The 212,404-nt window shown below is 47.4% G+C and overlaps 3 protein-coding genes and 2 non-coding genes across 10 annotated transcripts; 3 read left to right on the top strand and 2 right to left on the bottom strand.

The window, feature by feature from the left end:
- Positions 1–7,346: 7,346 nt before the first annotated feature.
- On the bottom strand, positions 7,347–7,484 carry LOC119945345. Its single transcript, XR_005456214.1, has one exon. It is a non-coding gene; the product is annotated as a small nucleolar RNA SNORA7 (small nucleolar RNA).
- A 914-nt stretch (positions 7,485–8,398) lies between these two features.
- Positions 8,399–8,486, top strand: TRNAY-GUA. The gene is given in 2 exon segments: positions 8,399–8,435; positions 8,451–8,486. It is a non-coding gene; the product is annotated as a tRNA-Tyr (tRNA).
- Positions 8,487–21,154: 12,668 nt separating this feature from the next.
- On the top strand, positions 21,155–125,402 carry C24H21orf91 (chromosome 24 C21orf91 homolog). 2 transcript variants are annotated; one of them, XM_038766215.1, is made up of 5 exons: positions 21,155–21,177; positions 105,283–105,413; positions 119,547–120,041; positions 121,282–121,344; positions 123,647–125,402. In XM_038766215.1, the coding sequence occupies exons 2-5, from the start codon at positions 105,290–105,292 to the stop codon at positions 123,814–123,816; spliced, it is 852 nt and encodes a 283-aa protein (XP_038622143.1). In that variant the 5' UTR covers positions 21,155–21,177; positions 105,283–105,289; the 3' UTR covers positions 123,817–125,402. The 2 variants fall into 2 exon arrangements, with proteins under 2 accessions (XP_038622143.1, XP_038622142.1); XM_038766214.1 differs by lacking the exon at positions 21,155–21,177 and adding an exon at positions 100,391–100,468.
- Positions 125,403–136,114: 10,712 nt separating this feature from the next.
- Positions 136,115–144,625, top strand: BTG3 (BTG anti-proliferation factor 3). Of its 4 annotated transcripts, none has more exons than XM_038766318.1 (8): positions 136,115–136,188; positions 137,476–137,550; positions 137,996–138,099; positions 142,294–142,471; positions 143,360–143,497; positions 143,655–143,817; positions 143,929–144,186; positions 144,551–144,625. In XM_038766318.1, the coding sequence occupies exons 4-7, from the start codon at positions 142,299–142,301 to the stop codon at positions 144,160–144,162; spliced, it is 708 nt and encodes a 235-aa protein (XP_038622246.1). In that variant the 5' UTR covers positions 136,115–136,188; positions 137,476–137,550; positions 137,996–138,099; positions 142,294–142,298; the 3' UTR covers positions 144,163–144,186; positions 144,551–144,625. The 4 variants fall into 4 exon arrangements, with proteins under 4 accessions (XP_038622246.1, XP_038622243.1, XP_038622245.1 ...); XM_038766315.1 differs by having other exon boundaries at positions 143,619–143,817; XM_038766317.1 differs by having other exon boundaries at positions 137,993–138,099; positions 143,619–143,817.
- Positions 144,626–147,373: 2,748 nt separating this feature from the next.
- On the bottom strand, positions 147,374–192,907 carry CXADR (CXADR Ig-like cell adhesion molecule). 2 transcript variants are annotated; one of them, XM_038766294.1, is made up of 8 exons: positions 192,793–192,907; positions 174,038–174,207; positions 172,702–172,906; positions 172,194–172,349; positions 169,221–169,343; positions 166,775–166,913; positions 164,471–164,654; positions 147,374–148,029 (listed from the first exon to the last, which is right to left on the bottom strand). In XM_038766294.1, the coding sequence occupies exons 1-8, from the start codon at positions 192,857–192,859 to the stop codon at positions 148,000–148,002; spliced, it is 1,074 nt and encodes a 357-aa protein (XP_038622222.1). In that variant the 5' UTR covers positions 192,860–192,907; the 3' UTR covers positions 147,374–147,999. The 2 variants fall into 2 exon arrangements, with proteins under 2 accessions (XP_038622222.1, XP_038622221.1); XM_038766293.1 differs by lacking the exon at positions 147,374–148,029 and having other exon boundaries at positions 163,326–164,654.
- Positions 192,908–212,404: the final 19,497 nt, after the last annotated feature.

Below are 212,404 nucleotides of genomic sequence, written 5' to 3'. Positions count from 1 at the left end.
ATGATGATGATGATGATGACTCCCAGGCCCGTGCCCCAACCCTATGCAGCAGACAAATGGCAGCAAACCTTGTGACTCCTAGGCCCATGCCCTGTCCCTATGCAGCAGAAACCTTGTGACTATATTTTAGACTATGAGCCCACTGTTGGGTAGGGACCGTCTCTACATGTTGCCAACTTGTACTTCCCAAGCGCTTAGTGCATGCTCTGCACACAGTAAGCGCTCAATAAATACGATTGATGATGATGATGATAACTCCCAGGCCCGTGCCCCAACCCCATGCAGCAGACAAATGGCAGCAAACCTTGTGACTCCTTTTAGACTGTGAGCCCACTTTTGGGTAGGGACTGTCTCTATGTGTTGCCAACTAGTACTTCCCAAGCGCTTAGTGCAGCGCTCTGCACACAGTAAGCGCTCAATACATATGATTGATGATGATGATGATGATGATGATGATGATGATGATGATGATGATGATGATGATGATGACTCCCAGGCCCGTACCCCAACCCCATGCAGCAGATAAATGGCAGCAAACCTTCTGACTCCTTTTATACTGTGAGCCTACTGTTGGGTAGGGACCGTCTCCATGTGTTGCCAACTTGTTCTTCCCAAGCGCTTAGTGCAGCGCTCTGCACACAGTAAGTGCTCAATACATACGATTGATGATGATGATGATGATGACTCCCAGGCCCGCACCCCAACCCCATGCAGCAGACAAATGGCAGCAAACCTTGTGACTCCTTTTAGACTGTGAGCCCACTGTTGGGTAGGGACCATCTCTATGTGTTGCCAACTAGTACTTCCCAAGCGCTTAGTGCAGCGCTCTGCACACAGTAAGTGCTCAATACATACGATTGATGATGATGATGATGATGACTCCCAGGCCCGTGCCCCAACCCCATGCAGCAGACAAATGGCAGCAAACCTTCTGACTCCTTTTATACTGTGAGCCCACTGTTGGGTAGGGACCGTCTCTATGTGTTGCCAACTTGTACTTCCCAGGCGCTTAGTGCAGTGCTCTGCACACAGTAAGCGCTCAATAAATGTGATTGATGATGATGATGATGACTCCCAGGCCCGTGCCCCAACCCCATGCAGCAGACAAATGGCACCAAACCTCGTGACTCCCAGGCCCGTGCCCCAACCCCATGCAGCAGAGAAATGGCAGAAAACCTTGTGACTCCTTTTAGACTGTGAGCCCACTGTTGGGTAGGGACCGTCTCTATGTGTTGCCAACTTGTACTTCCCAAGCGCTTAGTGCAGCGCTCTGCACACAGTAAGTGCTCAATACATACGATTGATGATGATGATGATGATGATGACTCCCTGGCCCGTGCCCCAACCCCATGCAGCAGACAAATGGCAGCAAACCTTGACTCCTTTTAGACTGTGAGCCTACTGTTGGGTAGGGACCGTCTCTATGTGTTGCCAACTTGTACTTCCCAAGCGCTTAGTGCAGTGCTCTGCACACAGTAGGCGCTCAATACATACGATTGATGATGATGATGATGACTCCCAGGCCCGTGCCCCAACCCCATGCAGCAGATAAATGGCAGCAAACCTTCTGACTCCTTTTATACTGTGAGCCTACTGTTGGGTAGGGACCGTCTCTGTGTGTTGCCAACTTGTACTTCCCAAGCGCTTAGTGCAGCGCTCTGCACACAGTAAGTGCTCAATACATACGATTGATGATGATGATGATGATGACTCCCAGGCCCGTGCCCCAACCTCATGCAGCAGACAAATGGCAGCAAACCTTGTGACTCCTTTAAGACTGTGAGCCTACTGTTGGGTAGGGACCGTCTCTATGTGTTGCCAACTTGTACTTCCCAAGCGCTTAGTGCAGTGCTCTGCACACAGTAAACGCTCAATAAATACGATTGATGATGATGACTACCAGGCCCGTGCCCCAACCCCATGCAGCAGGCAAATGGCAGCAAACCTTGTGACTCCTTTTAGACTGTGAGCCCACTGTTGGGTGGGGACCGTCTCTATATGTTGCCAACTTGTACTTCCCAAGCGCCAAGTGCAGTGCTCTGCACACAGTAAGCGCTCAATAAATGCGATTGATGATGATCATGATGACTCCCAGGCCCGTGCCCCAAACCCCATGCAGCAGATAAATGGCAGCAAACCTCATGACTCCCAGGCCCGTGCCCCAACCCCATGCAGCAGACATATGGCAGCAAACCTTGTGACTCCTTTTAGACTGTGAGCCTACTGTTGGGTAGGGACCGTCTCTGTGTGCTGCCAACTTGTACTTCCCAAGCGCTTAGTGCAGTGCTCTGCACACAGTAAGCGCTCAATGAATACGATTGATGATGATGACTACCAGGCCCGTGCCCCAACCCCATGCAGCAGACAAATGGCAGCAAACCTTGTGACTCCTTTTAGACTGTGAGCCCACTGTTGGGTAGGGACCGTCTCTGTGTGTTGCCAACTTGTACTTCCCAAGCGCTTAGTGCAGCGCTCTGCACACAGTAAGTGCTCAATACATACGATTGATGATGATGATGATGACTCCCAGGCCTGTGCCCCAACCCCATGCAGCAGACAAATGGCAGCAAACCTTGTGACTCCCAGGCCCGTGCCCCAACCCCATGCCGCAGACAAATGGCAGCAAACCTTGTGACTCCTTTTAGACTGTGAGCCCACTGTTGGGTAGGGACCGTCTCTATATCTTGCCAACTTGTACTTCCCAAGCGCTTAGTGCAGCGCTCTGCACACAGTAAGCGCTCAATACATACGATTGATGATGATGATGATGATGATGATGATGATGATGATGATGATGATGATGATGACTCCCAGGCCCGTACCCCAACCCCATGTAGCAGATAAATGGCAGCAAACCTTCTGACTCCTTTTATACTGTGAGCCTACTGTTGGGTAGGGACCGTCTCCGTGTGTTGCCAACTTGTTCTTCCCAAGCGCTTAGTGCAGCGCTCTGCACACAGTAAGTGCTCAATACATACGATTGATGATGATGATGATGATGATGATGACTCCCAGGCCTGCACCCCAACCCCATGCAGCAGACAAATGGCAGCAAACCTTGTGACTCCTTTTAGACTGTGAGCCCACTGTTGGGTAGGGACCATCTCTATGTGTTGCCAACTAGTACTTCCCAAGCGCTTAGTGCAGCGCTCTGCACACAGTAAGTGCTCAATACATACGATTGATGATGATGATGATGATGACTCCCAGGCCCGTGCCCCAACCCCATGCAGCAGACAAATGGCAGCAAACCTTGACTCCTTTTAGACTGTGAGCCTACTGTTGGGTAGGGACCGTCTCTATGTGTTGCCAACTTGTACTTCCCAAGCGCTTAGTGCAGTGCTCTGCACACAGTAGGCGCTCAATACATACGATTGATGATGATGATGATGATGACTCCCAGGCCCGTGCCCCAACCCCATGCAGCAGATAAATGGCAGCAAACCTTCTGACTCCTTTTATACTGTGAGCCTACTGTTGGGTAGGGACCATCTCTGTGTGTTGCCAACTTGTACTTCCCAAGCGCTTAGTGCAGTGCTCTGCACACAGTAAGCGCTCAATAAATATGATTGATGATGATGATGATGGCTCCCAGGCCCGTGCCCCAACCCCATGCAGCAGACAAATGGCAGCAAACCTTGTGACTCCTTTTAGACTGTGAGCCTACTGTTGGGTAGGGACCGTCTCTATGTGTTGCCAACTTGTACTTCCCAAGCACTTAGTGCAGTGCTCTGCACACAGTAAGCGCTCAATAAATACGATTGATGATGATGATGATTACCAGGCCCGTGCACCAACCCCATGCAGCAGAATGAGCACTTGGGGTAGATAAGTCATCATCAGGTTGGACGCAGTCTACTTCCCACGTGGGGCTCTCGGTCTTCATCCCCATTTTACAGGTGAGGGAACTGAGGCCCAGAGAAGAGAAGTGACTTGCCCAAGGACCTACAGTAGACATGTGGCCCCCTTTTAGACTGTGAGCCCACTGTTGGGTAGGGACTGTATATGTTGCCAACTTGTACTTCCCAAGCGCTTAGTACAGTGCTCTGCACATAGTAAGCGCTCAATAAACATGATTGATGATGATTGTACTTTCCAATCGATCAGTCCAGTGCTCTGAACACAGTAAGCGCTCAATAAATACTAAGGAATGAATGAATGAATGAATGATAGAGCACGGACCTGGGAGTGGGAAGGACCTGGGTTCTAATCCAGACTCTGCCAAGTATTTGTTGTGTGACCTTGGGCAAGTCACTTCTCTGGGCCTCATGAGAGCTCACCTCCTCCAAGAGGCCTTCCCGGACTGAGCCCCCTTTTTCCTTTCCTCTTCCCCGTCCCCTCCGCCCTACCTCCTTCCTCTCCCCACAGCACCTGTATATATGTTTGTACAGATTTATTGCTCTATTTATTTTACTTGTATATATTTACTATTTGTTAATGATGTGCATCTAGATTTATTTCTATTTATTCTGATGATTTGACACCTGTCCACATGTTTTGTTTTGTTGTCTGTTTCCCCCTTCTAGACTGTGAGCCCACTGTTAAGTAGGGACTGTCTCTATATGTTGCCAACTTGTACTTCCCAAGCACCTAGTACAGTGCTCTGCACATAGTAAGCGCTCAATAAATATGATTGAATGAATGAATGAATGAATGGAAAGTGGGAATTAAGACTGGTAGCCCCATATGCCACAGAGACTGTGTCCAAGTGGATTTGTTTGTAATCACCTCAGTGCCTAGAACAGTGTATGGCACATAGTAAGCCCTTAACAAATATTATTATTATTATTATTATTATTATTATTATTATCTGGGCCTCAGTTACTTCATCTGTACAATGGGGATTAAGCCCCATATGGGACAAGGACTGTGTCCATCCCAATTTGCTTCTATCCACTCCAGTGCTTAGAGCAGTGCCCAGCACATAATGAGCACTTGACAAATACCACTCAAATGTGCTCACACACACACACACACACACACACACACACACACACACACACACACACACACACACACACACACACACACACACACACACACACACACACACACACACACACACACACACACACACACACCCCTTCCCTATATTCCCCATATACCCAAAGTGCAAAATCATACCTGCAAGGACTTTGATAATCATAATTGTGGTATTTGTTATGCGCTTACTGCCTGTCAGATACTGTTCTAAGTGCTGGGATAGATACAAGATAATCAGATTGGACAGAGTCCCCGTCGTCCTGGGGCTCACAGACTTAATCCCCATTTTACAGATGAGGAAACTGAGGCCCAGAGAAGCCAAGCGACAAGTTTACATTGACCCATCCACAAGGTTCAAGAGTAAGGGGCACTTTGGAGGGCTATGTCTATCCACAAGTTTGGGTGTTCAGAGACAAGCCATTACAAAATCTCTCCACCTATCCCATTCCAATCACTGGGGGACAGAATCCTGGGTTTAGAAGGGCCCCGGGGATGGCATGGAGTTGTATTTTCTTACGTGTTAATTCCTGAGACTCCATCATTTATTTTTACAGTGAGCAATTTACTCATTGTTTGTAGAGTGGCTCTTCTCTAAACGACAGGCGTGGTACTGCAGAGATAAGGTGGAAAAATTGCTTAAGTTGCATTTTCTGGGATTTGGACGACTGACAAAGAGTCTTGGGAGTGCTGGCTCCCTCTCCCTCGTGGCGGCATAAAAACCCACGTTAATGCGATCGATCCGCCGTACAGATCAGAGAACCCGGAGTATCATTCCACCATCTGTTTCCGAAGGATTTTATTCTCAGGCGTTCCGCCTCGGGACACTGGGAAAGAAAAACTCGGGGTTTGGAAACGGATTTGGGACTCACTGAACGTATATGTTTAAACCTGGTTAGATTTATCACGGCCTCTTGGAGAGAGCGTGGGCATGGGAGTCAGAAGGACCTGGGTTCTAATCCTGCCTCTGCCACGACTGCTGAGTGACCTGAGGCAAGTCATTCACTTCTCTGGGCCTCATTTACCTCATCTGAAAAATGGGGATGAAGACTGTGAGCCCCATGTGGGACAGGGACTGTGTCCAACCTGATTAGCTTGTGTCCACCCCGGCGCTTAAAGCAGTGCTTGACACATAGTAAGCATTTAACGAATACCATAAAAATCAGTCAATTGAGCACTTTCGCTCCTCAGAGCCCTTGGGTGCTCAGACCGCTCCCTGGAGCACTTAAAATGCAGATCTTTGTTTCCTCCTTTTTGTAATTTTAGTGTCTGTCTCCTCACTAGATTATAAACTCTATTAACTCTTATTGTGCACTCTCAAGCGCTTAGTCCAGGGCGCTGCAGTAGCTAGGCTTAGTGGAAAGAACACAGGCAGGGGAGTTGGAGGACCTGGGTTCTAATCCCGGCTCCTCCTCTTTCCTGCTGTGTGACCTTGGGCCAGTCATTTCCCTGTGCCTCAGTATCTGCCTTTGAGCCCCTTCCTTCCTCTCCCCCTCGACCCCTCTCCATCCCCCCATCTTACCTCCTTCCCTTCCCCACAGCACCTGTATATATGTATATATGTTTGTACATATTTATTACTCTATTTATTTATTTATTTGACTTGTACATATCTATTCTATTTATTTTAATTTGTTAGTATGTTTGGTTTTGTTCTCTGTCTCCCCCTTTTAGACTGTGAGCCCACTGTTGGGTAGGGACTGTCTCTATATGTTGCCAACTTGTACTTCCCAAGCACTTAGTACAGTGCTCTGCACACAGTAAGCGCTCAATAAATATGATTGATTGATTGATTAATACAGAGATCCAATACCTGTCCCCCCTCCTACTAATTCATTAAGCACTTAGTACAGTGCTCTGCGCACAGTAAGCGCTCAACAAATATGATTGAATTCATTCAGTCAATTATGTGTGTTGAGCACTTACTGTGTGCAAAGCAATGCTTGGGAGAGAATAATATAACAATAAACAGACACATTCCCTTCCCACAGTGAGCTTACAGTCTAGTAGATAATAATAGTAATAATAAGAAGGTGATCTTACTTAGATTGTGAGTCCCATATGGGACGGGGGACTGGGTTCAACCTGATTAGCCGTATCTACCCCAGCATTTGGTACAATGCTCAGCTCATAGTAAGCACTTAACGAATGTCTTGTCCTGTGCCATCGAATCGTCTCTGACCCCATGGACTCATCTCTCCCAGAACACCCCACCTCCACCTGCAATCCTTCTAGTAGTGGATCCAGAGTGTTTTCTTGGTAAAATTGTGGAGGTGGTTTACCATTGCCTCCTTCCATGCAGTCAACTTGTGTCTCCGCCCTCGGTTCTCTCCCATGCTGCTGCTGCCCAGCACAGGTGAGTTTTGACTTGTAGCAGATGGTCTTCCACGCGCTAGCCCCTTCCCAAGCTAGGAATGGAATGGATCGGCCTCTGCTTGACTCTCCCTCCCATAGCTGACACTGGTAGAGAACTGGAAACTCTCCAGGTGCGACCCTGAGAGGACTTAACGAATTCCACGTCCGTTATTATTAGGCACTCAAATACTATAGATTGTTTGCTAGGCACCTAGTCAGGGCTGGAGAGAGAACATTAATATTCTGATAATAATAAAAATAATGATGGCATTTGTTAAGCGCTTACTATGTGCAAAACACTGTTGTAAGCTCTGCTGGGGGGGGAGCAAGGTGATCAGGTTGTCCCTCGGGGGGCTCACAGTCTTCGGCCCTACAGAGAGCTCACCTCCTCCAGGAGGCCTTCCCAGACTGAGCCCCTTCCTCTCCCCCTCGTCCCCCTCTCCATCCCCCCATCTTACCTCCTTCCCTTCCCCACAGCACCTGTATATATGTATATATGTTTGTACATATTTATTACTCTATTTATTTATTTATTTTACTTGTACATATCTATTCTATTTATTTTATTTTGTTAGTATGTTTGGTTTTGTTCTCTGTCTCCCCCTTTTAGACTGTGAGCCCACTGTTGGGTAGGGACTGTCTCTATATGTTGCCAATTTGTACTTCCCAAGCGCTTAGTACAGTGCTCTGCACATAGTAAGCGCTCAATAAATACGATTGATGATGATGATGATGATGATCCCCATTTTACAGATGAGGTAACTGAGACACAGAGAAGTTAAGTGGCTTGCCCAAGGTCACCCAGCTGGCAAGTGGCAGAGTTGGAATTCGAACCCATGACCTCCGACTCCCAAGCCCGTGTTCTTTCCATTGAGCCACGCTGCTTCTCTAAGCAGTGCTTCTATGATCGCTGTTATTATTATCTCTGTCCCTTCCACAGATTACAAGGCGTATCCCATCGGCATGATCTTGTTCATCCCCATTACCTGGGAGAAGGGGTGCAGCCTAATGAAGAAGCCTGGGAGTGAAAGGACCTGTGTTCTCATCCTGCCTCCGCCACCTGCCTTCGATAGCTCAGCTGGTAGAGTGTAGGACTGTAGTAGACGTACTTAGACATCCTTAGGTCGCTGGTTCGACTCTGGCTCGAAGGACTCAGTATTTTTCTCCCCCTTCTAGACTGTGAGCCCGTTGTCGGGTAGGGACCATCTCTATATGTTGCCGACTTATGCTTCCCAAGTGTTTAGTACAGTGCTCTGCACACAGTAGGTGCTCAATAAATACGATTGAATGAATGAATGAATGAATGAACGGGTGACCTAGGGCTAGTCATTCATTCAATAATATTTATTGAGCACTTACTGTGTGCAGAGCACTGTACTAAGCGCTTGGGAAGTACAAGTTGGCAACATAGAGAAACGGTACCTACCCAACAGTGGGCTCACAGTCTAGATGCCTCTGGGCCTCAGTTTCCTCCTCTGTAAAATGGGGATTCACACCCCTCCTCCATCCTATTTAGGTCTCCTTAGCCTTGGGACTGTGCCTGTCCCGATTATTACGTTTCTGTTATGGTGATGATGATATTTATTAAGTGCTTACTATGTGCAAAGCACTGTTCTAAGCACTGGGGAGGTTACAAGGTGATCAGGTTGTCCCACGGGGGTGTTCACAGTCTTCATCCCCATTTTACAGATGAGGTAACTGAGACACAAAGAAGTTAAATGATTTGCCCAAAGTCACACAGCTGACACAGTTGATGGAGCTGGGATTTGAACCCATGACCTCTGACTCCAAAGCCCGGGCTTTTTCCACTGAGCACACTGCAGGTGCTTGGGATAGAGTAAGCACATAACCGCTACCAAGGTTCTTATTCTCCGCAGTCAGTGGAGGTTGATTATTGTATTTGTTAAGTGCTTACTATGTGCCAGGCACTGTTCTGAGTGCCGGGTTAGATGCAATTTAATCAGGTTGGATACAGTCCCCATCCCACATGGGACTCACCATCTTAATCCCCATTTTACCGATGAGGTAACTGAGGCTCAGAGAAGTGAAGCGACTTGCCCATGGTCACACAGCAGACAAGAGGAGAGCCATGCTCTATCCTTTATGCCACAGTGCTTCCGCGGGGGTCTGAGGAGTAGCAGCGGCCAATGTGGAATGACGGAGAGAGCTCTCCCTGAGCTTCCTCTAGGGATACATCTCGGAATTGTCTTTCCCGGAGTTAATTCTGCCGAAGTTTCCTTTTCGATTCCCCCCTCAAAGGCTGCTCTCATACTTTCATCTCCCTGTCTTTGTCCAAGCCTGGCTTTGGAGTTAGCTGGCCAGGTCTGTCCTGCTTCTCCCTGGAAAAGTGGCTCAAGTGGCAATGATTTTTGGATTTCCTTTAGAAAAAAGCAGCAGGAGGGACGCTCTTGCTTGATGGAGGGAGCCCCGCCCCTATCCAGCGTGGCTCAGTGGAAAGGGCCCGGGCTTTGGAGTCAGAAGTCATGGGTTCAAGTAATAATAATAATGATGGTATTTGTTAAGTGCTTACTATGTGCAAAGCACTGTTCTAAGCACTGGGGAAGTTACAAGGTGATCAGGTTGTCCCACGGGGTGCTCACAGTTTTAATCCCCATTTTATAGATGAGGTAACTGAGGCACAGGGAAGTTAAGTGACTTGCCTGACAGTGGGCAGAGATGGGATTTGAACCCATGACCTCTGACTCCAAATCCCACGCTCTTTCCACTGAGCCACGCTGCTTCTCCTGCTCCGCCAACTGTCAGCTGTGTGACTTCGGGCAAGTCACTTCACTTCTCTGTGCCTCAGTTACCTCATCTGTAAAATAGGGATTAAGACTCTGAGCCCCCCATGGGACAACCTGATCACCTTGTAAGCACCCCAGCGCTTAGAACAGTGCTTTGCACATAGTAAGCACTTAATAAATGCCATCATGATTATTATCATTATTATCCAAGCTCAACCCCTTTATTCCCTAGAAGCAGCATGCCTTAGTGGATAGTGCAAGGCACTGGGAATCTAGAAGGACCTGAGTTCTAATCCCGGCTCCGCCACTTGTCTGTGGTGGGACCTTGGGCAAGTCGCTTCATTTCTCCGAGCCTCAGTGCCCCCGTCCGTACAATGGGGATGAAGACTGTGATCTCCCTGTGGGACATGGATTATGTCCAACCTAACAGAATTGTATCTATCCCAGTGCTCAGTACAGGGCCTGGTGCATAGTAAGCACTTAACAAATGTCATTAAAGAATAAAATGCTTCCACCATGGCAGAGGGGGATCACTGTTTCAGGACCTCCATCCCCATCCTTAGCAGAGACCCCCTTTCCCTTTGACCCAAAAGCCCCCCTCTCCCCCTCCAGCCTGCCCCCTCTCTCTGTTCCAGCTTCAGCTGATTGATTGAGAGAACTATTTTATCCCCATTTTATGGGGGGGAAACTGAATCACAGAGAAAATAAGCGACTTGCCCAAATCAATCAATCAATCATATTTATTGAGCGCTTACTGGGTGCAGAGCACTGTACTAAGCCCAAAGTCACACAGCAGACAAGGGGCATTGCTGAGATTAGAACCAGCATGGCCTAGTGGATGAGGGATGGACCTAAGAGCCAGAGGACCTGAGTTCTAATCCTGTCTCTATCACTTCCCTGCTGTGTGATCTTGACCAAGTCAGTTGAGGTCTGTGTGCCTCAGTTTCTGCAACTGGGGGTCTGACACCTTCCCTTCTTAGATTGTGAGCCCCATATGGGACAGGGACTGTATGACGAGAAGCAGCGTGGCTCAGTGGAAAGAGCACGGGCTTGGGAGCCAGAGGTCATGGGTTCAAATCTCAGCTCCTCCAACTGTCAGCTGTGTGACTTTGGGCAAGTCACTTAACTTCTTTGTACTTCAGTTACCACATCTGTAAAATGGGGATTAAGATTGTGAGCCCCATATGGGACAACCTGATCACCTTGTATCCTCCCCAGCACTTAGAACAGTGCTTTGCACATAGTAAGTGCTTAACAGATACCAAAATAATAATAATAATTATAATTATTATTATTATTATTATTATTTGGCCTGATGAACTTGTATCTACCACTGGGCTTGACACAGAGTAAGAACTCGCAACTGCCAAATGGGGGTTTGACACCCTCCCTTCTTAGATTGTGAGCCCCATATGGGACAGGGACTGTATTACGAGAAGCAGCGTGGCTCAGTGGAAAGAGCCCGGACTTGGGAGCCAGAGGTCACGGGTTCAAATTCCAGCTCCACCAACTGTCAGCTATGTGACTTTGGGCAAATCACTTCACTTCTCTGTGCCTCAGTTACCACATCTGTAAAATGGGGATTAAGATTGTGAGCCCCACATAGGACAACTTGATCACCTTGTATCCTTTCCAGCACTTAGAACAGTGCTTTACACATAGTAAGCGCTTAACAGATACCAAAATTATTATTATTATTATTATTTATTATTTGGCCTGATTAACTTGTATCTACCACAGGGCTTGATACAGAGTAAGCACTTAACAAATACCATAAAAAAACCCGGTCTCCTGACTGAAAATGCCTTATTCTCTTCACTGAGCCACAGAGAAGCATCTTCTGTAGTCCTGAGAGGGAAACTGAGAGACAAACAGCTTTAATTCACTCTATCCTTCCAGAGGAGAGTATGATTTGGCAAGTCCTCTGAAGCTAATGTAGCTCATCTTAAAGACCTTTGTTATGTCTTCAGGGCTCAGAGAATCCAGCTCTGGGGGCCGTTTAAGCCAATCCCACTGAGCTCATTCCAAATCCAGAGAGCGGGGAGGATCAGGGCAGATTCTACCCTGATCCCAATCCAGGAGAATGGAGCTTCCCGGCCGGCCTCTGACACTCTCCCCTTTCAGCTAACCTCAGCCATCTGACCCCCGCTACTAAATTACTAAGCATGTTGTAGCCAACAGAGCACAGAACTGGGAGTCAGAAGGTCATGGGTTCTAATCCTGGCTCTGCCACTTGTCTGCTGTAAAACCGAGGGCAAGTCACTTCACTTCTATGGGCCTCAGTTACCTCATCTATTAAATGGGGATTGAGACTGTGAGCCCCACGTGGGACAGGGACTGTGTCCAACCCGATTTGCTTGTATTCCCCGGGCCCTTAATACAGTGCCTGGCACATAGTAAACCCTTAACAAATATGTAATTACCATTACTTGTTAAGCATCCACAGCGGGTCAAGCACTGCATTAAGTGCTGGGGGTGAAAAATGCAGGGATGAGAATTAGACACAGTTTCTGGTCTCCAAGGGGCTCATAAGCTAACAGGGAATGCATCTGTTCTATTGTTTTGTTGTCCTTTCCCAAGCGTTTAGTACAGTGCTCTGCACACAGTAAGCGCTGAATAAATACTAGTGATCGATTGAATAAGATTAGCGGTTGGTTGGGGGTGAGGACAGGGGATCCCTATGGAAAGATGAAACAATAAAACATAAGAACAATATTCATTCACTCAATCATATTTATTGAGCGCTTACTGTGTGCAGAGCACTGTACTAAGCGCTTGGAAAGTACAATTCGGCAACATATAGAGACAGCCCCTACCCAACAATGGGCTCATAGTGAAACAAGAACAATGGTCAATGTACAAAGAACAGTAGGGAAGTGGGGCTAGAGGAACAGATCATCAGGCTCCTCCTGGCAAAGAGAAACAGTGTGGTCTAGTGGTTAGAGCACGGGCCCGGGAGTCAGGCAGACCTGGATTCTAATCCCAGCTAGGCCACTTCTCTGCTGTGTGATCATGGGCAAGTCATTTCCCTTCTCTGGGCCTCAGTTACCTCCTCTGTAAAATGGGAAATAAGACTGTGAACCCCATGTAAGACAGGGACCGTGTCCGACCATATTTGCTTGTATCCACTTCAGCAATCAGTACAGTGCTGCTTGACAAATACCACAATTGTTATTGTTATTCTCTGTGCCTCAGTTACCTCATCTGGAAAATGGGGATTAAGACCGTGAGCCCTATGTGGGACAGGGATTGTGTCCAACCTGATTATCTTGTATCCACTCCAGCGTTTAGTAGAGTGTCTGCCATATAATAAGCGCTGAGCAAATACCACAATTATTAATTATTATTAATTTTCTTTTGACCACGTCAGACTCGGGGCGTTCTGCGAGCCAAGCGGTGGAAGCCAGGCCTAGGGCTCGTGGCCCTGGGCCATGAAGCCATTTCTGCTGAATCAGGTTAGAGTTGGAAACCCGGCTCCTGCAGCCAGCAGATCCCAACACCATCAATTTTGGAGTTTCGGGAGAGAAGCCAGAGGGCCTGAGTGGTTCAGAGACAGGGAGGGATGGGGGCCTGCATTCGTCTTGTCAGATTTATTTTTGGGTTCGCGGTGCTCCGTGGAGAGGCTCAGATTGATGCACCCCATTAACCTCTGGGACGGGAAAGACTGTTTCTTCAAACAGGAGATGATGGAGTCGAGAAGAACGGGAAGAACTCTGGGCCTCAGACTCCGGGATCCCACAAGGAAAAGTTGGTCGAAACGCTGAGAGTTCATCAACTGCAATCCACATGCTCTACCACGTGCCTTCTGCCTGACTTGGGTAAGTCACTTCACTTCTCTGGGTCTCAGTTACTTCATCTGTAAAATGGGGATTACAACTGAGAGCCCCACGTGGAACGTGGACCGTGTCCAACCCGATTCGCTTGTATCCACCTCAGCATTTAGTACTGTGCCTGGTGCTTAGTGAACACTTAACAAATACCATTTTAAAAAAAAGGAAGGAAAAGGGAGGGGGCAAAGAAAGTGGAGAATCAGTTATATCGGTTATTCAGGCTTTGACATTCACTCTTTCTCTAGCAGCATGATTGCCAGAAAGAAATTGCTGAATGCTGGTGGATAGCAGTCTTGCATTTATCTTGAGAATAGTAGATCAATAGCAACCTGAATGTCAACTAATAGTTGCTACTGTCCATACAGTGTCCTGGTTAATAACCATCATAATGTCTGCTATTACCACAAAGGGCTTCAGGACTCAATAAATCACTCAGTAGCCCCTTTTGGTTTACAGACAAAATGATTGCAAAGTACAACCCACTAGGAAATGATCCTCCTCGTTTTGGAAGAGTCGAAGATTTAGAGCGATTCTGCAGGACTTTCTTTGGGGCATTTGGGATTGTCTCTGTTGTCGAATTGTACTTTCCAAGCGCTTAGTACAGTGCTCTGCACACAGTAAGCACTCAAGAAATACGACTGAGTGAATGAATTTGGAGGGGAGAGAGTAAAGGAATGTGTTTTTGACTGGGGAGTGTCTGAAGAGATTTAACTTCTACCAAAGAGAGGGTCACTTTGAGATGTTGCGTGTCTCACACAGATCCCCGTTTTGTTGATAAGGAATCTGAAACCCCAAGAAGTGAAGTGACTCACCCCAGGTCACACACAATGATCATCTCATTCATTCATTCAGTCACTCAATCGTATTTATTCATTCATTCAATCGTATTTATTGAGCCCCTACTGTGTGCAGGGCACTGTACTAAGTGCTTGGGAAGTACAAATTGGCAACATATAGAGGCGGCCCCTACCCAACAGCGGGATCACAGTCTAGAAGGGGGAGACAGACAACAAAACAAAACATATTAACAAAATACAATAAATAGAATAGTAAGAAGCCAGTTCCAGTTCTACCACTAGGCTGGCTGTGCAATTGAGAGGAAGTCGCTCAACCTCTCTGGGCTTCCGTTTCCTTCTCTGTAAAATGACACAGTCTGTGGTATTTTTTGAGCGCTTATTGAGTGCCAGGCACTGTATTAAGCACTTGGCAGAGTAAGCAGTTGATCAATCAGTCGTATTTATTGAGCGGTTACTACGTGCAGAGCACTGTACTAAGGGCTTTGGAGAGTACAATATAACTGAGTTGGTAGACCTGTTCCCTGTCTATAACAAGCTTACAGTCAAGAGGTAATAATAATTATGGTATTTATTAAGTGCTTACTATGTGCCTGGCACTGTACTAAGTGCTGGGGTGGCTAGAAGCAAATCAGGTAGGACACAGCAAATCAGGTTGTCCCATTTTGGGGCTCACAGTCTCAATCCCCATTTTACAGAAAAAGTAAGTGAGGTCCAGAGAAGTGAAGTGGCTTGCCCAAGGTAACACAGCAGACAAGTGGCAAAGCCAGGATTAGAATCCAAGACCTTCTGACTCCCAAGCCCGTGCTGTATCCACTATACCATGCTGCTTCTCTGTACAATTCAACAGAGTTGGTAGACTCATTCCCTGTCCACAGTGAACTTACAGTCTAGATGGGAGTGAAAACAAAACGGGGTTGATACCGTGAGGATTAAAATGAAAGTTCTTCTGAAGGAATTAAAGCTCTGGAGAAATTCACAACATGATAGCAATCGCCATTCCAGCATTCTTCATGTTCTTCCACCTGTAATAACAATAACAATGGGAAGAAGAAAAAGAAATATGACAGTTGTTAGGTGTTTACTGTGTGTCCAACAATGTACTAAAGTGTTGGGGTCAAGTCAAGACTATCAGTTTGAACACATTCTCCGTCCTACATGGGGCTCACAGTCTAAAAGAGAATAACTACCTCAGCCCCATTTTTAGAGATGAGAAACTGAAGCCCAGAGAAGTCAAGTGATTTGCCCGAGTCCACACAGCAGACAACTGGCAGAGCCAGGATTAGAACTCAGGTCCCAGTGCCATGTTTATTCCACTAAGCCACCCTGATCGAGAACCGTGACTGATCAGGACCATTCTTGATTTCTGTAGCAATTTTTGGGAAAATTTGAGAAAAATGGATGAAATGCGTCGAATGCTTTGCACGGCTCACTGTTGCCCTTTCTCACTGCCACTCATGGGAGACATCATTTACTGAGCACCTCCTATGTGCAGAGCACTGGACTGAATGCCTGGGTGAGTACATCACAAGTCAGCCACGATTAGAACCCATGACCTCCTGGGAGTCAGAAGGACGCTGACTTGTTCTGATGATTTTGACACCTGTCTACATGCTTTATTTTGTTGTCTGTCTCCCCCTTCTAGACTGTGAGCCCATTGTTGGGTGGGGACCGTCTCTAGATGTTGCCGACTTGTACTTCCCAAGCGCTTAGTCCAGTGCTCTGCACACAGTAAGCACTCAATAAATACGATTGAATGAATGAATGACCAGGGTTCGAATCCCAGCTCCACCACTTAATGTGCTGTGTGACCTCGTGCAAGTCACTTCACTTCTCTGGGCCTCAGTTCCCGCGTCTTCCCTTCCCCGCTGCACCTGTATATATGTATATATGTTTGTACATATTTGTTACTCTATTTATTTATTTATTTCACTTGTGCATATCTATTCTATTTATTTTATTTTGTTAGGATGTTTGGTTCTGTTCTCTCTCTCCCCCTTTTAGACTGTGAGTCCACTGTTGGGTAGGGACTGTCTCTATATGTTGCCAACTTGTACTTCCCAAGCGCTTACTACAGTGCTCTGCACACAGTAAGCGCTCAATAAATACGATTGATGATGATGATGTAAAATGAGGATTGAGACTGTGAGCCCCAAGTGAGACAGGGTCTGTGTCCAATCCTATTTGCTTGTACCCACCCCAGCTCTTAGTACAGTGCCTAGCACATAGTAAGCGCTTAACAAATGTCACAATTATTATGATGATGATCAGAGGGACGCCCAGTTTGGGTCAGAGCATGCTTGGTTTAGGTCCCAAGGCAATCTAGGAACTGTAGGATGAGCTTGCCCGGAAAAGCGGCGGATTTCGAACCCCCGCTTCCACTACCTCCTCCCCTTCCCCCCAACCTCTCTCCCGGTCGCCGAGTTGTCTCGGATTCAACAAAAATAACATGGTTACCTCCATATGGTGAGGGGTGACCTCAGAGTCTGCCCACTCGGAGGCCTTAATGGCATCCAGAACAGACCGGGCCGGTCTGTTTCTGCTTAAGGCCCATCAGCTGTCTGGGCGGGATTCATTTAGCGACATCCACATCTCTTCACGGAGGAACGTAGTCAGTCACCTTGTTCGTTTAGTACGGGGTTTAGGGTCACCAGAATTTCCAAAGCACTAGCAATAACGACAAAAAAAAAAATGGCCTCGTAGACAGAAGGAGGCCTGCAAGAGCAGGAAACATTTTCTTTTTATGCGTTTCTCTTCTAAAGAGAGGGGAGATAGCATCGTTGTTCCTAAGAATCACTTAGGGGGGCTGTTGCTATGGCCTCTGCCATTATTTGTTACAGAAATTGATTTTTTATCATTATCTAGCTGGAACATCTTCTGTTTTCTCTGATCTTCATTTCTTTAGTTAATTTATAGGTTCATTAATATGGTGCCTCTTTAGGATTTAATTTTATTTACTTTGATTTTTTTTCTTAAAAATGAGAAATGCTTCTAAAGTAGAGGGAAAACTGAAAGATGGCACTCGATACTATATAAACATCTCCAGGTTGTCCACCCCAGGCTCGCTTTTAACCCCCTTAGGTCCTCTCCAGGAAGACTTTCTAAACGTCAACGTGACAGCCAATCCTTCCACTGTACTTACTGAGTGCTTACCTTAAACGCTTCTCCTAAATTTTTAGGAAAATGTAATATGCACCACCCTCAACTCCACAGCAATTATAAGACACAACATGAAGTAGTGGATAGAGCACAGGCCTGGGAATCAGAAGGTCCCGGGTTCTAATCCCTGCTCCACCACTTCTCTGCCAAGTTGTCCTGAAGGGGCTTACTACTTGATGGGAGGCAGTATTGGGGGCAGGGAATATAATAATAATAATAATAATGGTATTCGTTAAGCACTTTTCTGTGTCTATTGTTATATTGTATCTCCTAAGCGCTTAGTACAGTGCTCTGCACACAGTAAGTGCTCAATAAATACAACTGAATTGAATGAATGAACGAGCGAATGGATAAATTAGGCCCAGTGACAAAAATGTGGGTCTGGGAGCTGGCTTCTATCAATCAAGCAAGGGGGAGGGAGAACACTTTATGACCCCCCACTTTACAGATGACAAAACTGAGGCTCAGAGAAGTGAAATGACTCGCCCAAGGTCAAGCAGCAGGGAAGCGGTGGAGCCAGGATTAGAACCCGGGTCCTCTGCCCCCTAGGTCTGTGCTCTTTCCGCTAAGCCTGCCTGCCTCATCAAGCTTTGTTCAAAACCGATGCTAATTCACGGGGTGGGGAAATTCAGGGATGGAAATCACAGTGCTCAGCACAAAGTAAGTGCTCAGTAAATACGATTGAATGGAAGAAGAGACACCACCGGGTCTGTTGTGAAGGTTGAAAGGAAAATTAGGTTCAGAGAGACAGCCTACAACTTGCACGCCTCTCAACGTACACGTTGAGAGCGGCTTTGGGAATCGAAACGGAAAAGCTGAAATGCTGAACGACGCTCCTGAGAGATCAAAATGATAGTAATTTCTGCATAATTTGGGTCTTTATTGGCCTGGGATTCTCTTTCATGCAAATCACTCTTTCCCGCAGACTGCTGGAGAAAGGACGAATTGATTCCTCGGAAGCTGTGTGAGGAGCTGGATTTGGGTGATTATCCATTCCCTCCCATCGCAGTGTCACTGAAGAAAAAGATGTTCTGACCTTTCTAGTGGACACAGTGACATCTGGGAAGCGGGGTGGTCGGTTTGATCGATCCCGGAACTGGGAGTCTGAGGACCCGGGTTCTCCTCCGGGTTCACCTGTGCCTCAGTTCCCTCATAAAGTCATTTCACTTCTCTATGCCTCTGATCCCTCAATAAATGTGATTGAATGAATCATTCCATCATTCTTTCGGTTGTATTTATTGAGCTCTTACTGTGATGATGATTATGGCATTCGTTAAGCACTTACTATGTGCCAAGCAGTTTTCTAAGAGAAGCAGCGTGGCTCAGTGGAAAGAGCCCGGGCTTTGGAGTCAGAGGTCATGGGTTCAAATTCTGGCTCCACCACTTGTCTGCTGTGTGACCTTGGGCAAGTCACTTCACTTCTCTGGGCCTCAGTTCCCTCATCTGTAAAATGGGTATTAAGACTGTGGGCCCCACATAGGACACCTGATTACCCTGTATCCCCCCAGCACTTAGAACAGTGCTTGGCAAATAGTAAGTGCTTAACAAATGCCATCGTTATTATTATAAGCACTGGGGTGGACAAAAGGTAATCAGGTTGTCCCACATGGGGCTCACAGACTTGATCCCCATTTTACAGATGAGGGAACTGAGGCACAGAGAAGTGAAGTGGCTTACCCAAGGTCACACAGCAGTCATATGGTGGAGTGAGAATTAGAACCCACATCCTCTGACTCCTGAACCCAAGCTCTTTCCACTAAGCCACTCTGCTATTGTGTGCAGAGCACTGTATTAAGCACTTGGGAGAATACATTATAACAATAAGCAAATGCATTCCATGCCCACAACTAAACTCAAGTCTAGAGACCAGCTTACTGTCTAGATTCAAAACCCATGCTCTCTCCCCATAAGAATAATAATAATAATTTTGGTATTTGTTAAGCACTTACTATGTGCCGAGCACTGTTCTAAGTGCTGGAGGAGATACAAGGTACTCAGGTTGTCCCACATGGGGCTCAAAGTCTTAATCCCCATTTTACAGATGAGGGAACTGAGGCACAGAGAAGTTAAGTGATTTGCCCAAAGTCACACAGCTGACAAGTGGCGGAATCAGAATTAGAACCCATGACCTCTGACTTTCCATTGAGCCACTCTGCTTCTCTAGGGGGCCTGATTATCTTGTATCTACCCCAGCGCTTAATACAGTGCCTGGCACATAATAAGCACTTAACAAATGCCATTAAAATAAATTTAAAAAAATCCTTAGAGGACTAGTGTACAAACCCTCCAAATTGTAAGCTTGTTATGGGCAGCAGATGTGTCTGCAAATTCTGTTGTTTCCAAGTGCTCTGCACACAGTAAGCACTCACTAAATACAATTGAATGAATGAATGAATGAGCACCTCTATAGTGTCTTGACTGCTAAGTTATTGTTGGCAAGGGACGTATTGTTTTATTGAACTCTCCCAAGCTCCTAGTACAAGTGCTCTGCACCTAGTAAGTGCTCAGTAAATGCCACTGAGAACTCAACAGTGGCTTCTTCCTGCCTCTCCCTCCAGGTGGGGAGTGATTAAGCCCCACTGGGTTAGCCCGTACTCAGGTGTTTTCCGTTGGTTGCCATCTGCCTAAAAGCTCACAGCTGGGCCTTTAGCTGGGCAGTCCCTGTTTCTCTCTGAGGAGAAAGGAGTTAGCTCTCTTTCTGTAGAGTTCCCGGTGGGTACCTCCACTTTATTGGGGATAGAGGGGTTCTAGGGTGGGGGCAGAGGAAGTAGGGAGAGGAGCAGAAGAAATAGGAAGAGAAAGGGAGAAGTAGTAGAAAGGAGAGAGTGAGGGCAGAGGCAGCAGAAAGAGGGAGAGAGAAGAGCAGCAAAGCAGTAGAGAAGGGCAGAGAAGCCACAGAAAGAGGGAAAGAAGGGCAGAGGTGGGAGAGAGAAGGGCAGAAGCAGGAGAGAGAAAAGGGCAGAAGTGGTAGAAAGGAAAAAGGACTTGCCAGGGATGTGTCTAGAGGGTCCTCCGATCCGCAGTTAGCAAAGCTGACTCAAGACCCATTGGGAATGTTTGAGCTCTCACTGCCACCAGTAGCCTCAGGGGAGAGAACAGGGGGAAAATCATTATTCTTACATGCAAGAATCCCTGCTCACCTGCTGGACACTATCTCATTAATTTTCAGGCCTCTGGGGAGAGTGTGGAGCGGCTAGAGGCCCACAGTCCACCGACTTCATGCTTGAGTTCTCAAGGCCAGCATTCAGAACCTGCACAGGCCTGCTGTCCAGCAGCAGGCAATGCCAGTCATCGTGTTGGAACAATAAAAAGTGGGTGAGTCAGTGGCACTGTTGGCGGTGCCCTGGATCTTCCCAAAATGGTCGCGTTTTCTTTGCGGGTGGGGTCAAAGACTTCTATTTCACCCTGAAATGCTGGTTCAACTTGTTTCATGGCAGACTCCTGAAGTTGTTGGTCTGAATCTCCTGACACTTGTATGTGGGTGTGTATAGAAGAATATAGCTCCAGGTTTTTACCAATTCGCTGAACTTTTTCAAAGGTCATTTTCCTGCTTGGTTTGGTATTCAGGATGTTGACTTCCTCCCTGTGTTTCAACTTGAATCTCTGAATCAAACCTTAAGCGCATTCCAAGAAATGAAGTTTCTTTGAAAAAAAGATGGTGTCGTTTAAAGCCCTTGGTTGTGGGCTGGATTGTCTTCTACCTCCCAGGCTTTAGGAAGAAACAGGGTAGTGGAATTAGAAAGGCTCGAGGGAGGAGTATTTTCTTCAAAGAATTAATGGGATGTAAGGAAGGCCTACTGTGCGAGGAGCACTGTGCTGGATGATTGGGAGATCAGACCATCAAAAGTCATTTGTGTTTCCACTCTTCGTAGCAGGGTGCTTTTTTTTTTTTGTTTAAATCTGGGCGTTCAAAGAGAGGAAAATAAAGTGTCAATATGATATACCCTCTTGAGTTTGCTTACCAAATGCTGTAGCTGCATGTTGTTGAAAAATGCGTATTGTAATATGTGGGCAGGGAAAATGTTTTTTAATTTCACTTAAGCTGGTGTGTCGTTTGAAAATGAAACTCAGGCCATTTGAACACTCTGGATGGGCTTATAAAACTCAATTAAAATAATGTGATGTGCGGGAACAATCAGAGACCGGAGTTAAATTTTAATTTAAAGCTCCCTTTTGGTGGAGTCTAATTTGAATATTCTTTAAAGGGAGAGATTTAGGATACAACTATTGGGGCAGATGACACTGTAATTCCTACCCCAGCAGATGTTTATCAAAACAACAGAAGGTAAGCATTTGATTGACCGCTGGAAGGCCTTTGGAGGAGGAGAGTTGTGGTCATTTGGATGGCAGGATTGGACTGTTTCAGTCAGTGGGAGATCAACATCTGTTTCCTCACTCAGAGGCGGCGCAGCCTAGTTGCGTTTACTAGTAACCGCTTACTAAGTGTTCAGCGCTGTACTAAGTGATGGATTAGTCAAGCAAATCAGGTTGGACGTGGCCCCTGTCCCACATGGGAAACGGGGGTAAGCGGAATGACTCTAGACTGTAAGCTTGTTGTGGACAGGGAGTGTCTGTTTATTGTTGTGTTGTCCTTTTCCACAGGACGCTCTCAAATATGATTGATTCACTTTAGTGTATAAAAAATGAACCGTGCCTGCTTCCATTTCACCATCTCCTAGTTCTATCGAGTTGCTCATGTTTTAAAATGGGTGACTAAGTGCTCCATATATTCGCATTTTTCATGATGGCCTTCCCTCTTCAATGTTTGAAGAGAAGTGCTGACAGTGAGTGATGAGCTCTCTTTGGGGAAGGCAGACAAAGGGAATATTTACTGCCTATTTGGAATGAGACAGGATATTATTCCTCCTGAGCAGAGATGGAGGCCTCCCCTTACCTTTTATTGAAGGCGAAATGATATCCCAATTAAGATTCACTTCCCCTGTTGGAGGATGGAAGATATACTGCCTAACAGCCTCTTTTGTGCTTCCAAGGTGTTAGGGTATGACTCCCCAGTCTGCTGCTTAGTTTTTTTATTTTGGGGGGGGGCCGGGGGGTGTCCTCTGGAAGTCACCGCTGCCCATCTCTTTGCTTATTCGTGAGAGAGCCAGTGACATCTTGCAAACCACCAGCACTAGAGTGAATAAATCATATTTATTGACCTCTTACTGTATGTACAGCACAGTACAAAGTTCTTGTAAGAGTACAGTAGCAATGAGCTTGTGGTCTGGTGGGAGACAGACATTAATATAAATAAATTACAGGGCTTGGCACAAGAGTGTTAACAAATACCATAATTATTAATATGGAGGTATTTGATGTCCTGGTTAGATCACGTTTCTGGTCCTAGCTCTTCCCCTGGTTTGGGAACAAGGGATTAGGATCAGGCTTCCCAAGTGCTCAGTACAGTGCTCTGCACACAGTAAGCGCTCAAAATATATATATATATATATGATTGAATGAATCAGGGTCTTGATCCTAAAGATCTGGGACTTGAATTTATCTATCAATCAATGGTGCTTACTATGTGCAGAGCACTATACTGAATGCTTGGGGAAAGTACCATACAACAGAGCACGATTCTTGCCCACAAAGAGCATACAGTCCACAGCGGGAGATAGACATTAAAGTGGACTAGGGGTAGGGGAAATTCATTCTGCTTCTTGGAAAACTCCATCTCCCATTGAGAGAAGAACTTTCTAGCTCTCTTAGGCCATTTTGATGTGGAAGTGATCTTTGTGACAAGCGTTCAGCCTGTTTTCACCCTCTGGCTCAGAAAATTTCTATCAATCGAGAGCGCCTATCAAGAGATTTCTGTGCAGAGCACGATACTGCATCCTTGTTTTCTGGGCAACTTTGGGTTAGTCGCTTAAATGTCTCTGGACCTTAATTTCCTCATCTGTAAAATGGGGATTCAATACCTGTTCTCCCCCCTACATAAGCTGTGAACTCCAGGAAAGGACAGAGACTGTATCCTGCCTGATGATTTTGTATCTACCACAGACCTAAATACAGTGCTTGGCACCTAGTCTTCATTCATTCAATTGTGTTTACTGTGTGCAGAGCACTGTACTAAGCACTTGGAACAGTACAATACTACAATAAACAGATAAGCATTTAGCAAGTATTACCATTATTAGAGTTAGTAGACATGGTCCTTGCCCTCAAGGAGCTTGCAATGTAACAGGGAAGACAACACTATATCAATTATAGTGGGGAGAAATAGCATATACAAGCAGCTCCATAAGTGCTCTTCTCTGGGGGCAGACAGCCTCTGGTATAAAAGAAAGATTACTTGTGTTTTGGTTGAGTTAATAGCAACATCGAGCAGAGTTAATAGACTTTCTGCGGTTGAGTGAGTGTAATAATGCAGTTTTTTAAGCATTTCCACATTTTTGAGGCCTGGGACTGCCTGCCCTAGAGGTCTGTGTGGGGAAATCATCTGGTCATTCAAGGCTTCTCATTTAATTATTTTAAACACTTGAAATAAATTTTGGGCTAATATGTAATGGCCCAAATGGATCGGGATGAAGTTAATAACACTAATAATTGTGGTATTTAAGCGCTTACTGTACTAAGCACTGGGGGTTGGCGAGATATAAGCAAATTGGGCTGGACATAGTCTCTGTCCCACATAGGGCTCACAGTCTTAATCCCTATTTTACAGATGAGGCAGCTGAGACCCAGTGAAGTGACTTACCCAAGATCACACCGTAGACAAATGTCAGAGGCAGCATTAGAATCTGCTTCTCTTGGGAGTGAGGATCGTGGGTCTTTTTCCCCTCAAAATCAAAGGCTTTATTGCAGAAGCAGCGAGGCTGAAGAAGCAGTGCGACTTAGTGGAAAGAACACGGGCTTTGGAGTCAGAGGTCATGTGTTCAAACAGACTCCACCACTTGTCAGGCATGTGACTTTGGGCAAGTCACCTTCTCTGGGCCTCAGTTACCTCATCTGTAAAATGGGGATTAAGACTGTGAGCCTGCCATGGGACAACCTGATCACCTTGTAACCTCCCAGAGTTTAAAACAGTGTTTTGCACATAGTAAGCGCTTAATAAATGCCATCATTATTATTATTGTATCTACCCCAGTGCTTAGAACAGTGCTTGGCACATAGTAAGAGCCTAATGTTCCATTATTATTATTATATGGGGCAGGGACTGTCCAACCTGATTAACTTGTATCTACTCCATTGCTTAGAACAGTGCTTGGCACATAATAAATGCTTGACAAATACTATTATTATTATTATTATTATTATTATTAGAGTCCTGGTTCAATTTCTGTAATCCTCCATCTTCCCAGCATTTATAAAGTCTGGGTGAGAGAGAGGTCAGTTGATGAGAATTCATTTGTCCCGGGGTTCCTATTCAGGAACAGAGACTGAATGAACTCTGTAAGAGGGTGAACCTATCTCAGATGGGTATTCCAAGAGTTGTGAATGAAATCTCCTTGAAAGCAGGAGTTTTGGCAGTTTCTCCCTTACTATGGTACTTAGTTCACAGAAGGCCCTCAGACACTGTGAGCTTGTTGTGGGCAGGGAATGCGTCTGATGTTGTATTTTACTCTCCCAAGCATTTATTACAGTGCATTGCACACTAAGCGCTCAATACAATGGAATGAATTTTGGCCCTGGGTTAACCAATCACCTGAGCTGGAGCTCAAGGGGAAACTGTAGCTGTGAAAAGTGGAAGGTCACCTTCTTCGTGACTCTCCCAAGAACTTAGCACAGTGCTCTGCATACAGTAAGTGCTCAGTGAATCCCACTGATTCATTAGAGGCCTAGCAAACTCTTTTTTTTTTTTTTCTTCAGGGATGATTGGGTATTGTACAGAGCATCACAACAGCCTTTGATTCCAGCTTCTCATTCATTCATTCAATTGTACTTATTGAGCACTTACTGTGTGCAGAGCACTGTACTAAGCACTTGGGAAGTACAAGTTGGCAACATATAGAAATGGTCCCTACCCAACAACCGGCTCACCCACTGAATGAGGGTGAGGAAACTGAGACCAACTGAGGTCTAGTGGAAAGAGCACGGGCCCAGACTCAGAGGACCAGCTGTGTGACCTCGGGAGAGTCACTTAAAGTCTCCTGTTAAATAGGGATCCTCTACCTAGTCTCCCTCCTTTTTTGGAGTGCAAATCCTATGTCAGGCAGTCATATTTGCTGAGCGCTTACTGCCAGAGCACTGTACTAAGCACTTGGGAGTACAATATAATGAAGACACATTCCCTGCCTACATTAAGCTTCCAGTTTAGAGGGGAAGACCAACGTTAATAGAAATAAATGACATATATGGACACAAGTGGTGTGGGGCTGGGGATGAATAAATGGAGCAAGTCAGGATGAAGCAGAGGGGAGTGGGAGAAGAGGAAAGGAGGGCTTAGGGAAGGCCTCTTGGAGGAGATGTCTTCAATAAGGTTTTGAAAGATTGAGGGAGTTTGTCTGCAGATAGGAGGAAGAAAGGCACTCCAGGCCAGAGTCAGAACACAGGTGAGGGGTCAGCAGTGAGAGATGAGATCAAGGTACGGTGAGGTTGGTGTTAGAGTGAAACATGCAAGCAAAGTGTGGGACAGAGACTGTATCTCACCTGACAAACTTGTAGCTACCCCAGGGCTTAGTACTGCACTTGGCACCTAAGCACTTAAAAAAACAACATTATCATTGTAATCTGAGCAAGGAGTGGCCTTTATTGGCCGTGAGACCCTCGGAATGAAGGTATCCTCAAGCCAAACTGGGCCAAAAAGTCTCACACAAGTTCTCTTCTTGCTCTTTTGACCCCAAGGGGCCCCTACGTTTATTAATTGCCCACCGCTTTTGAAGCAGCCAGCTTAACCTAGCACATGCTGGGCGGTTAGAGCTGGACTCAAACGTTAAATGCAGAGCACTAAATCGAGGCCCCGACTCCAGAACTCAATCACTGCACGTAAATGTATTAGCATTTTAGGTTTTCTCTCCACCAGGAAATGACTTAATCCATTTATTTTCATTGTCTTGCCTGCAGGCCATCTCTCTCTCTTGGTCTGAAATGACTTTTGACAGCCCCTGGGATTCTCATTTTAGCGACCAGGATTACATCTGTTTCCCTGCATCCGCTAGGCCATAGTCCTACAGACTGTACAACACACTCAACCCTCCTGCTTCCCCAAATCTGACAGATTCTGATTCATTAAATCATATTTATCGAGCGATTACTGCGTACAAAGCACTGTACTAAGCCCTTGGGAGAGTTCGATATAACAACACATTCCTGCCCACAACGCATGACTCAGTGGAAAGAGCCCGGGCTTGGGAGTCAGAGGTCTTGGTTTCGAATTCCAGCTCTGACAGTTGTCAGCTGTGTGACCTTGGGCAAGCCACTTAATAATAATGGCATTAAGCGCTTACTATGTGCAAAGCACTGTTCTAAGTGCTGGGGAGGTTACAAGGTGATCAGGTTGTCCCTCGGGGGGCTCACAGTCTTCATCCCCATATTACAGATGAGGGTACTGAGGCCCAGAGAAGTTGTGACTTGCCCAGAGTCACATAGCTGACAAGTGGCAGAGCCGGGATTTGAACCCATGTCCTCTGACTCCAAAGCCTGGGCTTTTTCCACTGAGCCACTTAACTTCTCTGAGGCTCAGTCACCTCATCTGTAAAATGGAGATTGAGTATGAGCCCCACGTGGGACAACCTGATCACCTTGTATTCCCCTCCAGCACTTAGAACAGTGTTTGCACATAGTAAAGGCTTAATAAATGTCATTATTATTATTATTATTATTAAGCTCAAAGGCTAGAGGGGGAGATGGACATTAATATGAATAAGTAGATAAATTACAGACGTGCTGTGGGGATGGGAGGGAGGATGAATGAAGGAGCAAGTTAGTGGAGCAGAGGGGAGGAGAGCTTAGTCAAGGAAGGCTTCTTAGAGGAGATGCGCCTTCAGCTAAGCTCTTCCCAAAATCCCAACTACTACAAAACTTCCAAGCTTAATTCTCATTTCCCAATTCCTGTTAGCCCAGAAGCTACCTTTTGTTACTGTTGTTGTCTTAACGCTGTCGAGTCGCAACTGATCTCTCCCAGATTGCCCCACCTCCATCTGTAATCGTCCTGGTAGTGTATCCATAGAGTTTTCTTGACAAAAATATGGAAAGGGTTTACCATTGCCTCCTTCCGCGCAGTAAGCCTGAGTCTCCACCCTCGACTCTATCCCAGGCCACTGCTGCCCAGCATGGGTGAGTTTTGACTCGTAGCAGATTGCCTTCCACTTGTTTAGCCACTGCCCGAGCTAGAAATGGAATGGACAGTCCTCTGCTTGACTTCCCCTCCTGTAGTCGAGCCTGGTAGAGGACTGGAAACTCTCCAAGTGCGACCCTGAGAGATGAGAAGCTACCTTTTTAGCTCTTGCGTATTTACTTTTGCTAATAATAATAGTAGTGGATTTTGTTAAGCATTTACTATGTGCTAAGCAGATAAGAGCTTAAGCCCAGGGAAGTTTACAGGTTCCCAGCTGATACTGGCTTTTTCGAAAGAGTGCCAAAAATAGAAGATTTAGAATATAAGGTGGCTGATTTTTAGCAACCTTTGAGGGCAGGGATCCTATGTTTGAATTCTGTTATGCTCTTCCAAGCGGGAGCTCAACATTCTTCCATAAAACCTGTGAGAAAAGTTGTTGTGAACTGCAGTGAACTGTTGAAGAGACCTAAAGAAGTCTAGAAGTTCCAGACGTCTAAACCACACAGAGCCCTATGGGGGAAATGTAATTAAATGTAACCCTAGCTCAAAAGGCCTCTCACTTCCTTTTAATTGTCTGTTTCATTTGCTGACCTGAAGATCCCATCCTTCATGCGAGTCTCAAATATATAATGAACTCTATTAATGACTAAAGGGTTTCATTAACTAGATGCCACTCGAGTTTCCCCTCCGTCATCAAATCAGCGGGGCAAACTCTGCCCCTTGGAAATGACCTGTGGGAGGAAAAAGCCGGACGGCCATAAAACCTCTGTCCAGTTGCTTTGAACAGAAGATATTCTGGGGCAGTGGAGTGTTTTTGAATCTCCTCCTCTGCAATATCATTGCAGGATTAGATCAGTCTTAAGTTTCATTAGCTAACCTGAGGAGCCAAATCGATCTGTTTTTGTTGCCTGAAACTGTTTTCTCCTCTTCCAGCATTCTCTTGTTTATGCCCCACCATTTAGCATAGTGCTTGGCACAGAGTAAGTGCTTAATAGATAGCATGATTATTTTTGTATTTGGAGATGTGATGGGCAACTGACTGGCTATCTGAATGGGAGCTCAGTGAATCCATCAATAGCATTTCTTGAGCTCCTACTGCATGGAGAGCACTGGATTATGCAGTTGGGAAGGGAAGAAGAATGGACCCAATCCTTCCCCCTCATGGTGCGTATAATCTAGGCCAGGAAATAGCTGCTAAAACAAATTACAGACTGAAGGAAGGAATAGATTATATAGATGTGCTCAGGCATGTTGGGAGTACTTAATAATAAGAAGAATAATGATGATGGTATTTAAGTGCTTACTATGTGCCAAGCACTGTTCTAAACATTGGGGTAGATACAAGTTAATCAGGTTGGAAACAGTCCCTGTCCCACATGGGGCTCAGTCTTAATCCCCGTTTTACAGATGAGGTAACTGAGGCCCGGTGAAGTGAGTTGCCCAAGGTCACACAGCAGACAAGTGGTGGAGCTGGGATTAGAACCGCCTCTGACTCCCAGGCTGCTTTATCCATTAGGCCACACTGCTTCAATTTCCCCATCCATAGATACAGACACAATCCTGGCTGGAGGTGATCTTGGTGACAGAAGAAGGAAAACACAATTTGGTTGTGCAACTTGAAGTTACTTCCTGCAAGTTGACTCAGCCAGGCAATGGTTCTAGGTGGAAGTAGAAAATTAGACTTCTGCATCCTGAAGAGTCTAGATGGGGTTGATATTTGTCTGAAAAATTCAGCTCAGGATGCTGTCGGTATAGATGGAATAGATTTCTCACTCCGTAAAGGCAGCATGTTGGCCTGGGTGACTTCTCCAGGAAGATGAGGAGCCCTAGAAGAGAGAGGATCAGGACCCTGTGAACCGTAACTTCATTGCGGGCACGGAACGTGTCTGCCAACTTGGTTATTTTGTACTCTCCCAAGTAAGCACCTGGTAAATACCTCTGAGGGATTGATCCCCAGATGTTGTCAGTGAGCCTCTGTAGAGTTGGCTCCAGGATCTTACGATAGATTGGTTTGCCTTTGGGGCTTAGATGGAGACAGAAGACTGGCATTCCGAGGTCAACCCACCTCGTGAAGGAAGGTCGCTGGTCGGGAGGGTGGGCTGGAGTAGATTGGGATTCAAGACATTGCTCCTGTCTCAGGTTGATGGTAGAATCTCCAGGCCCATTCTGCCCCCAAACTACTTCTGCCCTAGGCACCCGGGGATTTTCTGTGGTTCTCTTTTACCCATTATCCACCAGGTGCGTGAGTGGCACTGAAGACAGAGTCGGGGGTGGGAGGGGAAGGAAGATGGGGAATAAATTCCCTCAGATCAGTGTGCTCTCTCGCTCACTCTCTCTCTTGCTCTCTCTACTTAAGAGGTTATTTCCACATTCCCCTTGAAGCCACAATGATACTTAAAAGCAAAAAAGGTTATCCAAGACAATTTGGGGACTTGACCATCTTCTGTGTTTAATTAAAGCCATTACCCACCTGCTAGCCAATGGAGTCTCTTCAAAGGCCTTAAACCAAAAAGGAGTTCTAAGATCATTTCCTGCAGGAAGAGGACTTGGACAGCAAGATTTAGCTTCATCGTCCATGATGTATTGTGTTACCATGAAGACTGTACAAGATAGATGTGTTTTGTGTGTGTTCTTCCCTTTCTGTCTTGGCATGGGAAATCTGGTTGCATAGGCCTGTTTTCTACCATCTTTCAAAAAGGGTTATTAGAATTAATTGAATTTACTTGTACTTCCCAAGCACATCTTGTACTTCCCAAGCGCTTAGTACAGTGCTCTGCACACAGTAAGCACTCTGATTGATTTACCAAATAATAATTTTTGTGGTATCTAAGGGCTTGCTATGTGCCAGTCACTGTACTAAGTGATGGGGTGGATACAAGAAAATCGGGTTGGACACTGTCCCTCTCCCATCTGGGGTTCTGTCTCAATCCCCATTTTACTGATGAAGTAACTGAGGCACAGAGAAGTGAAGTGACTTCCCCAGGGTCTCATAGATTAGTGGTGGAACCACAATTAGAACCTATGACGTGATGTCCAGGCTGTGTCCACTAGGCCGTGTTGCTTTGACGAGGCTGTAGTGCTCCTTCCTGCCCAAATCGAACCCAAGTCAAGTTTCACAGAGAGGAGAGGGAAAGATTGAACCGAGTAAAGAACATTTGTTTGATAATAACCTGCACAATCATGTATTTTGTCAGTCTGGCCATTAAATGCAGATGTGCTGAAGTACATTGCTTTTTCAATTTCAGTTTCAAACTGTGTTTTTAGCAAATGGCCCCAACGAAGGCAAAGATCCTGCCTCCTCTTCTAAATGGCTCCACTTTCCCCAAATGGATCCATATTGATTTTTTTTTTTTTTTTGTGAACGCATCTCTCAAAAAATAATGTGTTTCTGTCAGCCGAACTTGCCAATCACCACTTCCACTTAATTGCTACCCCAGACTGGGCTGCAGGAAATTGAAAGGGAACTTGCCCAGTTGAAGAAGAAGAAATAGGAAAAAGGGAAGCTCTAAATATTTTTCTTCGAGCTTGGCACACCACTGTATTTTCAATAAATGAAACCACTGTAAGAGTGGAGGCTTACATGACTGCTTTTCCTTGGTCTCTCTTGGTTTTGAGTTGCCGGTTTCAGGGGCGATCACTGTGTTGGCTCACTAATTTTACGGTGGTGCTTACTCTGTCCCAAACACTGTTTTCTAAGCCCTGGAGTAGATAGAAGTTAATCAGGTCGGAAGCAGATTTGGAAGTCACTGTCTAAGAGGGAAGCTACGTTAACAAGAAGCAGTGTGGCCAAGTAGAAAGAGCCCGGGCCCAGGAGCCAGAGGACATGGGTTCTAATCCTGGCTCCACCACTTGTCTGCTACATGGGCAAGTCACTTCACTTGTCTGCCTCAGTTTCCTGAACTGTATTTTGGGGATTCAGCAACTGGTCCCCCTCATCCTCGGACTGTGAGCCTGATGTGGGACAGGGATGGAGTCCTGGATGGATGTACTGCCAGGGATGGGCAGTACAGTGCTCTGCACACAGTAAGCGCTCAATAAATACAATTGATTGAATCTGACCTGTTATGCTTACATCTACTCCAGTACAGAGCTTGGAATGTAATGAGTTACATTACTACCTTAATGCAATGCAGTTAGAGAAGCAGCTTGGCTCAGTGGAAAGAGCTTTGGGCTTTGGAGTCAGAGGTCAAGTGTTCAAATCCCTGCTCCACTGTCAGCTGTGTGACTTTGGGCAAGTCACTTAACTTCTCTGGGCCTCAGTTACTTCATCTGTAAAATGAGGGTTTTTTCATTCAATCGTATTTGAGTGCTTACTGTGTGCAGAGCACTGTACTAAGCACTTGGGAAGAACAAGTTGGCAACATATAAGACTGTGATTAAGACTGAGGCCCCCGTGGGACAACCTGATCACTTTGTAACCTCCCCAGTGCTTAGAACAGTGCTTTGCACGTAGTAAGCACTTAACAAATGCCATTATTATTACTATTAATGAGTGCTTAAGAAATGGCACTATGATCATTATTATTAGGCTAATGAGGATGGGGTGTTGAAGTCTTGGTTTCCCTCCAGGATCAAGTCGTCACATGTGTGGGAAGAGGATGGATAGTGAGGGGGAAAGTAAGGGCAGGGTGGCTGTTGGCATGGGATTAGTCCCCCGCTGAAATTCAGCCATCTTAATCATCATCATCATCATCATCAATCGTATTGAGCGCTTACTATGTGCAGAGCACTGTACTAAGCGCTTGGGAAGTACAAATTGACAACATATAGAGACAGTCCCTACCCAACAGTGGGCTCACAGTCTAAAAGGGGGAGACAGAGAACAAAACCAAACACACTAACAAAATAAAATAAATAGAATAGATATAATCTTGCCCAGAACCCCCTGAAGGCAATCCTGGAAGTGATTCCGAAAATAGCATCATGGAAAGCCACAGGTGGAGGAGATGTTATGTGTTGCCAGATCCTTCCATCTCTACCTCACCATCTGCCCCACAGCTAACTCACTTAAAGAGGCAGTGCGTCCCAGTGGATAGAGCACCATCCTGGGAGTCAGAAAGGCGGGGTTTTAATCCCAGCTGCACCGCTTGATTGTTGCGTGACCTTGGGCAAGTCACTTAACTTCTCTGGGCCTCCGTTACTCCTGGAATCTCCTTGACAGCAGGGACCGTTTCTGCTAATTAGATCCCACTCTTCCAAGAGCTTAGCACAGGGCTCCGCACCCAGTAGGTGAATAATAAATACTATTGACTGTTGGAGAGCATAGTGTAAGGAGAACCAGAAAAGCAGCAGAGTCTAGTGGAAAGAGCCTGGGACCTGGGTTCTAGTTTCCCCACTCGGCCACTAGTTTGTGGCGTGACCTAGGGCAAGTCACTTTAAATCCTCCATGCCTCAGTGACCTCACCTGTAAAATGGGGATTAAGACTGTGAGTCCTATGTGGAACAAGGACTGTCCAACCTGATTAACTTGTGTTTACACCAGCACTTAGTAAAGTGCCTGGCACATAATAGGCTCTTAACAAATAGCGGTTTTTGTTTTGTTTTTTAAAGCATTGGGGTAGATAACAAGGCCAGAAGCAGTTCCTATTACCTATACTCAAGTATTGAAATCCCAGTGGACAGGTGGGGAAACTGAGGTGCAGAGAAGTTAAGTAACTTGCCTGAGGTCACCCAGCAGGAAAGTCTCTAGACTGTAGCTTCATTATGGGCAGGAAATGTGTCCCCTAAGATAGCTGTGGTCATTGTTATACCGTCCTCTCCCAAGCACTTAATACAGGGCTCTTCAAACAGTAAATGTTCAATAATAATAAAAATAATGGTATTAAGCGCTTATTATGTGCAAAGCACTGCTCTAAGTGCTGGAGTAGATACAGGGTGAGCAGGTTGTCCCACCTGGGGCTCAGTCTTAATTCCCATTTTACAGATGGGTAACTGAAGCCCCAGAGAAGTTAACTGACTTGCCCAAAGTCACATAGCTGACAAATGGTGGAGCCAAGATTAGAACCCATGATCTCTGACTCCCAAGCCTGGGCTCTTTAAACTGAGCCTTGCTGCTTCTCTAAAAATAATGATGGTATTAGAGCACTTACTATGTGCAAGCACTGTTCTAAGTGCTGGGGGGATACAAGGTAATCAGGTTGTTCCACGTGGGGCTCAGTCTTAATTCCCATTTTACGGATGAGGTAACTGAGGCACAGAGAAGTGAAATGACTTGCCCAAAATCACACAGCTGACAAGTGGCAGAGCTGGAATTAGGACCCATGTTCTCTGACTCCCAAGCTGTGCTCTTTCCACTGGGCCACGCTGCTTCTCACTAAATAAACTCGACTGACTCACTAATTCTGTTGCATTGTCCTCTCCCAAGTGCTTAGTACAGTGCTCTGCACAGCATGGGTGCCCAATGAATATCACTGATGGATGGATGGATGTCAGGGCTTCTCCTGAGCAGATGGCCTGTCTTAAGCGCTTAGTACAGTGCTCTGCACACAGTAAGCGCTTAATAAATACGATTGATTCTCCAACCCCCCAAAATACACCTTGGTATGACTGACTTAGAACACACAGATCAGGGAAGAAACGTCTGTTTCATCTTGCTAGTTTCTGAAACTTTGCACTGGAGAAACAGTGTGGCTCAGTGGAAAGAGCCCGGGCTTTGGAGTCAGAGGTCATGGGCTCAAATTCCTGCTCCACCAATTGTCAGCTGTGTGACTTTGAACACGTCACTTAACTTCTCTGTGCCTGTTACCTCATCTGTAAAATGTGGATAAAGACTGTGAGCCCCCCGTGAGACAACCTGATCACCTTGTAACCTCCCCAGTGCTTAGAACAGTGCTCTGCACATAGTAAGTGCTTAATAAATGCCATTATTATTATTATTGGGATATTTTTGATGTCTAAGCAGTCTCTCTAATTTACCAATGCAGACATCCAAGAACTCTTACAGGACCTAAAATTGTCTTGGTTTTTCCCTTTGCTCTGATGCTTTGGATTAGTTATCAAATTAGATTAGTCTGAAGAAAATGTTTGGGAAGTCATTTGTCTCTTACTGAAACTTCCCCGTGCGTGTGTTTTGACTCCTGGTCCATGACACCCGTGACCTTTTGCAGAAGCCACAGTAAAGCGGAGGGGGAAAAGAGAAAATCAGGTTAGGCTAAGGAACTGTAAAAAGTTCTCATGGCTATTATTGGACTGGGTAAACTAATTGAAAAGGCTCGAGTAATTAGCAGGCCTGAATCTGGCCTCGAATCCCATGTGGTGACATAAACCAAAAGGAAAGGCTGATGGGCAAATCGAATATCCTAGGCAGAGGAGGAGAAAGATGGGGCTGAACCATGGGGGTGTCAGATGGGCAGGGTGGTTGGGGTCTTTACCTTCTGGAACCACGGGTGAGCATGGCTCCCTGCCTCCCACCCCATCCAGAACAAAAGCTTTTCGAATTAAGTTCCTCGGCAGCCAAAAACCAGTATTGGTTAAGCTGATAACACTTTCTGTCACTTCTCTGCCCAATATCCATTTCCCTGCACCCTCCTCTCTCTTCCTGTGTCTCCTCACTCCTCTCTCCCATCTTCTCCCCCTATTCCCTCCTCTCTCTCCCTATCTTTTTCTTTCATTCATTCATTCAATCAATCATATCGAGTGCTTACTCTGTGCAGAGCACTGTACTAAGCACTTGGAAAGTACAATTTGGCAACAGATAGAGACAATCCCTAACCAACAATGGGCTCACAATCTAGAAGGAAGAGACAGACAACAAAACAAATCTGCAAATCAGAGAGAAGCAGCGTGGCTCAGTGGAAAGAGCCCGGGCTTGGGAGTCAGGGGTAATGGGTTCTAATCCTGGCTCTGCCACCTGTCTGCTGGGTGACTTTGGGCAAGTCACTTCACTTCTCTGTGCCTCAGTTACCTCATCTGTAAAATGGGAATTGACTGTGAACCCCCCCGTGGGACAACCTGATCACCTTGTAACCTCCCCAGTGCTTAGAACAGTGCTTTGCACATAGTAAGCACTTAATAAATTCCATTATTATTATTATTATTATCGTCAAGTAGACAGGCATCAATAGCATCAAAACAGATAAATAGAATTATAGGTATATGCACATCATCAATAAAATAGAGTAATAAATATATTTTTCCTTTTCTTCCTCCCTTCCTTCGCCCCTCTCTCCTTTCCATCCCTACTCAGTCACAATCAGTGGTTATTTATTGTGCACTGTACTAAGCACTTGAGACTACAACAATAAAAACATTCCCTGCCCACACAATTTACAGTCTAGAAGGGAAGACAGACATTAATATATATTAATTACAGATGTACTTAAGTGCCCTCTTGTTCTCTTTTCCTTCCCCTTCTCTCTCCCTCCTTGCCTTTTGCCTCTCACCCTCTTTCTCGCCCTCCCTCCCTCCCAAAGAACTGTGGGAATAAGCCACAGAGAGCATTAATCCCAGAGCTTTGGAGTCTTAATCCCAGGCAAGGACAAAGCAAAGTTTAGGGGAGGGCAGGGGTGGAACATTATTAGCAAAAGGAGATTCAGAAAACCAACACTGAATGATAGGACTACCATCAGGCTGGCATCTGGGACTCATGCAACACCTTTAATCTGTTCAGCATTTTCATTTTTCCAAGGCCTTTTTCCATTTCCCATCTCATCCTGTCTTCACAGCATCACTCTGAGGGAGGTATTGTCGTCCCCATTTTACAGATGAGGCAACTGAGGCCCAGAGAGGTGAAATGACTTGCCTAAAATCACTCAGCAGGCCAGTGGTAGAGATGAAACTAGAACCTGGGTACTAATTGAGAAACAGCGTGAGCCGGAGAGTCCAAAGCTAATTCCGGCGCCATCACTTGCCAACCATGTGACCTTGGGCAAGTCATTTCACTTCTCTGGGCCCCGGTTATCTCATCTAAAAAAGGGGGATTAAGACTCTCAGCTACATGTGGGACATGGATTGTGTCCAACCTGTTTAGCTTGTAGTTACCTTAGTGCTTAATACAGTAGATAATAAAGAAGCAACGTGGCTCTGGAGAGAGCACTGGTTTTGGAGTCAGAGGTCATGGGTTCTATTCCTGGCTCCACCACTTATAAGCTGTGTGACTTTGGGCAAGCCACAACTTCCCTGTGCCCTAGTTACTTCATCTGGAAAATGGGGATTAAGACTGTGAGTCCCATGTGGGACAACCTGATTACCTTGTACCTCCCCCAGTGCTTAGAACAGTGCTTGGCACATAGTAAGCATTTAACAAATACCAAAATTATTATTATTATTATTATTACAGTGTCTGGTCATAGTAAGTGCTTAATAAATACCATAAAAGGGGATGGGGGGAAAAACCCCGGTTCTCTTGACTTGGAAACGTTATTCATAAGGAGCAGTTTTGAGGGGTTGGAGGAGGGGTTTTTTGGCATTTGCTATTTGTTTTTCCCCCAATAGCACATTTTGAGAGAAAGATCGTCGGAGTAGAGCAGAATGAAGTTTTCCACTTTCTCTCCCAGGAATGAAGAACATGTACCCCACTGTTGATTTGGGGTGCCTGTTTAATATTAATTGTGGTATTTGTTTAGCACTTACTATGCACCAAGCACTAAGCACTGAGGTAGATACAAGGTAATGAGGTTGGACACAGTCACATGGGGCTCCCAATCTTGATCCCCCATTTCCAGAGGAGGTAACTGAGGCCCAGAGAAGTGAGGTGACTTGCCGAAGGGCACACAGCAGACAAGTGGCAGAGATGGGATTAGAACTCAGGTCCTCTAACTCCCAGGCCCGGATTCTTCCCTTGCGGTAACGAGTAACCAATTGTGGCAGCGGCCTGAATCCTGGCAACCTCCGAAGGAGTGCTCCTATTTTATCTTGCGGTGATCGATGTCTCATCTTAAAGCGCACTGCTCTTGCCAAACGCTCCAAGTAAGTGGTTTAAGAAACGGACGCAGCATTGGCCAAAAAGTTAACTGCGGCAGGGGTGGGATCTTTGGTGGTTGGCTTGTAAACGCTGGCACGTGGTTAATCCCCTCTGCATTGCTCTAAAGGAGCCAGAGCCCTGAAAACCCCATCATGGGTTCTAACCTGTGCTAACTTTTTTTTCTTTTTTAAATGGTTTTGTTAAGCACTTACTAGGTGCCAGGCATTGTACCAAATGCTGGGATAGATACAAGCTAATCAGATTGGACACGGTCCCTGTCCCACCTGAGGCTCATGGTTTTAATCCCCACTGTACAGATGAGGGAACTGAGGCACAGAGAAGGGAAAGCAACAATACCTGTGGTACATGTTAAGCGCTTACTATGTACCAAGCACTGTTCTAACCACTGGGGGAGATATGAGTTAAGCAGGTTGGACACAGTCCCTTCCCACATGGGGCTCGTGGTTTTAATCCCCATTTTACAGATGAGGGAACTGAGGCACAGAGAAGTGAAAGTAACAATAATTATGGTACTTGTTAAGCGCTTACTATGTGCCAAGTACTGTTCTAAGCCCTGGAGGAAATACAAGTTAAGCAGGTTAGACACAGTCCTTGTCCCTCATGGGGCTCACATTCTTAAACTCCATTTTACAGATGAGGGAATTGAAGCCTGAAGAAACTAAGTGACTTGCCCAAGGTCACTTTGTAGACAAGTGGCAGAGCTGGGATTAGAACCCAGGTTCTTCTGATTCCCGGGTCTGTGCTGTATTCACTAGGCCACATTGCTTCTCCCGAAAGACTACTGAAGAGCTTGGGAAAGCTCTTGGTTTTAGTACAGTTGGCTTTGATGCTTAACAAAAACAGTACTGATGGTGTACTGGGCAGGGGGATACATTGATGACAAAGTAATACACACAAAAATGCTGCCTCTAGTTGTGTTGTCATACTTGACATTTGCAGCACCGAGTGCTGCTTTTACTTTCGCTTCCTCGTCTCTAGTTCATTATCATCATCAGTGGTATTTATTGAGCGCTTACTGTGGACAGAGCACTGAACTAGGGTACTGGGAATGTACAATACAACAGAGTTGAGAGGTCAGTTTGCTTGCCACCAGAAGCTTACAGTCTAGAGGGAGACTTAAATTTTGGTGGCTCCTAAGAGAAGACTGATTCTCGATAGTCATTTGGTGCTCCCCAACCCATAGATTTAATATGGGTTACCCACTTCCTTCAGATCCTCCAGAATATGGCCCCACCCATCTTCAGCCAGCTCCAGAAAGCTCTGGAAAACCCACCTCTTCCAGAAGGACTTCCTTGGGAATTGCCTCAGTTGCCAATCATGATATCCTGACTTTCAGACCTATCAGGCTTTACATACTGGATTTAGTGATTTATTTTTTCCATATCCTTACCCCTTGTATCTATATTCATTCTCTTCATTTGATTGTATTTGAGTGCTTACTATATGCAGAGCACTGTACTAAGATCTTGGGAGAGTCCAATATAACAGACACAGCCAATGCCCACAACAAACACTGTGTTTTTATCACCGATGTTGGAAGGAGGGCAAGACTGGGATTAGGACTCTTGTGACCATGAGTGAGTCACTTGACTTCTCCGTGCTTCCTTTTTGCTCATCTGTGAAATACTTGTTGTTTGGACTGACATTCTCGTGGGACAGGATACCATGATTGGCCTGATGGTCTACAGCTATTGCTTCCCAGATTGGGCAAGAACTTCTCGGTCTTGCCACATATTGCCCTCTGCCCCCTGGCAAGCTGGGTGGACGTGGAATCCGGACACTTCCAGGAGGGATGGTGAGAAGCTAGGTGTATTAACACCTGCAAGCGGTAGCCAATAATAATTATGATATTTGTTAGGCACTTACTATGTTCCAAGCACTAGGGTAGATACAAAGTAATCAGGTTGTCCCACGTGGGGCTCACAGTCGTCATCACCATTTTACAGATGAAGTAACTGAGGCACAGAGAAGTAAAGTGACTCACCCGAGGTCCCAAGGCCAACAGGAGGCAGAGCCGGGATTAGAACTCAACGTCCTCTGACTCCCAAGCCCGTGCTCTTTCCACTAAGCAGTTGTTGATCTTACATATTCCAGGACCTATCAGGAGAATGCTCTGGCTTTGACCCCCAGCCGACGTTCTCCATATGAACCAAGTCGAATTGCCCCAAAGTAGCTTCCAATCTGGGCCGCCATCGTGTCTGCCAACTCCGTTTCACTCTCCCAAGAACCTAGTACAGTGCTCTGAACTCCATCAAGCAGGGGTATTTATCAGGTGTTTACTGTGGGCCCAGCACCGTAAAAAGAACTTGGGAAAGTACAATCCAACAGAGTTGGTAGACAGGTTTTCTCCCCATAGCCAGCTGACGAAGTAGAGCGGGAGGCAGACATTAATATAAATAACTTATAGAAGTGCACATAAAGTTCTGCGGGGTGAATACTAAATATCCAGAGGTCAGCGGTCCAAATGAATGGAAGGGAGTAGGGGAAAAGGGGGCTTTCTGGGGAAGCATCAGTGAGTGCTTTTTGAATGCCACCGATCGATTCCATAGTAAATGAGGCCGAGATGAAGCAATGTGGCTTGGTGGCCAGAGCTCAGACCTGGGTTCTAATCCTTAAAACCTTAGGTTAAATGCTTAGTACAGTGCTCTGCACACAGTGAGCACTCAATAAATACGACTGAATGAATAATCCTGACTCTGCTGCTCTTCTGCTGTATAACCTCAGCCAAGTCTCTGTTCCTCAGTTCCCTCAACTGCGAAAGAAGGATTCAATACTTGTTCTCTCTTCTACCTAGACTGTGAGCCCCATGTGGGACAGTGACTTTATCCAGCCTGATTAACTGTACTTACCCCAGGATGTGGAACAGTGCTTGACACATAGTAGGAGCTAAACAAAGACCCTAAGGTCCAAATACGTTAGCCACCGCCTTCGATTCCTGCTTAATTTTTTTAACCATCTAGCAGCAGTCTCCTGCTCGGATCCAAAGTGGCTTTCCTCTTTGAGCGTGTGCGGTTATTTTAACACCTCGAGGTTGTGTACACCAGTGCTGAAATTCAGCAAAAGCAGGTGGCGGAGAAAAGCATATACTCTAGCCAATTTGCATATGTCACAAAAATCCTTTTCGCTCAAACTCGAGGGCAGGTACTTGTGTTAATTTGGCTTTCTTGAAGCCTTGTTTTTTTCCTGAAATGCACCAACTGGGGCACGTCAGGAAGATGAATGGAGAATTCAAATGAAAAAGCCCAGGTGCAGAGGAACACAAGACAATTAGTCTTCCAATTAACTCCTTGGAATATCTCTAGGCTTCAAACCCGAATCGAAGAAAACAGCTTTTCCCCCAGTCCTGCAAAAACAGATACCTTCTGCCGCTGCCTTTTCAAGCTAAAAGACAGATGCTTCGACAGATACCAGGTTCCCAAGCCCATCGTCGAAGAGTGAAATGCAAAGGAAGGGTTGGAAGGCAGAGGGATGGGCAGTGGAGAGATGATTTTTTTCCTCTTCAATACGATTGTGTGTTTCCTGATCAGTTAGTATGAAGCCAGGTGGCTTTCTGTGGCTCCTTGCTTTCATCACCCTAACAGTTGTGGAAAGTCAGACTATTTTATGGTATTTATTAGGCTCTCACTATGAATCATGCACTATGTTCTGAAGGCCATTATCCTTTTTGTTGCCCGAAAGGTTTTGGAAGTCTGGCTTTTAATTTTATTTGTTTGCAGTATTTAAGGGTTTACTATGTGTCACGTGCCATTATCCTTTATCGCCCTAATGATTGTGGAAATCTGATTCTTTTTTTTACTGTATTTGTGAAGCGTTTACTATGTGTCATGTACTGTTTTAAGTGTTAGGGGGGAAGCCCATTGTTGAGTAGGGACTGTCTCTCTTTGTCGCCGAATTGTACTTTCCAAGCACTTAGTACAGTGCTTTGCGCACAGTAAGCATTCAATAAATACGATTGGATGAATGAATGCAAGTCAATTAGGTTGGACACAGTCTCTGTGCCGCGTGGAGCTCAGTTGAGCTGGGATTTTGAACTCTGGGGTTTGAACATAGTCGAATCTCCATGTCTCACCTAGGTGGATCTTCAAGTTGATTCATACTTTGCTCCTGGGGAACCAGTAGTGGTTTTGTGGCTTTGTGGAGAAGGAAGTGGACTGTGGTGATAATGATGGTATCTGTTAAGCGCATATTATGTGCCAAGTACTGTTCTAAATGCTGGGGTAGATAATCAGGTTGTCCCACATGGGGCTCACAGGCTTAATCCTCATTTTACAGATGAGGTAACTGAGGTACAGAGATGTGAAGTGGCTCAATTTTCACCTTCACCCCTTACTCCTAGAGAAGCAGCATAGCCAAGTGGATAGATCACAGGCCTGGGAATCAGGAGGACCTGGGTTCTAATTATGCCTCCACTGTCTCAGCTGTGTGACCTTGGGCAGGTCACTTCACTTTTCTGTGCCTCAGTTCCCTCATCTGTAAAATGGGGATTAAGACTGTGAACCCCATGTGGGACAGGGACTGTATACAACCTGATTTCCTTGTATTCCACCCCGGCACTTAGTACAGTGCCTGGTAAACCTACGCATCAAGCGAAAACTCCTCACTCTTGGCTTCAAGGCTGTCTATCACCTCCCCTCTTCCTACCTCAACTCCCTTCTCTCCTTCTCCAGCCCAGCCCGCACCCTCTGCTCCTTTGCTGCTGCAAACCTTCTCACTGGGCCTCGTTCTCGCCCGTCCCATGGCTGACCCCCAGCCCAAGTCCTTCCCCTGGCCTGGAATGCCCTCCCTCTGCACAACCGCCAAACTTGCTCTCTTCCTCCCTTCAAAGCCCTACTGAGAGCTCACCTCCTCCAGGAGGCTTTCCCAGACTGAGCCCCCTCTTTCCTCTCCTCCTCCCTACCCCCCCAACCCTACTTCATTCCCCTCCCCACAGCACCTGTAGATGTTTGTCAGATTTATTACTCTATTTTACTTGTACATATTTACTATTCTGTTAATGATGTGCATCTAGCTTTATTTCTATTTATTCTGATGACTTGACACCTGTCCACATGTTTTGTTGTCTGTCTCCCCCTTCTAGGCCGTGAGCCTGTTGTTAGGTAGGGACCGTCTCTATATGTTGCCAACTTGTCCTTCCCAAGCGCTTAGTACAGTGCTCTGCACACAGTGAGCGCTCAATAAATATGATTGAGTGAATGAACAGTAAGCATTTAACAAATACCACTATTATTTTTATTCACATTTTTGGGATGAGGAAACTGAGTCACAGTGAAGACAAGAGACCAACATCATGCAGCAGGAGAGTGGCAGAGCCCAGTTCACCCCGGCTCCTAGGCCTCGGATGTTTCCACCAGGCCACGCCCAGAACTTCCTGTTTCCTTTGAGATAATTATTATTCCAGTCCCAATCCCCACTTCTCCCTGACCCACCTGACGATGGCACAGGGTTTCCTGTTTAAGATTCCGCCCCTGTAGCGGGGTGAGCCACCCCCGGCTTCTCCCCCGACGCCTGGCTGGCTCATGAAGCCAGCCAGATGCTGACCCGAAATCCCTTTAGCTGCCGTTGTTCGTGTCCTAAAAAGAAAATGAGACGCTCCTGTGTGGTGAAGTCATGTCATAGGAGAAGCGGCAAGGCTTAGTGGATAGAGGAAGAGCCTGGGAGTCAAAAGGACCTGGGTTCTAATTCGGGCTGTGCCACGTGTCTGTGTGACCTTGGGCAAGTGACTTCACTTCTCTGGGCCTCAGTTACCTCATCTGTAAAATGGAGATAAGACTGAGCACCCCATGGGGAACAGGGACTGTGTCCAACCTGCTTATATTGTATCTACCCAGGGGCTTAGAACAGTACTAGACACACCTAACAAGTACCATTATTATAATTATTATAAATCACAGGGAGCCTCTTGGGTCAATGAGTCACCATCTTGACCTTGGTCAAGCCACTTCACTTAGCTGGGCCTCAGTTACCTCATCTGTAAAATGAGGATTAAGACTGAGCCCCACGTGGGACAACCTGATTACCTTGTATTAACCCCAGCGCTTAGAACAGTGCTTGGCCCATAGTAAGTGCTTAACAACTACCATCATTATCATCTCCATCATCTCTAGAGACCACCCACCCTGAGCCATGAAGCAGGTGTGGGGTTAAGCTGAGATCCGTGGGCCGGCCAGTTGAATTGGATCCGTTTACCATCAATCGGGATGTGTTTGAGCCCCGGGGAACCAAGGGGAGGCTGGACCTTGCTCAGAAAATTTGGCCTCAAGTTGAATCCTCAAGTTCGGAGTAATGAACATAGCTATAACCCAGGAAGAGATGGGTTTCCGGGAGGAATCGACCGGCAACTAAAATTGAAGTCATAGACTGTACATTTGTGGTGGGAAAGGAATGTGTTCTAATTGGTTAGATTGTCCTCTCCCAAGTGCTTAGTACAGTGCCTTGCACACAGTAAGCGTGCAGTAAATGTCATTGTTTTTCTGGGCTCAGCTAGGGTGATGGTGGACAGGTCCAGTAGGAATTTTGTTAAAAGGTGGCTAAAATGGGTATTCTTCCTCCCGCCCCATTTCCTCTTATCCCACTCCCTTCTGCATCCCCCTGACTTGCTCCCTTTATTTATCCCCCTTCCTAGCCCCGCAGCACTTATGTCCATATCTGTCATTTATTTCCTTATATTAGCAGCGTGGCTCAGTGGAAAAAGCCCGGGCTTTGGAGTCAGAGGTTCGAATCCCGGCTCAGCACATGTCTGCTGTGTGACCTTGGGCAAGTCACTTCACTTCTCTGAGCCTCAGTTACCTCATCTGGAAAATGGGGATTAGGACTGTGAGCCCTCCGTGGGACAAGTTGATCACCTTGTAACCCCCACCCCCTGCGCTTATAGCAGTGCTTTGCACATAGTAAGTACTTAACAAATGCCATCATTATTATTATTATTATTATTAATGATGTCTGTGTCCCCCTTTAGACTGTAAGCTCATTGTGGGCAGGGAGTGTGTCTGTTTACTGTTATAGTGTCCACTCCCAAGAGCTTAGAACAGGGCCTTAAACACAGTAAGCACTCAATACAATTGAATAACTAAATGAAGCCATGAAGGCAAAAGTGGCTACCTTAGGTACCACCTTCTGCTGGTCTATGGCACACTAGCCTAACATTGGCACTTCGACTGCCAATGTGTCCTGCATCACCAAAACCTTTGCGGGCACTTTTTGGGGTGCTGCACCCATTCATTCATACAACAGTAAACTATGAGCTTACAGTCTAGAAAGAGAGACAAACACTAATAGAAATAACATTACAGATGTGGACTTAAGTGTTGGGTTGAGAAGGGGTATGAATAAAGGGAGCAAGTCAGGGTGATACAGAAGGGAGTGGAAGACGAGGAAAGGGGGACTTAGTGAGGGAAGGCCTCTTGGATAAGGGATGAGTCTTGGATAAGGCTTTGAAGATGGGGAGGGTCGCTGAGGGTTGGATTTGAGGAGAGAGGGCATTCCAGGCCAGACCTGGGATGTGGGCGAGAGATCAGCGGCAAGGTAGATGAGATGGGCCCTGCCCGCCTCCTCACCTGTAACATTCTGTGCCCCGGTGGGAACCCGGCAGGCAGGAGTGAAAGAGTGCTAGTGGATCCGTGCCAACCACCGATAATAGAATCTTCTCCTTTGGACAGATCGTTGAGCACAAAGTCAACGGTTCCCCTCCCCTTTTTTGACAGGAGACTATCATGACCAGTCGAACGGAAGACGTAAGTGATAGCGTTTCAATGACATCCCTGTGAGGGCAGATCGGTCAGCCCATGCCCTCCCCTTCCCAACACGCCCCACTCACCCTCCTCCCTTGTCGCATGTCCAGAATCGACAAGGCTCTCGAAGGGAGGTCATCCTCGGCCTGCTCAGTTGGAGATGTTCCTCAGATCCCGTCGGCGGCTCCAATGACAAAGACGTGGGAGGCGGCAGGGGCACGTTGGCGGATTGGAGGTGGTCTGGGGGTCTCCGGAGAGATGGTGTCTATTCACTTAAGCACTTATGGAATTGTTTTCTTCAGTCTAGACAGGAAAGGATTTCCAACAGCATGCCGGATTAGGAGGGTCAAGGACCCGGCAGGGAGACGACTCCTGAACCACATGGCATAATGGCTAGAGCACAGGCCTGGGAGTTAGATGTTAAGTGACTTTCCCAGAGTCATGCAGCAGATAAGTGGGATTAGAACCCAGGTCCTTCTGAGCCCAGGCTCTATCCACTAGGCCATGCTGCTTTTCGGCAGATGCCCGCAGGAAGCTAGCGAACTAGCCCCCAAGCTAGCTCTCTTCCTCCCTTCAAGGCCCTACTGAGAGTTCACCTCCTCCAGGAGGCCTTCCCGGACTTAGCCCCCTTCTTCCCTTCCCCACAGCACCTGTATATATGTATATATGTTTGTACGTATTTATTACTCTACTTGTACATATTTATTCTATTTATTTTATTCTGTTAATATGTTTCGTTTTGTTGTCTGTCTCCCCTTTCTAGACTAGGAGCCCACTGTTGGGTAGGGACTGTCTCTATATGTTGCCAACTTGTACTTCCCAAGCGCTTAATACAGTGCTCTGCACACAGTAAATGCTCAATAAATGTGATTGAATGAAGGCCGAGATTCCCAGGACGCCTGGCTCTTACCTTCACTCAGTCGTAGAGGCCAGACCTGCACAGTACCCACTGACCAGAGGGGATGATGGCAAAATCTTGAAGTCCCTGGGCTTGATGGGGCAGCTATGTTAGATGTCGACTCATGTTTTCCTGGCTTATATATGCCGTCCATCCTTAATGATCCCGCCAGTCATTAGATTTGTGGAATCCAGTAAAAGGGAGAGAAAGCAGACAAAAGGAAATCTCTGTTTTTCCTTTTTGTGTTATCAGCACACAGCAGGTAGCCTGCAGGCCTGCTGCGGCAGGTGAAATTGGGAACATCTGATATTGCTTGGCCTGCCATCTGGGGGGGAAAAAAATGAGAATGCTCAGCTCAGAATGTACAGGAAGCAAAGAGGGTGGGGAAATGTAAGAGCAAGGACTAGCCGAAAGAGCCCGGGTCTGAGAATCAATAGGCAGAACTAGAATTAGAATTCAAATCTTCTGCTTGCCTGCTGCGTGATTTGGGGCAAGACATTGTGTTTCTCTTTGTCACTGTTTCTTCAGCATGGTCTGAGAAGCACTGTGTCGATAGAGCCTGAGCCTAGGAATCAGAGGGACCTGAGTTCTAATCACAGCTCCACCACTTGTCTGAGGTGTGATCTTATGCAAGTTGCTTAGCTTTTGTGCCTCAGTTAACTCATCTGTAAAATGGGAATTAAGATTGTGAGTCCCATGTGGAACAGGGACTGTGTTCAACCTGATTAGCTTGTATCTACTCCAGTACCTAGCCTGGCACACTGTAAGCGCTGAACAAATACCACAATTATGATTATTCCTCATCTGTAAAATAGGAATTCAATACCCATTCTGCTTCTCATTTGAACTGTAAGATGGGGATTGTCTGATTTGAATATCTGCTATCAACCCTAAGGTTTAGTACAGTGCTTGGCGCAGAGTAAACACTTAAGAAATACCCCCATTATTGTTTTTACATTGCCTCTGTTAAAATTTCCAGAGGCAACATAAGCAGCATGGCCTAGTGGAAGTCGGAGGACCTGGGTTCTAATCCCTGCTCTGCCACTTATGTGATCTTGGTCAAGTCAATTAACTTCTCTGGGCCTCAGTTATCTCATCTGAGATAATGGGGATTTAGACTGAGCTCCTAGTGGGACATGGACAGTGTCCAACCTGATTATCTTGGATGAACCTCACTGCTTAGTACAGTAGCTGGCTCATAGTAAGCACATGTCTACCCATGAACTGTGGGGTTCCCTCAAGGTTCAGTTCTGGATCCCCTTCTATTCTCCATCTTCACCCACTCCCTTGAACGCATTCCCCTCCCATGATTTCAATGACCACCTCTATGTGGATGATCTCAAATCTCCACCTTCATCTCTGATCTCTCTGCCTCTCTGCAGTCTTGTATTTCCTTCAGTTTTCAAGACATTATCAATCGTTTTTAGATTGATCTTACCTCCTTCCCTTCCCCACAGCACCTGTATATATGTATATATGGTTGTACATATTTATTACTCTATTTATTTATTTATTTATTTATTTTACTTGTACATTTCTATCCTATTTTATTTTGTTGGTATGTTTGGTTTTGTTCTCTGTCTCCCCCTTTTAGACTGTGAGCCCACTGTTGGGTTGGGACTGTCTCTATGTGTTGCCAATTTGTACTTCCCAAGCGCTTAGTACAGTGCTCTGCACATAGTAAGCGCTCAATAAATACGATTGATTGATTGACTGTGAGCCCACTGTTGGGTAGGGACTGTCTCTATATGTTGCCAATTTGTACTTCCCAAGCGCTTAGTACAGAGCTCCGCACACAGTAAGCGCTCAATAAATACGATTGATGATGATGAAGACATCTTTACAGGACCTTGGTTTCTAAATCCGACTCTGCATCTTGCCCGCTGTGTGCCCTTACTCAAATCTCTTAACTTCTCTGTACCTCAGGAAAATGAGGAAGCAAAACCTTCTCCTTAAATTTATGAATACACTGAGGGATAGGGAGTGAGTCTGACCTGATGATCCTGTGTTTACCCCATTTCTTGAGTACTAGAGAGGATTAGAATCCCAGGCCCTTGCTCTTTCCACTACTCCATGATGTTTCTCCAGCACTGAGGAAGATAGAAGTTATGTTGGACACAATCCCTGTCCCTCATGGGGCTCACACTCTGAATCCCCATTTTCCAAATGAGGTAACTGAGGCCCTGTGAAGTGATTTGCCCAAGGTCACATGGCAGACACATGGCGGAGCTGAGATTAGAACCCAGGTCCTTTTGACTCCCAAATCCGTGGCTCTACCTGCAATCCAAGCTGCTTCCCCAAGCTGGTGGCTATTCCCGGGAGAGCAGCCCAAGCCGGAATGCTGAGCTGGACATTTGGCCGTGGGCCGGTGAAATTCCCGCTGATTGATCTGCCAGTGGAATGACTCCCTGCCCAACCGTGGAACCTTCCAAGTACCTTTTAGGAACTTGGAAAATCAATACAATCCTGTAAATAAAATGAGCCTCTATGAATAGGGCAATAAATCTGATGATAAAAAAATCGACAGATTTGAACTGATTGTCCTTTAACCCCCCGTGAAAAATTGGTAATCGGATCCTTGTGGTCAGAGTGAGCCTTAGAAGAATAAGATCATGATTACTACATTGCTACACTGGTGCTGCCTTGATTATGGGTGACTAAGACCTCGGTTTTATTACGTGGTCGGGCCCTGAAAATGTTGTCTTAAATGGAAAGATTATAGGTTGAATTTTATTTTGTCTCGTGATCCGGGCTGTCATCGTGGGCAGGGACTATGTCCGTTTATTGTTACATTTTACTCTCCCAAGTGCTTAGTACAGTGCTCTGCCCATGGCAAGTGTGAGCCCCTTATGGGGCAGGAACTGTGTCCCGCCTGATTAACTTGTATCTATCCCAGCACATAGAATAGTCCCCAGCAGATAGTAAGCTTTTAACAAGTATCATTAATGTCATTTTTATTATTATGGATGGTCCCTTACCTAGCAGTCCTTTCATACTGTCATGGTGCAACAATTGTTCCTTGAGAGGAAAAAGAGAAATCTGAGTCTGTTTTGCTGCCAGCTGGTAGAAGGCTCTGTTGAAACAACAGTGAAGTTGTAGAACCAACTGATGTGATATGGAAAGGGTGAACTTAAATGTCAGCCCATCTTGAAGTTTCAACACAATTTTGTGTTTCTGGCTCAACCTTATTTTGGTATTGGTATTCTTGGTATTGAATGTTCTTCAAAAAGGAGAGATTGTTTGGGCTTGCAAACTGACTGGGGTAAAGGGAGAAATGTGAATTATTGCATCTACAAACTCTGTGGCATAGTTCTCTCCCAAACATTTAGTACAGTGCTCTGCACACAGCAAGCACTCTAAATATCATCAGTTGGTATGCGATTCATTGTGCTTTCTAACACTGATTACCACCATCATTTCTCCCTGGGGAACCTGCAATGATGGCATGGAAAATAGCACCATCTGACCACCATGGTGAAGCGGATACCACACAGGTCTGGGGGTCAGAAGGACCTGGGTCCTAATCTTGACTCCACTACTTGCCTGCTGTGTGACCTTGGGCAAGTCATTTAACTTCTCTGGGCCTCAGTTACCTCTTCTGTAAAATAGGGATTAAGACTGGGAGCCCCATGTGGGACACGGACTGTGTCCAACTTGATGAGCTCGTCTCTACCCCAGCACTTAGAACAATTCCTGGCACATAGTAAGCACCTAACAAATATCATAAAGTCTTTCTATCTGACTACCTCATTGGGGAAATAAAACCATCTCTCCATCTGCCTCTTTGGTTTCTCATCTGCAGTCCCCAAGATACACCCAATTAGAGAAATGGAGAGAGACTGAGAGAAAAATATTGAGAATATTTGAAAATAGGTGTATTCCTGTCTCCACCCAATAGCGTAAAATCTTTCTGGGTAGGGAACTTCTCTTGTCAGTATTTTACTTCCCACTGCATTGCATCATCAGTGGTATTTACTGTGCACTTACTATGTGCAGAGCACTGTATTAAGTGCTTGAGGGAGTGTGACATGTTCTGCTCAGTGAGTGTTCAATAAATACCACAAGCTGCCAATGACTGAAAAATGTAACTGGCTGAGTGGTGAATGGCAGATAATGATGGACCATTTCTGGGCCTTCCTCTGGTGAGAAGGTAATGATAGTGATTGTATTTAAGTGTCTAATATGTGTCAAACCCTGTTCTAAGCGCTGGAGTAGATTCGAGGTAATCAGGCTGGACAAAGACCCTGTCCCACATGGGGCTCATGGTCTGACATGGCTGTGTGGCTTCGTGGATAGAGAATGGGTCTGGGAAGCAGAAGGATCTGGGTTCTAATCCTGGCTCTGTCGCTTGTCTGCTGTGTGACCTTGGACACGTCACTTCACTTCTCTGGGCCTCACCTGTAAAATGGGGATCGAGACTGACTTGCTAAAGGTTGCACATGGCAGAAGGGTGGCGGAGCTAGGATTGGAACCCAGGTCTTTGACACCCACGCTCTATCCACAAGGCCAAGCTGTAAGGAACCCCTCCACTGGCCATCGGCCCCAGAGTCCCGAGGTGTGTTGTATGTCCATGACTCAGCCGCCATCACCAGGTTCCCATCCTTACGGAGTCCGTCCACATGCCAGTGGGGGGCAACCCCCGGAGCTTCTTGGAAATTTCTTCCCACCTCCTCCAAGGCGCCCGGGCGTCAGTCCAACCTGGCATAATCACTTTTAAAAAGAACAAGAAGGATTGCCTCAGAAAAGTGCCCACTCAGGGTTGCGAGAACCGGGCAGGGAACCAAAGGCAATAGAAAAAAGGATGAGCCTCATGGCACTTTGCTTTTCTCTGAGAGAGCCAGACGGTTCATCAGATAAAGCACTTGGGCCTGGCCCTCGAGGGAGGGGAAAACTGCTTTGGGGTGGATGGGATGGGGTTCTCCCATCCCTGCTTCCTGCTGTGTGACCCCAAGCAAGTTGCTTCACTTCTCTGGGCTTCAGTTCCTTCATCTGTAAAATGGGGATTAAGACTGTGAGCCCCATGTGGGACAACATGATTACCTCCTATGTCCTGCAGTGCTTAGAACAGTGCTTGGCACATACTAAGAGCTTAACAAATACCGTCATTATTATTATTATTATTATTACCCTAGCTCATATCGATCTTCTAGCACTTTAATGAAGTGCCTGGCACATAGAAAGGGTTTAACAAATTCCATTTAAACAAAAAATTGGCCACACTATTAAGGTCTTGTGTCTAAAGGTTAGCTTACTTTCATCCCATACAGTACGTACGTGGAGTTACAGCCGAGAACACTTTCCTGCTCCTTAACATATGTTTCGGGTGTAGTTGTTTTAAATGGAAAGGCAAAGGGAGATGGAGGCTTTGTTGATAAGAGTTGGGGAACCAAGACACCTGGGTTCTAATCCCAGCTATGCTCTTGGCCTGTTGTGGGATCTAACTGCTCTGGACCTCAGTTTCCCCAACTAGGAAATGGGGGTAAGATCCCTGCTTACCCTTCGTGTTAAGTTGTGAGTCATTTGGCTGGACAGGGACTGTGTCCTGTCTAACAACCCCAGCACTTACCTCAGTGATTGGCCTGTATTAACTGCTTAATAGATGCCACAAGTACTTATAGGAAAAATGGAAACATCTGGAGAAAAATTCAGCCCCTCAATTCTGCTTCCAGGGGTTTCAAGGAATATTCATCATGGAAAGTGGTCCCAGCAGAAGCTTCTTTTAGAGCAGACCTCCCCTTTTCATTAACTTCATTTCACCCGACTGAAATCAAGCGTGAAAGATTGTCTTCCCTAATCCCTAGAGGAATCTGGAGTTAACCGAGTAGTGTCATCTCCCAAAATCCAGGTTGGCCAAGAGACGGAGTCATGGGAGGCTGAACCCCCTCACCTGAGCGTGGAGGTTTACCCCAAACCCGGATTTGAGTTGGGTGGCAGGTAGGGGTAGAAAGTTGAATATCTCCAAAAGAGGACTGAAAAGAGTGGGCTATTATGGGGAAATAGAACTGATGGACCAGGGTAAAGCCACCCACTTTGGATCAGCAGAAGCAGTTTAGAGGGTAGAGCAGGAACCTGGGAATCAGAAGGACTGGGTTCTAATCCCGGCTCTCCCACTTGTCTGCTGCGTGACATCCCAGCTCTCCCACTTTCATTCATTCAATTGTATTTATTGAGCACTTACTGTTTGCACAGCACAGTACTAAGCGCTTGGGAAGTACAAATTGGCAACATATAGAGATGGTCCCTACCCAACAGTGGGCTCACAGTCTAGAAGGGGGAGACAGAGAACAAAACAAAACACATTAACAGAATAAAATAAATAGAATAAATATGTACAAGTAAAATAAATCAAATAGAGTAATAAATACATACAAACATATACATATATACAGGTGCTGTGGGGAATGGAAGGAGGTAAGGCAGGAGGGGGAGAGGAAGGAGGGGGCTCAGTCTGGGAAGGCTTCCTGGAGGAGGTGAGCTCTCAGTAGGGCCTTGAAGTGCAATAGTCCTCTGCGTGATGTTGGGCAAGTTGGATCACTTCTCTGAGCCTCAGTTACCCCATCTGTAAAATGGGGATTAAGACTGTGAGCCCCCTGTGGGGCAAGGGACTGTGTCCAACCTGATAAGCTTGTATGTACATCAACAATTAGTTCAGAGCCTCTCACATAGTAAGTGCCTAACAAATGCCATTTTTAAAAAAAAAAAGAGGATGAAGGTAGGCCTTGAGTTAGCTCAGTTGCAACATCTGTGGGAAAGGAAAAGCAAGGGGCTTGGGAGAGTCCAACTTGATTAGCTCGTATTTACCTCAGCGTTTAGTACAATGCCTGGCACGTATTGGAAAGAGCACGGGCTTGTTAGTCAGAGGATGTGGGTTCTAATCCCAGCCCTGCCACTTGTCTTCTGTGTGACCTTGGGCAAGCCACTTCCCTATGCCTCAGGTACCTCATCTGTAAAATGGGGATTAAGAGTGTGAGCCCCACGTGGGACAGCCTGATTACCATGTATCTACCCCAGCGCTTAAAACAGTGTTTGGCAGATAGTAAGCACTTAACAAATACCATAATTATTATTATTATAAGCAGCTTTGCCACTTAGCTGTGTGATTTTGGGCAAGTCACTTAACTTCTCTGTGCCTCAGTTACCTCATCTGTAAAATGGGGATTAAGACTGTGAGCCCCACGTGGGACAACCTGATCACCTTGTATTCCCCCCAGTGCTCAGAACAGTGCTTTGCACATAGTAAGCACTTAAAAAACATCATTATTAAATACCATGGAAAGGAGTGTTAATGAAAATATAGTCTACTTTTTCACAGATCCTTGGTTCCTCCGAGGTTGTGTTCAGACAGGAGTAAAAGCTCTGTCCTCCCTGCCTTGGGCTGTCACCCTTCTATCAAGCAGTCAATCAGTAGTACTAATAATAATAATAATAATTGTATTAAGATCTTACTGTGTGCCAGGACCTGTACTTAGCACTGCAGTAGATACAAGCTAATCAGGTTGGACACAGTCATTATCCCAAATCAGGCTCACAGTCTTAATCCCCATTTTACAGATGGGGTAACCGAGGCCCAGAGAAGTGAAGTGACTTGCCTATGGTCACACTGCCGATAAAGAGCCGAGCTGGGTTGAGAACCCAGGTCCGTGCTCTATCCACTAGGCCATGCTGCTTCTCTTGAGTGCTTACTCTGTGCAGGGGACTGTACTGAGCACTTGGGAGAGTACCACCCAGCAATAGTTGGGAATAATAATAACGATGGTATTTAAGTGCTTACTATGTGCCAGGCACTGTACTGAGCGCTGGAGTGGACACAAGCAAATCGGGTTGGACACGCTCCTTGTCTTCCTCTCCCCCCACCCTGCCCTACCTCCTTCCCCTCCCCACAGCACCTGTATATATGTTTGTACATATTACTCTATTTATTTTACTTATACATATTTACTATTCTATTTACTTTGTCAATGATGGGCATCTAGCTTTACTTCTATTTGTACTGATGACTTGACACCTGACCATGTTTTGTTTCATTGTCTGTCTCCCCATTCTACACTGTGAGCCCACTGTTGGGTAGGGACCGTCTCTATATGTTGCCAACTTGTACTTCCCAAGAGCTTACTACAGTGCACTGCACACAGTGCTCAATAAATGCGATTGAATGAATCAATGAACACGGGACTCCCAATCTCAATCCCCATTTTACAGATGAGGTAACTGAGGCCCAGTGAAGTGACTTGCCTAAGGTCACCCAGCAGACAAGTGGCGGAGCTGGGATCAGAACCCACGACCAGTTGGTGGACGCGATCCCTGCCCCGGGGATGCAGGCTTAACGCAACTTGGCGTCTTGGAAATAAAGCAGGGAAGGCTTCCTGGTTGAGGTGGGATTTCCCCTTTTCTGTAGCTGTTCTCCCCCAGTCTCTTCACTTGCCTACATTAAGCATCTATATTAATTTTTTAAAAACGTTTGGCCCATGACCAAGCCCATAGAGATTTCATTAGCCAGAGCAAATGTGGATCGCGGCTCCTTTCTATTTTTTTTTTTATTTCGGGAGGAGTTCCAGCCAGCAATCTCTCTAATGTCCCTCTCCTTTAGCTCGACAGCCCCGTATATCCAAGAAGAGAGCTCAGCAAAAACCATCTGGAGCTGGGCCGGGGACCCACCCATGACTAAGGGACACACTCTCCTGGGAGTTGGGCACTGTGCCTTTTAATGACAATAACAATTGTGGTATTTAAGCGCTTACTATGTGCCAGGCACTTTTCTAGCCATTGGGGTGGATACAAGCTAATAATAATGATAGTATTTGTCAAGCACTGCTCTAAGTGCTGGAAAAATGGTGGTATTTAAGTGCTTACTATGTGTCAGACACTGTACTAAGCACTGGGGCGGATACATGCAAATCAGGTTGAACACAGTTCCTGTCCCGCATGGGGCTCACAATCTTCATCCCCATTTTCCGGATGAGGGAACTGAGGGACAGGGAAGTGAAGTGACTTGCCCAAGACCACACAGCAGACAGGCGGTAGAGCTGGGATTAGAACCCCTGACCTATTGACTCCCAGGGCTGTGCCCTAACCACTGTGCTATGCTACTTGAATTTATAATTATGGCATTTGTTAAGCTCTTACTATATACCAAGCACTGTTCTAAGCGCTGGGGTAGATACAAATCAGGTTGGACACAGTCCCTGACCCACATAAGGTTTACACTCTCTTAATCCCCATTTTACAGATGAAGTAACTGAGGCCCAGTGAAGTGACTGGCCCAAGATCACACAGCAGACCTGTGGCAGAGCCGGGATTAGAACCCATGACCTTCTGATTCCCGGGCTGTAGCCACTAAGCCACACTGCCTATGGTCCCTGTCCCTTATGAGACTCACAGTCTTACCTTCATTTTACAGATAATAATAATGATGGTATTTGTTAAGCGCTTACTATGTGCAAAGCACTGTTCTAAGCGCTGGGGGGATACAAGGTGATGAGGTTGTCCCACGTGGGGCTTACAATCTTAATCCCCAGATGAAGTAACCATGGCTCAGAGAAGGGAAGTGTCTTGCCCAAGGTCAAACAAGTGGCAGAGCTGGGATTAATCAATCAATCAATCGTATTTATTGAGCACTTACTGTGTGCAGAGCACTGTACTAAGCGCTTGGGAAGTACAAGTTGATTAGAACCTAGATCCTTGTAATAATAATAATGATGGCATTTATTAAGCACTTACTATGTGCAAAGCACTGTTCTAAGCGCTGGGGAGGTTACAAGGTGATCAGGTTGTCCCGTGGGGGGCTCAGTCTTAATCCCCATTTTACAGATGAGGGAACTGAGGCCCAGAGAAGTGAAGTGACTTGCCCAAAGTCACACAGCTGACAACTGCCAGAGCTGGGATTTGAACCCCTGACCTCTGACTCCAAAGCTCAGGCTCTTTCCACTGAGCCACGCTGCTTCTCTTCTTCTTCTTGTAGCTATCAGGCCCATGCTCTAAGCATTAGGCCACACTGTTTCTCCTGAGGGCGGCATCATGCTTCCCAACAATATTGTATGATACACTTCCAAGTGCTTAGTACAGTGCTCTGCACACAGACAGTAAACTCTTGGTAGGCAGGAATCCGGCTTCTCAGCTGTTTTGTACTCTCCCTACTGCTTAGCACAGGGCTCTGCACAAAATAGACCAAAAGTTCCTAGTACTAATCACCAAGGAGAGTACTACCAACTATATTTTATGGTACTCTTTCAAGCGTTTAGTACAGTGCTCTCCGCACAGACTGTAAACTCATAGGCATGGATTTTACTTCCCAGTTGGACCGCACTCTCCCTAGTGCTTAACACAGGGCTCTGCCCAAATATAAACTCCATGTTGACCGGGATTGTGGTTACCAACCATGTGGTATTCTCCCAAATGTGGAGTTCGGTGCCCTTCTATATGTTGCCAATTTGTACTTTCCAAGCGCTGAGTACAGTGCTCTGCACATAGTAAGCACTCAATAAATATGATGATGATGATGCCCAAAGTAAGTGCTCAGTATATTCTCCTGATGGACTGACTTGGGAGGAGTGAGACCTAGCAGCGTGGCTCAGTGTGAGTCAGAGGTCAGGGGTTCAAATCCCGGCTCCACCAATTGTCAGCTGTGTGACTTTGGGCAAGTCACTTCACTTCTCTGGGTCTCAGTTCCCCCATCTGTAAAATGGGGATTAAGACTGTGAACCCCCTGTGGGACAACCTGATCACCTTGTAACCTCTCCAGCGCTTTGAACAGTGCTTTGCACATAGTAAGCGCTTAATAAGTGCCATCATTATCATTATTATTAATGGCAAGAGCTCAAGACTGGAAGTCAAGACCTGGATTCGAATCCCGCTTCTTCCACTGGCCTGCTGTGACCTTGTGCATGCAGCTGAATCCCTGGAGACCCTGATTCCTCATCTGTAAAATGGGGCTAAGATTCCTGCTCTCCTTCATATTTGCTGTGTGTCCTTGGGCAAGTCACCTAATTTCTCTGGTTCTCAGTTATTCCATCTGTAAAATGGGGATTAAGACTACAAGCCCTATGTTGGTCAGGGACTGTATCCAATTCAGTTACCTTGTATCCACCCACTGTTTGGTACAGTGCCTGGCTCATAGTAAGTGCTTAACAAATACCATTATTATAATGATTAGCCTGTGAGGAACAAGGCACTGATGATCTCGTTGCAACTCCAGTGCTTAGCACACTAAACTTAAAAAATGCCATTTTTATCCTATCGTTTAGATTCTGATCTTTCTTATATAGCAAACTCCTACCTATCATCTGACAGGAAGGGAAAATGTTACCACAGAACTTGGCTTTGCACATAGTAAGCACTTAAATACCATTATTATTATTATTAAGGTTCTGCTTATCTTGTATCTGTCCCAGTTCTTGGTACGTAGGAAATGCTTAATAATAATAGTACTAATGATAGCATTTAAAAAGTGCTTACTATGTGCAAAGCACTGTTCTAAGCACTGGGGAGGTTACAAGGTGCTCAGATTGTCCCATGGGGGGGCTAACAGTCTTAATCTGCATTTTACAAACGAGGCAACTGAGGCACAGAGAAGTTGTGACTTGCCCAAAGTCAAACAGCGAACAAGTGGCGGAGCTGGGATTTGAACCCATGACCTCTGACTCCAAAGCCCGGGCTCTTTCCACCGAGCCACGCTGCTTCCACTCTGCTTAACAAATACCACAGTTATCATCATAATTATTACTATTATGAGTTTTAATCATTGTAGCATTTTAGGGCCTTTTTTTGTCAAGATCTAAGGTAGGTAATATATTAGTATACCTATTACTCCATCCGTAGACCATGAGCCCCCGATCTGTGCCAGGCACTGTTCAAAGTGCTGGGGTAGATGCAAGCTAATCAGGTGGGACACGGTCCACGTCCTCCATGAGGCTCACAGTCTTTAGTCCCCATTTTACAGATGAGGAAACTGAGGCCCAGTGAAGTGATTTGCCCAAGGTGTCACAGCAGACACATGGAGGAGCTGGGATTAGAACCCCTGGCCTTCTGACTCCCCTTGCTTAGCAGTGGTAAAGTTGTCCCCTTAGATAAATAAATGAATTGTGGTATTTAAGGACTGTGTGCCAGTCACTGTACTGAGTGCTGGGGTGGGTATGAGCAAATCAGGTTGGACACAGTCCCTGCCCCATGTGGGGCTCATGGTTTCAATCCCCATTTTACAGATGAGGCAACTGAGCCATAGAGAAGTCAAATGACTTGCCCAAGGTCACACAGCAGATATGTGGTGGAAATGGAATTAGAACCCATAACCTTCTCACTCCCAGGCCCTTGCTCTATGCCCTACTATTACTCTGTTTATTATTATTTATTTCTCTATTTTATTTGTACATCTTTATTCTGATTATTTTATTTTGTTAATATGTTTTGTTCTGTTGTCCGTCTCCCCCTTCTAGACTGTGAGCCCGCTGTTGGGTAGGGACCGGCTCTATATGGTGCCGACTTGGACCTCCCAAGCGCTTAGTACAATGCTCTGCACACAGCGCTCAATAAATACGATTGAATGAATGAAATACTGCAGAGCACTGTACTGTTACTCTGTTTCTTATCTTTTTTACTCTATTGCCATCTTGTACTTCCCAAGCACTTAGTACAGTGCTCTGCACACAGTAAACACTCAATAAATATGATTGATTGAGGTGTGGAGTGAATTTTGCAGGTACCAGAAGCAAATAATAGTAATAATAATAGTAATACTGTATGCCAAGCACTGGGCTTTGGTTCCCTCCTATGTAAAATGGGGATTAAGACTGTGAGCCCCAGGGGGGACAGGGACTGTGTCCAACCTGATTTGCTTGTATCTACCCCAGTATTTAATACAGTGCCTGGAACATAGTAAGCTCTTAACAAGTACCATAAAGTGTTCTGAGAGAAGCACTTGTCTTATTAAAAGTACAATTCTCATTACAAAATGGAAGCACTCGTCTGCCTGAAACACTTGGGGGGGAAAAAAGCAATACTCGGCACCCTTATGAGAAATTCTGTAAGAGATACCTGTCCCGCCTCCAACAGCCTTTTGCTCAGAAGCTCTGAAGTGGCAATACAGTCCTGCTATCAGCAGATCTGCCATTTTAATGTGGTTATTCATGGCCCACAGCAAGCTGAAGGAAAATTAATTAGCATCTCCCCCCCACCCCCCGCCATATATCTCAGAGGTCTTAGTGATAATGCCAATTCTGTAATCACTTTTCATTAAAGCCAAAACTACTAATCGAGATTGATTCTGGCCTCCTCTTTGGTAAGCTTCTGCCAAGCTGAAAGCCTTGAGACGAGAGTTCTTCTGAAGCAGACGTATCGATCGGTTGCTGGTATCTATTGGATGCTTTGAAGTCCTTAATATATGCTAAGCGCTGGGATAGATTATTTATCTATTTATTTATTTATTTTATTAGTACATATCTATTCTATTTATTTTATTTTGTTAGTATGTTTGGTTTTGTTCTCTGTCTCCCCCTTTTAGACTGTGAGCCCACTGTTGGGTAGGGACTGTCTCTATGTGTTGCCAATTTGTACTTCCCAAGCGCTTAGTACAGTGCTCTGCACATAGTAAGCGCTCAGTAAATACGATTGATGATAAATACGATTGATGATGATGCTTACTGTGTGCAGAGCCCTGTTCTGAGGGTTTGGGACTGTAGCAGACAACGGAGTTGGAGGATGTGAACAATGACCTCAAGAAGCTTACGGTGGTGGAGCTGTCACTTTGGATAAGGAGGTCTGAAAGAAGAGTCCAGGGGCTGAGAGATGCCAGGGGCCAGACTGGCACATAGTAAGCGCTTAACAAATAGCACCATTATTATGTTCCTCAAGCAGGTTGGTTAAGAGATTAGCAGCCTTGCTCTAGTGGAGAGAGCCTAGATCCACTCTAGTTCCAGTTCTGCCACTTGCCTGCTGTGGGACCCTGGGTGAGTCTCATAACCTCTCTGGGCTTCCTCATTGTCAAAATGGGAAATGAACACCTGTTCTCCCTCATCAATCGTATTTATTGAGCGCTTACTATGTACAGAGCACTGTACTAAGCGCTTGGGAAGTACAAATTAGCAACACATAGAGACAGTCCCTACCCAACAGTGGGCTCACAGTCCCTCCCTCTTAGATGGTGGGGATTAAGACTGTGAGCCTCACGTGAGACAACCTGATCAACCTGTATCTACCCCAGCGCTTAGAACAGTGCTTTGCACATAGTAAGCGCTTAACAAATACCAACATTATCTTTTAGACTGTGAGCCCACTGGTGGGTAGGGACTGTCTCTGTATGTTGCCAACTTGGACTTCCCAAGCGCTTAGTACAGTGCTCTGCACACAGTAAGCGCTCAATAAATACGATTGATGATGAACCCCATGTGTATACAAGAAGCAGAAGAGAAGCAGCATGGTTTAGTGGGTAGGAAGGACCTGAGTTCCAATCCCGGCTCTGCCACATGTCTGCTGTGTGACCTTGAGTGAGTCACTTCACTTCTCTGGACCTCAGTTCCCTCATCTGGAAAAGGGGGAATAACACTGTGAGGGCCCCATGTGGGACAAGGACTGTGTCCAACTGGATTAACTTTTATCTACCGTGTTTAAGTATTATTATTATTATTACAGGGCTGGCCTCTGATGGGACTGTATTGTACCTACCCCAGCGCTTAGCATATATTAAGGACTTCAAAGTATTATTATTATGATATTAAAAAGAATAACTACATCCCCTCCTTCACTGGCATTCATCTCTCATGCCCACTTAAACCCATAGTACACATATGAGTACTTACATATTTTTCTATTCCATTACTTCTTCCAATATTGCTGGTATTTCAGCATCTGTCTCCCCAGCTAGATTGGGTAGGGACCGTCTCTTTATGTTGCCAACTTGTACTTCCCGAACGCTTAGTACAGTGCTCTGCACACAGTAAGCGTTCAATAAATACAATTGAAAGAGTGAATTTGGAATCCACTGAAGGCAGAACCCTGAGAAAATGGGCACAAGATCTGAGCTGTGGAGGGAAACAAGTAAAAAAATAATAATAAAAATAAAAAACACTGGATACAGTGCTGTTTCAGGACTGAAAATCAGACTCTTTCCCTAATAATAATTAATAATAATGGTGGTATTTAAGAGCTTACTATGTGCAAAGCACTGTTGGGGGGGATACAAGGTGATCAGGTTGTCCCACTTGAGGCCCACAGTCTTAATCCCCATTTTACAGGTGAGGTCCCTGTGGCACAGAGGAGTTAAGTGGCTTGCCCAAGGTCACACAGCTAACAAGTGGTGGAGCTGGGATTCGATCCCAGGACCTCTGACTCCCAAGCCCGTGCTCTTTCCACTGAACCACACTGCTTCCCCCAATTAGGGTATTAAGCGCTTACTATGTGCCAGGCATTGTACTAAGTGCCTGGTGGATTCAAGCAAATCAGGATGGACACAGCCCTGTTCCCAGTAACTCCACCCTACTCCCCAATTCCAGAGTCATCAGATAAAACTCTGTTCGGCTCAGACCTTCTGAGGTGCTTTTCCCAACATTCCCTTTGCTCTGATGGGAAGGGGCTAGGATCTCTGCCTAATGACTTTTCATCCCTTTTCATCCCTTCTAGACTGTGAGCCCACTGTTGGGTAGGGACCATCTCTCTATGTTGTCAACTTGTACTTCCCAAGCACTTAGTACAGTGCCCTGCACACAGTAAGCACTCAATAAATACGATTGAATCCCTTGCCTGTGTCCCGAATCTCAGATCTGCCATTCTGTGGGATAGATCTTTGACTGGATTCCCTTTTGGCCCCTGCCATTTATTTCTATAGTGCCCAAGGAAACCAGAAAAGAGCTTTCTTCTAACCCGAGGTCTTGGGAGAAATTCAGCACCCTTAATTCAGCACCTAAGGCCCATTGGCTATAGCCATGCCAAGGAGCACTGCTCTAATCCCATCATTCCCTCCTTTCCATCTTCCGTCAGTTGCATGAAAGCAAGGGAAATGTTGGAGTAGTGATTAGCAGGAAAGATTAAATTCCCTTCAGCTTTAATTATGCATCTTGTCCCTGAGAGTTTTATTGGATTTTAGGCTCTTGTGCTCACTGTGCACGCTCTCGCTTTTTCTGTGTGTGTGTTTACTCTTTCATTTTGAAGCTTTTTTTTTTTTTGGCATTTTCTTTCTGATCAATCCAGGGATAGATCAAGGCCAAGGAAGACTACACACACCTTCCCTGCCATCAGACCTCCCCCAAACCTGAGTCAAAATTCACTCCCACCCACAAAAATCACACAACTCTGCCTCCACTTGAACTTCCCCTTCCCATAAACTGCCCAGATGATTTTTAGCAACAAGATTCATTCATTCAATCGTGTTTGAGTGCTTACTGTGTGCAGAGCACTGTACTAAGCGTCAAGGTAGGGTTGTGTGAGAAGGGAGAGGGCAGGGAGGTGGCGGGGGCCACTTGTCTGTCGCATGACCTTAGGCAAGTCACTTCAGGTCTCTGAAACACAATTGTCTCATTTGTAAAATGGGGATGAAGGCTGAGCCCCATGTGGGACAGTGAAGGCTCCAACATGATTAGCTTGTCGACCCCAAGGCTTAGTACAGTGCCTGGGTACATAGTAAACACTTAAATGCCAAAAATAAAGATGGTCAGGGTAATTCTCCCTGAGGGGCCTCCAGAGTCAGCTCTCCCTTCTGTCCACTGGGAACAGTGACCCAGGTGTCACTGTGGGGGGCAACTCCAGCCCCTCAAATTTATACTTCCCAAGCATTTAGTACAGTGCTCTGCACACAGTAAGTGCTTAATAAATATGATTGATAATAATGATAATTATAGCATTTAAGTGCTTACCAAGTGCCATGCATTATTCTAATTGATGGGATAGATACAAGGTAACCCGGTTGGACACAATCCCTGTCCCACAAGGGACTCATCGTCTTCACCCCCATTTTACAGATGAGGTAACTGAGGCCCAGAGAAGTTAAGCTATTCGCCCAAGGTCACACAGCCGACAAGTGGCAGAGCTGGGATTAGAACCCACGTCTTCTGACTCCCAGCTCAGCAAAAAGTCCCCAAGTCCAGCTGGGAATGTGTCTACCAACTCTGCTATATTGCACTCTCTCAAGTGCTTGGTACAGTACTCAGCATAGAGTAAACACTCAGTAAACCCACTGATGGATTTATATGTGGAGCAAGCAATGGGGGCAGGGAGGGGAATTTAGGGCATTTTGTCTGCCCACATCTTAGCCAGGGCAGGATGGGACTAGAATTCTAGACTGTAAGCTCGTTGTGGGCAGGGAATGTGTCTAGCAACTCTGCTATATTGTACTTTTGCTTAGTACAATACTCTGCCCACAGTAATCAATCAATCGTATTTATTGAGCACTTACCGTGTGCAGAGCACTGTACTAAGTGCTTGGGAAGTACATGTTAAGCACTCAGGAAATGCCGTGGGTTGGTTGATTTTTGTTTTCCGATTCCCGGCAATTTCCATGAGCTCTGGGGGACGTGAAGTATCCTTTATTTTTAGTTTCTTGTCCACCCACTCCATCGACAACCCCCTTGGCCATGCCTCCCTAGGGACCCCGAAACCTGCCTCTTGCGGGGATACAGAGGCTTGGTTGGGGAAAAAGCCTCTGGGAGGAGATCTGACTTCAGGATGGCTTTCCAGGTAGGGAGAAAAAAGTAGGCAGCGCTTGACTAATTTTTACATTACAACAACAGCTGTGGTATGTGTTAAGGAATTAAATACATGCCAAGCACTGAAGTAGATAAAAGCAAACCAGGTCAGACACAGTCCCTGTCCTACATGGGGCTCTGTATAAGAGGAGCGGGAAAAATGCCCTGAAAATCCAGTCCCAGAACTGTAAAGGCCGTAAATTCTAAAATTAGCTCCTAGGTTCCAATCTGAAATATAAAATCCCACTTGTCTTCTGCTGTCGAGTCATCTCCGACACATCTCTTCCAGAATGCCCCACGTCCATCTGTAATTGTTCTGGTAGTGGATCCGCAGAGTTTTCTTGGTCAAAATCAGGAAGTGGTTTACCACTGCCTCCTTCCACACAGTAAATTTGAGTCTCCGCCTTCGACTCTCTCCCATTCATTCATTCATTCAGTCGTATTTATTGAGCACTTACTGTGTGCAGAGCACTATACTAAGCGCTTGGGAAGTACAAGTTGGCAACATATAGAGACGGTCCCTACCCAACAGCGGGCTCACAGTCTAGAAGGGCGAGACAGAAAACAAAACATGTGGACAGGTGTCAAGTCATCAGAATAAATAGAAGTTAAGCCAGATGTACATCATTAACAAAATAAATAGAATAGTAAATATGTACAAGTAAAATGGAGTAATAAATCTATACAGGTGTGGTGGGGAGGATGGGGAGAGGAAAAAGGGGACTTCCCAGACTGAGCCCCTTCCTTCCTTTCCCCCTCGTCCCCCTCTCCATCCTCCCCATCTTACCTCCTTCCCTTCCCCACAGCCCCTGTATATATGTATATATGTTTGTACAAATTTATTACTCTATTTATTTTACTTGTACATATCTATTCTATTTATTTTGTTAGTATGTTTGGTTTTGTTCTCCATCTCCCCCTTTTAGACTGTGAGCCCAATGTTGGGTAGGGACTGTCTCTATATGTTGCCAATTTGTACTTCCCAAGTGCTTAGTACAGTGCTCTACACATAGTAAGCACTCAATAAATACGATTGATGATGACCAGTCTGGGAAGGCCTCCTGGAGGAGGTGAGCTCTCAGTAGGAGAGCCGCTACTGCCCAGCATGGGTGAGTTTTGATTTGTAGCAGATGGCCTTCCACTCACTAGCCACTGCCCTAGTTAGGAATGGAATGACTATGCCTCTGCTTGACTCTCCCTTCCTTTAGCTGAGACTGGTAAAGTTACTGGAAACTCTCCAGGTATGACCCTGAGAGGGGATCGAAGGCCCATACTGATTGGATAAGTCAATAATCCATCTCTTTGGAGGGCTTCCTCTATAGAATCAGTGTGGCAAAGTGAATAGAGCACAGGCCTGTGTGTCAGTTGTGGGTACTAATCCTGGCTCCCTAACTTTTCCTTCATTCAATCATATTTACTGAGCGCTCACCGTGTGCAGAGCACTGTACAAAGCGCTTGAAGTACAAATCGGTAACATACAGAGACGGTCCCAACAATGGGCTCACAGTCTAGAAGTGGGAGACAGACAACAAAACAAGTAGACAGGATGTCAATACCATCAGAATAGAATTATAGCTATATGCACATCATTAATAAAATAGAGTAATAAAGGTTGGACACAGTCCCTGTCCCACATGGGGCTCACAGTTTGAATCCCTATTTTACAGATGAGGGAACTGAGGCACAGAGAAATTAAGTGACTTGCCCAAGGTCACGCATTGACATGTCCCACTTTTCAAGCCCAGACAGAGCCCCCGGTCAGAGCGACGGGCTCAATAGACTGCTTTCCTGAGCCTTATCTGGTCATGACACACAATCTCCAACTAATCCGATACAGTTGGAACGGTGATGTGATTGTTTGGCGTGGAACAACCTTGGCTTCCCTCTATTAAGGCATAAATTGTTTTTAACAACCTCTTATCATGTACACAATATTAGACAAGGCATGGATTTGCGGCAGATGAAACTATCTCGATCCAGTGGGATTCGCGGAGCTTGAAATTTTATAATTCCCCTGGGCGCTCTCATGCTGGGTAAAGTTTAATCACTCTGGGTTCTTTCATTTTCCACACTGAGCTCTTGGACACCAGGGATTTCATGGCTTTCCTGGGGAGTTTCTGAAATCCAATCAGATCCATTGACCAGATGGTGAAGGAGGTTCATTCTTGTAACTCCACACCTATATTTCACCCCTCTATAAAAAAAATCTGAGTTTCTTGAGCTATGTCCTCTCATTCCATCAGTGGTATTTATGGAACATCTGTGAACCAAGCATTATACTTGGCACTTTTTTCTTTAAATGGTAATTGTCAAATTGTGGGCAGGGAATATGTCTATCACACTCCCACAAGCATTTAGTCCAGTGCTCCGCACACAGTTAGTGTACAGCAAATGCCAGACTGCCAGACGTTGTAGTAACTGCTGGGGTAAAGTCATTCAATTCAATCATATTTATTGAGCGCTTACTGTGTGCAAAGCACCGTACTAAGTGCTTGGAAGAGTACAATATAACAATAGACACATTCCCTGCCCACAATGAGCTTACAGTCTAGATATAAGCTAATCAGACTGGGCACAGTCCCTGCCCCACATGAGGCTCACAGTCTTCATCCCCATTTTACAGATAAGGTAACTCAGGCCCAGTGAAGTGACTTATCGAAGGTCACCCAGCAGGCAAATGGCAGTGTCAGAATTAGAAACCAGGTCCTTCTGACTCCCCCTCAAGGGTCTTCCAATCGACTGGCAGAGACAGTCAGATGCAATAAAAGAAACAGGGAAAAGAATAACACTGAAACCATTGATTGTAGGAATATAGCAGGGAGAAATAGAAAAATAAGGTCAGCGTGTTGAGATTCACATGGGCACCTTGGCGAGGGGTCTAATGCTATAAGCAGATACTGTCAACTTGATCTGTTCTAGGAAGATTAATCTAGGAATGCTTCCCAGAGGAGGTGGGAATTTAAGAGGGCTTTGAAGATGGATTCTGGAGGGAGGAGGGAATTCCAGGAAGGGTCGGCGGCGAGAGAGATGAAAGCAAGTCCAGTCACTCAACCAGTCAGAGGTATTTATTGAGAGCTTACTGTGTGAACAGCAATGTACTAAGCACCTGGGAGAGGGTAATAGAACAATATAACAGACACGTTCCCTGCCCACAAGGAGCTCGCGGTCTAGAGGCTCCACAAACAGGTTGATACTGAAGGAGTTTTTAGGGAGAAATTGCCCTGAGGCTGTTACCAGCTTCATTTCACACTCGTGAGGAGATTTAGAATAGACTACGAGTTCTGCGATAAACTAAAGTGCTCTGGAGAAGTCCTTTTCCCCTTCTGCCCTCTGGCCCCATGTTCTTTAATCTGTCTCGATAGCTCCATCTGACTAACAAATAGTGTTTCAATTTAAGGGGATCCCTCTTTTCCCTAAGGAACCTCTGACAAGGTTCAGACTCCACATCAGATAAAAAGCCACTGAAATTCCCCAACCCGTCACTGTGCAATATTACTCAGCAGACCCGAGTCTTTGCAGATGGTGGCTTCTGAAGGAGTAGCATATATTGAGCTATATATACTATATATATATATATATATATATATATATATGTATATATATATATATACATATATATAATATATATATTATATAGAATATATATTCCCCTTGGGACAGGGCACTGTACTGACCACTTGGAAAGTACAGAATGAAGATGCAACATGTTCCCTGCCCACAAGGAGCTTACATTCGGTCAATCGGTCATATTCATTAAGTGTTGACTGGGTGTCCTCCTCCTCCATTTTGCTGTGTCGTGTTGGATGAGTCACTAACTTCTGTCAGCCTCAGTTTACTCCTCTGAAAAGTGGGTAGAGGTAAGGGTAACGCTGAGCTCCTAGCCAAATGTTGGGAGGACAGCATAGACTGCTTGGGGTCCAAAGCACTCTGGGAAAATCAGAGCGCTGTCCAAGTTCAGGAGACTACTCGAAGTGGCAACGAGAGCCAGAACTAACCTTTTAATAAGCAAATCGCCATTGGCCGTTCTCGGTGGGCGTTTCGTAGGGGGTCCAGGTGGAAAAAGAGCGGCCAGATTTGAAGCAGTCTCTGGAAATCTCTGCCTAGCATTGGTCCTCGGCCAACAGTTTAGCATTCCTTAGAGTCACTTTTGAGATGGCAGAACGCACCTTGGCTGGGATCCTGGCAAGGCTAGCCCTGTCTGACGTCTCCATCTGTCTTCTTTCTGGCCATTTGCATGGGTCGGTTTTCACTGCCTGGGTGAAACCCATTTAGAATTTCACCCAGCTGACCCGGGGGGTCGGAGGTCCGTAATGCAGAAGAGTCGCTGGCCGAAAATGGCAATCTGCAATCCTGCCGTCTGGACCAGGAGGACCGCCCTCCTCGAGTTGAGACCTTCTGATGGGAAATGGAGTTTGTCTCCATTTGCCCAACTCTGGGCGATCCTCCCCGGGACTCCCTCAGTTCCCTGCCCCGACCCTGGGCCTGGTGGTGGTCAGCGTCCTTGTTCACACCCTTGTCAGAAACCCTAAGTCCCCTTAATCACCTTTGGGTTCTACAACTGTTCTCGAGAACCGCTGAGAACTACAACAGAAGATAGGCCATTGTTCTGATCATCCGGTGGCTTGGATTATGCTGACAAAGCAGTATGGCCTAGTGGATAGAGCTCGGGCCTGGAAGTAAGGCCTTTTTTGGGTTTTTTAAGATATTAAGTGCTTACTATGTGCCAGGCACTGTTCTAAGCACTAGTGTAGATTCAGGGTAATCAAATTGGACAAAGTCTGTCTCACATGAGGCTCACAGTCTTCATCCCCAGTTTACAGATGAGGGAACTGAGGCACAGAAAAGTGAAGCGACTTGCCCAAGGTCACACAGCCAAAGAGTTGTGTGGAATTAGAGCCCAGGTCCTTCTGACCCACAGGCATCCACTAGGCCATGCTGCTTCCCTGGGTTCCAGTCCAGGCTCCATCACGTGTTGGCTGTGTGATGTTGGGCAAGTCATTTCACTTATTGGGCAAGTCATTTCAGATGAGGCACCTCTGTTGCCTCATCTGTAAAATGGGATTAAGACTGAGCCCCCTGTGAGACAGCCTGGGTCCAACTCGATTTTCTTGCATCGACCCCAGTGTTTAGTACATAGCAGCACTTAATAAATACTATAGTTTATTATTATTCTGAACTCTGAACGTGGATTGGAGCAATCTCCATCCAACCCCACCTGAACAATCCAGACCAATCATTTACCGAGAGTCCCAGAGGGTCATTTGCAGCGCTAATAACAGAGGATGGGAAACCATATCGACAAAGACCTTTGACCTTCCTTCTCAGTCTAAGCCTTTACCTTTTCATTTCCCTTAAAACTGATTTGCCCAGGGGTTGGGACGAGGACTGGGCCATGGAATATATCAGAGCAGCCGTAATAAAATGGCATTGATTCATGACCGATTCTGATGGGAGAGGAAAACCGGGCCTCGGGCCAAAGAGAGCTAAGCGGTGGAATCTGGTAGTGAGCGATGACACCGTTTAAAGTCTTATCTCTTCTTCCTCTGCCCCACCTGAGAGGAGAAATCATGGCCTGAATTGGTTACGAGCAAAGATGCAATTCATCCATCTACCACTCACTCTCCCCGTACTACCCTCGATTTGTAATCTTCTTGACGGGCTGTTTTGGCTAATTATATCATACTCCTCCAAGCACTTGGTACAGGGCTGTGTATACAGTGCTTAATAAACACCACCAATTGATCGAGAGCATAGTGGACGAAAGAATGGGAGAAGCAGTGTGGTCTAGTGGAAAGAGCCCCCGCTTGGGAGTCAGAGGACCTGGGTTCTAATCCCTGCTCCACCACTTGTCTGCTGTGTGACCTTGGGCAAGTCACTTCACTTCTCTGGGCCTCAGTTCCCTCATCTGGAAAATGGGGATTGAGACTGTGAGCCCTATGTGGGACAGGGGAACTGTGTCCAACCTGACTTGCTTCTATCCGCCCCAGTGCTTAGTGAAAGAGCGCGGGTTTGGGAGTCAGAGGTCGTGGGTTCTAATCCTGGCTCCACCTTTGTCAGCTGTGTGACTCTGGGCAAGTCACTTCACTTCTCTGGGCCTCAGTTTCCTCATCTGTAAAATGGGGATGAAGACTGTGAGCCCTATGTGGGACAACCTGATGACCTTGTATTTACCCCATTCATTCATTCATTCAATCATATTTATTGAGCGCTTTCTGTGTGCAGAGTACTGTACTAAGAGCTTGGGAAGTACAAGTTGGCAACAAGTTACCCCAGTGCTTAAAATAGTGCTTGGCATGTAGTAAGTGCTTAACAAATACCATTATTATTAGTAGTATTATTATTACAGTGCCTGGCACATAGTAAGTGATTAATACCACGGTTATTATTACTGGTATCACTATCACTATTCTTATTATCATCACTATTATTAGTATTCTGAGTCTCAGGACTGAGAATCCTTTCTGATGAGTTGCTTCTTGTACCATTGGCTGGTGCAGTGCCCCTGATGCTCTCTCATCTTTTTCCATCTTATTGCCGCCAAGAGCACAAGGAGTAAGGAAGCAGGTAAGGAGATAGCACGTTGCCAGAAGCAGCAGCAGGGTTTAGTGAATAGAGCTCAGAAGTCAGAAGGTCATAATAATAATAATAATGGCATTTATTAAGCACTTACTCTGTGCAAAGCACTGTTCTAAGCGCTGTGGAGGATACAAGGTGATCAGGTTGTCCCATGTGGGGCTCACCATCTTAATTCCCATTTTACAGATGAGGTAACTGAGGCACAGAGAAGTTAAGTGACTTGCCCAAAGTCACACGGCTGACAAGTGGCGGAGCCGGGATTTGAACCCTTGACCTCTGACTCCAAAGCCCGGGCTCTTTCCACTGAGCCACGCTGCTTCTCTGATCCCCAGTCCACCACTTGTCTGCTGGATGACCTTAGGCAAATCCCTTCACTTCTCTGTGCCTCAGTTACCTCATCTGTAAAATGGAGATTGAGACGGTGAGCCCCTCATGCGACTGGGACTGCCCAATCCAATCTGCTTGTTTCCACCCCAGCACTCAATAGAGTGCCTGGAACATAGTAAGCACTTAACAAATACCATAATAAAGAAGCAGTGTGGCTCAGCGGAAAGAGCACGGGCTTTGGAGTCAGAGGTCATGGGTTCAAATCCCTGCTCTGCTGTCAGCTGTGTGACTTTGGGCAAGTAACTTAACTTCTCTGTACCTGTTACCTCATCTGTAAAATGGAGATTAAAACTGTGAACCCCTCGCGGGACAATCTGTTCACCTTGTAACCTCCCCAGCCCTTAGAATAGTGCTTTGCACATAGTAAGTGCTTAACAAATACCATTATTATTATTATTATTATTATTATTATTATTATTAATAATAATAAGAGCAGCCCACATGAACAAGGCCCATGCAAGTCAGCTCTAGGTAGAGTAGCCAGAGCCAGGCTCTCCCCCCCGAAACAATAGTGGGGCTCAAAAATATCAAATCTGCACACACAAAAGAGCTGGAGGTGGGTTTGCTTCTGCCAAAACTCTCCTGTTTGCGTTCAAAAGACATCCATCGTCCAGAATGCGCCTCTCCAGAGTAGCATCCCTCATCTTCCGCATTGCACGGCGACACACAATGCACCGAGCCGCGGGTCTGTTTATGGACGGGAATTATTAAATGCCCGAGATGGAAGTACTTAGCGTGATGGGTTGGGATCGCATTTTCCCTCGCAACAGCCCTCTGGCTGCCGGAGGCAGATCGGTCATCGTCTCCGCAGCGGCGAGGGGACCTGAGAAGGGAGTTGGAAATGAGCCCAGCAGGCTCTGTCTAAGCCAGCTCCCAGCTCAGAAATGGGATCGGATTCCGGGAAGTGCAGCGGAGAGCTGGTGTTTGGTTTATGCTCCGTCTCCCCCGTCTGGATCCAGAGGCTCTCCGCCGGTGCAGATTTGACCCTTGACGAGCCTCGATTGTACTGTGGGGCTTCTCATCACCATTCTGTCACCACTGGTTTGGGCCTGGGGTGGGCCACTAGGTTGGGATCGTGTCTACCAAGTCTGTTGTCTTCTCCCTAGTGCTTAGTACAGTGCTCTTGACATGGTAGACGTTAAGCTCCTTGAGGAAAAGGATGGTGTCTCCCAACTCAGTCATCTTCCAAGTGCTCAGTGTGGTGCTCTGTGTCTTCTCCCAAGCGCTCAGTACAGTGCTCTTCACACTCTTTGAGGAGCAGGATTGGGTCTACTAACTCCACTGTCTTCTCCCGAGTGCTCAGTACAATGCTGTTTCCGTGGTAGACCGTAACTTCAATAATAATAATAATAACAATAGAGGTATTTAAGTGCTTACTATGTGCCAGGCACTGTACTAAGCCTTGAGATGGATATCAGTAAATCAGGTTGGACACAGTCTCTGGGGCTCACAGCCTTCATCCCCATTTTATAGATGAGGTAACTGAGGCCCAGAGAAGTGAAATGACTCAAGCTGGGTCACACAGCAGACAAGTGATGGAGCAGGATTAGAACCCAGGACCTTCTGGCTCCCAGGCCCGTGCCCTATCCACTAGGGCATGATGCTTCTCTGAGACCCAGAATTGTGTCTACCAACTCTGTCCTCTCCCAAGCACTCAGTACAGTGCTCTACCCACAGTAAGCCTTAAATAAATTCATTCAATCATGTTTATTGAGCGCTTACTGTGTGCAGAGCACTGTACTAAGCGGTTGGGAAGTACAAATCGGCAACATATAGAGATGGTCCCTACCCAACAACGGCTCACAGTCTAGAAAATACCGTTGGTTGATTGAATGTTGGGTGGGCGGATGGGCAACTCTTTGGGGGTTTGAGTGCCTAGCTGCCAGTCACAGAATCCCAACAAAAATCAACCCTTGGAGAAGGGGGGAACTGGAGGTCGGTTTGATCCCGATAGTTTTGGGGCTTGTGTCACTCCGGGCCGTGATGAACTCTTCCCATCGGATACATCCCCTCCCAAAGCCAGCAAGTGTGGAGGGAGGGAGTTTTTGTGACTCTTTGACTCTCTCTGATCCATCCTGTGATGTTCAAAGTAATTAAAACTCCCATTCTTCCCCTTGCCTCTGTTGCGGCGTGCATGGGGAGGGATTTGTCGGCAGAAAAGACTCGCATCCGTTTAAGCCTAATGATTTAGCCACTAGTCAAATGACTCTTCCCCTTTTGTGCTTCTCTCCCAGGGAAACCCAGGGTAGATTAAATCCTCGGATTGTCTCCCTCCCCCGCAGCCATGGTGTCTGAGTTATTTCAACGATTGGCAGTGGGCTGCGTGCTATTTGCATTAAACGCATAATAGACATAGCAGGTGGCAGGACATTTATTCCCAACAGGTCACCAGAGAACAGAACGAGGCCGCCTTTATTCCTCTCCCTCTCCCTCCTGAATCTCATCTAGGCCGAGGCGTGTTTTCCGAGAGGGAGCGTTTCCAGCGTCGGAAAATGCAAACGAGCTGTGCCTCTTTTGGCATTTCTCTCCCTGGCAAGCAGGCCGGGTGGTTCCCTAGGATACGGGAAGAGATTGAAAGTAGACGGACTGTCAGCAGGGAAAGAGCCCAGGCCTGAGAGCCAGAGGACCTGAGTTCTAATTCCGGCTCTGCCACCTGTTGGCTTGGTGACTTATCCCAGTCTCTTCAGTGCTCTGAGCCTTGGTTTCCTCATCTGGAAAATGGGAATTCATATCCCCCTACCTCGATCTAGAGCTCAGGTGGGACAGGGACTGTGTGAAACCTGAACACCTGGCATCTACCTCAGTACTTGGGTGGTTGGCACAGAGAAAGTGCTTAACAAATACTATTAAAAAGAAATGAGGTTTGGGACTGGGATTCGAGTGATACTGGGTGATGTCTGTGAGGGCAATGGTTGTCTGAATTTTGGGGTGTGGGGACCGGGGGCAAAGAAATGGGACTCCATGAGGAAAATAAACAGCTAAAAGTTTCCTAGGGAAAGCTCTTTGTAGCATTAATAGTCCTCAAGGGCAGAGCTCACAAATGATGCTCTGTTTATTTTTTGTTTTGGTATTTAAGCGCTTACTGTGTGCCAGGCACTGTACTAAGCACTGGGGTGCATACAAGGTAATCGGGTTGTCCACAGTCCCTGTCCCATGTGGGACTCACAGTCTTAATCTCCATTTTACAGATGAGGGATCTGAGGCTTGGAGAAGTGAGGTGATTTACCCAAGGTGCAGATGAGTGGCAGAGTAAGAATTAGAACCCAGGTCCTTCTGACTCCCAGACTCAGGCTCTTCCTACTCCCCCAGAGAAGTTAAGTGGCTTTTCCCTTTCCCCCAAATCTGGATCTCTTTTTTTTTTTTAAAGGCATTTAACAGCTTACTATGTGCCAAGCGCTGTACTAAGTGCTGGGGTAGATACAAGCTAATCAGTTTGGACACAGTCCTTGTCCCTCACGGGGCTCACGGTCTTAATCCCACCTTTACAGATGAGGGAACTGAGGCCCAGAGAAGTGAAGAGGCTTGCTCAAGTTCACCCAGCAGACAAGCAGCGATGCTGGGCTTAGAACACAGGTCCTTCTATCTCACAGGCTTGTGCTCTCCTCACTGGGCCACACTACTTAGTAAAAATAATAGTAATAATAATAATAGTATTTGGTAAACACTTACTATGTGCCAAGCACTGTTCTAAGCACTGGGGGAGATGCAAGGTAATCAGGTTGCCCATGTGGGGCTCATGGTCTTTAAAGAATCAGTCTTAATCCCCATTTTTAATCCTCAAAAATCTCCATTGGCTACCAATCAACCTACGCATCAGGCTTCAAGGCTCTCCATCCCCCCGTCTTACCTCCTTCCCTTCCCCACAGCACCTGTATATATGTATATATGGTTGTACATATTTATTACTCTATTTATTTATTTATTTATTTATTTTACTTGTACATTTCTATCCTATTTATTTTATTTTGTTGGTATGTTTGGTTCTGTTCTCTGTCTCCCCCTTTTAGACTGTGAGCCCACTGTTGGGTAGGGACTGTCTCTATGTGTTGCCAATTTGTACTTCCCAAGTGCTTAGTACAGTGCTCTGCACATAGTAAGCGCTCAATAAATACGATTGATTGATTTATTACTCTAGTTATTTTACTGGTATATATTTACTATTCTATTTATTTTATTTTGTTAATATGTGTTGTTCTGTTGTCTGTCTCCCCCTTCTAGACTGTGAGCCCACTATTGGGTAGGGACCGTCTCTATATGTTACCAACTTGGACTTACCAAGCGCTTAGTACAGTGCTCTGCACACAGTAAGCGCTCAATAAATATGATTGAATGAATGAAATGAATGAATTTTACAGATAAATGAGACTCAGAGAAGTTAAGTGACTTGCCCAAAGTCTCAGCGCTGACAAGTGGCTGAACTGGAATTAGAGCCCATGACCTCTGACTCCTAAGCCTGGGCTCTTTCCACTGAGCCTTGCTGCTTCTCTTATGTAACATCAGCCAGTGCTCTGCACAGCGCAGGTGCGTAATAAAGCCAATGAGTACAGCAATGTCACTGATGGTAACCTTTCTGCCACCCCTCTGGGGGACTATAATACCTCTTTCCTCCCGGCCCCACCCCAGTTTCCCAAATAGATTTTAGCTAAATCCTACCAAGTGGTCCCAAATTAATTCACTCAACACAACATTTGTCGACCCGAAGCTTCCGGGCCCCAATTCACTTGGACCTCGACGCTCACCCACGTTTCCTCTTGAAGCATCTTGGTCCGATGCCACTAGAAAAGAGAACCTTTTGTCCGTCCACAAATCCAAAAGGCGTGATCCTTGGCTGGCTTTATTTTCATCTCGAATCTATCCCATTGAAGACTTAAATAACACCCCCCCACCCCCGTCCTGCCAAAGCCCCATGGTCCACGTTTGCCTGAAATTTGATGGACCGCAGCTCGGAAACATCTGTCTGTTACATTGTTTCTGCTGTTGACATGTGGATGGGGGGGGGGGGGGGGAGTGATGTAACAGATTTGTTTCCTGGGGCTAAATAAATGGAATGAACGGTTTTAATAGTGTGGGCAGGAAGAAAGGGAGAGAAATCTTCCCTAGAGAAACACTCAGTCGTCATCTTACGTTTATTTTAATACTTTTCCATTGACCGGGGAGAAGAAACCGCGGGTTTGTGGAGAGCTCAGTTGGGAGGTTACTGCACATAGTAAGCACTCTGAAAATGATTTCCAGACTGAAAGCTCATTCTGGGCAGGGAATGTGTCTGTTTGTTGTTGTATTGCATCCTCCCAAGTGCTCAGTACAGTGCCCTGCACACAAGAAGTGCTCAATGAATACAACTGAATGAATGACAGCAGAAACACATGCAGCAAACCAAAAGGAAATCATCTTCCCCAGTGGAATCCTCAGTCAGTCTGTTTGAGAGACAGACAATGGGTACTCATCTGTTGAGTGGCCTTGGGCATGTCACTTCACTTCTCTGGGCCTCAGTTACCTCATCTGTAAAGTGGGGATTAAGACCATGAGCCCTATGTGGGACAGGGGCTACGTCCAACACGATTTGCTCACGATAATAATAATAATAATGGTATTAAGCGCTTACTGTGTGCCAAGCATTGTTCTAAGCGCTGGGAGAAATGTAAGGTTATCAGGTTGTTCCAGGTGGGGCTCACGGTCTTAATTCCCATTTTGCAGATGAGGTAACTGAGGCACAGAGAAGTTGTGACTTGCCCAAACCCACACAGCTGCCAAGTGGTGGAACAGGGATTAGAACCCACAACTTCTGACTCCCAGCCCCGTGCTCTTTCCACTAAGCCAGGCTGCTTCTCCACCCCAGGGCTTAGTACAGTGCCTAGTACATAGTAAGTGCTTAACAAATACCAGAATTATTATTATTATGACGGACGGAGGTTGGCGAAGGCTCCAGTTTCAATCCACTGAGGCTCCTTCTCCCTCCGCAGTTGGAGGCGTCCTAAGCAGTCTCACAATCTATCGGTTGCTCTCAGGCCTGAGGGTGCTTTCCCATCAATGCCGACACCGAACAACAGATTCAACACCGGAGAGGGATTGACAGTGAATGATGAGAGAAGGTTCTGATGAGAAAAGCTACTTTTCTGTCCTGGAGTGCTTATTGGAAAACAAATGAGCAAAGATCCCCACCGCCTGATATTTCATTTTCACAATTAATATGTTTCAGGGCCTGAAATCTTCCTCCAGTCTTGGGTGGGGATGTCTTTTAAAAAAGAAAAAACAGTTTAGACATATAGTAGTGCTTGTATTTATTGAGCACCCGTTGGTGTGATACAGTGTGCTAAGCGCTTGGAAGAGTGTGTCTGAGGAAAGCAACATTTTCCCTGTCTTTGAGGAGCTTCCATTCTGAATTGATGCTCAAGTTATCTACCTGAATTTAAGCTCCCTACTGCTGTCGCCTTGAATAGATCGAAGAAAGAGACAGGGAAAAAAAAAATGCATCTCACTCCCATCATTATCATGTAAAGTCAATTACCACAGCATAACTTCAACCTTTCAGAAAAATAAAATAAAGGAATTGTTGTATAATACCAGGGACCAAATGCCAAGTCCGAAGATCTGTCTTGCTTTTTAAATTAGTCAATACTGTTTCCCTGTATTACCAAACTTCTCCCCTGCCCACCTCAATAAGTGTTTACTGTATCCTCTCCATAAACTCTTTTGTCATTTTATTTCTTTAGCGTTTGGCAAATCTTCCTCTCTCCTTTCTTGATGTAATTCTCCTCACTCTTGTATAGATTCATTAGGAAGCCTTTCAAGGGTGATTAAGGGTGCTTTTGTTGGGCAGTAAGGAAAAAAAAAAACACTTCTTATCTATCTTTTCCCAAAATACAGTAATTCTTAAAAGCCTATTATGTGGTTTAAAGCCAATAAATCACATTTTAAGATTATGTCATTATCTTTCTGGACCGGTTGGTCACACACACTGACCAACGGAGCCTTTATGTCCATGTCTTTCTACTCAGTTGCTACCTGCTGAGAAATTAATTTTAATATGTCTCCCCCACTGTCAATCACTCTGTGATATTCATTGAGTGCTTACTGTGTGCAGAGCACTGACCTAGGTGCAGTAAATGATAGTATTATAATCTTTTGTCAGTCAGTAGGATTTATTGAGCACTGTACTAAGCACTAAGAACAGCAGAGAACGTAGAGATATCCCCGGACCGTAGTCTACGGCCTAGGGGGGAGATGGACATTGATATAATCAAATCAATTACAGATGGAACCGTTTTAGAATGAGGATAGACTGAAAAGGTCAGGATGCATCAGAACACCCAGTTGCTGTTCCCTGAATCCTACGACATCATAAGCAAGCGAGAGGACGCATCTCTCCACCTGCCTCGGGGAGGCCACGAAAGACATGCCTCCCCACAAAAGTTATGTCGGTTAAAATAGCCGTAGGTTCCGGAGAATAGATTCATGGCTAAGATGGAAGCAGCCCGCTATGGGTCCGTAAGAGGCTGTTTAGTCAATCGTATTGAGCATTTACAGTGCTCTTTACAGAGCACTGTAGTAAGCATTTGGGAGAGCATGATGGAACAATAGAATATATTCTCTGCCCACAGCGAGTTTACAGTCTAGAGGGGGAGGCAGGCATGAATAGAAATAAATAAATGACACATGGATATAATAAGTACAGTGGGGCTGGGAGAGGTGATGAGTAAATGGTGATACAGAGTCAGGGCTATAAAGAAGACCTGATGATCTCTTCTTTTAACAGTAAAACAGCATTTATTGTGTGCACAGAGCACTACTTTGAATGCTGAGAGAGAATTAGACATGGTCCCTGTCTCTTGGGGAAATGGTAAACTCCTGGAAGGCAGGGATCATGCCTAGCGACTCTATTGGACTCTTAAACAGTGCTCTGCCCATGCTATGTCCTCAGTAAATACCATTCAGTTGTATTTATTGAGCACTTAAGAAAACAAAGATCATAACAACTGGAAGTTTTAACACATTTTTGGTGGTTGGAGAGGAGATTGAAGTAGTTGACAATTTTTCTCTCCTGGGATCGATAATCAATAATAAAGGAACTAGCAGTCATGAAATATGCTGAAGATTAATGTTGAGAAGACTTACTATGAAGAGCCTGGAAAAAGTCGAGAAATGTGCTGATGTAACAGTTGCCACAAAAATACAAATCATCAACTCTATGGTGTTTCCAGTGACAATGTATGGATCTGAAAGCTGGATGGTAAAAAAAAAAAAACAAAAACAGTAAAGAACATCTATTCTTTTGAAATGTGGCATTGAAGAAGGCTTTTGCGAATACCACGGACTGCCCAAACAACAAACAAATGGATTTTGGAGCATATTAAACCAAAGTGGTCTTTGGAAGGCCAAATGACTCGACTTAGATTAGCATATTTTGGGCATGTAATTCTCTGGAGGACTAATTCTCTGGAGAAGACACTAATGTGAGGAAAAGTCCAGGAAAAAACCTTGGAAGAGGCAGACCAGAAATTAGATGGATAGAGACCATAACAATGATAACAGAAGAACTATTAGAAAGGTTATAGATTATGGCAGAGGACAGGACATTCTGGAGAAAGTATATCCACTGAGTTGCTATGAGTCGGAAATGACTCCATGGCACTTAATAATAATTCCTCAGTGCAGAGCACTGTACTAAGCACTTGGGAGAGTATATAACAACAATGTTCATTCACTCAATTGTATTTATTGAGCGCTTACTGTGTGCAGAGAGCTGTACTAAGCGCTTGGGAAGTACAAGTTGGCAACATATAGAGACAGTCCCTACCCAACAGCGGGCTCACAGTCTAGAAGGGGAGACAGACAACAAAAAACCTATTAACAAAATAAAATAGACAGACTATGTAAATATGTACAAGTAAAATAGAGTAATAAATCTGTACAAACATATCAATCAATTGTACTTATTGAGCGCTTACTGTGTGCAGAGCACTGTACTAAGCACTTGGGAAGTACAAGTTGGCAACATATAGAGACAGTCCCTACCCAACATTGGGCTCACAGTCTAGAAGGGGGAGACAGAGAACAAAACCAAACATATTAACAAAATAAAATAAATAGAATAGATATGTACAAGTAAAATAAATAGAGTAATAAGTATGTACAAACATATATACAGGTACTGTGGGGAGGGGAAGGAGGTGGGGGGGGGGGAGAGGAAGGAGGGGAATAAAGACACATTTCCCTATCCACAGAGAGCTTACAGTCTAGAGGGGAAGACAGATGTTAATATAAATAAAATTATGGATAAGTACTAAAGTGCTGTGGGGCTGGGGGTCGGGGGGTGAATAAAAGGAGCAAGTCAGCGCATAGCAGAAGGAAGTGATTGATATGGGCATAGACCGATCAAGAATATTTGAGTGCTTACCCTGTGCAGAACGCTGTACTAAGCACTCGGGAGAGAACAGTATAACAGTCTTGGTAGATGTGTTCCCTTCCCACAGGGAGTTTACCTTCTAGAGGGGAAGACGGACATATAAATGAATAATTGCATTATAAATAAAATATAACAAAATACAAATAAATTACAGATGTGTATGTAAGTGCTGTGAGAATGAGGGTTCAGTGAATATCAAGTACAGATTGAAGTGAGCAGCAGCATGGCGTAGTCTTCTAGACCGTGAGCCCGCTGTTGGGTAGGGACCATCTCTATATGTTGCCAACTTGTACTTCCCAAGCACTTAGTACAGTGCTCTGCACACAGTAAGCGCTCAATAAATATGATTGAATGAAAGTAATGGATAGAACCCGGGCTACTGGGAGTCAAAAGGTTATGAGTTCTAATCCCAGCTCCGCCACTTGCCTGCTGGGTGTCCTTAATCAAGTCACTTCACTTCTCTGGGCCTTGGTTACTGCATCTGTAAAATGGGGGTTGAGACTGTGAGCCCCACGTGGGACAGGGACTATGTCCAACCTGAATTGCTTGTAGCCACCCCAGTGCTTTGTAATAATAATAATAATGGCATTTATTATTTATTATTAGTGCCTGGTGCATAGTAAGTGCTTTACAAATACCGTAATTATTATTGTTAAGTGCAAAAGCAATGCAAAAACAGAGAGGGAGTAGGGGAAATGTAGTAGGGTTTAATACAGGAAATCCTCTTGAAAATATGATTTTAATAAGGTTTTGAAGTGGAGAGAACGGTGGCCATGGTTCTGAAGCAGAGGGAGGTCTAGGCCAGAAGAAGGACTCACAGTCAAGGGGATAAAGTAAGACTGTTTACCCCATAGTGGTCTTCATTAAATATTGAACACTGCCTCCTCCCAAGAAGATATATATGGTCAATGTACACAATGTCCCGGATCGATAGGAATATTCTAACAGGAAATGCAATTCAGCAGATAGGATGTAGAGCCGGGATTCTGTTTCCTGAGGTCAAGATTGCTTCGGGCAGCATTTCGGCATTGGCATCTGTTTGCCAACCCTTTTTCTGTGGTATTTGTTAAGCGCTTAATATGTGCCAACCACTGTCCTACACGCTGGGAAAGGTACAAAATAATCGGGTGGGACACAGTCTCTGTCCCACACAGGGCTCGTGGTCTTGTTCCCGTTTTACAGATGAGGGAACCGAAGCCCAGAGAAGTGAAGTGACTTGCCCGAAGTCACTCAGCTGCCAAGTGGTGGAGCTGGGATTAGAACCCAGGTCCTCCTGACACCAAACCTGGACTGTATCCACTAGGCCACGATGCTTCCCCTGGCCTTTCCTGTTTCTCCCATTCCAAACCCTCTTCCTTACTACCCTCCATCCACCATCCTTATTTTGGAACCTACCCAAATTGCGAGCCTTCACTTAGACATCGACCGTAACTGGATGGATTGTGCACTCATGATTTGTTTAATGATCTCTTAAGTGCTCACTTTGTGCCAAGCACTATTCTCAGCCCTGGGGTAGATGCGTGATAGCAAGAATTTTCAATGAGGAGAAGAGGAGCTTTCAGTTAATCAGTCAATCGTATTTATTGAGCATGTACTGTACAGAGCACTGTACTAAGCACTTAGGAAAGTGCAATATAACAGAATGATTAGACACGTTCCCTTGCCCACAAAGAACTCACAGTCTAGAGGGGGAGACGGACATTAAAATAAATCACAGGTATGGACACAAGTGCGGGCTGAAGGTGGGGTGAATATCAAGTGTTTGGAGGGCGCAAATTCAAATGCAAGAGTGGCACAGAAGGGAAAGGGAGTGGGGGAAAAGTTGTCTTCTTTGGGGAAGGCTTCTTGGAGGGGATGTGATTTTAATAAGGTTCTGAACGTGGGGAGAGTAGTGGTCTGTCAGATTTGAAAGGGAAGAGCATTCCAGGCCAGAGGCAGGACGTGGGCGAGGGGTCAGCGGTGAGATAGTTAAGATTGCGGTATGGTGAATAGGTTGGTGTCAGAGGATCAAAGTGCCCAGGTTGGATCATAGGAGGAAAGCAGGAAAGGAGGCGAGTTGATCGAGGGCATTAAAGCAGATGTTAAGGAGGTGGACCGGAAACGAAACACGGACCAAACTTTTTGTAGAAAAATTTCAGCCAACATACCTCAAATCTCTGAGGGAAACGCAAGCATCGCAGCGCAAAATTGACTCATCTTTATCACTTTGAAGTATATTATTTATGGGAGACATGAGGAAACGGTGGACTTGAGATGGCGGGGAGAAATAATGGATCCATTTTATCTTGCTGAGCCAGAGAAGAAACCGACTCCATTAAAAAGGAACATCTCAAGCAGATTTCCCAGGTATCGGCATTCCTGGAATATATCAATCCCTGGACAGCTCTGAGAAAGCAGTTTCTTAGACCTTGGCAGGCTCCCGCTTCTGGGCTTTCCATGAAGAAACCATTTGAATTGTAAAAGTCGTTTGCTTTTGATTTTTTTTTATTTAAATTGAAAGACGTATAGCAACATGGTCCCTGAGGTCGGAGTGGGACTGGCTTCCAGACGGAGATGGGATGAGACTTTCGGGTAAGATTAGCTCTTCTGGCCAGGAGATTAAAGGGGTGCAGGGATGATCAGGGACCCTCTTGACACCTCCCCCTCCCCGCCAACACATACACAACCAGGAGAAGTCCTTTCAGAGCAATGAACAGCTAAAACCTTAGTTTTCCACCATCTATTTATCCACAATCTCCTGCCAGGTCCTGATCCGGCTTCACAGTGGGGACGATAGAATCAATTCCCTTGAATTGTTTGTTCATTCGTTCAATCGTATTTATTGAGCGCTTACTGTGTGCAGAGCACTGTACCGAGCGCTTGGGAAGTACAAGTCGGCAACATATAGAGATGGTCCCTACCCAACAAAGGGCTCCCAGTCTAGAATGGGGAGACAGACAACAAAACAAAACCTGTAGACAGGTGTCAAAATCGTCAGAAGAAATAGAATTATAGCTCTGTGTACATCATTAAAAATAAATAGAATAGTAAATATGCAGAAGTAAAATAAATAGAGTAATAATGTACAAATATATACAAGTGCTGTGGGGAAGGGAAGGAGGTAGGGCGGGGGGTGATGGGGGAGGAGGAGAATTGTTTAGTCCTCAGGGACGGATTGGTGGCCATTGACAGCCATTGTGGATGCCAGATTGAAGGACACTCACGATGCCAAGTGGGCTACACTGCCCACACAGCTGCCACGTATCTGCTGTGTAACCTTGGGCAAGTCATTTCACTTCTCTGGGCCTCAATTCCCTCATCTGTAAAATGGGGATTAAGACTGTGAGCCCCAGGTGGGACAGGGACTGAGTCTGACCTGATGACATTGTATCTACCCAATGCTTAGAAAAGTGCTAGACACATAATAAGCACTTAACAAATACCACAATTATTATCATTATGATTATTACTATTATTATTATTGAAATGATAGCCGATGCACCATTTTGCCAGTGTCGATTGGGATAATAGTAATGACTCTGGTATTTGTTTAGCACTTATCACATTACTTGTACCATACTAAGCGCTGAGGTGGTTGGAAGAAAATCGGATCAGACACAGTCCCTGACCCACGTGAAGCCCACACTCTGTGTGGGAAAGCAGATTGGGTCCATACAGATTTGCTTGAATCCACCCCAGTGCTTAGTACAGTGCCTGGCACAGAGTAAGTGCTTAACAAATGACACTATTATTATCATTATCACTAATTAAGGCCTCAGCAAATGCAGCAGCAATGAGAAGCAGCTTGGCTCAGTGGAAAGCGCATGGGCTTTGGAGTCAGAGGTCATGGGTTCAAATCCCAGCTCTGCCAATTGTCAGCTGTGTGACCTTGGGCAAGTCACTTAACTTCTCTGTCCCTGTTACCTTATCTGTAAAATGGGGTTTAAGTCTGTGAGCCCTACGGGGAACAATCTAATTACCTTGTATCTACCCCAGCGCTTAGAACAGTGTTTGGCACATAGTAAGCGCTTACCAAATACCCTCATTATTATTGTGTCGACAAATTCTACTGTACTCTTTCAAGCTCTGTCCAGTGCTCTGCACAGTGCTCAGTTAAATACTAGAGAAGGATTCATTGTTAAATACTATAATTATAATTACTATTTAGCATTGTTATTTTATCTCTATGCTGAGACTCTGAAACTTTGCCAGGAACCCAATCTTGGATATTTCCCCTTTAGAAAGTGGAGCGGTTTTGTCCAACAGCCTCCAGGTGAAATCAATTTTTACTCCACCATATTAAACCAAAGAGAATGTATCATGCACTCTGCCTTCAAACCTAGGGTTTTCTCCCCAAGTGGCCAAACTTTGATTTTTTCTAAAAATTGGAATCTAGCTTTGGTTTTGATGATCTTGGATGTGACAAGCCTCTCGATTGAAGCCTTTGGCAAAGAGCAAGAAGAACGTTTGATGAAGCACTCTGGTTGCATTTTTATTTGATTGTACAGGTTTGCAGGCCTGTTGGCAAATGGTTTCTGTTGGTGTTGGAAAAATCCCACTGAAAAATTAAGCAGAAATGGGACGGCCTAATCTTCAGCCACATGCTCCTGGCTTTGCGCCTCTCCTTTTCCCGAGCCGGAGATGGGAGAAGAATGGAATGCGAGTCGGAGAATATAGGACATGGGTCAAGACAGAAAGGGGAGGCGGGAGGGACGTCACGTGGAAAGGACAGAGTTGAATCGGAAAAAGGTAATAGGAAAAGGAGTCTTGAGAAGGGAATTGAGAAAAGGAATTGTAAGCAGCGCTTACATGCATATTTGTAATTTATTTATTTATTCGTATTAATGCCTGTCTCCCCCTCTATACTGTAAGCTCGCCATGGATGGGGAATGTCTTTTTATTGTTATATTGTACTCCCAAATGTTTAATACAGTGCTTTGCACATGGTAAGCACTCATTAAATATAATTGAATGGAAAAAATGAAAGTGAGGCTGAAGGAAGCATACCATCTAGGATATGTTTGGTGAGAATAATAATAATAATAATGGTGCTTTTGTTTTTAAGGGTATTTGTTAAGCGCTTACTATGTGCCTGGTACTGTTCTAAGTGCTGAGATAGAAAGCTATCAGATTGGACACATTCCATGTTCCCAGTGGGGCTCACAGTCTTAATCCCCATTTTTCAGATGAGGTCACTGAGACACAGGGAAGTGAAGTGACTTGCCCATGGTCACCCGGCAGACAAGCGGCGGAGCCGGGATTAGAACCCAGGCCCTTCTGACTCCTAGGCCTGTCTCTATCCACTAGGCTACACTGCTTTGTAAGTTCCTTGAAGGCAGGGGCGTCTCTCTGGATCATGCTGCCCTTGCCCTAGCGCTCAGTACTGTGCCTAACGCTCAGCAGGTGCTCAAGGAATTTGATTCCCTCTCGACTGTAAGCCTCACCTACGAATCAATGCCTTACTATGGCAGGAGAGTTTGCCAAAGGCAATGAAGCTTAGAGCTATCATCATCATCATCAATAGTATTTATTGAGCGATTACTATGTGCAGAGCACTGTACTAAGCGCTTGGGAAGTACAAATTGGCAACATATAGAGACAGTCCCTACCCAACTGTGGGCTCACAGTCTAAAAGGGGGAGACAGAGAACAAAACCAAACATACTAACAAAATAAAATAAATAGGATAGATATGTACAAGTAAAATAAATAAATAAATAGAGTAATAAATATGTACAACCATATATACATATATACAGAGCTATGCCATTGAGAGATACTCTCGCTATGGTTACCCCTAATGGAAAGGTCTGAGCGGAAGTGTCAAAGTCTATTCGACTTGTGCTGGGCAGTCAAAGGCATTTGATCAAAATGTCGATCAAAGACAAGGGCAGAGACTCAAGTTTTCACCACATGGAAGGAGGTGAAGGTAAACAACTTCCATATTTTTACCAAGAAGACTCTATGGATACACATACCTGAACGACTAGACTGAGCCCCTTCCTTCCTCTCCCCCTCGCCCCCCTCTCCATCCCCCCATCTTACCTCCTTCCCTTCCCCACAGCACCTGTATATATGTATATATGTTTGTACATATTTATTACTCTATTTATTTATTTTACTTGTACATATCTATTCTATTTATTTTATTTTGTTAGTATGTTTGGTTTTGTTCTCTGTCTCCCCCTTTTAGACTGTGAGCCCAATGTTGGGTAGGGACTGTCTCTATATGTTGCCAATTTGTACTTCCCAAGCGCTTAGTACAGTGCTCTGCACATAGTAAGCGCTCAATAAATACGATTGATGATGATGACTACAGATGAAGCGCCAGAAGATGAGCCCCTCAGGTCAAAAGGCACTCAACAAGCTATTAGGGAAGAGCAGACAATGTCTCAGAGCGTCGTGGGTGTTTTTGACATGAACAGAATAAAGCCCTTAGGACCTCGGGTCACTGTTGTTGTCAGACGAGAAATGAATATCCGAAGCTTAAAGATACCCTTATTATTGGAACATGGAAGATGCAAAGTATGAACCAGGGAAAGCTGGAAATAGTCAAGAAAGAAATGGCCCGATCGAAGATCCACATCCTAGGAATAAGCGAGCTGAAATGGACTGGTATTGGGTATTTCCAATCGAATGAGTATGTGGTCTACTACGGAAGCAGCGTGGCTCAGTGGAAAGAGCACGGGCTTTGGAGTCGGAGGTCATGAGTTCAAATCCCGGCTCTGCCACTTGTCACCTGTGTGATTTTGGGCAAGTCACTTAACTTCTCTGTGCCTGTTAACCTCATCTGTAAAATGGGGATTAAGACTGTGAGCCCCACGTGGGACAACCTGATCACCTTGTAAACTCCCCAGTGCTTTGAACAGTGCTTTGTACATAGTAAGCGCTTAATAAATGCCATTATTATTATTACTACTACTACTCTTGCTCAGGCCGAAAAAAGAAGAAATGGAGTAGAGATAATTGTGACAAAATAAACTGCTGAGACAGTTATTGGATATAATGCTGTCAATGATCGATTGGTATCTGTTAGATTCAGAGGAAAACCATTCAATATGACGGTACTTCAGTTGTACGCCCCAACAACAGATGTGGAGCAAGAAGAAATAGGTTTTACAATGAGGTGCGGAGAGAGATTGATAAAGGCCGCAAGCAAGATGTGTTGCTTATCACTGGGGATTGGGATGCAAAAGTTGGTAATGGAATGGAAATGAAGGTTGTTGTAAAATATGGCCTTGGAAATTGGAATTAAGCCGGGGACCGACATTGACTTCTGTGAATCAAATGACTTTGGTATTGCCAACATCTTTTTTATCCAACCTACACGATGAATGTACATATGGACTTCACCAGATGGACTATATAGAAATCAAATAGACTACATTATTTGTAGAAAGAGATGGAGGGGTTTCATTTTGGCAGCAAAATCATGGTCCGGAGCTGATTGTGGAACAGATCATGAGCTGTTAATGTGTAAACTCAGGCTAAAACTTAGAAAGATCAATCGTGCCTTACAACTGCCCAAATATGACCTGACAAAATAGACCCCCTCTATTTAAGGATCATGTAAAAAATAGATTTGAGGCACTTAATCTCACAGGCAAGGAACTAGAGAAAATGCGAATAGAGATTAAAAATGTCATCAAGGAAGAAAAGTGACACAGTTATTGCAAAAGGTCAGGAAGAAGAAAAAGCCAAAATGGATGTCAAACATAATGCTGGAAGTAGCCAAAATAAAGGAAGGAAGGAAAAATCAGAGGACAAAAGAACCTAGTTAAAGAACTGAGCTGAGAATTCCGGAGCTCTGCCAGGAAGGACAAACAGGAATATTATAACAGCACATGTAAAGAAATGGAAGTCGATTACAAATATGGGCGGGTAAGATCGTTATTTCAGAAGATTAAGGAAATTAAGGCAACAGTTAGTCCTCGGATTGGCTTTGACGAAAGCAAAGATGGGCTGATGATAAATGATGCCAGTGGAATCGATCAGAGCTGGAAAGAATACACACAGGAACTATACGAGAAAGAGAGCAATATTCAAGAAGTATTTGAAGAACCTCCTTTTGAATTAGAGCCACTCATCGTGGAAAGTGAAGTTAGATCAACTTTACACTGTCTTGCCAGAAATACGGCACCTGGCTTTGATAGGCTTTCTACTGTGGTGTTTCAGGCAGCTGGAGAGGAATAGGTTAAAGTCCTTACCAAATTACGTCAACGGGTATGGCTAACCATTCAATGGCCATCTGATGGAAGATATCCGTTTATGTTCTAATACGGAAGAAAGGAAATACAACTAAATGCGACACATCGTACAGTTTCCTTGACCACCTATGCCAGCAAGGTACTGCTAAAAATTATACAGCATTGAGTGGAGACCTACATGGAACGCGAATTGCCCGATATTCAAGCAGGATTCCAGAAAGGATGAGGGTCGCGAGATGTTATTGCTGATGTCCGTTGGATAATTGAAAGGACAAGAGAATATCAAAAAGAAGTCAGCGTGTGCTTTATTGATTATAGTAAGGCCTTTGACTGCATGGATCACGAGAAACTCTGGAGCACGTTAAGGAAAATGGGCATGCTGGACCATATAGTTGCATTAATATGGAGCCTGTATGACAAACAGCAGGCTACAGTAAGAACAGAATATGGAGAAACAGATTGGTTTTCCATTAGTAAGGGTGTAAAACAAGGATGTATCTTATCGACTTATCTGCTCATCCTCTACACTGAATACCTAATGAGAAGCCAGATTGGATGAAGATGAACGGGGAGTAAAGATTGGAGGAAGGAATATAAACAACCTTTGTTAAGCTGATGCTACAACCCTACTAGAAGAAAGTGAAGAAGATTTGAAGAGCTTATTATTAAAAGTTAAGGAACAGAGCAAAAAGATGGGCCTACATTTGAATGTCAAGAAAACCAAGAAAATGACAACTGGAAGTTTCAACACATTTGTAGTGGGCGGAGAGAAGATTTGAAATAGTTGACAGTTTTTCTCTCCTGGGATCGATAATAATAAAGGAACTAGTAGCCAAGAAATACACCGAAGATTAATGTTAGGAAGACTTGTTATGAAGAGCCTGGAAAAAGTCATGAAATGTGCTGATGTAACAATTGCCCCTGAAATACAAATGGTCAATTCTGTGATGTTTCCAGTGACAGTCGTATGGACCCTAAAGATGGATGGTGAAAAAACAGGATAGAAAGAACATCGATTCTTTTGAAATGTGGTGTTGGAGAAGGCTTTCGCGAATACCATGACTGCCCGAAAAATAAACGAATGGATTTTGGAGCAAATGAAACCAAAGTGTCTTTGGAAGGCCAAATAACTCGACTTAGATTAGCATACTTCGGACACATAATCAGGAGGGCTAATTCTCTGGAGAAGACACTAATACCAGGAAAAGTCCAGGGAAATTGTGGAAGAGGCAGACCAGCAGCTAGATGGATAGAGACCATAACAACGGTAACAGAAGAACCGTTAGAAAGGTTGCAGACTATGGCAGAGGACAGGGCATTATAGAGAAAGTATATCCATCGAGTCGCTCTGAATCGGAAGCAACTTGATAGCACTTAATAATAGTGATAATAATAATGCTTTGCACATAGTAAGCACTTAAATGCCATTATTGTTATTATTATTATTATTAATGGACTGTAAGCTCGTCATGGACATGGAGCATGTCTGCTGATTCTGTTGGATTGTACTCTTCCAAGCGCTCAGTCCAGTGCTCTGAATATAGTAAGCGCTCAATAAATACCGCTGATCGATCCCACCATTTTTTCAGGGGTCATCCTTGGGTACAACAGAACCTCCTTTGGTTGGGAGACACTGAATGCCTTTGTTTTTAGCTCCAAGCAACAGCGGAATGAAAACTCCCACATCTGTTTAGACTTCTTGGCTCGTTCACGCGAGTAACCTGGCGAGAGACAATTGATCTTATTTTAAGACACTACCTCAATTTTCGAATGTTTCCCACCGGCTCTGGAAAGAGAACATTTTTCCTTTCGAGAACACGTCAGGGACAAATGAACGTCTGGGTTTTTTTTCTTCTTCTCAATGGATTTGCAAGCTGGTTTGACAGATAGGCACTTTAGATATACCTTAATTGGTCCCTGTAATAATAATTACTGTGGCATTTGTCAAGCTCTTTCTATGTACCAAGCACTTTTATAAGAGCTGGGGTAGATACAAGGTAATTGTATCAGACATAGTCCCTGCCCCACATGGGGTTGACGGTTTAAGTAGGAGGGAGAACAGGGAGAATCCCCATTTTACAGAGGAAGTTAAGTGACTTGCCCAGGGTCACATGGCAGACGAGGAGCAGAGCCGGAGACCTGAAGACTGTAAGCTCCATGTGGGCGGAGAACATGTCTACCATATTGTACTCTCCCAAGCACTCAATAGTAAGCGCTCAATAAATACCACTCATAATTATGATGCTTGGCATGCAGTAAGTACTCAATAAGTACCTCTGATTATACCACTGAAAAACAATCATGATACATGGGTTTAGTAATTCAGAATAATAATAATAATGATGATGGCATTTGTTAAGCATTTACTATATGCAAAGCACTGTTCTAAGTGCTGGGGGGATATAAGGTGATCAGGTTGTCCCACATGGGGCTCACAGTCTTAATCCCCATTTTACAGATGATGTAATTGAGGCTCAGAGAAGTTAAGTGACTTGTTCAAGGTCACACAGCAGACATGTGGTGGAACTGGGATTCGAACCCATGACCTCTGACTCCAAAGCCCATGCTCTTTCCACTGAGCCACGCTGCTTCTCAATGATGTGCAAGGATGGATGACATGCAAGTCGGAGAAAGCGGTGTTCTGTTCTCTCTCCCTGATCATTTCTGCGTGCATACATTCAATCGTATTTATTGGGAACCTATTGCATGCGGAGCACTGTACTAAGCGTTTGGGAGAGTACAATACAACAATAAACAGACACGTTTTCGGCCCACAGCGGGCTTACGTGAATGAGATGGAGGGATAGTGAAAAGGCTGGCATTAGAGAGTGAAGCGCGAAGGCTGGATTGTAGTAGGAGACTAGTGAAGTGAGGGAAAGGCAATTGAGGGCTTTAAAGCCAAGAGGAAGGAGTTTTGTTCTATGTGGAGGTAGATGGGCAACCACTGGAGGCTCTTGAGGAGTGGGGAAACATGGACTGAACATTTCCGTAGAAAAATGATCCGGACAGCAGAGTGAAGAATGGATTGGGATGGGGGGAGACAGGAGGCCAGGGAAGTCAGAAAGGAGGCAGATGTAAAAATCAAGGCAGGATGCAGAGTTGGTAGAAGCAGAAATGATCGTGGAGCAACAACAGAACTCTGATTCCTCCTTCTTGCGTGTCACCCATTGTTAGTGAACCCAGCTATAATAATAATAATAATAATAATGGCATTTATTAAGCACTTACTATATGCGAAGCACTGTTCTAAGTGTTGGGGGGATACAAGGTGATCAGGTTGTCCCACGTGGGGCTCACAGTCTTAATCCCCATTTTCCAGATAAGGTAAGTGAGGCAGAGAGAAGTTAAATGTCTTGCCCAAGGTCACACAGATGACAGGTGACGGAGCCAGGATTAGAACCCATGACCTCTGGCTCCCAAGCCCGTGCTCTTTCCACTGAGCCATGCTGCTTCTCTATCACTATAGATATCTACAGCTATCAAGAGTAGCCTCAATCAGTGGTTTCCACTGAGCATTTACTGTGCACAGGACACTGTACTGAGCGTTTGGGAGACTCAATGCAACAGCTTTGATAGATGCAGGAGCAGAGGAACCATTTCAAGAATGAAACAAGGCCTCGGAGCTAAGTCTAGAGGGAGAGTGGGGTGAATTATGAACTCTAATATTCATAGCATAGGCTCGCAGAGAGGAAACCTGGAAAAGGCATAACTTAGCCATCCGGAAATCTCCTGCTCCGGTTCCCACAATAAGCGGTCACCTCTGAGGGCTACGCTTCCGTTTACTGAGCGGGTCAGTTTAATGTCATGAGAGAGCCACACTGTCAACATACTCTACCCCCCCAGGTTGAGGGTGAGGAGGTGAAAATTGCCCTTAAGGGAGATATTGTAATGAAATTTTCCCTGTCAAGCACCAAATGACTAGAGCAGGAACAGAGGTTAGGATCAAACGTTCAGTCATTCATTCAGTCATATTTATCGAGTGTGTACTGTGTGTGCAGCACTGTACTAAGCGCTTTGGAGAATGATAAACATCTTACCCATCTTACCTCCTTCCCTTCCCCACAGCACCTGTATGTATGTTTGTACATATTTATTGCTCTATTTATTTATTTTACTTGCACATATCTATTCTATTTATTTTATTTTGTTAGTATGTTTAGTTTTGTTCTCTGTCTCCCCCTTTTAGACTGTGAGCCCACTGTTGGGTAGGGACTGTCTCTATATGTTGTCAATTTGTACTTCCCAAGTGCTTAGTACAGTGCTCTGCACATAGTAAGCGCTCAATAAATACAACTGATGATGATGATAAACAGACACATTCCCTGCCCACAGCGAGCTTACAGTCTAGAGGGGGAGACAGACATGACAATTCGAATGTACGCCTGCCCCAATTTTTGCTGTATAGAATGATACAGACATATTTCCTGCCCACAATGAGCTTACAGTCTAGAGGGGGAGACAGACATGACATAACAATTCAAAAGTATGCCTGCCCCAATCAATCAATCAATCGTATTTATTGAGCGCTTACTGTGTGCAGAGCACTGTACTAAGCGCTTGGGAAGTACCAGTTGGCAACATATAGAGACAGTCCCTACCCAACAGTGGGCTCACAGTCTAAAAGGGGGAGACAGAGAACAAAACCAAACATACTAACAAAATAAAATAAATAGAATAGATATGTACAAGTAAAATAGAGTAATAAGTATGTACAAACATATATACATATATACAGGTGCTGTGGGGAAGGGAAGGAGGTAGGATGAGGGGGATGGAGAGGGGGACGAGGGGGAGAGACATGACATGACAACAATGACAACAATTCAAATGTATGCCTGCCCCAATTTTTGCTGTATAGAATGAGAAACAGAGATATTTCCTGCCCACAATGAGCTTACAGTCTAGAGGGGGAGACAGACATGACATAACAATTCAAAAGTACGCCTGCCCCAACGTTCGCTGTATCTTTAAACCTTAGACAGGTACTTCGACTAACTTCTTCTTACAATCTAGAGGGATTAAGTGATTAAACGCCCGGATTTAACTCTCAGTTCCATGAGCCTTTATGTTTTTCTGATATTCTCCGATCTTATCCGCTATTGAAATGTTTTGCGGTGATATTTGCAGCCCGGGAAAATCTCCCAACAGCAGTTATTAGCTTCTGCAGGCCGAGCTGTGCCGTTTTGCTTCCATCTGGTGGGGGACGGGAAAAATCTTTGATCTAATCAGATCATGGTCCTCCGTGCTTTTGATCGATTGGGTTTATTAGGGCCTCGTAATACGTTCGTGAATTTGGAAATGAATCGGTAGATGATGATGGCAGGGTTCGTTTGCGTTTCCCTCTTCCAAGAAACTCTCCTGGCGATGAAGTCGCAATGGAAGCTCCTGTCTCATCAGCCCCGGCCTGCAGCAAACTGGTTTCCCCAAACCTAGTCGGAGGGATAAAATCAGGCCTTCGTCCTCAGAAATAAAATGGTTATTGTCATATCTGTTCAGAGCTTACTATGTGCCCAGCAATGTACCAAGCCCTGAGGTAGATATAATAATAATGATGGCATTTATTAAGCGCTTACTATGTGCAGAGTGCTGTTCTAAGCGCTGGAGAGGTTACAAGGTGATCAGGTTATCCCACGTGGGGCTCACGGTTCTCATAATAATAATAATGACATTTATTAAGCGCTTACTATGTGCAAAGCACTGTTCTACGCGCTGGGGCATTTACAAGGCGATCAGGTTGTCCCACGTGGGGCTCACAGTCTTCATCCCCATTTTACAGATGAGGGAACTGGGGCACAGAGAAGTGAAGTGACTTGCCCAAAGTCACACAGCTGACAAGCGGCGGAGTCGGGATTTGCACCCATGACCTCTGACTCGAAAGCCCGTCCTCTTTCCACTGAGCCACTTAACTTCTCTGGGCCTCAGTTCCCTCATCTGTAAAATGGGGATTAAGACTGTGAGTCCCACGTGGGACAACCTCATCTCCTTGTATTCACCCCAGCGCTTAGAACAGTGCTTCGCACATAGCGTTTAACAAATACCAACATTATTATTATTATTATTACAGTGCTTTGCACACAGTAAGGGCTCAATAAATACGACCGAATGAAAGCGTACTCTTCAAAAGCACTTAGTGAGTGCTCAGTAAATACCACTGATTTATTGTAAACCCCTTGAGGGTGGGGATTATGTCAACTAATTTGCTTGTAATCTTTCAAGCGCTTAGTACGGTGCTTAGCACCCTGTAGGCGCTCAAGTAGTACTCAGTGGAGCAACAGATGGTAAACTTACCCTAATAAATTCTCTTAAATGCTTATTACAGCGTTCAGCACCTTTTAGGTGTTCAGAACAGTACTCGGTGGGTTGTTTAAATGGTAAATTCCACTCTGATATACCCTCTCAAGTACTGAGCAGGGTCTCGGTAGGCTCTCAGGATGTACTCTTCATGGATCAATAGATGGTAAACTTAACTCTAATATACTTTCTCAAGCGCTTAGTACAGTGCTCAGCACCCCGTAAGCCCTAGAGAAGCAGCGTGGTTCAGCGGAAAGAGGCCAGGCTTGGGAGTCAGAGGACATGGGTTCTAATCCCGGCTCCGCCACTTGTCTGCTGTGTGACCTTAGGCAAGTCACTTAACTTCTCTGTGCCTGTTACCTCATCTGTAAAATGGGGATTAAAGTGTGAGTCCCACATGGGACAACCTGATTACGCTGTATCGGTCCCGGTGCTTAGAGCAGTGCATGGCACATAGTAAGTGCTTAACAAATACCATAAAAATAATTATTATTATTATTGGTGGATTGATAGATGGTAAACAACTGTATATAGGTACAGTTGTTCTTATGTATTTATTACTCTATTTTACTTGTACATATTCTATTTATTTTGTTAATATGTTTTGTTTTGTTCTCTGCCTCCCCCATCTAGACTGTGAGCCCACTGTTGGGTAGGGACCGTCTCTGTATGTTGCCAACTAGTACTTCCCAAGCGCTTAGTACAGTGCTCTGCACACAGTAAGCGCTCAATAAATATGATTGATTGAATGAATGAATGAATGAATAAATAAAAGGGGGAGAGAGAACAAAACCAAACATATTAACAAAATAAAATAAATAGAATAGATATGTATAAGTAAAATAAATAAATAGAGTAATAAATACGTACAAACATATATACATATATACAGGTGCTATGGGGGAGGGAAGGAGGTAAGCTGGGGGGATGGAGAGGGGGAGAAGTTAAGTGACTTGCCCAAAGTCACACAGCTGACACTTGGTGGAGCCGGGATTTGAACCCATGACCTCTGACTCCAAAGCCCATGCTCTTTCCATTGAGCCACGCTGCTTCTCATATGAGGTGAGGTAACTGAGGCCCAGAGAAGTCAAGTAATTTGCCCAAGGTCACACAGCAGACACTAGTCTGGCTCAGTATGGCTCAGTAGAAAGAGCCCGGGCTTGGGAGTCAGATGATGTGGGTTCTAATCCCAGCTCTGCCACTTGTCTGCTGTGTGACCTTGGGTAAGCCACTTAACTTCTCTGTGCCTCAGTTACCACATCTGGAAAATGGGGCTTAAGTCTGTGAGTTAAGTCTGTAGAGAAGCAGCGTGGCTCAGTGGAAAGAGCCCGGGCTTTGGAGTCAGAGGTCATGGGTTCGAATCCCGGCTCTGCCAATTGTCAGCTGTGTGACTTTGGGCAAGTCACTTCACTTCTCTGGGCCTCAGTTAACCTCATCTGTAAAATGGGGATTAAGCCTGTGAGCCCCACGTGGGACAACCTGATCACCTTGTAACCTCCCCAAAGTACTATGTACTTAGAGAAGCAGCGTGGCTCAGTGGAAAGAGCCCGGGCTTTGGAGTCAAAGGTCACGGGTTTGAATCCCGGCTCCACCACAAGTCTGCTGTGTGACCTTGGGCAAGTCACTTAACTTCTCTGAGCCTCAGTTACCTCATCTGTAAAAATGGGGATTAAGACTGTGAGCCCCACGTGGGACAACTTGATCACATCGTATCCCCCCCAGCGCTTAGAACAGTGCTTTGCACATAGTAAGCGCTTAACAAATGCCATCATTATTATTATTATTATTTGTACATAGTAAGCGCTTAATAAATGCTATCATCATTATTATTATTATTCCATGTGGGGCAACCTGATTACCTTATCTACCCAGAGCTTAGAACAGTGCTTTGCACATAGTAAGCACTTAACAAATACCATCATTATTATTATTATTAGTCCACACTGCGTCCCATAGGTCGCCTTTATTTATTTGGAACTATTTTGAGGGCGTTGCAGGCCTGTGAACAGCCATTGGGTGGTCGTAGCCCCAAGTTACGGGTTGGGCTAAAGGGATGAGTTTGCGTACATGACCCTGCTCTGTGACCTCGGGCAAGTCCCTTAACCTCTCTGTGCCCCAGTTTCCTCATCTGTCAAACGGAGCTGCCATGAACTGTGAGCCCAGGATCCACGTCCAATCCGATAATATGGTGGTATCGAACTCGGGGCTTAGTACATAATCAAAGTTTCTTAAATATCATAATGATTGTGGGGAGTTCGGGTGGAGCGGGGATCAAGGTGAGAAAAAAGCAGCACGGCGTAGTGGATAGACACGGGCCCGGGAGTCGGAAGGACCCGGGTTCTAATCCCATCTCCGCCACTTGTCTGCTGTGTGACCATGGGCAAATCACTTGACTTCTCTGGGCCTCAGTTCCCTCATTTGTAAAATGGGGATTGAGACTGTGAGTCCCACGTGGGACTGGGGCGGCGTCCAACCTGGCTAGTATCCAGGCAGGCGCTTAGTACAGTGCCTGGAACATAGAAGGTGCTTAAATACCACAATTATTATTATCATTATTATCATTGTGGGCAGGGGATTGCCACTCTTTATTGCTGTTTTGTGTTTCTCAAGCGCTTAGTACAGTGCTCTGCACACAGAAAGCATTTAATACGATTGAATTGATTATTATTATCATTGTGAGCAGGGATTGTCTAGTGGATAGACACGGGCCCGGGAGTCGGAAGGACCTGGGTTCTAATCCCATCTCCGCCACTTGTCTGCTGTGTGACCATGGGCAAATCACTTGACTTCTCTGAGCCTCAGTTCCCTCTTTTGTAAAATGGGGATTGAGACTGAGTCCCACGTGGGATTGGGGCTGCGTCCAACCTGATTGGCTTGTATCCACCCCGGCGGCGCTTGGTACAGTGCCTGGCTCATAGTAAGCGCATAATAAACACCGCAATTATTACTATTAGTTTGCTGTGTCCCTGGGTGAGTCACTTGACGTCTCTGGGCCTCAGTTCTTTCATCTGTAAAAGGGGGATGGAGATTGCGAGCCCCATGTGGGACAGGAACTGCATCCAACCGGATTGGCCTGTATCCAGGAGGTGCTTAGTACAGTGCCTGGAACATAGAAGGTGCTTAAATACCACAATTATTATTATCATTATTATCATTGTGGGCAGGGGATTGTCACTATTGCTGTTTTGTGTTTCTCAAGCACTTAGTACAGTGCTCTGCACACAGAAAGCATTTAATATGATTGAATTGATTATTATTATCATTGTGATCAGGGATTGTCACCCTTTATTGCCGTAGTGTACTTTCCAAAGAGCTTAGTACAGTGCTCTGCACACAGAAAGTGTTTAATACAATTGAATTTATTATTATTATTACTATTATTATTGCTATTATTATCGTTATCGTTGTGGTCAGGGATAGTCTCTCTTGCTGTAGTGCACTTTCCCAAGTGCTTAGTATAGTGCTCTGCGCACAGAAAGCGTTTAATACGATTGAACTGATTATTATTATTATTGTGGTTATTATCGTTGTGAGCAGGGATTGTCACTCTTTATTGCTGTAGTGTACTTTCCCAAGCGCTTAGTACAGTGCTCTGCACACAGAAAGCGTTTAATACGATAGAATTATTATTATTATCGTTGTGAGCAGGGCATGTCACTCTTTATTGCTGTAGGGCACTTTCCCAAGCGCTTAGTACAGTGCTCTGCATGCAGAAAAGGTTTAATATAATTGAATGTATTATTATTATTGTTATTACTATTATTATTATCATTATCGTTGTGGGCAGGGATTGTCTCTCTTTATTGCTGTAGTGTACTTTCCCAAGCGCTCAGTACCGTGCTCTGCACACAGAAAGCGTTTAATACGATTGAATTGATTATTATTATTATTATTGTTATTATCGTTGTGGACAAGGGATTGCCACTCTTTATTGCTGTAGTGTACTTTCCCAAGCGCTTAGTACAGTGCTCTGTACACAGAAAGCATTTAACACAATTGAATGTATTATTATTATTATGGTTATTACTGTTATTATTATTATCATTATCGTTGTGGGCAGGGATTGTCTCTCTTTTTTGCTGTAGTGTACTTTCCCAAGCGCTCAGTGTACCGTGCTCTGCACACAGAAAGCGTTTAATACGATTGAATTGATTATTATTATTATTATTGTTATCGTTGTGGACAAGGGATTGCCACTCTTTATTGCTGTAGTGTACTTTCCCAAGCTCTTAGTACAGTGCTCTGTACACAGAAAGCGTTTAACACAATTGAATGTATTATTATTATTATGGTTATTACTGTTATTATTATTATCATTATAGTTGTGGGAGAGATTGTCTCTCTTTATTGCACTTTCCCAAGTGCTCAGTACCGTGCTCTGCACACAGAAAGCGTTTAATACGGTTGAATTTATTATTATTATTATTATTATTATTATTATTATTATTATTATTATTGCTGTTGTTGTTGTTGTTTTTGTTATTATCGTTGTGGACAAGGGATTGCCACTCTTTATTGCTGTAGTGTACTTTCCCAATAGGTTAGTACCGCTCTGCACACAGAAAGCGTTTAATACGATGGAATTTATCATTATTATTATCATTATAATAGTATAATAATAGTATAATAGTATAATAACACTAACATTGCCACCTAGACGGCCTCCGCAGGGTATCCCGTGCATAGGAGGGGGCTCGGCCACAAGGGGGCGTGCCCAGGGGCGGGGCCTATGACGTCATTGCCCGGATTCAGGCCGGGCTCCGGGCTGAGGGGGGGAATTGGACCGTACCATCTCCAGAAGGGGATGCCCTCTCTTCAACCTCATCCTGAGGGAAGATAGTCTTCCAATCCAACCCTCTAATTAAATACTTTAAAGTGTTTTTATAATTAAGTTTCTATGTTCTTCCTGTATCCGGCGATCATGACATCAAACGACCACCGCGGCCCGAAAATGGTCCGTCCCTCTCCCCCCCCCCTTTCCTGGTAGTTGTTTCCACCGGGTGTGTAGCTAGCGGCAGGGATGGACTAGTCCAAGAAGACATTGTGGGGGGGGGACACGGTTGCTGAATTTTCTCCCCAAAGGTCGCTGGTCCAAGATAAAAAGGACGTCGAAGGGCAGTTATGAAATGAACAATTGTAATGAATCGGGAACCTGGTAGCGTGTCCGGCGGGTGAGTGGAAGAGGGAGGACTGACGGCCTCATCAGGCGGCTCCCCCCCTCCGCATAATGGGCCCGTCCTGGTGGGCGTGGCCTGGTTGTCGGCCCGCCCCCCAGCGGCGGCGGCCGGAAACAATAGCGCAGCGGGAGCGGCGAGGACCGGCAGGAGGAGCGGCCCAGGTAATAATAATAATAATAATAATAATAATAATAAATAGTCTTATTATTATAATTATAGTTATAATAATGGCATTTGTTAAGCGCTTACTACGTGCCAAGCTCTGTTCTAAGCGCTGGGGGAGATACAAGGCGATCAGGTTGTCCCACGTGGGGCTCACAGTCTTCATCCCCATTTTACAGATGAGGTCACCGAGGCCCCAATAATAACAATAATGGTATTAAGTGTGTACGATGTGCCAAGCACTGTTCTAAGCGCTGGGGTACGTACAAGGTGATCAGGTTGTCCCACGTGGGGCTCACAGTCTTCATCCCCATTTTGCAGATGAGGTCACCGAGGCCCCAGTAATAATAATAATAATGTTGGTATTAAGCGCTTACTATGTGTCAAGCACTGTTCTAAGCGCTGGGGGAGAGACAAGGTGATGAGGTTGTCCCACGTGGGGCTCACAGTCTTCATCCCCATTTTACAGATGAGGTCACCGAGGCCCCGAGAATAATAATAATAATAATAATGGTATTTGTTAAGCGCTTACTATGTGCCAAGCATTTTTCTAAGCGCTGGGCTAGATACGTTGGGTAGGGACCGTCCCTATAAGTTGCCGACTTGTACTTCCCAAGTGCTTAGTACAGTGCCCTGCACACAGTAAGCGCTCAATAAATACGATTGAATGAATGAATACGAGGTCATCAGGTTGTCCCACGTGGGGCTCACAGTCTTCATCCCCATTTTACAGACGAGGTCACCGAGGCCCCAATAATAACAATAATGGTATTAAGCGTGTACGATGTGCCAAGCACTGTTCTAAGCGCCAGGGTAGATACAAGGTGATCAGGTTGTCCCACCTGGGGCCACAGTCTTCATCCCCATTTTACGGACGAGGTCACCGAGGCCCCAGTAATAAGAATAATAATGTTGGTATTTGTTAAGCGCTTACTATGTGTTAAGCACTGTTCTAAGCGCTGGGGGAGAGACAAGGTGATCAAGTTGTCCCACGTGGGGCTCACAGTCCTCATCCCCATTTTACAGATGAGGTAACTGAGGCCCCGAGAATAATAATAACGGTATTGGTTAAGCGCTTACTATGTGCCAAGCATTGCTCCAAGCTCTGGGCTAGATACGTTGGGGAGGGACCGTCTCTATAAGTTGCCGACTTGTACTTCCCAAGCGCTTAGTACAGTGCTTTGCACATAGTAAGCGCATAATAAATGCCATTTTTTAAAAAAAGTGACTTACCCAAGGTCACCCATCGGACAAGGACTTTGTCCCTACTAACTAGCTCCCTTCCTTCAAAGCCCTACTGAGAGCTCACCTCCTCCAGGAGGCCTTCCCAGACTGAGCCCCCTTTTTCCCCTCCTCCTCCCCATCCCCCCCAAGCCCTACCTCCTTCCCCTCCCCACGGCACTTGTATATATTTGTACAGATTTATTACTGTATTTATTTTACTTGTACATATTTACTATTCTATTTATTTCATTAATGATGTGCATATAACTATAATTCTACTTATTCTGACGATTTTGACACCTGTCTACGTGCTTTGTTTTGTGGTCTGTCTCTCCCTTCTAGACCTTGAGCCTGTCGTTGGGTAGGGACCGTCTCTGTATGTTGCCGACTTGGACTTCCCAAGTGCTTAGTACAGTGCTCTTCACACAGTAAGCGCTCAATAAATACAATTGAATGAATGAATAACTTGTATTCACCCCTGCGCTACGAGCAGTGTCCAACACAGAAAGCGCTTCGCAAATGCCCTGGTTATTTTTATTATCGTCGTGGGTGTCCTCCCGCTGCGGACTGCCCTCTTGAAGGTCACCAATTCCCTTTTCCTCGATAAATCCGACAGCGTCGGGCGCTATGGAAGGGACCACTCTCTCTCCTGGCATCATTCTCCGACCTCGTCCTCCCCCTGTTCTCCCCTTATCTCTCCGGCCGCTCCTTCTCATTCCCTATCATGGATCCCTCCTCCGACTCCCGCTCTCTAACCGGGGGAGTCTCTCAAGGTTCACTTCTGCGTTCTCTTGTCCATCTACACTTTTCATTCAGTCGTATTTATTGAGCGCTTACTGTGTGCAGAGCACCGTACTAAGCACTTGGGAAGTACAAGTTCATTCATTCATTCGTATTTATTGAGCGCTTACTGTGTGCAGAGCACTGTACTAAGCACTTGGGAAGGACCAGTTGGCAACATATAGAGACGGTCCCTGCCCAACAGTGGGCTCACAGTCTAGAAGGGGGAGACAGACAACAAAACATGTTAACAAAATAAAATCAATAGAATAAATATGTCCAAGGATATTATTATTATTATTATTATTACTACTAATGCATCTGCTAATTCTGTAGCATTGGACTCTCCCAAGTGCTTAGTACAGTGTTCTGCACATAGTAAGTGCTCAATAAATACAACTGATCGGACACAATCCCCGTTCAAGGAGCTCGCGGTCTGGCAAGGAGATGGATATTTAAATAAATTACATGTAGGGGAAGTGAGGAATATGAGGATGTTAAAGTTCTGTGGGAGTGGGTAGAGTCATTCATTCATTCATTCATTCGTATTTATTGAGCGCTTACTGTGTGCAGAGCACTGTACTAAGCGCTTGGGAAGTACAAGTTGGCAGCATCTAGAGACGGTCCCCACCCAGCAGCGGGCTCACAGTCTACACCTGCCATCAACTACCACCCAAATCGACATCTCCGACCTCCCTCCTTCTGTGCAGTCTCACGTTTCCTCCCTTTTAGACTGTGAGCCCACTGTTGGGTAGGGACTGTCTCTGTGTGTTGCCAATTTGTACTTCCCAAGCGCTTAGTACAGTGCTCTGCACATAGTAAGTGCTCAATAAATACGATTGATTGATTGCTCTTGGACACCTCAAACTTAACATGTTCCAAATCCAACTCTTCATCTTCCCACCTAAACCCTGCCCTCCCCCTGACTTTCCAATCACTGTAGAGAGCACTACCATAGTTACTATTCTATTTATTTCGTTAATGATGTGCATATAACTATAATTCTACTTATTCTGACGATTTTGACATCTGTCTACAGGCTTTGTTTCGTGGTCTGTCTCCCCCTTCTAGACTGTGAGCCCGCCGTTGGGTAGGGACCATCTCTATATGCTGCCAACTTGTACTTCCCAAGTGCTTAGTACAGTGCTCGGCACACAGTAAGCGCTCAGTAAATACGACTGAATAAATCCTCCCGTCTCACAAGCTTGACATTCAACCCACGTATTCAGTCTTCTGTCATCAAATCCTGTCAGTTTTACCTTCACAACGTGTCTTAGATTCCCCCCGCCCTCCTCTCCGTCCAAGCTGTTATTTTATGCCAAACCAAGCACTTATCATCACTCGTATTTATTGAGCGCTTACTATGTGCAGAGCACTGTGGGCTCACAGTCTACTTATATCCCTCCTTGACTCCCATGTTAGCCTCCTCACTGACCTCCCCGCTTCCTCTCTCTCCCTCCTCCAGTCCAGGCTTCTTTCTCTCTGCTGCTCGGATTATTTATTGTATTTTTTGGTATTTGTTAGGTGTTCTAAGCACTGGGGTAATTACAGGTTTTACTAGGTTGGCCACAGTCCCTGTCTCACATGGGCCTCGCAGTAGGAGGAAGTAGCATTTAATCCCCATTTTACAGTTGAGGAAACGGAGGGCCAGAGAAGTGAAGCGATTTACCCAGGGTCACACAGCAAACAACTGGCAGAAGGCCGGGATTAGGACCCAGGTCCTCTGACTCCCAAACCCGTGCTCTTTCCACTGAGCCACGATGCTTCTCTGTGTGCCGAGCAATATACTAAGCGCTTGGAAAGTACAGTTCAGCAACAAATAGGTTTCTAATCCCAGCTCTGCCACTTGTTCGCCGTGTGACTTTGGGCGAGCCACTTCACTTCTCGGGGCCTCAGCTGTAAAACGGGAATTAAGACCGTGAGCCTTTGAGTATAGCTCCTCGACTCGATAAAGGATGGGAATAATACCCCCCTGATTCCATTACTAGGAATGAGTTTATGGGAAGAAACCGAGTTCTGTGTTCGGTTCGTTGCTCTAAAGTTCAGGGCAGCAGATGTCACCGATAGCCGCTTGCTTCAGTTGATAATAATAATAATAATAATGCTATTTATTAAGTGCTTACTATGTGCCAAGCACTGTTCTTGGTGCTGGGGGGGGATACAAGGTAATCAGGTTGTCCCACATGGGGCTCACAGTCTTAATCCCCATTTTACCGATGAGGTAACTGAGGCACAGAGAAGTTAAGCGACTTGCCCAAAGTCACATAGCTGACAAGTAGTGGAGCCAGGATTAGAACCCAGTACCTCTGACTCCCAAGCCCGTGATAATAATTGTTGAATTTGGTCAAGTGCTCGCTGTGTGCTAAGCACATTCTAAGCACTGGGTTTAGAAACAAGATAATCAGGTCGGACACTATCCCTGTCCTACATGGGGCTCACTGTCCAAATCGGGGGGAAAACAGGTATTAAATCCCCATTTTACAGATGAGGAAACGGAGGCAAAGAGAAGTGAAGTGACTTACCCTAGCTCCCGCGGCGGAGCCGGAATTAGAACCCAGGTCTTCTGAGTTCCCAGCCTGTGCTTTCCCAAGCCACGTTGTTTCAATCTTGTCCGTCAGAGATTCCTTGTGTGGGTTAGAGTGTAGAAGGTATTTGCAGTATATGTGACATCGAAATAAGCTCATCGTGGGCATTGAATGTATCTGCTATATTGTCGTACTCTCCAAAGCACTTAGTACAGTGCCCTGCACACAGCGCTCAATAAGTACGATTGATTCATCACCGCTTTTTTTGTTATTTTCCTCAATAGGGACACTATGAATGAAGAGCAGTTTGTGAACATTGACTTGAACGATGACAATGTTTGCAGTATTTGTAAACTGGGGACAGACAAAGAAACTCTCTCGTTTTGCCACGTCTGTTTTGAGCTCAACATTGAGGGTAAGACGCGATTTGATTTAATTCTTACAACCTACTATATAGTTCCCCTACTGTCAAGTAAGGTCAGGGTTTGCCACCAAAGAGAAGATATGTCAATGTGAAATAAACTGGTTGGAATGTTTTCACTCGTATTCGTTTGGGGTGGGTGAAATCTTTGACTTGATTTTGCTTTTTTTTTTTGATTGTTAGAATAATTAAGAAATCTCTTAAATTGGTACTAGTCACTTTTTGCTCGTACAAGTTTTTGCGGCATTGATGAATATGAGGATTAAGATGAGTTGATTTCCTTGATGGTATTTATTGTTTAGCTATTTGTAGGTAATTCTAGCCAAAGTCTTAAATCAAAATGCATCTTTTAATCTAGTTGGGGAAGTACCCACATTTATGGAAGTATTCATCTTTGGTCAGCGACGAAGCAATTTTTCAATCCTAAAGTGGGATTCAGGTTTGGTTTTATGGGCCTGAAAATTGAGATGGTTGCTCTTCTATTCCTTTCAGCATCACGAATATTCAAAATCCTAAGATTTTTCGTAACGTAGTTACAAGCCTCTGGCAGCGTCCTGAGCGTCTGTCCACAGATATCGAATACTTCGCTTGTGAAATGCGTTTCTTTGTTTTTAATGTTGGCAGCCTTAAATTCTAATTTTTCACATACTTTAAAGCAGCCTGTCTCCTTGAAGCAGAGCAGCTAATGAAGGAACTGTCTGCCTGTCATTTGAATTTAGCTGCGGAGGATCAGGCCATGAGTTGGAATTGGGACAGGGAAAGCTGAGAGTAGTTATTTCGACTGCCTTTCCCTTTTATTAAAAATGGGTCATTGAGTCCGGGAGGGACCGTGGTAGCCTACGAGCACAACATGTGCTATCAGCGGGAATTCCTTGACCTCGACACCTCATAAATCAGACATCTGGACATATCCCGTTTCTTGTCCTATGGAAGTCCGTCCTTGTCTTTGTGCTAATTAACGTATCTGTCCCAAAAGGCAAGTTGAGATTCATTTGGTGGAGCCGGTCGTATTCCACGGGTTGTGTGCGGGGACCGTGTCTGTTTTACTGTGACATTGTACTCTCGCAAGCGCTTAATACATGTGCTCCGCGCATAGTAAGTGCTCAGTACATAGGATTGAATGAGTGAACTGAAAAATGATGGTCCGTATGGGCCGGAGTATACAAGGTCACCGTTCTAGCTGAGGGTTTGATATTCCCTTTTTTAGTAGACTTGGAAAGAACTGTTACTGTTGGGAATTAATAGCCTACAACCTCCTGATTTTTGGTATTCTTTAAGGTGCCTAGAGTTTGGCATTTCATAAATCATAATTGTAACTAATATTTGTAGTTGTTGGGGGGGATTGTCTTCCTAACTGACAAAATAATTGGCAGGAAAATATGGTAACCTTATTGGCCTTTTGGTGAAGTAAGCTCATGTAGAAAATTCAGATTTGCATATCCTTAACAGTGTTAAGTGACAGCAAGTTAGTGACAACAAGCATTTTTGAGGCCCTCTCTATTAAATAAAAATGTAAAGAAGTGGTCTTTCAATTTCATGAAAATGGAAAGAGCCCTACTAGTTATTTACTTTGCCTCTCTCCATCATCATCATCATCAATCGTATTTATTGAGCGCTTACTATGTGCAGAGCACTGTACTAAGCGCTTGGGAAGTACAAATTGGCAACATACAGAGACAGTCCCTACCCAACAGTGGGCTCACAGTCTAAAAGGGGGAGACAGAGAACGAAACCAAACATACTAACAAAATAAAATAAATAGAATACATATGTACAAATAAAATAAATAAATAGAGTAATAAATATGTACAAACATATATACGTATATGCAGGTGCTGTGGGGAAGGGAAGGAGGTATGGGGGGGATGGAGAGGGGGACAAGGGGGATTTTATTTTTTTATTTTTCAGTTCTTCCAAAGAAAGTAGTGCACAGATAGTCATCAAGTGCAGAAGCTCCATAAATAAATACTTCAGTCAAACAAACACACCCCTCTGGATTTAGTGTAGAATGTAGTTCTTTGCACTGATGAAACTTGATGGTTGTTTTCCATTTCAAGGCACATAATTAGTTCCCTTTAATAAGTGGTTTTCCCGAACCTCATTATGGACTGGAGATTGGAAACGAGATATTTTTATTTAAAACTAGGGCTGCGGTATGCCAAAATCCAACTGTGTGTGTCGAAATCTGCCTCATTAAACCAATCTTCCAATTTTATTAAACTTTCAGAATTCCGTTTTATTTGCCACCAGTGACAGGATAATTCCATCCATGTAGCTGTCTACTCGAGCTTTTTTTTCCCTATGGTATTTAAGTGCTTACTATGTTCCAGGCACTGTGCTAAGTGCTGGGATAATTAATAGTAATTCTGGTATTTGGTAAGCACATTCTATGTTCCAAGCACTGTTTTAAGTGCTGTAGGAGATACAAGGTTTTTCGGGAGGCGCGCTTTTTATGGTATTTAAGTGCTTACTATGTGCCAGGCTCCAGACTAAGCGCTAGGGTAGATACAAGATAATCAGGTCAGTCCCTGTCCCACCTGGGGCTCACAGCCTTAATCCCCATTTTATAGATGAGGGAACTGAGGCATAGGCAAGTGAAGTGACTTGTTCAAGGTCATACAGCAGACAAGTGGGCAGAGCCAGGACTAGAACCCTGGTCCTTCTGAATTAGGCCTGTTGTTTTCTATCCACAAGGCCAAGCTGCCTCTCAAAACAATTCTGTCTGCAAAAAAATGATTTATATTCCTAACTTTGGGGATTTGGAGAAGGCTTACTTCTTAAAGCCAGGAAAATGACAGTGACAATATTCCCCCAATTTTTCATTTTGGTTTTCACTTTGAGAAGCTTTTGAGGAATTCTCTTAAATGGAGAACAGTTTCAGTAATAACTTTCAGTACGTTCCTCCACACAAGCCGTATAGCAAACCTCCCTGTTGGCAAGTAGCTCACATTATTAAGTAGAACACCTCCGAATTAATACAGTTCAATTTTTTTTTTCTTGTAAAGACAGTTGGGGAAACCCACATAGTCGCAGTAGTTGTAAGTTTGAAGAAGGAAACCAAAAAAGGATTTTAAAGTTGAAGACATTTGACGTCAGAAAGGTTGAATCATCCCTTCCTCTGAAAAACCTTGAGTTTTCTTTCCTTCATGTTTATGCTGTGCATTAGTAGCAGGGTAAGAGAACTGAATCTGGAGTCTTAGACTACGTTTCTTCTTTGTTCCTCTTCTCAGTGCTACTCTCGATATTGGTCAAGTGAGAAATAGTCCTGCGTATTTTTAGATGAGTAGCAGGCATGTCAGCACCTGTTTGACAATCACTACCACTACTTGGGTTCTAATTCTGGCTCCACCATTCATTCAGTCGTATTTATTGAGCCCTTACTGTGTGCCGAGCACTGTACTAAGCACTTGGAAAGTACAGTTCAGCAACAGAGACAATCCCTGCTTACAGTCTAGAAGGGGGTGACAGACATCAAAACAAATAAATAGGCCTCAATAGCATCAATATAAATAAATAGAATTATATATATATATATATATATATACACACACACACACATCCAAATAAGTAAAAGAGGTATTAATAGAAATAAATAGAATTATAGATATGTACACTTATCAGCTGTGTGACCTTGGCCAAGTCAGTTCACTCCTCTGTGCCTCAGTTACCTCATCTGTAAAAGTGGGGTGAAGTCTGTGAGCCCAGTGTGGGACAGGGAATGTGTCCAACCTGATAAGTGTGTATTTACCACAGTGCTTTTTGCAGAGTAAGCACTTAACAAATAGCATTAAAAAAATTGTTTGGAAGCCCCATTTCTTGATGGGTTTTCAGAAGGGGAATAAGAGTGTTTTGCTTGAGCGTTTCTTGTCATTCTGGAGTGTTTAAAGTCAGTAGTATTATGAGCACTTACTCTGTGCAGAGCACTGTGCTGAGTGGACATCTCTGTGCCTCAGTTACCTCGTCTGTAAAATGGGGATTAAAACTGGGAGCCCCATGTGGGACAACCTGATTACCTTGTATCTACCCCAAAGATTAGAACAGTGCTTGGCATATAGTCAGTGCTTAACAAATACCATCATCATCATCATCACAACTGAGGCTTACCCTCGCAGAGCTTACAGTCTCCTGTGTGTAGACCAGTGTACTGAGCACCAAGGAGAGCACAGTAGAGTGAGTGGACGTAATCTCTACTCCCTGGGAGCTTCTAGTGTAGCTCGCACCCATGACGTAGCCCCGGTCTTAACTTTTGGTTTCTGTTTCCCCTCTAGACTGTAAGTTCATTGTGGGCAGGGATCACGTCTACCAGCTCTGTTATATTATCCTCTCCAAAGCGCTTAGTACAGGGCTCTCCACGCAGGAAGTGATCAAATTGGGTCGATTGATTGCCAGGAGCCGGGCCGAGCAAACCCGAGAAGCGGCGTGGCTCAGTGGAAAGAGCCCGGGCTTTGGAGTCAGAGGTCATGGGTTCAAATCCCGGCTCTGCCAGTTGTCAGCTGTGTGACTTTGGGCAAGGCACTTAACTTCTCTGGACCTCAGTTACCTCATCTGTAAAATGGGGATGAAGACTGTGAGCCCCTTGTGGGACAACCTGATCACCTTGTAACCTCCCCAGCGCTTAGAACAGTGCTTTGCACATAGTAAGCACTTAATAAATGCCATTAAAAAAAAAACCCGAGCCATGATTGGTGGAGGAGGGCGATGTGAACCTCTCCTCCATCTCCTCATCCTTCCAAGGGCCTTCTTAGGCTGTCACCTGTTATGGAAACCTCCCCCCACCGGGTTTGCCGTTCTAATCCTTTGTCTGCTGTGCAACTTGAGGCAAGTCGTTGCCCTTTCTGGGCCTCAGTTACCGCATTGGTGAAATGGGAGATGAAAACTGCGAGCCCCTTGTGGGACAGGCACTGTGTCCAACCTGCTTAGCTTGGGTTTACCCCAGCACTTAGTGCAGGGCGTGGCACATAGGAAGTTCTTAATAATGCCATAAAAAAGTGCTTAGTACAGTGCTCTGCACACAGTAAGAACTCAAAAAGTACTGATGATGATGACTGTGGGCCCATGGCAGACGAGGGGCAAGGCCAGGATTAGAATGCAGGTCCTCGGACTCGCGGGCCTTTACCAATACACCAGACTGCTTCGCCCATGATTATGACGTGGACGACATAGATGTCACCTCTAACCTCTCAGAAAATATCCGCTTTGAGGTCGCAATGGTTGCTGAAGCCAGTCGGTAGCATAAGGGGAAGATTCTTCGTTTTTTAGATCGGTAAGAATGAAAAAGCTAACCCTCCATCTGAAGTTGTGGAATGTCTTGTGAGATGAGTTACTGAATCACTTGGGTAACTTAGTCCATCACTGGTATTTATTGAGCACTCACTGCGTGCAGAGCACTGAACTAAGCATTTGATAAAGTACCATACAGCAGAGAGGGTAGACACGTTCCCTGAGAGAAATTATGAATTTAAAGTCATTGTTAAGCACACTCCCTGAACTCCTGAGGTGAAGCAGTGAAGATTGAGGACAGCTACCTTCCTAGTTCTGCCTAGTGATGCTTAAAGCGGGATGAGTCATGATTTGTCAGAATCTGTTGATTTTGGAAAAGGGAACTAAGCCTCTTAATCCGGCCGACTCTTCTTGGCTTAAGGTAAAACTGCCTGTGAAAAAAGGGTTTGGAGATGTTAGCTACAAGTTGCATTCGGTCTCTCTTTTCAGTCGTATTTATTGAGCGTTTACCATATTCAGAGCACTGTACTAAGTGTTCGGGAGAGTACAATAGAACAACAAACAGACACATTCCCTGCCCACAACAAGCCCACGCTCTTTTCCTCCATGGTGGGTAGAAGCAGTGTGGTTTAGGGGATAGAGCTCGGGCCTGGGGGTCAGAAGGACCCGGGTTCTAATCCTGGCTCCGCCGCTTGGGTGCTGGGTGACGTTGCTGATGGGTGGGAGTGGTTTACCGATTGGCGTTTACTGTGCTCTGCTCACAGTTAGCGCTCAATAAATACGACTGAATGAATAAATGGGGTCCACACTCACTCGGGTAGAGACAGAATTCCGGCCCGGTTAGATGGCGCATCTTTGGCGGAGGAGACCGGCCTAAATAGGCAAACGGAGATGAGATGGAAGGAAAAATCCCAACCGCATTTGAGGAGGAGGCGGGTGGGAAAACTACCTCGCTCTTTTTTTTTTTAATGGTATCTGTGAAGTGCCTACTCCATGCCAGGCACTGTACTAGGCGCTGGGATAGATACAAGCTAATCAGGTTGGACACCGTCCATGTCCTGCTTGGGGCCAATCCCCATTTTACAGTTGAGGGAACTGAGGCCCAGAGAAGTGAAGCAGCTTGCCCATGGTCACCCAGCAGACAAGTGGCGGGGTCAGGATTAGAACCCAGGTCCGGGCTCTATCCACTAGGCCACTCTGCTTCTCGAGTCAAGCTCCATGTCTTTGAGAAAACCACAAGCTACGTTGGAATGAACCAAAATGATGTCCGTCTGCAAGCCATCTGTGAATGCCTTCTGAAAAAAATGGAAGTTATTAAACACGGCCTTGCAGTCGCCTCTCAGTAAGACCAGAGGAGCTGCTTGTTTCGAGGTCTTCAGATCTGCTTTCAGGGTGGGAGCTACCCACTGTTTCTTTCTCGACTGGGAAGTGGAAAACAATGTCATGGGAACAATGTTCGGATCCATCCGACCGCATTCCCAACCTCGGGGCGAGGTCTGCGGCCGGCTGTCAGGATGTTTGGCGTTTCCTAATGCGTTTGATGAACCGAAAGAAATATTAATGGGATGAGACAAAAGAAGGGTGAAATCAAAGGCTCCGTATGGCTGAGTCCTTTAAACTTTTCAAAGGGAAAAGGCGTTCCTTCGGTCTTGTTACTCATCACCCCCGCTGTTGCGTAGTTGTGCTCATCGGCGGCGTCCGATTGGTATTTTAATCCCCAGCATCGCAACAAGCAGTTGCCTTTTTTTTTTTTAGTAGTATTTGTTAAATGCTTTCTATTTTCCAGGCACTGTACTGAGCAACGGGGTGGATACAAGCTAATCAGGTCAGCAGGCATGTGGCAGAGCTGGGGCAAGAACTTAGACCCTCTCAACTCCCAGCCTCAAGCCCTCTCTGTTATCTCACGCTGCTTCTCCAACAAAATAATTTCTTACAGCAGCCAGAGTTTATTCTGGCTGGCGAAGAGTGACCCTGAAAGTAACACAGTGGGAAGGCCAGCTTTTTCCATCTCTCCTCCCACTATAGCTCATTTACACGGGGAAATAATGTGGCCTCATCTGTAAAATGGGGATCGAGACTGTGAGCCCGTGTGGGACAGGGATGGCGTCCAACCCTATTTGCTTGTGTCCACTCCAGTGCTTAACAAATACCGTTGTTATTGTGGAATTAGAAGGGAGGAGGGTGAGAAAAAGCTGAACCACCAGCCCTGGAGGCCCACAGTGACAGAGACCCAACTCTGTAGTGGCTTTGGTTCCTTTGCATTTGAAAAACACGCCTATAAGAAGGAGTCACGATCCTGACCGTTTGGTCCTCCCTAAAGGTAAGATTTCATCAATCGTATTTATCAATCGTATTTATTGAGTGCTTACTATGTGCAGAGCTACTGTGTGCAGATTCGCCAGAAGCAGGTGCGCTTTTGGTTTGCTCCTGTGAGATCCGTAGTCTAAGCGATTAAGCGCTTAGTACGGTGCTCTGCACGCAGCAAGCGCTTATTAAATGCCATCGATCGCTTTTTGACCTTTTTGATAACCGTTGAGTTGAAACGTGGCTAGGTTTAAAGTGCCTTCAGTCAGGCATTCGTACTTTTTAAGCGCTTATTATGTGCAGAGCACTATACTAAGCACTTGGGAGGGTATGAAGGTGCCTCGGAGCGTTCCAGGTGGCTTAAGATGTTGGATTTTAAATCTGTGTCTCCTGTCCTGTCCTGGCCTTGCCGCCAGAAACCTGGAGAGGTTAATTTCAATTATTGTCCGTCTCCCCTTCTAGACTGGCTGGGGAACATGTCTACCGACTCTGTTGGATTGTCCTCTCCCAAGCGCTTAGTACAGTGCTCTGCACACAGAGAGCGCTCAGTAAACACCATTGTCGATGAAGATGATAACTTGTCCCCCAGAACTGTCAGCCCAGAGCAGTGAGGTAGCCCATGGCTGTTTGGTGGAGTCTAATTGTTCTTACCGATACCTTGTTTTAATTCTTTCTGGTCCTGATTTTTTAATTATTGTGTCTACCGAGCTACCCTTTTCCTCCGCTCCCCCGCCCCACCACCTCTCCCCAACTTGCTCCCTTTGCTCTACTCCCCGCCCCCCACAGCACTTGTGTATATATGTACATATCTATAATTCTATTTATTTCTATTAATGCCTCTTTTACTTGTTCTGATGTGTGTGTATATGTATATCTCTAATTCTATTTATTTATATTGATGCTATAGATGCCTATTTATTTGTTTTGATGTCTGTCACCCCCTTCTAGACTGTAAGCCCGTTGTGGGCAGGATTTGTCTCTGTTGCTGAACTGTACTTTCCAAGTGCTTAGTAATAATAATAATAATAATAATAATAATGGCATTTGTTAAGCGCTTACTATGTGCGAAGCACTGTTCTAAGCGTTGGGGGGGATACATAGTGATCAGGTTGTCCCACGTGGGGCTCACAGTTTTAATCCCCATTTTACACATGAGGTGACTGAGGCCCAGAGAAGTTGTGACTTGCCCAAAGTCACACAGCTGACAAGCGGCGGAGCCGGGATTAGAACCCTTGACCTCTGGCTCCCAGGCCCAAGCTCTTTCCCCTGAGCCACGCTTCTTCTCTCTCGCTTAGTACAGTGCTCGGCACACAGTAAGCACTCAATAAATGCGATTGAATGAATGAATACCCTACTTAAAAAAAAGTAAGCCCCTTGTAGGCCAGGGACTGGATCTGAATTGATTTTCTTCGGTTTGCCAAGAGTTTAGTGTAGCGCTTCACTCAGTGTGTAAGCCCATGGTGGGCTGGGACTGTGCCTACCAACTGTTGTATGTTGTATGTGCTCTCCCAAGGAACCAGTAAAGTGCTCCGCACAGAGCAAACTCTCAATTAAGACGATAGATGCGACGGTGGTGGTACGTAGAGGAACTTTGGATTTCCTGGTCGTTTAGGAGCCACGTCTGAGGGCTTATAGAAAGGAAATAATGCCGCCTGCGTGGTCTCTATTTGATAGTTTTTAGCAACCCACTGCCAAATTTAAAAAGGCGGTGGGCGGGGGGGGCGACTAACAGCAGACCCTCTTTAGTTGAAAAAGACGCCGCCCATAGACCCTTTAAGCTCCCTCTATACTGTAGGCTTGTCGTGGGCAGGGAATGTTTCTGTTTATTCTTCTGCCGTCCTCTCCCAAGCGCTTAGTACGGTGTTCTGCGCACCGAAAGTGCTCAATAAACACGGCTGAATGAGTGAACCGTAAAGATCGTACGACCGTTTTTCAGGCCGTGACATCCGTGCCTCCTCGAGACCTCCTCCCCCGCCGCGCTTACCCAACCAGGGAATAACAGCACGATCCACCCTGTTCCCTGAGAAAATCCAACGGAGCGAGGAAGCCGTGGAACGGTCCGTCTAGCTCCGAATGGACGCCTCCTCCAAGCTCCTCGGCCGTTTGAAGTCACATCCCGGCAGAGGAGGGGTGGGTTCCCCAATCTGGCCGCTCAGGCCTCCCACGGAGCCAGGGGCCTGGTAAGACGGTGGCAGAGAGTCCTTTGGTCTGTGCGAATGCTTCTGCCTCAGATTTGTTGAAGCAGCGTGGCTCAGTGGAAAAGAGCCCGGACTTTGGAGTCAAAATCCTGGGTCATTCATTCATTCATTCATTCATTCAATTGTATTTATTGAGCACTTACTGTGTGCAGAGCACTGTAGTAAGCGCTTGGGAAGTACAAGTTGGCAACATAGAGAAACGGTCCCTACCCAACAGTGGGCTCACAGTCTAGAAGGGGGAGACAGGGAACAAAACCAAACATATTAACAAAATAAAATAAGTAGAATAAATATGTACAAGTAAAATAAGTAAATAAATCATCATCATCATCATCATCAATCGTATTGAGCGCTTACTATGTGCAGAGCACTGTACTAAGCGCTTGGGAAGTACAAATTGGCAACATCTAGAGACAGTCCCTACCCAACAGTGGGCTCACAGTCTAAAAGGGGGAGACAGAGAACAAAACCAAACATACTAACGAAATAAAATAAATAGAATAGATATGTACAAGTAAAATAGAGTGATAAATATGTACAAACATATATACATATATACAGGTGCTGTGGGGAAGGGAAGGAGGTAAGATGGGGGGATGGAGAGGGGGACGAGGGGGAGAGGAAGGAAGTGGCTCAGTCTGGGAAGGCCTCCTGGAGGAGGTGAGCTCTCAGTAGGGCCTTGAAGGGAGGAAGAGAGCGAGCTTGGCGGATGGGCAGAGGGATTGGGGGCATTCTGGGCCGGGGGGGGACATGGGACGGGGGTCGAAGGTGGGACAGGCGAGAACGAGGGACAGTGAGGAGATTAGCAGCAGTGGAGCGGAGGGTGCGGGCTGGGCTGGAGAAGGAGAGAAGGGAGGTGAGGTAGGAGGGGGCGAGGGGATGGACAGCCTTGAAGCCCAGGGTGAGGAGTTTCTGCCCGATGCATAGGTTGATTGGTAGCCACTGGAGATTTTTGAGGAGTTGACAAGTGTTGGAGCCAGGATTCAAACCCACGACTTCTGACTCCCAAGCCTGGGCTCTTTCCACTAAGCCACGCCTGTGTGCGCAAGTGTTCTAAGCTCAACGTAATATTTCAAAAACGGCGGGACGTGGTTCATTTGGAATAATCACAGGATCGAGTGATGGTATCTGAGCGCTTACTGTGCACCGAGCACTTTGCTAGGCACTCGGGAGAAGCCAGTGCAGTAGAGTTAGTAGGCACTGTCCCTGCCCACAGGGAGCTTATAGACGAATGATAATAATTATGGCGTTTGTTGGGCACTTATTATCTGCCGAGCCCTGTACTAAGTGCTGGGGCAGATGCAAGGTAATCAAATTGAGCACATTCCCTGTCCTTACATTGTAAAGGGGAGGGAGAACAGGCTCCATTATTATAGAGAAGGAAACTGAGGCACAGAGAGGTGAAATGACTAGCCCGAAGTCACACAGCAGGCAAGTGGCTGAGCCGCATTAGAGCTCCCCTATGAATCCCAGACCCCAGCCCTTAGTAAGGTGCTTGGCACATAGCGCTTAACAGATACCCTAAAAAGGTAATAATGATAATAGTGGTATTTGTTAAGCGCTTACTATGTGTTAAGCACTGGGGTAGATAAAGTTTATCAGGTTGGACACAGTCCCTGTCCCACATGGGGCTCACAAAGTAGGGGGGAGGGTTGTTATTTAATCCCCATTTTTACAGTCGGGGAAACTGAGGCCCGGGGAAGTGAACGGCTTGTCCAAGGTCACACCACAAGCGATTGGGAGAGCTGGGATTAGACTGCAGATCTTTCCACTGGGCCTCCCCGCTACTTCCCAATAAAATGAGGAAGTTTCAAAACTCTAGCCGTCATGCCCTTACCCCATCATACAGCTCAGCGTGAGCATCTTTCCGTTGGGTGAAAAAAAGGAAAGCTAGTCTTTGAAACGACAGGTCGTAAAGATTAGGCGTCCTGTGTACTCTAGAATAACGGGGAAGCGACTCCAAGGTGAATGGAAGATTTGAACGCGTTTGTTGTGTGGATGTCACGTCGTGATTCTCTCTGGAAATCTTCCATGCTAAAGGAAGTGCCAGCAGACCTACGAGGGAATTGGTAGCTTACTCTTCTCCCCAATTTGGGGTGGTTTTTTGTTGTTTATTTTTTGAGGTTTTTTTTTAAAAAAAAAAAAGCTTTCCTAATAGTTTGCCTTTTCGCTTTTTGTCCGGGAAATCACGGCATGCTTAGTTGGCCTGAGGGGGTCTCCGAACCATCCTCGCTCCCATGGATAATAATAATAATGATGGTGTTTGTTAAGCGCTTACTATGTGCCAAGCACTGTTCTAAATGCTGGTGTAGATACAAGGTCATCAGGTTGCCCCACGTGGGATGCAGTCTTAATCCCCTTTTTACAGGTGAGGGAACTGAGGCAACCAAGAAGTGAAGTCACTTGACAAGTGGTGGAGCCGGGATTTCATTCATTCAGTTGTATTTATTAAGCACTTACTGTGTGCAGAGCACTATACTAGGCGCTTGGGAAGTACAAGTCGGGAACATATAGAAACGGTCCCTACCCAACAACGAGCTCCGTCCTCCGACTCCCAATCCCAGGCTTTTTTTGCTACGCCACGCTGCATGGGTAGCAGGGGCTTCTTAGAGCAGGACTAAGAAGGTGTCAGAGATTAAGGACCAGTGCTTTGTACAGTGCCTGCCACATAGTAGGCACTTAATAAATACCATAATTATTATAGGTGGTTGTCATTGAGCTATTACTGTTTTCTGAAGCTAGAAGAGCAACACACCCTAAATATCCACTTCTGCTGCCTACGAGTCAGCCAGGAAAATCGAGCACTGACTTTTTTTTATGGTATTTAAGCACTTACTATGTACCAGGCACTGTACTAAGCACTGGGATAGGTATGAGCTAATCAGGTTAGACACAATCTTAATCCCCCATTTTACCAAAGAGGTAAACTGAAGCCCTCTACGCTGTAAGCTCAATGTGGGCAGGGAATGTGTCTGTTTATAATAATAGTAATAGCATTTATTAAGCGCTTGCTATGTGCAAAGCACTGTTCTAAGCGCTGGGAGATTTCGAGGTGATCAGGCTGTCCCACGGGGGGCTCGCAGTCTTAATCCCCATTTTACAGATGAGGGAACTGAGGCACAGAGAAGTTAAGTGACTTGCCCAAAGTCACACAGCTAATTGGCGGAGCCGGGATTTGAACCCATGACCTCTGACTCCAAAGCCCATGCCCTTTCCACTGAGCCACGCTGCTTCTCTAATATAATAATGATGGCATTTGTTGAGCGCTTACTATGTACAAACCACCGTTCTAAGTGCTGGATTGTTATATTGTGCTCTCCCAAGTGCCTAGTACAGTGCTCTGAACACAGTAAGTGCTCAGTAAATATGATTGAATGAGTGAAAGGCCCAGAGAAGTAAAGTGACTTGCCCAAGGTCTTTCCTCCTAATCCAGTATTTATCGAGCGATTACTGTGTGCAGAAGGGTTGCCGCCCACGCTCTGGCTTGCTCCCAACTGCTTTCATTCCAAAAAGGGATTAGTTTGGAAATCCCCCTACTATTTATCGAGTGCTTACTGTGTACAGAGCACTGTACTGAGTACTTGGGAGAGGATGTTGACCTGCCCCCACTTGCTTTCAGTCCTAGGGAAAGGGATTAGTTTGGAAATTCTCGCCGCTCGTATCCCCACGTAACTCGCCCGGCAGCCAAAAATCCTCTCCGATTAAGACCGGCAGACGAGGAATGGGCCGGTGGCTCGGATCATCGCACCAGCGGAGAGAAGGGCGTGGGGAGGGCAGGGTCCGTCGTGGGCGGACGGAAGCCACAGGTGCCAGGGATGGATTTAAAGAGGGAGTCGGAACGACAGGCCGGCACAGACACCAGAAAGCTGCACTTAACATTAACCGCCCCCGGAAAGGCAAACCCACTCTTGTGCGGACAAACTATTTTCAGAAAATTGTCCTCCACTCTTCAGATTCTGAAGAAAACGTGCCTTTTCTCTCCCCCGCCCCACCCTCTCTGCTGCTCTTCTAACACCTTCTGGGAGTCAGAAGGTCCTGGGTTCTAATCCGCCCCTTGTCTGCTGTGTGACGTGGGGCAAGTCACTTCACTGGGCGTCCGTTGCCTCGTTTGTGAAACGGGGACAAGGGTGTGAGCCCCTTGTGGGACAGGATGTATCCGTCCCAGAACTTAGAACGGTGCTTGGCACGTAGTAAGCGCTTCACAAGTATTAATAATAATAATAATAATGGCATTTATTAAGCGCTTACTATGTGCAAGGCACTGTTCTATTGTTGTTATCAATCCCCATTGTACAGATGAGGTAACCAAGGCCCAGAAGAGTGAAACGACCTGCCCAAAGTCGCACGGCAGGGGAGCGGCGGGCTTCCCCGCTTTCAACTGCAAATCTCTCGTCTCTCTTCCCAGGGGTCCCAAAGTCTGACCTCTTGCACACCGGATCCCTAAGAGGACACAAAGACTGTTTTGAGAAGTTCCACTTGATAGCCAACCAGGACTGTCCCCGCTCCAAACTCTCCAAGAGCACGTACGAAGAAGTCAAAACGCTCCTGAGCAGAAAGATCCACCGGATCGTCCACTACGCCCAGAACAGGGATTTCGAGGCGGACCCCGAGGGCTCCAAGCAGCCCCAGCTGTTCCCCTTCCAGCCCCCGGCCGAGAGGAGGCTGCTGCCTCAGTGGGACTCCCGGGTCCCGAGGTATTCGGCCACGTGGAGAGAGGGCAGCCAGGGTTCGCAGGGCGAGCCCGCCGGCTTCCGGCTGGAGATGGCACCGGACGTGGGGACCCCTCTGCCCCCCAAAAGCCCCCCGTGGGCCGAAGGCGACGGCCCGACCCTGGAGAAGGAGCCGGAGGCTCGCGGGCCGGACTCCGGGGTCCGGCGCCCGCGGTACAGCCGTGAAGAACGTAAGCGGATCGGGGCCGGAGGGGGTCTTGAAGCGGGGGGATTCCACGGGGGAAAGGGCGTCCTCAAGACAGATGAGGCGGTGCCGGGGTCTTGCAGCTTTAAGGGCTCAGCCAGTCAAGCAGTCGTAACTGTTGCGCGCTTACTGTGTGCAGAGCACTGAGGACACCGTCCCGGCGAACGCATCTGGTTTCCAGAAGTCAGTTTTCCCCCTTTTCTACCTCGCCACTTTCCAGCCCGGGGAGGGTGAGTCCGGGGCCGTGGTAGAAAGTGAGGGGAACACTTCCCCTGCACTTAATACGGTGCCTGGCATATAGTAAGCGTTAAACAAATACCATAATTAGTACTATGACTCTTCCCATCAGCCTCCCTCGTGTCCTCGATTCCGCCGAGGAGGGCCGGGAGACCCAGCCCGAGACCCGCCGACACGCCAGTTAGATGCTAAAATAAGAATGAGAATGATCGAGGTATCGGTTAAACGCCGACTCCATGCTGAGCGCGGGGGCGAGACGATAGGGGAGGACGCGGTCCACGCCCCACGGGGGCCTCGTGGCTGAATAAGAAGGAGAATACAAAATGAATCCCCGTTTCATAAATGAGAAGGCAACTCGCCGAGAAGGAGTGACCTATCCAAGGTCACGCAGTGGGCAAGTGGCGGAGCCGGGATTAGAACCCCTTTTCTTTCCACCGAGCCACATGGCTTCCCAAAATTAGGCCATCCTGAGCCATTATGTTGCCAACTTGTACTTCCCAAGCGCTTAGTACAGTGCTCTGCACACAGTAAGCGCTCAATAAGTACAATTGATGATGATGATGATGATTTGCCTTTCAGAGGTCGCCAAGAATGGCCTGACTATCAAAGAATCGCATTTCCTGTGCCCCTTGATATTAAGTCTCTCCCGGGCGCTTAGTACAGTGCTCTGCCCACAGTAAGCACTCAATAAATACTATCGACTGACTGTCTGACCCCCATAGGTGGGCCGGGTAGATTCTTCAGCGTGCCACTCGATCTAGAGGACAACCCTTGTTCATTTCGGTCTCGGAAAACAACCATTCCAAAACAGCCAACGTGAAAGTGGGGAAGATATGATCGTGACATGGTCGACTCCCTCGGGAATAGGGAGAACTGGATAGCGCCAGTTGACGTGTCTTAGGAACGCCGATCACTGGTTGCTAGCGCCAACAGGACGGGCCGCGGGCGCCCCGATCTCGGTGCCGATAAAATTTCTTTTCGTGTTTCAGTGCACTCGCTGAGCCTCGGGGAAGTAGAGGAGCTGAACGGACAGCTTCGGCAGCAGATCCAGGGTGAGGGGGTCATTCTCACCGGCTTCGTGCAAGCCCCCCAAAGCCGCTGGGCACCTCGGGTGAAAGAGGCCTCATTGGGGTACCTGAGTCACAAGGAGGAATCAGTTGGGGGGCGCGTTTGAATGCCTGGGCAGAGGAGCAAGAGAAAATGCCTGGCACATAGTGCTTAACAAATACCAGAATTATTATTATAGGAAAAAAAGAGCAAGAGGTGCAGTAATAATAACGGTGGTATTTAAGTGCTGTGTGCCAGGCACTGTACTGAGCACTGGGATGGATCCAAGCAAATCAGGTCGGACACAGTCCCTGTCCCCCAGTCTTAATAATAGTAATAATGTTGGCATTTGTTAAACGCTTACTACGTGCCAAGCACTGTTCTAAGCGCTGAGGTAGATACAAGGTAATCAGGTTGTCCCACGTAGGGCTCACAGTCTTCAATCCCCATTGACAGATGAGGGAACTGAGGCAGAGAGTAGCAAAGCGACTTGCCCAAGCTGTCACCCGTCTCAGACAAGTAGCAGAGCTGGGATTAGAACCGGGGACCTTCTGACTCATCGTCATCATCATCAATCGTATTTATTGAGCGCTTACTGTGTGCAGAGCACTGTACTAAGCGCTTGGGAAGTACAAGTTGGCAACATATAGAGACAGTCCCTACCCAGTAGTGGGCTCACAATCTAAAAGGGGGAGACAGAGAACAAAACCAAACATACTAACAAAATAAAATAGAATAGAATAGATATGTACAAGTAAAATAAATAAATAAATAGAGTAATAAATATGTACAAACATATATACCTATATACTCCCAGCCCCGGCCTCTGCCAAGACGCGATGATCAAGGGGGCCCTAGGGCCAGCCTGCTCTCATGAAGAATGGCACGGTCGCCGCTAGCTGAGGGTGGGAGCCTTTGTCGAGCGTCACCCCCGGCCTGCCGGGAAGGTAGAAAATGAGGACATGACAGGTTCCCTGCCCGCAAGGAGCTGACACCCTAGGCAGCCTTAAAATTCTTACAGCTAGAGCGGTCTCAGTAAATCAGGGAACGCATCTTATATGCACGAGGGCCACGGAGGGGATGAAATGAAAGCCAGCCCCAAGAGAATTGGCCTCGTTGTGCCCGAGAAATCAATCAATCAATCGTATTTATTGAGCGCTTACTGTGTGCAGAGCACTGGACTAAGCGCTTGGGAAGTCCAAGTTGGCAACATATAGAGACAGTCCCTACCCAACAGTGGGCTCACAGTCTAAAAGGGGGAGACAGAGAACAAAACCAAACATACTAACAAAATAAAATAGATATGTACAAGTAAAATAAATAAATAGAGTAATAAATATGTACAAACATATATACATATATAGAAAGAGGTCGCGGGGCAAAGAAATGCCACGGGATCCCCACAGCGGAGCCCCACTTTGGGAAAGAGTAGCCCCTCTGACCTTTTTCCCAGTTGTCCTTGTCCCAGGAGGGAACGGGGACCTTCCGTCCCTCGCCCCCGCCCCTTATAGAAGCAGCACGGCTCAGTGGAAAGAGCCCGGGCTTGGGAGTCAGAGGTCATGGGTTCTAATCCCGGCTCCGCCACTTGTCAGCTGTGTGACTTTGGGCAAGTCACTTAACTTCTCTGTTCATTCATTCATTCAATCGTATTTACTGAGCGCTTACTGTTTGCAGAGCACCGTACTAAGCGCTTGGGAAGTACAGGTTGGCAACATATAGAGACGCCTCAGTTCCCTCATCTGTAAAATGGGGATTAAGATTGTGAGCCCCATGTGGGACAACCTGATTACCTTGTATCCCCCCCAGCACTTAGAACAGTGCTTTGCACATACTAAGCGCTTAACAAATGCCATTATTATTATGTTATACAGCATCTGTAAAATGGGGATTAAGATTGTGAGCCCCATGTGGGACAACCTGATTACCTTGTATCCCCCCCACTGCTTAGAACAGTGCTTTGCACATAGTAAGCGCTTAACAAATGCCATTATTATTATTATTATGTTATACAGCTCTCAGAGTGGTGGGGTGGGAGTTGCGCTTGTTTTTCTCCCCAGCTGCCCCTCAAACCACCCCAAAATCTCCTCAGACACGGGACGGGCTTTCCATTTTCCTCAGGCGACCCACCCACCCGTGACGTACCTCCCTGGGGTAAAACGGAGCAGGCCGACCAGGCCAGGCGGGTGGACAGGTGGGTCCGGAGAGGAAAAAGTAGGACAGGGGTCTCCCACGGGCTCGTCCGGGGCCCGGTGGCACCGGCCTGCCAGCCCGCAGACTTAACGGTGGTGCAATCTTGCCTTCCTGTAGAGGTGTTTGAGGAGCTGACCCGCCAGGTGCAGGAGAAGGACTCTCTGGCCTCAGAGCTCCACGTCCGCCACGTCGCCATCGAGCAGCTGCTCAAGAACTATTCCAGGCTCCCGTGCGTGCAGGTGGGACGCGCTGCGGGGGTCAAGCCGGACCCCCCCGTCGACAACTGATGCCGCCCTGCGCCAGCCCCCTCCCCGGGGCATACAGGACCACCTTCGGCGTGTGTTCGCGAGAGGGCGGATCTCTTGTACGTGGGATTTGGTTCCTCTCGAAGGGTCATTTCCCCCAGTCTGGTGGCCCCCTCTCAACAACAACAAAATATATACATATATATGTGCAATGTGATTTAAAAAAAAAAAAAATTAGGTTCTCGCTCTCATACCTATCACCTGCCAAATTAACGGGAGGTTGAATCAGATCGGCGTGAAGACTAAAGAGCATTTGCAAAGGCCAAGTTGGGTGCGAGAGACCCGCCTTTTTATTACGAGCAATATTTTCTTAAGGAAATTTTATACAGAAGCGTTATTTTTCGGTACCTTTCCAAACCTCTTTATAGATGTGTTTTTTCGAATGACTCTGTAAGCTGTTGACCCCCTTGTATACGACTACGGTCATCCATATTTCAGGCCCCTATTTTATTTTCGTACTACCACGTTTTTACAACTCGAATCTCGTTTTCCAAAGATCTGAGCGGAGCTGAACGGAGCTCCGGCCAGGCGATATCCCCTTCCGTGAGAGACTTTTGGACCTCCTGAGGCGGAGATCCTCTTCGAGGGCGGTTAAAGCCAAATGGGGCGACTTCCCCGGAGATCCATTCCAAATGAGTTACCTTAGCCAACGTCAAAGCCAATGAAACTTAATGTATTCTGCTTTAGGCTCCACAGAAACCAAAGCCCCTTTTACTGCACTATCAAGCTCATAAGTATCGCGCAGGTCGGACGGGAACTGGAGAGGACTATCGTGACGGCCAAGTTTGCCATCTCCGGTTCGGAGCCGTGGAAAGTTGCCGCACTGGACATGAGAAGTTTAAGAGCACCTCGTGGAGAGAGAGCTGGAGGATGTTCGGCAAGAAGAAAGATTTTCCCATTGGAAAGTCAATAACCTAGAAAGCGAACCTTTCAGGATTCGGGGCTGACGACCTCGTCTTCCAACGTCGTCCTCGACGTCTCGGCGGAGTTTCTGGGCCTCCACCGACGGCGTCTCCCAACGTCTGGGCGGATTTCTCGCTGACATGATAGGTCACGGTAAGAGCCACGACCGATGCAAAGCCGAGTTAGTCCGCAATCCATGTCCTTCCAGAGGGAGCGGCCCGAAGAAGCTAAAACAGACGTCTCCGTGAGGAAAATCCGGACCCTGAGGGAAGGCTGCGGCTGTAGAGGCGGAGAGGCTATAGCCGCCCGTGGGAGACGATATCTGGTCTATCGGCCCCTAAACCGGGTCACCTTACTCTTTTATCGACCACCGGCGAATTCACAGAGTTCGGTGACGAGAGCAAATCACCTTTGACACGCTGCCATCTCACCCCCGCCTGGGTAACGTCAGTCCGCTGTCATCCCATGTTGAGGCCCACAGCCTCCTTGTGATGCTTGAGGCGGATCTCCCCGACATCTTGCGGGGTTTGGATCGGTGAGGTGGCAAGTTCGGTGAGGTGGGAGCCTCTATGGCCTTTGTCCCCGCCTAAAGCACCACAGCACCCTGCTTGTGTGAACGTTTCTCTGTGACTTTGGATCCATTCATTCATTCGGTCGTATTTATTATGCACTTACTACAGTGCTCAGCACAGTGTAAGCGCTTAATAAATAGAAATTTGGGGGTGGGGAAGACATCTTACAAATAAAGATATGGTCAGTCAATCATATTTATTGAGAACTTACTGCGTGCCGAGCACTGTAATAAGCGCTTGGGAGAGTACAACAGAACAGTAAACAGACACATTCTTTGCCCACAGCGAGCTTACAGTCTAGAGGGGGAGACAGACATTAATATAAATCAGTAAATTACAGGTGCGGACTGAAGTGCTGGATACTATCCTCTGTGCTGTTTCAGGGTTGAGGAACTCGCTTGCCGCCCCCGAGTATAGCACATCTGGTTGGTTGGCAGAGATTCCCAGCAGAGCGCTCTGCGGGAAGAGATCCTCTCCTGGTGAGTCGGTACATTGGTATTATCTGTAGAGGACAAGGTCTTCTCGGGGAAATATAAGCAATCCATTGAAAATGAACCCACCGAGATTTTTTTTCACACGGGCCGTCAGAACCAAAGCCGATAATAATAATTATGGGATTTGTTACGTGCTTATTCTGTGCCATGCACTGTACTAAGCGCTGGGTGGATACAGCTATACCATGCTGCTTGTCATTTAAGCAGCAGCCCCTGTCATCCTCCCGCTCAGCCTCTTCCCAGCTCCGGGAAAAACACAGCCGCCTCCTCTCTCCCCCCCTTACTCTTTCTAGAATACTCACAATTCTCCGGGGCACGAACAGTAGGGAATTAATAATGAGGATAATGGCATTTCTTAAGCACTTAGTATGTGTCAAGCACTGTTCTAAGCGCTGGAATAAATCCAAGCTAATCAGGTTGGGCACAGTCCCTGTCCCACATGGGGCTCACAGTCTTAATCCCCATTTTACAGATGAGGGAACTGAGGCCCAGAGAAATGAAGTGACTTGTCCAGGGTCCCACAGCAGACAAGTGGCGGAGTCAATCAATCCATCAATCAATCATATTTATTGAGCGCTTACTGTGTGCAGAGCACTAGTACTAAGCGCTTGGGAAGTACAAGTTGGCAACATATAGAGACAGTCCCTACCCAACAGTGGGCTCACAGTCTAAAAGAGTCCAGAATTAGAACCCAGATCCTTCTGAGTCCCAGGCCCAGGCTCTATCCGCTATGCCATGCTGCTTCCCAATTGGGAGTGTGTCTGTTTATTGTTATAGTGAACTCTCCCAAGCACATAGTATAGTGCTCTGTACACAACAGGCGCTCAATAAGTACGATCGAGTGGGTTCTTGCCGTTGCCCCCTATATTGAGCTGGTGGGCAGACCGCTGGACGAGCCACTTGGGGGATTTGCAACGGAAACAAGAGCAGCCATCCAAGTTCCGCCAGGCTTGGGACCGGACTGATTTTCTGCCCAAATTCGACTCCGACGGAAATGGAAATGGCCCGGAATCCAGTCGCTTCTGAAAGCCTCCGTCCCTTTGGCGGTCTAGAACGATCTCGTCGTCTCCGCGTGGGAAATGGGCTCTGCCTAGCTCATCGCCCGAAACCCCGGCTTCGTTTTTAACGATTAGCCCCCTGATGGGCTGAACAGCACGGACCTTTGGACTTCAGCGCCCGAAGATTTCAGGCCTCCTGATGTCGTGCTGACCATGACGCCGGTCAGTTCTTCGGCAGAACAGCAGAAGAAGAAGCGACGCGGCCTTAGGTAAGCGCTTGCCAAGCGCTAGGTGCTGGAGTAAATATGAGACAATCAGTTCAGGGACAGTCCCTGACCCTCGTGGGGAAGAGAAGATGATTCTCGGAGTGTCTTTCAGAGGAGTATGAGCTATCCACCTGAGTGGTCTCTTTTTCCTGCGAATCATAAGGAGGGTTTGCCAGATTTCCACTAAAAGCCGTAAATCAGAAGCGTGTTCTGAAGCTAGCAGAGTGGAGAAAGTTTAGTTCCTTTTTAGCGAACTTTCGATTGCTAACTGTTGGAAGCCTCCTCCACTTTCTTATTTTGGCCTTCGGTGTTTCCGTGTTGAGGTTCAGCCTGTATTTTTTTTTTTTGGAGGGTGTTCTATTTGGTTATTTTCTGGTTGCCGACGGTCAGCTATTGTTCTCGCTTCCCTTTGGCCTTGAATTGAAAGGCGTTTCTTGATAGAGCGGAGTTCCGAAATCCCCCCCACACGCCGCCAGAAGCAGCAGGGAGGCGGCGTGGATATTCTCGAGAACCGAATAAAGTCGTTGGCCGCCTCCGTCACTTTCTGGTGCGATGGAAAGTTGGCTCTGCAATATCTGCCGGTCTATACTGAAACCAATCTCGTCGAAATGACGGTATTCTCCGGCGGGTGTTCGGGGTGATTTCCGGACAGCCAAACCGATCACCGCTCGGACCACAGACCAGACCTGTCGTCGTCTCGGGAACCCACATCTCCGTCAGGGTGTTGGCGCGAGACGCAAAAGAGAACTTATTCGCTGTACAAGACCGCGTCCCCGTTTCTTTTCGACCTCTCCCTTCTGAAAGCTTGAGTCCCTCATATGCCACACTGCTAAGTGAATTTTATTTTAAATTTAAAAATGTATTTTTATACGTTCCTTTTCTTTGGCTGTTGCTCGCCTTCGGGTTTGTTGCTAGGCGAGGATATGACTTTTATACCGAATTATTCAACCAGTGCAGGGAGACTCAGGTGGGGGATTTTTTGTTGTTGTAGAAATCCTCAAGGTAAGTTCGGCGGAATAATTGGTTAACTGCCCCTGGCTGTAAATGCAGCAAATTGTTGTATTATTTCCTGCTTCTATTTCGCCTGAGTTTAGAAAGAATGAACGCTGCTTGCCGATTCCCACCCCCATCCATCTCCCCCAAACTAGGCAGTATGGAACGTTATTAAACTACGTTTGCGAGTCGACATCTTTTTTTTTTTACCCAAAAAATGTATTGGTCTTTGATACCGATGAATCGCCAAGGGACGATTCAAGTTGGTCTCCTTTTTTTGTCTTGGAGATTTTTAAACCTGTAAAACTACGCTTTTAAATAAGAGTCTTTTGAAAAGAAAATCGGGGCTCTGTCTTAAAAACCAAATCATGGCAATTTCACAAAGATTTACTTAGTGTAAGGCTGTTACGTTCCTTGACGGTTGCAATAACTTACAGTCATCCGCTCTGCTTGTGAGCCACGTGATGTGCGTGTATCCAATTTTTAATTTTGCAACAATAAAATGAATATTTTATTACTGTTGGCCTCCGTATTCATTTCCAAGCTGGGAAAACCGTCCGGCTCCAACCCGGAAGTTGGCAAATGATCCATCGTCCTTCCTGTGGTAGTTGGCGAACAATCGATCAGTGAATGTGTTTAATAACAATAATAATTATTATGGTTTTTGTTAAGTTATGTGCCAAGCACTGTTCTAAGCACCGGCTTAGATACAAGGTAATCAGGTTGCCCCACTTGGGGCTCACGGCCTACATCCCCATTTTACAGATGAGGGAACTGAGACACGGCGAAGTGAAGTGACTTGTCCAAAGTCACCAAGCTGACAAGTGGCGGAGGCGAGATCAGAACCCACAACCTCTGACTCCCAAGTCCGGACTCTTGCCACTAATAATGATGGCATTTATTAAGCGCTTACTATGTGCAAAGCACTGTTCTAAGCGCTGGGGAGGTTACAAGGTGATGAGGTTGTCCCACGGGGGGCTCCCAGTCTTCATCCCCATTTTCCAGATGAGGTCACTGAGGCCCAGAGAAGTGAAGCGACTTGCCCCAAGTCACACAGCTGACAAGTGGCGGAGCCGGGATTTGAACCCATGACCTCTGACTCCAAAGCCCGGTCTCTTTCCCCCGAGCCACGCTGCTTCTCTACTGAGCGCTTACCCTGCGCGGAGCACCGTGCTGAGCCGTGGAGGTCACACGCCGTTGAGCGCGGGGCAGATGAACGTCAGTGAACGGTTGGGATCTCTCTCTTGGCAGACGGGTCGCGCTCTGGATCCGGAAAAGAAGCCTCCGACGGTGGCAGCCCCGGCCCTGCGCCCAGACTGCCTCTGTCGCCCGGTGGGCATCAAGCTGAGCATCCGGTGGACCCGCGTCTTGCCTCTGGGCAGTCCCCAAGTACGTGGAGGAGGCGTCTGGTGGGATGGCTTTTAAGGGGAGCGGGGAGGGGATGGGGAGACCAAAGAAAGGAAGACAACCAGGGGCTGCCAATCAACCTGCGCATCAGGCAAAAACTCCTCACCCTGGGCTTCAAGGCTGTCCATCCCCTCGCCCCCTCCTACCTCACCTCCCTTCTCTCCTTCTCCAGCCCGGCCCGCACCCTCCGCTCCTCCGCCGCTAATCTCCTCCCCGTACCTCGTTCTCGCCTGTCCCGCCATCGACCCCCGGCCCACGTCCTCCCCCAGGCCTGGAATGCCCCCAATCCCTCTGCCCATCCGCCAAGCTCGCTTTCTTCCTCCCTTCAAGGCCCTACTGAGAGCTCACCTCCTCCAGGAGACCTTCCCAGACTGAGCCCCCCATCCCTCCTTCCCCTCCCCACAGCGCCTGTATAGATGTATATATGTTTGTACGGATTCATTATCAATCAATCAATCAATCAATTGTATTTACTGAGTGCTTACTATGTGCAGAGCACTGTACTAAGCGCTTGGGAAGTACAAATTGGCAACACATAGAGACAGTCCCTACCCAACAGTGGGCTCACAGTCTAAAAGGGGGAGACAGAGAACAAAACCAAACATACCAACAAAATAAAATAGGATAGATATGTACAAGTAAAATAAATAAATAAATAGGGTAATAAATATGTTACTCTAAATAAATATTACTCTATTTTACTCGTACATATTTATTTTATTTGGTTTATATGTTTTGCTTTTGTCGTCTGTCTCCCCCTTCTAGACTGTGAGCCCGCTGTCGGGTAGGGACCGTCTCTATACGTTGCCAACTTGTACTTCCCAAGCGCTTAGTCCAGTGCTCTGCACACAGCAAGCGCTCAATAAATACGATTGAATGAATGAATGGATGAATGAACCAGGACCGAGAATGGCGAACATCACCAGGGGTGCAGGTCTTGGGAGAGAGTCAATCAATCCATCGTATTTATTGAGCGCTGACTGTGCGCAGAGCACTGTACTAGGCGCTTGGGAAGTACAAGTTGGCAACATATAGAGACGGTCCCTACCCAACAGCGGGCTCACAGTCTAAAAGAGTCACGGGCCGGGCATAGATGGGGGGCCCTCGGCCCTCTAGATAGCACCCTGAGGGCCGACTTTCCTGTTGCCTCGGTTTCCTCATCTGCAAACTGGGGATTCATTAGCGGTTCTCCCACCTACTGAGACTCCGAGCCACTCGTGGGGCAGGGACTGCGTCCGACCTGTATATCAAGCGCTTAGTACGGTGCTCTGCACACAGTAAGTGCTCAATAAATACAGTTTATTGATCGATCTTGTATCCTAGTGCTTGGCCCATGGTAAACGCTCAACACAGAATACAATCATTATTCCTGGATGTCAACTATGTGAAGGGAACCGGGCTGACTGCCTTCTGTGTGCCGAGCACTGTACTGGGCTCCGGGAAGGGTTCCGCGGGAGCAAAAGACACCAGCCTTCTTGCCCTCGCAAGGCTTATGTTCTAATGTAATGCCTTCCGTTTCTAACAGTAATAATAATAATGGCATTTATTAAGCACTTACTATGTGCAAGGCACTGTTCTAAGCGCTGGGGAGGTTACAAGGTGATCAGGTTGTCCCACAGGGGGCTCACAGTCTTAATCCCCATTTTTCAGATGAGGTAACTGAGGCCCAGTGAAGTGACTTGCCCAAAGTCACACAGCTGACAATTGGCAGAGCCGGGATTTGAACCCATGACCTCTGACTCCCAAGCCCGGGCTCTTTCCACTGAGCCACGCTGCTTCTCTGTCAACTGTTTCTGTCAACTGAGTCCTTTCCTTGTCTCTTCTATTATTTTATAATAATAATAATGATGGCATTTATTAAGCGCTTACCATGTGCAAAGCACTGTTCTAAGCGCCGGGGAGGTTACAAGGTGATCAGGTTGGCCCACGTGGGGCTCACAGTCTTCATCCCCATTTTACAGATGAGGGAACTGAGGCCCAGAGAAGTTAAGCGACTTGCCCAAAGTCACACAGCTGACAATTGGTGGAGCCGGAATTCGAACCCATGACCTCTGACTCCAAAGCCCGGGCTCTTTCCACTGAGCCACGCTGCTTCTCTGTCAACTGTTTTTATCAACTGAGTCCTTTCCTTGTCTCCCTCTGGTCAATACCCCGGACCTTCTCCCTCCTGCCTCTCTCCTTGCCCATAGCATGGCTTGCTCTGCACATAGTAAGTACTTTAAAAATGCCATTATTATTGTTTTATTATTATTATTATTATTATTATCATTATTATTAATAGTAATCATCATCAATTGTATTTATTGAGCGCTTACTATGTGCAAAGCACTGTACTAAGCACTTGGGAAGTACAAGTTGGCAACATATAGAGACAGTCCCTACCCAACAGTGGGCTCACAGTCTAAAATATTATTATTATTATTATTAATCAATCAGTCGTATTTATTGAGCACTTACTGTGTGCAGATCAGTGTACTAAGTGCTTGGGAAGTACAAGTTGGCAACATAGAGACAGTCCCTACCCAATAGTGGGCTCACAGTCTAAAATATTATTATTATTATTATTATCATTATTAATCAATCAATCAATAAATCGTATTTATTGAGCACTTACTGTGTGCAGAGCGCTGTACTAAGCATTTAGGAAGTACAAGTTGGCAACATATAGAGACAGTCCCTACCCAACAGTGGGCTCACAGTCTAAAATATTATTATTATCATTATTATTATTTTATTATTATTAATTAATCAATCAATCGTATTTATTGAGCGCTTACTGTGTGCACAGCACTGTACTAAGCGCTTGGGAAGTACAAGTTGGCAACATATAGAGACAGTCCCTACCCAACAGTGGGCTCCCAGTCTAAAATATTATTATCATTATTATTATTATTATTGCTTTATTATTATTATTTCATTATTATTATTAATCAATCAATCGTATTTATTGAGCGCTTACTGTGTGCAGAGCACTGTACTAAGCACTTGGGAAGTCCAAGTTGGCAACATATAGAGACAGTCCCTACCCAACAGTGGGCTCCCAGTCTAAAATATTATTATCATTATTATTATTATTATTACTTTATTATTATTATTTCATTATTATTATTAATCAATCAATCGTATTTATTGAGCGCTTACTGTGTGCAGAGCACTGTACTAAGAGCTTGGGAAGTACAAATTGGCAACATATAGAGACAGTCCCTACCCAACAGTGGGCTCACAGTCTAAAATATGATTATTATTATTATTATTATTAGTAGTAGTATTATTATTATTATTATAGTGTTGCCTGCTCCTGAGCCTGCTGGGAAAATCCCTGCATCCTCCAGGGTGGAACTGCAGAGAGATGATGCGTGAATATTCGTCTTCAGCCTCTCCTCCTTCCCTCCCGCTGTTAATCTTTAGAAATCCTGAGGTGCCCTCTTGTGGTGCAGCCTGGCCCTCCCCGTCCCATTCATTCAATCGGATTTATTGAGCGCTTATCATCATCATCAATCGTATTTATTGAGCGCTTACTGTGTGCAGAGCACTGGACTGAGCGCTTGGGAAGTACAAGTTGGCAACACATAGAGACAGTCCCTACCCAGCAGTGGGCTCACGGTCTTGAAGGGGGAGACGGAGAACAAAACCAAACATACCAACAAAATAAAATAAATAGGATAGATATGTACAAGTAAAATAAATAAATAAATAGAGTAATAAATATGTATGTATGTACTATGTATGTACGTATGTACTATGTATGTATGTGCTTACTGTGGGCAGAGCACTGGGCTGAGCGCTTGGGAAGTACAAATTGGCAACACATAGAGACAGTCCCTACCCAGCAGTGGGCTCACAGTCTAGAAGGGGGAGACAGAGAACAAAACCAAACATACCAACAAAATAAAATAAATAGGATAGATATGTACAAGTAAAATAAATAAATAGAGTAATAAATATGTATGTATGTACTATGTATGTACGTATGTACTATGTATGTATGTGCTTACTGTGGGCAGAGCACTGGACTGAGCGCTTGGGAAGTACAAGTTGGCAACACATAGAGACAGTCCCTACCCAGCAGCGGGCTCACGGTCTAGAAGGGGAAGACGGAGAACAAAACCAAACATACCAACAAAATAAAATAAATAGGATAGATATGTACAAGTAAAATAAATAAATAAATAGAGTAATAAATATGTATGTATGTACTATGTATGTACGTATGTACTATGTATGTATGTGCTTACTGTGGGCAGAGCACTGGACTGAGCGCTTGGGAGGTACAAGTTGGCAACACATAGAGACAGTCCCTACCCAGCAGTGGGCTCACGGTCTAGAAGGGGAAGACGGAGAACAAAACCAAACATACCAACAAAATTAAATAAATAGGATAGATATGTACAAGTAAAATAAATAAATAAATAGAGTAATAAATATGTATGTATGTACTATGTATGTACGTATGTACTATGTATGTATGTGCTTACTGTGGGCAGAGCACTGGACTGAGCGCTTGGGAAGTCCAAGTTGGCAACATAGACCGTGAGCCCGCCGTTGGGTAGGGCCCGCCTCTAGATGTTGCCAACTTGGACTTCCCAAGCGCTCAATACAGTGCTCTGCCCACAGTAAGCGCTCAATAAATACGATTGAATGAATGAATGACATGGTCAGTTGTATTCATTCATTCAGTCGTATTTGCTGAGCGCTTACTGTGTGCAGAGCACTGTACTAAGCGCTTGGGAAGTGCAAGTTGGCAACATATAGAGACAGTCCCTACCCAACAACAGGGTCATCACCATGGTCAGTTGTATTCATTCATTCAGTCGTATTTGCTGAGCGCTCACTGTGTGCAGAACACTGTACTAAGCGCTTGGGAAGTACAAGTTAGCAACATATAGAGATGGTCCCTACCCAACAACGGGGTCATCATCATGGTCAGTTGTATTCAGTCCTATTTGCTGAGCACTTACTGTGTGCAGAGCACTGTACTAAGCGTTTGGGAAGAACAAGTTGGCAACGTATAGAGATGGTCCCTACCCAACAACGGGGTCATCATCATGGTCAGTTGTATTCAGTCGTATTTGCTGAGCGCTTACTGTGTGCAGAGCACTGTACTAAGCACTTGGGAAGTACAAGTTGGCAGCATCTAGAGACGGTCTCTACCCAACAACGGGGTCATCATCATGGTCAGTTGTATTCATTCATTCAGTCGTGTTTGCTGAGCGCTTACTGTGTGCAGAGCACTGTACTAAGCGCTTGGGAAGTACAAGTTGGCAACATATAGAGACGGTCCCCACCCAACAACGGGGTCATCATCATGGTCAGTTGTATTCATTCATTCAGTCATATTTATTGAGCACTTATTGTGTACAGAGCACTTTACTAAGTGATTTCTATTTATTTTGTTAATGATGTGCATTTAGCACACCATGAGAAACAGCGTGGCTCAGTGGAGAGAGCATGGGCTTTGGAGTCAGAGGTCATGGGTTCAAATCCCGGCTCCGCCAATTGTCAGCTGTGTGACTGGGCAAGTCACTTAACTTCTCTGGACCTTAGTTCCCTCATCTGTAAAATGGGGATTAAGACTGTGAACCCCCCGTGGGACAACCTGATCACCATCTAACCTTCCCAGTGCTTAGAACAGTGCTTTGCCCATAGTAAGCGCTTAATAAATGCCATTATTAATTAATTTAGCTTGGTCCTTCGATCAGTAATTTGGGTCGATTACTGGCAATATTGCGTTTAGACTTGTAGGTTACCTGATCTGTAAAATGGGGATGAAGACTGTGAGCCCCCCGTGGGGCAGCCTGATCACCTTGTAACCCCCCCAGCGCTTAGAACAGTGCTTCGCACATAGTAAGCGCTTAGTGAACACCATCATTATTATTATTATCTGAGCGATCAATGAATCAGTGATATTTATTCAAATCAGTTGTATTTAGTGAGGGTTTACTGTGTGCACAGCACAGTATGGATGCAGCAGAGTCGGTAGACTCTCCCCCTTTTAGACTGTGAGCCCAGTGTTGGGTAGGGACCGTCTCTATATGTTGCCAATTTGTACTTCCCAAGCGCTTAGTGCAGTGCTCTGCACATAGTAAGCGCTCAATAAATAAGATTGATTGATAGATAGACACGTCCCCTGCCCATGTGGAATTTAGAGTCTAAAGAAGGATGTAGATATTAATATAAAAAAATGAAGGATATGTATTCCTACATATTCCTTGGGAGAAGACAATAGAACAACAGGCACATTCCTGCCCACATTGAGCTCGCATTCTAAAAGGAGAAACAGACATTAATAGAAATAAGTAGATAAATAAATAGCGTCTCCACGTGGGACAGCGACTGTATCCGACCAGACGATCTTCCATCTCCCCCAGTGCTTAGAACCGGGCCTACCCCGTAGTAGAAGCTTAACAAATACCGTTATTATTAGGACCGTAAATGTATATTTCTCAGCTGGATTCAAAGATATTGATGCCGGGGAGATTGCGTACTGATGAAGGTTTCTGGATTCAAAATCCCTTCTGCTCTGGGGGTATGGAAAATGACCCCTCGGCCGCACCGTTGCCATGGTTACCCCAAGTGCCTGCCATGGTTTCCATTTTTCTCTTCCTGACATCATAATCTCCCCCCCAGCCCCCGTTCCAAGACCGTCCCCATCTTCTCACCGCCGCTGGGCCACGCTGACCTGCTTCTCCCAGCCCTCCAAGGCCCCGCCACACCGTCTGAGGTTTCGATTTGTTGTGTCTTTCAAGCGTCGCTTATAATAAGAAGCGTAAAAATCATCGTGGCGTCCTTTCGGTACTTACTGTGTGCCGAGCACTGTGCTGAGCACTGGGGTAGCTGATGGTTTTGATGCTTTGATGGTATCGATGCCTGTCTACTTGTTTTGTTTTGTTGTCCGTCTCCCCCTTCTAGATTGTGAGCCCGTTGCTGGGTAGGGATGGTCTCTATCTGTTGCCGAATTGTACTTTCCGAGCGCTTGGTCCAGTGCTCTGCACACAGTAAGCGCTCGATAAATACGATTGAATGAATGGGGTAAGTAGACGATAATCAGGTTGAACCCAATTCCTGCTTCACAGGCTAACAAGGAGGGAGGACGGACAGGTGTTTAATTCCCATTTTACCAAAGTGGGATTAGAACTCAGGTCCTCTTGATCCCCCCACAAGGCCTGGGCTCTTTCCAATAGGCCGCCCTGTTTTTCCTCATTTACCCTCAGGTTCCGCTGCACAAAATCAGGTCGATCCAGAACCGGGATTAATGTGTATCTGTTGAATAATCGTGTATATAAATTGAACCCCCAGGGAACGCCATCTTTCTCAATGTTGGGGAAGCGGCGTGGCTCAGTGGAAAGAGCCCGGGCTTTGGAGCCGGAGGTCATGGGTTCGAATCCCAGCTCCACCACACGTCTGCTGTGTGACCTTGGGCAAGTCACTTTAACTTCTCTGAACCTGTTACCTCATCTGTAAAATGGGGATTAAGACCGTGAGCCCCACGTGGGACAACTTGATCACCTTGTATCTCCCCTCCAGCACTTAGAACAGTGCTCTGCACATAGTAAGCGCTTTACAAATGCCATTATTATTATTATTATTATCTACATTGGATGAGTTGAGGAAGTGTGATTTAAAAGCACCGTCCCCTCCCTCCACGCTTTCCCGGTCGTTTGTTCCCCCCGAGATGTATTTAGCGTCACTTCACTTCTCTGTGCCTCAGTTTCCGCATCTGTAAAACGGGGATTAAGACTGCGAGCCCTACGTGAGACACGGACTGAGTCCAACCTGATTATCTAGACTGTGAGCCCACTGTTAGGTAGGGACTGTCTCTCTATGTTGCCAACTTGTACTTCCCAAGCGCTTAGTCCAGTGCTGTGCACACAGTAAGCGCTCAATAAATGATTGATTGATTGATCTTGTATCTACCCTAGTGCCTAAGACTGGCACATGGTAAGCGCTTCCTAAATACCATAATGATGATTATTATCAGTGAATATTTCCCCTTCTTTTCCTTGTCAAGACAGGAGGCGAGGCCGGAGACCGCCACCCGGGTGGCGGAGCAGCGGCGGCGGCCGGGAGATGCCAGCCCCTCTCCGTAAGGAAAGCATCCCGGCCGGGAGGGCCAGGGCGAGGGGGCTTTGGGGGGCTGGGATGGGAATTTGGGGGTGTGCACTGTGTGTCTGTGCCGGGAGTGACTGGGAGCCCACTATTGGGTAGGGACCGTCTCTATATGTTGCCAACTTGGACTTCCCAAGCGCTTAGTACAGTGCTCTGCACACAGTAAGCGCTCAATTAATATGATTGATTGATTGATTATCCACCGGCCCCCCACCTTGGCATTGCCTGCTCCAGCCTAGACCACGTGCCCGGAGGCCCGATTCCCTCAGGCGTGAGGGTGGAGGGCGGCCCACGGGTCACCCCTCGAGGCGTCGGACTCCGGCGTCCCGGGCCGGGCGACCTTCGGCCGGGGCAGGGGGGCCGTTACTCCCAGACTTGCCCAACCCTCGGCCCGTGGCCCGTGGCCACCGTCTCCCCAGCAGAGCCGGGGCGCCCTGGACCGTGGACCGAGCCGCCCGTCTGAACCGAGCGGAGCGTTAACCGACATCCCCCCCGGGGAAGGTCCGCGATCTCGCGGGTGAAGAAGGTAAGCCCCCAGAGGTCCGGCCTATGTGCCAGGCGCTGTACGAAGCGTCTTGGACACCGTCTCTATCCCGTGCGGGCTCACAGTCTCCACAGAGAAGCAGCGTGACGGCTCAGCGGCAAGAGCCCGAGCTTGGGAGTCGGAAGATGCGGGTTCTAATCTCGGCTCCGCCACCGATCAGCTGTGTGACCTTGGACAAGCCACTTCTCTTTACCTCGGTTTCCTCACCTGTAAAATAATAATAATAATAATAACGGCATTGATTAAGCGCTTACTATGTGCAAAGCACTGTTCGAAGCGCTGGGGAGGTTACAAGGTGATCAGGTTGTCCCACAGGGGGCTCACAGTCTTCATCCCCATTTTACAGATGAGGGAACTGAGGCCCAGAGAAGTGAAGTGACTTGCCCAAAGTCACACAGCTGACAATTGGCTGGGCTGGGATTTGAACCCATGGCCTCTGACTCCAAAGCCCGTGCTCTTTCCGCTGAGCCACGCTGCTTCTCTGAAGTCTTAATCCCCATTTTACAGATGAGGGAACTGAGGCACAGAGAAGTGAAGTGACTTGCCCAAAGTCACACAGCTGACAATTGGTGGAGCTGGGATTTGAACCCATGACCCCTGACTCCAAAGCCCGGGCTCTTTCCACAGAGCCACGCTGCTTGGGGATTAAGTTTGGGGATTAAAATGGGGATTAAGACTTGAGAGCCCCACGTGGGACAACCTGCTTACCTTGTATCTACACCAGCCCTTAGAACGGCGCTCGGTACATAGTAAACGCTTAACAAATAACATGATTTATCCCCACTTGACAGGTGAGGGAACTAAGCGCTTACTATGTTCCAGGTACTGTACTGAGCGCTGGGGTAGATACAAGCAAATCGGGCACAGTCCCTGTCTTATATGGGTCTTGGGATCTAAGTAGGAGGGGGAGTGGGTATCGAATCCTGATTTTACAGACGAAGTAACTGAGGCACAGAGAGGTAAAGTGACTTGGCCAAGGTCACGCAGCAGGGATGTGGCAGAGCCCAGGTCACCTGACTCCCATGCCCGTGCTTTTTCTGCTAGGCCTCCTGCTCCTCTTCTAGCTTCCTCTCCTCCCCTAGCGTGGCTCAGTGGAAGGAGAATGGGCTTTGGATTCAGAAGTCATGGGTTCAAATCCCGGCTCCGCCAATTGTCAGCTGGGTGACTTTGGGCACGTCACTTAACTTCTCTGGGCCTCAGTTACCCCGTCTGTAAAATGGGGATTAAGACCGTGAGCCCCCCGTGGGACAAACTTGTAACCTCCCCAGCGCTTAGAACAGTGATTTGCATGTAGTAAGCGCTTAATAAATGCTCTCTATATATACTGCCAGTCCCATCCTCTCCCTTCTGGCTCTCCTCACCCCTCCTCCAGGAGGCCTTCCCAGACTGAGCCCCTTCCTTCCTCTCCCCCTCGTCCCCCTCTCCATCCCCCCCATCTTACCTCTTTCCCTTCCCCACAGCACCTGTATATATGTATATATCTTTGTACATATTTATTACTCTACTTGTACATATCTATTCTATTTATTTTATTTTGTGAGTATGTTTGGTTTTGTTCTCTGTCTCCCCCTTTTAGACTGTGAGCCCACTGTTGGGTCGGGACCGTCTCTCTATGTTGCCAACTTGGACTTCCCAAGCGCTTAGTACAGCACACAGTAAGCGCTCAAGAAATACGATTGATTGATTGATTGACAAGTCCCCTACTAGTTCCTGGTGTCGGCTCCCTCTCTTTCCGACTTCCATCTTTCCTCCTCCTTTGTCAGTCTTAATCTTTGTGGTGTGGGAGTGTATAGACAGTCCGGGCTGATGAAAGGCCATCCGCAACTTTGATCCCAAACCATCTATTAGGTAGCCGCCAGTTTCCCTTTGCCAACAACAACATGGAGCGCCACGGAAGTAGTCTTCATGCGGGGTGCACCTGGGGCCTGGAGAACCAGGCTGCTTCTCTGGGCACCGTTATCATCATCATCATCATCATCAATCGTATTTATTGAGCACTTACTATGTGCAGAGCACTGTACTAAGCGCTTGGGAAGTCCAAGTTGGCAACACATAGAGACAGTCCCTACCCAACAGTGGGCTCCCAGTCTAAAAGGGGGAGACAGAGAACAAAACCAAACATACCAACAAAATAAAATAAATAGGATAGATATGTACAAGTAAAATAAATAAATAGAGTAATAAATATGTACAACCATATATACGTTATCCCTACATGGGGGGTGAGCCGCTCCAAGATGGGACTCCCGTCTCAGAGGAAGGCGCCAACGAAGGTTCAGACGTCCTCCCCTGCCCTCGGGATCTTGCCAACTTGTACTTCCCAAGCGCTTAGTACAGTGCTCTGCACACAGTAAGCGCTCAATAAATACGATTGATTGATCGGAAGAGCCCAGATGGGCCCAGGGTCTGAATTCCCAGGCGTAGGGCAGGTGCCCGGGGGGGCACAGGTGAGTGAGTTGGCACCTCTAGCCGGCCCTCCGGACGGTCCGGTCGGTCGCGGCGGCCGAGCGGGAGGAAGCGTTAAAGCCTCTTCTGCATTTACGGAAACAAGATCATTCGGGGCGAGTCTCCCTGGGAAACCGACGAGGGCCAGAGGGAAGCGGTGCGGCCTCCCTAAGTGTGGGAGGACCCGGGTTCTAATCCCCGTTGTGCCCCTCATCCGCTGCGTGACCGTGGATGAGTCTGTGCCTCGGTTGCCCATCTTTAAAATGGGGACAAATCCCTCACGTTCAGACTGTGTGCCCCATGTGAGACAGCCTGTACACCCTGATTCTCATGTATCTATCCCTGTGTCTTTTGCCTGCTTGGAAGCATTCATTCAATCGTATTTATTGAGCGCTTACTGTGTGCAGAGCGCTGTACTAAGCGCTTGGGAAGTACAAGTTGGCAACATGTAGAGACGGTCCCTACCCAACAGCGGGCTCACAGTCTAGTCTAGAAGCAGCACGGTTTAGTGGATTAAGCATGGGCCTGGTAGTTGGAGGGACCCGGGTTCTAATCCCAGCTCCGCCACACGTCTGCTGTAGGACCTTGGGCAAGTCACTTCTCTGAGCCTCAGTTACCTCCCCTGCAAAATGGGGATTAAGAAGGTGAGCCCCATGTGGGACAGAGACTGTATCCAACCTTGTACTTCCCAAGCGCTTAGTACAGTGCTCTGCACATAGTAAGCGCTCAATAAATACGATTGATGGTGATGATGATTAAACTGTACCTACCCAGCGTTCAGAACAGCGTTTGGCACATAGGAAGCACTTAAGTCGAAAGATAGTCATTATTGTCATTATCATGTGGATTCTGAAATGCACTGGGGAGCTGGGAACAGAGGGTCTTGGGTTCTCAGGCTCTATCTGGACGTCAGTGGCGATCCTTTCTATTTCTGGGACGATATTCCAGAGACCCCGCTGGCACGTCCGTCTCCACCTCCCACTGGGCAGGTTGGGAAAGCTTGGGTGTCCTGAGATAATAATAATAATAATAATAATAATGGCGTTTATTAAGCGCTTACTATGTGCAAAGCACTGTTCTAAGCGCTGGGGAGGTTACAAGGTGATTAGGTTGTCCCACAGGGGGCTCACAGTCTTAATCCCCATTTTACAGTTGAGGTAACTGAGGCCCAGAGAAGTTAAGTGACTTGCCCGAAGTCACACAGCTGACAATTGGCAGAGCCGGGATTTGAACCCATGACCTCTGACTCCAAAGCCCGGGCTCTTTCCACTGAGCCACGCTGCTTCCCCTGTTCCCCAAAGAGTCCCCGCCCCACACAGAAGCCAGAACGTGGCGAGCCCATCCGTAACGAGAGAGCGATGTGGGGGAGTGGGCCGTTTGTAGGAGCCGGGGCCGGGATTCGGATACCAATTAAGCACTTTCCGGGCGCTAAGCGCTGGGATGTGTACCGGAGAATCAGAATGGACACATTCCCAGGTCTACTCGGGACTCATGGTCTCTCTTATCCCAGCTTTTCCGATTAGAAAACCAAGGCCCAGGGGGGTTAAGCGACTGGCCAAGATCACCCAGCATTCCGGGCACAGAGCCGGGAGTAGAATCTGGGACTCGCGGGGCCGGGCCCTTCCCCGGAGGCTGAGGATCGGCAGCGGTGGATAGAGCGGTCGATCCCCTGTTGCCTCTTGGTATGTGAGTCTCCGGGATTCGAAGAACTAAGGCCTTCTGTCCCCGCAGGGAAGATGAAGAACGAAATCGCCGCGGTGGTCTTCTTCTTCACCAAGCTGGTCCGTAAGAACGACAAGCTGGGCAAGGAGGCCGTGGAGCGCTTCGCCGAGAAGCTGACCGTGATTCTTCAGGAAAAATACAAAAACCACTGGTACCCGGAAAAGCCCTCCAAAGGACAGGCCTACAGGTACCCGAGGAAACCGAGCCCGGTGGCCGGCATCGGGGCAAACAGCCGGGGCCACATCCCTCGGGGGAGCTACGGGGTCTGGGGGAACTGTGGAGTTGGGTTAGAACCAGGGCCCCTGGGCTTTGAGATTGGTCCTCTCTGACCAACACCCATAATATAGTAAGGGCAGTCTGATTGACACTTTGATTTTTCAAGCGGCTAGCCCATCGGCGATCTCATCTGATCCTCCCCACCGCCGGGGAGGACACGGTGCATCCCAAGCCGTCGGGCCCAAGGAGGCTGAACCCAGATATCCTTACTCCCAGACCCCCCCCCAACCCTAGGGCCTCTCTCCCGGAGGGCCAGTACGGACAACTCCGTCCCCAGCAAATGTTGCCAGTTTTCCCGGAGCGCTCTCGGGGAAGCGAGGAACTCCTGCTCGTGGTGGATGTCTGTCTTTCTGGCCCGCCCCACTCCTTGGGGTCAGAATTAAGGCCTTGGAGATGATGCGGGGATCCTTTACACAGTGTCTGTCAGGAGCGTGACTGGCCGCCCGGCGGATCAGTCTCGGCTGTATTTTTTGTTTGTAACGGCATCTGTTATGCGCTTCCTATGTGCACCGTTTTAAGCGCCGGGGTGGATGCGAGCCAGTCGGGTCGGACACAGCCCCCGTCCCACGTGGGGCGGGCGGTCTAAAGAGGAGGGAGAATGGGTGTTGAATTCCCGTTCATTCGAGGATACCGATGCCCAGAGAAGTGATGTGACTCGCCCAACTCTTATCGGGTCCGGCCGCTTCCCTAGATCCCTGTATCACGTAGTCGGGTGGCCTGGGGCGTGGGGACCGGGGTGAGGCGGGCGGAGAAGCTGCCCCCGACTGACCCCGGCCCTCGGTACCCCCGCCTGGCCCAGGTGCATCCGCGTCAACAGGTTCCAGAGAGTGGACCCAGACGTGCTGAAAGCGTGCGAGCACAGCCGCATCCTGTACAGCGACCTGGATCTGCCCCGGGAGCTCACGCTCTGGGTGGATCCGTGTGAGGTTTGCTGCAGGTCAGTGGGGCGGGGACCCCCGCGAGGTGGGCTGCGGGTCAGTGGAGGGGCCCGGGGGGCGGCCTGCCCGATGGGCTTCCTCAACCCAAGGGCTTCTCGGGGACTCTCCCCGCCTCTCCAGGTACGGGGAGAAGAACAACGCGTTCATCGTGGCCAGCTTCAAGAGCGGGGACGAGAACAAGGATGAGATCTCCAAGAAAGTGACCAGCGCCGTGGACAAGGTCACCTCCGACTACCACTCGGGCTCGTCCTCGGACGAGGAGGGCTGCAAGGAGACAAAGCCCGTGCTGGCGGCCGGCCGCCCGGCCCGGGCCTCCGAGGTGACGGCGCGGCGGACGGGGCTGGAGCTGGGGGGAGGCGAGCCGGGGATTGGGGCTTCAGGGAATCCTTGGGATCCCGCCGTGACCCGGACCGCGCCGTCTCCGCTCCAGTCGGCGATCCGGCCGATGGCCCCCTGGAGCCCCCTGCCCCGGCGCAACCTGGTGACCTCCTACCGAGGATTCGGCTCCCAAGGCTCCCACCTGCCGCCCTTCCCGCTGGGCTACCCGCACCCGGGCAAGAGAAGCCAAGCCTACCACCCGGGGCTGTGGGCGCCTCCTGCTCTGCGAGGGGAGCCCCGACCCTTCTGGCCGAGCCCCCAGATGCCGGCGCCTCCTCCGCAGTAGCCCTCCCCGGATGGCGGGATCCGTGTGAGTGGACGTGCGCGGGAGGTCGGGGGTCCCCGCGGGCGAATCGGGCGGAAAATACCACAGCGGCGGTGTTTCTGGAAAACACCAAAATAGCATAGAGATGCTGAACTAGGTTGAAAAATGTCCCCAAGGTTGGTCAAGGGCCCGGGCTTCTCCCGGCGGGACGGAGCGTCCGTCCGTGCCGACCCGAGCCCGCCGGACAGATGCCAGGGTGCCCGCGGCGTCTAGTGAGCCCGCTAGTTGAGGAAGTCGCGGTCGCCCAGGCCGGACCGGCCCGCCTGACACGTCCCTCGCCATCGGACGGCTTCTGGTCCGTGGTCTCCGTCGAGGCCAATCCCATTCCCGTGTTTTTATGTTCCTGTAGTGGCCAATAAAAAAGCAAGCTGGTTTGAGGTTTGAGCAGAATGGCTGTGAGTCGGGCCTGTGTGTTGTTTGCGTGGTGGCGGTGTTGGGCGTGAGGATGGGTAAGTCCCGGAGAGGGAGGGCAGGGGGACGGCGTCCGGTCCGGGCCCGGCCCCGTCGGCGGGAACGTGGGCGGGCCGGGGCGTCCGAGACCCCCGGGAGGGCCCTGGGTGGATGAAGACGCAGGGTGGTGTTTCCTTGCCGACCCGTCACCCGAGAAGTCACTGCTCAAGGAGCCGAGTTCAACCTCGGGGCGGTTCGGGAGTCGACAGTCTACCCCTCCGATTTAAGTCTCAACCCCCGACCTGTGGAAATAATCTTCCGCTCGACTGATTTCCCCCCAGGCGCTAATCTGTTTTCACGTGTCCTCCCCGCATCCCCTAGTAGACCGTAACTTTTGTGTGGGCAAGGGTCGCGTCTGCGGACTGTGTTGTGTCGTACTTTCCCAAGCGTTGAGCACCGTGCTCTGGACTCGGGTGAACGCTCAAGATCTGCCTTGGATGGATGGATGGATCGGGAGACCCGGCTCACTTGGCGTCCCAGTTCCGCCCCTCGCTGGGCCTCAGTTTCCACAGCCGCACTGTGCAGGAGACGGTGCCCGTCCCCCTCTGCTTCACGGTATTTATCGGGCGCCAACCGGGAGCCCAACACCGGACTGCGCGCTCAAGCGGACACGATCCGCGGCCTCAAGGAACTCAGGCTCTAACGGGGGCGGGGGAGCTGGACCTGGGTTCTAATTCTGCCTGTGCCAAGTGCTTGCTGTGTGATTTTGGATGATGGATTGATGAGAACCGTGGTATCTGTTTAGCGCTTACTCTGTGCCAAGCGCTATGCAAAGCACCGAAGCCAATCACGTTGGACACAGTCCCCGTCCCACATGGGGCCCACTGCCTTATTCCCCCCGATTTTACAGGTGAGGGAACTGAAGCCCAGAGAAGTGAAGTGACTCAGTGGTTCCCAGAGCAGACAAGTGGCAGGGCTGGAATTAGAATTTAAATCCTTCTGGTCTTGGGCCAGTCACTTCACTTCTCTGTGTCACAGTTCTCACTCCTGCTAGGTTTTGTGAGCCTCATGCAGCACAAGAACCTAATTTGCTTGTATCTCCCCTAGCGATTAGAACAGTGTTTGACTCGTAGTAAGCGCTTAACAAATACCATTAAAAAAAAAAAAGAGCAAGAGAAAGAAAAATCAATCTCTGGTCTGGTCACCTCTCTCCCAAAGGGTCTTCTCTGCTTAAACCGTCTTCTTCTCCTTGACCATTTCTCCATCCTGTTATCTATGTACTTGAATCCTTACCCGTGGGGCACTTGGTGTTCATCCCCACCCTCGTGAGCCCACTGTTGGGTAGGGACTGTCTCTATGTTGCCAATTTGTACTTCCCAAGCGCTTAGTACAGTGCTCTGCACATACTAAGCACTCAATAAATACGATTGATGATGATGATGATAATGTACATAACCTTAGTGTATTCATTCATTTATTCAATCGTATTTATTGAGTGCTTACTGTGTGCAGAGCACTGTACCAAGCACTTATTCATTTACATTAATGATCATTTTCCCCCTTTAGCTATTAAGTTCCCTGTGGGCTGGGAACGTGATGATGGCAACTGTGGTATCTGTTAAACTTAGCACTGGTGGGGGGACACAGGCAAATTGGGTTGGCCACAGTCCCTGTCCCACATGGGGCTCACCATCTTAATCCCCATTGTACAGTTGAGGCAGCCGAGGCCCAGAGAAATGAAGTGATTTGCCCAAAGTCATGCAGCTGGGATCAGAAAAAAATATGGTATTTGTTAAATGCTTCCTATGTGCCAGGCACTATACTAAGTGCCGGGATGGATACAAATAAATCTGGTTGGACACAGTCCCCGTCCCACATGAGGCTCACGGTCTCAATCCCCATTTTACAGATGAGGTAACTGAGGGGCAAGGAAGTGACTTGCCCAAGGTCACACAGCCGACAAGTGGCATAGCTGAGATTAGAACCCATGACCTCCTAACTCCCAGGCCCGGGCTCTATCCGTTAGACCATGCTGGTGTCCGATGGACTCTCTCAGGATTTTAGGACAGTGCTCTGCCCACAGTAAGTGTTCGGTCAATACCATTGATTGAGTTTATCGAGCATGTGCCTCTTGAAGTGTTTGGAAAAGTACGATACGACGCTGTCGGAAGCTAGGATCCCTGCCTACGACGAGCTTACAGTCCCCCGGGGGAGATGGGTATGAAAGTAGGTTAGGGAGAGAATATCACAACCCCAGCGTAGTGGGGCCGGGGTGAGCATCCAAATGCTTAAGTGGTTCACTGCCGAGCGCGTAGCGGACGCGGAGGAGAGGAAATGGAGTGCTCGGTCTGGGAGGGCCTCTCGGAGGAGACGTGATTTTAGGAGGGTCGCGTGGGCATGGAGAGGGACAGTTGGATGGACGGCAAGGGAGAGAGAGGTGGGTTCGGCGTGGGAGGAGCGGGGCACTTTGAGGCCGACGGGGATAGTTCTGGTCAAAGTGGGGATGGTTAACGGGTAAAGGCTCTTGAAGATACGGGAGTTGTGCACAGCACCATTTTTGAGGAAAAGCGGATCCGGGGAGCAGAATGGAGAGGCCAGAGGGTACCACGGACACGGCGAGCGCATGGACCAGTTCGGACAGAGGAGAGAGGGCCGGATCCCGGATACATCGCGGAGGTAGAACTGACGGGCTCCGGGGCCCCATGGAGTAGGCGGGTCGGAGGTGAGATGCGGTGATGGTTTTTATTAGCACTCACTGTGTGCAGCAGAGGACTGTGTCCGTGCCGAGCACTCGGCGGAGTGAGCTACAACAGAGGTGGTGGTCATGCTCCCCACCCACCAGGAACTAGGGGTCTCCTGGAACTGGGTTCGAGAGGCAAGTCGTGTCGGGGAGGATGTTGGGGGTGCAGGTCCAACAGGTGGGGAGCAGAAGGTCTCCCAGGGCAAGATGAGGAGTTCAGTTCTCTCGGGGCGTCAGTCGTTGGTCTGGCTCAGTGGCCGGCCCTGGCGTCACTCAGCAGGTCAACCCGAGGCCCGGCCGGTGGGCTTTTGTCTCCCCAACTGATCTCATCTCCCGCCGGAGCGGAGCGGAGTCACCCCCAGATCCCAGAATGCCCAGTGTTCAAACGTCCAGAGTGAAAGCCCCTCCCTCCATCCAGATGAGGACGGGGTTGTGGCTCCCTGCGTGGATGGGTCCGGTCATCTTGGTGCGCTATTTTGTGTCCCCTAAGCAGGAAGGCTAGCAACTTGTCCCCGAGTCGATTCGAGAGGAAGATGGATTTAGACGATCTCGCCTGGATGTTGATGTCGGAAGAGGCCGCAACCATCCGGTTCGGCACGGTGAACCTCAGGCCGGGATGCCTCGCCGCCTCCTCGACCCCCCGCGTGATTCCGGAGGGTCCTCGGACGTCAGACCACCGTGACCCCGTCGGGCTCCGACTAGAACAAAGAAAACATCCAACTCTGACGGTCCGATTTTTCTTTCCCAAACCTCAAGTGCCCTGCCCGGTCACGGCAGGCCACGTACTCTTTTACAGGGCGACGCGAAGGCTTACGCTTTTTGTTGTTTTTTTTTTTAACAAGCACCCACGGCTGGCCTTGGCAAGGAGTTTAGACCCGTCCTGGGAGTCTCGCGTCCCACCCGCACATCTCGTTCCCTCCACGTGCTACCCTTTGGCTCAATACTGGGGCCAGGGGCCATTGTCCCCACTCCATTTAGCAGCCTGCCCATCTGCCGGCCTTCCGCGAGGCTCCAGGAGGTTTTGTTTGCGGCACGAAGCTGAGCGGGCGCATCTCGGGCCCTTCTAGGTCACCCGGTGAAGGAGTGGCATAGGCGCTCGCCGGAGTCTCGGAACGGGTAAGCCATGGGCAACCGGTACCCCGAGGGCACTGCAGGACCGCACCGTTCACTAGGCGAGATGGGAGTCCCCTTGCAGCTGGCATACACTGGCATCCCCCCGGGAATGCCACGACAGGACAGGAGGCGGTTAAAGGGGACCCTTCCTCGTCTGATGCTCTTGGGGAGGTGATGGGTTCTGGTGTCCCCCATTTCCTTGCAGCCAGAAATTCATTCAATCGTATTTATTGAGCGCTTACTGTGTGCGGAGCACTGGACTAAGCGCTTGGGAAGTACAAGTCGGCAACATATAGAGACGGTCCCTACCCAACAGCGGGCTCACAGTCTAGAAGGGGGAGACAGACAACAAAACATATTAACAAAATGAAATAAATAGAATAAATATGTACAAGTAAAATAGAGTGATAAATATGTACAAACATATATACAGGTGCTGTGGCCGTGAGTACACTACAAGAGAATTAGCAGAGACATTTCTTGACCATAATGAGCTTACAGTTTAGCGCGGGAGATAATAATAATAATAATAATGGCATTTGTTAAGTGCTTACTATGCGCAAAGCACTGTTCTAAGTGCTGGGGAGGTTACAAGGAGATCAGGTTGTCATCATCATCATCATCATCAATCGTATTTATTGAGCGCTTACTAGGTGCAGAGCACTGCACTAAGCGCTTGGGAAGTACAAGTCGGCAACATATAGAGATGGTCCCTACCCAACAGCGGGCTCACAGTCTAGAAGGGGGAGACAGACAAGAAAACATATTAACAAAATGAAATAAATAGAATAAATATGTACAAGTAAAATAGAGTGATAAATATGTACAAACATATACACATATATACAGGTGCTGTGGCCGTGAGTACACTACAAGAGAATTAGCAGAGACATTTCTTGACCATAATGAGCTTACAGTTTAGCGCGGGAGATAATAATAATAATAATAATAATGGCATTTGTTAAGTGCTTACTATGCGCAAAGCACTGTTCTAAGTGCTGGGGAGGTTACAAGGAGATCAGGTTGTCATCATCATCATCAATCGTATTTATTGAGCGCTTACTATGTGCAGAGCACTGTACTAAGCGCTCGGGAAGTACAAATTGGCAACACATAGAGACAACAGTGGGCTCACAGTCTAAAAGGGGGAGACAGAGAACAAAACCAAACATACCAACAAAATAAATAGGATAGATATGTACAAGTAAAATAAATAAATACATAAATAGAGTAATAAATAGGTTGTCCCAAGTGGGGCTCCCAGTCTTAACCTCCATTTTACAGAAGAGGTAACTGAAATGCCCCCGAACCCACGAAGGGGCCGAAGGGAAAGAGAGGGGAGAGTTGCTTGGGCCACAGATGGCGGGCCACAAGCCGGCTTCTTCAAGGGGGCTGACCGTTTGTTCGTTCTTTTAGACTGTGAGCCCACTGTTGGGTAGGGACTGTCTCTATGTGTTGCCAATTTGTACTTCCCAAGCGCTTAGTACAGTGCTCTGCACATAGTAAGCGCTCAATAAATGCGATTGATTGATTGATTGATTGATTCCCTCCATCCCCAGTGCCGGCGGCGAAGCGGAAATCCCCACATCCCCTCCTTGCTAGACGATGGGTCCAGAGGACCGGCGGCGACCACCCCCTTCCCCCACCCACACGGACGCTGCACCCTGAGACGTCAACCTTCACTGTGAAGTTGTCGTACGAGAGGAGGGGATGCTTCTAACAGCTTTCAGCAATCAGTGAGCACTCAGTAAATAGCATCGATCGGTTAACATAATAATAATAATGGTATTTGTTAAGCGCTTCCTATGTGCAAAGCACTGTTGTAAGCGCTGGGGGGATACAAGGTGATCAGGTTGTCCCATGGAGGGCTCAGTTTTAATCCCCGTTTTACAGATGAGCTAACTGAGGCACAGAGAAATTGACTGGCCCAAAGTCACGCAACTGACAGATGGTGGAGCAGGGATTTGTGTGGGGGGCTCACAGTCCTAATCCCTGTTTTACGGATGAGGTAACTGAGGCCCAGAGAAGTTAAGTGACTTGTCCAAAGTCACACAGCTGACTTGGAAACTGGGATTTCAGAGCTGGGGTTAGAACCCGTGACCTCCGACTCCCAAGCCCATGCTCTTTCCACTGGGCCACGCTGCTTCTCAAGTAATAGTGATGGTGTTGGTTAAGCGCTTACTATGTGCAAAGCACTGTTCTAAGCGCTGGGGAGGTTACAAGGTGATCAGGTTGTCCCACGGGGGGCTCAGTTTTAATCCCCATTTTACAGATGAGCTGAGGCACAGAGAAGTTGACTTGCCCAAAGTCACACAACTGACAGGTGATGGAGCAGGGATTTGAACCCATGACCTTTGACTCCAAAGCCCGTGCTCTTTCCACTGAAACTTCTATCTGTACCAGGCTGCAGGAATCATGGTGAGCAAAATCTCGGGGTGCCACATTCTGTTGTAATGAATCTCTGAGCCCCGCTGGGAGTTTCAGAGGTTGAAAAATATTTTGACTTTTTCTCACATTTATGGGAGCACCCAGATTATCCTTTAATGCTCTCTGGTGCTCCCAGGCTGTTGCAAAAGTGTTGTTTCCTCCAAGTCGACAAAGCGGTTCCTTGACAGTTGCCCTCGGGAAGAGCCCAAGCGCTCCACTTCTAACCCAGCTGTCCCTCATGATGGCTGTCGAAGAGGATGGTCTTAAGTGTTCCCGGACACGATTCTAGGTAATAATAATAATAATAATAATAATGGTATTTGTTAAGCGCTTACTATGTGCAAAGCACTGTTCTAAGCGCTGGGGGGATACAAGGTGATCAGGTTGTCCCACTTGGGGCTCACAGTCTTAATCTCCATTTTACAGATGAGGGACCTGAGGCACAGAGAAGTTAAGTGACTTGCCCAAAGTCACACAGCTGACAATTGGCAGAGCTGGGATTTGAACCCATGACCTCTGACTCCAAATCCCATGATCTTTCCATTGAGACAAGCTGCTTCTCAGGTAAGGTGAGTATCACTCCAAAGCATGCCAGCCGGAGAGCTCTATCGTCTATAAGGTTGGGGACCCGATCTCCGGTCATTTTGGTTCGCAGGGCAACGCAGACAAGGACAAGCGCTCACACCACATCTTGGTTTCCGTCAGTCCCTACTCCTTTCCTTTCAGGGCCATCCCATCACTCTCCCGGCAGATCCCGTGAGTAAATCCTACTCCTTGTCTTTCAGGGCCATCCCATCACTCTCCCGGCAGATCCCGTGAGTAAATACATTTCCTTGACAGGTGGAAAGCAAATGGGCATCAGGTGGTCTGTGAGATGGGAATTGTGAGGGGGAGGGTTCATTCATTCATTCAATTGTATTTATTGAGCGCTTACAATAAAGCGCAACATATAGAGACGGTCCCTACCCAGCAGTGGGCTCACAGTCTAGAAGGGGGAGACAGAGAACAAAACAAAACATATTAACAAAATAAAATAAATAGAATGAATATGTACAAATAAAACAGGATCAAAGTTTAGCTGTGTGGACTTGGACGGGTCACCAACCCCATCTCCCCGGGGGTGATCCTCTCGTTAACCCGTCTCGGGGCATGGGTGCGTCTTTTGGATGGGCAGCGGGCCCTTGGGTTCTCCCCAGGAGTTGAGTCTAGGACATTTCCTGACAATGTGAGCTTTGGGTTTTTTTTACTAAGCGTATCTTTACAGCTCCGGCTCCTCCCGACACCCCCCGTCTGTCCCCGCCGGCCAACCTGGAGGGGAAAGGCCTTTCTGTGTGCATTTCGGCAGGTGACCTTTTGCTGAGGAGGTCCAGGGTGGGCAAAGCCAAGCGTCCGTGAGGAAACGTGCGGTTCAGAATGTGTGACGTCCCCAGGAGGAAGGACAGACGTGCACAGGCCTGGGTGGGAGAGGCGGAGGGGGTCACTCGCCCCTCCACGGTCCCTTAGGCCGGCTCGGGTCTCCGAACGGCCTGGCGTCCACCGCTGCCCCACCGCCCTGGAGCTAGCCCTCGATTTTTCCTTTTTTAACTTGGATGTTTTTCTGTGTATAGTATATATTTACATCTAAATAGAGTCATTTTTACGCTGGGAAAAGACCTTGGCAGCAATTATTGGAATAAAGAATTGACTACAATGTGGTCTCTTAAAAGGTAAGACTAAGATCGGGTCCAATCCAACGGTTGTGGGGGGTCACCCAGGGATCACAACAGGAGGCGGTTGCGGAGTCCTGGGAGGCAGCGGACACAGACACGGAGGAGATGGCGGGTGGACCTCAGCCTGAGCAGCACCCCCTCGGCTCGGCCCATCTGTCCCTCAGGTACAAAGCTAGGAATCCCTTCTCCTTTCTCCTCTCCCATCTCTTTTCTTTTCCTCCTTTTTTCTTCTCTCTTCTCGTTTCTCTCCTCCTCTCCTTTTTTTCTCCTCTCCTTTCTCTGTTTTCTCCTCCTCTCTTTTTTGTTTTCCTCCACTTTTCCTTTTTTCTTCTTCCTTCTCTTTTTTCTTTTCCTTTTTTCTTTCCTTTTTTCTCCTTCCTCTTTATTCTCTCTTCCTTTTTCTTCTTTTTTCTCTTCTCCTTTCTCTTTCTCCTTTTTTCTTCTTTCCCCTCTCCCATCCCTTCTTTGTTCTTTCTCCTTTCTCCTCTCCCATCTCCTTTCTTTCTCCCCTCCTCTATCTCTTCCTCCTTTCCCCCTCTTCTCCTTTCTCTTTTTGTTCTTTCTCCTCTCCCATCACCTTTCTTTCCTCCTCTTTTTTGTTCTTTTTTTCTTTTCCTTTTTTCCTTCTCCTTGTTTTTTTCTTTCCTCCTCCCTCTTTTGTTTTCTTTTCCTCCTTTTTCCTCTCCTTTCCTTTTTCTCCTTTTCTTTCTCTTCTCTCCTCTTATTACCCTCATCTCCCATCTCTTTTTTGTCCTTTTTTATTCTATTATTTTTTCCTCTCCTTTCTCTTTATTTTCCTGCTCCTCCCTTCTCCTTTTTGTTCTTTTTTCTTCCCCTCTCCCCAACTCCTCTCTTCATTCTTTCTCCTCTTCCTTGTCTTCTCCTTTCTTTTCATCTTTTATTCTCCTCTCCCCCTTGTCTCCTTTTTCTCTTCTTTCTGTTTTCTCTTTCTTTGTCTCCTTTAACCTTTTTGTGTTTTCTCTTCCTTCCTTTCTCCTCTCCCATCTCCTTTCCCCTCGTTTTCTCCTTTCCCATTGCCTTTCCTCTCTTTTCCTTTTTTCTTTTCTTGTTTTTTGTTTTCTTCTTTTTCCTCCTTTCTCCTCTCCTTCCCCCTTTTCTCCTTCCTCCTTCTTATTCTTAGTCTTCCTTCTTTCGTCCTTTTTTCCTTGCTTCTCCTTTCTCATTTTTGTTCTATCTCTATTTCTCCCTTCCTCCTTTACTCTTCTCTATTTTATCTCCTTTCTCCTATCTCTTCCTTTTCCTCCTCCTCGCTTTTCCTTTTTTCTTCATCCTCTCCCTTGTCTTTTCTTTTCCTCTTTATTTCCCTCTCCCCCTTGTTGTCTCCTCTCCCATCTCCTTTTCCTCCTTTCCCCTCTTCTATCTCTTTTGTTTTCTCCTGTCTTATCACCTTTATCTTTTTTGTTTTCTCCTCCTTTTCTCCTTTTTCCCTTTTTTCTTCTCCTTTCCCTCCTTTTTCATTCTTTGTCTTCCTTCTCTTTTTGTTTTCTCTTCCTTTTATCTCTAGTCTCCTCTCCCATCTTTCTTTTCCTTTTTCTTCTTCCTTCTCTCCTTTCTCACTTTCTCTTTTTTGTTCTTTCTCTCTTCCTTTCTTTTCCTTTTTTATTCTTCCTTTCCTATTTTCTCTTGTTTTTTTTTCCTTTTCATCCTTATCTTTTTTCTCCTTCCCTTTTTATACTCTCTCTTCCCCCTCTCCCTTCTCTTTTTGGTCTTTCTCTTTTTTCTCTCCTCCTCTTCCATCTCCTTTCTTTTCCACCTTTTTTTCTTCTTTCTCCCCTCCTTTCCTTTTTTGTTCTTTCTTTTCCTCCTTTTAATTTCCTCCTCTTTTTTTCTTTCTTTCCTCCTCACTCCTCCTCTTCTGTTTTTTCCTCATTGCTCCTCTCCTTGCCTCTCCTCCTCCTTTACTCTTCTCCTCTTTTTTCTTCTCTTCTCCATTCTTTTCTTTCACTATTCTATACTCCCCCTTTTCTCCTTTTTCCTTCTCCTTTCCTCTTCTCTCGTCTCTTTCTCCTCTTCCATCTTTCTTTTCCTTTTTTCTTTCCGTTCCTTTGCTCTTATCGCCTTTTTCCTCTCCTCTCTTTTCTACCTTCTCTCCTCCTCCCTTCTCTCTGTTCATTCTCTTCTTTACCTCCTTTTTTGTTCTTTCTCTTCTTTGTTCTTTTCTCCCTTTTTGTACTCTCTTCTTTCTTTTCTCTCGTCTTTCTTTTCTTCCTTTTTCCTTTTCTCTCCTTGTGTCTTCCTGTAGGCCCTTTCTGAAAAGTCATCCAATGTCAGAAATGACATTGTGTGGAACATGCACCAATTTCTGACATGTTTGTTTCTGGCATGCATGCCATTTCTGACAGGACATGCGCTCGAAAAAAGGTTGCTTGGTGGTGTGTGCATGTCAGAAATGGCATGCATGTCAGCAATGTCATGTGTGCCATTTCTGGCCCACAGCAGCTCTGTCATGCATGTCATTTCTGGCATGGGACATGTGCCAGAAAGGGTGCATTTCTGGCGGTGCGTGCATGTTATGACACATGTGCCTCTCACATGCCATTTCTGGCGTGATGTGGGTCAGGAGTGACGAGTCTGAAAAGACTTGTAAGAAATGACATGTCAAGTATTCCATCTGATGTATTTTTCTGGTGCATGTCCTGTGTCAGAAATGGCATATGTCACTTCTCTCATGCATGTCATTTTGGACATGCATATTATTTCTGGCATTGGATGAGAGAAAAGGAAAAGAAAGAACAAAAAAAGGATAGTGAGAAAAAGGATAAGTGAAGAAACAAAAAAGAAGAGATGGGGGAGAGAAAAGATGAAAAAAGGAGGAAAAGGAGAGAACAAAAAAGAAAAGAAAAGGAGATGAGAGAGAAGGAAGAAAAGAGGAAATGAAAGGTGAGTAAGAACAAGGAGATAGAAGAAAGAGGAGGAAAAGAAAAAATACAAAGAAGAGAAAGGTGGAGAGAAAGGTAGAAGAGAGGAGGAAAATAAAGACAAAGAACAAAAAGGAGAAAGAAAAGAAAAAAGGAGAAAAAGAAAGAACAAAAAGAGGGGATGAAGCGAAAGGAGAAGGGGGAAGGAAGGGAAGAAAAATGAGAGGAAAAGACGAAGAGAAGGGGGAGAGGAGGAAAATATGCCATATGTCAGAAATGGCATGTCACGTGTAATTTCTAATGAATCATTTCTGACTTATTGGACATCTTTTTTGACATATACCAGACATTACATAGAAATGACATGTCAGAAAAGACATAGGAAGGGCTCCCATCAGAAACATAAAGGACATAATATGACATAAAGGACAAATATGCGGGAGCTTATAGGTATATGTGAATTAACCCATGTCATATATCAGAAATGGCACTTATTTTGGAATTAACACACGTGCTGTATCTGAAGGTAGTGGAATGGGCGGAGAGAGAGAGACCTAGACAGAAGGGGAGATGCGGAGAGAAGACCAAAGGGGTGACAAGAGTGGAAGAGAGGAGTAGATGAGAGAGGGAGAAGAGGAGGAGAAAGGATTCCTGACTGTGTTTGAGGAACAGAGGGGTAGGAGAAGGAAAGGGACTGAAGGGAAGGGCAAGAGAATAACAGGGAAAAGGGATGGACCAGGCAGAGGGGTCGCACCTGGAGAGTTTCCAGTCCTCTGCCAGTCTCAACTAAGGGAGGGAGAGTCGAGCAGAGGCCTGTCCATTCCATTCCTAGCTTGGGCAATGGCTAGCGAGTGGAAGGCCATCTGCTACAAGTCAAAACTCTCCTGTGCTGGGAAGCAGCAGCATGGGAGGCAGCCAAGGGCAGAGACTCAAGTTGACTGCACGGAAGGAGGCAATTGGTAAACCACTTCCAGATTTTGACCAAGAAAACCCTGTGGATACACTACCAGAACAAATGCAGATGTAGGTGGGGGGGGGGCGGCGGGCATTCTGGGAGAGATGTGTCCATGGAGTTGCTATGGGTCAGAGATGACTGCACAGCATAAAAAAAGGTTGAGGGCAGAGGAGCAGAGTGAGGAAAGGAGACAGGAGAGTAGACACTTGCAGAAAACAGACCGGAGACAGGAAAACACAAGCAAACCTAACCTGTTGGCAGAACTTGATTCCGATCTCTCAGCCTTTCAAGCCATCCTCTGTCCAGCCCGTGTTGAATTCCAGCCTGATCCAGCACCCGTGTCCTAGGGAAAAACCATCTCCCCCTCCCACCATAGCTCATACCTCAACTCGAATTGAGCAGGGGATAAATTGTGGGTCACAGGGTCGAGGGACAAGACCCTCTCCCACGGCCGGACTGCGGGTCAGCTTCCTCAACCCTAAAATGAGGGATCAAATCTCTGCACTCCCTCCTTCCGAAGAACAGTGCTTAGCACATAACCAGTCACCTGTCTTGACTGAGTGCTTACTGTATGCAGAACACTGTACTAAGCACTTGGGAAAGTACAACAATGTAACAGACACATTCCCTGCCCACCCTGAGCTTACAGGTCTATCAGGGAGACAGACATTGAGCTTACAGGTCTATCAGGGAGCGAGACATTGATATAAATATAGAGAGGAGTTTGCTACCTCAAGGTCTTGTCTTATAATAATAATAATGATGGCATTTATTAAGCGCTTACTATGTGCAAAGCACTGTTCTAAGCACTGGGGAGGTTACAAAGTGATCCGGTTGTCCCACGGGGGGGGCTCACAATCTTAAAGCCCATTTTACAGATGAGGGAACTGAGGCCCAGAGAAGTTAAGTGACTTGCCCAAAGTCACACAGCTGACAATTGGCAGAGCCGGGATTTGATCCCATGACCTCTGACTCCAAAGCCCACACACTTTCCACTGAGCCACACTGCCGAAGGCCTTCATTCATGCATTCAAGCATGCTTATTGAGCACTTTTGTGTACAGCACTGTACTAAGCACTTGGGAGAGTATGATACAGCAATTAATAGACACATTCCTGGCCCACAACAAGCTTACAGTCTGCTGATGGTGGGGGGAATACAGACACCAATACAAATTAATTTCAAATATGTCATTAATACATTAATAAGTGCTTGGGGGCGGAGGGGAGAATCAAGAGAGCGAGTCAGAGCAATACAGAAGGAAGTGGGAGAAGAGGAAACAAGAGGCTTACTCTGGGAAGGCCTTCTTGGAGGAGATTTGCCTTCAGTAAGGTTTTGGAGGGGAGAGAGTCGTTGTCTGTAGGGTTTGAGAAGGGAGGACATTCCAGGCCAAAGGCAGGATGTGGGCTAGGCGTTGGTGGCGAGATAGGAGAGACTGAGGCACAGTGAGAACGTTAAGTTTAGAGGAGCCAAGTGTCTGAGCTGAGTTGCATGAGAGCGCAGTTAGGGGAGGTGGAAGGGGGAAAGGTGGTGGACTGCTTTAAATGCAGAGGTAGACTGGCAACCACTGGAGTTTTTTGAGGAGAGGAGTGACATCTTAAATGTTTTTGTAGAAAAATGATCTGGAAAGAAGATTGGAGTGGGGAGAGACAGGAGCCTGGGAGGTCGCAAGGAGGTTGAGGCAGTCATATAGGTGGGACAGGATATGTGACTGTATTCGCGTGACAGCAGTTTGGATGGTGAGGACAGGGCGAATTTTAGCAATGTTGTGATGGTGGGACTGACAGGATTTAGTGGTGGACTGAATATGGGGGTTGAATGAGAGAGTGGAGTCTAGGACAATGCAAGGTTACAGGTTTGTGAGACAGGAAGGTGATGGAAAAGTCAGGAGGAGGCCACGTTTTGAGTGGGAAGACAAGGGGTTCTATTTTGGGAGACTGAGAATGAGCAGCCAGAGAGATAGGAGTTTTAAAACCAGGAGAGGACAGAGTCAGTGAAGCCAAGGTTGGATACTTTTCCAGGAGAAGGGGGTGGTCCACGGTGTCAAAAACAGCTGAGAGACGTCAGGAGGATTAGAATGAAGTAGAGACCACTAGGATTTGGCGAGGAGATTAACGGTGACCTTTGAGAGGTTGGTTTCTGTGGAGCGATAGGGGACCGAAGCCAGATTGGAGAGGGTCAAGGAGAGAACTGGAGGAGAGGAATTTGAGACAGGGGTGTAGAGAATTCACTCAAGGAGTTTGAAGATGAACGGTAGGTGGGAGATGGGGCGATAATAGGAGGGAGCCATGGGGTCGGAGGAGGGGTTTTGTTTGAGGATAGCGGAAACATCTTAGGAGAGTTTGAAAGCAGGCATTGGAGAGTGAACAGTTGAAGATGGCTATTAGGGAGGGAAGCAGGGAGGCGGAGAGAGTTCTGATGAGGTGCAAAGGAATGGGGTCAGATGTGCAGGTGGAAGGAGTGGCTTTTTGAAAGGAGGCAGGAGATTTCCCCCAGAGATACTACTGGGAAGGATAGGAGAGTTGGAGAGGGGGCTGGGAAGGGGGAGGGACCAAGGAGGGGCGGGAGATTTTAGGGAGCGCACGCCTGACAGCGTCAATTTTCTGAATGAAGTAGGTGGCCAAGGTCACTGGGGGCAAGGGATGGGGGAGCCGGGGGACACGAGGAAGGAGTTAGATGTCTGGAACAACTGGAGAGGGCAGTGGCCAAGGGTGTCAATGAGAGTGGAGAAATAATTTTGCCAAGCAGAGTTAAAGTACACAAGGGTAAACTTGAAGTGGATGAGGTCGGCCGGCCGTGTAGATTTCCGCCAGCAGTGCTTTGTGGCTCCAGCACGAGAGTGAAGGAGCTGGACTGGGCGGGTGATCCAGGGCTGTGGGTTAGTGGTACGAGATTGACGAAGGGATAGGGGAGCGAGTGAGTTGAGGAGTAGAGCGGGTGGTGTTGAGAGAATTGAATTAGGTCCAGAGATTGGAGGTCTCTGTGGGGGGAACAGTATAGATTTACAAGGACAGAGGGATGTGGGAGAGGAGGCCAGTGAAACAGGAGTTTCGGAGTCGGTGAGGGTAGGGAGTATGCAACAGTTACAGAGGAGACAGAGCGTGTGAGGTGAAATCACACTACAAGCCGAGTCCACCGCCACCCCGCTGCTCTCTAAACCATCCAGAGCGGAGCTTACCTCAAAGGGGTCGCCCAGAAGGCCCTCGTCCGAGCCAGGTCAGGACGTTGCTTCCTCCTGATGGGCGGCAGTTCTGCTCTCCGGAATGATCCACGGCCCTCTCTCTTCAGGAGGCCGGATGGACCGCCGTGGTCCAAGCCCGCCAGGGCCTAATGCTGCCGCCTCGCCCAAGTGCCACGGGGAATCGCGCTTCCCTCATAGCGGGGCAAATCTGAGGCCCGGCTCAGGTGGCTGACAGCACAGGGTGGGAGGACGAGGCCACGAATAATAATGATGGTATTTGTTAAGCGCTTACTACGTGCCAAGCACTGGGGTAGATACAGGTTAATCAGGTTGTCCCACGTGGGGCTCACAGTCTTAATCCCCATTTTACAGATGGTGATGATGGTATTTGTTAAGCGCTTACTATGTGCCAAGCACTGTTCTAAGCACTGGGGTAGATACAAGGTAATCAGGTTGTCACAGTCTTAATCCCCATTTTACAGATGAGGTAACTGAGGGTGGCTTGCCCAAGGTCTCACAGCAGGCAAGTGGCGGAGCCAGGATTAGAACCCACGTCCTCTTACTCCCAAACCTGTGCTCTTTCCACTACACCACGCTGCCACCCCCCATCTCTGCCAAACCAATACATGGGCTCTGCCCCTGTTCAATCCTATAAAGAGCTTACTGTGTGCAGAACATTGTACTAAGCGCTTGGGAGAGCACAATTCAACAATAAAAAGGGCCTAGGTGAGCAGGGCTAGGTGGGCGAGAACTCCCTTCAGCCCAGGACGGGTTTTCAAGGATAAACGCTCAACTCGCCCATTTGAGAGGAAAGGGAAAGTCGGCGGGACGGGGAGGAAGGATCCAGCAGAACGGCGGGACAAAGACCCGGTGAAATGAAGCCACACCACACGTCGACTTTCTAAGCGAGAGGTGGACAGGCCCACCTTCTCCCCCGATTTTATTTCAAAAAGTACACAAGGAGGTCACCAAACTAGAACAAGTTTTTACAGAGGAGATTCTCACCAATTTCAATGCCTGCACCGAAATCCTTCGGCCGGAAGCCGGAATATAAAACCCTGTGGAAACCGAGAGGTCGAATCGGTCCCGGGGGGCCTTCCCCTCGGGGGCTGGTGGGTGCCCGTACGGGCGGGCTGTCTATTGCTCAGATTTAAGGACCGGGCCCGTCGTCGGGAGGGGGCTTGTAACAGGCACGCTGGCCACAGAGCCTTTTGAGGAAAATGCCGGCTTTCGCTGCAGAAGCACCAAGCTCTCCAAACCAGAGGCTTCCATTAAAACTTGCCCGAAACAAACTAGTGAGGAGTACAAAGCACGGGGAACGTAATGAAGATCTCTCGCTATACACGTAACTTCCACATGCCACACGGAGAAGAGTTAAAAAGGGAGCCGACCCTCGCGTCTCTTCTACGAGATACTGCTTGGAGTTGGCTACCTAAAATAAAGGCCTTTTGCCAGACTGGAATAAGGCATTTTTTTTTACTGCACCAGGCCATTAAAAAACAATCCAAAACATTCATGTTATTTCCCAGTTTACCTGCATGCTGGAGCACTCACCACGCTCACTCACACACACCCCCGCCCCCCGCCCCTTGGGCACGAATCATTTTAGCAACTTCTTGCACGGGACCTGCAACGAGATGCAGATCGTCGGACTTTACAATATTTTGAAAGACACTTAAACTCTTATTTTAAAACTGTTGGATGCTGGACCCGGCCTGACCCTCCTATTACATTGGGTCTGACCGTCCATCCCTACAGACAGACACACATACACACACACACATCACGCTCATGGGTCATTTTAGAACTCTAGATTGAGGGAACTGCGATCCACAAAAAGTCCCGTTTTCCCAACACACCGCAGCTCGAGACTCTTGCCGCCATCCTACTCGTCTACGTTGCCCAAAGTGGGGAGTGGCCGATCCCCCAACCCCCGGCCTCCTCTTGGCAGGGGTGGCAATGGTGCTGAGCCCATGCCCCCATCCGTGGGGGCCTCGGAATCACTGTGCCATCTCGGAGAGGAAAAAAAAGCAAGGTGGGCAGCAATTCAGGCTCATCGTCGATCGCTTCCTGGCCTCCCAAAATTCCGAAATGGATAAAGCTGCCAAATCCAGATGATGAGAACCGGCTGAGCGAATCCTAAGCCGGAGTGTCAGTCATCCTTCAGGTTGCCGGGGGAAACGTGAGCGGACAACGCGGAGTCGAGCGTCCGGTGCCTGCTATACCGTCTGATGGAAAAAGGATCAGCGGGGTCATCTCCCGGATGGTGCTCAGGGATTGAAACTCGCCTTTTAAGGCGGGATTTTCCTTGAATCTGGAGCGAGAAGATCCAGGGTCTCCATCTCCTTACAAAAAGAATACCGCGGGACTTGGAAAAAAAGACTAGCGGCCGCCGGTCCGTGTTTCCAGAGGTGTTGCACTTTCGAGGGTGAATTTGGTGGCGTTTCCCTTCGAGGACCTCACTCCTGGGGCAAAAGGGGGCTATGTCCAAAAACCTACATTTTGTAAACGATCGCTCACCGGGCCACTAAAACCCGACTCATTCACAAACCTAAAACCGTCAGACACGAGACACCTAGCCTAAACATCTAGCAAAAGTGACGGCGGCTAACCGACACGGGCCGGAAGCCGAGTTTCCAGGCACCCGGGGGTTCGGGAAAGCCCGCTCCGGAAACCGATACGGCACGCCCGTCTCGGTTACAGGCGAGACGACACGGAGGACGGGGTGAGTTGTCAGGAGCACAAGGGTAAAAGATCAGAGCGGTCTTCTGTGGTTCCAACGCGTGCTCCAGGCTCTTCCCAAGCAGCTCTCCGGGATCGGCTAGCTTGCCGGCACCGGGACATCCCAGTAAAGGGAAGGAGCGGTGGGCCGGAGAGGCGCAGGTCCAAGGAGCTCCGATGACAGGTGGTGGCGGGCCGGTGAAGCTGGTCTGTACCGAGCCATCGGGGCCTTTCTGAGGTGAAAAAGCGGCCCTTCGGACGCGCCGTCTGCTTTTCCATCCACTAGGCCGGGGAGAAGGGAGGGAACAGTGGTCCGTCCGGCTGCCCCTCCCTGCCCCCGAGACACTTGAGCACTTTCAGCGGAGAACCACATCCTGACTGACACTTAGGGGAAAGGGCCTCGAGCCTAGAGGAATCACTCATGACCGACCTCACTGGCTGAAAACAAAAAAAAAAAACCCAAAAAACAAAAACAAAGAAGAAACGCAACTGGCACACTATATACACTCGATAGATCCTTCTTCGGAAGGGATCTTCAGGCGAGGCCATCAAGATCCTCCTACCGAAATCAGCGCATTTGGCGGTTCCAAGATGATCCTCTGCTTTTTCTCTGGCTCACTCGGAAGCGATGGACTTTCCCGCAAGCGGCAGTCCGATCCATTCGAGGCTCCCCCCCTGAAGATCCGGAACCATCCGGGGCCGTGTCTCGCTCCACGACAGCAGCCGAAATCCCCTCCAGAGTCTCAAGTTTCCACGTCGCTGAGACGAGAGGCCCTCCCGCGATCACTCCAAGGGTCGGGTGCATTTTGCAATCAGACCCTTTCTCTAAGATAAGTCAAACGTGAACGAGGACAGCTCCCATTTGAGACGTACAATTTTTTTTAAAACTTCCTGATTTCTACGACACCCAATCAAACATTCCTCCTACGGCCGTAGGACTGGGAAGACAAATCGTCGGGGACGATGAGGAGGGTGCAGCCGATGCCCACACCATCCGACGCAGGGCGTGCGCTTGGGGATTCTGCGGACGGCGGCCCGCCTGACCTATCTAAAAACCACGGCCCCTCCTCTAGACCGAAGCGGATCACGTCGCTGTGTAAATTGGGCGGCTGAGCTCGGGTAGTAGAGCCGGAGGCCCCCTTTGACGGGAGGGCCCTCTCCGTCATCTGACGTTTTCCGGAAAAAAAAAAATCAATGGACGCGTTGCTTTCTTACCGCTCCCCAGGGTGTACACACTGCTGGCCCTCCATGGGGCAGGTTGCCACTTAGCTACATTAATCGGGTAAAACACGGGGCTAGTTTTCACTCGGGAGAGCGGGAGAAATGCCTATCGATGGAGGTGAGGTCAAATCCAGGCCGGGATCGGACAGCGTGGCCCCAGGCCAGCCTGAGAAGGCCTCCTCTCCCACTTCTGACTGACCCAACACGAGCCTGGACGGCCTCCGGGTGACTAGCCACTCAGCCTCCTAATGCTACATTTAGCTGCTGCTGCCACCACCACGGCCACTACATGGGACCGACGGTCAGCCCGTGGACGGTGACCAACGTCCCAGGCCGACACCGACCGGCCCAAATGGGCTCCCGCCTCCGGACCCTCTATCCAAACGTTTTCAGGCCAGGGTATCCTTAGGTGGAGGGAAGAGGGGGGGAAAACAAAGCATCCGGATTGCCCCGGGGGGGCCATGCGGGGTCAGAGGCCCGCCCTGCCTCTTTCGCCGCCCGTAACCCGACGGTGAGGAAAACGCAAGAGACGCCTGGGATCAGGAGGTGGACTGGGAAGATCGCCCCGGGGAGCCACCGCTCGGTAGAAATTCCAACGCTTCTCCCGGGAAGTTCCATTTGTCCCCGGAGGCCGAATCAGACCAAACCTTCCGGGGGTGGGGGGGGGGGGGGGGAGGACCGTTAGCAGTTGATTCGCTTATTTTCCTTATTGTTTTCAGGATCTATTTTGAACGTGGGAGCAAAATATTCAGAATGAGGTGGGGTGCTTTTTTACTTAATACCTGCGGAGGGGATAAAAACTGGGGAATAAAAAAAAGAGAAAGAAGGAAGAAGAGTCTTGCCGAGCGCGGCCTACACTATGGAGCCGTCCTTGCTCTGGGCTGGGATCATGACGGGCACGGCGCCCATTCGACTTAGATTAGGGGCGGCTACCTTGCTCAGCTGGAACGCTGGTTTCGGGGAAGGAGGCTCGAAGTCTTCGCTTGGAACCTGGTTGTATTGGGCCTTGGAGTAGCCTTCCATGTTGGAGGGAGACATCGAGCCCAGAGACGAGTGGTTGCTGCCAACGTAGCTCCGGGAGGTGGACGTGCGGCTCTTCGGGGGAGGCACGTCCTCCCTACGGGAAGAAAAGCCACGGGGAGGGTCAGCCCGAGAGCCAGAAACCCCCCCACTCCACCGGTGCCCGAGGGCCCGAAACTCCCCCGAGACGCTCCCAATCGGAAAAGGGACCGGAACCCACGGGAGTCTCCATCTACAAGAAGCAGCGTGGCTTAGTGGAAAGAGCCCGGGCTTGGGGGTCAGAAGTCATGGGTTCTAATTCCGACTCTGCCACTTATCCAGCTGTGTGACTTTGGGCCAGTCACTTGGCTTCTCTGTGCCTCAGCTACCTCATCTGTAAAATGGGGATGAAGACTGTGAGCCCCACATGGGACAGTCAGATTACCCTGTACCTACCCCAGTGCTTAGAACGGTGCTTGGCACATTAATAATAATAATAGTATTATTATTATTATTACTATTACCCTGGCTGTGGATCGGGCCTTGGGCCTCCGTTTCCCCATCCCTCCTCATCCTCCAGTTTTCACTGGAGAAATGAAACCAGAACATCTGCTAGAAACTAACAGCTGCAACAACATAGGCGCGAGAAAGTTCACATCCTGCACCAACATGACCCCGAGGGAAAGTGGGGGAGACTGAATCTTTGCACAGGGGCGGCCTTTCAGTCCCTGGACCATGTCCAACCCCAATTTCTTCCCCACGGCACACATGTAAACATCTGTCATTTCTTTATTTACGTATATTAATATCTGTCTCCCCCTCTAGACTGTGAGCTCGTTGTGGGCAGGGAATGAGTCTATTGTTGTATTAGGCTCTCCCTGGAGCTTAAGTACAGTGCTTTGCACATAGTAAACGCTCAATAAATACAACTGAATGAATGGATGACTACAAGAGCTTAGGACCGGTCCTGGACATCTGCTCTGTGCCCGCAAAAGCCTCTCATCCTCCTCTTAGCTCCCCCGTGATCCTTCAGAAAGGTGGGGCGACTTTCTGCACAGGTCAGGCGGAGGCCCGCGTACCCTGAAACAGGAGGCCGGGCCGTCCCAAGCCTCGGCCCTCGAGGCACAGGCCAACGGGGTGCATATCCATGACCGGCTCTATGGATCCAAGAGGCGTGACATGTAAGCTGTGTGTCACTTCTGCCACACACGTCATTTCTGACATATAGCACACGTCATTCTAGACTGTGAGCCCACTGTTGGGTAGGGACCATCTCTATATGTTGCCAACTCATACTTCCCAAGTGCTTAGTACAGTGCTCTGCACACAGTAAGCGCTCAATAAATGATTGAACGAATGTCACTGAGATGCATGTGATTTCTGACGTGTCCCCTACAATGTCAGAAATGGTGCAGGTCATCTCTGATCTGTGTCTCCTGACACATGCGCCCTTCCTGACGCAGTGTTTCCAACATGCCTGTCATTTCTGACATGCGCGTGACTAGCATGCAGGTAGTTTCTGGCATATATGGCACGTTAGAAATGGCTTGCATGTTGACACACATCAGAAGTGACATGATGGACGTATAGAGACACGCTAGAGCACTTGTCACTTTAGAGAAGCAGCGTGGCTCAATGGAAAGAGCATGGACTTTGGAGTCAGAGGTCATGGGTTCAAATCCCGGCTCCGCCAATTGTCAGCTGTGTGACTTTGGGCAAATCACTTGATTTCTCTGTGCCTCAGCTGCCTCCCCTGTAAAATGGGGATTAAGACTGTGAGCCCCCCGTGGGAGAACCTGATCACCTTGTATCTTCCCCAGTGCTTAGAACAGTGCTTTGCCCATAGTAAGCGCTTAATAAATGCCACCATTGTTATTATTATTATTCTAACACGCGCCATTTCTGACATGCAAGATGTGCCGTTTCTGGCCTGTACGTCAGAAATGGCACGTGTGTGAGAAATGACATTCATGGTGAAAGGGCATGGCAGATATGATGTGTCATTTCTGACACGGGACGCACACCAGAAGCGACATAGGTGCTGAAAATGATATGTGTGGAAGTGGTAGTTCTCCCCCATCGAGGCTACTGGTTCCATGAGAAACTCTGGGAAACCCCGTGGCTTCCCATACGGCTTCCCGCTTCCCCGGGGGAGCGCCAGGACTGGACGACGCTCATTAGGGACGCAAATATCCGGCTGTCAGCTGGGCGGGGCCGGAATGCCAGTGGCTTTATTACCTGATATCGTGCTGCACTTCTTTCTCATATTTCTCCTCCTTCCGTTTCTTGCAGCAACAGAAGATGAGAAGGCCCAACAGCAACAGAGCCAGCAAAGTCCCTATGATGGCGCCGGCGATGGTCCCGGCAGTATTTGAGGCTGGAATTTCAATTAAGAACACATTTTATTGGCCAATACAAGTCCGATCATTGGCACTCACGATAGGATCGAGGCACCCCGCCTCCTCGTGTTCGTTAAGCACGAATGGAGCCAGGAGTGCCGTTTCCTCCCCGACAAGTTCTCCAAGGTAGAAACGCATTTAGCTAGGCAGAGAGGTTGAACGGGTGCACTGAGGCCATTTTTTAGGTTATCCAAATAGTCTTCCTTACAAATTTGACATCAATCCCGATTGATTGGGTACGGGAGGGGGTGTTCTGGAAACCCATATAACTAAAATCACATATTATATGGATTATCCAGGGCACAAAAGACTGTTGGAGGATAAGGGCAGGACCTAAGTACAGTGCTCTGCACACAGTAAGCGCTCAAGAAATACGATTGATGATGATGATGACCTGCCTTTGTCGATATCCAACTGCATGAGCTGAATGACAAACGCGATATTATTTCAAGCTTTAGTCCTGGTATTTATTAAGCGCTCACAAGATGTCAAGCACGGTTCTAAGCACCCGACAGGCACTAGCCTTTCGTCTATGAATTCATCCAGCCCCTCCTTGAAAATGTTATCGTTTTCAGTTTGCGCAACTTCTTGGGGTCATAGAAAATTCCTTCTATTTAACCACCCACTTATGAAATAACCACGGCTAATCACACAGGAGCAGTACGTGCTTACAGACCCGGCCCGATAATCTGTTGAGTGCATCCACTTTCAAACACTCACTATACCAAAAATGTAAACAACCTCCAGAAATGAGTTTAAAAAACAAAAGAGAAAAGCCAATTGCAGCTAAAGCACATCTCTGAAAAGAGTAAGAAACATAAACCAACAACAACAAAAAAAACCCAAACAAACCAGTCCCATCCCAAGTAAGATTTCACGCCCCTACGTGGAGTCCACATCTTAAAAAGATGTCAGATGGGAGGTGGAAGAGGTACAGACAGAAGGCCACCCACAATAATAGGAGGGATGGATCCAATTCTCAACGGGGATGGGGTGAGAATGGGGCGGGAAAGATTCATTCATTCAATCATATTTATTGAGCGCTTACTGTGTGCAGAACACTGTACTAAGCGCTTGGAAAGTATAAGTTGGCAACATATAGAGACGGTCCCTACCCAACAGCGGGCTCACAGTCTAGAAGATGACGGGTGATTTCGAAACAAATACTCCCTCGCACCGTGATCGAGTTGTGGGGTGTGGTTTAAGACGCCCTTCCCTAAAGCGGACATGTTTGTAGGTGAGGTTTTTGTTCTCCAAATCAATCGGTGGTACTTATTGAGCGCTTACCGTGTACTTATGGTCCTAAGCCCTTGGGAGAGTCCAAGACTGTGGTGGACCTGCTCCTTGCCCAGAGGAGCTTACGGTCTAAGAGGGGAGATGGGCATTAAAATAAATTACAGACTGGGGGATAATGGCAGAGTTTAAGGATATGGACCCGAGCGCTGTGGGGCTGAGGGTGGGGTGACTATCAAGTGACTAAGGGGTATAGATCGAAAAACACAGGTGATACAGAAGGGAGAGGGACTGGAGGAGGTGAGATTTTAGGGTGGCTTTGAGGATGAGGAGAGTAGTGGTCTTTCGGGTATGAAGAGGGAGGGAGGTTCCGGGCCAGAAGGAGGATGTGGGTAAGGTGTCGGCAGGGAAATAGAAGAGGTCGGAGTACAGGGAGTAGGGAGAAGGGGAGGAAGAGCTGCCCAAGCGCCTTAAAACCAACGCGAGCTCATCCCCTAGACTGTAAGCTCACCGTGGGCAGGGAACAGGCCGTGTCTCCCAATCCTGATGAATTGTACTCTCCTGAGCGTCTAGTACAGTGATCTTTTAGGCTGTGAGCCCACTGTTGGGTAGGGACTGTCTCTATATGTTGCCAACTTGTACTTCCCAAGCGCTTAGTACGGTGCTCCGCACACAGTAAGCGCTCAATAAATACGATTGATGATGATGATGATGATAAACACCACCGATGATGCCCCCGTTCAGAACGGGGGGAGGTGCTCATTGAAGCCCGTGGCTTCCGGAGGAGCAGACCGGAGATCTTCTCCCACCACAGCAGGCGGGAACCACCAGGAGATGCCCGGCAGGTTCAAAAGGGCCCGGATGATTCACGGATAAGCCCGAGGGGGACGCCCGGGTCCGTTGGCACACAAGGGGACGTGGAGGATGGTGGTCGGCATTCCGGATTTCCAAGAGACGGGATCCCACCGGACACGGTGGGGATCCCCCAGGGAGGCCCCGCTCCCGTTCGCTCCCAACAAGGACCCCCCGACCGGACACGAACGGCTACTTACGAGGAACGACATCCAGCCGAAGGAGGCATTCGTCGGAACCGACTCTGTTTCGCACCACACACCTGTAGGTCCCGGAGTACTCCTGAGTAGCGTTCTTCACATTAATAACCGAAGAAGTCATTTCTGGCGGAAAAAGCATGCCAGACTCGTATCGTTTTGGGAATAATAATATCATGATGGCATTTGTGCTTACAGAAGCAGCGTGGCTCAGCGGGGAAAGAGCACAGGCTTTGGAGTCAGAGGTCATGGGTTCAAATCCCAGCTCCACCAACTGTCAGATGTGTGACTTTGGGCAAGTCACTTAACTTCTCTGGGCCTCAGTTACTTCACCTATAAAATGGGTATTAATACTGTGAGCCCCCCATGGGACAACCTGATCAGTTTGTAACCACCCCAGCGCTTAGAACAGTGCCACAGTAAGCGCTTAATAAATGCCATTATTATTATTATTAATTACCGAGTGCCGGGCACTGTACTAAAGGCTGGGGTGGATCCGAGCAAATCAAGCTGGACACGGTCCCGTGTGAGGCTCACCGTCTCAATCCCCATTTTACAGATGAGGTCACTGAGGCCCAGAGAAGTGAAGTGACTCGTCCGAGGTCACACAGCAGACAGGTGGCTCGGCTTTTTCCGCTAGCGCCCCGGCTCCCGTCCGTCGGGTCTGGTAACTACGAGCGGACTCTGGCAGGCCCCTCGCTCCCACCCAAGCTAGAAACGGCAGCTGGGAGAACACTTCCCCGCTGCTTCTGCTAATCTCCACCCGGCCTCTCCAATCTCTTTTTCATATATTGGGAATGATGGGTGGGTTGGTCCTTCAACAGCACCGGAACCTGGGATGGGGGGTGCAGGGGGATGATTGACAGCCTGGCTTCCCCGGTCTGAGGCCCACCTCCTGCCATCTTCGCCCGCCACAGGGTTGCCCGTTTACTCTCGATTCGGCCCGGGTCAGACGGCCAGCCAACCCCTCGAGGGCAGGAGTTCTTCTTCGGAACCCCCCGTGGTAACTAAGTCGAGGGCAAAATTGGACTCTGCCGAGTTTTCAGACTCTTCCTGGAAAACAAGGAGAAGCTCTCCTCTTTTCTTTCTCTTTCCACAGGTCCATCAAGTGAGCAAGTGCTCCCCCTTCCCATCCTTACTTAAGTTACTTAACTTCTCTGGGCCTCAGTTACCTCATCTGTTGGGTAGGGACTGTCTCTATATGTTGCCAACTTGTACTGCCCAAGCGCTTAGTACGGTGCTCTGCACACAGTAAGCGCTCAATAAATACGATTGATGATGATGATGATGATGATCTGTAAAACGGGGATTAAGACTGTGAGCCCTATGTGGGACAGGGACTGTGTCTGACCTGATTACCATGTCTCTACCCCGGCTCTTAGAACTATGCTTGGCACATAGAAAGCGCTTAACGAATATCACAATTATTATTATTAATGATGATGATGGTATTGTACTTCCCAAGTGCTTAGTACAGTGCTCTGCACATAGTAAGTGCTCAATAAATACGATTGATGATGATGATGGTATCTGTTAAGCACTTACTATGTGCCGAGCACTGTTCTAAGCGCTGGGATAGAGACAAGGTAATCGGCTTGTCCCCTGTGGGGTGCACGGTCTTAATCCCCATTTTACAGATGAGGTAACTGAGGCACAGAGAAGTGAAGCGACTTGCCCAAGGTCACACAGCTGACCAATGGGGGAGTCGGGATTGGAACCCATGACCTCTGACTCCCGAGCCCGTGCTCTTTCCACTATGCCACGCTGTAATAAAGCTTGGCTTCAAAGCTGTCCATCCCCTCGCCCCCTCCTACCTCACTTCCCTTCTCTCCTTCTCCAGCCCAGCCCGCACCCTCCGCTCCTCTGCCGCCGCTAACCTCCTCACTGGGCCTCCTTCTCGCTTGTCCCGCCGTCGACCCACGGCCCATGTCCTATCTCTGGCCTGGAATGCCCTCCCTCCACACATCCACCAAACTAGCTCTCTTCCTCCCTTCAAAGCCCTACTGAAAGCTCACCTCCTCCAGGAGGCCTTCCTAGACTGAGCCCCCCCTTTTCCTCTGCTCCTCCTCCCCTCCCCATCGCCCCCAGTCTCTCCCTCTGCCCTACCCCCTTCCCCGCCCCACAGCACTTGTGCATATTTGAACATATTTTTTACTCTATTTTATTAAAGATGTGTATATATCTATAATTCTGTTTATCCATTCTGATGGTATTGACACCTGTCTACTTGTTTTGTTTTGTTGTCTGTCTCCCCCTTCTAGACCGTGAGCCCATTGTTGGGTAGCGATTGTCTTTCTCTGTTGCCGAACTGTCCTTTCCAAGCTCTTAGTTCAGTGCTCTGCACACAGTAAGCGCTCAATAAATATGATTGATGATGCTCTGCACACAGTAAGCGCTCAATAAATACGATTGAATGACTGAATGAATGAATAATAAAGAGCTCCCTAGTTAGCACTCACTGTCCATCACGGACCCTTTTCTCTGCTCTCCCTCAACTTACTGGGCACTTTAGTGCGTGCTTATCACCCACCCACTCATTCAGTCTTATTTATTGAGCGCTTACTGTGTGCAGAGCACTGTACTAATCGCTTGGGAAGTACAAGTTGGCTACATATAGAGACGGTCCCTACCCAACAACGGGCTCACAGTCTAGAAGGGGGAGACAGACAACAAAACATGTGGACAGGTGTCAGGTCATCAGGATAAAAAGAGATAAAAGTTAGGCACATCATTAACAAAATAAATACAATAGTAAATATGTGCAAGTAAAATAGAGTAATAAATCTGTACAAACATACATACCCATCCAATACGGGGCTGTTCAACTGAATGGGTTATAGTACAGACGAAAGGGCAAAAAGAAACCCGGAAACCCCAGGATGTGGCTTTTCCCCAGACAGGTTCCCAGTCTGCCGGCCGAGCCCGGAGGGCAGACCCACCTCCATCCCAAGCATCCCAGTTGGCCCGGCTACCTACCCGCCAACCAAGGCGACGGGAAGCGCTCCGAGGAGGGGAGCCGCTGCCACTCGTACTCCAGCGGCCCGGAAGCCTCCGGCGACTCGCATCTCATCTTGAAGTCTCTCCCGATCTCCTGCGATCCTTCCACGAAGCATCGCGTCCCTGTGGGCTTAACTGACAGAGACACGGCAGCCGTGACTCTCCCCTCCAGACTTGTTTTTATGGCATTTATTAAGCGCTTGCTACGTGCAAAGCACTGTTCTAAGAGCTGGGGCGGTTACAAGGTGATCAGGTTGTCCCACGTCTTCATCCCCATTTTACAGATGAGGTAACTGAGGCCCAGAAGTTAAGCGACTTGCCCAAAGTCACACAGCTGACAAGTGGCGGAGCCGGGATTTGAACCCATGACCTCCGACTCCAAAGCCCGGGCTTTCTCCACTGAGCCACGCTGCTTCTCTAATACATATCACCGATTCCCCCATCAGCAGTCACGTGGATATGGGGCGACAAACCCCAAAGATCTTACCGAGAACCGAGAGCTGGATCTTGCTGCTGTGGACCCCAGGGGCCTTTTTCACTTTGCACTGGTACGTGCCGATGTCGGACAACTGTAAATTGGTCACATTTATGGAGGCGTCGCCGGACTGGGGATCGCTGTCCGTGAAGTGCACCCGTCCGCTCATATCTTTGTAGTAGTTGGCAAAGATTCTGCCTCCGGAATAAAAGATGATCTAAAGGGGAAGGAAAGGAAAAGACCGCTTTCGTGGACGGTTTCTGGTACCGAAAGACTGGGCGGGGAAGGAGATGTGAGAGCAAATCAGACCCCTGGGGGAGAGTGGCGGCTCGTGAATCAATTTCCAGCCAGGATTCGTTCGTTAATATTTGAGTGCTTACTGTACGCTGAGTGCTGTGCAAAGCGCTTTAGAGAGTACAATATAAACAATCGACAGAAACGTTCCCTGCCCACGACAACCTGGAGAGGGTCTACCCGGAAGCTGAAATGAACTCAGAGCCCATACAGTCGAGAGAGAGCGAGCCCCACAAGTGGAGAATTCAGGAAAGGGCTAATAATAATAATAATAATAACGATGATGGTATTTGTTAAGCACTCAAGCATGGACTTCACGCTGGATTTTTTTTAATGGATTTGACGCTTTCGCCGGGAAATGCTGAGAGATGAGCCACGGTAATAATCAACAGATACCTGACGCCTGACATCCTCAAGCGCTGAACATCAAGACCACCAATCCAAACCCCAACTTCCCTTTCCCATCCCAAAGCTGTCGCTATCTGGTCTTTTTTATTCATAGTATTTCTAACGCACTTACTATGTGCCAGGCACTGTACTAAGGGATGAGGCAGATAAAATGTATATATATATATATTTGTACATATTTATTACTCTATTTATTTATTTTACTTGTACATATCTATTCTATTTATTTTATTTTATTTATTTATTTTACTTGTACATATCTATTCTATTTATTTTATTTTGTTAGTATGTTTGGTTTTGTTCTCTGTCTCCCCCTTTTCGACTGTAAGCCCACTGTTGGGTAGGGACTGTCTCTATATGTTGCCAATCTGTACTTCCCAAGCGCTTAGTACAGTGCTCTGCACATAGTAAGCGCTCAATAAATACGATTGTTGATGATGATGATGATAAAAGCTTATCGGATTGGACACGGTTCACGTCCCACAGGGGCCTCAGTTTTAATCCCCATTTTACAGATGAAGTAACTAAGGAAGTGAAGTGACTTGCCCAGGCCCGGGCTCTATGACTTGACTTTCCCAGAAGCTTCAACAGACGGTCGCTTTTAATGAGAAATCAACCGACTTCCCGCCCGTTTAGGGATCCTCACCATTTGATCCACCTTCAGATTATCGGGCAGCGATAGGACCCACTCGATGTCCAGCGGCCCTTCATCTTCCGTGGCGAGCGTGTACTTGCACGGCAAATGAACGCTGTCTCCTTTGGCCTTCTCGATTCGGCTCGCGTCGGGGGGGAGTATCCTCAGACATCTGGTGAGGCCTGGAAGAGAGGAACGATGGTTAGCCTAGCCGGCAGGCCCGTGGCACTGCGGAGACGACGCATCAGAGGGCAGCTGGCGGGAAGCTTGCCACCCACTCCTTCGAGGAGACGTCCTATTAAGCCCGGGGGCAAACGCTCTCTCCGACTTCACCCCTTGGTGGATGAAGAACAACCAACGGGTGGAACCCGGGCAGAGAAACCCAAACGGGTGGAGATTTCAGGTCAGGAAACCTGGGCAGGGGAACCCATTCCAGTCACAGTGGCTCACACAACGCCCCAAAACCCGCTGGCCTTTGCCCAGGGAAGGGTCCCCTTGGGGCAAGGAGTTCAACAGTGAACAAATGAACAAGTCCCTCCTCAAATCAGACAGATAATCAATCAATCAATCGTATTTATTGAGCACTTACCGTGTGCAGAACACTGTACTAACCGCTTGGGAAGTACAAGTTGGCAACATAATTACTCTCCACTTCAAAGCCTTATTGGAGGCCCATCTCCTCCAAGAAGCCTTCCCTAAGTCCTCCTCTCCTCTTCACCCACTCGTTGCCCTGACTCGTTGTCCTCCCTCCCATCCCCTTACGTTGCTTCCCGGATGCCACCGCTACAACCACATTCCCTGCCCACGACAAGCTCACAGTCTAGAGAGCTAATGCCGTTTGTTTTACTGTACCAACGAATAATATCATTTGAAACCTTGCTAAGAACCAGTGGTGACTGACGTGTTCTGCAAAAGGTCAGAGATGCAGCACACTAAATCAGAGTTAAATTAGTTTGGGGGACTTGGGGTTATTCTGAATCCCCCCAGGGACCTATACCAAGCCAGGCACAGAGAGGGTGCTTAAAGCCTATTAATGGCAACTGAAGCCGTGAGCAAAGGAATGTGTCTTCCCTTTCTGTCTGGTTTACTCCAAGAAAGACTATAATTTGTGAATGAAAGGTGGAGGACAAAATTCCTTAATGTGGGACACTGTTAAATCCTATGTTTGTGGAGAAAGGGGAGAAAAACAAACAAACAAACCACTGATCAATGGACTCATGAAAAATTACCCTCAGGGAAGGGACACATTTTTGAGCATGCGAGGTCCTTGCAAAACAGATAACCCCTCACCTGCTGCTTTTCCTCCAGGCTCAAGCTAATTCATGCTTTCTCCCTCTTGAAGTCAAGGGGTCAGGAAGATCACAAAAATAGCTTAAGTGTTTGTGGGAAGCGGGTGATTCCCGCACCCAGAACTCTTTCAACTTCAAAGAGTCTGCACGGAGTCTGTGGGGAGAATGGCTTTTTTTCTAAAACCAAGAGCACAGTGTCACCCTTTCCAGGGAATTTCGACCAGTTTTCAAGGGCTCATCCACTAGTTCTTGGCTCCCTTTCAGGGGAATTTCGACCAGTTTTCCAGGGCTCATCCACTAGTTCTTGGCTCCGTACCCCTGGCTGGGACTGAGTGAGGGCTCCGGGTCCGTGGGGAACAATTACTCAGACGGTTTCCTAGCAACCCTTGACCTTGTTACTCAGAGAAAGAGTTATCAAGTAGAGAAGCATGCCGCCGGGCCTGATAAAAGTGCAGAAGATAAACCGGGGGCTCACCCCTCCTTCTGGAATGTCTCCCTAGCCCTGGCCTGCCTCCAACATAAGTTTGGCATCTTTTGGCAGCAAAGCATTTCCCTACTGGGTTTTAAGGACCTTTGCTCCAAGAAATATGGCTAAAACACAAGGGTTCGGCAAGAACTCCTGAATCAATCAATCAATCAATCGTATTTATTGAGCGCTTACTATGTGCAGAGCACTGTAAGACGTAACCTAACGCGCTACTCAGCGAGGGACACCCAGATCGGTTCTGTGGCACCGAGACTTCCGAGTCTGCTCTGACATTGGGAAGAGGAAGTCGGGCAGGACCCTCACCTTTATAATAATAATGGCATTTATTAAGCGCTTACTATATGCAAAACACTGTTCTAAGTGCCAGGGAAGTTACAAGGTGATCAGGTTGTCCCACAGCGGGCTCACAGTCTTCATCCCCATTTTACAGATGAGGTAACTGAGGCACAGAAAAGTTAAGTGACTTGCCCAAAGTCACACAGCTGACAATTGGCAGAGCTGGGATTTGAACCCATGACCTCCAACTCCAGAGACCGTGCTCTTTCCACTGAGCCACGCTGCTTCTCTGCCCAAAGAGGAAGCACGGTGTGCCTCCAGAGGAACAAGGCAAGGGGTCTCCAGGACCACCTGAGTAAAGGCCTGATGGCAGAGTAATAATAATAACCGTGGTACGTGTTAAATGCTTATCATGTGCCAGGCCCTGTTCTGAGACCTGGGTAGATACAAGGTAATTGGGTTGGACACAGTCCCGTCCCCCATGGGGCTCACAGTCTTAATCCCCATTTTACGGATGAGGTAACTGAGGCCCAGAGAAGTGAAGTGGCTTGCTCAAAGTCACACAACAGGTAAGTGGCGGAGCCGAGATTAGGACCCTATTCCTCTATTTATTTATTTTACTTGTACATATCTATTCTATTTATTTTATTTTGTTAGTATGTTTGGTTTTATTCTCTGTCTCCCTCTTTTAGACTGTGAGCCCACTGTTGGGTAGGGACTGTCTCTAGATGTTGCCAACTTGTACTTCCCAAGCGCTTAGTACAGTGCTTTGCACACAGTAAGCGCTCAATAAATACGATTGATTGACCCAGGTCTAACTCCCGCACTCCGAGGCCCGTGCCCCGTCCGCTAGGCCTCGTTGCTTCTTGGCAAGAGTCAGGCGGCTCTAAGCTCTTTGGGGCGCACTGGCCCGTAAGCTCCTTGAGGGCAGGGATCATCTCGACCAGCTACATCGTACCCTCCCCTAGGAAACCGGGCCTGGCGACACGGTATGCGCTCCCAAAAGATGGAACGCTGCCTCATCCGCTCCATTCCGCTTCTCCGGGTGGCGGCTGTGGGCGGGTGAAAAGGTGCAGCCGGATGATTCCTAAAATAGGTCGGAGGTGCCCTGGAGCCCAGCCCTGGGAGGGAGGGCCCTTTCCGAGGGCTGGTCCGGGAAAGACACAGGCATCTGTGTTTTCCTCTTCCACTGCAGGAGGGGTGACGGGACATTACGCAAACGGAGTCTCCAGAGGCCGGGTTGGGCCTCAGCCGGCTGGTTCTCTGGGCTCGGCCCGTCCCGTCCCGGCCAGGTCAGCTCTGGTGAAACCTCTCCAACACACCCTCCCTTACGCTCCCTCATCTTTCTTTTCACCTCCCTGGCAAGTCTGCTTTGCACGATCTCTCATCCCGCCCTCCCGAAAGGCCTGCCTACAAAGCACATTTTTCAGAGCCACCTGGATAACAATAATAATGACGGCATTTATTAAGTGCTTACTATGTGCAAAGCACTGTTTGAAGCACTGGGAAGGCTACAAGGTGATCAGGTTGTTCCCACGGGCGGGTTCACACTCTCAATCCCCATTTTACAGACGTGGCACAGAGAAGTTAAGTAATAATAATAATAATAATAATAATAATAATAATGATGGCATTTGTTAAGCGCTTACTACGCGCAGAGCACTGTTCTAAGCGCTGGGGGGGGATACAATGTGATCAAGTTGTCCCACGCGGGGCTCACAGTCTTAATCCCCATTTTACAGACGAGGCACAGAGAAGTTAAGTAATAATAATAATAATAATGATGGCATTTGTTAAGCGCTTACTATGTGCAAAGCACTGTTCTAAGCGCTGGGGGGGGATACAATGTGATCAAGTTGGCCCACGCAGGGCTCACAGTCTTGATCCCCATTTTACAGACGAGGCACAGAGAAGTTAAGTAATAATAATAACGATGGCATTTGTTAAGCACTTACTATGTGCAAAGCACTGTTCTAAGCGCTGGGGGGGATACAATGTGATCAAGTTGTCCCACGCGGGGCTCACAGTCTTAATCCCCATTTTACAGACGAGGTAACTGAGGCTCAGAGAAGTTAAGTGACTTGCCCAAAGTCACACAGCTGACAAGTGGCGGAGATGGGATTTGAACCCACAACCTCTGACTCCAGAGCCCGGGCTCTTTCCACTGAGCCACGCTGCTTCTCATTTCACTTCTCCCTCCTCGGATCCTCCCGGCCCCTTTATCCTGTCTACCATCCTCCCGTGCAAAGAAAATGAAAACCATACGGAGCACAGGTTCGACCCCATCCGACTGCGCTCGCCTTCACTTGGCCATGAGGGTCTCTTTCCCAGAAGCGAGCTCAATCTTCCCACACAAACACACCCCTTCCCTTTCAAACGAGCCCAGAGCACAAATCCCAAGTCCACACCAAAAGGGTTTTATGTTCCTTTCACGACAATGTGGTACTCTACTATCCTCAACAAGCAAAATGCTCTCAGTGTCTGGGGGTTTGAGGGGGGCACGGAATCATGCTTCCTGAGGGTCTATGGGTCATTTCTCTCTCAGTTTCCCTCTGGGGTCAACAGAACGATGAGAAATCAAAACTGAAATTAGAAAATCAGCTACAGTAAACTCCCACTGCGTGATCCAAAGGTGACCCACCCCTGACTTCCAAAGTAACCTGAGGACTCCCTGCCCTCTGACCAAGAAGCAGGGTGGCCTCGTGGAAAGAGCACGAGCCTGCGAGTCAGTGGACCTGGCTTCTAACCCCAGCTCCGCCCCGTGTTTGCTGTGTGACCCTGGGAAAGTCACTTCACCTCTCTGGGCCTCAGTTCCCTCGTCTGAAAAATGGGGATTCAATACCTGCCCTCCCTCCGATTTAGACTGGGAGTCCCGGGTCGGATTTTGATTAATAATAATGACGGCATTTATTAAGCGCTTATTATGTGCAAAGCACTGTTCCAAGCACTGGATTACCTCCCCCTCTAGGCTGGAAATGCGTGTGGTCAGGGAACGGACTCTGTCGTATTATACTCTTCCAAGCGCTCAGTACAGCACTCTGCACCCAGGAAGCGCTCAACCCCATGCTGAAAATGCACTACAGTCACCTGAAAGTGATGCTTTCAGAAATCCAACCTACAGCTCACCTCCACACTCCGGACATCAGAAATGTGAATACTGACCGCCCAAACTACTGTGCTCTCCCCCGTGTTTGATCCAGTTTACTGAAAACAAGGGATACTACGCCCATCAAACCTGTATCTGAAAAGACCATGACTTAAGACACAATTAATCCCTTTTGTTCTTCTCCCCCCTCAGCAATTACCCTCACAAGCATTAATTCCTTTGATGTAACAGTGACTTGGGCTTGTCTACCCATTAAGTTTTCCACCCCACCACACACAGGGGAAACCGGGTGGCGGGATTTCTGATCGGACAGTCCAGCCTACCAACTGGCCCACATGTCATCCAGGGCCTCAGTTAGGCAAGAGATTTGATTCCCAAGAGGAAATGGCACAAGCCCCCTGGAAATCTGGGATAAACGGAATCGTCCCCCTTCAACCGGCGGGGAATCCCCCGATCAGCACCAAGAGGCGTCTCGCAAGCCGCGTCACGTAAGGACATGAGCCGGGCCCCACCAGGTCCGTCGGATGGACCCTCCCACCAAGTCAAGCGTTACGTCTCCGCCGGCGGCCCCCGGATACGCTTGGGGAAGCGGGGTGACGGCTGGCCTCCCGGACACGCGACCCCGCCGCTAGGAATTAATTTCACTCTGTTCTCTGGTAACCCATTTTGGATCTATTTGTCAATCGATCCCAACCCTTCCCGCGCCTATCGACGGCTTCAGTCCATTCGGCTTCCTGGGGGAAATCCGTTCCACCTGCTCCTTTACAGCCCCACTGAGCCATCTTGGCAAAGGGGGAATTGGTGAACAACCACCATTCCCGCCCCGTCGACGGCACCTGATTGAAACAGGAGCCAGGCTACATCTTAGGAAAATGATATTGCGGCAGCGTGGTCTGGTGGAAAGATCACGGAGTCAGAGTACTTGGGTCCTGATCCCGGCTCTGCCAAATGCTCGCTGTGTGACTTTGGGTAAGTCACTTAGTAATAATAATAATGGCATTTATTAAGCGCTTGCTATGTGCAAAGCACTGTTCTAAGCGCTGGGGAGGTTACAAGGTGATCAGGTTGTCCCACAGAGGGCTCACAGTCGTAACCCCCATTTTACAGATGAGGGAGCTGAGGCCCAGAGAAGTTAAGTGACTTGCCCAAAGTCACACAGCTGACAATTGGCGGAGCCGGGATTTGAACCCGTGACCTCTGATTCCAAAACCCCGCACTCTTTCCACTAAGCCACACTGCTTCTCATCACTTCACTCCTTTTATCCCTCCCACTTAGATTACAGGAACCATGTAGGACAGAGATCCACACAGGACAGGGTCTGTGCCCAATCCAATTCACTTGTATCTACCCCAGCCTTAGAAGAGCCTTATTTTACTGGTACATATTTACTAGTCTATTTATTTTGTTAATATGTTTTGTTTTGTCATCTGTCTCCCCCTTCTAGACTGTGCGCCCGCTGTTGGGTAGGGACCGTCTATGTTGCCAACTTGTACTTCCCAAGCACTTAGTACAGTGCTCTGCACTCAGTAAGCGCTCAATAAATACAATTGAATGAATGAATGAAGGAGTGTCTGACATATAGCAAGAGCTTAAACACCATTAAAAAAAAAAAAAACCCAACATATTGGAAACTCACTGGCGTACAGAGTGAGAAGGCCCCATTTTCTAAATAGCCTGGCTTAATGCCACCCTAATCTGGTGAACTCCTCACCTCATCTGTGGCGTCCAACTGAGTGGAACTTGCCTAAATCCTTAATGTTGTCTTTGAGACCGGCCGGTGACTGATTGGAGCCTCCAGCTTCCTGTTTTCCTGCTCTCTCCAGGCTGAGCACCCAGGGAAACTTTCCCTTGGGAGGGACACAAATTAATACCAAACAGTACCACATGACGGAGGAGTTATCCACCCACGGCCTGAAGACGGGCTGATGTGCTTCCTGCGGCTGTGAAGGTTGGAGGTTCATTCATTCATTCAATCATATTTACTGAGTGCTTACTGTGTGCAGACCACTGTACTAAGCGCTTGGGAAGTACAAGTTGAGCCGAAGGGGGAGGAATAAGGGGTCCGACCAGGCAGGAGGGGGCACCTGGGAGACCAGAGTGTGAAAACTCTTTTAGACTGTGAGCCCACTGTTGGGTAGGGACTGTATATGTTGCCAACTTGGACTTCCCAAGCGCTTAGTACAGTGCTCTGCACACAGTAAGCGCTCAATAAATACGATTGATGATGATGAAAACAGCAGCCCTCTCCACATCTGCGACCATTCCAGAAGGAAGAGTCGGAGGCCGGACTTCTGTTTCGATCGGCTATCCTTGGTCCGGGAGAGTCAGCGGGCCGGTAGTCGGGGACCGGGACTCACCTGTGGCCACGGGCTCTGTGACGTTGGCTCACTGCCACCCCACCGGCCTAGCTCATGCCTGTGGGGCCCCAGGGAAGGTGAGAGGTGAGGGACCAGTGCCGCCCCACCCTGTTCCCCTGGCAGGGAGCCCGCGCCAAGCTCCAGACATCCACTATCACAACCTGGGTCTCAACACCTCCAGAAAAAGAACTCCGGTCAAGTGGGTGTGAAAACTGGGATGCCCTCGGGGCTAGCGTAAATCTTTTGATTTTTTTGTGCCTGAGTTTCAGTATTTACAAAAAGCTGCCCTCCTGTACAGTGAAAACCGGAGTCGGGCTCGGGCTCAGGCAAGTTGGGGAAAGGGGCCGGATTCCTGTCTCTTTGCATAGACTGAGCCCCTTCCTTCCTCTCCCCATCTTATCTCCTTCCCTTCCCCACAGCACCTGTATATATATTTGTACATATTTATTACCCTGTTTATTTATTTATTTTACTTGTACATATCTATTCTATTTATTTTATTTTGTTTCTATGTTTGCTTTTGTTCTCTGCCTCCCCCTTTTAGACTGTGAGCCCACTGTTGGGTAGGGACTGTCTCTATATGTTGCCAATTTGTACTTCCCAAGCGCTTAGTACAGTGCTCTGCACATAGTAAGCGCTCAATAAATACGATTGATGATGATGATGATGAAAACATAATAAAATGCCATGTACACAAACCCTCTCCCCTCCCCCTCCCCCCATAATCACCAGGGGCAGAACAGGTGCCAATACAACTGGGCATGTGGGACAGAATCTCTCTCCCCTTCTGCTCTCAGCCTAATAATAATAATAGTTATAGTACTTGTTAAGCGCTTACTATGTGCCAAGCACAGATCTAAGCAGTTGCGTAGATACAAGCTAATCGGGTCGGACACCATCATCATCATCATCAATCGTATTTATTGAGCGCTTACTGTGTGCAGAGCACTGGACTAAGCGCTTGGGAAGTACAAGTTGGCAACATAAAGAGACAGTCCCTACCCAACAGTGGGCTCACAGTCTAAAAGGGGGAGACAGAGAACAAAACCAAACATTCTAACAAAATAAAATAAATAGAATAGATATGTACAAGTAAAATAGAGTAATAAATATGTACAAACATATATACATATATACAGGTACACAGTCCCTGTCCCACATGGGGCTCACACTCGTAAATCCCATTTTAAAGATGAGGTAACTGAAGCCCAATGAAGTGGAGTGACTTGCCCTAGATCACACAGCAGACACGTGGCGGAGCCGGAATTAGAACCCAGGTCCTTCAGACTCGCTGGCCCGTGCTCTATCCGCGAGGCCTTGCTGTGTGGTCTTGGGCAAGTCACTTCACTTCTCTGTGCCTCAATTAACTCGTCTGTAAAATGGAGAATTTAGACTGTGAACTCCATGCGGGACAGGAACCTCATCGGCTTGTAACTATCCCAGCACTTAGAACAGCGCCTGGCACATAGTAAGCGCTTAACAAATACAGACTAGACTGTGAGCTCGTGGTGGGCAGGACTGTGTCTGTTTGTTGTCCTGTCCCAAGCGCTTAGCAGAGTGCTTCGCACACAGTAAGCGCTCAATCAATGCGACTGAATGATTTAAAAAAAATTGGCAGAGAGATTTAGAATTCAGGTCCTCTGGACTTAAGTTCGTTGTGGGCAGGGAATTTGTTGATTGTTATACTGTACTCTCCCAAGCCCTTAGTACAGTGCTCTGCACACAGTAAGCGCTCAATAAATACGATTGACTGACTTCTTCCATCACAGTCCCCTAGGCTGTAAATTTGTCATGTTCAGGGAACCTGTCTACCAACTGTTATACTGTCTTCTCCGGAGCGCTTAGTACAGTCTCTGCATGTAGTAAGGGCTCAATAAATACCAATGAAAGATTGAAAGGAACTGCCCAGAAGCAATACGGCTTAGTGGGCACAGCATGGGCTCTGCCACATTTCTGCTGTGAGACCTTGGATAAGTCATTTAACTTCTCTGTGCCTCAGTTCCCTCATCTGTAAAATGGGGGTTGAGACTGTGAGCCCCTCTCATCCTCTCCCGACTGGATTACTGCATCAGCCTCCTCTCTGCTCTCCCATCCTCCTGTCTCTCCCCACTTCAGTCTTGATTGAGACTGAAGCCCCCTTTTTTCCTCTCCTCCCCATTCCCCCTTCTGCCCTACCTCCTTCCCCTCCCCCAGCAAGTGTATATATTTGTACGGATTTACTACTCTATTTATTTTACTTGTACATATTTACTTTTTTTTTAATTTTGTTAATGATGTACATATAGCTATAATTCTATTTGTTCTGACCATTTTGACATCTGTCTACGTTTTTTGTTTTGTTGTCTGTCTCCCCCTTCTAGACTGTGAACCCGTTGTCGGGTAGAGACCGTCTCTATGTGTTGCCGACTTGTACTTCCCAAGCGCTTAGTACAGTGCTCTGCACACAGTAAGCGCTCAATAAATACGATTGAATGAATGAGCAGGGACTGTGTCCAACCCAGTTTGCTTGTATCCAGCCTAGCACAAAGTAAGCACTTAAAAAATACCACAAGTATTATTATTAGGAACAGTTCTCCCATCAAAAGTCTAACCAGGTCCTATAGCAGGAGTGGAGTTTTAGCTATGATTCCAACCCCACTTTGGTCTCCCTGATGTGACAGGAAGAGCCATCGGGATTTATTCATTCATTCATTCAATCGTATGTATTGAGCGCTTACTGTGTGCAGAGCACTGTACTAAGCGCTTGGGAAGTACAAGTTGGCAACATATAGAGACGGTACCTACCCAACAGCGGGCTCACAGTCTTGAAGGGGGAGACAGACAACAAAACAATGCATATTAACAAAATAAAATAAATAGAATACGTACAAATAAAATAGAGTAATAAATACATATAAACATACATACAGATATATTCATTCAATCATATTTATTGAGTGCTTACTGTGTGCAGGGCACTGTACTAAGTGCTTGGGAAGTACAAGTTGGCAACATATAGAGACTGTCCCTACCCAACAACGGGCTCACAGTCTAGAAGGGGGAGACAGACAACAAAACAAAACATATGGACAGGTGTCAAGTTGTCAGAACAACTAGAATTAAAGCCAGATGCACATCATTCATTCATTCACTCAACTGTATTTATTGAGTGCTTACTGTGTGCAGAGCACTGTACTAAGCGCTTGGGAAGTACAAGTTGGCAACATATAAAGACGGTACCTACCCAACAGCGGGCTCACAGTCTTGAAGGGGGAGACAGACAACAAAACAATGCATATTAACAAAATAAAATAAATAGAATACGTACAAATAAAATAGAGTAATAAATACATATAAACATACATACAGATATATTCATTCAATCATATTTATTGAGTGCTTACTGTGTGCAGGGCACTGTACTAAGTGCTTGGGAAGTACAAGTTGGCAACATATAGAGACTGTCCCTACCCAACAACGGGCTCACAGTCTAGAAGGGGGAGACAGACAACAAAACAAAACATATGGACAGGTGTCAAGTTGTCAGAACAACTAGAATTAAAGCCAGATGCACATCATTCATTCATTCACTCAACTGTATTTATTGAGTGCTTACTGTGTGCAGAGCACTGTACTAAGCGCTTGGGAAGTACAAGTTGGCAACATATAAAGACGGTACCTACCCAACAGCGGGCTCACAGTCTTGAAGGGGGAGACAGACAACAAAACAAAGCATATTAACAAAATAAAATAAATAGAATATGTACAAATAAAATAGAGTAATAAATACGTATAAACATATATACAGATATACTCATTCAATCATATTTATTGAGTGCTTACTGTGTGCAGGGCACTGTACTAAGAGCTTGGGAAGTACAACTTGGCAACATCTAGAGACGGTCCCTACCCAACAACGGGCTCACAGTCTACAAGGGGGAGACAGACAACAAAACAAAACATGTGGACAGGCGTCATGTCATCAGAATAAATAGAAGTAAAGCTAGATGCACATCATTAACAAAATAAATAGAATCGTAAATATGTACAAGCAAATCTCCTGCAGGCTACAAATCGGTGCCACACTTGGCTTGGCATACACGGCCCGGGGAGTCAGAAGGTCATGGGTTCTAATCCCGACTCCGCCGCTCGTCTGCCATGCGACTTTGGGCGAGTCACTTTACTTCTCCGAGCCTCAGTTCCCTCATCTGTAAAATGGGAATTGCGACTGCGAGCCCCTCGTGGGAGAGGGACTGTGTCCAACATGATTTACTTGTATTCCCCTGATTTACTTGTACCGTGTCTGGCACGTAGCAAGCACTTAAATACCACAATTATTATTAATATTATTATGAGGTCCTCTGACTTCAGAAAAAGCCAAAGCCCTTTGCCTCCCAACCCTTCCCAGCGGAGGGTGGGGGGGTGAGCGAGGAGAGAAGAGAAGAGAATGGGTCCCAGATATTCTCGATGCCACTATGCAGCACAGTCTCAAGCTGATTAAGCATCACATTGTGAGAACACAAAGGCGGCACTACAATGAACTGAATGAGCGGGGCCAGATGGGCCTGGGCCCCAACCCCCTGACTCTATCCATACTGTCCGCAAAGGCTCACCGACTGGACGAAGAATAATAATTACGATTCACAGGAAATGCAACATGATGACCGGCGCTAGGAATATATTTTGTCAAAGGGCAGCTCGGAAATCACAAGGCAAATCACGCGGATGGTTCAGCTTTCCGGTAAAAGGGAGTCGATGCACTGCACCAGCCTTTTTCTGAAACGTGCACTCCAGCTAGCAATCTGAGGATAGTACTCTAAGTGTACGTGGGATGGGTGTGCTATTAAAAAGCAAACAAAACGCACCCCACCCTTCACCAAAACAAATTAACCCTGGTTCCAAAGTCAAGCGTAATCAAGATGTCACCAAACGGCATGGAATTTGTCATTCCCATTACTATGTGGGAGAAATTGATGACAGTTCAAAGTCTGATCGCTTATGGCTGGACTATAACTCTGTCAAGGCCTAGGAATCAGTCTTCCCTGTGATCCACAGAGCTTCCCATGATCTCCACCAGTAGCCCTGCTCCACTTCCTGACACCCCCGCCACCACGCAAGCCACTCTGCACAAGCCAGTCTAATCACAGCCCTGTTTTTCCTGATTTTTCCTTCACGTGCCCAAAAGCCAAACTCCCATTTTTTCCCAAGGTGTGCGGCTCATCGGGGTTCCCGGGCCCAGGGTGGGGAGGAGGGGGACCTTCAGAACACAAAAAGGGACAAAATGATGGAGACCACGGCCAAGTGGACAGAGAACAAGACGGCTAAACCACTGCAGAAGAAGGAAGAGATCTTCAATGAGAGGAAAGGAAAAGGAACCAGGAAAAAGGAGGAAAAGTCACAGCCTCTATCTAAACCGGACAAAGACCCATCCTTGGGCTGGTTTTATATAAAGTATTGCGGTTGAAAAGGATCTGGAGTTCTAGGAAAGGGACAGCCCTTGTATCGAATCCACCTCGACATGAAACACCCATCACTAACCAGAGTCAGTGTTTACTAGGCTCTGGTTTCTGTCAACGGACGAAATATCAGCGCTTTTAAACCTTTCCAAAACATGGGTTAAAAAATATTTGCACTGAAAGCAGAAGGGAGCTTAAAGGACTTCGGCTGGGCTTCAGAAGTCAAAAATGGAGCAAAAATGAGAAGCAGCGGGACTCAGCCGAAAGAGCTCGGGCCTGCGAGTCAAAAGGACCTGGGTTCTAATAACGGCTCTGCCATCCGTCTGCAGCGTGACCTTTGGCAAGTTACTTCACTGGGCCTCGGTTACCTCATTTGCAAAATGGGAATTAAGAGTGAACCCCATGTGGGTCAGGGATCTACCCCAGTGCTTAGAACAGTGTTCAGCACATACTAAGTGCTTAAGCAGTACCATAATTGATGTGTCCAGAGAGGTCAGACAATGCTCCTTGTGACCAGACCTCCTTCTTTCACCAGTTTTGCATCCCAGTCTTTCACAAACAGGTAGGGGACAGGGCTCACTGGGCATCAAGAGGACTTTGTGAGGGTAATGGAAAGGCCTTTCAAATCAGAGAAGCACGATCCTAATCTGAACCATCTCCCCTGGAATCCCTACCATCAGTGACTGCCTCCTGAAGCACTTCCATTCATGACCCAGGTGACAATGGACAATGGGCCCCTCCTCCCCTGGATCCTTCCTCTTTCCCAGAGGTCTGACTGACCCAAAAAGCTGATTATTCCGAGGGAAGCCCAAAGAATCAGCCTCTTTGCTTCCATGGCCAGCAAGTGGAGGTAATGGCCCAGCCCAACACCTTAGCACCCTCCTTTGGAACAACTTCTCAAAGGAGTTCTTCCAAACCTCTAAGTGAGGTTAAGCCGTGGCACTGCAGTAATAAATGATGATGATGATGGCAATTGTTAAGCACACACTACATGCCAGTCACTGTACTAGGTCCCTGGCACAACAGGTAGCCCCCTAAATTCCTCTGGGCATGCTAACATTTCCTCATCAAAGTTAACAGGGACCACTTTGCTGGGGTGGATGGCAGTGAAAATTGGGGCGGGGAATCCCAAAGTGTCCAGAGGGGCCCTCATGCCACTGAAAATATTCCAGGAAAGCTGGGGACCCAACGGGTCTCCCAGAGGTCATCCAGCAGTGAAGCTTGAGAGGACCTTTGTGGTAACTGCGGGGAAGGAGGGGAAAAAAAAATAATAATGGCATTTATTAAGCGCTTACTATCTGCAAAGCACTGTTCTAAGGACTGGGGAGGTTACAAGGTGATCAGGTTGCCCCACGGCGGGCTTACGGTCTTAATCTCAGGTAGGGGACATGGAAAGCCTTTCCGTGGAAAGAGCCCGGGCTTTGGAGTCAGAGGTCACGGGTTCAAACCCCGGCTCTGCCACTTAGCTGTGTGACTTTGGGCAAGTCACTTAACTTCTCTGGGCCTCAGTTACCTCATCTGTAAAACGGGGATGAAGACAGAGCCCCACGTGGGACAACACGATCACCTTGTATTCCCCCCAGCGCTTAGAACAGTGCTTTGCACATAGCAAGTGCTTAAAAAATATCATTATTATTATTATTATCCCCATTTTACAGATGAGGTAACTGAGGCCCAGAGAAGTTGCGACTTGTCCAAAGTCACACAGCTGACAATTGGCGGAGCCGGGATTTGAACCCATGACCTCTGACTCCAAAGCCCGGGCTCTTTCCAGTGAACCACGCTGCTTCTCCTATCTTCCCCCTCTCCAGGGAAGGCTCAGGGGGATGGTCTCAAATGCCTCAATTCGGCTCTGGAGCCAAGCACGGGGGCAGAAAGGGTCCCGGCTGATGCTAGAGCCCACCTGGCAGCGGGGTGGAGGGGGCTCAAAATGAACGGCTGCATCCACCACCTCCGGCCCCCCAAATCATCATCAATCGTATTTATTGAGCGCTTACTGTGTGCAGAGCACTGTACTAAGCGCTTGGGAAGTCCAAGTGGGCAACATATAGAGACAGTCCCTACCCAACAGTGGGCTCACAGTCGCCAGAGCCAGCCCACCCAAGCCACCCCTTGGACTCTGGTTTGAAGCAGAGCCAGGATCCGGGCTCTTTTCTCGTCCCTTGCCCCAGAACTTGCTCTGCACAGAAAGGCGTTCAAAAAAATCTCCCAGGCTGACTTGGAGCCTAGTGGGAGCTCTCTTTCCCTTGCCAGATTCCCAGGCGGGGCAAAAGTTTGTCCTTTTCCTCCCCTGGAGCGGGGAGATGGATGGATCTGTCTCTCCTCCACCAAACCTCAGACCTCTTCAGGCGGTCTCCCATGTGAAGTCATCAGTTACTTGCTGGACTGGGGTAATTTCTAGCTTTCCAAGACTTCTAATTATCAACACCCTTTAAACCCATATTGCCGACAGACTAACCACCAAGGAAAATTTTCGATTTTAGGAAGGGGAGGTTCCCCCCCTCTTTTTATCCATCAAGAGTAACAACTTTGCTACTGGCTTCTGTCAAAGGAAAAGATTTCTAAAAGAGGAACCACTGTTTCTTTCCCAGAGGACTGAAGATTTCCACCCATGGCCCTCTCTTTAGATCGCTCTGCCCTAGGTGTTTTGACATTTCTAATACAACCGTCTTCGAATAATAATAATAATGGCATTTGTTAAGCGCTTACTATGTGCAAAGCACTGTTCTAAGCGCTGGGGGAGATACAATGTGATCAAGTTGTCCCACGTGGGGCTCACAGTCTTAATCCCCATTTTTACAGATGAGGTACCTGAGGCTCAGAGAAGTGAAGTGACTTGCCCAAGGTCACACAGCAGACTTGTGGTGGAGCCGGGATTTGAACCCATGACCCCTAAGCCCGCGCTCTTTCCACTGAACCACTCTGCTTCTCCTAGACTTCTTCTTCTAGACTGTGAGCCCGTTGTTGGGTAGGGCCCGTGTCTATATGGTGCCAACTTGTACTTCCCAAGCGCTTAGTACAGTGCTCTGAACACAGTGAGCATTCAATAAATACATCTGAACGAATGAATGAATGAAGATTTCCAATCATGTCCCTCTCTTTAGATCGCTCTGCCCTAGATGTTTTGACATTTCTAATACGACCGTCTTCTAGACTGCGAGCCCGTTGTTGGGTAGGGACCATGTCTATATGTTGCCAACTTGTACCTCCCAAGCGCTTAGTACAGTGCTCCGAACACAGTAAGCGCTCAATAAATATGTCAGAACGAATGAATGAATGAAGATTTCCACCCATGTCCCTCTCTTTAGATCGCTCTGCCCTAGGTGTTTTGACATTTCTAATACAACCGTCTTCTAGACTGTAAGCCCGTTGTTGGGTAGGGACCGTCTCTATATGGTGCCAACTTGTACTTCCCAAACGCTCAGTACAGTGCTCTGCACACGGCAATTGCTCAATAAATACGTCTGAACGAATGAATGAATGAATCGGGAGAATCTTTTTTCTGATTCATCAAGCCCAGGTTTAAGAAAAACAGGTCTCCAGTTACAAGTTCGGGTTGCTCCCGAAAATCGTTTTGGAAAAGTTTAAGCCCACCCATCAAGTTCTGGGTGTAAAAAAAAAAAAAACCAAATCCAACTAGTAGGTGCCCAGATGAAGAGATAAGGCTTTGCGACGCTTGGAAACGGAATTTGGATCCCGTGAGGAATGCCCGGGGCAGCGACGGCAACAATGGAAATTAACATTTCAACAGGAAACGGAGAGGATCATCCCGATTGTGGAAAAAGCCCTTTTGCTAACTTTCAATTCCCAGGTGTTCCAGGCCGCTCCCAAACCCGTTTTAAAGCCCTCCCGGGGGCTGTTCGCTCGCTCCTATTTATTGAGCGCTTATTTTGTGTGTATGTGCGCGCAGGGCACTGTACTAAGCGCTCGGAGTCCGGATTTCTTTCCCGGCCGGTGTGCGGGCGGGGGGGATAATTAGCAGGTCGGGTGAAAAGTGTTTGCAGCCGGCGAAATCATTTGGGCCTTTCCCGGCCCTCGCCCCGCCCTAGGGCGGACTGTACTTCCCGGGCTGTTGGCACAGTGCTTGGCACACAGTAAGCGCTCAATAAATGCGACTGAACGGATTGCAGGCCCGGGGAGGGATTTCCCAGGACACCTGGCTTCTCCTCCTCCTCCTCCTCCCCAGTGGGGTGGGCGCAGAGGGGCGGCTTTGGCCCCGGGGGTCGGGGAAGACCCCTGTAACACCACCAGGGCAGGGCGGTGGAGGGTCCCCGGAGCAGAAAGGTCAGACCCCCCAGCCCCCCCACGCCCCCTCCTCAGCCCTCAACGCCCTATAGGGCTGCCCTCCCTACAGAGCTCCCTCCCTAGAGAGCCCCCTCCTCCGCCTCCAATCGCTCAACCCCTCTCCTTCACCCTGTGGAGCTCCCTCCCTAGAAAGCCCCCTCCTCAGCCCCCAACCCCCTTCCTCCCCCCCACCCCTCTCCCTCCCTCTACAGAGTTCCCTCCCTTGCAGCCCCCTCCTCCTCCCCTTCCTCAGCCCCCAATCCCCTTCCTCAACCCCTCTCCTTCACCTTACGGAGCTCCCTCCCTAGAAAGCCCCCTCCTCGGCCCCCAATCCCCTTGCTCAACCCCTCTCCCTCCCTCTACAGAGAGCCCCCTCCTCAGCCCCCAACCCCCTTCCTCCCCCCCACCCCTCTCCCTCCCTCTACAGAGTTCCCTCCCTTGCAGCCCCCTCCTCCTCCCCTTCCTCAGCCCCCAATCCCCTTCCTCAACCCCTCTCCTTCACCTTACGGAGCTCCCTCCCTAGAAAGCCCCCTCCTCGGCCCCCAATCCCCTTGCTCAACCCCTCTCCCTCCCTCTACAGAGAACCCCCTCCTCAGCCCCCAACCCCCTTGCTCCCCCCCACCCCTCTCCCTCCCTCTACAGAGTTCCCTCCCTTGCAGCCCCCTCTCCCCTTCCTCAACCCGTCCTTCACCCTACAGAGCTCCCTCCCCTAGAGAGCCCCCTCCTCAGCCCCCCAACCCCTCTCCCTCACTAGAGCCCCCTCCTCAACCCCCAATCCCTCTCCCTCCCTGAGTTCCCTCCCTTGCAGCCCCCTCCTCCTCCCCTTCCCCAGCCCCCTCTCCCCTTCCTCAACCCCTGTCCTTCACCTTACAGAGCTCCCTCCCCTAGAGAGCCCCCTCCTCAGCCCCCCCAACCCCTCTCCCTCCCTAGAGCCCCCTCCTCAACCCCCAATCCCTCTCCCTCCCTAACAGAGTTCCCTCCCTTGCAGCCCCCTCCTCCTCAGCCCCCAATCCCCTTCCTCAACCCGTCCTTCACCCTACAGAGCCCCCTCCTCAGCCCCCAACCCCTCTCCCTCCCTAGAGCCCCCTCCCTCCCTAACAGAGCTCCCTCCCTTGCAGCCCCCATCCCCCTCAGCCCCCCACCCCCTCCCTCTATATTCCTCCATGCCAGCCCCCTCCTCCTCCACCCCCAACCCCGTTCCCCCTCCCTCGCAGCCCCCTCCTCAGCCCCCCAGGCCCCTCCCTCCCTACAGAGCTCCCCTCCTTGCAGCCCCCAGCCCCCTCCTCAGCCCCCCACTCCTCTCCCTCCCTTGCAGCCCCCTTCCCCATCCCCCAGCCCTCTCCCTGCCTACAGAGCTCCCTCTCTTGCAGCCCCCTATCCCCCTCAGCCCCCCAGCCCTCTCCCTCCCTATAGAGCTCCCTCCCTCGCAGCCCCCCACCCCCCTCCTCAGCCCCCCACCCTCCCCCACAATGCCCTTCCCCAGCCCCTCCTTCCCCTGCCCTCCCCATTGTTCCCCGGGGGGCTTCTCTCACCGACGAGGCCTCCCAGGAGCGGCAGGAGCAGCAGGGTCAGGGGGCCCCGGGGGCCCAGGGGGCCCATGGCGAGCGGGAGGGCGAGCGACCGTGGGCTCAGGGTGGCCCAGCTTGCAGCCACACCTCAGCCCTCCCTCCCCTCCCCTCCCCTCCCCGGCCCCGCCCCCCTCAGCAGGTGAACTGACGTCACTTCCGCCGGCCTCGCGCTCTCCCCCCCCCCCTCACCAGCCCGATGGGTTGCCATGACGACCGGGGAGGGCGGCACCTCCTCAGCGCCCCCTGTGGGGCGGGGAGGAGGGGCCCGCGGCCCCCTCAGCCTCAGTCACTCACTAATAATAATAATAATGGCATTTGTCCATTCATTCATCCAATCGTATTTATTGAGCGCTTACCTCCTTCCCTTCCCCACAGCACCTGTATATATGGATGTATGTTTGTACCTATTATTTATTTATTTATTTTACTTGTACATATCTATTCTATTTATTTTATTCTGTTAGTATGTTTGGTTTTGTTCTCTGTCTCCCCCTTTTAGACTGGGAGCCCACTGGTGGGTAGGGACCGTCTCTAGATGTTGCCAATTTGTACTTCCCAAGCGCTTAGTACAATCAATCAATCAATCAATCGTATTTATTGAGCGCTTACTATGTGCAGAGCACTGTACTAAGCGCTAGTACAGTGCTCTGCACATAGTAAGCACTCAATAAGTACGATTGATGAGGAGGAGGAGGAGGAGCGCTGTACTAAGCGCTTCGGTAGTCCAAGTTGGCAAGACTGTGAGCCCGCTGTCGGGTAGGGACTGTCTCTAGATGTTGCCAACTTGTACTTCCCAAGCGCTTAGTACAGCGCTCTGCACACAGTAAGCGCTCAATAAATACGATTGATTGATTGATTGATTGAAGTTGTACATATCTATTCTATTTATTTTATTTTGTTAGTATGTTTGGTTTTGTTCTCTGTCTCCGCCTTTTAAACTGTGAGCCCGCTGTTGGGTAGGGACTGTCTCTAGATGTTGCCAACTTATACTTCCCAAGCGCTTAGTACAGCGCTCTGCACACAGTAAGCGCTCAATAAATACGATTGATTGATTGATTGATTGAACTTGTACATATCTATTCTATTTATTTTATTTTGTTAGTATGTTTGGTTTTGTTCTCTGTCTCCCCCTTTCAAACTGTGAGCCCACTGTTGGGTAGGGACTGTCTCTATATGTTGCCAACTTATACTTCCCAAGCGCTTAGTACAGCACTCTGCACACAGTAAGCGCTCAATAAATACGATTGATTGATTGATTGAACTTGTACATATCTATTCTATTTATTTTATTTTGTTAGTATGTTTGGTTTTGTTCTCTGTCTCCCCCTTTTAGACTGTGAGCCCGCTGTTGGGTAGGGACTGTCTCTAGATGTTGCCAACTTGTCCTTCCCAAGCGCTTAGTACAGTGCTCTGCACACAGTAAGCGCTCAATAAATACGATTGATTGATTGATTGATTGAACCTATAGAGACGGTCCCTACCCAACAGTGGGCTCACCATCTAGAAGGGGGGAGACAGACAACAAAACCAAACATATTGACAAAAATAAAATCGATAGAATAAATATGTGCAGATAAAATAAATAAATAAATAGAGTAATAAATACGTACAAACATATATACATTCATTCATTCAATCGTATTTATTGTGCACTTACTGTGAGCAAAGCACTGTACTAAGCGCTTCGGAAGTCCAAGTTGGCAACGTATAGAGGCGGTCCCTACCCAACAGCGGGCTCACAGTCTTGAAGGGGGAAGACAGACAACAAAACCAAACATATTGACAAAAATAAAATCAATAGAAGAAATATGTGCAGATAAAATAAATAAATAAATAGAGTAATAAATACGTACAAACATATATACATTCATTCATTCAATCGTATTTATTGAGCGCTTACTGTGTGCAGAGCACTGGACTAAGCGCTTGGGAAGTCCAAGTCGGCAACATATAGAGACGGTCCCTACCCAACAGCGGGCTCACAGTCTAGAAGGGGGAGACAGACAACAAAAAGAAGGCATATTAACAAAAATAAAATGAATAGAATAAATATGTACAAATAAAATAGAGTAATAAATCTGTACAAACATATATACATATAGCCAGGTGCTGTGGGGAGGGGAAGGAGGTAGGGTGGGGGGGATGGGGAGGAGGAGAGAAAAAAGGGGGTTCAGTCTGGGAAGGCCTCCTAGAGGAGGTGAGCTCTCAGTAGGGCTTTGAAGGGGGGAAGAGAGCTAGCTTGGTGGATGTGCAGAGGGAGGGCATTCCAGGCCATTCATTCATTCATTCCATTCATTCATTAATAATAATAATAATAATGGCATTTGTTAAGCGCTTACTATGTGTGAAGCACTGTTCTAAGCACTGGGGGGATACAAGGCGATCAGGTTGTCCCACAGGGTGCTCACACAGCCTCAGTCACTCACTCAGTCATTCATTAATAATAATAATAATAATAATAATAATGAGCCCACTGTTGGGTAGGGACCGTCTCTATAGGTTGTCAACTTGTACTTCCCAAGCACTTAATAGAGTGCTCTGCACACAGTAAGCGCTCAATCAATATGATTGAATGAATGAATGAATAATGGCATTTGTTAAGCACTTACTATGTGCAAAGCACTGTTCTAAGCGCTGGGGGGATACAAGGTGATCAGGTTGTCCCACAGGGTGCTCACACAGCCTCAGTCACTAACTCAGTCATTCATTAATAATAATAATAATAATAATAATAATAATAATAATAATAATGGCATTTGTTAAGTGCTTACTATATGCGAAGCACTGTTCAAAGTGCTGGGGGGATACAAGGTGATCAGGGTGTTCCATAGGGAGCTCACACAGCCTCACTCACTCAGTCATTCATTATTAATAATAATAATAATAATAATGGCATTTGTTAAGCACTTACTATGTGTAAAGCACTGTTCTAAGTGGTGAGGTAGATACAAGGTCATCAGGTTTTCCCACGTGGGGCTCACAGTCTTCATCCCCATTTTACAGAGGAGGTCACTAAGGCACAGAGAAGTTAAGTGGCTTGCCCAAGGTCACACAGCAGACGCGGTGGAGTCAGGATTAGAACCCAAGTCCTTCGGATTCCAGGGCCGAGCTCTTCCCGCTAAGCCACGCTGCTTCTCACTAAGCCACGCTGCCTCTCAATAGTGTTCATGGAGCAACTACTGTGTGCGGAGCACTGTGCTAAGGGCTTGGAAAAGCACAATAGATTTAGAAGACACATCTCTGCCCTCAAGGTTGAATAAGGTGGTCTCAACCACGGAACCTTTCATTCATTCATTCATTCAATCGTATTTGTTGAGCGCTTACTGTGTGCAGAGCACTGTACTAAGCGCTTGGGCAGTACAAGTCGGCGTACTGTGGGGCTTTCCTCAAAGCACTGGTGTAGATACAAGTTAATCGGGTTGGACACAATGTCTGGTACTTTATCTTGGATCCAGGATGAGTTGTTCCCTTTCTTCCTCTACTTTCTCGGTGTCTTTATAATAATAATAATGTTGGTATTTGTTAAGCGCTTACTATGTGCAAAGCACTGTTCTAAGCGCTGAATAATAATGGCATTTATTAAGCGCTTACTATGTGCCAAGCACTGCTCTAAGCGCTGGGGAGGATACAAGGTGATCAGGTTGTCCCATGTGGGGCTCACAATCAAACCCCATTTTCCAGATGAGGTAACTGAGGCACAGAGAAGTGAAGTGACTTGCCCAAAGTCACACAGCTGACAAGCGGCGGAGCTGGGATTTGAACCCATGACCTCTGACTCCAAAGCCCAGGCTCTTTCCACTGAGCCATGCTGCTTGTGGCTTTAGCGTCTATTCATCCTATTGTCTCTTCCCCCTCTCCATCCCCCCACCCCGCCTTACCTCCTTCCCTTCCCCGCAGCACCTGTATATATGTATATATGTTTGTACGTATTTATTACTCTATTTATTTATTCATTTTACTTGTACATATCTATTCTATTTATTTTATTTTGTTGATATGTTTGGTTTTGTTCTCCGTCTCCCCCTTCTAGACTGTGAGCCCACTGTTGGGTAGGGACCGTCTCTATATGTTGCCAACTTGGACTTCCCAAGCGCTTAGTACAGTGCTCTGCACACCGTAAGCGCTCAATAAATACAATTGATTGATTGATTGATTCCCGATAACTTAACATTGCTTTGGGACCCATGATAATCCGTACTTACCAAAGATGCTTCTTGGCAGTTTGCTCAGTTTAACCATTAGGGAATATCGGAATATTCAATCAGAATAGGACGAATAGCACAAGGATCAGCTTGCTTTTTATGGAATTTAAGCGCTTTAAATGCTAAGTTAAGTACAGTGCCAGGCACTGTACTAAGCACAGCGGAAGATAGAGAAGCAGTGTGGCTCGGTAGAAAGAGCACGGGCTTTGGAGTCAGAGGTCATGGGTTCAAATCCCGGCTCCGCCATTTGCCAGCTGTGTGACTTTAGGCAAGTCACTTCACTTCTCTGTGCCTCAGTGACCTCATCTGTAAAATGGGGATGAAGACTGTGAGCCCCCCGTGGGACAGCCTGATCACCTTGTAACCTCCCCAGCGCTTAGAACAGTGCTTTGCACATAGTAAGCGCTTAATAAATGCCATTATTATTATATGAACTACTCAGCTACTCACATAGGGCTCAGATTCTTGACTTTACATTCGGGGATAAGGAGGGTCAGACAGGATACTTTCAACTCTGACTCAGTCAGCTCTTGGCTCTGAGTAAGCATTAACAAATACCATAATTATTATCGCCCTAAAGGCCATAAACTATACCAAGACGGGGCACGATCTAAGGGATGAAATTGAAGAGCCAGGGAGTTAGAAAGCCTAATATAAGTTTTCTACCAGCTCAGCTTTGAGTTCAGACGCATTGGCCAAAAAGTTCCTCGTTAACCAGGCAGGTTCGCGGTAACTCACGTAGAGTCAGGATGGGTTTATTCATTTATTCATTCATTCAATCGTATTTATGGAGCTCTTACTGTGTGCGGAGCACTGTACTAAGCGCTTGGGAAGTGCAAGTCGGAAACATATAGAGACAGTCCCTACCCAACAACGGGCTCACGGTCTAGAAGGGGGAGACAGACAACAAAACAAAGCATGTAGGCAGGTGTCAAAACCGTCAGAATAAATAGAATTATAGCTATATGCACCTCATTAATAAAATAGAGTAGTAAATATGTACAAATAAAATAGAGTAATAAATATGTACAAATATATACAAGTGTCGTGGGGAGGGGAAGGAGGTAGGGCGGGGGGGGGTGATGGGGAGGGGAGGAGGAGAGGAAAAAGGGGGCTCAGTCTGGGTTTGATGCGGTTTCTAAGCTGCCAAGCACAGTTTGTGAGGAAGGAAAAGAAATCAAATGAAGGCAGGATGAAGATACTAGGCCACTCTAGTTCATTCATTCATTCATTCAATCGTATTTATTGAGCGCTTACTGTGTGCAGAGCACTGTACTAAGCGCTTGAGATGTCCAAGTTGGCGACATATAGAGACGGTCCCTACCCAACAATGGGCTCACGGTCTAGAAGGGGGAGACAGACAACAAAACAAAACATGTGGACAGGTGTCAAGTCATCAGAATAAACAGAAGTAAAGCTAGATGCACATCATTAACAAAATAAATAGAATAGTAAATATGTACCAGTAAAATAGAGTAATAAATCCGTACAAACATATATGCAGGTGCGGCGGGGAGGGGAAGGAGGTAGGGAGGGGGGATGGGGAGGAGGAGACGAAAAAGGGGGCTCAGTCTGGGAAGGCCTCCTGGAGGAGGTGAGCTCTCAGGAGGGCTTTGAAAGGAGGAAGAGAGCTAGTTTGGCGGATCATCATCACCATCAATCGTATTTATTGAGCGCTTACTGTTTGCAGAGCACTGTACTAAGCACTTGGGAAGTACAAGTTGGCAACATATAGAGACAGTCCCTACCCAGCAGTGGGCTCACAGTCTAAAAGGGGGAGACAGAGAACAAAACCAAACATACTAACAAAATGAAATAAATAGAATAGATATGTACAAGTAAAATAAATAAGGCGGATGTGCGGAGGGAGGGCATTCCAGGCCAGGGGGAGGACGTGGGCCGGGGGTCGACGGCGGGACAGGCGAGAACGAGGTACAGTGAAGAGGTTAGTGGCAGAGGAGCGGCTTGGCCTAGTGGAGAGGGCATGGGCTATTATTATTATTATCTAATAGAAATATTTATTTATATTATAAGGGGATAGCCCCCCCCCCCCCTCTAGTTTGTAAGCTCACTGTGGCCAGGGAATGTGTCTGTTTATTTTGTCCTCTCCCAGGCGCTTAATACAGCACACAGCACAGAGTAAGCACTCAGTAAACCCCACCTAATGAAAGTCACCCGCTAGGATGGGGTCCCCAAGCAGCCGCTCATTCAACCACCGGCCCGGTTGGTGTGCAAGCTGGGGGCTCAGACCCCTCTGCCTGTGGCCGCTCCGGAGATGCCCTGACCCCGTGGCTACCTCCAATGCCGTCCTGGAAGCCCGTGGCTTCCGAGGGCAATGAGCGGCTTCCTGCGGCCGCCGTCTCCATCTCAGGACAGGCCGAGAGCCCACGTAACAGCAACAGCCAGGAATCACCTGGAAGAAGACTTCTACCTAAGGAGGGAGGACTCCCTTCTACCATCATGCAAGCCCACCATGGGCCTGCTATTGGGTAGGGATCGTCTCTATACGTTACCAACTTGTAATAAAAATAATAATAATAATAATGATAGCATTTATTAAGCGCTTACTATGTGCAAAGCACTGTTCTAAGCACTGGGGAGGATACAAGGCGATGAGGTTGTCCCATGGGGGGCTCACAGTCTTCATTCCCATTTTACAGATGAGGTAACTGAGGCCCAGAGAAGTTAAGTGACTTGCCCAAAGTCACACAGCTAAGTGGTGGAGCTGGGATTTGAACCCATGACCTCTGACTCCAAAGCCCGGGCTCTTTCCACTGAGCCATGCTGCTGAGCCCTTGTACTTCCCAAGCGCTTAGTACAGTGCTAGGCACAAAGTAAGCGCTCAATAAATACGATTGAATGAATGAATGAATGAATTAGCCCATAGCCAGCAGCCAGCTAGGAGGCAGCTCTCCTCTGCTGTAATGATAACGATAACTGTGGTATTTGTTAAGCACTCACTATGTGCCAGGCACTGTACTAAGCGCTGGAGGTGGATACAAGCAAATTGGATTGGGCAAAGCCCCTGTCCCACATGAGGCTCACAATCTTAATCCCCATTTTAATCTCCAGGTTCCCTGACTCCCGGGGCCTCGCTCTTTCCGTTAGAACATGCTGATTCTCAGAAGACTGCTGCTTTATCCTTCCTGGAAATGAAGGGAGGGAAAACAACCAGAGCTATTTACAGAATTCGGTTTTGTTGTTTTAGATGGTCACGGATTAATAAGTCTTATAGTGGGAGGAAAGAGGAGGTGACGGCTAGTACAGGACACTTAAAGTGTGAGAGGATGTCCCCTGGTCTCCACTGTGACCTTCAGTAAGTCACTTAACCTCTTTGGATCTTGGCCTCTTTGGCTCCAGATGGGGAGAGCCATGCTTTTGTCTAATTCGATCGTATTTATTTAACACAGATTTATTACTCTATTTCTTTTACTTGTACATATTTACTATTCTATTTATTTTGTCAGTGATGTCCATCTAGCTTTACTTCTATTTATTCTGATGACTTGACACCTGACCACATGTTTTGTTTTGTTGCCTGTCTCCCCCTTCCAGACTGTGAGCCAGTTGTTGGGTAGGGACCGTCTCTAGATGTTGCCAACTTGTACTTCCCAAGCGCTTAGTACAGTGCTCTGCACACAGTAAGCACTCAATAAATATGATTGATTGAATGAATGCATTTATTGACAGCTTACTGTGTACAGAGCACTGTACTAAGCGCTTGGGAAGTACAAAATACAAAGAGTCTCGGCTCCCCTCTCCTTTCTTCTAGGCCTCTTGTTGGCCAGTGGCAACCAGGGCTTTGGATGGAAAATCCTGAGGAAACCTGGTGCATCGGAGAATTCGCTGCCCCGAGGCAGATTTTTTAGAACAAAGCTTGAGGAATCGTCTTTATTGAGCACTTACTATGTGCAACGCATTGTATTAAGCGCTTGGTACAATATGATACTAAACAGGCACCTTCCCTGACCGCTATAACTCACGTCTTTCTGATTTCTCTTCCGCTGTGCCCAGTTGGCAGTCAAAAGTCTCTGCCTTGATCCAAAGATTTCAAATAATTAATAATAAAAATAATGGTAGTTGTTAAGCGCTTATTACATGCCAAGCCTTACTCTAAGCATTGGGAGAGATACAAAATAATTGGATTGGACACAGTCCCTGTCCCACATAGGGCTCACAGTCTTCAGCCATTTTACAGCTGAGGGTACTGAGGCCCAGAAAAGGGATGTGACTTGCCCAAGGTCACACGGCATACAAGCGGCGGTGTGAGGATTAGAACCCATGACCTTCTGACTCCCACGCCCGTGCTCTATCCACTAGGCCACACTGCTTCTCCAGTACCGGCTCTTAGAACAGTGCTTGGCACCTAGTAATCACTTAACAAATACCATCATTATGATTATTATTATTATTATTATTACAGTCAGTTCTTGCTGCGACCTTTTTTTTTTAACGGTATTTGTTATGCGCCTACAGGTACTGTACTAAGGAAAATGGTCCAAAATTCCGGCCCTTGCCCTGTTATCTTGTGGACCAACTGTTCTCAGCTGTCAATAACTAGCCAGTCAATGCTCTTCGCAGCGTCGAGATGTGCAGGCCTCTAATTCCTCATCCCCCAAATCCCCTGGCCCTTACCCACCGAGAACAGGGGCAGGGCTCCGTCCTCCGGCTTTCTCTCCTGCTCCTTTAAGGACTAAAACTCCCTTTCCCCCCCTACCCCTAAGGAACTCCCGCCAAACCCACCTCAAAGTCCTTGAGAAGGGTCACAGGTCATTCCCGGCCACGGTGGGCCCCCTTATGCGTCTTGCGCCTTGCGGTTTGCTGCGTTGGCAGACTTGATTCGCCTTCAAGAGTGTTTAGGAAATAAAGTGTGATTGAGGCAGAGAAGATTCTCCTGTTTTGCTGGACGGGGATGCGGTTGCTAACCGGAGGGAGGAAGGCTGGGCCACGGAGGGAGAGCCAGGGGGCAGGGAGGAAGGGATGCGAAGAGACGGCACCTGCCGCTGATGGGGAAATCCTCCCAAGTCAGAAATGTGCAACTGGGACAAACCCCAGCAAAGCGAGTTTGCTTTAGTCGGGGCCAAAGTGAATCAGCCAAGCGTTAAGCAACTACCATCCATTAGCCTTTGCCAGTCTGGGCCTTGTGGCTGTTCAAACTGGACGAGATGTAGAGGAAACACTTCTCCTTTCCTTTTTTTCCTCCTCCTCCCCCTCCGGTTTCCCTACACTCTAGTCTGGGCTGGCTGGGGCCGGCATGAATTGCAGGCTTTCCCTATGGAGGCAAACAAGGAGCTTCCCCTCAGGAATCAATGCGGGATCTACTCAGGGGACTCCAAACCGGAGCGGCTTCCTTCCATAATAATAACAACGGCGATATTTACTGAGGGCTTACGAGGTGCCAAGCCCTGGGCTCAACAGAGTTGGAATGGATCCAAGATAAATCAGATCGGGCCCAGTCACTGTCCCTTCCAGAGATCAGAGCCTAAGGGAGGCATCCCCTTTTAGACTGTGAGCCCACTGTTGGGTAGGGACTGTCTCTATATGTTGCCAACTTGGACTTCCCAAGCGCTTAGTACAGTGCTCTGCACACAGTAAGCACTCAATAAATACAATTGATGATGATGATCTTAACCCCATATTACAGATAAGGAAATGGAGGCTCAGAGAGGTTAGGTGACTTGACCAAGGTCATCAGGCAGGACAGGGGACAGCAGTGTGGCTCAGTGGAAAGAGCACGAGCTTTGGAGTCAGAGGTCATGGGTTCAAATCCCGGCTCTGCCAATTGTCAGCTGTGTGACTTTGGGCAAGTCACTTCACTTCTCTGGGCCTCAGTGACCTCATCTGTAAAATGGGGGTGAAGACTGTGAGCCCCCGTGGGACAACCTGATCACCTTGTAACCTCCCCAGCACTTAGAACAGTGTTTTGCACATAGTAAGTGCTTAATAAATGCCATTATTATTATTATTATTATCTTGCTGTAGAAACCGAAGGCTTCCGACATCAAGCCTGGGCTCTTTCCACTAATCCTTCACTGCGGGGTCTTGCCACCACGAGCTAAACAATAATAATAATAATAATGATAATGATAATGATAATAATATTAATTGTGGTATTTGTTAAGCACTTATGTGCCAAGCACTGAACTAAGCACTGGGGTGAATACAAGCACATAGGGTTGGACACAGTCCCTGCCCCACGTGAGGCTCACAGTCTTAAACCCCATTTTACAGATGAGGAAACAGGCTCCGAGAAGTGAAGTGACCTGCCCAAGGTCACACAGGAAACATATGGGAGAGCTGGAATTAGAAACCATGACCTTCTGACTCCCAAGCCTGTGTTCTATCCACTACACCACGCTAATAATAATAATTGTGGTACTTATTGAGTGCTTATATGTGCCAGGCACTTTTTTTAGAGCTGGGGTAGATACAAGGTTCTCAGGTTGTCCCACATGGGGCTCACAGCTTTAATCTCCACTTTACAGATGAGGTCACTGAGGCGCAGAGAAGTTAAGTGGTTTGCCCAAGGTCACACAGCAGACAAGTGGCAGAGCTGGGATTAGAACCCACGTCCTCTGACTCCCAAGCCTGTGCTCTTTCCACTGAGCCACGCTGCTTCTCATGGACGCGAATGCCGTGGGGGCCGAAGGTGGGGGGAATCTGGGCTGAGAATGTGACCAGTGGGACAGTTGTCCCCACAAGACCCACATGACTGCTCTGGGGCTGAGAGTGGGGGGTGAATATCGAGTGTTTAACAGGTAATAATAATAATAATAATAATAATAATGGCATTTATTAAGCACTTACTATGTGCAAATAATAATAATAATAATGGCATTTATTAAGTGCTTACTATGTGCAAAGCACTGTTCTAAATGCTGGGGAGGTTACAAGGTGACCTGTATATATGTATATATGTTTGTACATATTTATTACTTTATTTATTTTACTTGTACATATCTATTCTATTTATTTTATTTTGTTAGTATGTTTGGTTTTGTTCTCTGTCTCCCCCTTTTAGACTGTAAGCCCACTGTTGGGCAGGGACTGTCTCTATACGTTGCCAATTTGTACTTCCCAAGCGCTTTGTACAGTGCTCTGCACACAGTAAGCGCTCAATAAATACGATTGATGACGGATGAAGGTGATCAGGTTGCCCCCCGGGGGGCTCACAGTCTTAATCCCCATTTTTACAGATGAGGGAACTGAGGCCCAGAGAAGTTACGTGACTTGCCCAAAGTCACAGAGCTGACAATTGGCAGAGATGGGATTTGAACCCATGACCTCTGACTCCAAAGCCCGAGCTCTTTCCACTGAGCCACGCAGCTTCTCGTTAGAGATCCAAGCGCACAGGCAATGCAGAAGGGAGAGCCAACTGGGGCGATGAGGCTTTGAAGATGAGGGGAAGTGGGGGGTCTACTTAAGATGGCCAAAAATAAAGAGAGAGAGAAGCTCAAGGGCCAGCTGAAGAGTTGATAAGATGCGGGGGGCTGATAGCTAGTTTCGGGGGAGGGTCCCTGGAGGACCCGTGGTTTTAGGAAGGCTTTGAAGGGTAATGTAATATAATAATGTAATAATGGCACTTGTTAAGCGCTTACTATGTGCAAAGCACCGTTCTAAGCGCTGGGGGGATACAAGGTTATCAGGTTGTCCCACGTGGGGCTCGCAGTCTTAATCCCCATTTTTTACGGATGAGGGAACTGAGGTTTAGAGAAGTTAAGTGACTTGCCCAAGGTCACACAGCAGACATGTGGCAGAGCCGGGATTCGAACCCATGACCTCTGACTCCCAAGCCCGGGCTCTAGGGTGACAGGGGGGTGAGGTCTGCTGGATTTGGGGCGGGAGAAGGGAGTTCTGGGTCATTCATTCATTCAATTGTATTTATTGAGCACTTACTGTGTGCAGAGACCCCCAGCCCACGTTCTCCCCCTGGCCTGGAATGCCCTCCCTCCGCACATAATAATAATAATAATAATAATGATAATAATAATAATGATGGCATTTGTTAAGCACTTACTATGTGCAAAGCACTGTTCTAAGCACTGGGGGGGGATACAGTGTGATCAAGTTGTCCTACGTGGGGCTCACAGTCTTAATCCCCATTTTTACAGATGAGGTAACTGAGGCTCAGAGAAGTTAAGTGACTTGCCCAAGGCCACACAGCAGACTTGTGGTGGAGCCGGAATTCGAACCCATGACCGCTGACTCCAAAGCCCGTGCTCTTTCCACTGAGCCACGCTGCTTCATTCTCCAAGCTGGCTCTCTTCCTCCCTTCAAAGCCCTACTTAGGGCTCACCTCCTCCAGGAGGCCTTCCCACACTGAACCCCCTTTTTCCTCTCCTCCTCCCCACCCACCCCCACCCTGCCTCCTTCCCCTCCCCACATCGCTTATATATATGTTTATATGGATTTATTACTCTATTTTACTTGTACATATTTATTTATTATATGTATTATATGTATTATTATATATCTATTTATTTTGTTAATGATGTGCATCTAGCTTTAATTCTATTTGTCCTGACGACTTGACACCTGTCCACATGTTTTGTTTTGTGGTCTGTCTCCCCCTTCTAGACTGTGAGCCCGTTTTTGGGTAGGGACCATCTCCATATGTTGCCGACTTGGACTTCCCAAGCGCTTAGTACAGGGCTCTGCACACAGTAAGCGCTTAATAAATACGATTGATTGATTGATTGATTGATTAATAAATACGATTGAATGAATGAATGCAGAGCACTGTGCTAAGCAGTTGGGAAGTACAAATCGTCAATATACAGAGACGGTCCCAACCCAATAACGGGCTCACGGTCTAGAAGGGTCCTGGGGACAATGTAAGCCACGGGTCAGAGGTGGGTAGGAAGACAGGAGGGCACAGGGTGGTTGTTAATGGTGGCAAACTGGGGGGACGGGGGGTGCCATCTTTCACTAAGCGCCAGGTAGCCCCCGGAACCTCTTTGCCCCGCTGACACCGCAGACTCGCTGCTGAGCCGGGAAGAAAAATCCCTCATGGCCATCGCCCTGTTGGAATTTGGTCTGGCTGGGCTGAGTCTCTCCAGATCCATCAATCAGTCGTATTTATTGAGCGCTTACTGTGTGCAGAGCACTGTACTAAGCGCTTGGGAAGTACAAGTTGGCAGTCAGCCGTTAGACCCGATAGATAAGGTCGTTGGGGGCAGCGAATAGGTCTGTTTTCATTATATTCATTCATTCATTCATTCAATCAATCATATTTATTAAGCGCTTACTGTGTGCAGAGCACTGTACTGAGCGCTTGGGAAGTACAAGTTGGCAACATATAGAGACGGTCCCTACCCAACAACGGGATCGGTCTAATAGCGGGAGACAGACAACAAAACAAAACATGTGGACAGGCGTCAAGTCATCAGAATAAATAGAAGTAAATACTGTACTTTGCCAATTCTCGTCAAGAACCTACCGGAGAAATGGATGGCACCATCAACCCTGCAAATCTCTCTCTGCCCGGGCCCTTTCCGGGGCCTCCTCCATATCACCTCCTCTTCCAGGAGGCCTTCCCAGACTGAGCCCCCTTTTTCCTCTCCTCCTCCCCATCCCCCCCGGCCCTACCTCCTTCCCCTCCCCACAGCACTTGTATTTATTTGTGCAGATTTATTACTCTATTTTACTTGTACATATTTACTCTTCTATTTATTTTGTTAATGATGTGCATATAGCTATAATTGATGATGGCATTTATTAAGCCATTATTATTATTATTATTAAGCACTTACTATGTGCAAAGCACTGTTCTAAGCGCTGGGGAATTTACAAGGTGCTCAGGTTGTCCCACGGGGGGCTCACAGTCTTAATCCCCAGTTTACAGATGAGGTCGCGGAGGCCCAGAGAAGTGAAGTGACTTGCCCAAAGTCACAGAGCTGACAGTTGGTGGAGCCGAAATTTGAATTGATGACCTGTGACTCCAAAGCCCGGGCTCTTTCCACTGAGCCACTGTGACGATTTTGACACCTGTCTACATGTTTTATTTTGTTGTCAGTCTCCCCCCTTCTAGACTGTGAGCCCGTTGTTGGGTAGGGACCGTCTCTACGTATTGCCGACTTGTACTTCCCAAGCGTTTAGTACAGTGCTCTGCACACAGTAAACGCTCAATAAATACAATTGAATGAATGAATGAGCGACTGGGTAGACGGGTCTGCTGCGGCCTAAACGTGCTCCCGTGTGACAAACCCGTTGAGAGCCGCAAGACAGCAGGGGCCGGGATGAAATAATTTCCGGGCACGGGAGCGGCCGGCCGATGTCCTGGGCCTTGGCGTGTCCCCTGGTTATTTTGTACGCTCTGGACGCCGTGGGGACAGGGCCGAGCTGGGCTCCTCCACCTGCAGACCCAAAAGGAGGCTCCCTCTGGGGTTCCTCCCACCCCAGAAGAAGCAGCGTGGCTCAGTGGAAAGAGCACGGGCTTTGGAGTCAAAGGTCCTGGGTTCAAATCCCGGTTCCACCACACTGTGAGCCCACTCTTTTAGACTGTGAGCCCACTGTTGGGTACGGACTGTCTCTATATGTTGCCAATTTGTACTTCCCAAGCGCTTAGTACAGTGCTCTGCACATAGTAAGCGCTCAGTAAATACGATTGATGATGATGTCTGCTGTGTGACCTTGGGCAAGTCAAGTCACTTCTCTGAGCCTCAGTTACCTCACCTGTAAAATGGGGATTAAGACTGTGAGCCCCATGTGGGACAACGTGATCACCTTGCAGCCCCCCCAGCGTTTAGAACAGTGCTTTGCACATAGTAAGCGCTTAACAAATGTCATCATTAACAAATGTCCTCACCCTCACGGAACCGAAAACACCGAAAACACCCTCGCAAAGTTCAAGGAAGCGAAACCATTTCTGGAAAGATAATCTCTGGCCAGATAGGCACGGAGTCACCAGGCGAGAATGATCAACCAGCCCCGAGTGGCAGGAATAATGATAATGACACTTACTGAGCGCCCATTCCGTGCTGGGCAGGGAAGTAGGCGGTTGAGAAGGAGAATAAATGGGGATTAAGACTGTGAGCCCCCCGTGGGATAACCTGATTACCTTGTATCTCCCCCAGCGCTTAGAACAGTGCTTTGCACATAGTAAGCGCTTAATAAATGCCATTAAAAAATAACAATAATAATAATGGCATTTATAAAGCACTTACTATGTGCATAGCACTGTTCTAAGCGCTGGGGAGGTTACAAGGTGATCAGATTGTCCCACAGGAGGCTCACAGTTTTAATCCCCATTTTACAGATGAGGGAACTGAGGCCCAGAGAAGTGAAGTCAGTCGATCATCGGTATTTATTGAGCGCTTACTGTGTGCAGAGCACTGGACTAAGCGCTTGGGAAGTACAAGTCTGCAACATATAGAGCCGGTCCCTACCCAACAGCGGGCTCACAGTCTAGAAGGGGGAGACAGACGACAAAACAAAACATATTAACAAAATAACATTAATAGAATAAGTCTGTAGAGTCAGTCAGTCATTCAATCGTATTTATTGAGTGCTTACTGTGTGGACTAAGCACTTGGGAAGTCGTGACTTGCCCAAAGTCACACAGCTGACAATTGGTGGAGTCAGGATTTGAACCCATGACCCCTGACTCCAAAGCCCATGCTCTTTCCACTGAGCCACGCTGCGTCTCTAAGCAGAGAAGTGTTGGACTATGCCCAACCTGATTTACCTGTATCCATCCCAGTGCCTGGCACATAGTAAGCGCTTAACAAATACCATTATTATTATTATTATTGTTATTATGCAGCATGTTCCCTCCCCACGAGGAACTGACTGGTGGGAAGCAGACATAAGAATATTTATTTCAGGACTGAGAACCGTGGTTTGGGTGGTGCCACGGGCACTCAGAAATCATAAATTCTAATCCCAGCTCCATCACTTGTCAGCTGTGTGACTTTGGGCAAGTCACTTCACTTCTCTGTGCCTCAGTTACCTCATCTGTAAAATGGGGATTAAGATTGTGAGCCCCATGTGGGACAACCTGATCACCTGTATCCCCCCAGTGCTTAGAACAGTGCTTTGCACATAGTAAGTGCTTAACAAATACCATTATTATCATTATTATTACTTTAGGATAGAAAGCAGTGAGCCCCAGGGGCGTTTTCTCTTTAGACCTGGGCCTCCTTTGATGAGGTGATAAGTAAGGCCAGGGGCTTGATTGATTCAAGGGTGCTGTTTTACATGTTGATGATGATGATGGTATTTGTTAAGTGTTTACTATGTGCAAAGGACTGTTCTAAGCGCTGGGGAGGTTACAAGGTGATCAGGTTGTCCCACGTGGGGTTCACAGCATTTATCCCCATTTTACAGATGAGGTAACTGAGGCACAGAGAAGTGAATGGGGTTCACAGTATTTATCCCCATTTTACAGATGAGGTAACTGAGGCACAGAGAAGTGAAGTGACTTGCCCAAAGTCACGCAGCTGACAATTGACGGAGCTGGGATTTGAACCCATGCCCTCTGACTCCAAAGCCCGGGCTCTTTCCACTGAGCCACGCTGCTATTATTATTATTAATAATAATAATGGTATTTGTTAAGCACTTACTATGTGCAAAGCACTGTTCTAAGCGCTGGGGGGGTACAAGGTGATCAGGTTGTACCACGTGGGGCTCACAATCTTAATCCCCATTTTACAGATGAGGTAACTGAGGCACAGAGAAGTTAAATGTTGCCCAAAGTCACACAGCTGACAGTTAGCGGAGTCGGGATTTGAACGCATGACCTCTGACTCCAAAGCCCGGGCTCTTTCCACTGAGCCACGCTGCTTTACTAAAAATCATTCAAGGCCACCAAGCTCTGCTGTCCCTTTAAAAACATTTCTCCCTCCGGGGGGAAAAAAGAAACCAAACCGCTGTCCCCGGTTTCACCCTCCTCCTCCTGGAAGCAAAGTCTCTGGGAGGAGCCAGGGAAACACCCAAGGCGAGGCTGAGGAGAACAGCAACTGGGAAAACATTAACTTTACCCACTTTACTGGCCCAGAATGGAGAGATGTGCTTAGAACATAGATCTGGCAGGCGAAAGGTCATCATCATCATCAATCGTATTTATTGAGCGCTTACTGTGTGCAGAGCACTGGACTAAGCGCTTGTCATGACTAAGGTCATGGGTTCTAATTCCAGCTCGGCCACTTGTCTGCTGCGGGACCTTGGGCAGTTTGGCTCAGTGGAAAGAGCGTGGGTTTTGGAGTCAGAGGTCATGGGTTCTAATCCACGCTCTGCCACTTGTCAGCTGTGTGACTTTGGTCCCCTTCTGTTCTCTATCTACACTCACTCCCATGGTGAACTCATTCGCTCCCACGGCTTCAACTATCATTTCTACACTGATGACCCCCAAATCTCCATCTCTGCCCCTGCCCTCTCTCCCTCCCTTCAGGCTGGCGTCTCCTCCTGCCTTCAAGACATCTCCATCTGGATGTCTGCCCGCCACCTAAAACTCAATATGTCCAAGACTGAACTCCTTATCTTCCCTCCCAAACCCTGCCCTCTCCCTGACTTTTTAGACTGTGAGCCCACTGTTGGGTAGGGACTGTCTCTCTATGTTGCCAATTTGTACTTCCCAAGCGCTTAGTACAGTGCTCTGCACATAGTAAGCGCTCAATAAATACGATTGATGATGATGATGATGACTTTCCCATCACTGTAGAACCATTACCATCCTTCCCATCTCACAAGCCCCGACCTTGGTGTCATCCTCGACTCCGCTCTCTCGTTCACCCCTAACATCCGATCCGTCACCAAAACCTGCCGGTCTCACCTCCGCAACATCGCCAAGATCCACCCTTTCCTCTCCATCTGAACCGCTACCCTGCTGGTTCAATCTCTCAGCCTCTCCCGACTGGATTACTGCATCGGCCTCCTCTCCGATCTCCCATCCTCGTGTCTCTCCCCACTTCAATCCATATTTCACGCCGCTGCCCGGATCATCTTTGTGCAGAAACACTCTGGGCATGTTACTCCCCTCCTCAAAAATCTCCAGTGGCTACCAGTCAACCTACGCATCAGGCAAAAACTCCTCACTCTTGACTTCAAGGCTGTCCATCCCCTCGCCCCCTCCTACCTCACCTCCCTTCTCTCCTTCTCCAACCCAGCCCGCACCCTCCGCTCCTCCGCCTCCAATCTCCTCACCGTGCCTCCTTCTCGCCTGTCCCGCCATCGACCCCCGGCCCACGTCCTCCCCTTGGCCTGGAATGCCCTCCCTCCGCCCATCCGCCAAACTAGCTCTCTTCCTCCCTTCAAAGCCCTACTGAGAGCTCACCAGCCACGCTGCTTGATCGATAAATACAGGTGGGTTTTTGCAAGTGGGCGGACCTGATCTCCAGGGGTGGCTTCGGCTTTCGGTTTCATTTATTTCCGCTTGCCGGGATGGCCACAGTTCATAAGATGAGTTTGGTCTGGCAGAAGAATTGCCGTCCAATTGGACAATCTCTCTCCTTTTTTGAAAGAATCTCGGGTTTGGACTTTATTCGGCAGCCTGATAAGGATTAACTGCTGCTTATAATAATAATGATAATAATGATGGCATTTTAGACTGTGATCTTTTAGACTGTGAGCCCACTGTTGGGTAGGGACTTAATAAAGCGCTTAATAAATGCCATTATTATTATTATTGACACCTGTCCACGTGTTTTGTTTTGTTGTCTGTCTCCCCCTTCTAGACTGTGAGCCATTGTTGGGTAGGGACCATCTCTATATGTTGCCAACTTGTACTTCCCAAGTGCTTAGTACAGTGCTCTGCACATAGTAAGCGCTCAATAAATACAATTGATGATGATGATGACGGCATTTGTTAAGCGCTTACTATGTGCAAAGCACCGTTCTAAGCGCTGGGGAGGTAACAAGGTGATCAGGTTGTCCCACAGGGGGCTCACAGTCTTAATTCCCATTTTACAGATGAGGTCACTGAGGCACAGAGAAGTGAAGCGACTTGCCCAAAGTCACACAGCTGACAAGTGGCGGAGCTGGGATTTGAACCCATGACTTCTGACTCCAAAGCCTGGGCTCTTTCCATTGAGCTTGTACATATCTATTCTATTTATTTTATTTTGTTAGTATGTTTGGTTTTGTTCTCTGTCTTCCCCTTTTAGACTGTGAGCCCACTGTTGGGTAGGGACTGTCTCTAGATGTTGCCAACTTGTACTTCCCAAGCGCTTAGTACAGTGCTCTGCACACAGTAAGCGCTCAATAAATACGATTGATTGATTGATTGATTATGAAACTGAATCTGTCCATAGCAGTGACTTTGATTTGAAGACAACCCGACACGTAGCGATTTTTCCTGTGTGAGTGGGAATGAAAAGGCCAACGTGTGACTGACCAGAACAGGTAGACACAAAATTAGCGCGCTCCTTGGGGGCAG

The sequence above is a fragment of the Tachyglossus aculeatus genome, chromosome 24, assembly GCF_015852505.1.
Source record: "Tachyglossus aculeatus isolate mTacAcu1 chromosome 24, mTacAcu1.pri, whole genome shotgun sequence".
NCBI classification, from domain to species: Eukaryota; Metazoa; Chordata; class Mammalia; order Monotremata; family Tachyglossidae; genus Tachyglossus; species Tachyglossus aculeatus.
The sequence above is the reverse complement of the archived record's forward strand: the minus strand, read 5'-3'. Positions and strand labels throughout refer to the sequence as shown.

Coding starts and splice junctions, on each gene's coding strand:
- C24H21orf91 (XM_038766215.1), top strand. CDS start 105,290: ATGAATGAAGAGCAGTTTGTGAACATTGACTTGAACGATGACAATGTT. Junction 120,042..121,281: donor GCGGTACAGCCGTGAAGAAC/GTAAGCGGATCG, acceptor TTCGTGTTTCAG/TGCACTCGCTGAGCCTCGGG. Junction 121,345..123,646: donor GCTTCGGCAGCAGATCCAGG/GTGAGGGGGTCA, acceptor GCCTTCCTGTAG/AGGTGTTTGAGGAGCTGACC.
- BTG3 (XM_038766315.1), top strand. CDS start 142,299: ATGAAGAACGAAATCGCCGCGGTGGTCTTCTTCTTCACCAAGCTGGTC. Junction 142,472..143,359: donor TCCAAAGGACAGGCCTACAG/GTACCCGAGGAA, acceptor CGCCTGGCCCAG/GTGCATCCGCGTCAACAGGT. Junction 143,818..143,928: donor GCCCGGCCCGGGCCTCCGAG/GTGACGGCGCGG, acceptor TCTCCGCTCCAG/TCGGCGATCCGGCCGATGGC.
- CXADR (XM_038766293.1), bottom strand. CDS start 192,859: ATGGGCCCCCTGGGCCCCCGGGGCCCCCTGACCCTGCTGCTCCTGCCG. Junction 174,208..192,792: donor GCTCCTGGGAGGCCTCGTCG/GTGAGAGAAGCC, acceptor CCTCTCTTCCAG/GCCTCACCAGATGTCTGAGG. Junction 172,907..174,037: donor ATCTGAAGGTGGATCAAATG/GTGAGGATCCCT, acceptor CTTCCCCTTTAG/ATCATCTTTTATTCCGGAGG.